The sequence below is a fragment of the Bos indicus genome, chromosome 10 (assembly GCF_029378745.1).
Source record: "Bos indicus isolate NIAB-ARS_2022 breed Sahiwal x Tharparkar chromosome 10, NIAB-ARS_B.indTharparkar_mat_pri_1.0, whole genome shotgun sequence".
NCBI lineage: Eukaryota > Metazoa > Chordata > Mammalia > Artiodactyla > Bovidae > Bos > Bos indicus.
The window spans coordinates 81,553,957-81,787,709 of record NC_091769.1 but is presented as its reverse complement, the minus strand read 5'-3'; the positions used below and the strand labels follow the sequence as shown (position 1 = coordinate 81,787,709).

The 233,753-nt window shown below is 44.5% G+C and overlaps 1 protein-coding gene and 1 long non-coding RNA gene across 11 annotated transcripts; one reads left to right on the top strand and one right to left on the bottom strand.

Moving 5' to 3' along the window:
- Nucleotides 1-45,919: 45,919 nt before the first annotated feature.
- SLC8A3 (solute carrier family 8 member A3) lies at nt 45,920-214,160 on the top strand. Of its 10 annotated transcripts, none has more exons than XM_019969137.2 (8): nt 45,920-46,033; nt 70,306-72,151; nt 193,934-194,040; nt 201,867-201,884; nt 205,884-206,008; nt 206,555-206,654; nt 209,498-209,773; nt 212,068-214,160. In XM_019969137.2, the coding sequence occupies exons 2-8, from the start codon at nt 70,368-70,370 to the stop codon at nt 212,442-212,444; spliced, it is 2,787 nt and encodes a 928-aa protein (XP_019824696.1). In that variant the 5' UTR covers nt 45,920-46,033; nt 70,306-70,367; the 3' UTR covers nt 212,445-214,160. The 10 variants fall into 10 exon arrangements, with proteins under 10 accessions (XP_019824696.1, XP_019824697.1, XP_019824703.1 ...); XM_019969138.2 differs by having other exon boundaries at nt 46,028-46,103; XM_019969144.2 differs by lacking the exons at nt 45,920-46,033; nt 193,934-194,040 and adding exons at nt 46,110-46,942; nt 196,837-196,940 and having other exon boundaries at nt 209,501-209,773.
- Nucleotides 214,161-214,189: 29 nt separating this feature from the next.
- On the bottom strand, nt 214,190-217,752 carry LOC139185357 (uncharacterized). Its single transcript, XR_011568980.1, has 3 exons — nt 217,414-217,752; nt 216,244-216,364; nt 214,190-214,313 (listed from the first exon to the last, which is right to left on the bottom strand). It is a non-coding gene; the product is annotated as an uncharacterized lncRNA (long non-coding RNA).
- Nucleotides 217,753-233,753: the final 16,001 nt, after the last annotated feature.

Below are 233,753 nucleotides of genomic sequence, written 5' to 3'. Positions count from 1 at the left end.
TAGGGCACCCAGAAATAAGTTTTAATAATCCTTCCAGGTAACTTGATTCACACTGAAGTTTGAGAATCACTGCTCTATGCAAATAGTCGCCTTTTTCTCAGCTTAGAATCACCTGGAGAGCTGATAAAAATTCTCACGTCCAGGCTGCACCTAGATCAATTAAGCGGAATCTCTTAAGGGTGGAAACAGGGCAGCAATAAAACAGTTCATCAGGTGATTCCACTGTGCAGTGTCAGGAAAAAAAAAAGCTATGGCATTTAAACCTAGACTCTATTTAAATTATTACATCCAGGCATTGCTCCAGCCCAAAATAAGAATCTCACTCAGGCCTTTTTGGAGCCCAGCCCTCCATTAGCTTATGCCTCAAGTATAGATGTGAAATAAGAAGTGGAGCATTCTTTGGCTGTTGATTTGTTAGGGACTGACCAACTTTCAGCAAAATGTATTAGCATGTTAGTGTGTGGATGTATTGGAACTGAATCATAGAACATTGGAACTAAAAGATTCTAGAATGAATCTGTCTTAAAGATGAGAAAATCAGGGCTCAGAGGTAAACTAACAATCCAGATTAGAGAGTCTTGCAGAAGTGCCCTTTCTGTCTTAAATGTCTTGAATGTATCCACTATATGAACATAGGTAAAACTATCCTTTTTATCTCGCTTCCCTCTTCTTTCTTTGGGCCTTGAATAAAGGTCAGAGAACTGATTGACAGCTGAAGGGTATTATTGCAAGCATCATGCCTGATTGGGAGATTGCACAGAATAATCTGAGAAGGATCTGCCCTCTTAAAAAAGCACAAGGTGAGAGTTGGGAGTTAAAGTTTAATTTGTGGCAAAATGAGGACTATAGTCCAGGAGACAGCATTTAAGATAACTGAGAAACTGCTCCAAAGAGGTAGGGGGGAAGTTCAGACTATGTGATTTTGGTGAAGGGGGAGTACATGCAATCAAACACTTTTTTTTTTTTTTTTTTTTTGGCAAAAGCTTTCTACTAGTCATGAGGAGCAGCTGTTACCATGAAGGATTAAGTGTTTTTCTAGGTATGAGGAGATACAAGAATTGGGCTCATAAAATCAGCTCCTGAAAATATCTATCTGAAGACCTGTTCTGCTGAGTTTTCCCAAAGCACGGTGCCTCATTGCTATCTCCACCTTGAACTCCTTTCAGGGGTGTTGAAAATCAGTAGAGGAGCCTAAAAAGGATGCTGATCTTCTGCAGCAACTCATAATTTAATCCTTATAGAGGCAGATGGCAAGTGCCAATTTGGAGTTGACAGACCTAGTATCGAATCAGATGAGCTCTTCTGCAACTAATTTCAATAGTTCAAAACTAGAGAAGTATGGTTTGTTTTTAACATTGGACATCGTTTTTGTTGTGTAAATAAACAATTTTTTAAAATGAAACAAGGTTCTCAACAATGTGGGAGAGTAGAGTTCATGTAATTTCATGTGAAGCTGATAAAGATTTTATTCCAATCTATTTTAGTCAAAATATATCTTTGGACAGATGGGGGGTTTTTCCTTCATTCAACAAACAAGTGCCTACCATGTGCATCAGGATCAACTGTTCTGAGAGGGACAGTGTTTGAAGAAGGGATTGTGGGATGGGCAGATGATGAAAAGGTGTCCATGACAGTGACTCTCTCCAAAGATCCCATGCCAGGCCCTCCGTGAAGCCTTTTTCTCCACTGATCTATCCCACGTAGGTCTGGCTGTCTTTCACTTAGAACCTGCATAGGAGGACAGAGGATTCAGTCATTACCATAGCTTTTCTGAGATATATGTAAGCAGCTGGAAGGCAGGAAGTCGGCCTTAGGTTTCTGTGTGAGCGGTATGTCAACTTGTTGGGTGACTCGAGGCTCTTTCGGACGTAAGTACAGACACTGATTCTTGGTGACAAGCAAAATTTTAAAAGGTGGGAGTGATTTTCTTGGAGGGTATGGAGTAGCTTATAGAAGGGGTGGAAAAGGTAAACTCCCAGACCTCAAGATAGCACTAGAGATCAAGAAGGAAGGAAGAGACAGACCCCATGGGGCACTGCCACTCAGTGAATCACCTTCAGCCACCTTCCATTCTTTGTTTATTTGGCTGCGCCAGGTCTTAGTCACAGCCTGCAAACTCTCAGTTGTGGCCTTTGGGATCTAGTTCCTGACCAGAGATGGAATCCAGACTCCCTGCATGAGTCATGGCCCCAGAGTCACCAGGGAAGTCCCCCACCCTCTGTTCTTCTAGCCCTCCACCCAAGACTCAAATTCCCAGCTCAACCAACTACTGGCTTTATCACTTGGACAGGTCACTTAACCTCTGTGTTTGGGACTCCTTGTTGACAGAATGGGGCTGACAATTAAGCCCACCTCCTAGAGACACAGGAAAGTGAAAGTGAAGTCGCTCAGTCTGACTGTTAGCGATCCCATGGACTGCAGCCACCAGAGACACAGGAAGGACTAGATAATTCAGTACATGAAGGTTCTTAAGGGGCCTATGTTAGTTGCTTAGTCGTGTCCGACTCTTTGCAACCCCATAGACTGCAGCCCACCAGGCCTCTATGTCCATGGGAGTCTCCAGGCAAGAACACTGGAGTGGGTTGCCATTTCCTTCTCCAACAGGAATGATAGAAAGAAAGTGAAGTCGCTCAGTTGTGTCTGACTCTTTGCTATCCATCCCATGGACTGCAGCCCATCAGGCTCCTCCATCCATGGAATTTTCCAGGCAAGAGTACTGGAGTGGGTTGCCATTTCCTTCTCCACTCAAGGGGCCTGCTGCTGCTGCTGCTAAGTTGCTTCAGTCGTGTCCGACTCTGTGGGACCCCATAGACAGCAGCCCACCAGGCTCCCCCGTCCCTGGGATTCTCCAGGCAAGAACACTGGAGTGGGTTGCCATTTCCTTCTCCAATGCATGAAAGTGAAAAGTAAAAGTGAAGTCGCTCAGTCGTGTCCTACTCTTTGTGACCCCATGGACTGCAGCCTACCAGGCTCCTCCACCCATGGGATTTTCCAGGCAAGAGTACTGGAGTGGGGTGCCATTGCCTTCTCCCTAGCAAATACTGAATAGATGCTAGCTAGTTTAAGGGACCGTTTTTAGTGGTCATTTTGACTTTTCACCTTGTGACCATCGTTTCCTTAAATGATACTATATCACATTAATGAATACTATAAGAGAATATGAAGATTCTCCTTACAAAGAAAGGAAGATTAAAAATAACTTTTAAAACAGCCAGACAATTCAGTGAGTATCATTAAAGCAGAAAAAGTCTCAAGGTGCTGTAATGTTATGTCATGATTCCCAAGACTAAATTGGAAATACAAGTTATAGAAAATGACCTAGGAACCTCTTAAGTCAAGCGGAATCATGCACAGAAATGCACAGCTGTTGAAAATACCATGACATTTTATTATAGTGGTAGATTTGTGCTTGTGTATATCGTTCTCTTTAAATTGCACATAATACTGTAAATCATTTATTACTGAGCCAGTATATAGACCCCCTGGGCTTCCCAGGTGGCTCAGTGGTAAGGAATTTGCCTGCCAATGCAGGAGACACAGGAGACACTAATTTGATCCTTGGGTTGGGAAGATCCCCTGGAGGAGAAAATGGCAACCTCACTCTAGTATTCTTGCCTGAAAAATCCCATGGACAGAGGAGCCTGGCAGGCCACAATCTACTGGGGGCCATAATCCATGAGGTCACAGTCAGACACAACTGAGCATGCGCTATGTGCTAGGTGCTGAAGGTACAAATATAAATTAAATAGGGTCACTCTAAGCTGAAATACAGAGAAGGCGATGGCACCCCACTCCAGTACTCTTGCCTGGAAAATCCCATGGACAGAGGAGCCTGGTAGGCTGCAGTCCACGGGGTCACGAAGAGTCAGACACGACTGAGCGACTTCACTTTTACTTTTCACTTTCATGCATTGGAGAAGGAAATGGCAACCCACTCCAGTGTTCTTGCCTGGAGAATCCCAGGGATGGGGGAGCCTGGTGGGCTGCTGTCTATGGGGTCGTGCAGAGTCGGACACGACTGAAGCGACTTAGCAGCAGCAGCAGCAGCAGCAAGCTGAAATAACTTATCATCTGAAAGGGAGGGAGTATTTGCTGGTGATTTTTTAAAAAATATTTTTACTTATTTATTTGCCTGTGCCAGGTCTTAGTTGGGGCATATGGGATCAAGTTTCCCAATCAGGGATTGAACCTGGGTCCTCTGCATTTGAAGAGAACACTCTTAGCCACTAGACCACCAGGGAAGTCCTGTTGGTGATCTTGATGTCAAAGTATTCTGATTTCACCTAGAAGCAGTACATTCGAGTTGTGAAGCTCTTATGGGTGTGTGCTAAGTCACTTCAGTCATGTCCAACTCTTTGTGACCCTATGGACTATAGCCTGCCAGGCCCCTCTGTCCATGGGATTCTTCAGGCAAGAATGCTGGAATGGGTTGCCATGCTCTCCTCCAGGAGATCATTCTGACTCAGGGATCGAACCTGCATCTCTATGTCTCCTGCATTCTCAGGCAGGTTCTTTACCATTAGTGCCACCTGGGAAACCCCGTAAAGCTCTTTGTTCGTGCATGCTGAGTCTCTTAAGTCATGTCCAATTCTTTGCGACCCTATGGACTGTAGCCCACCAGGTTCCTTTATCCATGGGATTCTCCGGGCAAGAATACTCTCACCTATTATGTAATAGGGTTACAGTTGGTTGCTCTCCTGTGGTAAGCCCGTTTGCTGTTTCTTTTTTATCTGCACATCTTTTTGAGACCAACATTCACATCCCAAAAGGCAATTGTAATCAAAGGAAGACAAAAGGAAGGCAGTATTTTAAGGAATTCTGATCAGAACCAAGTTCTTAACAGCCATATTCTCTTGCCTGATGTAGATACTTGTAGAGAGATTTCAAAGCACTTCATCTGCTTACCTGATACATTTGATGATAGTGTAATAACCTATGGTATAAGCAAGCATTGCTCTATCTAAGGAATCAAATTACTGCGAACATTAGGTCCTGTTTCTAAATGTTTTCCTTTCTTTTGCAGGGTGATAAATGGGAGAGGGAGAGAGCTGACGTGCATTTTTCAAATGCAAGTCAATCATTAGCAGAGTCATTTACAAAAGAACTTTGTATTTCCTGTAATCATTAAATTGATTGACCAGTCAAGAAAATATGATCCTTCTTTCTGTTTTGAGATTTGCAAATGGCATCATCAAATTGAATCCCATTTTTTTTTCTTAATAAATGGAATGTGGTTTTAAAACTTTTACTTAGTTATTTGGCTGCCTTGGGTCTTAGTTGTGTCACTGGGGATCTTCCTTGCAGCATGCCAGGTCTTTCTTGCGGGCTTCCTTCTCTAGTTGTGGTGCTGATGCTCAGTAGTTGCTGTGCGTGGGTTCAGTAGTTGGGCACTCAGGGTTCATTGCGCCGGGCATGTGGGATCCTAGTTCCCCTTTTAATTCTGTATCTGCAGTGCCAATTTGAATATGAGTTTCTTATTACTGTTTTTTATGTTGAACATTGTTTTTATTGTGTAAAGTACAGATATGTTGTACCCCCAAAACATGTTAATATTTTAAATTTTTTAATTTATTTTTTTAATTTTTGAGTGCCCCACGTCTTCATTGCTGTGTACACGTCTTTTCCCTAGTTGCAGTGTGTGTGGGCGACTCTCTAGTTGCAGTGTGAGGGCTCCACGTTGAGGTGGCTGCTCTTGTTATGGTGGCTTCTCTGTGGAGCACGGGCTCTGGGGCATGGGCTCAGTTGTCTTACGGGTATGTGGAATCTTCCTGCACCAGGGATTGAACTCGGGTCCTCTGCATTGGCAGGTAGAGTCTTAACCACTGGACCATCAGGGAAGTCCTGCTGGTCCAGTGGTTATGTGAGATGGTCCAGAAGTCCAGTGGAAGAGAGAAATAGATTTAAGGGCCTAGATCTGATAGATAGAGTGCCTGATGAACTATGGAATGAGATTCGTGACATTGTACAGGAGACAGGGATCAAGACCATCCCCTTTGGAAAAAAAATGCAAAAAAGCAAAATGGCTGTCTGGGGAGGCCTTACAAATAGCTGTGAAAAGAAGAGAAGCAAAAAGCAAAGGAGAAAAGGAAAGATATAAGAATCTGAATGCAGAGTTCCAAAGAATAGCAAGAAGAGATAAGAAAGCGTTCCTCAGCAATCAATGCAAAGAAATAGAGGAAAACAACAAAATGGGAAAGACTAGAGATCTCTTCAAGAAAATTAGAGATACCAAGGGAACATTTCATGCAAAGATGGGCTCGATAAAGGACAGAAATGGTATGGACCTAACAGAAGCAGAAGATATTAAGAAGAGATGGTAAGAATACACAGAAGAACTGTACAGAAAAGATCTTCATGACCCAGATAATCACGATGGTGTGATCACTGACCTAGAGCCAGAAATCCTAGAATGTGAAGTCAAGTGGGCCTTAGAAAGCATCACTACGAACAAAGCTAGGGAGGTGATGGAATTCCAGTTGATCTATTTCAAATCCTGAAAGATGATGCTGTGAAAGTGCTGCACTCAACATGCCAGCAAATTTGGAAAACTCAGCAGTGGCCACAGGACTGGAAAAAGTCAGTTTTCATTCCAATCCCAAAGAAAGGCAATGCCAAAGAATGCTCAAACTACCGCACAATTGCACTCATCTCACATGCTAGTAAAGTAATACTCAAAATTCTCCAAGCCAGGCTTCAGCAATACGTGAACCGTGAACTTCCTGATGTTCAAGCTGGTTTTAGAAAAGGCAGAGGAACGAGAGATCAAATTGCCAACATATGCTGGATCATGGAAAAGGCAAGAGAGTTCCAGAAAAACATCTATTTCTGCTTTATTGACTATGCCAAAGCCTTTGACTGTGTGGATCACAATAAACTGTGGAAAATTCTGAAAGAGATGGGAATACCAGACCAGCTGATCTGCCTCTTGAGAAATTTGTATGCAGGTCAGGAAGCAACAGTTAGAACTGGACATGGAACAACAGACTGGTTCCAAATAGGAAAAGGAGTTCATCAAGGCTGTATATTGTCACCCTGCTTATTTAACTTATATGCAGAGTACATCATGAGAAATGCTGGACTGGAAGAAACACAAGCTGGAATCAAGATTGCCGGGAGAAATATCAATAACCTCAGATATGCAGATGACACCACCCTTAGGGCAGAAAGTGAAGAGGAACTCAAAAGCCTCTTGATGAAAGTAAAAGAGGAGAGTGAAAAAGTTGGCTTAAAGCTCAACATTCAGAAAATGAAAATCATGGCATCCGGTCCCATCACTTCATGGCAAATAGATGGGGAAAGAGTGGAAACAGTGTCAGACTTTATTTTTGGGGGCTCCAAAATCACTGCAGATGGTGACTGCAGCCATGAAATTAAAAGACGCTTACTCCTTGAAAGGAAAGTTATGACCAACCTAGATAGCATATTCAAAAGCAGAGACATTACTTTGCCAACAAAGGTCTGTCTAGTCAAGGCTATGGTTTTTTCTGTGGTCATGTATGGATGTGAGGTTGGACGGCGAAGAAGGCTGAGTGCAGAAGAATTGATGCTTTTGAACTGTGGTGTCGGAGAAGACTCTTGAGAGTCCCTTGGACTGCAAGGAGATCCAACCAGTCCATTCTGAAGGAGATCAGCCCTGGGATTTCTTTGGAAGGAATGATGCTAAAGCTGAAACTCCAGTACTTTGGGCACCTCATGTGAAGAGTTGACTCATTGGAAAAGACTCTGATGCTGGGAGGGATTGGGGGTAGGAGGAGAAGGGGACGACAGAGGATGAGATGGCTGGATGGCATCACTGACTCGATGGACGTGAGTCTGAGTGAACTCCAGGAGTTGGTGATGGACAGGGAGGCCTGGCGTGCTTCGATTCATGGGGTCGCAAAGAGTCGGACATGACTGAGTGACTGAACTGAACTGAACTGAACTGAACAATTATTAAACTCATCAGTTTATTTCAATCAGTCTTATTTCAGCTACTGTGCCAAGTCACTTACATGTGTTTATTTAAGCCTCACAACAACTCTAAACTGCTGCTGTTGTCCCCATTTTATAGATGAGATAAGCAAAGACATTGAAAGCTTAATTTGCTAAATTACACAGCTATTAAGTGCCAGAACTGGGATTTAAACCCAGGCAGTTTAGCTTCAGAACCTACATACATAACCATAATATGCTGTCTCTACTCTCTATGGTTCCAGGCACTACACTGGGCCATCCTTTTCAGTAACTTAAATGCCAGCGAATTCTCATAACTATGCAAGGCAATATCAATAATTTATTTTTATAGATAAGGTAACTGAAGGCCTAAAGAAATTAATAACTTGCTCAAGATACATAGCTACTCAGTGCCAGCCCTGGGAATTTCCTTTAAGCCATTAGGACTCTACTTCTCTTCCATCACTCCAGGAAATTAAAGTTTATTATATTTTAATTGAATTTGGTTCAACCATGCTAGGACACCCTTCCATTATAGGTAATAAAGAATTAACTGCATTACATTAAATGTTCTACTAACTGCATTACATTAAATGTTCTACAACAACATTCATTTCATACAAAGTTTGAAAGTAGTTACCAACATTTGCTTTCTGACTTGTATCCCTTCCATCTCCCCAAACCTCATAAGATACATAGAAGACAGAAAAGGGTTTGTGCCACAGGATGTGAAAGGCATTGTCAGAACTGAATATTGACGTTTTGCCTAAGTTACCTTGCATACTCTGATATGAAAAGTTATCATTGCTGTGCCATATGACTCAAGCAAAGTCCAGACCGGGAGTCAAAGTGCTAGTCTCTTAACAGTAATGTGTACAGAATGGCCATTTTCTCCCTTGATGGGCAAAGAAAGCATGTAAGTTAGCAATTACATAACAAACCACAGCCAACTTAATGTCTGAAATTTTTTTTAATTTAAAAAGATTCTGTGCATTGACTGTTTCTTCTGGTACCACCTAGAGTCACATGGAACTGCATTCATCTGATGACAGAGGTGGCCTCTCTTTCCTTACTGGCACTTAATGCTAACTGTAGACTAGAGTGCCTTGGTTTTTGTTCTCATGGCCTCTCATCTTCCAACAAACCAGACTGGACTTTCACTGTATGCGGAGGGGGTGTTCTCAGGGAATTGTTCTAAGAAGGCAAGTCCCAGTGTAGAAAGCACTAGTCAAGCCTTTGTACTTGTCAAACTTGCTAATGTCTTATTGGCCAGACCAGGCCAGGGCCAAGCTTAGAGTCATTGCAGGACGGGACCTAAACTCCACCTCTTTTTTTAAAAAAAATACGTCACATGTACTTCCCCACCCCCAACCCCATTTTTCAGTTGTTCCATGAGGCATGTCGGATCTTAGTTCCCTAACCAGGAACGGAACTGGAACCCCCTGCAGTGGAAGTGTGATGTCTTAACCACTGGACAACCAGGGAAGTCCCCCTAAACTCCACCTCTTGATGAGAACAGTGCAAAGAATGTGTAGTCATTTTTAATCCACACAGAAAGAAGCCAAGCTTCAAACAGCAAAGACTAGGGGTCAGCAAACGTTTTCTCGAAGGATGAGATGGTAAATCTTTTAGGCTTGCAGGCCTTGGGTCTTTGCAGTCTGGGGTATGAAAGCAACCATAGACAATATATGAGCAAAAGAATGCGACGGTGTCCCAGTAAAACTTTATTTGCAAAGGCACAAGGTCCTATACGGTTGGTTTTTTTATATTTACAAAAACTTATAGTTTGAAGACCACTCTCAAGACCACTGCAGGTTGAATAGACTTTTAAGAGTGAAAATGAGAGAAGAAAGTCCCCAAATGTTGATCCCTTGGAGTTCCAAACTGACACATTTTCTAGTAATGGCTTTTTAAAATATTGTGCATCCTCCAAGAAAGAGAATGGAGAAGGCAATGGCACCCCACTCCAGTACTCTTGCCTGGAAAATCCCATGGACGGAGGAGCCTGGTAGGCTGCAGTCCATGGGGTCGCTAAGAGTCAGACACGACTGATAGACTTCACTTTCTCTTTTCACTTTCATGCATTGGAGAAGGAAATGGCAACCCACTCCAGTGTTCTTGCCTGGAGAATCCCAGGGACAGGGAAGCCTGGTGGGCTGCCGTCTGTGGGGTCACACAGAGTCGGACACGACTGAAGTGACTTAGCATAGCATAGCATAGCATAAGAAAGAGAAGCCAGGAAAAGTCCAATGAAAATTTCCCCTACTGTAATTTTGGAAATGAGCTGAACAGTGACCATTGTCAGACTTAATGAAGCAGCCATCATAGCCAGGTGCTGTGCTTAATTACTCAGTCGTGTCCAACTTTTTACAAGCCCAGGGACTGCAACCCATCAGGCTCCTCTGTCCATGGGGATTTCCCAGGCAAGAATACTGGAGTGGGTTGCCATGCCCTCCTATAGGGAATCTTCCCAAGCCATGGGTCGAACCCAGGTCTCCCGCATTGCCAGGAGAAGAACTCCTGGGTTCTTTACAGTCTGAGCCACCAGGGAAGCCCTGATAGCCAGGACACCATCCAAATCCAAGGATTCACATAAAACCTAGAGCAATATTAAGAACTCACTAGATACTTTATGGAAGTTATTTCATTTCATGCTTAAGAAATCTTGTTAGGTTAAAATTATTACTCCATGTTAAAGATAGAAAGATCGAACTTTGGAGATGTGAAGTTAAATGTCTCTAGTTAATGTTATTAATGTTAAAATTTAAACAGCCAAAATTTGAAACCAGAACCAGAACATTTTCTACCACATACTCCACCACGTTGCCCCTGCTTTTTGAGTTTGAAAGGGAAATAATCTATGTAGGAAGATAAGTTATTGGAAAAATTATGTATAAAAATTATTTGTAATCACTAGTCACACACATATACAAAATAGCATCTCTTCAAGTGCAGAAAAAAAGATGGGGAATAAGAAGAAATGGTAGTTTTCTCCTACCTATTTTAAATATGGGTAGTTTTCTCTGACTTGTGCGTTAATAGAATGCGAGAGGTAAGTAGGGCCAAAGGATCAGGAGACAGCTGACATTGAAAGGTTAGTTTATTACAGTTGCCAAGAAAAGAGGACACTCTATGTCTTGGGGGCCACACAGGGAAGCACTGATGCTGGTTGTAGGGCAGAGGGAGAGGGAGGAACTGTGGGCGAGAGCCTTTATTGTGGTTTCTGCGAGAAGGAACTGACCAGGCCAGGTAGGCAGGCTTAGGATGGATTAGTTTGAATAATGTCAATGGCCTCTGTAGCATAGGGGCTGTCCCTACTAGCTATCTGGTACCTAGCCCCAGGGTGATGAGGGCATGTGGATAAATGGCCCTAAGTGTGAGAGCTCAGTAAAAAAGATCGTTGGAATGTGAGCTCTGGATTGGCTCCTTTGTATTTGAAAACTGTGCTCATGAGAGAGTTGTTTATTATCTCTAAAAATGTACTAACCTCCAGAGGAGTAGTCCCTTCAGGGTCAGCAAGGCCCCAGATGTCAAAGCATCGAAATACAGAAAATAAAAGACAGTGATTATACTACCACTACTACTATAGTGGGTTCTCTAATTTTTGCTTTTACTCCAAGACCCACAGAAATAACTGAGATAGTCAAAGGTAATCAGAACTATCTAGAAAATAGCCAAAAACAAGGAAAGAAACAACGCAAAAAAAGAGGATTCTGGTTCAAGATGACAATATAGGAAAATCTTGATCTCACAGACACACTGAGTCTACAGCTATGTATAGAACAATGTCTTTCAAAAACTTAAAGCCTGGCTGAGTGACGACTACACATCAGGCAAACAAGAAGAACGACATCAAACTGGGTAGGAGTCTGGGATGTAATCTTGCCATAAACCACCCCCAGCACAGTGGCATACAACCCAGAGAAAGTTCAAAACCTGAAGCTCCTCTCTGAGGAGCAAAGGGTTTATTTCCATACCAGTAACTTCAACTTTTAGGACCTGCACCAGAGAGATGATCCCCAACCACTTTGAAAACTAACAGAACCTAAGACTGTAGTAATCTGGGAGACATATCCTAGAAGGTCCGTGCACTGAGAGGAGCACCAGGACCCAGCTCATTGTCAGCTGATCTTGACCAGACTTAAAGAGGCTTGAAGATCAGGAACAGGACAAGGTGCCCACCATCATCACTTTTACTCAACATAGTGTCGGAAGTCCTAGTCAGAGCAATGAGACGAGAAATAGAAACAAAAGGAATCCAAATTGAAAGGAAGACGTAAAGCTGTCATTGTTCACAGGACATGTCACAGGATGACATGACACTATACATAGAAAATCCTGAAAGCTACTAAAACTCATCAATGAATACAGTATATATTATTTATTACAGTAGCTTACAGTTGTTTAAACTATAGTTGTAGTTTATATTATAAAGTTGTATAATACAAAATTAACATACAGAAATTTGTTACATTTCAGTACACTAACAACAAGCTATCAGGAAAAAAAGAATCCCATTTATAATCATATGAAAAGAATGAAATACCTAGGAATAAATCTGAGGGAAAATGACTGTACTCATAAAACTGTAAGAAACTGATGAAAGAAATTGAACACATTACAAACAAATGGAAAGCTATACCTTGCTCATGGATTGGGAAAATTAATACTGTTAAAATGATCTTACTACCCAAGGCATATACAGATTCAATGTATATTTTCATTAGTTATGAAAATACCAATAGAATTTTTCATAGAACTAGAACAAATAGTTCCAAAATTCGCATGGAAAAAACAAAAGACCCTGAATATCCAAAGCAATCGTGAGAGAGAGGAACAGAGCTGGATATATTACATTTCCCGAATTCAAACTATACTACAAAGCAATAGTAATCAAAAGCCACGTTATATGGTAATTACCTATTATGAAGGAGGCAAGAAAATACAACGGGAAACAGCCTTTTTGAGAAATGGTGTTGGGAAACACTGGACAGGTACACAAAATAATAAAACTGGACAACTTTCTCACCCACATGTGTAAATAAATTCATAATGGACAAAAGACTCAAATATAAGTCCTGAAATCATAAAACATCTAGAAGGAAACATACTGCATTCTTTGACTTTGGTCTTAGCAATGTATTTTTGGATATGTCTCCTTGGGCAAAGGAAACAAAAGAAAAAAAATAAACAAATGGAACCTAATCAAACTTAAAAAGTTTTGCACAGTAACAGAAACTATTGACAAAATGAAAAGACAGCCTGATGGATGGGACCAGGTATTTGCAAATGATATAGCCCATGAGGGGTTAATATCCAAAAGATACAAAGAACAGCTCAACATTTTTTTTTAAAAAGCTGATTGAGACATGGGCAGAGGACCTGAAGAGACATTCCAAAGACATACAGATGACCAACGGGCACAGGAAAAGATTCTCAGACTTCCCTGGTGGCACAGTGGATAGGAATCCGTCTGCCAATTCAGGGGACACAGGTTCAATCCCTGGTCTGGGAAGATTCAACATGCCATGGAGCAACCAAGTTCCTGTGCCACAACTACTGAAGCCCGCTCGCCTAGAGCCTGTGCTCTGCAACAAGAGAAGCCACCGCAATGAAAAGCCCACGCACCACAACAGAGAGTAGCCCCTGCGTGCTGCAACTAGAGAAAGCCTGCGTGAAGCAGCAAAGACCCAGCGCAGTCAAAGATAAATACATACATACATACATAAAAACGTAAAAAAAGATTCTCAACATCATTCATCTTTACAGAAATTCAAATCAAAGATACAGTGAGATATGACCTCACACCTTTCAGAATGCTTATCATCAAAAATACAAGAGACAACGTGTCAGTGAAGACGTGGAGAAAAGGGAAACTCATGGACTGTTGGTGGGAGTGTAAACTGGTACAGCCACTATGAAGAACAGTATGGAGGTTTATCAAAAGCTAAAAGTAAGACCTCCATATGTTCCAGCAACTCCACACCTGGGTATGTAGAAGAAGAAAGGCCATCACTGACTTTTCTGTCAAAACTTTGGAGGCTAGAAGGGAGTTGCATCTGGCATCATGTATTTAAAGAGCAGTAACTTCCAATGAGTATAATCCATAAAACTATTGAATCACTATGTTGTATACCTGAAAACAATGTAATATTGTAAATCAAATACACTTCAATGAAAAAATAAGAAATTGTCTTTCCTCATGGTAAATTGATTTCAGGCTGAGCTCAAGCATACTTGTATCTGTTTGAATATTCCTGAGTGCACTAATTTTTAAAAAATCCTTCAGTGTTGCTTACAACACATTCATACAGTAGGACATTCTTCTTTTCTAAATGTTAACATGAGTGGTACTGGTTCTAACTAAAAGATATAATCCACAAAAGAAGAAATCAAGTGAGATAAGTTGCTCATGGTAACTACCTTATTTTGAGTTGAGTTCATCTACAGGCAATCCTATGCAGAAATGATTTTTGAAAACACAAAGAAAATGATGTATAAGACAGTGATGATCATGATAATGATGTACGATTCTGGAAAGAGCTACAAAGAAGCTGAAGTCAGAACTTTTTTTTTTTTTTAATAAATCAACTCTTTTGAGGTATACTCAGTATACAATATAATGCTCAGAGTTAACAGTGAGGTTTGACTTGTAAGTACCATCCTGTCTTAGCGTGTTGAGAATACTACAATAAAGTACCTTAGACTGGGTGGCCAGACATCCTGGAATGTGAAGTCACATGGGCCTTAGAAAGCATCACTATGAACAAAGCTAATGGAGGTGATGGAATTCCAGTTGAGCTATTTCAAATCCTAAAAGACGATGCTGTGAAAGTGCTGCACTCAATATGCCAGCAAATTTGGAAAACTCAGCAGTGGCCACAGGACTAGAAAATGTGAGTTTTCATTCCAATCGCAAAGAAAGGCAATGCCAAAGAATGCTCAAACTACCACACAATTACACTCATCTCACACGCTAGTTAAGTAATGCTAGAAATTCTCCAAGCCAGGCTTCAGCAATATGTGATCTGTGAACTTCCAGATGTTCAAGCTGGATTTAGAAAAGGCAGAGGAACCAGAGATCAAATTGCCAACATCCACTGGATCATGGAAAAAGCAAGAGAGTTCCAGAAAAACATCTATTTCTGCTTTATTGACTATGCCAAAGCCTTTGACTGTGTGGATCACAATAAACTGTGGAAAATTCTGAAAGATATGGGAATACCAGACCACCTGACCTGCCTCTTGAGAAGCCTATATGCAGGTCAGGAAGCAATAGTTAGAACTGGATATGGAAAAACAGACGGGTTCCAAATAGGAAAAAGGAGTATGTCAAGGCTGTATATTGTCACCCTGCTTATTTAACTTATATGCAGAGTACATCATGAGAAACGCTGGGCTGGAGGAAGCACAAACTGGAATCAAGATTGCTGGGAGAAATATCAATAACCTCAGATATGCAGATGACACCACCCTTATGGCAGAAACTGAAGAAGAACTAAAGAGCCTCTTGATGAAAGTGAAAGAGGAGAGTGAAAAAGTTGGGTTAAAACTCAACATTCAGAAAACTAAGATCATGGCATCCAGTCCCATCACTTCATGGCAAGTAGATGGGGAAACAATGGAAACAGTGGCTGACTTTATTTTTTGGGCTCCAAAATCACTGCAGATGGTGATTGCAGCCATGAAATTAACAGACGCTTACTGCTTGGAAGGAAAGCTATGACCAACCTAGACAGCATACTAAAAAGCAAAGACATTACTTTGCCAACAAAGGTCCGTCTAGTCAAGGCTATGGTTTTTCCAGTGGTCATGTATGGATGTGAGAGTTGGACTGTGAAGAAAGCTGAGCACCAAAGAATTGATGCTTTTGAACTGTGGTGTTGGAGAAGACTCTTGAGAGTCCCTTGGACTGCAAGGCAATCCAACCAGTCCATCCTAAAAGAGATCAGTCCTGGGTGTTCATTGGAAGGACTTATGTTGAAGCTGAAACTCCAATCCTTTGGCCACCTGATGCGAAGAGCTGACTCATTTGAAAAGACCCTGATGAAAGACCCTGGGAAAGATTGAAGGCAGGAGGAGAAGGGGACGACAGAGGATGAGATGTTTGGATGTCATCACCGACTCAATGGATATGAGTTTGGGTGAACTCTGGGCGTTGGTGATGGACAGGGAGGCCTGGTGTGCTGCAGTTCATGGGGTGGCAAAGAGTCGGACACGACTGAGTGACTGAACTGAACTGAACTGAGACTGGGTGGTTAATAAACAAGAATATTTCTCACAGTTCTGAAGGCTAGTAAGTCCAAGATCGAGACACCAGCAGAATTAGTGTCTGGTGAGAACTGCCGGGAGCCGGCATATTGCATATTGAGTGCATATTGCATATTGAGTGCAGCACTTTCCACAGCATCATCTTTCAGGATCTGGAATAGCTCAACTGGAATTCTATCACTGCCGGGAGCCAGCGTGAGGAACTCCGCCCATGACAAAGGTCATGAGGAAGGAGGCTCGGCATACACAAAGGCGGGATCGAGCTTCAGGAGTCCCCCTGGAAATTCTCGAGCATCTACCCCCAAAACCAGAGTCTGCCTACTTTCTGCTTTGTGCTTTCACCTATACCTCTGACTTTACGGGGGGCTGTCCCCCACTACCTCTCTCTGAAAAAAGAGTTAGCTTACAGTTCCAGTTAATAATTCCTGGGTGTGACAGTGTTTAACCTACAAACTCCTTTGGAAATCCTCTAGCCTGCCTGAATAGGTTTTTCCGGCCACATGTGATTGTTCAGAGCCTCCCAACTGTGAGAGGCAGGAGATGTTCTAAACTGTCTAAACATAGATTCTTTTGAGTAGTTAAAAGATTGATTAGAAATTGTATTGGTGAAGGGATTTTCACTTGTTGGGCCAATGTTTGCTGCTAAGTTTCCATATCCCTTACCTGCTGTGTCCCTGGCAGTGTATTGATTAATATAATTGGTGTAAGTAGTAGCTTTAATGTTTGTAACCTGGGACCCTTGAGTTAATTCTTTTTCTTGTTATAGCCCACCACACCTTTGCTCTGTAGGAATGCAACTTTATCTAATGCTTTTGGAGGGTGGCTCCTGACCAATCACCTTTAGAGAAAAATAAGTTTTCTGAAGAAAGGGTCTTAAAATGTTAACGGGCCTCCGGGCCAGAAGATGATGCAAATCACCTAAGCTTTTGCATATGATAAGTTTGCAGGAAGAAAGCCTGGCTTGCTGCATGACTCTACCCCTTCCCCCATTATCCTCTATGCATAACTTAAGGTATAAAAACTACTTTGGAAAATAAAGTGCAGGCCTTGTTCACCAAAACTTGGTCTCACCATGTCGTTCTTTCTCTTACCTTCTGGCTGAATTATTCAGCCTCTTTTCTCCACTGAATTTCCTCACTGAACTATCCTTATTTCAGCCGCTTTTCTCCACTAAATTTCCTCACTGAGCTATCCTCATTCTATTACTCTTTATATCCTTAATTAACGTTTAATTAAGCAATTGTTTCCTGATCTTCGCCTACGCCGTCTCTCCTTCGAATACCCTGGATCAGTCGGGGCTGGACCCCGGCAAGAACCATTCCTGGTTCATAGATGCACCTTCTCACTGTAACCACAAAGGGCAGGAAGGTTGAAGGATCTCTCTGAGGCCTCTTTGTAAAAGCACCAATCACCTCCCGAAGGCCCCAGCTGCTAATACCATCACCTGACAGGGGCGGGGGTGGTGGTGGGGCGCAGTGCTTAGGATTTCAACATGTGGATTTTGGAAGGTAACATTCATCTTGAGCACACCCCAATCAAGATACAAGTTTCCCATCACTCCAGAAAGTTCTCTCTATCCCTTCATTCCCTCACGTCAGGAAACACTGATGAAAATTCCATTCCTTTGTATTGTTTGGACTGTTCCAGAACTTCATACAAAGGAAGTCCTATATGAAGTTTCTTTGTTCTGGTTTCTTTCTATCATCATCCTATCTCTGAGATACATCCATCAGTTCAGTTCAGTTGCTCAGTTGTGTCTGACTGTTTGCAACCCCATGAACCGCAGCACGTCAGGCCTCCCTGTCCATCACCAACTCCCGGAGCCCACCCAAACCCATGTCCATCGAGTCCGTAATGTCATCCAACCATCTCATCCTCTGTCGTCCCCTTCTCCTCCTGCCTTCAATCTTTCCCAGGGTCTTTCATCAGGGTCTTTTCAAATGAGTCAGCTCTTCGCATCAGGTGGCCAAAGGATTGGAGTTTCAGCTTCAACATAAGTCCTTCCAATGAACACCCAGGACTGATCTCTTTTAGGATGGACTGGTTGGATTGCCTTGCAGTCCAAGGGACTCTCAAGAGTCTTCTCCAACACCACAGTTCAAAAGCATCAATTCTTTGGTGCTCAGCTTTCTTCACAGTCCAACTCTCACATCCATACATGACCACTGGAAAAACCATAGCCTTGACTAGACGGACCTTTGTTGGCAAAGTAATGTCTTTGCTTTTTAGTATGCTGTCTAGGTTGGTCATAGCTTTCCTTCCAAGCAGTAAGCGTCTGTTAATTTCATGGCTGCAATCACCATCTGCAGTGATTTTGGAGCCCAAAAAATAAAGTCAGCCACTGTTTCCATTGTTTCCCCATCTACTTGCCATGAAGTGATGGGACTGGATGCCATGATCTTAGTTTTCTGAATGCTGAGCATTAAGCCAACTTTTTCACTCTCCTCTTTCACCTTCATCAAGAGGTTCTTTAGTTCTTCTTCAGTTTCTGCCATAAGGGTGGTGTTATCTGCATATCTGAGGTTATTGATATTTCTCCCAGCAATCTTGATTCCAGTTTGTGCTTCCTCCAGCCCAGCGTTTCTCATGATGTACTCTGCATATAAGTTAAATAAGCAGGGTGACAATATACAGCCTTGATGTACTCCTTTTCCTATTTGGAACCAGTCTGTTGTTCCATGTCCAGTTCTAACTGTTTCTTCCTGACCTGCATACAGGTTTCTCCATGATTGTACACATATCAGAAACTTGTTCAGATTTACTGAGGGTTTTCCCACTGAATGAATATGCCAGTCTGTTTGCCATTCTTCTATTCAGTACTGGTTGTTTGTTTCCAGTCTGTGGAATAAATCCATGCATTATGCTGCTATGAATATATATATATATATATATATGAATCATTGTGGGGAACTTCCTATGGTAGAGTCACCGAGACATAGAGCAAATGTAAGTTTAACTTTATAAGAAACTATTATCCACTCTAATGATGCGAAGAAATGCAATTACAGAGGGGTGTGCAACAACAACAAAAAATTGTCTCTATCAGCAAGGTTAGAAACTACTGAACTGTAAGGAAAAAGGAAGAGGTGGCAGTATACTCAGTGGCCCTCCACCTGACATGAAATCAGGTATTCGAGGCAAAATAATACTTAGTGTAGACATGACTGTAGCTGCATTGTGTATTCGTTTCATACTTCTGTTAGCACAAATTTTGCTGGTATCATTTTTCATGTAATAGATGTTTTGTAAGAGAGAAAATAGGAAACAAATTTTAATGAAACAGAAAATCCCTGAACAAAAGAAACACTAATGGAGAAAATCACAGTGGCACTTACTGGAAGAAATGATGAATAATCACTCTGGTAATTACTTAATTCTACTGCTATTTTGGTGAAAGAGGAGAGTAAAAAATCTGGCTTAAAACTCAACATTCAAAAACTAAGATCATGGCATCTGGTCCCATCACTTCATGGCAAATAGAAAGGGATAAGTGGAAACAGTGACAGACTTTATTTTCTTGGGTTCCAAAAACACAGCTGATAGCGACTGCAGCCATGAAATTAAAAGGCTCTTAGTCCTTGAAAGTAACCCTATGACAAACCCAGATAACATATTAAAAAGCAGAGACATTACTTTTCCAACAAAGATTCTGTATAGTCAAAGCTATGGTTTTTCCAGCAGTCATGTACGTATGTGAGAGTTGGACCATAAAGAAGGTTGAAAGCCGAAGAATTGATGCTTTTGAATTATGATGCTGGAGAACACTCTTGAGAGTCCCTTGGACTGCAAGGAGATCAAACCGGTCAATCTTGAAGGAAATCAACCCTGAATATTCATTGGAAAGACTGATGCTGAAGCTGAAGCTCCAATACATACTTGGCCCTCTGATCTAATGAGTTGACTAATTGGAACAAACCCTGATGTTGGGAAAGATTGAAGCAAAAGGAGAAGGGGAAGGCAGAAGATGAAATGGTTAGATAGCATCACCAACTCAATGGACATGAATCTGAACAAATCCAAGAGACAGTAGAGGACATAAGAACCTGGTGTACTGCAGTCCATGGGGTCGCAGAGTCAGACAAGACTTAGGGACTGAACAGCAATGAACAACAACAAAATGTGGGCACTAACATTATAGCATCTCTTATGCCCTACCAGGGATTGATTGATTGACGTTTCAATCAATGAGTGTTCTCTATTTCTTCTCCCAGATGAGTTCTGCATAATTTTTCTTTGCACAGACTTTTCCAGGTATTAGAGTTGTAGTTCATGTCAGTGCACCTAGTTTCAAAGAAACATCTTCCCTTTTGTGCAGTTTCATCTCCAAACAAAATACCATGGACAGAGCATTGCAGAGCTCTTCTCAATCAGACTCGTACCACGTGACAACTCCTAAAGCCACGAAAACGTTTAGCTCATGAAAGTCAAAAACCTCAATAGAGGAAGTCATGCTGTTTTTATCAGGTTAAGAGAAAATGGATGCGGGGCAAATAAAAACAGATGGTTATTACTATTTCTGACTATAGTCTGGGCAAAAGTCTGGCTACAAAAGGATTTGGTCAAAAAAATTTTCTCACCCTAAAAGCCTCCATTCCTTGAGATTTCTATTTTCTGTGGCTTAAATAATGGTTGTTATCTCTAGGAATCCCCTACCCTTGTTGTGGTTTAGACAGTCAGCCTAGACCTTGATAGGCTGGGTAGATTCAGCACAGTTCCCTCTAAACTTAGAATTTTCACTTCTTCCTTAGCCCAATTACATGTCTTGGGATCTTCCACTCTCTAACTCACCACAAGGTACAGGAGGCCTAAGCAGTAATGAGGCTTATGAAGAAGAGAGATCAGGTGAAACAGCTAGTCCCAGCTGATCGATTCAATTTACCAATCCTACCGCATGGGGGCAGTAGGAAACAAGAGAGAAGGAGTTATATATATATGCCGTCTGAATGCAGAGAGACTGCCGATTTATCACTGGCCAAAACATTACACCAGCATTTGACAAAATATTATAAACTCCTCAGGATTGGGATGGATTAGGGAAGTGCAAAAGGGAAGACTGAAATCAGGGGGAAAAGATTTTCTTTCTATTTCAATATATATTTTCCAGTTACTTGTCTAAGCATGAAGGATAATATGGCATTGTTTGGTAATTTGTTTTTTTAAGTTCAGAGCATATTTCCATGTGCTTAAATACTTGATAGCACACAATATATAATTTTAGGGGCTTCTCTGGTAGCTCAGGTGGTAAAGAATCCACCTGCAATGTGGGAGACCTGGGTTCCATCCCTAGGTTGAGAAGATCCCCTGGAAGAGGGCATGGCAAGCCACTCCAGTATTCTTGTCTGGAGAATTCCATGGACAAAGGAGCCTGGTGGGCTGTAGTCCACAGGGTCGCAGAGACCGACACAACTGAGCGACTAAGCACAGCACGTAGTACCTAATTTTAAATCGCTAGATAAATTTTCAGTCAAAGGCAACTCTAATATATCTACTTGAACCACTATTTTGGGGTAGTTGAGGTATTTCCAGAATTTCTATAGTTATAAAATAATTAACTGTAACTAACTTTCATAAGGTTAAATCTTTCCCCCAAATCACAGTAATTTCCTCCAATGGAAGTGCTGGGTTCAAATGAATATAGATTTTTAAGGAATGCGTGCTAAATTGCTTCAGTTGTGTCCAGCTCTTTGTGACCCTATGGACTGTAGCCTGCCAGGCTCCTCTGTCCATGGGATTCAACAGGCAAGAATACTGCAGTGGGTTGCCGTTTCACCCTCCAGGGTTTCTTCCCGACCCAGGGATCAAACCAGCATCTGTTATATCCCCTGCATTGGCAGGCAGGTTCTTTACTGCTAGAGCCACCTGCTGAATTCATCAAGAAGTGCTTACCAATGTATATTCCACAAACAACATATTACATTATGCTTACACTTGGTGGCTTCTCTGTTCATTCACATTTCTTAAATTATAATAATGTTGCATATTTTATTTTATTAGAATTACAATACTATTGTAATAACATTTATATTTTATTCACGCTTTTTAAATTTCTTTTTTTGAATTTTCCATGAATATCCTTGATCCAGAAGCACTTACTTTTTCTGAGTAATTTTGGTTCTGTTTAGATATGTAGCACCCTTGTCTCAGGTCAAGAAAGCATTAGCAAAAGAGGAATTTGTATCACCGTGTTTTTGAAAAGCACCGTCTTTCCTTACAGTGCATTTAAAGTTCTCTTTTCCCCTCTCATCTCAGTAACTGCCAGCCCACCCAGCACTTCCCATCTTGCTTGTCTGCTCCCATCAGGAGTTTGTGTGGACATCCTGAGCAGCCCATTCAGAGTCCTCACAGTCCTCGAAACGGGGAAACTGTACCCAGCACTCTCTACCAAAAGGCCACCACTTGATAAAGCATTCTTTTTAAAAATCTTTCCTGTTCCCCTATTTGTGACGTGGACTTTTCATTCAGTTAGTTTCTTTTGCAACCCATTCTGATGAATTCACCTCAGACTCACTCACTCTCAGTAGATCCGTCATATTAAAATAGCACTTCAGAGTTGGATGAGGCAGTGAGGAGGAAGCCAAGAGAGAGAAGAGTGAGAAGAAAAAGAGAGGGAGCTGAGGCGAGAACTCTGATGCTTCAGAGAAAAATTTAACTGGACTACCCTGAAAATAGACACCTTTTACTTTTGGATCAAACCCAGTATTTAATTGTTGGAGCAGACTATTTTTTAACATTTTTTCCTCTATATGACAAAGTCATTTTTAACCTATGCAGATTTGTCAATGACTTGGTCAAAACTGATCTTTGCATACTCATGTTTAATGGACAGTATAGCCAGATTTATTAATTTTTAATTAATTTTAACTTCAAAAATTCTGTTAATGTATACTAACAATTCTGTTAGTATACTAAAAATGCTGTTAGTATACAATTTCTGTTAGTATACTAAAAATTCTGTTAATGTATACTAAGATAAACTAGTTAAGTTTCTTTTTTTGACAAAAGGTAAGCAGAGATTCATAAGAATCCAATTTCACAATAAAATCCAAAATTGAAAAACACTGCCCATGTGTTTATTTTTCAGAATCATTTCTAGTAACTTGCAAATATTTCTATAATCTTAAATGTTTAATTTTACCTTAAATTTTTAAACAAAAAAGTTACAACATTACATATAATGACAGAATTGAAGTAACTCAAGTTTTATTTCTTTGTTTCTATAACCACTGTATTTATTTTAATTTTTTGTTTAAACACTGGAATACGTGCTATCGTAAGAATTGGAGACACAAACTGTACCCAAAGTTAGCTTGAATAATTACAAATTTTTACAAACTTACTCTCAAAACAGTGATGTAACCAAGTCTGCATGGGCCAGGACTATCTTTATTTTGATAACATTATCGTCTGTGTGGAAAATCTGAAAAAAATTGACCAAAAACCTTCTGAAACTAGTAAGTAATTACAGTAAGGCTACAACATACACTTTAATATACAAAAGTCAATCCTATATCCTAGATACTAGGAAAGAAAAAATGGAATTTGAAATTTGAAGCAATACCATTTACATTAGCGCCCCCCCCCAATGAAAGGCTTAGGTGTAAAACTAAAAAATATGGACATGATGTATATGAAGACTACAAAACTCTAATGAAAGAAATCAAATAAAAACTAAGTGAATGAAGATATATTCCATGTCCATAGTTAGGAAGACTCGATGTTGTCAAGATGTCAGTTCTTCCCAACCTAAGTTGATCTTGTAGAATCTGTGATTCAGTGTGATCTCAGTCACACCCAGCATGTTATTTTGTGGGTATCAACCAACTGATTTTAAAGTTAATATGAGGGGCTTCCCTGGTGGTAAAGAATCTGCCTGCCAGTGCGGGAGACACAGGTTAAATTTCTGGTGCAGGGAGATTTCACAGCTAAACAACTAAACCCATGCGCCACAACTAGAGAGCGGCCCCTACTCAACACGACTAGAGAAAAGCCCGAACAGCAACAAAGACCCAGCACAGCCAAATAAAAATAAATAAGATTATATACAAAATCAAAGTACCACAGATTTACTGGTTTAAAACACAGTTGTTGTTGCTGTTTTAATTTTTTTAAAAAGCTCATATGGGGAAGGAAAAGACTCAAAATTGAAGGAGAAGAACAAAATTAGAGGAGCTGACACTATTCAACTTCAAGAATTACTCTAAAGCTACACTATTCAAAATGGTGTGATATTGTGAAAGAATAGACAATTAGATCAGTGTAATAGAGAATAGAGAGCCTAGAAATAGAAACATGTAAATATAGTAACTGATCTCTAACAAAGGGTAAAAGCTAATCTTTTTAACAATGCTGTTGGAACAACTGAATAGCCACAAGCAAAAACTAAACCCAAACAAACAAACTTAGATGCAGACCTCACACCCATCACAAAAAATTAACTCAAAATAGATCATAGATCTAAATATAAAGCCCCAAATTATAAAGCTCCTAGAAGATAACAGGTGAAAATATATTGGGTTGACCAAAATATTCATTTGGGTTTTTCCATAAGATGTTACAGAAAAATCTGAATGAGCTTTTTGGCCAACCGATAGAAGACCGTGGATATATAATACCAAAGGCAGGATCCATGAAAAAAATAATTGATAAGCTGGACTTATTTAAAATTAAAAACTTCTGATATGTGAAATACACTGTCAAGGGAATGAGAAGACAAGGCATACACAGGGAGAAGGTACATGCAAAGGATGCGTCTGGTAAATGACTGCTTGGGTGTGTGCATGCTAAGTCTCTTCAGTCGTGCCCGACTCTGTGCGACCCTATGGACTGTAGCCCGCCAGGCTCCTCTGTCCATGGGATTCTCAGGCAAGAATACTGGAGTGGGTTGCCATGCCCTCCTCCAGGGGATCTTCCCAACCCAGGGATAGAAGCCATGTCTCTTATGTCTCCTGCATTGTCAGGCAGGCTCTTTACCACCTGGGAAGCCCAAATAATACAGAATGATGTATAATTTTCAGTTATTTCCAATAAACACTTTTCACATTTTTGTGTAATAAAACAATTGTCAATTATAATTATGTATTTTTATATATAATACAATATATTAAATATATTGTATATTTAATATTTAAAAATATAATACATTTATGACATATCTACCACATTATATATTGAATAATTATTTATTACTTATGTTTTAAAAAGTTGGTTGCCCAAGTCAGCCCCCACATAGTCCCACATGGCTCCCCACATAAATCCTATGAGATAATACTATTATCCCCACTGATTTATAGATGAAATAAAAACTTTAGAGACATTAACTTGCTTAAACCACAGGATAATAAATGATGAGGGTTTTTTTTTTTTCTCCTTTCCATCTAAGGTTAATCAGCTGGATTATTTTCTCAGATCAAGGCAACTGAACGTGGACATGTCCTTTTTTTCTTTGACCACGCTCTGTGACATGTGGGATCTTAGTTCCCCTACCAGAGGTCCAACCCAGGCCCTCTGCAGTGGAAGTGCAGAGTCAACCTCTGGACCACCAGGGAAGTCCCAAAATACCCATGCTTTTTATTACAGGGTTCAGAAGTTAGTCATCCACGGTAGTAAGAATGTGTGTTTGTGTGCATATGTGTGTGCGTGTGTGCTCATGCTTTGGTCACAATATATTTTTAAATTAGGAATTTCACATAAAAGTCAGATTTCAGTTTTCTCTTAACAACTCGGATGATCTGGAAACACTGGGCCCATATTCCTCCACAGCAGTTGCTTGCTAATGGACATTTGTCAGGACATTATCTCCAGTTTGCCAAGCTCCGCCTTCTCCCTTTCCTCTACATCATTCCAGCTTCAATCAAGGACATTACACTTACTACAGAGGTAGCAGACAGTAATGGTTTAAGAAGCCAGACTGGGGTTCAAATCCCCACTCTGCTACTTAACCAGCTCTGTAACTTTGGACAAGTTACTTAACCTCTCTGTGTATGGGTTTCTTCAGTTTGTAAAGCTGAACTAATAACAGTGTCTTTCTCATAGGGCTTTTTTCTAAAAACTAATTAAAAAAATTTTTTAAATCTACTTATTTATGGCTGCGCTGGGTCTTAGTTGCTACATGCAGGCTTTCTCTAGCTGTGGCCAGCCTGGAAAGTGTTAGTCGCTCAGTTGCATTCAACTCTTTGTGAGCCCCGTGGACTGGAGACAGCCAGACTCCTCTTTGTCCATGGAATTCTCCAGGCAAGAATACTGGAGTGGGTAGCCATTCCCTTCTCCAGGGGATCTTCCCGACTCGGGATCGAACGTGCGTCTCCTGCATTGCAGGCAGATTCTTTCATTGCACTCAGTCTGAGCCACCAAGGAATCTGTTTATTTATGGCTGTACTGGGTCTTAGTCACGAGGTGCAGGCTTTCTCTAGCTTTGGCCAGCCAGGGGCTACTCTTTATTCCGGTGCACAAGCTTCTCCTTGTGGTGGCTTCTCTTGTTGAGGGAGCGTGGGCTCTAGGAGCACCTGCTGAGGGGTTACAGCCCCCCCGGGCTCTAGAGTGTGGACTCAGTAGCTGTGGTGCAGGGGTTTAGTTGCTCTGCAGCACGTAGGATCTTCCCGGACCAGGGATCGAACCCTTGTCACCTGCATTGGCAGGCAGATTCTTAGCCACTGGACCACCAAGGAAGTCCCCTTCACAGAGCTTTTAGAGGGTTTAAAGTAATAATTCAAGAAAACCTCAGAACATTCTTTAGCATATATAAGTGTTCCCTAAAAGTATCATTACATCCTGTCACAGTGTAAGCACTTCAGTTTGAGTTCCCTGTTGATGAAACTCCACCTCTCCACCCTCAGAGGTATAGCCAGAAAATGAACTCAGGCCACAGTTGTCTGTGGTTATTCTGTGTTAAATAATTCCATACGTGGACTTCAGTCATCCAGCCTGTGTTAAGCTAAACCATGGCCGGAACAATTTCATAGTCTATTCGAAAGGGAATATACCGCTTCACAGCCTTCATGAGGTTTTAAGTTTCCCAGATATCCCATGCATCATTAATCACGAAGGACCAAGCAACACTTATCAAGGCAGCGTGCTCTAAACTCATAGGCAAGCAAGAGCAATTTTTCCACCTTCACTTTGTACCCCACCCCACCTCAGAGACAGCTCTGATTCAGACACACATGAGAAGGCTCATTACTGAACAGAATTCTGGCCACTCGATGTAAATCATCCCAATCAGGTTAAGAGTGACTCCTATCTCCCCAGAGCTGAAATAAACCTTCTATCTTTTTCAGGACTGAGGAAACTGGCAATTCAGAAAAGATCTCAGAAGAATCTTAAGGGTCTGACTTTTAGATATTCATTTCTAGGTATAAATGTAGATTATAAACATACATATAATTAAAGCAAAATAGATTTTACTCTCCATGATGTCTTAAACCTGCTCTTTTCATTTAGTACTACATTAGTAAAATATTTGATGTAAATACATTTACAATATTATTTTTAGTGGCTTTTTGATATTCAGCTATGTGAATATAACAACCCCCTATACTTAGACATCTGGATAGCTTCCTAATGATCCCCAAGTTCACAAAAATGATGTGATAAACAATCCTGTAAATTAAAATTGGAGAGCAACTTTATTTGTTTACCCTGGAATTTTTTCTTAGAGGTAGTTCCCCCAAGTCCTGCCCACAATTGGAAATAATTTTTAAAGTAAAAGTAAACCTTAAAATATCCCAGTTTGAATATTCCATCTGTTTCCTGTTAGACCTTAATTGACACAGAACCTATTACCTATCAATATCTACTGTGTGTTCTATACTTTACATTCTTTAGTTAAATCATCCAACAGCTTTTTGTGATGGGCATTATTATTCTCAGTTAAGAAATGAGGCTCAAATGTGTAAAGTAATATGTCCAAGATCACAGCTAATTAATATCAGGAAATTTAAATTCTCCTTGGTCTGATTTTAAAGTTAAGGAACTTTCCTTAGTACTATGTTCCTGAAGAGATTCCATAATTCAATTTTTAAATAGACCCAACAATATTTTAGGTGCTGTGAGGAAGAGGTCCATTTAGAGTTTTCAGTAATGATTTGCAAAATGAATACCTACTCACTAAAAATTGATGGAAATTAAAATGTTTAGTTATGAGGTAGCTGAAATCAAGAGATATTTCTGATTTCCTTTGGTTCTGAAGACACATAATTAGTATCACCTGCTTGGAGGTGGATGCATGTACCAGCTCAACTTCATTCTCTGCCTTACTGCCCTCCAGAGCGCCTTGAAAGGTCTCTATTCAGACTCCAACTCCCTGTTCTTATAATATGCATGCGAGCATGCTAAGTCACTTCAGTCATGTCTGAATTTTTGCAGTGCTGTGGACTGTAGCCTGCCAGGCTCCTCTGTCCATGGGATTCTCCAGGCAAGAACACTGGAGTGGGTTGCCATGGCCTCCTCCAGGGGATCTTCCTGTCTCTTATGTCTCCTGGATTCCCAAGTGGGTTCTTTACCACTAGTGCCACCTTGGCAGCCCATTCTTACACTATATAGGTTACTTTTCTCTGTTCAGTTCAGTTCAGTCGCTCAGTCATGTCCAACTCTTTGCGACCCCATGAATTGCAGCACACCAGGCCTCCATGTCCATCACCGACTCCCGAAGTTCACTCAGACTCATGTCCATCCAGTCAGTGATGCCATCCAGCTATCTCATCCTCTGTCGTCCCCTTCTCCTCCTGCCCCCAATCCCTCCCAGCATCAGAGTCTTTTCCAATGAGTCAACTCTTTGCATGAGGTGGCCAAAGTACTGGAGTTTCAGCTTCAGCATCAGTCATTCCAATGAACACCCAGGACTGATCTTCTTTAGGATGGACTGGTTGGATCTCCTTGCAGTCCAAGGGACTCTCAAGAGTCTTCTCCAACACCACAGTTCAAAAGCATCAATTCTTCGATGCTCAGCTTTCTTCACAGTCCAACTCTCACATCCATACATGACCACTGGAAAAACCATAGCCTTGACCAGACGGACCTTTGTTGGCAAAGTAATATCTCTGCTTTTGAATATGCTATCTAGGTTGGTCATAACTTGCCTTCCAAGGAGTAAGCATCTTTTAATTTCATGGCTGCAATCACCATCTGCAGTGATTTTGAGCCCCCCAAAATAAAGTCTGACACTGTTTCCACTGTTTCCCATCTACTTCCCATGAAGTGACAGGACCAGATGCCATGATTTTAGTTTTCTGAATGTTGAGCTTTAAGCCAACTTTTTCACTCTCCTCTTTCACTTTCATCAAGAGGCTTTTTAGTTCCTCTCCACTTTCTGCCATAAGGGTGGTGTCATCTGACTATCTGAGGTTATTGATATTTCTCCTGGCAATCTTGATTCCAGCTTGTGTTTCTTCCCGCCCGGCATTTCTCATGATGTACTCTGCATATAAGTTAAATAAGCATGGTGACAATATTCAGCCTTGACATACTCCTTTTCCTATTTGGAACCAGTCTGTTGTTCCATGTCCAGTTCTAACTGTTGCTTCCTGACCTGCCTATAGGTTTCTCAAGAGGCAGGTCAGGTGGTCTGGTTTTCCCATCTCTTTCAGAATTTTCCACAGTTTATTGTGATCCACACAGTCAAAGGCTTTGGCATAGTCAATAAAGCAGAAATAGATGTTTTTCTGGAACTCTCTTGCTTTTTCCATGATCCAGAGGATGTTGGCAATTTGATCTCTGGTTCCTCTGCCTTTTCTAAAACCAGCTTGAACATCAGGAATTTCACGGTTCACATATTCCTGAAGCCTGGCTTGGAGAATTTTGAGCATTACTTTACTAGCGTATGAGATGAATGCAATTGTGCAGTAGTTTGGTATTGTCAAAAATGTATATACTAATGTCAACATGTTTTAGATGTAACAGAGAGTATATTTTAAAGAATATGCCATATAGCTGTACTCAAAGTTTGGAGGAATATAGATTCTGGTTGGTTCTTTTTTGGCCACTTGCTAATCTAAGTCTGTCCATCTTTTGTAAAGATCAGCTTCTACCAGTTAGAAGACAAATGTTCCCTGTTCATCCAACTGGTCAACTCCTGAAATTGGATTTGTTATCTGAGTGCTGAAGAATTGATGCTTTTGAACTGTGGTTTTGGAGAAGACTCTTCAGAGTCCCTTGGACTGCAAGGAGATCCAACCAGTCCATCCTAAAGGAAATCAGTCCTGAATATTCATTGGAAGGACTGATGCTGAAATTCCAATACTTTGGCCACCTGATGCGAAGAACTGACTCATTGGAAAATACCCTGATGCTGGGAAAGATTGAAGGTGGGAGGAGAAGGGGACGATAGAGGATGAGATGGTTGGATGGCATCATCGACTCAATGGACATGAGTTTGAGCAAACTCTGGGAGTTGGTGATGGACAGGGAAGCCTGGCATGCTGTAGTCTGTGGGGTTGCAAAGAGTTGGACACGACTGAGTGACTAAACTGAACTGAACTGAGTTTGTAGTTACTACAACATTGAGGGTACCCTTCAGAAAAGCTTAACCTCTCACTCTTTGACCATTCTTTGCACCAATTAGGATAGGTTCACCTGCAAGAAAAGTGCTTTAAGCCATTGGAAATTTTCTTGTTTCTTAAGGAAAATTCCCAAAGTGGGCAGTTCCAGAGTTGACTGGCAACTCAAACATGTCATCAGGGACCCAGAGACTTTTCATCCTTGAGTTTCAGCATGGGAAGCATGTTGCCTTGCATCCTCACATTTGTCACAAGGTCTCAAGGTGACTACAGAAACTCCAGGCCTTAGGTCTTCACACAACATTCAAAGATGAGAAAAGGGGGCAAAGGAAAAACACCTTTCCTGTTCATCAAGAAGGAAATATCTTCCAGACTTTCTTCTATGCCCAAGATGGGAACTGGATCAAAGAACCATCTCTGACTGCAATGCAGGCTGAAAGGTGAATATCTGGCAAAGAGATTTAAAGTTCTGATTGACTTAGACCGGTCACAATTTCATGCATATTCAGCCTTTCTATTCTACCTCTTTAGCGCATTTTTTGATCTTTCACTCCTTACTGTGGCCAAGGCTGAAGAAAGGGGGGATGAGCTAACAGTGGCTGCTGTCGTGTGGTGTAGCGTGTCATAGGATCCTCTGTGCTCTGATATGAAGAAAGGATAATAAAGGTACCTATCTGTTATGATTAGGACTGGTCAAGAAATGGGTTTGGTCTATGTTTGATTCTTGCTTTACCCTTGGCTACAATCAGAATAAAAGAAGATAACAAACACATCAACATTGTAGAAATGCAAAAGGTGGCTAAAGTCTTCCTTGGGCTGAATTAGGAGTACGGGAGTAACAGACACACCACTATATACAAACTAGGCAAACAACAAGGGCTTGCTGTATAGCACAAGGAACTATATTCAATATATTGTAATAACCTATGATGGAGAGCAATCTGAAAGAGAAACTGAATTACTAAGCTGTATGCCTGAAACCAGCACAATATTATAAATCAACTTCAATTTAAAAAATTATATGTAGGCTGAACTCATTACAAATATCATTTAGAGGCTCAGCAGGGCCAAAAATAAGGAGAGAACTGTTATGTTCAAGTCAGACAGAGAACAGTTAATCTCCGATAGTATCTTTGATTAAGACAGCTCCCCTTATCTCTTAAGACTAAAGAATAAGCCAATTTCTCTGGTTAGAAAGCCCCACTTTTTAGGATAAAGGTCAGGATGTGTATGCTGTGGTGTGTGCATACCTGTGTGAGTGTTCGGTCGCTCAATCGTGTCTCTTTGTGACCTCATGGACTGTAGCCCACCAAGCTCCTCTATCCATGGAATTTTCCAGGCAAGAGTACTAGAGCAGGTTGCCATTTCCTACTCCAAGGGATTTTCCTGACCCAGGGATTGAACTTGGTCACCTGCATTAGCAGGCAGATTGTTTACCACTGAACTACCTGGGAAGTCGCTGTATTCCATGGTTCAGTTCAGTTCAGTCGCTCAGTCGTGTCCGACTCTTTGCAACCCCATGAATCGCAGCATGCCAGGCCTCCCTGTCCATCGCCAACTCCTGGAGTTCACCCAGACTCACATCCATTGAGTCAGTGATACCATCCAGCCATCTCATCCTCTGCCGTCCCCTTCTCCTCCTGCCCCCAATCCCTCCCAGCATCAGAGTCTTTTCCAATGAGTCAACTCTTCACATGAGGTGGCCAAAGTACTGGAGTTTCAGCTTTAGCATCATTCCTTCCAGAGAACACCCAGGACTGATCTCCTTTAAAATGGACTGGTTGGATATCCTTGCAGTCCAAGGGACTCTCAAGAGTCTTCTCCAACACCACAGTTCAAAAGCATCAATTCTTCGGCGCTCAGCCTTCTTCACAGTCCAACTCTCACATCCATACGTGACCACAGGTAGGGGCAGTCAAAAAAATTTAATGCCATTTGTGTGGGTGTGTATGTATCTGTTCCTCAGCAATGCACTATGCATTGAAATGAGTTCTATTGATAGCTACACAATAAAATAATCAGCTAAATAAAAACCAGTCCCCAGATCTCTGAGTCTCGTCTATCCTCTTTGTATAATTCACCTGTATGAACTGGAGAGGGGAGTCAAGGAGCTGCCAAGGTTGTAACACAACAGCGTTTATCTCAGAAAACAACCACATGGGACATAATTCTGACTTTGCCAACCCCAACCTCTCCGTGCACTAGTTTCCTTGGTATCACCAGAGCCTAAAGCCCAGTCTGTGGAATTAAAAAGCAGTATCAGTGGAAAGCTGATTACTAAGTAACGCTGAAGTTAGGATACAAAATTGTAACCACCAAATGCCCAGATATACTCAAACACATATTAAGTGTGTAACTGTATGAAATTACACGTCATAATAGTTACATCCAGGTGGTATTATTTGGATGATTTTTCTTTATACTTTTCTGCATGTCTAATTTCCCCCAAATAAATACGCATTGCTTCATAATTAGGTAAATATTACTGTTTTCTTTTGTCTGTCTTTAAAATCAGCATCACAGTGTAAGAGGCTGTTATGTTACAAAGCTGGTACTGTTCACCACCTCCAGAAGGAGCAAATCTATCCAGAGCTGTTTTCATCAAAAAGTGCATTTCTCACTGGTGAAAGAGATCAATAGATCAAGACCAGAAGTTTTGTGATGATTTCTTGGGGGAAGAGACCGCGCAGAGTGCTTGGGGCCTGTGCTGTCTGGTTTCCTACTGCCTCTGGCTCTCTGCAGAATTTAGCAGATTTATCACTGCACTCCATCAAGACTTTGTTATTTTTAGCTCTGTTGAGTTCTAAACTGTAGCATACAGACCTGCAATAGACAAAGTACCTTGGAGGTGGACAATCAAGCCATGGGAAAAGGAAAGAGCCCTCCACTAGGAAGAGGACGACTTACACCAGGAGGAAGAATGGTAAGATATCTTGCGCAGAAAGAATTTAGGGAAGGGGACATCAAGCTAAAAGCCTCAGGAGTTCCAGGCTGCCTGCTTTCAGCAGCAGCCAGAGCCGAAGGTCTTCCTTCCTTGTTTCCTGCCACTCTCTCCCTCGCCCTGCACCCCTCACTAGGCTCTAGCCACGATGGCTGCTTCCTGCTTCTTGAACACAGCACTGGTCATCTGCCCCCAAATATACACATGCCGCATGCCTTCACTTCACCTAAGCTACTGCTCGAATGTGACCTTCCCTGAGAGACCTTCTCTGAGCATTCAATCTAGATTGCCGCCAAACTATTCTCACCACAACCACTCTCTGAACTTTCACCTGGCGTGAGTTTTCTCCATGCCACTTTCTTTCATCTGGAAATTCATAAAAATGCCCTCTGGTTTATTTGCCGATTATCCCCCTCCTGTACCATGAGAGCAGAAACTTTGTCTTGTTGATGGGTACATCTTCTCCCCCAGAACACTCCCATAGATAGTCGGCTTTCCAGAAATAGTTGTGGCATTCCCCTCGCTTTTGAAGGTGGTTTTGAGGCAGTTTTACTGCCGCTCACTAAACTCTGAGCCCAGGGTGGAAAACGTTTCCCTGTTGTCTCTCTCCCTCACCAACGTGTTCACCACCCGAGAACATGGCCCTCTCCCTCATCTCATTTTTAGTTCTTTTGTGTTCAGTTCATTCCATCAACTTTTCCTTTGGGGACTCCCCCTACAGCCTCAGCCCTTTTCTGAATATCTTTCTTGTGCTCATGTTTTGGTTTTGTTTTTGTTGGTTTTTTTTGCCAGTTTCTTTGAGGTTTCACTGACAAAACTTGTAAATATTCAGGTTGTATTTGATTTTTTTAAAGGTGTTACGTTGTAATGATTTACTTTGTGAGTGTGTGGTGAGGACACTTATGATCTACTCTCGGCAGATTTCAAGTGTACAATACAATATTACTAACTATAGTCCAGATGCTAGGAAGAACTGAAGGCAAAAGGAGAAGGGGGTAGCAGAGGATGAGATGATTGGATGGCATCACTGACTCAATGGACATGAGTTTGAGCAAACTCCAGGAAATAGTGGAGAACAGAGGAGCCTGGAGTGCAGCAGTTCATGGGATCACAGAGTCAGACATGACTTAGTGACAGAACAAAAATAACAAAATCCGTGGTCACTGTCCTACACATTAGGAAAGGAAAGGAAAGTGAAGTCGCTCAGTCGTGTCCGACTCTTTACGACCCCACGGACTGTAGCATACCAGGCTCCTCCATCCATGGGATTTTCCAGGCAAGGGTACTGGAGTGGGTTGCCATTTCCTTCTCCAGGGGATCTTCCCAACCCAGGGATCGAACCTGGGTCTCCCACATTGCAGGCAGACGCTTTACCGTCTGAGCCACCAGGGAAGCCTCATTAGAACCTGTATCTTATAACTAGAAATGTAACTGAGCAAGTGGGTTTGTGACCTGCTGCACAATGGAAAGACCAAATACCAAGTCAATGGTCTTTTACAAAGAGAAACAAGTTTTATTGGACAGAGGAGTCTGGTGGGCTACAGTCCATGGGGTCCCAAATAGTCGGACACGACTGAGCGACTGAGCACACATGCAAACATTTCATAAAAAAGGGAAGGTTATTTCCTCCTTTGGTCCTTTTCAAAAGTCCCTTGTCTGTCGCCAGTGCAGTGAAACAAAGAGCAGAGCAACAGTCATCATTCCTTATCTGGTAGGAAGTCTGGCTTGAAAGAGCAATTTAAGCCTTGTGGCTCAGCTGGTAAAGAATCTGCCTGGAATGTGGGAGACCTGGGTTCCATCCTTGGCTCTGAAAGGCTACCTACTCCAGTATTCTGGCCTGGAGAATTCCATGGACTGTATAGTCCATGGGGTCGCAAAGAGTCGGACACAACTGAGCGACATTCACTTTCACTTTCAATGGCTCATAAGACCAAGTCTGTTTTTCTTTGTTCCATCCAGTTTTTGAAAGAGTGAGTCATACTTGGGTGTGGTAAACCCATGGTCTTATCCCCACTAATTTAAAGAGGAGTGAGTGCTCAACAGCACCTTGTATGCTCCTGTCCACTGAGGGACAAGTTGATGCTCAGGTCCTTGCTCTCTCCAGGTGTAGAGGAAGAACTTCCCCAGCCAGGAAGGGGAGCAGGACTTCCTCATGTGGGGAGACAGACTATTGGAGATAAACTCATGAATGGAAGTTAATATAGTGCTAAAATTTTAACACAGTTGGTGACTGCTAAGTCCTTTAAGACATCTATAGATTCTTCTGCCCAGACAGACACCTGGAATAGCCTACCATAAATATTTCAACAGTGCTTAATTTAAGCTTGCTTTTAGGAGCCACATTAATCTGTAGCAGGGCAACTGGCAAGGCCTTATCTCAAGTTAAATTAGTTTCTTGACATACTTTAACAATGTTCCTTTCTAATGTATGATTGATTTTCTCAGTTTTTCCTGTTGATTGTGGTCTCCGGGTTGGTGGTTGTTTTCAGCTAATGTGCAGTGTTTAGACACTTTTTGGGTTATGCTTGAGACAAAGGCAGGCCTCATTATCACTTTGAAGGGTACTAAACCATCTAATGGCTTCCCAGGTGGCACTAGTGATAAAGAACCCATCTGCCAATGCAGGAGACGTAAGAGACACCGGTTTGATCCCTGGGTCAGGAAGATGCCCTGGAGGAGCACGTGGCAACCTACTCCAGTGTTGCTGCCTGGAAAATCCCGTGGACAGAGGACCCTGGCGGGCTATAGTCCATAGGGTCACAAAGAGTCAGACTCGACCAAAATGACTTAGCACATAACACGTCAGAGACCATCCAAATTGGAGGATAATTTCCTTAAGAAGGGCTATAACAACTTTAGAGGCTTTTTGCTATCTGGGTGGAATATGCTTCCCCCCATCCTGAAAAACTCTACACAAACACCAACAGGTATCTAGAATTTCCTGCAGCTCGAAACATTTGAGTAAAGTCTATTTGCCAGTTCTCAGTGGGGCAGGTCCCTCTGTGTTGAGTCCCCAACTGGGGAACTCTGACAGCAGTCTTTGGGCTATTTTTGCACAAATCAAGCCATTCTGAGTGACTTGCTGTATAGTCGTTTGTAGGTTAGATCCCATTAAATACTTCTGAATCCATTTAAGGTGGCATCTCTCCCATAATTGGTACTATTATGAATGTGCTGCAGGGCTTCCCTGGTGGCTCAGATGGTAAAGAATCTGCCTGCAGTACATGAGACCTGGGTTCTATCCCTGGGTTGGGAAGATCCCCAGGAGAAGGGAATGGCAACCCACTCCAATATTCTTGCCAGGAGAATTCCATGGACAGAGGAACCTGGCAAACTACAATCCATGGGGTTGCAAAGAGTCAGACATGACTGAGCAACTAACATTTTCATTTCTGAGTGTGCTGCAGCATAATGTCCAGAAGTGTCTCAGGGATCAAAACAATTCCTTGTGCACAACATTTCCAGCCAGGCAATCAAGAGAGAAAACCTACTATCTGACCCTCTCTCTGTCCTTTTCTGAATACACTGACTGGTATTTTGACAAGTCAGTCTGTTAGAGAAGCGATCCCATCACAACTTGATAATTGCCTTAGCAAATCACCCATATATTGCAGTACAAGCCCTTCACTCAATATTAAGTTTCCAACCTTATTCCCCAAATAAGGTAGGGGAATTTTTAAATCCTCAAGGCAGGACTGTCCAACATTAGTCTTGGACTACCTGTGTTTCTGAGTCTGCCATTCAGAAGAAAATAGCTGCTGTGATTCTTCCTCAAATAGGAATGCAGGGAGAAAAGACACCATCTTTTAAGTCCCCAAACTGAGTACAAGCCATATTCTCTCAGAATAATTGTGAGCAGAGCAGACGCAGACTGCAACTCTTAAATTATTTCATTAATAGCCCTCAAGTTTGGACTAAGCGATATTCTGCTGAGTTTGACTTTTTGACCAAGAGAATAGGGGTTTTGTATGGGGACCTGCAGAGTTTCATCAGTTCTATTTTCAAAAACTTCTTGATAATTGTCTGGATTTCCTTTTTGTCCTCTTGTTTCAGAGGATATTATTTTAGATTAGGTGTCCCACCATCCCTTTTTAATGAGCTCTGTATTGGCTAAGTGTCCCATCATCCCTTTTTAATGAGATCTATGCATTTTTGTCACCCTGCTTATTTAACTTATATGCAGAGTACATCATGAGAAACACTGGACTGGAAGAAGCACAAGCTGGAATCAAGACTGCCGGGAGAAATATCAATAACTTCAGATATGCAGATGACACCACCCTTATGGCAGAAAGTGAAGAGGAACTCAAAAGCCTCTTGATAAGAGTGAAAGAGGAGAGTGAAAAAGTTGGCTTAAAGCTCAACATTCAGAAAACGAAGATCATGGCATCTGGTCCCATCACTTCATGGCAAATAGATGGGGAAACAGTGGAAACAGTGTCAGACTTTATTTTGGGGGGCTCCAAAATCACTGCAGATGGTGACTGCAGCCATGAAATTAAAAGACGCTTACTCCTTGGAAGAAAAGTTATGACCAACCTAGATAGCATATTGAAAAGCAGGGACATTACTTTGCCAACAAAGGTCTGTCTAGTCAAGGCTATGGTTTTTCCTGTGTTCATGTATGGATGTGAGAGTTGGACTGTGAAGAAGGCTGAGCACCAAAGAATTGATGCTTTTGAACTGTGGTGTCGGAGAAGACTCTTGAGAGTCCCTTGGACTGCAAGGAGATCCAACCAGTCCATTCTGAAGGAGATCAGCCCTGGGATCTCTTTGCAAGGAATGATGCTGAAGCTGAAACTCCAATACTTTGGCCACCTCATGCGAAGAGTTGACTCATTGGAAAAGACTCTGATGCTGGGAGGGATTGGGGGCAGGAGGAAAAGGGGACGACAGAGGATGAGATGGCTGGATGGCATCACCGACTCGATGGACAGAAGTTTGAGTGAACTCCGGGAGTTGGTGATGGACAGGGAGGCCTGGTATGCTGCAATTCATGGGGTGGCAAAGAGTCGGACATGACTGAGCGACTGAACTGAACTGATGCATTTTTGGCCTTCCCTGGGGTGCTATCTGCCCACCCTTTTGGTCTTATATTTCCATATACCTTGGTGGGGAAAGAGCTCTGTCTCCTTTTCTGGGATTTTTATGATTGTCATCTGTAGGCTTAAAGCTTGCTCTGGTGGGACTCTGATGTCAAGCCCTTCTGGCAGAAAAGTTCCTGGAACTTTACAAAGGAGATCTCCACCCAAAAGAGGGATTGGACACTCTGGTATGTATAAGAAACTATGTTTCAAAGTGAGGTCCCCTAGCTGGCCTTCAAGAGATTGGAAAAACAAACAACTTTGTACTTCTCCAGAGACTCCCATGAGACCCAGATGGATTGCCATGTTTTCTGTGACACCTTGATGTTACCTCTGCATCTATCAGAAAGTCAGTCAGCTCATTCCCTACTGTCATGGGGCTCCTGCAGAGAAACTGGAATTGGGCTCCTCAAGTCCCATGGAGGCCCTGGGCCTCTTCATTCATCATCAATGTCGCTCTTTCTACCATATGAGAAGCTCCCATTTTTGTTTTATTGCTTTTCCTTCTTATGTTTTAGCTCAGGGCAATCTTTTCCAATGCCTTTCCTCCTTACAACAAGTGCATTGTTCCTTCCACAATGGCTGTTTACCTCTCTTTAGGTTTTTGTTGAATTTTCTTGTATTTTTTGTTAAACCCAGCCTGTTGGCTATTTGCATTTAGGCCCCCACGGGATAATGACAAAGGGGAAATTGCCCTGCACAGGGAGGGGCTCCTGGTCTGCACTGGGTGCCCTGTCAGGTCTTAATTGGTTCCTCCGCCCCAGGAACTAACACAGGATTTTCCAATTGGTTCCTACACGGAGGGAGAGCTGGTCCCATCGCTTTGTGAGCCCCAGCATGGAAGCAGACATAGATGTTTTTCTGGAACTCCCTTACCTTCTCCATGATCCAAGGAATGTTGGCAATTTGATCTCTGGTTCCTCTGCCTTTTCTAAACCCAGCTTGTACAACTGGACGTTCTCTGATCATGTACTGTTGAAGACCAGCTTGAAGGATTTTGAGTAGAACCTTACTAACATGTGAAATGAGTGCAATTGTATTATAGTTTGAACATTCTTCAGCATTGCCCTTCTTTGGGAATGGAATGAAAACTGACCCTTTCCCGTCCTGTGCCCACTGCTGAGTTTTCCAAATTTACTCACATATTGAGTGCAGCACTTTAACAGCATCATGTTTTAGAATTTTAAATAGCTCAGCTGGAATTCCATCACCTCCACTGGCTTTATTGGTAGTAATACTTCCTAAAGCCCACTTCACTTCACACACCAGATGTCTATAAAATATACTAGATTGTTTTCAGCTATTTCTCCACTGACCTTCAAAATCATCATATCCAGTGTAAAAAAAAAAAAAAATCAAACTAGGATTCTGGTTGAAATTTCATTAAGTATATAAATTCCTTTGGGAAGGGTAGATATTGTTATGACATTATTTCATCCTATTAATATCTTAGGAAGTTGTGACTCCATTTAGATATATTTTTTCCACATTTTAATAATATTTTTATAGTTTTATTTATTTGGGTCTTTTGCCTTTCTTGTAAACTTTATTTCTAGGTATTTATAGTTCGAGGTTTTATTAAAAATGGGATTTCCACCCCCCAGAAATTTAAATTTCTGTTTATTAAAACTGTTAACTTTTGTATTTTAATTTTGTATCCAGCCACATTTTTCGATCATTTTAATAACAAAAACTAACATTTTTGGAGAACTAACAACTAACAGCTAGACATTGTTTCAAGTCTTTTAGTGCATTAACTCATTTAATCCTCATAATATGCCTATAAGGTAGATACTATTATATCAGTTCTATAGATGAGGAAGTGAAGCTGTTAGTCTCAGTCGTGTCCAACTCTTTGTGACCCCATGGACTATAGCCTTCCAGGCTCCTCTGTCCATGGAATTCTCCAAGCAAAAAGACCAGAGTGGGTTGCCATTCCCTTCTCCAGGGGATCTTCCTGACCCAAGGATAGAACCTGGGTCTCCTGCATTGCAGGCAGATTCTTTACCATCTGAGCCACCAAGGAAGCCCATAGATGAGGAAACTGAGTCATAAAGTTGAATTTCTTAATCCTTCCTGGAAAACAATCTTCTAACCTGAAATTGAAGATTTTACTATTTAGTGATATTTTGGTGATTTTTTTATCTTATCGTATTGCCTAAAACTTATAAAACTGTATTGAATAACAGGAGAAATAATACATGTTTTTTTCTTATTTTAATAGAACTATTATAAATAGAGATTATAGGCAAATCCAAATGTACCCTGGTAATCTGATAAAGAACTGCTGCTGCTAAGTTGCTTCAGTCGTGTCCAACTCTGTGTGACCCCATAGACGGCAGCCCACCAGGCTCCCCCATCCCTGGGATTCTCCAGGCAAGAACACTGGAGTGGGGTGCCATTGCCTTCTCCAGATAAAGAACTATATGCTTTCAAATAATGATATTATTATTATTAGGGAGCAAAGAAAAAATAAAGAGATTTATATGTACAAGTATCTTCCATCATCCCAACTGAATGCACAATTACAGAGAATACCAAGGAGAGATAAGAAGGCCTTCTTCAATGAACAATGCAAAGAAATAGAAGAGAACAATAGAATGGGAAAGATGAGACCTCTTCAATAAAATTGGAGATATCAAAGAAATATTTCACGCAAGGATGGGCATAATACAGGACAGAAATGGTAAAGACTTAACAAAGGCAGAAGAAATTAAGAAATGGCAAGAATACACAGAGGAACTGTACAAAAAAGGTCTTGATGACCCGGAAAACCACAATGGTATGGTCACTCACCTAGAGCCAGACATCCTGGAATGTGAAGTCAAGTGGGCCTTAGGATGCTTTACTACCAATAAAGCTAGTGGAGGTGATGGAATTCCAGCTGAGCTATTTGAAATACTAAAAGATGATGGTGTTGCAATGGAATATTAGTCATTAAAAACTGCATTTGAATCAGTTCTAATGAGGTGGATGAAACTGGAGCCTCTTATACAGAGTGAAGTAAGTCAGAAAGAAAAACACCAATACAGTATACTAATGCATATATATGGAATTTAGAAAGATGGTAATAATGACCCTATACGCAAGACAGCAAAAGAGACACAGATGTAAAGAACAGTCTTTTGGACTCTATGGGAGAATGCAAGGGTGGGATGATTTGAGAGAATAGCATTGAAAAGTGTATATTATCGTATGTAAAACAGATCTCCAGTTCAGGTTAGATGCATGAGACAGGGTGCTCAGGGCTGGTGCACTGGGATGACCCTGAGGGATGGGATGGGGAGGGAGGTGGGAGGGGGATTCAGGATGGGGAACACATGTACACCCATGGCTGATTCATGTGAATGTATGGCAAAAACCACTACAATATTGTAAAGTAATTAGCCTCCAATTAAAATAAATTAATTAATTAAAAAAAAGATGATGGTGTTAAAGTGCTGTACTCAATATGTCAGCAAATTTGGAAAACCCAGCAGTGGCCATAGGAGTGGAAACAGTCACTTTTCAACCCAATTCCAAAGAAGGGGAGCGCTAAAGAATGTTCAAACTACCAGACAATCGTGCTCACTTCCCATGCTAGTAAGGTTATGCTCAAAATCCTTCAAGCTAGGCTTTACCAGTACTTGAATTGAAAACTTCCGGATGTTCAACTGGATTTAGAAAAGACCAAGGAACCAGAGATCGAATTGCCAACATTTGTTGGATCATAGAGAAAGGAAGGGAGTTCCAGAAAAACATCTACTCTGCTTCATCGACTACGCAAAACCCTTTGACTGTATGGATCATGACGAATTTTGGAAAATTCTTATAGAGATGGGAATACCAGACCATCTTACCTGCCTACTATGTGGGTCAAGAAGCAACAGTTAGAACCTTACATGGAACAACTGATTGGTTCAAAATTGGGAAAGGAGTATGACAAAGCTGCATATTATCACTCTATTTATTTAACTTATATGCAGAGTATATCATGTGAAATGTTGAGCTGGAGGAGTTACAAGGTGGCATCAAAACAGGTAGGATAAATATCTAAAAGCTCAAGATCTGCAGATGATAACCATCATAATGACGGAAGTGAAGAGGACCTAAAGCGCCTCTTGAAAAGGGAGAAGGAGGAGAGTGAAAAAACTAGCCTGAAACTGAACATTCCAAAAACTAAGATCATGGCATCTAAATCACTTCATGGCAAATAGAAGGGGAAAAAGCAGAAGCAGTGACAGATTTTATTTTTCCTTGGGCTCCCAAATCACTGCGTATAGTGACTGCAGCCATGAAATTAGAAGACACTTGCTCTTTGGAAGGAAAGTTATGACAAACCTAGACAGCATATTAAAAAGCAGAGACATCACTTTGCTTATGAAGGTTGTATAGAAAGCTTTTGTTTTCCCAGTAGTTATGTACAGATGTGAGAGTTGTATCATAAAGAAGGCTGAGGGCCAAAGAATTGATTCTTTCGAACTGTGATCCTGGAGAAGACTCTTGAGAGTCCTTTCGACTGCAAGGAGATCAAATCAGTTAATCCAAAGGGAAATCAACCCTGAATACTCATTGGAAGGACTGATGCTGAAGCTGAAGCTCCAATCCTTTGGCTATCTGGTGGAAAGATCAGACTCGTTGGAAAAGACCCTGATGCTGGGAAAGATGGTAGGCAAAATAAGAGGGTGGCAGAGGATGAGATAGATAGAAAACATCACCAACTCAATGGACATGAATTTGAGCGACTCTGGGAGATAGTGAAGGACAGGGAAGCCTGTTCTTGGGGTTGCAAAAGAGTTGGACACGACTTAGTGACTTAACAACAACAACTAATATTCACTGAAGAAACATCAAAAGATATAGAGGCAAGAAGAAAAAAAATCTAAAACAAGCCAAAAAATGAATCTAGAGTGACAGAAAACAATCAACGGTTGCTTGAGGGAAGTCGAGGGATAACTGCAGAGGGGACCAAGAACTTGTGAGAGATGAAAATGTCCTGTACCTTGATTTGAGTGGTTGTTACATTTGTATGTACTTTTGTCAAAACTCATCAACCTGTACACTTAATACAGGTGACTTTTATTGTACGTAATTATACCTCATAAGGGCTTCCCCGATAGCTCAGCTGGTAAAGAATCTACCTGCAATGCAGGAGACCCTGGTTCGATCCCTGGGTTGGGAAGATCCGCAGGAGAAGGGATAGGCTACTCATTCTAGTATTCTTGGGCTTTCCTGTGGCTCAGCTGGTAAAGAATCTGCCCACAATGTGGGGGATAGGCTACTCACTCTAGTATTCTTGGGCTTTCCTGTGGCTCAGCTGGTAAAGAATCTGCCCACAATGCGGGAGACCTGGGTTCAATCCCTGAGTTGGGAAGATCCCCTGGGAAAGGGAAAGGCTACCCTCTCCAGTTCTCTCTGATGGAAAATTAAGATGCTTCCAGTTTTTTCCTCTTATAAACACTACTGTGAATGTCCTTGTAACTAAACATTTGAGCACAAATCCTCCGTTATTGCCACAGAATGAATTTTTACTAGTAAAATTACTAGTAGAGGCAAAAGTGGCTCACATTTTTTAAGTAATTTGATGTATCTTCCAAAACTGCCTTCCCTAAAATCTACGCTAATTTATGGGCCCACTAGCAGTCTCTTGGTCTTGACTATGGACCAACCTGCATCATGGGTCTCCATGAAAACAGACACAAGGTAAATCCCACCAATTGTCATAACCTGAAATCTCACGTTAGAAGTTATTGAACTTTGGCAGAGTCAGTGACTCAGCCCTGAACTGGATTCAAGGTCCGTGAATGTTGAGGAATGTGAGACCACAGGGCTCAGTTGCTGCTGCTGCTGCGTCACTTCAGTCGTGTCCGACTCTATGCGACCCCATAGACGGCAGCCCACCAGGCTCCCCCGTCCCTGGGATTCTCCAGGCAAGAACACTGGAGTGGGTTGCCATTTCCTTCTTCAATGTATGAAAGTGAAAAGTGAAAGTGAAGTCACTGAGTCGTGTTCGATTCCTAGCGACCCCATGGACTGCAGCCCATCATGCTCCTCCATCCATGGGATTTACCAGGCAAGAGTACTGGAGTGAGGTGCCATCGCCTTCTCTGACAGGGCTCAATTAGGACTGAGGATATCCAGGACTCAGACTCAGGACTGAAACCACTGTGTGATTTGCTGAAATAGCATTGTTCAAGGGACCAGGAAAGAACTCACATACCATCCCAAGCTCAGGGGTTCTCTAACTCCTATGCCTACTTAATCTCTTTGGACCAAACCTTGTTCCAGAGCAGTTCTTAGGGGAGCCAGGAATCTGGGAAGTTGCACATACTGTTGCAGTTATCAGTGAAAATCCAGTTGATTCCACCTTTTTCTAGTCCTTGGTTCTGCTGCATGTGGCCTTGGGATGGTTTTTTAACCTCTCTAAGGCTCAATTTCCTCAAGAGAAAAATGGACTTCATAACTATACCTGTCTCACAGAGTTTTGTGAGGATGACATGAAATTAGGCAATCAAATTCATTAGCAGGGCACTTGGCCCTGAGGAGGTGCTGACACTTGCAGAGTACTATTCTCACTTTTTTGGCCCATCATTTTCGGCTTCAGGCAGCAAAGGCCTGAGAGCAACTTTGTGCCCGTATGTTCTCTCCCAGAATCTGCCCTTGGTGTCTCTACAGAAGCCCCCACCAGTCTCATTTTAGATCTGCCTAATGCCATCCATAGACAGGGATGTGAAACCCCATTCTTAGGAGAGGCTTGCCCACCCCTCAGGCCTCCAGGACCAAGCCTGACAAATATAGCAGAAATTACAGGCATCTGATTTCAGGCTACGTGTGTACACTTCGTGTAAGCCAAGCCCCAAACCCTAGTTCTGTTGCTGCATCAAAGGATCATCTCTCTTCCAGACTCCAGGCCCAGAAGAAGCAGCAATTTGGGATACAGCCCCCTCGTATTTTTAGCCTTGAAAACCCCAAAGCCAACATACCAGCGCTCACCCAAGCGTCTGTCACAAGCTGTTGTTTGATTTGGGTTGAGAAAATGACAGACTGAGTTCTACACCAAGAACAGAAGGGGGAAAAAAAAAAGAGGGGAGAAAGGGAGTTTTCTTTTCCCTCCACTGCTAACCTCCATCCCCCCTCAACTCCTCCCCTAGGCCTGGGTGGACCCTGCCTGGTTAATCGTCCCCTGCTATATTTAAAAACCACAGATGTGTTTGGTGGAGACTTAATTTCGGGATTGCAGGCAGCGTCTCCTGAGGACAAGGGGAAAGCCGGTGCTGCGCGCCCGCCTGCCCTCCCTCCCCGCTGCTGCCCGGAGCTCTGGACTCCGCGGAATCCAGGTCAGGACGCGCCGCCGTCTTGGAACTGCCGCTGGCGAGGAGGCGCCCGGCGCCAGGCTGCAAAGATTGGGTGGGTGGCCTCGGGCTACGGGTTCCGTCTGCATTCGGTCCTGGGGGCTCTCGGGATGCGAGAGGCGGACTCGGCTCCCCGCTGCTGGTCGGAAAGCTCTCTGAAAATCACCTCCATCGGCGCGCGAGGATAAATATGCGCTGCTAGTCATGCCGTGATAGGGTGACGTTGGGTTTTGGAGGCTTGGAGATTGGCTTTTTGATTTGGCTTCCTCCTGCAGCTTAATGGGCAAAGCTCTCGGCTCGCCCAGAAACCAGACCCTCCGCGCGTCCCCTCCGCCCGCGGCGAGGCCGAGACGAGTCCCGCGGTGACGGCGTGCTAGGGGGAGAGCCGGCGCGCTCCCAGCCCCGGGAAAGCCCCGGCGACGCAGACTGCAAGTCCGGGGTCCTCGGAGCCGCCAGGGCACGCCGGGCCGCTCGCCTTCTTGCCCCCTCCCGGCAGGGATCCCCTTGCTGCGGGCGGCCGGGACTCCGGGCCTCTCCAGGGCTTTAGTCCGAGCCCGCGCCCGAGTCGGGGTTTCCCAGGGGTCTACGGAGGCGTGCTCCCTGCTCCTTAAACCGGTGCCGAGGGACCCCTCCCCAGGCCCCCTGCTCCGGCCCTAGCCCTCGCCCTCCGGATGCGCTGCCCCAAGGCTCCCTGAAAGCTGGCAGCCCACGAGCCCGGCGGGCGGGAGGCGGCGGCGAACTGACATGCCCCGGACGCGGCTGCGGCCGGCGGGCAGCCCGCTGGGGCGATGAGCCGCTGCGGCCGGTGAGGAGCCGGGCGGCGGGGGCATCGCGCACCTTTCTCACCCACCCCCCCTCACTTGCCCACTCCGCCCGAGAGATCGAGAGGAAACGGTGAGTGAAGGGCTGAGCCTCCTGCCCTTCCCCCTCAACCGGCGGCAGAGGCCGGGGAGGCAGAGGTCGGGCGGGGGCGGCGGGGGTTGGTGGTGATGGAGGGGGTGGGTTTGGGGATGTCCCCGTGAGGGTTCCGGCTTGTGAATAACGGTGTTAATTAAGTTCTTTCTCGAGATCATTCACATGAACTGCTTTCCTGCAGGTCTAGTGTCAGAAGAGGTGGCGGGGGAGGGTGCAGCGGAAAGTGTACTGGGATGCAGGCGGTGCCGGGAGGTGGGGTGGGGGGCGTACTGGCAGACTGAGTGCCTCCTGGGAGGTGCGGTGGTAGGTGGGTGGGTGGGTGGGGTGGGGGGGCGCGGTGCAGAGATGCCTGGGCTGGTCGCGGGTTTGTCGGGTTACGGACGGGTGCTCATTAGGGAGGCTGAGCGCCGTGTTCCGTGCTGGATGCGTGTATGCATGTGTGTGCCTGGGCTGTGCCAACGAGTGTTGTGCTCCCGGGGTGGCTAGCGCCCGTGGGGTTTGGGGGCTGCGAGGGGAGCGCGTTACCCACTCGGCGCGCGCCCGCCTGTACGCACGCCCGCGCGCACCCCAACCTCGGGACTCCACCGCCGCGGGTCGGGAACTGCAGCCCCGGCGCACCAGCCCGCGGCGGCCAAGGGGGCGGGGAGAAGGAGGGCTTCTCCCGACCGGTGTTCTCCCGTCCGCGGTGGTCTGGGCGGGCCGGGGCCAGGTGGAGAGACGTGAAGTGTGTAACTCTGCCCCCTCCCCAACCCGCCTCCTCGCCGCCCCACCCCCACCCCCGCTCGCCCACACACCCCTCACCGCCACCACCACACACATGCACACATGCACACACGCACACAGCCACAGGCCTTCATTCAGAGGCTGGCCTGCTCCTGCAAGACCCTGCCTGACCTGCTCCGAGGACCTAAGCCACTGGGGAGACGAAGAAAGCGATATGTTTCCGGAGGGGAAAAAAGCGATTTTCCCCCGCCTCTTTATTCACTGTGTTTTATTTTTAACTGTGGAGGGAGAGGGTGGGGGTTAAATAGAACAAACGCCTTTAATGCAGTGCCATAAATTTACCCGCTCCCTGCCCGCCTGCCTGCCGCCTGTCTCTCTCTCCCTCTCTGTCTCTCCTTGTCCGTCTGTCTCTCTCTCTCTCTCTCTCTCTCTCTCTCTGGCGCGCTCTCTCTCTGTCTGTCTTTGGCTCTGTCCCCTGGTGACTAAAAAACAAACCCCGAACGTTTGGTTGTTCGGGCTCCTGGGCAGAAAGATTGAAACTCGGGGTAGTTTGTCAGAAGGGCAGGCCGCAGCTGGGAGCAGGGCTGCGCGCTCTTGAGTGGCCGAGAAACACCCCAGGCGGAGGGAGCTGTGGGTACGTGATAGGAGCACATCCGGCCTGCTGGTGGGGGCCTCGTGGCGACCTGGTGACTCGCAGCCGTGTGTGATTAATCTTCCGCAGCTGTTGTGCCCCGTCCACTTGAGCTGAGCTCTTGTTTACCTCGATTTTCAAATATAGCTGCTGCACCCTGCTTCTCCCTGACGGAGGGAGATCCAAGATCCGCTCAGGCCCTCCCTCCCGCCGGCCCTTCTTCCTGCGGGCCTTGCGGGGTCCGAGTTTGAGAGGAACCCGCGCCTTCCTGCCGTGCGAGGATCAGAGCTGGGGGTAGCTGTGGTCTCCCAACCCCTCACCGCCATCTGCAATTCCCCTTTGCAGTTTGCACATGCAAGTCCACTCCACGGTTACCTGTTCCTTTAAATAAAATATAGATATGGGGTTGAGAAGAAGCAGGTGGGACCTAAATTTGGTTGAAGTGATTCTCAGACTTCATGAAGATGGGAAGGCTGTTTAGGTGGTTTCCTCTACCTGGGAATGCTTTCTTGCTTTTCCAACACTTCGTCCTTGTCTAATGTACTCCTATTTATCTTTCTGTCCTTAGTTCATTGGTGACTTTCTCAAGGAAGCTTTCCCTACCTTCCCTAAGCCAGATTCCTTTATTTTACACTCCTAACTTGAACCTATTATTTTGAAGTAATTTAAAGATTCACGTTCAATGTATTTATGTGATTGAGTAAGGCCAGTCACGCCTCTGGACAGCAAGCTGCATGAAGGGAGGAAAGAGAGCTGGTGTTTATTCATCTTGTATCCCCAGGACCTGGCAGTGTGCCTGGCATAGAGAAACTACTCCATCCGTGCTGAGTGAATGAATGGAACTAGGAGGAATAAGTTACCTCTTCTCTGATCTCTACTTTGGCATCTCTTGCAGAAGGGCTACAGTCCTTCCCAGGTGGCGCCAGTGGTGAAGAACCCATCTGCCAATGCAGGAAAGGAGAGAAGATGCAGGTTTGATCCCTGGGTTGGGAAGATCCAACCCTAGATCCCCTAGAGAAGGGCATGGCAACCCCCTGCAATATTCTTGCCTGGAGAATCCCATGGACAGAGGAGCCTGGCGGGCTACAGTCTATGGGGTCACAAAGAGTCGGACACCGCTGAAGTGACTGAGCATGCACACGCATGGCCCTGCAGAGCCTCCTGGTCAGAGAAGGAAGAATAGGGCCAGCAAACTGACCCTGTAAAAAAACACGCCCTGAAGCCAAGGGAGTGTCCCCCTGATCCAGCCCTGCCCTGTCCCGGTGCAAGGCGGCCCCTTGTACAGTCCCTGGTGGAGTTACTGGTATTGTCCATGGGTAGTCGTTGTGGCAGAGAAGGCAATGGCACCCCACTCCAGTACTCTTGCCTGGAAAATCCCATGGGTGGAGGAGCCTGGTAGGCTGTAGTCCATGGGGTCGCTAGGAGTTGGACACGACTGAGTGACTTCACTTTCACTTTTCACTTTAATGCATTGGAGAAGGAAATGGCAACCCACTCCAGTGTTCTTGCCTGGAGAATCCCAGGGATGGAGGAGCCTGGTGGGCTGCGGTCTCTGGGGTCACACAGAGTCAGACACGACTGAAGCGACTTAGCAGCAGCAGCAGCAGCAGTCATTGTGGGCATTATTCCTCAGTCTACCTGGTCCAGTCACTCACTGCCGACAATCTGGATTTGGAGGAATGTGTCACACAGCTTCTCTTCAAGCTACCAAGATTGGCTCAAAAGAGAAAATCACTCCCTTTGCACTCAAGCCTGGTTGCTTTGCTTGGAAGTTCAAACGTTTGATGAGTTTCAGAAATACATTTGACTCCAAAAAAGAAAGCCTTCATTGATTCAACCAATCAGTTATTTATTCAGTAAATATTCAACAATCCCCTTGGCCAAGTTTGCTGGGTACAGAGGCAAATAAAATAGAATGTTTCCTTTCCACATAAACACACACTCATCCCAGCAGGGATAACCAACTAGTGAACACACAATTACCATTTAAACTGACTCCTGTCTGTGAAGGCTACATCCCAGGTGCAGTGAAAATGTAGGAAGATCACGTCTCTAGGGGGTCTTACGGAGAATTTCTAGGGATAGCTGATCCCAGAAAGACAGGCTAGGAAGGAGCTGGCTTTGGTGAAAGTAGGGAGGGGAATGGTGGGGGAGAAAGGTCTTTGAGTGAAAGGATCAGTATGTGCTGTGCTGTGCTTAGTTCAGTTCAGTTCAGTCGCTCAGTCATGTCCGACTCTTTGCAACCCCATGAATCGTAGCACGCCAGGCCTCCCTGTCCATCACCAACTCCCGGAGTTCACTCAGACTCACGTCCATTGAGTCAGTGATGCCATCCAGCCATCTCATCTTCTGTCGTCCCCTTCTCCTCCTGCCCCCAATCCCTCCCAGCATCAGAGTCTTTTCCAATGAGTCAACTCTTCACATGAGGTGGCCAAAGTACTGGAGTTTCAGCTTTAGCATCATTCCTTCCAAAGAAATCCCAGGGCTGATCTCCTTCAGAATGGACTGGTTGGATCTCCTTGCAGTCCAAGGGACTCTCAAGAGTCTTCTCCAACACCACAGTTCAAAAGCATCAATTCTTTGGTGCTCAGCCTTCTTCACAGTCCAACTCTCACATCCATACATGACCACAGGAAAAACCATAGCCTTGACTAGACAGACCTTTGTTGGCAAAGTAATGTCCCTGCTTTTCAATATGCTATCTAGGTTGGTCATAACTTTCCTTCCAAGGAGTAAGCATCTTTTAATTTCATGGCTGCAGTCACCATCTGCAGTGATTTTGAGCCCCCCAAAATAAAGTCTGACACTGTTTCCACTCTTTCCCCATCTATTTGCCATGAAGTGATGGGACCATATGCCATGATCTTCGTTTTCTGAATGTTGAGCTTTAAGCCAACTTTTTCACTCTCCTCTTTCACTTTCATCAAGAGGCTTTTTAATTCCCCTTCACTTTCTGCCATAAGGGTGGTGTCATCTGCATATCTGAGGTTATTGATATTTCTCCCGGCAATCTTGATTCCAGCTTGTGTTTCTTCCAGTCCAGCGTTTCTCATGATGTACTCTGCATAGAAGTTAAATAAGCATGGTGACAATATACAGCCTTGACGTACTCCTTTTCCTATTTGGAACCAGTCTGTCGTTCCATGTCCAGTTCTAACTGTTGCTTCCTGACCTGCATACAAATTTCTCAAGAGGCAGGTCAGGTGGTCTGGTATTCCCATCTCTTTCAGAATTTTCCACAGTTTATTGTGATCCACACAGTCAAAGGCTTTGGCATAGTCAATAAAGCAGAAATAGATGTTTTTCTGGACTCTCTTGCTTTTTCCATGATCCAGCAATTTGATCATGGAAATTTGGCAATTTGATCTCTGGTTCCTCTGCCTTTTCTAAAACCAGCTTGAACATCTGGAAGTTCATAGTTCACGTAGTGCTGAAGCCTGGCTTGGAGAATTTTGAGCATTACCTTACTAGCATGTGAGATGAGTGCAATTATGTGGTAGTTTGAGCATTCTTTGGCATTGCCTTTCTTTGGGATTGGAATGAAAACTGACCTTTTCCAGTCCTGTGGCCACTGCTGAGTTTTCCAAATTTGCTGGCATGTTGAGTGCAGCACTTTCACAGCATCATCTTTCAGGATTTGAAATAGCTCAACTGGAATTCCATCACCTCCACTAGCTTTGTTTGTAGTGATGCTTTCTAAGGCCCACTTGACTTCACATTCCAGGATGTCTGGCTTTAGGTCAATGATCACACCATTGTGATTATCTGGGTCGTGAAGATCTTTTTTTGTACAGTTCTTCTGTGTATTCTTGCCACCTCTTCTTAATATCTTCTGCCTCTGTTAGGTTCATACCATTTCTGTCCTTTATCGAGCCCATCTTTGCATGAAATGTTCCCTTGGTATCTCTGATTTTCTTGACGAGATCTCTAGTCTTTCCCATTCTGTTGTTTTCCACGATTTCTTTGCATTGATCGCTGAGGAAGGCTTTCTTATCTCTTCTTGCTATTCTTTGGAACTCTGCATTCAGATGCTTATATCTTTCCTTTTTTCCTTTGCTTTTTGCTTCCCTTCTTTTCACAGCTATTTGTAAGGCCTCCCCAGACAGCTATTTTGCTTTTGAATTTCTTTTCCATGGGGATGGTCTTGATCCCTGTCTCCTGTACAATGTCACGAACCTCATTCCATAATTCATCAGGCACTCTATCTATCAGATCTAGGCCCTTAAATCTATTTCTCACTTCCACTGTATAATCATAAGGGATTTGATTTAGGTCATACCTGAATGGTCTAGTGGTTTTCCCTACTTTCTTCAATTTAAGTCTGAATTTGGCAATAAGGAGTTCATGATCTGAGCCACAGTCAGCTCCTGGTCTTGTTTTTGTTGACTGTATAGAGCTTCTCCATCTTTGGCTGCAAAGAATATAATCAATCTGATTTCAGTGTTGACCATCTGGTGATGTCCATGTGTAGAGTCTTCTCTTGTATTGTTGGAAGAGGGTGTTTGTTATGACCAGTGCATTTTCTTGGCAAAACTCTATTAGTCTTTGCCCTGCTTCATTCTGTATTCCAAGGCCAAATTTGCCTGTTCCAGGTGTTTCTTGACTTCCTACTTTTGCATTCCAGTCCCCTAAAATGAAAAGGACATCTTTTTTGGGTGTTAGTTCTAAAAGGTCTTGTAGGTCTTCATAGAACCGTTCAACTTCATCTTCAGCGTTACTGGTTGGGGCATAGACTTGGATTACTGTAATATTGCTGTGCTCAATCATGTCCAACTCTTTGAAACCCCCTGGACTGTAGCCCACCAGGCTCTGTCCATGGGATTTCCCAGGACAGAATACTGGAGTGGGTTGCCATTTCCTACTCCAGGGGATCTTCCCCTCCCAGAGATCGAACCTGCATCAGTCTCCTGCATTGCAGGCAGATTCTTTATTGCTGAGTGGTCAGGGAAGCCCTGAAGGGATCAGTATGCAAAGGCCTAAAGTGGACAAGAGCTCTTTCAAATGACTAAAGACTGAGGGTAAAGTTCAGAGAGATGAGTTTAGAGAAGTTCTAGGGGCCAGATCTTGAAGGACTTGTACTTCATGCTAAGGTTTTCCACTGAGTTTCCAGTGGGGACTTAGGAAGGTTTTCAGTGCTGAAGTGCATGGTCAGATCTGCGTTTTAGATAGTGCATCAAGACCAGAATGTAGCGAGAGGAAGCAGGGGACTATTGCAGAACCCTTGTGCGTTGTCATCCTGCTGGCCTAGGAGGGAGGGCTAGGGGGGTCCTCTTTCTGTTTCAGCATACAAACCAGAGCTGTCCTTCTAGGAAGGAATTTCCCTATTTTCTTTAATGAGATTGGTTTGTGTTCAGTTGTCTCTGTTTTTTTGGATGGGCACTCTAAACCCAACACTGGGTAGACCACTTCAAGAGAAAGGAAAAATGGCTCCAGCATGTCTAAGACACTCTTCCCAGTCAGCTGAGCTGCCCAGCAAGGTGGACCCCTAAAGATCTGAGATCTCTGGGTCCTGGGGAAGGTCTTGAGCAGGAAGGTCAGGGGTAAGAAGGATTGCAATCCATAGAGACTATTGAACAAGACATCTAGATAGGAAGAATCACATGTATATGTACATTTTTATAATATGAAGAGTTGCTGCTGCTGCTAGGTCGATTCAGTCATTTTCTGACTCTGTGCGACCCCATAGACGGCAGCCCACCAGGCTCCCCATCCCTGGGATTCTCCAGGCAAGAACACTGGAGTGGGTTGCCATTTCCTTCTCCAGTGCATGAAAGTGAAAAGTGAAAGTGAAGTCTATCAGTCGTGTCCAACTCCTAGCGACCCCATGGACTGCAGCCCACCAGGCTCCTCTGCCCACAGGATTTTCCAGGCAAGAGTACTGGAGTGGGGTGCCATCGCCTTCTAGAGGCTAATTCCTGAATCAAGTGTATTTAGATGTGGTATACAGGGTCATGTCTACTAAGAAAACAGCTCTTGGAATGGGTCAGGTAGCATTTACTGCCTTGATGTCTGAATGACAAATAGTGCTTTCCTGGTTGTGTACAGGAATGCTGGGTCATGTTGGGACTGGATCCGGAAGTGGGTCTGGAAACTGTATTCCTGCCCAGGCTTCTACATGGCAGTTTCCAAATCACTTGAGAGGAGAAGATGTCCAGGTTACACACCACTTTGTTCATCCTAGAGAATGAACCAAGTAGTGTGAGCTTGCACACTCTTCCTTTGCACCCTGATCTCCCAACTTTGTTCTCCACCCTTACTTGTCACTAGTCTCACAATTTAAAAGTTCTCCCTTCCCTTCCTGCCCAGTGTCCCTCCTGCCCTGCCTTCATCAGCCTGCCCTGAGCTCTTTCCTTTTGAGCACTGAATCCCCTCCATCTAATTGTAAGCATGCTCAACATCCTAGCAAGAATATCCCTTTGTTCACTTCCTCCCGTCATTTTCTCCTCCCATCTTGCTTTCCACACACTCTTGAAATTTTAGAGTAGACATCTGTTTCTATTTCCCCATCACTCATTCATTCACTTAGTCCCTTGCTTTCTCATTTTTTCCTACCTTCTGCCCAACTCTCACTCACCAAGGACTTCTCATTCCCCCAAATATAACTTATTCCTGATTTCCCCCAACCCCCATCAGAAAAAATTGATCATTAGCTCCGTGAAACTTCCCCCTCTTGACTTCTATCGCACAGAACCTCTCCAGGTTCCACTAGCTCTCTAGGTGGGCCCTCTTTCACTTCATCTCCAAGATCCTCTCCTCCCTCCCAGTTTTCTCCCACAGGTTTGCTGTCACACCTCAGGCTGCAAAAGTTACAGCCACTGTGTGTGATAAAGTGCTCCATTAAGATGGAAAAGGCATTAAATTTGTACTGTAAGATATTCTGGGGGCTTCCCTGGTAGCTCAGTCGGTAAAGAATCTGCCTGCAGTGCGGGAGACCCAGGTTCAATCCCTGGATTCGGAAGATCCCCTGGAGAAGGAAATGGCAAACCACTCCAGTATTCTTGCCTGGGAAATCCCATAGACAGAGGTGTCTGGCAGGCTATATAGTCCATGGGATCGCAAGAGTCCAACATGACTTAGCGACTAAACCACCACCAACCACCATAAGATATTCTGAGTGAGAGAATGAAAGAGAATACACTCACACAACTTTTATTACAGTATACTTTATAATTGTTCTATTTTATTATTAGTTATTATTGCTAACCTATTTCAGTTCAGTTCAGTTCAGTTCAGTCGCTCAGTCACATCCAACTCTTTGTGACCCCCTGGACTGCAGCACGCCAGGCCTTGCTGTCCATCACCAACTCCCAGAGTTTACTCAAACTCATGTCCATTGAGTCGGTGATGCCATCCAACCATCTCATCCTCTGTTGTCCCCTTCTCCTTCCTCCTTCAATCTTTCTGGGCCTAATTTGGAAATTTAACTGTAAATGTGTATATACAGGGAAAAACATAGTATACATAGAATTAAGTACTATTTGCAATATCAGACATCCACTTGGGGGCCTTAGAATTTATCCCACACAGATAAAGGAGCACTATTGTGTTCCTTACATCTGTTCAGTCCATGCCTCTCTTCCCTATCCCTACTACCACGACCTCAGTATGGATTTGACAACCTCTAACATAATAATAATGATAATTATAATAGAAATTATTATTATAGCAGCCAACATTTGTATGTTTGCAACAGAGTAAAGCTACTGTATTCAAAGTGCCCAACATTGAGTTTTCCCACTCAGTCCTTACCGTACCTGTAAAAAAAATAACTTTCTAAGCTATATTATTATGATGATACTATAAACAGTAACTTTCTAACATCTTCCCAACTTCATTCTTCCAGTCCTTCAATTCACTTTAGTGGCTATTATAAGATTGCCCTCCTAAAACCCTAGTCTAGGCTTGTCATTTTCCCACACAAAAGCCTTGAGGGCCTCTCACTTTTTGCCTGAGTCCGACTCCTAATATTCAAGGTCCTCCTTGGCCTGCTTCACCACTCCACTTCTAGTCTCACTTCTTACAGTTCCCATGTGGGCACCTAAGTACTCTTGTCCTTTCTTCTTCTGCACTTTTGTTCATGGTTTGCCCTTCACTAAGAATCCTACTGTTCTTCAGTTCAAATGCCTCTTTCTGATGGGAAGACTGTGAAGAAGCAGTCTCTTATTCTGAATTTTGATGACGCAGCATCTGTTTTTCACAAGTCCCTTATATTTATTTAAATGCAGATTTTTTATTATTAAAAAATATATGTATTTTTCATCTTGAGACTTACCTTCTTCCTGGACCAAGTCCTTTCTCTCTCTCCCACTTCTTGTTGTATGGTACCTGAAACACAGTGGCTCGTCAATGAAAAATGAATAACCTACCTCACTCTTGAGGCAGGTGGACTAAAAGCAAGAAAGAGAATCTGTCCTATTTATCATAAAAGGAGCCAGTGAAGGAATAAAAAAATCAACCCAGGAATGGGCAATGTGGTATCACAGAAGATGCATTGAACAAGTGGCAAGAACAGTATATTTTAGTTGTTATTTCTTCTGACAACTACAGGCAAAACCCTTTGCTGCTTTCTGGGCCTCACATTCCTTACCTTTAAAAAATGCTATGTTGGATGTGTTGACTTTTAATCTACTTCCCTGACAATTCTGTGTTCTGTGGGTCTGGTTCCACAGCTTACAGATCACCTCCTACTAAGAATGTTATTCATGCTGATCACATCTTTTGCTTCAGAGCTTTCCAGCTGCAATTTGAAGCCCCCAGTGTGTCTGTTATTACATTGGGTCTCTAGAGGTGAAATGAGCAGCCAACCCAACTATCTGGCTGTCTGGGCTACAAGGCATCCTGAGCTGCTTGAGGGTCTGGTGGCCTGAGCTTGGCCCTCCTGTGTGGAGTCCCTTCCCACTGCAGCCCTCCAGGGCATTCTCAGAATCGGCCCCCAAATGCTCCAGACAGGTCAGTCTCAAGTCCTGTGCTTCTGCTTTTCCTTTTCCATCCAGGAAGGATGTATTTGGATCCATGTAGACTCTGTTGTGGAGAAGACAATGGCAACCCACTCCAGTACTCTTGCCTGGCAAATCCCATGGATGCAGGAGTGGGATTTGGTGGGCTGCAGTCCACGGGGTCGCTAGGAGTCGGACACGACTGAGCGACTTCACTTTCACTTTTCACTTTGATGCATTGGAGAAGGAAATGGCAACCCACTCCAGTGTTCTTGCCTGGAGAATCCCAGGGACAGGGGAGCCTGGTGGGCTGCTGTCGGTGGGGTCGCACAGAGTCGGACACAACTGAAGCGACTTAGCAGCAGCAGCAGCAGACTCGGTTGAGAGTCTACCTGGAATCCCTTTGCCCAGCGGCTTTCCAAAGGTTCTGCTTACTTCCTATCACATCACTATACTCCCCCCTCTAGGATTCAGGAAGAATCACCTTGAGTCCGTGCCTTCCAGACTCTCAGGAGGAACTAATGGGGGAGTCAACTTCGAGGGGAATCATTAATGACCAGCCCGTGTGTGTGCTCTAAAGTAGAGGAAGAATGGGACTTCCCTGATGGTCTAGTGGTTAAGACTCCTCCTTTCCATCGCAGGGGGCAGTGGGTTCGATCCCTGGTCAGGTAGAGAGAGATCACGGCTGCCAAGACAGCAGCTGGATCTGCTGGAAGTCCTAGGAGTCTGCTCCTAGCGCCCTCTTGTGAAAGAAGGGCCCAGAACATCCCTGGAGTTGAGTGTACAAGAGACTCTCCCAGCCATGTATCAGAGAGACAACTCTGAGTGCTTGCCCGGGTCCATTTGCTCTTCCTTTGGGCACTGATATGATTTAATCCCATATTTTAACATTTAAAAATTAAGAGAACTAAATGCTATTAAAAAATAGATCAGTCTCCTGGAGAATGAGCTGAGGAAAAGGTACATAAAAGTACCAGCTTTTATGACCAGCTTTCCCTTCATGGGTAGGCAGTAGGGCAGAGGGATGTCAGCCCTCTCTCTGTGGATAATTCCGAAAGATAGAGCCCAAGTCATTTTCTCTGGGAACACATAAAGGTGGGAACGATACCCCTTCAGGCTGCTCTGGGCTTCTCACACCCCTGGCCCAGCCCTGATTTCCTTTCAGTAATAGGGAATGTTGTCTCTTGGTCTTTGCTGACATGATGCTTTTCCAGGTTGGTGGAGGGAGACCCCCTGAAAGCTGGAGGACCAAGGTTTTGTTCTGACTCCGTTTTCTTGGCTTAGAAACTCTAGGCAGCTAACTGAGCCTCTGTTTCTTCATCATTGTGAACATCCTCGTGAGGACTGAATGGGAGCAAGAAGGCCTTTGTCCACTGTTGGTACAGACCATCACTTGATATTTGTTGAGGGAATAGTGCACTATGAGTGTTGGCTATTATGAGGCCACACACTCTGGAGGAGAAGTAAGGTGCTCATGAGAGGACTAACGTAGGCAGAATGAAATGCGTTTAGAGACAGTCTCCCAACCGCCTTCCAAATACTTTGTGGTCCTGTTGGTGCTTTCAAATGAGCAGAACTGCCAGTTCTCTGAGATCATTGGTTGTAACCATTTACCTCTCTACCCCAAGGCTTCCCAGAAGCTTGATATCTCCTCTCACAGGTGCATCTTTCCAAAAACGCTTAGTCCTGCAGAGTGAGCACTGATCTCTTCCACAAATGCTGACACTCACTCCGCCAGGCTGCAGTGAAGCAGCCTGAGAATATCGTGGTGAGAAAAAAGATCAAGTTGTCTGCTCCCATGAAGTTTATATTGTATGATAAACCAGTAAACAAATAGAAAAGCAATGATTCCAGCCAGTGGGGTGCTCTGAAGAAAAGAAAAGAGTGGGAATTCCCTGATGGTCCAGTGGTTCAGACTCTGCACTTCCACTGCAGGGGGCACAATTCGATCCCTGGTCAGGGAACTGAGATCCTGCAAGCAGGATCAAGTTGTGAGCTTTCAAAGATGCAAACATGCATTCCATCAACATTAGGCATGAGTGAAATTGCAGCTTGCCCTCCATCTCCTATAGCTGAGGATCCTTCAGCTCTACCATCTCCCAGCTCTTCACCCTCCTCCAGTCAGTAATTCTTCTTGTCTGTTCACTTGATGCCAGCCCCTGTATGCCAGCTGTTGTACTGTACCCCTGTACTTTTCAAGGTACTGTACTGTAAGATTTTAAGTGTTGTTGCTTGTTTTTTAATGAATTATTTGTGTGAAAAGTTTTATAAACCTATTGCTGTGTAGTGCTGTATAGCCAGTTGTGTTCGTTGAGTACCTAGGCTAACTTTGTTGGACTTAGGAACAAATTGGACTTACAAATGCACTCTTGGAAAGGAACTCATTTGTATGTAAGGTACTTAACTGTATCTGATTTACATTTTAAAAAGATGGTAGTTGCTGTTTTTCTGGAGCACAGACTGTAACAGATGTGGCAAGATTGGCAGCTTTGCATTAGTCCAGGTAAAAGATATAATATTGAACCTCCAGTAGCTGGAAAAGAGTGTGACATACAGTTGGCACCCAATAAACGAGAACACATCCAAGATTCTGTGGACCAACTGAAAACAGAAGATTCTGATAGTGAAAGAGGGATGAAGAGACACTGGCACCAAACCGCATCAGGCACCATCGTCATCCCAGTAGTCCTGCAGGGTTTTTCCTGTAAGGATCTCCAGGACTGAAGAAATGTGAGCTGGAAAATTCGACAAAATTGGTCAGACTTAGATAGCTGTATAGCTTTAGGGACATCTGTGACTGTGAGACAGATGGAGCCAGGAGAATTTGGGCTCTAGTGAAGAAGGCCCTAGAGCTCCAACAAAGGACCAGAATGCTCCTCAGTCTTGTCAAGGTAGTAACCATTTGTTGGCTCAATAGTCCAAACTGTTCTGAGTCTGGGCTTCCAAGTGGCACAGTGGTAAAGAACCTGCCTGCCGATGTAAGAGACGCAAAAGACACAGGTTTGATCTCTGGGTTGGAAAGATCCCTTGGAGTAGGAAATGACAACCTGCTCTGGTATTTTTGCCTGGAAAATTCCATGGACAGAGTAGCCTGGTGGGCTACAGTCTATTGGGTCACAATGAGTTGGACACAACTGAGCACACACACACACACACACACACACGCACATGTATTGATTCTACTTTCGAAAATGCTCTAAACCCTGCCTCCCCTCAGCAGGCCTGCTCTCATCGCCTGTGTTCAGGTTCTGATCACATCTCACTCAAATACTTTGAGAGTCTCTGAACTGGTCTTCCTGCCCCTAGTCTTGCCCACCTTCATTCACGTATCTAGTTTCTGCATTGTTGTCAGTCGAGGTCTCCATCCAAAGGAAAAACAATGATCTTGTCCCTCCTGTGATTAAAAGACTTTCAGTACTTCCTTTGGAGAAGGAAATGGCAACCCACTCCAGTGTTCTTGCCTGGAGAATCCCAGGGACAGGGGAGCCTGCTGGGCTGCCGTCTATGGGGTCGCACAGAGTCGGACACGACTGAAGTGACTTAGCAGTAGCAGCAGTACGTCCTTATTACCACCAAGGTAACAACCAAATTCCTTGACTGGGCATACAAAGCCTTTCACAAACAATTCCTCACTGATTGCTGCAGCTTCTCTCAGCTCTCTCAAATGCCCTGCCCTTCAGACACCCTGCCCACCTTTCTTTAAACAGACATTGCTTGTTGAGGCTGACCTGCTCTTTAGCATGGCTTTCTCTTACCTATTTGAGGTGCAGTGGCTTTGACCCAGTTAACTCATGTTCATTCTTCAACTCCTAGATCCAAAGTTGCCTGGTCCATGAAGTGACCCTGCTGGTCCCAGGCAGCACTTGACCTTCCTTCCTCTGCACTGTCTTGGCACATGCTTCCAAGTCTAGGACTTTCTTTTTCTTTTTTTGGTAATTTGGTTTTCTGTCACTGTTCTCCAGTGAAGTGTGTGGTCCTCAGGGGGGATTACATATTTGTTCATATAACTCAAATTAGAAAAACCTTGCTCACAGCATCCCTAACAGATGGGATGCTCCATTTGAACACTGCCAAGAGTGGGAGAAATCACTAGCTATTATGCCTTCTATTTTTGTACATTTATTCATGGATCTATTCATTCACTAAGTATATACTGAGCACCCACTCTATGCCAGGCACTGATATAGATGGCAGGGATACAGAAATACCAAACAGATAAAAATTGCTACCCTCTAGGAACTTTTATTCTAAGTTCTTTTGAATGTGCAAAAAAAGAGTTGGGTACCTTCTCATCTGATTCAGTGGAAGTCGACCTGTACCACACGGACTGAGTTTCATACCTGTGCATGCATGTATATGTGAATAAATGAATCACGGAGCAAACAAAGATGGCGTGAAGAAAACATGGAGAAGTCAACATAAGATACCATCCATGAAAAGGAAAATACTTAGAAACATGTCTTGCTGAAAATGGGATGAGCAGCTTCATTTTCCTGTGTGGATAAGGGAACTCTGGGTCTTCTCTGTTTCTTCAGTAAAAGTGTAGATTAAGCTAACAGCAGGTTTAGGGAGAGACAGTGGGGAAATCTACTTATATGGGTAGGGAGTTGATGCTCTTTGTCATTGGCAGGGTATGAAAGGAAGTTAGAGTCCAGGAGGGTGGATGTTTGTCTGGTGTATAGAAAGGCTTTGTGGTACACCCACTTATGAGTCAACTCATGATACACTAAGAGTCCTTCTTTTGGTTCAGAGAAATTCTGTAATGGTTGGAATCCCTGAGATGCAAATGTCTTTCATAGTTAGTCTGTGTTCCTTTTATTCTCTCCCAGGATTCTCAACCTTGGCTGTACCTCTAAATCAACTAAGGAACTTTTAAAAAGTCTAAATATTGAGACTTCGCTCCCAGAGAGTCCAAAACTTAGGTTTGGAGTAAGATCCAGATACCTATATTTTTTAGAGCTCCAAAGTTATTCTAATGCACAGCCCTCTTTAGCGTGTGACCCTGGTTCCATTATTGCCTCCAATGTGGGGGATGACTTACATGCAGATGTAGATCCAACAGCTGGAGAAGCAGAACTTAAATTAGGTGAGCAAGGCCCTTTTTTCCTTTCACTCTGGTCCCCTTGCATGGTTTGTGATTCTCCAGATCTGTGAAGGACTCATAGACAGCAAAGTCCTCTGGCCTCTAGAGAGTGTGGTAAACCTTTGAGTAGAATCAACAAGCCTTGGAATCATAGAATTTTGGAGGCAGGGAGGATATTAGAGATCAGATCCAACCTCTTAGCCCTCTGAACTGAGTGTGATAACTTGCTAGAAAAGAAAAGTCCCTATATTGAGGGGGAATCCCTCAGGGAGTTTCTCTAAGTGTGTAGGAGATGGACATGCAGACAGATCAGCCCAGGTTAATGTGATGATGTGTGACAAGTGCTTTAGTGGTCATCAAAGGGCTAGAGGAACACAGTGGAGAAAATGACTCAGTTGGAAGGTAGAGGAAGAGGGTGTTATCAGGGAAGGCTTCCCAGAGGAGTAGAGATTTCCAGGGCTGGAGGTTCTTGACTTGAGGGCTCCAGATTCCGATCCTGTTTTTCCACCTTCACTTTTAGACTTTGGCATTTGACACACCAAGTTTCATAGCTCAGCTGTGCTACTCAGCTAGTGGACCTGGGTAAATTAGTAATCTTTGGGCCCAAGTCTCCTCATCTCTAAAACAGTTAACGCTACCTAAATCACTGTGGGATCCTTAGGTCTTACACAGAAGCTATAGAAATGCCTGATGCAGTGCCACCCATAGAGTAAAGAATACTTAATGAAGAGATACGATTGTTGTGATCATTTTAAAGTCCTTTATTTATATACAGCATGAGGAGATTGAGGCTTGCTGGTGCTTCCTCTTTGTGTGTGGCAGTGCCTAGGAGAAGGCCAGCTGGGTTTTATGAAGTTATCATATGACTTGGATGCCATTAAGGGTTTGGAGGCTTTGAGGAGGGCAAAATGTGACAATTGCATGGGAACAGAGAAGCAAGAATCGTGGAATATCAACCACACATACTACTGCAAGGTCCTCAATATTATAAAACCGTGATGTATTGCAGCCACTGTCCGTAAGGTTAGAGGCAGCGGTGCAGTGACCAACTTGAGAGCTTAGAGCAGAACAAGAAAAAGAGGAACTTCCCATGACATCGTCATAGTATCATGCCCATAATTCCTTGTTTGTCTCTATCCTTCGTTAGAAGAAAATGTCAAATGGTTGGGGATGTGGTGTAGCACTTTCATGGGTGTATGCTCAGTCACAAGCGCAGTGCTTGGTTCACAATGGGCATTCAAAGAGCAGTTGTTTAAAAAATGAGTTTGATGCAAGGTGCTTTTGGTAGAGCCAGAGTGTAGGCTCTCCTTGCCTTTGGGGGCCCTTCTTTCCTACCGTGCTCCCTTAATCTCTTCTCTTCTGACACCTCCGGGGGAGTGGCTGGCTCTCACACTGCCCTGGGCCGACCTAACTGAAATACGTGCCTTCACTTCTTTTCCTGTTGTGGAGATGGACCTGCCTGCCATCAAAGCATTTTTGACTCAAAGCAACTATGGAGATTATCCAACCCCACATGGATTTTCTGGATGAGGAAGCTGATGCCGTTAAGAGTTCTCTAACTCTTTGAAGTCTCATAGCTTGTTGAGGCAGAGCTAGGAAGAAAGTTCTTGCCTCTTGCTTTCAGATTTGGGGCTCTTCTACTGTTTCAGGCTGCCTTGGAGTACGTACCATCTCCAAGTTCATAGTGAGGGCTCCATATCCAGAAAAACTCACCCTCCCTTCCCCAGGCCCTTTGCTTTTCAAAGGGCTACCCAAACCCAAAGCATCTACCTAGCATGGTGGTTAATGCCAAGTACTGTAGAGTCAGACTGCCAGAATTCAAGAGCTTATTTGTCTACTTACCATGCGACTTCACTTTCACTTTTCACTTTCATGCATTGGAGAAGGAAATGGCAACCCACTCCAGTATTCTTGCCTGGAGAATCCCAGGGACAGAGGAGCCTAGTGGGCTGCCGTCTATGGGGTGGCACAGAGTTGGACACCACTGATGCAACTTAGCAGCAGCAGCAGCAACCATGATTTGGGCAAATTCTTTAACCTTTGTAAATTCAAATTTGCTTATCCCCTGGAGAAGGGAATGGCTATCCATTCCAGTATTCTTGCTTGGAGAATCCAATGGACAGAAAAGCCTGGTAGGCTACAGTCCATGGGGTTGCAAAGAGTCGGACAGGACTGAGCAACTAACACTTTCACTTTCAAAATGGGCGTGACGATAATACTTTTTTTACTTGGAATATTCAAAGCTATCATAATGGACGAAAAGCAGCATCCTTACATTTTCTTCCTTGGATCCAAGTTCCGATTGTGGCAGCCAAACTACCTAAGTAGCCGAGGTTGCGTCTTTCCTACTTGAGTGCCGGAAATTTAGTTCCTGTGTTTCTGGGAGAGCTTTGCCATGGAGAGGACTCTGCAGGCTCTCAGCCCCTGTAGGCAGAGGAAGTCCAGGAGAAGATGCAGTGTTCTTGGACTCGGATGGCACTTCAGATCCAGTGCAGCCTGGCTGCACCTAAAACTTTAATGTAAATTGGCTGTGACGTCTGTGCAGGGGCCCAGATTTAGAAGCAGAGCAGGATGCGTCTACCCAGGCTGGTGACAGACCCGGAGCAGTGTTCCCATTGGAGAAAGTGGAGGGCGTAGCAAGAGGGAGAATTTGCTCAGTCTGGCCTGGTGGCTCTGTTTTATTAATGATCTGGAAGAGCAGAGGAAAGTGACTTTAATTAAATTTGCCAGTGATATTAAAAGATGTCAGGAGCCACTGCTGAGGACACAGACACCTTGCAGATGGCCCTGGGGGGTTTAGGAAAATAATCCAGGGAAAAAATGAGAGGCCGTGGGCTGAGCTGAGGGGTCAGAGGGTCATCACATGCAGAATGTACCCTCGGCCCACCCTCTTTATCTGTATCTGTTCTGTTTCCAATAGATTTCTGACTGATCTTCCTGCTTTGGTTTTGTCCTACTTACAGCCACCCTAAAACCTATCTAGCCAAATTGGTTTTTCTGGAATACCATGTCATTCTCTGTTCAAAATCCTATCATTGGCTTTTCACTGCCCTTAGGATAAAATCCCATCTTCTCAGCCTGGCATATAAGACTTGCCATGAATTGGGTCCTCCCTCTGTGTCCAGCCTCATCTTCTGTCCCTCCTGCCTCACACTCATTTGCCTGTAATCCTATGTATACAGAGGGCTTTCCTGCCCCACGTCTTTGCTTCGGCTGTTCTCTTTGACTCAGATGCCCTTCCCATGTTCTTTCTTTTTTTTTTCTCTGTCTTTCTTCTTCTTTTTTTAACTAAAGTGCACTCATGCTTGAAGCCTCATTTCAGGGATCACCTCCTTCAGAACGCCTCCCTGAATCCCCGAGTTGGCTCGGTGCCCTGCTTGTGTTCGGCAGCACTCAGCCCACACCTTCACTGGTGATAGTAGGAGTGCCTGTGTGTGCATCTCTCCACCCCTGCTCAGTGGTGCCTTGGAGGGAAAACCCCGTATCATAGTTTATTTTGTCCAGCGACCTCTAGGACAGGCCTGGCAAATCACAGGCACTTGTTAATGTTTGTCCAACTGAACTGATAGAAGGAGAATATTTGGGTGGGAGATGGCCTTGGGCGATCAGGACACCCCAGGAAACCTGGGGAGCAGTCAACTCAACCAAATGGTTGGCTCTCCTGTGAGAGTACGTAGGGCAGCCAGATTGCTTCTAAGACCACAGAAGACTGGAAGCTGACTGGGGCTCGTGGGTGTTCTGCAACAAATTGGGACATCCTCGTAAGGTGGAGTGATTGGGACCATCAACTTTATGTCATCTCTATGTGAGCTCTGGTTCTGCTACTTCTTTGCTTTATACTTGGAGTAAATGACTCAAATGACTTAACTAAGACTCAGTTTCCCAAAATGTAAAATAGGGATTAAAATAGTACTGATCTCTAACAACAACTAATAGGGTTGTTATGAAGATGAAATAATACATTCAAACTTTATGCACACAATATCTGCTTTTAAGCGTTATTTACTGTCACTAATATCTTTCTTGTTTCGGGCAGTTCTGGGGATCTCAAGCTGGGTCACCTCCATGAGTATGGCTTAGGACTGATTAAGAGCCTTCTGGAAACATCAAAGATCAGTTGGGTCTCTAAGGGAGTGCAGTGAACCACCCAGGAGGTAGGGATCTGTCTCAATCTGTGTCTGGGGCTGGAGTTATGGCAAAAAATGACCATTGGCTTGTTCATCAGAGACATCCCCTCTCCCTCTAACTTCTCAGGCAGAAACCATCTCCTGGCAGAGCTGGAGAGAACAACTAGGCATCCCCCGGTGGTTTTTCACCTTCAGTTCTAACAACTTAGTGCAGGCAATCCCTAACCACTTTCTTGCCTTGTTTTCTTTTATTGGTTCCTTCAGTTCATCTGTTGTCTCAGGGAACAGTCTTTCTAAACTGACCTCTGATTATGACCATGTGATAGCACAGTCCCCATAAAAACCTGTTGCCACAAGTGTCTGTGGGACAGAATAAAGACCATGATCCTCCTTAATTGTCCCGGTGGGTATGAGCAGTCGGAGTCCTCGTCCCCCGTCGATCAGGAAAACACTACTACCTGAGTGTCCCCTGTCCCCTACTGCAGCAGGCCAGCCTCTTCCCTAACCTGTGGGTAGCCCACCCCTTTGGGCTTGGCCAGTTGTGCAGCTGCCACTGCCTGTCACCATGCTGGCTGTTGATCAAAGAGCTGCTCCAGCTGTGCCCACCTGCTGTCTCCTCCTGTGTGGGGCTCATCAGAATTCACAAAATGTTGGGTTTTCAGAGATCAAGGCAAGAAGCCAAGATCCGTGTCTGTCCACAATTCTCCAGGTAGGTGAGTGCTAACCCTAAGAATAGGGTCTCTGTGTACATCACAGGCTATGGGGGCATTTTCAGTCTTTGAATATGGATGCCAATCACCTTCAGCCTCTCTGCTCCTCTACAGTCGATGTCATAGCCTTTTCTCCCCCAAGTGAGGTCAAAGCCCCAAGCACCTGCTGGGGTGACCCCTGGTACCTGGACTAGTGGGGATTATGGGCCTCAGCAGTTGGCTCCCGTTCTGAGGAATACAAAACCAAGTTAATCCACAGAGCCTTTTGGGAGGAGGGCCTTCAGGATTATCATATGCACCAGGGTGTGTCCCAGGGGGAACTTCTCTTTGAGTATAAGCCTTGGCAATTGAAAGAGGTCCTAAGTAGCCTCTAAAATCTAGTGTGGATTTGTCTACGAGACCTATTTTTTTCTAAATGGCTACGATTCAGATTGTAAAATGACTTTTAAGAAGGCTGATTTCTGAGTGTGTTAGTCTGCTCAGGCTGCCCTAACAAAATACCATAGACTGAGTGGTTTAAACAACGGAAATTTGTCAGGAGGCTGGGATTCCAAAATCAAGATACTGACAATTTGATTTCTGGAAAGAGGTCTCTCCCAGGCTTGCAGATGACTGCTTTCTCCCTATGTCCTCACAAAATGGAGCGCTCTCTCTTTCTTTTTCTCTCTCTTGTCTTCTTAAATGCCAACAAGCCTATTGGATTAGAACCCCACTCTTATGACTTCATTTAGCCTTAATTACCTCCTAACAGTTCTATCTCCAAGTAGAGTCACATCGTGGATTAGGGCTTCAACATAGGAATTGGCAGGGGGATTGTACAATTCCGTCCATAGCAGTGAGGAAGGTTCCCTACTGCCACATTTATTTATTCCAAAACATACATTTACTGAGCACCTACGAACTACCTACTAAAGATACCATGATAAACAGAATAGACATAGTCTTTGCCTTTTTGTCATAGCTTAATGGATGAGTTAGTCATCAATCATATAATCCCACAAATACCTATGTAATTTCAAAATTTTGTAAGTGCCATGAAAAATATTAAAGGAAAGGAGTTGACCATTTTAGGGTGAAGGAAAGTTTTTGTGAGAAAGTGACATTCAAGCTGAGAGCTAAAGCATTGTTACGAGTGGGGGTGCAAAGAAGAAATGATATTTTTGGTCATGGGTCATGTTATGGGCAAAGGTCCTGAGGTGGAAAATAAGATGGTGTACTCCAGGACCTGATGGGAAGGCCATCACTGCAGAAATGCAGTGAGAGGGACAGTGGCAAGAGATGAGGGGGACGAGGAAGAAGGTAGCTCGCGCGAGGCTCAGCAGGTCATGGTGAGGATGCAGGTCTTTATATTGAAAGTGAGGGGGAACAGGATGCTTGGGGCTGGTGCACTGGGATGACCCAGAGGGACGGTATGGGGAGGGAGGCGGGAGGGGGTTTCAGGATTGGGAACACATGTACACCCATGGCTGATTCATGTTGATGTATGGCAAAACCAATACAATATTGTAAAGTAGTTAGCCTCTAATTAAAATAAATAAATTTAAATTTTAAAAAAAGGAAGAAAAAAAAAAGAAAGAAAGTGAGGGGGAAATGCCGAAAGGCTTCAAATAGGGGAGAAGGAGCATAGGCTTTTTTTGTTTTGTTTTGTTTTAAGATGACTATGGCTATAAGAGAAGATGGAATAGAAAAAGGTCAGAGTTGGAGTGAGTTCAGTGAGGAGGTGACTGAGTAAATTCATCAGGTGGAAAGTAATGGGCCGTGATGGTGGTGAGAGAGATGGGGAGGAAAGTTGATGGGACTCTGTGTTGGACTGGAGAGAGAAAGGCTTGCAAACAGGCAGCGGTTTCTAGGCTGAGAAACTGGGTGGATGGAAGTGCTATTTTCTGAGATGGGAAACAGCAGAGAAGGAGGAGGAGCAAGTAGAGAATAGCAGCATTCTTCCATTACTAACAGTACTCCTACATGCTTGTAACAGAGGTGGAAACATGGGCAAGTTGTTTTTCTTTAAGGTATTCAATAGTTATTTGCAGTCTCATTCCATCTGAATGAGACAATGGGTAGAAAGATAATTGTAGTTTCAGCTGAATTTCTTCCATTCTTCTGAACTCATGTTCACCTTTTAGTGTCTTGAGGTCAGCAGAGGAGGCTGAATTTCATCCCGAAATCTTGCCTACAGATTAAAAAAACTTATTTAGAATCACTTGCCTGTTGTTTCTAGTGCTTCCTACCACTTGGCCCTTGCAGTGTTTGGGTTTCAAGTTAGAGTGGCTGACTGATCTTCATCTCCCCGTAACTGGATGCCTAAACTCTTTCATAAGCCTGTCTTGCTGGAGGGCTAAGGACTGCTATGGACTGGGCCTTGGGCACCACTTACAGGGCTTCGGTTTAGCTACATGACAGGTAGTATTCACTATCAATTCTCTTGATTTCTCAAGCAATCTCAGAATTACAACTTGCCTCCCTAAATTTTCATCTGGGGAAGGAGTTTTTCCCAACTGGGCTCAACTGCACACAAAGCAAGGTGTTCCATTTGCAGGAGAGTAGTCCAGGATAACAGTTCAATTCAGCATGTACTCCTGTAAACTTATGTTTTGCAAGATTCTTGAGTATGATGACAGTGTGGTAAGGAAGGCTGAAAACCCTAGAAACAGTAGAAGTGGGGATGAAGATTCCTGTTATACTTGGCCAATTTAACTTAATTCTTGAGAACTCTCACAGATAACAAAAGGGTTGGGAGGCAGGACTAAAGGGGTATCAGTTAAATTTCCATTACCAATATTCCCAGCTATTTTAAGCCATTTTTCTACTGACTCTACCAGATGGTCCTAAGGACAGAGCAGCTATTTGAGCCTCCCAGTGACATCCATTTTTCCAAGTGAGAGACTGCCCCATATGTTAGTACAATATGTCACTCAAGATGAAGCATCAGTTTTTATTGGTGGGAACCTGCCATTTGTTGTCCTATTTAAAAAAAAAAAAACTTTTTATTTTTTATTGGGGGTATAGCTGATTAATAATGTGATAGTTTCAGGTGAACAGCGAAGGGACTCAGCCATACATATAAGGTATCCATTCTCCCCCAAGCTGTCTCCTTTTCTTCATGCCTTTTCCTGCCTCTCTGATCTCTTCTAGGTCTCTGGCCTGTCAGGAGGACCATTGGTGCTGCAGTGGAAGCCGGCGGCTAAGTCTTGTGTATGGCGTGGTTAAGGTTGCAGCCTCTCACCTCTGCCTTCCTCCATTTTGGGCTGATTACCTTTGTGCTCTTCCTGAATGGTCTTCGGGCAGAGGCTGGCGGCTCAGGGGATGTGCCCAGCACAGGGCAGAACAATGAGTCCTGTACAGGGTCATCGGACTGCAAGGAGGGTGTCATCCTGCCAATCTGGTACCCGGAGAACCCTTCCCTTGGAGACAAGATTGCGAGGGTCATTGTCTATTTTGTGGCCCTGATATACATGTTCCTCGGGGTGTCCATCATTGCTGATCGCTTCATGGCATCTATTGAAGTCATCACTTCTCAAGAGAGAGAGGTGACTATCAAAAAGCCCAATGGAGAGACCAGCACAACCACCATTAGGGTCTGGAATGAAACTGTCTCCAACCTGACCCTTATGGCCCTGGGTTCCTCTGCTCCTGAGATCCTCCTGTCTTTAATTGAGGTGTGTGGTCATGGGTTCATTGCTGGTGATCTGGGACCTTCTACCATTGTCGGCAGCGCAGCCTTCAATATGTTCATTATCATTGGTATCTGCGTCTATGTGATCCCCGATGGAGAGACTCGCAAGATCAAGCATCTACGAGTCTTCTTTGTCACTGCTGCTTGGAGCATCTTTGCCTACATCTGGCTCTATATGATCCTGGCTGTCTTCTCTCCTGGTGTGGTCCAGGTTTGGGAAGGCCTCCTCACTCTCTTCTTCTTTCCAGTGTGTGTCCTTCTGGCCTGGGTGGCAGATAAGCGACTGCTCTTCTACAAATACATGCACAAAAAGTACCGCACAGATAAACACCGAGGAATCATCATAGAGACTGAGGGTGACCACCCCAAGGGCATTGAGATGGATGGGAAAATGATGAATTCCCACTTCCTTGATGGGCACCTGGTGCCCCTGGAAGGGAAGGAAGTTGATGAGTCCCGCAGGGAGATGATACGGATTCTCAAGGATCTGAAGCAAAAACACCCAGAGAAGGACTTAGATCAGCTGGTCGAGATGGCTAACTACTATGCTCTCTCCCATCAGCAGAAGAGCCGCGCCTTCTACCGGATCCAGGCCACCCGTATGATGACTGGCGCGGGCAATATCCTGAAGAAGCATGCAGCAGAACAAGCCAAAAAGACCTCTAGCATGAGCGAGGTGCATGCCGATGAGCCGGAGGACTTTGTCTCCAAGGTCTTCTTTGACCCGTGCTCTTACCAGTGCCTGGAGAACTGTGGGGCTGTGCTCCTGACAGTGGTGAGGAAAGGCGGGGACACGTCCAAGACCCTGTATGTGGACTACAAAACAGAGGATGGTTCTGCCAATGCAGGGGCTGACTATGAGTTCACAGAGGGTACTGTGGTTCTAAAGCCTGGAGAGACCCAGAAGGAGTTCTCTGTGGGCATCATCGATGATGACATTTTTGAGGAGGATGAACACTTCTTTGTGAGGCTGAGCAACGTTCGCATGGAGGAGGAGCAGCCTGAGGAGGGGATGTCTCCCAGAGCACTCAATAGTCCTCCCTTGCCTCGGGCTGTCCTGGTGTCCCCTTGTGTGGCCACAGTCACCATCTTGGATGATGACCACGCAGGCATCTTCACTTTTGAATGTGACACTATTCATGTCAGTGAAAGCATCGGTGTCATGGAGGTCAAGGTTCTGCGGACATCAGGTGCCCGGGGCACAGTCATCGTCCCCTTTAGGACAGTAGAAGGGACCGCCAAGGGTGGTGGTGAGGATTTTGAAGACATATATGGGGAGTTGGAGTTCAAGAATGATGAAACCGTGTAAGTAACCCTTCCGTAGTCCATCTGCCTCCATCCCTTGTCACCCCCTTCTCTCTTGCCCCATGCTTTAAAACTTTTCCTTATACTCATGTTAATGTCAAACTTTGGTTCCATCACAGGTATGCAAGATCAGCAGACACTCCTGCCAGGTTCTGCTTCCAAAATCTCCTTCAGTTTTCTCTCTTTAAATTGTTTTCGGGCAAGGAATGCCGTGCAGGATCTAAGCACACAGGACCTAAGAACGTTTTGTCCACTGAAACTCAAAATGATAACTGGTGGGGGTGTGGGATGATGGAAGTTCTGCTGTCAGATTTGGGGAGAGTCTTGTGATGAAGCAAGATCTAGGAGACTGCTTGGGTCTCTCCTTCCTCCTCTTCTCAGGCCAAGGGCTTACATGAGCTTTGAAGGCAGTCCTTTCCATTCTGAATCAGTGATAGTCCAAGCTGGACATCCTCAAGAACGTGAGTGGCATTGGCTTATGTTTTTCCAGTACCATAATGCAGTTGTATTATATAAGCAGATTTCAGGCACCTCTCCTTCATCTGGAAATTGCAAAATTGATTGAAACTTGGCAGTCTCTTTAAGCATCAATAGGCTTATTTTATGGTGTGAGGCTTGCCCAATCTAGGTGAAATGAATCAATATGGCTTGAGTCCTGGAGGTATCTTAGAGAAGCAGAGCTCCCAGGGCAGCGGCCACCAGTCTTTAGTCACAGGTCTAAGCTCTAGAATCTGGCTAAGCAGTGGAGGAGAAGCCTCTTAGGAATTGTGGGAAAAAATACATCTTCTGTGTGGTCATCTCTTTTCACAGTCCAGAGTTCTCCTAAAACACTTCCCAGGTCACTGGCCCATTTAACCCTTCAGACACTGTGGGTCTTACGTTTCTATTGCCTCTGTCACTCTGAGGCCTCTCTGCATTGAAACGTCTTGTACTGGGTGTTCTGTCCTGTTCTCGGATGGATATCTCTAAAGAATAAAGCAGACTGACTCTGCCCAGGAGACCAGACTTTCTAGGGTTGTCAAGAAGGAAGGGGATGAGAAAGGGGAACCTTGTCTCAGAATTGCTGCTCATATCCACAAGCAATTAGCAGTAGCAGGGGAAGATAGGAGGAACCAAAGGGACACATGTAGGAAGTGGGAGATGTCAAACTGCTCCAAGAACCTGCTAAAAACACTTTCAATGGGAAATGAAAGCTCTCATCTGAAAAGTGGGAAGAGCAATACTTTCCTTGCCTCGAGGTGGGCTCTTTTTTGCAGTTCCTCCCAGCTCTAGAATCTTCTGAAAAATAGACATAGGCGCTCAGTGTAGGTCATAACCACACCAGCCAGATGGAACAGGGGGATACTGTCCCCTGAAATGAAATAGCCATTGACAGATTGATTTATTAGAGCCCTGTTTAGTTATTTTGCGGGAAAGGATAATCTCTTTTTAGCATTAATAAAAACCTGTGCCTTTCTAGAGAATACTCTCCCTTTCGGTGTGCTCTGGGGAGGATGCTTATACATACAAATGAAGGCCCTCATGGCGAGGAAAACCCCTATGAAATTTCATGCGTATTTATGGCAATGTCAGTAGATAAATTACTGTCAGGCACTAAATGACATCAGCATTGGCCATAACTGGAGAGACTTGCGGTCCCTCCCATTCAGTACCAATTTGCTGAGGGCACCAAAGAGTAGTATTTTGAGAGATCAGAAGTTGGGATCCCAATTTCTTTACCTCATTAGTAATCAACTGTGCGCCTGGGATCTCCAAATATGACTAAACCCTCCTCAAACCTATGTATGTCTTCAGCTTGATTACTGTCTTGGTGTAAATGAGCCTCATGAATGATCACTTCTGGGTAATATTGGTTATACATATGTATGAACTTCTACACGTTTGAGATGCTGGCCCAGGTATTCTAAGGTTTCCCATCTTCTCCTTTGCATTATTTTTTTAGACTTCAGTAGAATTTAGACTACCCTCTTGGCCTTCTTCACTGCAGAAGAATGAGTCCAAAACCTGCTAATCTATTATCACAAAAGGAGGCCTACTTTTGATACTTTAAATTGTAATTTTACAGCTAGAGACAGTATGATACAGCAAGAAAACCATGGGCTCTAAGTATAGTACTCTGTGGATTAGGATTCTGGCTCTAGTGCTGATTTAACCACATTGGGGAAATTTGATTAATTTATGAGATTTTTTTCCCCATTGATAAAAAGGAGATCATAATGTCACTCTAGCAGGTCTATTGTAATGATTCATGATACTGTATGCAATATTCCCTGTACATGATATGTACTCAGTAAACAAACTCATTAATAGTAATACTGATGAGTTAACACTATTCTTCAGAAGACACCACTGAGGTAATCAGGTTACTTGATTTTCTGTGTCACCCTAATTAATAAGCATGCTAGTTTTTTGGTTACCATGAAGGATACTATTCTAAACTCATAAAATGTTGGAGCAAGAAAGGACCTTAGAATATCATCTAGATATTCTAGAGTAGTGTTTCTCAAATTTTAATGTGCTTGTGAACCAGCCAGGCATCTTGCTAAAATGCAGATCATGACTTCCAATATCTAAAGTAGGGCTTGAGATTCTTCATTTCTAACAAGCTCCAGATGCTTCTGCTTCCCAGAGCTGAAAGGCCCTAAAGCTCTTGACCAAACCATGAAGCCTAGGAAGGAAAGCGGCTTTTCAGATGAGTTGCATGACTGGATCATGAATGCTTGCTTTCCAGTGTCAGTGTTCAACTCCATCTTAGCTCGAGTCTAGCTCTTAGCCGAGACCCTGCTAACTGCAGGAACAGTCTGAACCCTGAAATTGAAACCTTCGAGGGACTCAGACAGAAGCTGTGTGATGCCTGGAACAATTTCCCTCTCTGCGCCTTCTCTCTCCATGTAGCTTTGTTTTCCCACCAAGCCCAGTGGCACCGTCACTTCTGCCCTCACCACAATGCTCTGAATCTTCAGAACGAAGCCAGGCCTATGTCCGTGAATTCATTCATTTGGTTTTATGCTTTGCTTCTTCAAACGTGTCCTCAGCACCATGGTAGGATGGAAGAACAAGCTCTGGTGTCTGACAAACAGGTGTGAATCCATCGCACATCAGCTGTGTAACTTTAACGAGTCATTTCAGCTTCTGAGTCCCAGCGATTTTGTTGCAATGCTAGGAACAATAATACCTATCCTTCGAGATTATGATTAGTACCACATACAGATAGTAAGAAAATGCATGTTAGCGGAGTGCCTAAGTGCATCAAAAGTGCTCAGTCACTCAACGGACATTTATTAAATGTCTGCTACATCCTAGGTACATTACTAGTACTGGAGAGAAATAAGTGACCAAGATAAGGTGGCATTTTAACTCCCAAGGATCTTATTCTCCAGTGGAGAGGATACAAGGTATACAGACAAATCAAAACAGGTGGGAGAAGTATAGTTTGAGATTAGCTCAATAAAAGGGGAATGAAAGCTTCTCCTTCTGTGTGTGATACCACTAAAGTTTTAAAGTCACCTTCATTAAAGATATAGTAGTGAAATAGGTGAAGTGTGGGGGTGGGTACATAATTACTTTAAACCCACGTTACAATAAATTCGTGATATTTGAGAAGGATACTACTGACATCTTTGTGGTCTGGAAGAATCCTGGTAGTTTGTGACTACTACTGTAGCACATCCTGGGGATTATGGCTTCCGAGCCACCTGCACATTAATCTCACTCACTGAACACGTGACTCACTCCTGTACACCAGACTCACAGAGCGCCTCTGCAAAAATAAGATTATTACAGCTCATTGACCTTTGGGGTCTCTGGGAATAGCCAAAGCCTCAGATGTCAAATATGCAAATGGCAAGATCTACTCTAATTAAATAGAGTGGGCCTCCTTTAAAGAAGAATGGAGTGTAAGCTGTACCCCACATTTCCCAAGCAAATACAGAATGTTGAAACTGGAAGGTATCTGTCCTCCCAGTTTTACAAATTATGAAATGTGAGAATCTGAGATGCAAAGCAACTTGTCCAAGATCACACAGATAGATATGATAGAAAGCTGGACTTTAGAAAGGACTTTTTTGGATGCTGCTGATTTAATGTCTCCCCCGCAACCCACTCCAGTGTGCTTGCCTGGAGAATCCCAGGGGCGGGGGAGCCTGGTGGGCTGCCGTCTCTGGGGTTGCAGAGTCAGACACGACTGAAGTGACTTAGCAGCAGCAGCAGCCTCCCCATTTGGACTTTTCCATTTTATTTTTATCCATCAAAATGTTAACTTTGGAAAGAATATGGAAATTCATGGGCGAAAGATGCCCTGGAAGGACACATCCACGAGTGTTTTTGTGAGTAATGTCTTAACTACTACTAATAATATATTATGGACTATTTTTAATCTTTTGATTCACCTTGAAACTGTTAAGGAAGGAAAATATTGAACTCATAGAAAAAATTTTTAGAAGGTTTATCTTAGTGATCTCTTGCTGAAAAAAGTGACAAGTGTAGCTGAGACATCTCTTGGTGATGGTTAACTTCAGGCTAGACCTTGTTCCATGAAATAGTGCAGTATTTTTTTCAGAATTATGCAGGCCATTCTCTTCCAGGGGTGCTTTCTCTGTAAAGTTTTAGCCAAAGGCATCTTCCCATCAAAACCTATACAAATAAGGAATTACCCAGGATCCAATTTTCACATTCTCCAACTTGACTAAACACAGTCGGGTTTTTTGCTTTTTCTTTGGCTCAGCAGAGTAATAGGATAGTTTTTATCTGGTCGCAGAGGAAGATAAGGGCCTTCCTAGGTAGCACTAGTGGTAAAGAACCCTCCTGCCAATGCAGAAGACATAAGAGATGCGGGTTCAATCCCTGGGTTGGGAAGATCCCCTGGAGGAGGATATGGCCACCCACTCCATGGGATTCTTGCCTCGAGAATCCCACGGACAGAGGAGCCTAGCGGGCTACAGTCCACAGAGTCGCAAAGAGTTGGATACGACTGAAGCGACTTAGCATGCACGCATGCATAGAGGAGGATCATTTGTTTCTAGAATGTCCTTTCTGCACTTGAGAAAAATCAGAAGCTGCACGCTTAGCACGGGCAGAAGTGCAGTGGAGGTAGAGATATTTCCCCCTTAGCTGGAATCCTTTTCTTTCTCCTTTCTTCAGCCTGCAGTGCTGATTTCCAGTAATATGCTCTCTTTGTAGTTGTAGGTAAACAGTCCATCCACAGAGCCATGGCTTCATGGAACTCACAGTGGAGCTATGTCCTTGACTCAGAGTGATCCTGAAGACAGGAATCCTTGTTTAAGTGAATTGTTAAATGGGGGAGGGGAGTTTAACAGAATAGTGGAACATTTCAGATAGGGTTGTTCAACTACAATTTCCTCTCTTTGGGACACAAAGGAATGATTAGAGGCTATGTGGACTCTTCAGCAGAACTTTGGATGTTGTGCCCAGAAAGGTCCCAGGTCTTGGTAAATTTTTTTTTCTTTTCTTAATTAGTAAAATTGCCCAAGAATGTCAAGGAGTGACATATTCCAACTTCAGGATCCATAAAGCATGCCAAATATACTTAAACCTTATATATCCATAAGGATGGCCAGCAAGTCCAGAGCCTTCCTGGTTTATTTGTTTTAGGGTCTAAGGGTGCAACATCCTTGGCAATACTGGATCGGGCAGCACTCTCTCTGCTTGACGTGGTCAGGGACTATAGGCAACAGAGCATTCAGTGTGCCTGCCCTGGGTCTTCTCACTTTGGTCTGCCCTCTGGTATGAGAAAATTCGGGGTGTGCAGAGTTGGAGACTCCACCAAGGAGAATGTCAGGTTGGGTTTGAGGAGAAAGGCACAACTGTGGTTGGAGATGGTCACATGACCAGCCAATCAGAAAATGAAACGGTCTCAGCCTCAAAGCAGGCTCCCCTGAGCATTGCTTGCAATGATGCTAGTTGGGGCTTTAGGCAATAATAAAGGAATAACAATAAAGATCCTGCCATGGGCCTTGCTTCATTTGTCTCAACTCTTCTGGCTCTTCAGGTCAAAGTTTTCTCATTCACTCACAAGCGTGATAAAAAGGGATACCTGGGGAAAGTGAGATGGGTGAGTGGGGAGGACTCTTCCTTGTCGTCCAGCTTTCATCAACTTTCCAGCTGTGTTTGGGTCGTGCGTGAGCACTCATTCCTTCCCCATCCTTGGGCTGTGCCCCCATCAACTCCGCTAGGAATAGAGTAGAATTTAGTGCTATGCTCTTCAGTTTATTCAAGGTGTTTATTTTCTTGTCCTTTTGAAAGAGAAACTAACCTGTGCTTCCAGAACCAATCAGAAGTCCTAGTGTAGAGCAGTGTGTAACTAATAGTTGGAGAGAGAGAATTCCTTGACCTACACACAGAGCAAAATCCCTGTATTTAAATTCTGCACCATCCAGAAGCATCTTGTAGGAATCATGTGCTTTGAGGATTTTGCTAAAAGGCCATGAAGGAAAGCACTAGGTAAACATTTGTAGCTGATGTGATAGTTATCATTCATAGGAATTACAGTCCCACCCTACCATCGCCACATACACAAATAGGAAGTTATCTGGCTAAGTAGAGAAGAAGATAAAGTTGAAGTAAAATTTATTCATTATGGAAAAATCTGTTTCTCTAAAATTGAGTCATCACTTGGTGAGTGTATATATTTGAGTTCGGTTTTCAATGTGGCAGCATGCTGACCCTTACTAGTGAAGGGTCGGCATGGCATGGACACAGCCTGGTTAACCTGCTCTTGCCTGAGCCCAGTTCACTTACCATTTGGTGATAAGGATTCATGAAGAACCAGTTAGTTATAATGCAGACAACTCTTTAACATGGATACTTTAGTTGGTACTTTCAAAATGAGTGACATCTTGATAGTAGCTTCCTATTCAGAATATGGCTGTGGAGCAAGTTATGGATTAGAGATGATGAATTCTGCCATTTCTTTGCAGTAGTCCATCTTTTTCCAGAGCCCTTGGTCTTGATTGGTCTGCCTTTTGGTTTCCTCCTTGTGTGTCCTGTGTGATTTCTCCTTGGGACCCTCCTGACCCCCTGACCCTCTCTTTCTGAGCTGCAGTCATGGAAGGTGTACCATACCACCATCCCTAGGGCTAAGCCTGGACCTGACTGCAGACACTTTACATGTTCACTCCATTTCCCTGCTTGCACCTCCCTTTTGGCTTGACTGCTTTCTCTTGCACATGCTCTCTTCTGGACATCCTCGGCTGCACCCTTCTTTCTTTACCGTCTGTGCTCCAGGGGCCACTGATGCTCAGGCCATGTTTGCTGCTCCTGCTCGAGCTCAGTGACTTCCTTCTCACGCCCTTTAGTCCCATCTCCCGTCTTACTCTTATTCTATTCCCTACATCTGCCTCGTTCACACTCTTGGCTTCTGTGTTTGGACCGCCTTCTGTCTACTGTCTAATCTGTGATTTCTTTGAGTGACCAAGAGTGTGCTGTGGGTATCCCTCAAGAAAGCCTGGCATTTGGATAGAAAGAACTAGCCTCATGATAGTACCAAGAAGATTGATATCTCCCAGGAAACAGACCACTCACTCTGGTGCTCTTTTTTTTTTTTGCCTTCACCACATAGTATTTGACTTTTAAGACTAGAAGGTTGAATTGTAAGGATCCAGCATAGGCTGGAACTGGTATCAGAAAGGCATCAGAGCCTTAGGGACCACCTTCTCTGTCTAACACGCTCCCTCTCAGCCACATGGTCTCTGTCTCCTGGCATCTCTGCCCTCTCTGTGGTCTTCTCCCTTATCACTTCAATGAAACCTCACAGCCCAACAGCCCTATTTTCTACCTGAAAAGATCTTTCTATTCTTCTATCTCAGATTCTCAGGGGAGGGACTCTGTTGTTTCCCTCCCCCACCTCCACCCTTCCCCATCCCTCAAGTTAACTCTGTCAAAGGCCACTGGCCAGATAGATATTGGTTACCCTGGGTTAAGACATGTTTCCATGTCCATCCCCAACTTGATGCTTAATCTGCCATAGTTGGATGGTGGGGTGGGAAAATGAAGCTGCCCAGGGGTCTCGATGGTGAGCTAACGAAGCAATTGTGTCTCTAAGTGATGGACAGTGTCACTTAGAAGGAAGTCCTGGGCAAAACAGTCTTCTGTCACCTCAAAACTGACACAGTATGTAAGGCTTGCTGTACCCCTGCTGCTGCTGCTGCTGCTAAGTCACTTCAGTCGTGTCCGACTCTGTGTGACCCCATAGACGACAGCCCACCAGGCTCCTCCGTCCCTGGAATTCTCCAGGCAAGAACACTGGAGTGGGTTGCCATTTCTTTCTCCAATTCATGAAAGTGGAAAGTGAAAGTGAAGTCGCTCAGTCTTGTCTGACTCTTCTTGACCCCATGGACTGCAGCCTACCAGGCTCCTCCATCCACGGGATTTTCCAGGCAAGAGTACTGGGGTGGGGTGCCATTGCCTTTTCCAGCCGTACCCCTGAGAGAGTGCTGATTTTACAGTGATCAGCGCTGGTGCGGTGGGCTGGAGAACAGGAGAAACAGCCACCTCTGGAACCCTCAGCACTACTATAGCCCAGCCGACCACGGACTCGGCAGCCGAAATTAAACGGGCTTCTGCCCAGACCGACAGAAAGCATTCCTAGTGGGTGATGCTCGGTGGCACAAGGCTCCAGGCCACCGGGTCGTTCCTCCCGCTTTGCCCTTTTCTGGTCCGTCATCTCCAGGAGATGAGCGTCAGAAGATACCCTGCCGTCATTTCCAGGTGCACTCGGTTTGGGTCCTGAGTCACTGTCCCAGCCTCTTCCTGGGTTCGGATTTCCAGAGCAGCCTGTATTCCCTACCAGGACAGAAAGCACCCCCGCCACGGATAGAATGACAGCCTCTCCCTTCCCACCCTCCCCTGCTAGACAGCTGGTCTGCTGGACTTAGCACAAGCCAGCGGGCACCCCCACCCCCTTATCTTTGCAGCTGAAACTTGATGCCTCTCCAGGAACTCCCCGGAAGCCACTGTATTCTCATCTCCAGGTGGCACAGAGCGCGACTCTGCCAGGTGCCCATGCCCCGGGGCACATGGCTGGGTGTAACGTAGGACTCTCTTCTGGGTCAGTTCCGGTCAGTCCGTCGTGGCTGTCCAGGGAGCCATCTTGGAAAGGGTTTTTGAGGCTGTGTCTGGACTCAGCTGTGGATGTGAGAAGAAAAGCCAAATATCTGCCAACTCTAGTCCTGGGATGAGAGATGGGAAGAGCTTCATGGGATAAAGTAGGAGTCTCCATTTCACTGAGGTGCGTTAGCATGAACTTGTCACTGTCTCTCCAGTCCTGGGCCAGTCCTAGGGGAAAGCCTCGGTGAATCGCTCTCTTCTTCCTCCTGAATCCACAGGGACTTAAATCCCCACTGGACCCATGATGCAGGTAACCTTATCAGACCAGAATCTTCCAGAGTCCTTGCTAACATAGTGGGCTTTGTAAACCAGACCATGGGTTCCCAGCCAGCTTTCCATAACAGGCCATTTTAATTATCTACCCCTCCTTGTGGGACCCCAGGTTTTAGAAAATTCTTAGCTGACAATTAATTAGGTTTCCTTTTTTTTTTTTTCATAAACCACAGCAAAAGTTAACTAGTGTCACAACAATGAGTTAATACAGTTCAGCCAAAGTAGACAGAAATGTTATTTTAGTTAACCCGTGGACTGTTGGAAGAATATATACTTTCTATTTTGAGGACTGGGGAGAGAGTAGAATGAAGACAGCCACGAACTCACTTTCAAAGGAACAAATCGATATAAAATACTTTGAAAATATTAGGCACTAGCACTAATTGTTTAAAGTTGTTTTGAAGAGGGTGATCCCCTGGGGAGATCGGAATATGCTGGAGAATATATCAGAATATAGGACACAGTGTTGATTTTCTAGGCTTCCGCATTGTTTAGACCTTTGGGAAAGATTACTGTTGTGGCTGTTATGTTTTTACATAATAAGACTTCTAATATTTATATAGAAATAAAAATTGCACTTTTAATATTATCAATGTCTTCGGATGAGTTAACTGAATTTAAGAAATGTTAATTTACCTTAGGACACAAAGTGTTTAAGGGTCAGTGTCCAAACCTAGATCTTCTGCTTATAAATCACATATTCTTTCAACTACGTTACATATTTTAGCACCAGAATAAGGTCAGGAAGTTGAAAGCAGCAGACTTTATTCTCATGTAGAAAGAGTTAAGAGGACATCTCTTCCTTAACAGCAAGAGTTGGCTGTCCTTTAATTCAGGGGCAACTGGGCCCAGGGAATTTGGCAAGGGCCAAATAGACTCCTTAATGCTCAGCTCAGAAATCTGGACTCATCACTCTTGGCTGTTGTCTCAGACCCACCCTTGCCCGGGCGGGTACACAGGGGATCCTTGTCTGGCCACTTCACCATCAGGAATATACACAGCTGACGCTTTGGCTTGCTGCAGGCAAGGCTGGCTCAGGAACATGTGTTCAGATTGAGGGGGCCCCCTTTGAGGTTGTGACCCTGGTGTCTGGGTCTGGGTCACAAAGACGAAGGGTTAGAGCAGGAGGATAGTCAGCCCGCAGCCCTCAGAGAACCTATGAGAGCCCTCCCTCCAGAGAGGAGCTGGGGAGGGGGTGCCAGTCTCTCAGGGTACAGTCAGCAGACATTCATGGAGCTCATACAGTGGGCTGAGCACTGTGAGAAGAGGCACCACCCCTGTCTTCAGGGAGTCCCAGGCAGGCGGGGAAAGGGAGTGCGTGTGAGCATTGCTGTGAAAGAGGGAGCCCTGAGCCTCAGCCACACAGGGACTCCTCCTGCCTTTTGTCACAATTTATCGTCATTATTACTTATTTGGCAATGTCGGGTCTTAGTGGCAGCACCCGGGATCTCTCATTGCGATGCGGGGAGCTCTAGTTGTGGCGCTCCAGCTCAGTAGTTGTGGCATGTGGGCTTGGTAGTTGCTTGGAGCTTGCAGACTCCAGAGCATGTGGGGTTCAGTAGTTGCAGCTCGCAAGCTTTCTAGTTGTGGCACATGGGCTCAGTTGCTCTGAGGTGTGTGGGATCTTAGTTCCCCGAATAGGAATTGAACCCTCGTCCCCTGCCTTGCAAGGTGGATTCTTAACCACTCGACCACCAGGGAAGTCTCCTTTTGTCGTGATTCAGTTTGGAGTCATTAAAGGTGACTTGCACACCTCCTCCTCTAGTCCACTTAGAAGAACTTGTTAGGAAGAAGGGCGGGTTGGCTGCGGCTTGTGGGGCGTGCGTAGATAAAAGTAGAAGTTGACTTCAGGAGTAAATGGTCCCACAGCAGGCTGCGTCCTCAGATCAGAGCAGCACTTGGTTCTCTTTCATCACACATCCTAGGGGCACAAAAGATGCTTGTTAAATGAATGAATGAACGAACAGAGGCCTGGTCCTCTGGCTCTCTACCACCTCCTGGTTGCAACAAGCTGGAGAGATATGGGATTTGAACGCACTTCTCAGGTATGAGCTCCAGGGATGCCTACCATCCCCCACTCTCCGTGCTTCCTCCTCTTCTCTCCCGGGGTCTGCGAGACCACCGAGATTCCCCAGAGCCCTCTCTACTTCAGGCATCCCAGCTCCTCCCAAGCCCAACCCCTCCCAGCACCAGCTCCACAGAAGGTCTGCTCCTGGACTATTCCACTACCTCTGAGCACAGGCTGCCTTTGATGCTCAGGAGACACCCTGTAATTCAATTAGGAGCTCCCTCCAGGGAGCATGTCATTATGTCCTGTCTGGGCCTTGTAATGACAGCCCCCCGCCACTGCGCAGGGAGCTGCCCTGCTCAGCTGTCCAGAAACCTTTCCCTGGAAGGGCACTAATCTACTTAGCCCAGATTGGATGCAGTTCCACACAGCACCTCCCTGAAGGCCTCAGAAATCAGTCCCCACTAGCAGAAAGGACTGCCTTAGGGGAGCCTGAGGGTTAGCTCTGCTCTGCTCTTTGCCGTGAGCCCCCGACCCCCACCCCTGGGATTGTTCTTGGCTGAATGGAGGCTGAGAGAGCTCCATCTCAGCCAGAGCCCCTGGGTGACCCCCAGCCCTCGTGGAGCTTAGAAGGGAGACGAAAGGAGACTGAAGGAATTTGCCTCTTTTCCATGTAAGTTTGGGGAAAGAGGGTGCAGGGTGAATTGAATCCTTGGTGTGGTACCTGGATAGTGTTGCACTTTGAAGGGGAAGCGGTCTGGGCTGTTTTGAGCTATGGGGGAAGTTGCCTTCTTCTCTGCATGACTTAACTTTTGTCCGTTGGACTTGATTTCTGTTTTAGATGCAAGGGTGCGGCCTCAGTCGGGCATGGACGCTGCTCAAGTTGGTCTGTCTCCTCCATCTCCCCACCCATATCAAGGTTTACCTGAGACTTTCCCTTGAGGAACCCAAATCCTCTCCTTGCTGTTATGTGGGATCAGCCAAAAATGCCGCTGGCAAGCTATGCGGGGTTAAATAGAGTCCCCCGCTCCCTGCTCCCAAATCCATGTCTACCCATAACCTCAGAATGTGACCTTATTTGGAAATAGAGTCTTTGCAGATTTCATTAGTTACAGTGAGTTATGCTCAGGTAGGGTGGGCCTTAGAGCCTATGACTAGCATCAACATAATGAGGCCGTGTGACAATGGAGATAAAAGTTGCAGAGTGATGCCATCTGCAGACCCAGGGATGCCAAGGATTGCTGGCAAATACCAGAAGCTAGGAGAGAAGCATGGACTAGATGCCCCTCAGAACCTCTGAGGAAGGAATCAACTCTGCCAACACCTTGATTTCAGGCTTCTGGCTTCCAGACCTGTGAAAGAAAAAATTTCTGTTTCCTTAAGCCACCAAGTTTGTGGTAGTGTGTTACAGAAGCTGCAGGACACTAATACCCAAGCCTTGCATAATGTTTGGTCTGGACTTCAGTGAGTCAGTGAGGAGTGTCACACGGATGGTCAAAGGGCTGCTGGTGAGAAGAGCATTGCCCGTGGGGTTAACCATCCTCAGGACACTGACCCACAGCTTCTGAGGGGGATGGAGACCAGAGCTCATTTAGCAACTTTGTTATGTATGGATTGTAATTGTAAACCTTTCCATTCCTGCTTGCAAGTTAGATGAGAGTTCAAAAAAATAATCTGGCCCCTTTCTCTAAGCCACACTCCCCCCCATCAGACAGATGTTTTAATGGTCTTCCCTTTTATCTGCCAATATTCTTAGTCCTGATCCATTGATGATTATTATATATATATGTATATATATATATACATACATTCACTTTGTCATATTTTTATTGAAGTATACTTGATTTGGGCTTCCCAGTGGGCTTCCAGATTTGGGCTCAGTGGTCAAGAATCCACCTGCCAATGCAGGAAATGTAGGAGATGCAGGTTCAACCTCTGGGTTGAGAAAATCCCCTGGAGGAGGAAATGGCAACCCACTCCAGTATTCCTGCCTGGAGAATCCCGTGAACAGAGGAGCCTGGCGGGCAGCAGTCCATAGTGTCGCAAAGAGTCTGACACTTCTGAGCAACTGAGCATGCGCGCGTACTGATTTACAATGTGTGTTAATTTTTGCTATACAGCTAAGTGATTCAGTTATACATATATACACATTTTAAGAATATATATTCTTTTCCATTACAGTTTATCATAGGCTATTAAATACAGTTCTCTGTGCTATACAGTAGGACCTTGTTGTTTATCCAGTCTATATATAAAAGCTTACATCTGCTAACAGCAAACACCTACTCTATCCCTTTCTCAACCCCCAGCCTTGGCAGCCATCAGTCTTCTGTGTCCATGATTCTGTTTCTGTTTCATAGATAGGTTCATTTGTGTTATATTTTAGATTCCACGTATAAGTGATATCATGCGATCTTTGTCTTTGTCTGACTTCCTTCATTTAGTAGGATAATCTCTAGTCCATCCATGTTGGTACAGTGGCATTATTTCATTCTTTGTTTGGCTGAGTGATATTCCATCGTGCCATGTCTCTCTATCCATTCATCTGTTGGTGAACATTCAGGTTGTTTCCGTGTCTTGGCTATTGTGAATAGTGCTGCTATGAACATTGGAATTGTCTGTTTGTATTGTAGTTTTATTTGGATATATGCCCAGGAGTGGGATTGCTGGATCATACAGCAGTTCTCTTTTTCGTTTTGTCATGAACCTCCACTGATGGTTCTGAACTGCATAGAGGCTCCATGAACTGCCTGCCCACTTCTCCTTTTCCACCCTTGTGACTGGGGAGGCACAACAAGGGCCCATTCTCCAGGCACTCTTTCCCATTGGTGTTCCCTACTGCTTTGGAACCAGTCCTGAGAGCCAGGTGTGTTATCTGCTTGTCCTAAAATGCAGATGTTACCTGCCTCCCTCTGCAAAACAAGGTGGGCCTAGCTGGGGAACAAATGGAAATGCCACAGACAGTCTGAGAGCAGGTGAGCCATGGCTGTCTGTGATGAAAGGAAGGCGGCCCTGATACATGGGAAGGGGGCATTGAATGAGTGCTGGGAACTGGAGGACAGAATTTGGGTTTATCATTTGCACCGTGAATTACCAAGGACAGAAGTGGGAGAGCAGCGATGTGGGTAAAGCCCATACAGTGGAGGGTAACAGAGCAGAGGCTTCCCTCATAGCTCAATTGGTAAAGAATCTGCCTGCAATGCAGGAGGCCCTGGGTAGGGAAGATCCCCTGGAGAAGGGATAGGCTACCAACTCCAGTATTCTTGGGCTTCCCTTGTGGCTTAGCTGGTAAAGAATCTGCCTGCGATGCGGGAGACCTCAGTTTGATCCCTGGGTTGGGAAGAGCCCCTGGAGAAGGGAAAGGCTACCCACTCCAGTATTCTGGCCTGGAGAATTCCATGGGGTCCCAAAGGGTTGGACACAACTGAGCGACTATCATTTTCAACGGAGCAGGGTGATGAAATACAAGGAGAGAGTGTCACACGGACCAAATTGGAACCCCAGCTCAGCTACTTATTGGTGAAGGGATCCAGGGAGAGTTAACTGGCCTTTCACTTCCTCATCTATATACATGGATAACAATAGTGCCTACCTCCTAGGCTTGTTGTCAGGATTGAACACGACTATAAAGCATGTAACATAGTGCCGAGTCTCAATGACTCACCAGATGTATTATGTGCCAGTTTGTCATTAAGGAGTTAAAGAATCTCTGCCGTGACCTGTGGGCCAGCCATCTTCTCAGGCAGTTTTCCGCATCAGTAATTATATGCCCCACCTGAGCCTAAGGGGAGTTTGGGGGAAGAGACCATTGATCTAAAGATAGAAAGCCAAGGAGTCTTTTCTGGAGGAAGGCAGAGGAAAGTTTCGTTATCCAGGCTTTCTTTGACGACATCAGGGAACATGTCAGTGTTCTCTCCAAGGAGAGAGCAGCCCCAGGCCCGGGTACAAGGTGACCTTGGAGTGGATTCTTCTGCATCCTGATGTGGACCTTATTGAATTTGTTTGGGAGATGAAGGGAAAGAAGGAAGATGGAGAGAGAAAGGAAATAAAAGGAGAGGGAGGAAGAAGGGCTGGGAGGAGGATGCATGTTCTTATCTGGAGGATAATTACATAGGAAATTATTATACTTGCTGGTGGGGCTCTGGGGCTGGCACGACTACAGTAATTACATTGCAGGCTCCTGGGGGCTCTTGGGCATGTCTCTGAGCAGCAGGTAGGCAGTGCTGCAATCTCTCTCCTTCGACCTGCTTCCCAGGCCCCACAGATCAGGAAGCTCAAACAGAGCAATTACCAGTTTCAGAACGGAGGCAATTACTACTTATTTTTGTCTTTCTTATTGTAACTGGACCATTATATCCTAAATATGAGTCCTACTGACCAAACACGTATTTATAACCCTCCAGCTAAAATGGTAGATGCCATGTTCTGAGCTGGAACCAAACTCAGGACTGAGCCAAGGACAGAGCCCCTGCCTTGAGGGCAAGGCAGATGACTTCTCCCACTTCTCTTCACTATATGCCTTGCACACAGTGGGTGATAAAAAAAAAAAAGCGTCTTTTGAATGGGTTAGCAAATGAATCTGTGTCACATTTTTATGCTTATGTAATCAGTGTGTTTATCTATGGGGTCATGTGATGAAAACCATAAAGTTGTCCATCCTGGCCTCCTTCAGGTGGAGAGCCCTGCTCTTGATGGCCAAGTGTCTGGAGCAAGATGAGTAACTCTGCCGAAGTGCCGGCCAAGGTGCTGTCCCTTCCCCCATGCTGCCCCATGAGAGGAAGTTCAGTGACTAAAGAATTAAATCTTTTCCAGCCTGATTCTGGTGTTCCTGGTCACGGCCTTCTGTCTTTCTTTTTGTCTTTGTATTTAAAGATGCCTCGTCCTTACATGAGCAAAGCAGTTTTCTGTTGTCTAATAAACAGCCAAATAATGATGTTGCCATTTTTTGGGTACTTGTTGCTGTTCCGTCACTAAGTTCTGTCTGACTCTTTGTGACTCCATGAACTGCAACACGCTAGGCTTCCCTGTCCTTCACTATCTCTCCGAGTTTGCTCAGACTCATGTCCATGATGTCAATAATGCCATCCAACCATCTCATCCTCTGTTGACCCCTTCTACTCATGTCCTCAGTCTTTCCCAGAGTCAGGGTCTTTTCTAGTGAGTCAGCTCTTTGCATCAGGTGGCCAAAGTACTGGAGCTTCAGCTTCAGCAACAGTCCCTCCAGTGAATCCTCAGGGTTCATTTCCTTTCGGATTGACTGGTTTGGTCTCCTTGCTGTCTGAGGTCCTGTGTCAGGTGTGTGACATGTGTTATTTATGACCCTTACACTAATCCCACGATGGTACATAACCCCATCCCTGCCCTGGCCACTCTGCCCTGCGCTTCCCCTTTTGTAGCATAGCATATCACTAGATCAGAGTCAGAGATCTGCAGATTAAGCTTGGGTTTCGTAGGTGTTCATCCTTCCCACAGCTGCACAAAGCCCTTAGCTGAAATCTCCCATAGTTGAGGCATGAGCATGCTCACTGACACTGTCCTTCCTGGCTCTAAACACCAAGTTGTTCTATTCTTGCCTTGACAACGTCCATGTTCGTGTCTCTCTCACTCAAGAAGTGCTCCCCGATGGTATTCCTGGCTTCTTTCCTGCTTCCAGTCTCTGACCTGACATTTTCTAATTACTGGTTGAATCATATGTAGTTGCTGTTCGTGAATATCATAAACAATCATATCAGCTATTTCGTGGGGTTCATCTAACATTGTGAACCCAGAGTTCTCTGCTTGCCCTATGTGAACACTGTTAACCCCACTTCCTTTTACATATTTCCTGAGAAAGAGGAGGTGAAATGCTTGCCCACCCCCACTCCTCCTCCCCCAACACTAAGAGGCCTCTCACTTTTTCACTAGTCACAGTAACTGCCACCACCCAAGGCTGAAGAGACCCGCTTTGTATTAAGACTTGTATTAAGGCTTCTATCCTAGCCATTTTATCTGAATGTCTTTCATATTTCCTTCTACCACTGTCTTCTCCCCATGGCAACCAAACAAGCAAGCAAAATCCAAAGTGTGGTATTACATCATATAAAGGACAAGAACATCAGCTTTGGGAGGAAGGGGACCCTGTGTTTCAACCCTGACTCTGCCACTCCTTAGCTATGTATGTTAGTTTTCTTTTGCTATGTAACTAATTACCAAAGACAATACTGATGTATTGTTGTTCAGTTTCCCTGGATCGAGAGTCTGGGCACAAGTTAGCTGTAGTCAAGTTTAGGGTTAGGTCAGCTGGGGCTGCTGTCTTATCTGAGGCTTAGGGTTCTTTTCCAAGTTCAGAGGGTTGTTAGCAGAATTAATTTCCTTTTAGCTATAGAACTTGTGGCTTTCTTCTTCAAGGCCAGCAGGAGAGAAATTCACCTTTTAAAGGACTCATCTGTCTAGGAGGGACACACCCAGAGTAATTTCCTTTAAGATCAAGACTTAAGAGTCAATCGATTATATCTGCAAAATTCTTTCACTTCTGCATTGTAATGTAATCATGGCATACGACCATTGCCATGTTTACAGGTCCCCACTTACACTTTAGGGATGGTATCATGGAGGGCATGTATGGTGCAGAGGGGAAGGAATCTTAGGGCCATTTTAGAATTCTGCCTACCATGCTGCGTGACCTCAGGTAAATTGCCTACTCTCTTTAAGATTCAGATTTCATATCTAGAAAAGAAAAGAGCAGTAAAAGCAGCCATATAGAGTTATTACAAAGACTAAAGAGATATAATATGTTGAAGGGAGTGGCAGATAGTAGACACAAGTACATAATTTCCTACTTACTCTTCCTTTTGTTCGTATATCCTGCAGTCTCTGTGATTAGAAATACCATGGAAAACCATTCCAAGAAGAATGTTGACACATTCAACGTTGTGTCAAAAAGCATATTTATTCTCATTATTTGCAGCAGTTATGTTCTATAACATTGCTGCAAACACTGAATTAGTGAATACAAGGTGGGGGAATATAGAATTAGGTTCCTGTGAGTCCCTGATCACGGTCTTTTCACCAACTGACCAATGCACTATCTTGTTTTAAGTGTTTCTGTATGCTTATGCAATATATGCTGACGCTTCATTAACATTAAACTCATGGGCTACAGCACCATAACTCATGCCTTATCGAAGCCTATCCAATACAAGTATTTTCTCCATCATGTATATCATGGCCTTCCTACACCTAGAAACCCTGGACAGCACTTCAGCACTAGGCTGGGGGGCCATTTAAAACACAAAATCACCAATAAAACCCCACAAAAATGTGAAAGACAGTGGTGCCAAACAGACTGCCAGAAGGACACTCGTTAACGGCATGAGATGAAATCAGGCAGAGCATCACCTTGTTGGACCTCACCTGGGAACAGGAAGTCAGGGCACTCAAATGTTATATAACATTTTATGTATTTTATATAAATATTAAATAAAAGTTTATATATTTAAAGTAGGTAGGTTATTTTTTAAACTTTTATTAAAGTATAGTTGACTTCAGATCAGCTCAGTCGTGTCCGACTCTTTGCGACCCCATGAATCGCAGCATGCCAGGCCTCCCTGTCCATCACCAACTCCTGGAGTTCACTCAGACTCACGTCCATCAAGTCAGTGATGCCATCCAGCCATCTCATCCTCTGTCGTCCCCTTCTCCTCCTGCCCCCAATCCCTCCCAGCATCAGAGTCTTTTCCAATGAGTCAACTCTTCGCATGAGGTGGCCAAAGTACTGGAGTTTCAGCTTTAGCATCATTCTTTCCAAAGAAATCCCAGGGCTGATCTCCTTCAGAATGGACTGGTTGGATCTCCTTGCAGTCCAAGGGACTCTCAAGAGTCTTCTCCAACACCACAGTTCAAAAGCATCAATTCTTCAGCACCTAGCCCTCTTAACAGTCCAACTCTCACATCCATACATGACCACAGGAAAAACCATAGCCTTGACTAGACAAACCTTTGTTGGCAAAGTAATGTCTCTGCTTTTGAATATGCTATCTAGGTTGGTCATAACTTTCCTTTCAAGGAGTAAGTGTCTTTTAATTTCATGGCTGCAGTCGCCATCTGTAGTGATTTTGGAGCCCCAAAAATGAAGTCTGACACTGTTTCCACTGTTTCCCCATCTATTTCCCATGAAGTGGTGGGACCGGATGCCATGATCTTCGTTTTCTGAATGTTGAGCTTTAAGCCAACTTTTTCTCTCTCCTCTTTCACTTTCATCAAGAGGCTTTTGAGTTCCTCTTCACTTTCTGCCATAAGGGTGGTGTCATCTGCATATCTGAGGTTATTGATATTTCTCCCGGCAATCTTGATTCCAGCTTGTGTTTCTTCCAGTCCAGCGTTTCTCATGATGTACTCTGCATATAAGTTAAATAAACAGGGTGACAATATACAGCCTTGACGAACTCCTTTTTCTATTTGGAACCAGTCTGTTGTTCCATAGTTGACTTACAATGTGTTAATTTCTGCCATACATCAAAGTAATTCACTTATACATATATATATATTCTTTCTCATATTTTTTTCCATTATGATTTCTCACAGGGTATGGAATACAGTTCTCTGTGCTATAAGTAGGACCTCATTGTTTATCTGTTCTACATATAAATAATAATAACTTGGATCTGTTAATCGCAAACTTCCAATCCTTCCCTCCCCCAGCCCCCTCCCCTTGGCAGTCACAAGTCTGTTCTGTGAGTCTGTATTTGTTTCATTCACGTGTTCATTTATGTCATATTTTAGATTCCACGTAGAAGTGATATCACATGGTGTTTGTCTTTCCCTTTCTGACTTTGTTAGTATGATAATCCCCAGGTCCATCCATGTTGCTGCAAATGGCGTTTCATTCTTCTGAATGGCTGAGCAAAATTCCACTGTATATATGTACCACCTCTTCGTTACTCACTCCTCTGTTGATGGACATTTAGGTTGCTTCCGTGTCTTGGCTATTGTAAGAAGTGCTGCTATGAACACAGAGGTGCATGTATCTTTTCAAATTATAGTTTTGTCTGGATGAAGGAAATGGCAGCCCACTCCAGTGTTCTTGCCTGGAGAACCCCAGGGATGGGGGACTGCCTGGTGGGCTGCCGTCTATGGGGTTGCACAGAGTCAGACATGACTGATGCGACTTAGCAGCAGCATGCCCAGAGTGGGATTGCTGGAACTTATGACAACTCTATTTTTAGTTTTTTGAGGAATTTCCATACTTAAAACAGGTAGATTATTTTTCCCCAAAATCTTTTTCTAGTGGTTTTTCACTGATTAGATGGAGGAGCTGGAGTTAGAGTTGGAAGCAAGGGCCCTCTTTCCTTTTCCCTTGCTGGGCATCTTTGGAGAGCTTTCACCCCCTCAATACATTTTTACAACTCTTCTAAAGCACCATCAGAAAAGAGAAACTAAGTAAATGCTGATGTGCATCACTCCATACTAAGAGATGAAATGTTCTAGGGGAATATTCTGAAGATACGACCTCAGGCCCCATGGCCTCATTGTGGACCCAGATTCCTGCCAGAGGTAACTTTGGTTTGAACCTCCCCGGCCATGACACGGTGGACGTGATGGATATCCTGCTGTTCAGATTAGGGAAGACATCCGTAGCAGGTGTTGTATATCAAAGAACGCCGGGAAGGGGTGATGCCCCAGTGGCTAGAGCTGGGTGTGAGTTGGCCACACAAGATGCCTCTTCTTTTCTCTCTTCTGCCTGTGGTGACAGATTGCAACCAGCTCTGGCTGGCGGTGGCTTTGAGACACACTCGAAGTGTTCCAGAAGACACCTTACACCAAGTCTGTAATTCCGATGCTGTCGGACATGCTATCTTCCAGCTCTGCCTGCCTGCCTGCGGTTCATCTGCTTTAAAACTAGCTTTGCTGAGCACCTGTCTTCGTAGCTCCTCATTAGTGACATGGGAACCCTTCCCTTCTACCCTGCTAACTGCAACTCATTAGGATTCAGTAGCAACAGCTGTGGTGCCAAAAATGGGGCTGGGGATTTGGTGTTGGGCAACAGGGCAGTGGGGTGATTTTCTGGGACAGGTGAGCTCATTGTTTCTTTTGTTGCCTTCCTCTCCCTCCCCACCCACCTCCCCTAACACACCCTTTTACTGCACCAAAGGGAAACAGCAAACAATGATTTGGCGATGTGGCTGTCATGGATACCAAGCCTGCCATCTGTGGGGAGCCCTTCTGTATGTATCATCAGTCAGCAAAACAGAGCAGAACCCTGCATCTTGTAGCTGGTGGAGCAGGGCAGCATCTCCACTGAGGGGGCCAGGGCGTCTGTTTGCTTCATTAAGAAATTAAACGGCAGACCTGATTTCATATTTCAAAGTCACACGTTGGGGCAGGTGTGGAATGCAGGCATCCACCGACATAGATGGCCCCGCTGTCTTTTCTCTGCAGTGACTTGTTGAACTTAATAATGGAAATGTATAAAATCCACAGTGATTTGAACTGAAGGTGTAGGGACTTTGTTCCAAATTGATATGTAAGGGATTTGGAAGGGAATGAGGGATTCCTCTCGATACCTCTCATTCAATTTTGGAGCCAAATAACCACGCATTTACAAAAAGCAAAAGAGAAATTGAAATAGGATTAATCTGGGAATTTCTGTGTCTCCTATGAACCAAATCTTATAATAAGAATTATGTTTTTTTTTTCATTCCATGCCCAGTCAGCAAATATGATTAGTGGATATCTACTGACTTCAGGGCACTGTGCTAAGAGGGGTTACTGAATGTCTTCACTTCACAGAGCCCTGCTGAGCTCCTAAGCCGTGTCAGTACCATGCCTGGTGCTGCATGTAAAGTATAGTGACAGGGAGTGTCAGGCCTCAAGAAGCTTACAGTCTGTCCAGAGACATCAAACAAGTGAGCCAACAAAATGATCTACCATCTTAGAGATGAGTCGCTCAATCATGTCTGACTGTTTAGGACCGCATGGACTATAGCCTGCAAGCTGCTCTGTCTGTGGGATTCTCCAGGCAAGAATACTGGAGTGGATTGCCATGCCCTTCTCCAGGGGATCTTCCTGACCCAGGGATCGAACCCAGGTCTCCCACATCACAGGCAGAATCTTTACCATTTGAGCTATCCAGGAAGCCCCACTAGCTTAGAGATAGTCCTCAAATTCTTAAAGCTGGCACTCTTCTAAAGAAGGTAAAACATAGGCCTGTGAGCATTCAAAAAACACCCACTGAAGACGATAACAGAAGAATGCAGTTGACAACTGAATTATACAGACTGTAATGACTATAATATAAAAATGCACTGCAAGAGGTCATTATGAGCTGGGGACAATCCAAGAGACTTCCTTTTGGAGGTAGGTTTTGAGCCAAATCTTGAAGGGTCAATTACTATTGTTTTTTGCTTCCTATTTAAAAAAAAAATGTCTGTGTCAAATGGAGGTGAACGGAAAGAGAGGCTGTGACAAGAGAAAGAAAAAGATTTCTCTAAAGAGTTTTCTGATGTAAGAATCCAGCTCTTTGGGTCTGAGTGTATTCCTTCAACCAGTATTGTTTGAGTCCATCCTTTATGCCAAGTGCTGCATCACCCAAGGGGACAACAGCCCATGAAATTCTAGAACAGCAGTGGGAAAACCAGTAAGTTATTGAAGCTGTCAGAGCTCAGATTAGCTCCAGGATCTCGAATCCAAGCCCTCTTTTGGGCATGAGTTCAGTTCCTCCCTGTGGGGGAGCGGTTCTCAGCCTAACTTCTCTTTAGAATTACTCAGCTTAAAAAATACTGATGCCTACCTCTAGAGATTCTGGTTTCATTGGGCTCTGGTGGGATTTGAGCATCGGTGTATTTTAGAAGCATCCCAGGTGATTGTAATACATAGCTAGGGTTTGAGCCTCTGCTCTAAATGAGCTATCTGCATTCTGGAAGTGCTCCCAGGCCTGTCTCTCCATGAGTCAACAGGTTTTTTGAAGCAGCAAATGGAGAGAATTCCAAGGAGGCACTAGTGGTTAAGAACCCACCTGCCAGGTCAGGGGGCATAAGAAATACAGGTTTAATCCCTGGGTCAAAGATCCCCTGGAAGAGAGCAGGGTAACCCATTCCAGTATTCTTGCCTGGAGAATCCTATGGACAGAGGAGCCTGGTAGCCTTTATGCCAATTCTAGGGGGGAACTACTCCCTTTATACACATTTGTGACTATTTGTATGGAAGTGCAGTCATATTTTGAGGAGTCCTGTGGTGAAATAAAGAATCTTCCAGATAACGTAATGATTAGATTAAGTTCGTTCCAATCCCAAAGAAAGGCAATGCCAAAGAATGCTCAAACTACCGCACAATTGCACTCATCTCACATGCTAGTAAAGTAGTGCTCAAAATTCTCCAAGCCAGGCTTCAGCAATACGTGAACCATGAACTTCCTGATGTTCAAGCTGGTTTTAGAAAAGGCAGAGGAACCAGAGATCAAATTGCCACTGGATCATGGAAAAAGGAAGAGAGTTCCAGAAAAACTTCTATTTCTGCTTTATTGACTATGCCAAAGCCTTTGACTGTGTGGACCACAATAAACTGTGGAAAATTCTGAAAGAGTTGGGAATACCAGACCACCTGACCTGCCTCTTGAGAAAGCTATATACAGGTCAGGAAGCAACAGTTAGAACTGGACATGGAACAAGAGACTGGTTCCAAATAGGAAAAGGAGTACGTCAAGGCTGTATATTGTCACCCTGCTTATTTAACTTATATGCAGAGTACATCATGAGAAACGCTGGACTGGAAGAAGCACAAGCTGGAATCAAGATTGCCGGGAGAAATATCAATAACCTCAGATATGCAGATGACACCACCCTTATGGCAGAAAGTGAAGAGGAACTCAAAAGCCTCTTGATGAAAGTGAAAGAGGAGAGTGAAAAAGTTGGCTTAAAGCTCAACATTCAGAAAACTAAAATCATGGCATCTGGTCCCGTCACTTCATGGGAAATAGATGGGGAAACAGTGGAAACAGTGTCAGACTTCATTTTTTGGGCTCCAAAATCACTGCAGATGGTGATTGCAGCCATGAAATTAAAAGACGCTAACTCCTTGGAAGGAAAGTTATGACCAACCTAGATAGCATATTGAAAAGCAGAGATATTACTTTGCCAACAAAGGTCTGTCTAGTCAAGGCTATGGTTTTTCCTGTGGTCATGTATGGATGTGAGAGTTGGACTGTGAAAAAAGCTGAGCGCCGAAGAATTGATACTTTTTAGCTGTGGTGTTGGAGAAGACTCTTGAGAGTCCTTTGGACTGCAAGGAGATCCAACCAGTCCATTCTGAAGGAGATCAGCCCTGTGATTTCTTTGGAAGGAATGATGCTAAAGCTGAAACTCCAGTACTTTGGCCACCTCATGTGAAGAGGTGACTCACTGGAAAAGACTCTGATGCTGGAAGGGATTGAGGGCAGGAGGAGAAGGGGACGACAGAGGATGAGGTGGCTGGATGGCATTACCGACTCGATGGATGTGAGTTTGAGTCAACTCCGGGAGTTGGTGATGGACAGGGAGGCCTGGTGTGCTGCAATTCATGGAGTCGCAAAGAGTCAGATACGACTGAGCGACTGAACTGAATGATTAGATATGCCGCTGCCCTCTTCTACCCCATCCTGCTGCTGCTGCTGCTAAGTCGCTTCAGTCGTGTCCGACTCTGTGGGACCCCTGAGATGGCAGCCCACCAGGCTCCCCCGTCCCTGGGATTCTCCAGGCAAGAACACTGGAGTGGGTTGCCATTTCCTTCTCCAATGCATTAAAGTGAAAAGTGAAAGTGAAGTCGGTCAGTCGTGTCCAACTCTTATCGACCCCATGGACTGCAACCTACCAGGCTCCTCCGTCCATGGGATTTTCCAGGCAAGAGTACTGGAGTGGGGTGCCATTGCCTTCTCTGCTACCCCATCCTACTTTTACACAAATCTGAACGGTCAGCCACTCTGACTTTCTGAAGGTAACTAGCTCCTTTTCTGGACTCTGCAAGAACAGCGTACAGCAACTCCTAAAGCAAGCCCAGGGCTGAGAGATTAGAAGCCTGTCTGCTCATGGTAATGTGAATCAGTTGAGGTATCACTCTGCGCATCAGATTTGCTTTGAATCAGCCAAACCCTGGTCACTGGTGCTTCTGATTTTTCACTCCTGGCTCATGAGGGACTGCACTGACCATCTATGCTAGGCTGGACTCTGTGGAGCTGGGTTCTGTGGCAGGACTCTTGTTATTGTTGAGGGGGAGGCTACTGGGATAGATCTCCAAACCCCAGGCAAAGCAGCTAGGTGGGCACCCTTTCAGAACAAAGAATGGACCACAAGGGGAAAGAAGTCACACTGTGAGGTAAGCCAGGGAGTAAGAGAGCTGATCTGAGAAAAGTACCAAGTTCTTGTGGGTATAAGAAGAAGATTATCAGGGGCGGGTCTCTACAAGGTCGTATCTTTGAAACTATAGCATCTAACTTCTGGTGGTGTACATTAATTGATTTATGACCAATTGAAATTGTAGAGGTTTCCTCTTGTCTCATTCCAAGTCTCACTCTTCTTTCTGCTAAGTCTGAGGAGCACTTGTTCTGTTAACAAGTACACGTGGTTAGAAGAGGAAGTCGAACTCTTTTGTGCTATGGAGACGGTCCACATGGGTGCATGCCCTGTTGTTTCAGTCGTGTGTGGTTCTTTGCAACCTTATGGACTGTCCCCACCAGGTTCCTCTGTCCGTAGGATTCTCCTGGCAAGAATACTAGAGCAGGTTGCCATTTCCTTCTCCAGGGAATCTTCCTGACTTGGGGATCCAATCCACTTCTCCTGCATTGGTAGATGGATTCTTTACCGCTGAGCCACCAGGAAAGCCCCTTATTAGCTACATACACTTTTGCAAGTCACTTCTCCTGTTAGCTCTACAGTCAAGGGGTTAAGACTGTGCTTTGGAGACACATTTATTTCAAAGACTTGAATATTATCTTAATAAATCTTTGATTATCTAGCCATGTGACCTTGAGCAATCTATGTCTATGGTTCTCTTTTTCTACCTATAAAATGGGCATACTGTTGTCTATCGTACAGCTTTGCAGTAAGGTCTGAGTGGGATAATACACTTTGCACAGTGTCAGTGCATATAGTTGGAGGAGGAAATGGCAACCCACTCCAGTGTTCTTGCCTGGAGAATCCCAGGGACAGGGGAGCCTGGTGGGCTGCCGTCTATGGGGTCGCACAGAGTCAGACACGACTGAAGCGACTCAGCAGCAGCAGCAGCAGCAGCAGCAGTGCATATAGTAAGCTCTTGGTAAGTGTTAGCTAAAGCCAACCAACCAACCCACCAATAGATAAAACCTTTTAGTCAGTGTTGATGGAAGGAGACCATGAGAGAGATTCAAAGCACTCTCTTACCATACCTGACACAGGGCCAGTGCTCAGTAAATTAGTTGTTATTATTATATTGTCATCATCATCATCTTTCTCTTCTGTAGACCTCAGGTTATCCAAGCTCTCTCACAGAGTAGTAGTTTAGCAGCAGCATGGATTTAATGGAGCTCCTAATGGGTGTATGGCTAGATGCCCTAGAGAAGAGGTGTAGACACAAAAGTGTGAAAAGGAGAAAAGTGCGCCTTAAACTAGGCTTTCAGGAAAAGGGCTGAAAACAATGTTCTTAGCAGCAGTATTTACAATTGCCAAGATGTGGAAGAAGCGCACGTGTTCAGCAGCAGATAAGTGGATAAAGAATGTATACATGCATTACACACAATGGGATGCTACCAGCCTTTGCCCTTTGCAGCAACACGGATGGACTTGGAGGGCGTTACGCTAGGTGAAATAAAGTCATGCAGAGGAAGACGAGCACTGTGTTGGTATCATTTATAAGAGAAATCTAAAAAATATAACAACTAGTGAATATACCAAGAAAGAGCAGACTCAGGTCCAGAGAGGAAACAAGTGGTTACCAGTGGGTGGCGAGAGGGGAAATATACAGGTAGAATGGTCAGGAGGTACCAACCTTTAGGTATAAAATAAGCTGTAAGGATATATTGTAAAACACGGGGAATATAACTGATATTTCATAACAACTCTAAATGGAGTATATCCTTTAAAAATTGTGAATCACTGTACTTTACACCTGTAACTTATATAGCATTGTACACAACTACACTTCAACTTAAAAAAAGAGCTGAAGGAGTTAGTAGTTAATGTACATCTGCACTATCTGCCAGGTCCTAGGTAAACGTGTCCTGCTCAAATCCTCACAGCATCTTGATGGTGGTTGCTACACCCATTTTATAGAGGAGGAAGGTAAAGTTCAGGTTCAGTAAGTCATTTCCCCAGAACAAGGTGTGAGGTGGCAGCGCCGTGACACAAATCCCCTGGGACTTTGCCCCTAATCCATGTTCTAGATTCTCCAAGGCTTTTGGAGACAGTGACTAGGGGGAAATAAAACTGTCCCAGGTTATACGTTCTGAGTTCAGTGATGATTATATGATCGATCATACCTTATACAGCTACTGTATGTATGCAGTGGTATCATGTATGTGTAACTAGTTTATTAGTCTGAACTCAGAACGTATAACCTGGCTATTTGAGGAACAAATAGTGAAAGTTGCTCAGTCGTGTCCGACTCTTTGCGACCCCATGGACTATACAGTCCATGGAATTCTCCAGGCCAGAATATTGGAGTGAATAGCCTTTTCCTTCTCCAGGGGATCTTCCCAACCCAGGGGTCGAACCCAGGTCTCCCAAAAGGAGAAGGAGAAGCCAAAAAATCTCCCCAATAGCCAGCAATTCAGGCACCCCCTCCTTTTCTCCTTCTCTGTTTCACAGGCTTAGAAGGGGGTTGCTGGAGTGACCATGGGGCGACGAGGGGAGCAGGGCCAGTTCAGCAGCCTTTTGCAGAGTCCCCAAGGGAGGCGTCTGGCTGCTGTCTTTAAGGCTGGGAAGACTTAAGGCCTCTTTGCCTCAACTCTGCATTCCAACTGCCAGGGTCGGGACAGCAGGAAGAGTTGAGTTCGACATCCTGTTAAATAATTGATGCACAGCAGCACGGCGCCTGGCACCGGGCAGGTGCTTCCTAGGCGGGAGCCAGCGGGAGACCTGCTGTACTCTTTTCCTCTTTGCTTAACCTCCGAGGTAGCTAAGCCCATTTGTTTGTCCACACGCAGCCAGATAAACAGAGCACTGAGACTGGTGCTCTTTGCCCTGTGTCCTCATCCCACCTGGGAGTCTGGAACACACTCATTCCACAAATGTTTGTTGGAGCCTTCTCTATGCAGAGCACTGCGCCAGGCCAGAAAGACCAGCTTTTCTGAACTCCGAATTGAGGCCAGTTGGCAAGTTGGGTAACTTCAGGCATGGGGTGCAAGGGGAGAAGTGGTGGTTGGAAAAGCAGAGCTCCAAGTCCCCTGCCTTCCGGGAGCTTACAGTTGGTGCAGGGACGGGAGAGGTCTGAAAAAGTGAAAGTCGCTCAGTTATGTCCAACTGTTTGTGACCCCATGGACTATACAGTCCATGGAATTCTCCAGGCCAGAATACTGGAGTGGGTAGCCTTTCCCTTCTCCAGGGGATCTTCCCAACCCAGGGACCGAACCCAGGTCTTTCGCTTTGCAGGCAGATTCTTTACCAGCTGAGCCACAAGGGAAGCCTGGGAGAGGTCTGAACCAGGATTCAATCCGCTGGATCTAGGTGGGTGATACAGTGGGCAACGCTGTGAGCTCAAAGCAGGGGGAAACCACTGGTTCAAGAAACATCTGCCACATCTCAGCTGCTGTATATGGCCGATGGGGAGCATTCATTCATTCATCCTTTCTTTCCTTCCGTCAACAAAGATGTCTGAGTCCCTTCTGTATGCCAGACACTAGTCCAGGTACTGAAGATGCAGCGATGAACAAAACAGGTGAGATCCCTGCCCCGTGGAGCTTACAGTGTAGCAAGGAAAGTGTCTTTCTCAGCGGCCTCTCCCTTTGTTTGAGAAACCGCAGCCTGTGCCCCTGCAGTCCTGAGGCTGATTGCTCCAGAGTCGCACAGGCCCTCAGGAAGCTCTGCCTGCCACCCGTCCCCTCGAGGGCAGGGGCTGCAGCTGCCGGCAGTGTGATCAGTGCCAGCCCGTACCCTGCTGCCTCCCTTCTCCTGAAGGCAAGATCGTGGGGAACATGTCGTCATTTCTCCTTCCTGACGAGCGCCTGCAAAGGTGTACAAGGGAGTTGAGAGGCGTGATGGATCGAGGCCCTGTGGAAGTGAATCACTGCCCAGCGTGGAGAGCAAGGAGACGTGCTCAAAGGACAGACCATGCCAAGGCCACCATGCTTCTCCCCCACAGAGGTGAATTGAAGATTTTATTCTCCCCAGGGAGTCAAATTAACAAGGTGCTGAGAGTTTTCCAAATCAGCAAAAAAAAAAAAAAAAGTCACTACAGGCTCTCAAATCAGATAGACTGGTGGGTGGTTTTGTCGACAGGCTCATTGTACTTGGCATCCGATGCTAAAACGGGGGTGAAGGCAAGGAGTTTGTATTGAAAATGCATCCACCTCTGAGCAGGCGGTACAAATCAGCATCACTGTGTTCTCAGAGGCAGGAATCACGGCGTTCCCCGAGACCGACTACCTCAGTGACCACAAAGCTGAATTTTCACAAATTATGAGGTAGGAAATTGTCAGTCATTATACAAATTGATTTACCTCGGGATTCCTTCTAGGTGGCCAGTTCCCTCAGTACTTTAAAATATGACTTAATTTATAAACATTTGATATATAAACAGATTTTTTTTTATATTCTCAGCATGAGCTGGTAGAAAAAGCTTGCATTATAATTCTTAGAGGCCTGGTTTTCCATTTTATTTCTGACTCCAGCAAAAGCATGCTATTACCTCCATTGATCAGCCCATTCATGCTTCATTGTGGGTGTTCCTTCCTTCGATAGAGACATGACAGGATGAGCACTAAATGTAGCATTCATTCATTTATTCATTCACAAAATTCACTGAGTGTCTTACACGTGCTGAGCACTGTGAAAAATGCCAAGGATATATTAGTGAGCAAACTCTTTCAAGACAGTGAGCTTGGCTTAGAGGAGCAGCCCCATCAATGGTCCATATCCTCATGCAGCTTATAGCCCAGTGGCAGAAGAAAGTAAATAAACAGCTAGAAAAATTAAACAAGTTTAGGCTGAGATAGGTGCTGTGAAGGAAAGAAGCAGGCTGCTTCAGACTCACATAGATAGGATGGTTTGGGATAGTCCCTCTGAAGTGGTGACATCCAAAGCACACCCAGAAAAGATAAGGAGATGCCAATTACATGAAGACCTAGAGGAACAATGTTCTATGGAAAAGGACTAGTCCATGCAAAGGCCTTAAAGGCAAGGCAGGCTTATTGTGTTCTAGAATGTGTATTCTAGGATGTGAAGAAAAAACCTTACTAGAATAAGTGTGAGATGGTGTAAAAGGAATTTGATGAATAGACAGAAACTTCATCATACAGGTTCTTAGAAGCTACGTGTATTAGCATCTTGGGGTTGCTGGAACGAAATACCATAAACCACATGGGTTCAAGCAGCAAAAACTTATTGTCTTAGTTGTGGAGGCTAGCAATCTGAAATTAAAAGTGTCAGTAGAGCCAGGATCCCACTGTAGGGGAATCCTCCTTTGCCTCCTTCTAGCTTCTGATGGGTTGCTGGCCATCTTTGGCATGCCTTCACTTGCAGCTGTGTCATTCCAACCCCTCTCCATAATCAGGTGGTGTTCTGCCTGTGTGTCTGTGCCTTCACTATCTTCTTAGGACACCATTCATACTGGATTGGGGGCCCATCCTACTCCACTGTGACCTCATCTTTACCTAACTAATTACATCTGTAGCAACTCTATTTGCAAATAAGGTCACAGACAGTGCTACTAAGGGGTTACGACTCCAACATGTAAATTTTAGTGGCACACTTTTTCAACTTATTACCTCGTGGAAGGAGTTTGAATTTGATTCTGCATACAAGTCCAGAGTGGTCTTAAGCAGATGGATGGCATGCTGTGTTCTAAAGGCTGCTATGTAATAGACCAGTGGTGGTTGTGGAAGGGTGAGGAGGATAGAGGTTGATGACTAGGAATTCACTTGTAAAGTGCTCGTCCAGGTCAGAGGTGATGATGGCATGGACTAAGATGATTTTGGAAGTTGGAGAAGTGAGTGGAGTTTAAATACCAAAGAACAAGATGAATGAGATGTGTATGGGCTGGGTACGGGGTAAAGGAAAGGAAGGACTTGGGCATGGTATCCAGTGTTTTACTATAATTGTGAGAGGATGGTGGTACCATTTATCATTGTTCCCTTTACAGACTTGGAGAGGATCAGATCTGGGGTTGGAAGTGGTTTGGGTCAGGGTCAAGGAATGCAGGAGATGAAAATTAGAAAGCTTTTCTAATCCCTGCCATTTTGCTTTTGTCTGAAATACTATTAAAAAAAAATTCTTTTTTTTTTGGAAAGCTCAATCCCCTGTTAAAGTGAAAACATTGCTGGGGAGGGAACACAGCCAGTCAGAGCACTTTTCCCCAAAGCAGTTGTTTTTTGAGAGATCAGACGGAGCAGCAGACAAGCACCAGAAGAGAACATCAGGAAAGAAGGAGCAGTGAAGCTCTGAGGCACAGGGCCTGGAGTCACAGTTTTTCCTTAGACTGGCTGTAGGTGTGTACTTAATTAAATTCCATTGCAGTGCTGGAGCAGGACCCAAGAGCAAATAGCCAGAAGTGCCAGCAAATTGGGATTAGGATGTAACAAGTTCCTTCCATAGAGACCAGCTGGAAGAAAGTAAGATAGAGGGGAATTTTGGGGGTGGGTTGGGACATGCAATGTTTAAAGCACATAAAACAGAAACAGGGCTTGGAGTAAAAAGTGGGCTAAAGCTAGGCTTTTAGAACTGTTTCCTGAGCTCGACTCACCATCACCATGGCTTTCTCTTGACTCAGTCATTTTTTTTTTCATTATTAGAAATAACTAAGTGTATCCGTTTTTTCTAAACTTGTTTATTTTTAATTGAAGGAAAATTGCTTCACAGTATTGTATTGGCCTCTGCCATACCTCAGCATCTGTCAGCCATAGGTATACATGTGTCCCCTCCCTCTTGAATCTCCCTCCCACCCTTCCTCACCCCTCTAGGCTGTTACAGAGCCCCAGTTTGTATTCCCAGATTCAGTCATTTTTGATACCCCGTCTTCTTCTGCATTCCCAGCGACAGCTCTTCCAATCCCCAGAATTTTGCTTCTACCAGAGCTGGGTTTTCATCATAGCATCCCCCTGAGCTTGTATCTCCATTACCCCTTTTTGTTTGAATTCTCGTCAGATCACCAGAATGTGGGCATTTGGAATGATCACCATGGAGAGGGGCATCCTGGCTTTGGTACTTGGCACAGGGTGACCTCATTGGCCCCCACCACTTGTGTGCTGCTGCCCTGTCCTGAGTTCTCGCCACTGTGCATGGATTTCACCAGAAGACACGCTCACTCTCCAGCCTCAGTGCATCTTGCTCTGAAGAGGATGTTAACACTCAAGAGAATATGAGGACAGTTGCCTATGCTGGAAGGGGTCCCTGGCCCTCTTATATCTTTTTCCAGGTGACAGTGAAGGGAGAGGTGGCCGCAGACCTATTATCTTTGGACAGACCACCTCCTAGCTTGGCATCAGGACCACTTGTCCAGCCTGTTGAACAAAGGTTATTCTGCTTGAGCTGAGAGCACAAGAAAGTTTAAGCATCACTTTCATCCTGTTGTTTCTTTTCTCTTCCTTCAAGGCCTTGATTTTTGGCTTAAACAAATAGCAAAGGCCACTCCGTGGCAGGTACCAGATCAACTTTGCCTTGGTTTTATTGCCATGCTAGTGGGGAAGGAGGCTCCTCTTTGTAAAACTTCAGAAGACATCTGTTTGGTTTGGAAGATGGGAGGTGGGGGCTGTAGCTGGAGGAAGAAAAGATTTTCTTGCTCATGTTTTCTCAGCATTTATTGAGTGTCAACCCTGGCAGTAAATGAGACTCAGAAGATAGCAGTCAGTGATAAGCAGAGAGGCCAAGGGTGTTGCCAGAGGAAGGCAACAGACAGAAGTGAATTGTTGGCTGGCCCCACAAAAGGTATTAGAAGGGCTCATGCTGTCGTGTGGTGAATCCCCAGATGTCCCAGGATGGGACTGTGGTTACCTGAGCTCCTGCCTCCACTGTCTCATCCCACCTCCCCTGGGACTGACTGACAAACAACGCTCATTTGCTCACCGAGGCCAGGTATTCAGCAGCAGAGCCAAGAGCTGAATTTGTCTGGTCAATCTAGATGCTCCTCTCTACACCACATTGCCAGAATCACCGCCTCCAAAGGCTGTCCTGAGATGAAACTGGAGGATGAGACAAAAGGCCTTCTGTTTCATCCACTGTTGCCTCCTGGGCTACTTAGAGCAGCAAGTCAAAGCCACTAGCGCTCCGCTTGCCTGCACACACTGCACACAGACAGGGGCGCCCCTGTGGCTGGAAGTCTGAACGTCTCGACTCTAGTCTCAGCTCAGCCTCAGATTCCTTGTGCTTGGCAACCTGATTTCTTCATCTGGAAAATGAGTTGGCTCTTCCATAACTTAAAAAAAAAAAACTACACTAGAATTTTCACTAATAAATTGAAATAGTTTATAAAGCAAGGGGCCAGACCCCTAAATATAACAGTGAAGGCTGCAGCATTTCCTGAATTTGCTACTTTCTCTGCTGGAGGATTTTCTAGCTTGGTTTTCTCTTTCCCATTCCAATCCAACAAGGAGTGATCACCAAAAGAAGGCAAGCTGAGTCTTCCATTTTATTTCCTTTCAAGCAAACAGATACCATGGAAAAAGCCAAGGGATCCAGGGATCCAGAGCCCTGGCTCTGCCATTAACTATGTGTGTGCCTTGTCTGAACCAGCTGTTCTGACTCCAGCTTCTCCTTTGCCTGATGACCAGGCCATCTGGGCGATCGCTAATCACTCTTCCCCCTACCGGGATGAGAATTTGCTCTCATCCTGAGAAACTTTTCCCTGAGGCCTCCTATCCCTTCTCCTATTTGAAGACAGCATATTTTTTGTTTTGTAAATTAGTTCCTTTGTATCATTTTCTGATTCCACATATAAGCAATATCATCTGATGTTTGGTTTTCTCCGTCTGATTTATTTCACTCAGTATGAAAATCCCCAAGTCCATCCATGTTGTCACAGATGGCACCATTTCATTCTTTTTAATGGCAGAGTAATATTCCACTGTGTTTATGTACCACATTCAGTGGGGATGGGTCGTGAGGAATAGACTGGGAGTCTGGGATTGACATGCATGCATGGCATGTTGTATTTAAGATGGATAACCAACAAGGACTTTCTGTATAGCACAGGGAATACTGTTCAATATTCTGCAATAACACGTATATGAATAATTGCATCATGTTGCTGCGAGCCTGAAACTAGCACAATTGTTAATCGACTATGCTCCAGTGTAAACTGAAGAATTTTAAAAAGACAGCCCCCACCCTCTTCTTCCTGCTCTGTGACCTTGCTTTCTCTGCTGCTAAGTCGCTTCAGTCGTGTCCGACTCTGTGTGACCCCATAGACGGCAGTCCACCAGGCTCCCCCGTCCCTGGGATTCTCCAGGCAAGAGCACTGGAGTGGGCTGCCATTTCTCTACCACCCATCTCTTCCTTCCCTTATTCTCTTATCACTTATTACTTAGTGTTTATCACTTCTGAACTCGCCATGATCTTTGCTTCGACTGTCCCTGAATTTCAATGTGTTTCCACACAAACACAGGGACTTCCTAAACAGTCACAGACTCTGTCACATTCAGTAACTGACAGATTTCCCAGGAACAAGCGCAGTGATCTCAGAAACCCACAATTTCACCCCATTTCAGCAAGAAAACTCAGCAGCCCTTGAATTACACTGTTTGCCGTTAGGAGGGCCAATGTCTGAGTTTGCCTGTCTTTCCCTATCATTTATATTCTACCTGTATTTAAAAAACCTCTCCTGTGGTTGAGCTCCAGCTCCACTGATTGAATAAGGTGGTTTCCTGGGGCAGATGGACCAACCCAAAATACCCTGCAGCTAGACTGCAGCCTGAATCCCTATGCCCCTGTGAACCCTGTGGTCTAGCTTTTATTATATTCCCCTTACTGATGAAGAAACAGCCTTGTTGGATCTACTCCAGGCCACACAGTTGTGTGGAAGCTGAGTGTTCCACTAAGCCCCGGTGGACCCTGAAGCATCGCAGAAGCTCCACCCGCTCCCGCATCATTTCAGCTCCACTCCCACCTTCAGCTCCCATCCAGACATCCCCGTCTCTGCTCTGGCACCTCCTGCCACCCTCGGCCCCCTGCAGTCTGACTTCTCTGAGATCGTCAAGGCTGCTCTGCTCTGTTCGACAGTGCTGATCACTGGCCTTGCGGAAGTCCCTCACTCGTGTGCGCTCCGGGACAGAGCAACCTCCTGGCTCTTCTCTTCCTGTCTCTGTTTTGTTCATTGGTAGCTTTTTCTCCATCATGCATCAAAATTGATGTTCCTTGGGGTCTCATGTTGCCTCCTTTCTGTACAGTCTCCATGATCCGTGTCATCCATCCAGCCTTTGCCCACAACTTCTGTACTGACCTGACTCTCCAGCTCTGGCCATATGTTCCATTGGTGCAAGGCGTCTCCCCCTGAAGGTCTCACAGACATTCCTCACAGCTACGATCCCCGTGAGACTGTCTCTTCCTCACCCGATAGCATCATCCTTCACCTCATCCCTGGAGCTGGAGTAACCTGGGATTCTTGCAAGCCACCCTTGCTTTGCTCTGCGTCCAATTAAACACCACGTCCCTCCTAACAACTTTTTCTCACAGACATCTCAAGATAGGCTCCGCCTCCTTCGCATTCACCTATCATTACCTCTATATCAAGCCTCCATCATCACCATCTTTTTATACTGCAGTAGTATAAATGGTGGAGAAGGAAATGGCAACCCACTCCAGTGTTCTTGCCTGGAGAATCCCAGGGACGGGGGAGCCTGGTGGGCTGCCGTCTGTGGGGTCGCACAGAGTCGGACGCGACTGAAGTGACTTAGCAGCAGCAGCAGCAGTATAAATGGCCTTTGTGTCTTTTTGCCTTGAATACCCTCATCCCATTTCTTGCCCATAAACTCCTACCTATCCTATAAAACCCAGCTGGAAGTTACCTCTTCTGGGAAGTCTTCACACAGACACACACACACACACCTACACACCCTACATGACCCAGGCTCCCTTGGGTGACCTTTCTTGAATGCCAAACCCTAAGCTACTGTGTACAAACCTCCATCTTCCCACTCATACTGCTTCAGAGCTACCTGTTCATGTGTTTGTCGTTTCGGTCAGAATGTGAGGACCATTACTCCTACATCTGTGGTCCCCAATCTGATGCCTGGAACACGGCAGACACTAAATAAATGTTTTAGAGGATAAATTAGCAGGTACACCAAGCGCAGAGCAAATCTTTAGTTTAGATATCTGGACATAGTTTTTTTTTTTTCCCTCTCTTTTATCTAATGTTTAGTCTCTTATTATAATTAACCAAAACACTTGACTGGACCATGCAATCTAGAGCTCAAGAGTGCTTTAAGACACATCAGGGCAGGAGAAACTATGTCACCTGATTTCTGGTCCATGTGAGTAACTGTCTAGGTTTTAGGTTTTCTCCAAATCGTGGATAATCAGATGAGACCTCCTCCTACCCACCCCGGGACACAACTTTTTCAAAGCGAGATTAGCTAATGGGCAGGGAATAATAATGATAGGGAATAACCTTCACATGTAGTGGTTATATGTGCCAGGCACTGTTCCAAGCATGTTGTATAGTTAATATCATTTGTTTAATCCCCACAACATTGAGATGAGTGAGGTACCTTTACTGTCCCGTTTTGCAGATGAGGAAACTGAGGTACAGAGTGATTACATAGCTTCCCAAGGGAACATAAACTGTAAGTAGCACACATAGATATTCACATGTTTAAATAGGATTAAGTGCTGATGAGACCAATTCTGCAGACTGCGTTCTCATGGGCCAATTAGCCTCACTTCATTCATAACCACATTGCATCTTGAGAGGGAAGAAAGGGAAAGAGAAGGTTAGAATTGCTATTTGGGCGCACCTAGTAGGTGTCGAGAATAGCTTTAAGGGTTTTACAAAGATCGTCTGATTTGTCTGTGACCAGATAGATGCTCCTATTTTACAGATGGAGAAACTGAGACTCAGAAAGGCTAAGCAACTTCTGAAATTGCCTAGTAAGTGGCAGAGCCGACCTGGAATGCAGGCCTGTCTGATTGACAGTGCTCCACAGTCAGCCTTCAAGTCAGACAGGGTCAATGCATGGGAGCAGAAAGGTGATTGCTACCCAGTACCAGAAAATACAAGTATGAGATGTTGGTTTTGTGGGTCAGGATAGGCTTGAGTGTCCTGCAGTAACAAAGAATCCCTGAAATCTCACTAGCTTCATATAATAGTTTAGTTCTTGTTCATTAGAATACAGAGCCCAGTGTAGGACACACTGCCTTCCTTCATCTCGTGGCTGCTCCACCAGGAATGGACAGCCTCCAAGATCACCATGGAGGGGTAGAGAAAGAGAAAGAGGGAGGCACAGACTCTCAACTGCCTTGACTTTGACTTGACACATTTCGCTTTCAACTACAGTCCTTTGGCTGAAACTGGTCACATGACCCCATCCAATGATGAGGGAGGCTGGGGAATTTAGCGGAGGGCATGGAGATGAGTGAGCACCAGCCTCCCCATGCTTCTGTGGCATCTACCTCTTATCCCCAAGGGCTCTTAAAGGATGTGGAAGGTGTGAGCCTGGAGGTCTCCTGGCATGTCTCTACATCTTTCCAGCACAGTATTCAGGGCTCCTTCCTCCTCTGTGAAGGTGTATTCTATATAGAAGAGAGACCAGAAAGTTCTCAAGAGAACAAGTTTGTGAAATACAAGTTGATCTTCTTGCACTTTCAGGAGAGAAAATGCAGTGACACTCACCTGTGAAAGGCACTGCTGTGTCTTCATTGCCCAGGAGTCAGGAGAGAGAGTAGGGCTTGGAGAAGGACCAGGGGAAATCCAGGAGGGGAGTGGGAGTGCGGATGGGGATTCCAGCTGCCGTCACTCCACAGCTGAGTCCAGACTCTGCAGCAGAGAGCAATCCTCTTTTTATTAAGGCATAGTGCCTCTTTCAAAATAATTTACAGCACACAACCAAGCCTGCTGTGCGACATCACAATTTGTCATTAAAACTCCATTCCTCTTGCCAGAGTAAATGAGCCATTTACAGCCAGGGAGCCAAGATGGACTGTTGTTATTTTTTCTACTTTTGTTATTAGGAAGGTTCACAGCTCTTCTCAGACAAGCCCTTGGGGATTCCCAGAGGAAGTGGCTTGACATTCAGGTCAATTAGCGAGGCTTGGTGTGGTTTTCTGGATGTAGGTACCAGCCTTGCAGAGACTGCAGTAGACCAGATGTGGGTTCCCCCGGTGTGATTGCTGACCCTGAGAAGTAGTCCTTGTTCTTACGCGTGCTAACAGGTTTCCCTGCTGGCTCAGACAGTAAAGAACCTGACTGCCAGTGCAGGAGACATAAGAGACGTGGGTTTGATCTTTGGGTCAGGAAGATCCTGTGGAGGAGGGCATGGCAACCCACTTAGCACACATGCAGCGCAGGAGCACACGCACACATGCACACACACGAGCTCTCACATGTGTATACACAGGACACAAAGAAACCCAGGGAACTCAGCATCTCTGCCTTCCCAGCTGTTAGCGTGGTCATACCTCCATTAAGGGTGAGAACTTGAAGGAAGGTTATCAAATCTCTAAAACATGTGCCTAGATGGGCTCAGAGAGTGACCTGCAAATGTCTTAGGGTGTGCAATTCTTTCCCATGGTCTTCTGGTCTCAAAATCCCAACCCCGGCTGCTGTTCTTGACAGTAGGTCAAGATCTGACCTAGACGAAGCAGGGGGCAGTCAAGTAAACGAGTTCATCAGCTATTCACTGAGGGAAAGAGAGTGGGAGGATTCTTTGGGTGGCTGGAGGAGATGCTGCTAGTGACTGAGGAGAAAGAGTTGTCCAGGGGGCTGAGGGCAACAACTCTATCTTGTTTATCTTTATACCCGACTCCTCCTCATATGCACACTGTCCTGGCAGGTACAGAGAAAATGCTTAATGAAAACCTCTTGCATCTGTTGAGATGAACATAGGATTTTTATTCTTCAATCTGTTAATATGGTGTATCACTCTGATTGATGTGCAGATACTAAAAAATCCTTGCATCTAGGGGATAAATCCCACTTGATATATGATACTTTTAATGTATTTTTGGACTTGGTTTGCTAGTATTTTGTTGAGGATTTTTACATCTGTGTTCTTCAGTGATTGGCCTGTAATTTTTTGGTGATATCTTTGGTATCAGGGTGACTCTAGCCTCATATTAATAGAATAAGTTCAGAAGTATTCCTTCCTCTCCAGTTTTTCAGAATAGTTTCAGAAGGATAGGCGTTAACTCCTTTCTACATGCTTGGTGGAATTCACCTATGAAGCCATCTATCTGGTCCTGAACTTTTGTTTGTTGGTAGTTTTTAAGTTGCTGATTCAATTCAGTACTTGTAATTGATGTGTTCATGTTTTATATTTCTTCCTGGTTCAGTCTTGGGAGATTTTACCTTTCTAAGACTTTGTCCATTTCTTCTAGGTTGTCCGTGACAAAAAAAAACCTCTTGAATTGAATTATGCATAAAGGATGTGATTCTTCCCTCAAGGGATTTCCTCCTTTCCAGTTTTCCAGAAAGCACATGCCCTTCTACCTCTGCCTTTTGAGGTCTGGTCTACCTTGCAAAGCCACTGGCCCAAATCCTTTTCTTTAAGTAAGACTACTGAGTCAATACCAACCTCTCTCTTTCCATAACAAAATCTGGTTTACTTGAATACTTAACTGTCTCCTCCACTGGCCTCTGGACTTCCTGGGTCAGGGAGCATATCTGATTGATCCTTAAATCTTCCACAATGTCTAGTACAGTAGCTGGAGTAAAATGCTCAATAAATGCATTAAAACATTAATGAAGCTCACAAAATGCTCTAGCTTATGAGTCACAAAACCCAAAGTTCTCTAAACTTTTTCTTCTGCTTAAAATAAGGATAATAATTTTAATACCCACACACAATTGCTGGGAGGATTAAAATGATATATATAAAACTCTTAGCATAGCAATATTAGTTACAAGATAATGGTAGCTTCTAGAGCAACTCTTCTCAGCATTATTTACCTCCCCCCCTTTACATCCAGGAGTCCAGATCACAGTGGCCAAATCCCAGGACCCCATGTTTTCTGTAGGTGCTTTCCTTCGAGTATCAATAAGGTGATTTGGGTTCACACTATGCTCTGTTGAACTCTCATTTCACTACTCACAGGCACCGAATGTGGCCTTTCCAAGCTTGAGCTGAGATGGGCTTGTGAGTAGAGATTTAGATCTACCCTGTATAGGAAGGTGTTTCTTCCCAAGGTCTGTCTGGCCTAATGTAGTTAGAAATGGGTATTTTGGCCCAGAGCCCAAGCCAATAATGGGAACCACTACATACAGGCAGCCACCTCCCATTCTCACTACCATTTCCTACCTATGCCCATAGCTACAACAGAAGCTAATTAACCTTGTGATAACATTGACAGGTGTCAAGGCACCATAGTCTCAGACTCTTTTGGTGTGTCCTACATGAGTTTTTAAACCAGTAAAGAAGCAAAACTGTTATACCCACACCTATCGTGAAAAGCAGGTGGTAAGGGTGGTAAGAGCTAAAATAAAGGTATGAAACACCTTGGCAGAGCAGGAGGAACTGTACAGCCTGAGGCCTGGCCCCTTGATTGGGAGAAAGGAAACACATTAAAAGAGGCCACCATATAGCCATAGCCACCTTCTCTGGGTTGTTCATGGCTGTGCTTTTGTACTGCTTCTTCTAATATATTCTTATCATAGTCTTAATAACCAGCAATGTCACCGCATTAACTTAAAAATGCTAAGAGTCACCACTTACTGGGACAGTGTGTAGAATGGGAGATGACTTCATTAAAGAAGGGAGTCTTAAAGAAGAAATAGGGCTTTGTCAAAGTAAAATGGAAGGAAGGACATCTCTGGTCAGGAGAAGGAATTGCAGGGCCTATTGAGGAAACAGTGAATAGTGCAACGTGGCTAGATCAGGGTGCAGAGTGAAAGAACCTCAGAGTCTGACCGAATTGTGGATAGTCTTGACAACAGCTGGGCTTCCCTTGTGGCTCAGCTGGTAAGGAATCCACCTTCAATGCAGGAGACCTCGGTTCAATCCCTGGGTTGGGAAGATCCCCTGGAGAAGGGAACGGCTACCCACTCCAGTATTCTGGCCTGGAGAATTCCATGGACTGTATACTCCATGGGATTGCAAAGAGTCGGACCCGACTGAGTGACTTTCACTTTCACTTTGGCAACAGCTGGAGGGTTTGGACAATACTCTATAGGCAGCAAAGCAATTGCAGAACTCACTTTGAGTAAGAGGACGACGTAACAAAACAAAAAGATCTTTGTTTTAGAAAGGTTAATCTGGTAGCGATATTGAGGATGAATAAGCTGCAGCTCCAGCACCAACTCGGGGGCCTGGGCACCCCTGACCAGGCCCCAGACCAACTGTTGTTGCCTGAGGGCACCATGAACAACATGAACATGCCTGTGAACTTCTCTGTGCTCAGCTGCCTGCAAGCCACCCAGATCGTGCCCCAACAGGGGCAGTACCTGCAGCCCCCTTCATGGGGTACACATGCAGCCAGACTCGGTGCCCATGGCCCTGGTGCCCCCATTCCTGGATGGGCTGCAGACAGGCAGATCCAGACTCCCTTCCCTCAAACCAGCAGCGAACAGAAGATGTACCCAGTGGTGACCGTGTGACGCAGAGTGTGGCCAGAGTCCTGGACCAGACGGAGGCCAGCGGCAGCCATGGGCTTGGGCAGGATTCTAGCCTGGAAGTCCCTGCCAGGTGGTGAGTTTACGGCACGGTTCTGTTGGATGGCTTCATCTGCCCCCAAACTATATGAAAGCATCTTTCTCCAAGTGGGCGTTTCTAGATATGTTTAGGTCTTCCCTGGTAGTTCAGCTGGTAAAGAATCTGCCTGTGATATAGGAGACTCCAGTTCGATTCCTGGGTTGGGAAGGTCCCCTGGAGAAGGGATAGGCTACCCATTCCAATACTCTTGGGCTTCCCTGGTGCATCAGATGATAAAGAATCCACCTGCAATGTGGAAGACCTGTGTTTGATCCCTGGGTTGGGAAGATCCCCTGGAGGAGGGCATGGCAACCCACTCCAGTATTCTTGCCTAGAGAATCCCCATGGACAGAGGAGCCTGGTGGGCCACAGTTCATGGGGTCACAAAGGGTCGGACTTGACTGGGTGACTAAGCACAGCACAAGGAGCAGATAGGGAGAATCCAGAAAGAGGGTCACAGACTAAGGAAATGTCACGGAAATGCAGGTAGAGGATGAGAGAGGCCTGGGTTGTGTCTATTGAAATAGACAGGAAATGGGTACAAAGGCATTCTATGAGACTCAGTAGATTTGGAGCCTGATTGGCACTGTGTGAAAGGAAAATAAAGAGGACAGGGTCAAAGATGACTCAGTTTAGTTCAGTCGCTCAGTCGTGTCCAACTCTTTGCGACCCCATGGACTGCAGCACACCAGGCCTTCTGTCCATCACCAACTCCCAGAGTTTACTTAAACTCATGTCCATTGAGTTGGTGATGCCATCCAACCATCTCATCCTCTGTCATCCCCTTATTGTCCCACCTTCAATCTTTCCCAGCATCACGGTATTTTCCAATGAGTCAGTTCTTCAAAGCAGGTGGCCAAAGTATTGGAGTTTCAGCTTCAGCATCAGTCCTTCCAATGAATATTCAGGACTGATTTCCTTGAGGACGGACTGGTTGGATCTCCTTGCAGTCCAAGGGACTCTCAAGACTCTCCTCCAGCACCACAGGTTAAAAGCATCAATTCTTCGGCCCTCAGTTTTCTTTATAGTCCAACTCTCACATCCATACATGACCACTGGAAAAACCATAGCTTTGACTAGATGGACCTTTGTTGGCAAAATAATGTTTCTGCTTTATAGTATGCTGTCTAGGTTGGTTATAGCTTTTCTTCCAAGGAGCAAGTGTCTTTTAATTTCATCTGCATATCTGAGGTTATTGATATTTCTCCCGGCAATCTTAATTCCAGCTTGTGCTTCATCCAGCCCAGCGTCCCTCATGATGTACTCTGCATATAAGTTAAATAAGCAGGGTGACAATATACAGCCTTGACATACTCCTCTCCCAATTTGGACCCAGTCTGTTGTTCCATGTCCAGTTCTAACTGTTGCTTCCTGACCTGCATACAGATTTCTCAAGAGGTAGGTCAGGTGGTCTGGTATTCCCATCTCTTTAAGAATTTTTCACAGTTTGTTGTGATCCACACAGTCAAAGGCTTTGGCATAGTCAATAAAGTAGAAGAATCTGTTTTTCTGAAACTCTCTTGCTTTTTTGATGATCCAGTGGATGTTGGCAATTTGATCTCTGGTTCCTCTGCCTTTTCTAAATCCAGCCTGAACCTCTGGAAGTTCACGGTTCATGTACTATTGAAGCCTGGCTTGGAGAATTTTGAGCATTACTTTACTAGCATGTGAGATGAGTGCAACTGTGTGGTAGTTTGTGCATTCTTTGGCATTGGCTTTCTTTGGGATTGGAATGAAAACTGACCTTTTCCAGTCCTGTGGCCACTGCTGAGCTTTCCAAATTTGCTGGTATATTAAGTGCAGCACTTTCACAGCATCATCTTTTAGGATTTGAAATCACTCAACTGGAATTCCATCACCTCCACTAGCTTTGTTTGTAGTGATCCTTCTAAGGCCCACTTGACTTTGCACTTCAGGATGTCTGGCTCTAGGCGAATGATCATACCCTTGTGATTATCTGGGTTGCGAAGATCTTTTTTGTGTAGTTCTTCTGTGTATTCTTGCCACCTCTTCTTAATATCTTCTGCTTCTGTTGGGTCCATACCATTTATGTCCTTTATTGAGCCCATCTTTGTATGAAATGTTCCCTTGGTATCTCTAATTTTCTTGAAGAGATCTCTAGTCTTTCCCATTCTATTGTTTTCTTCTATTTCTTTGCACTGATCACTGAGGAAGGCTTTCTTATCTCTCCTTGCTATTCTTTAGAACTCTGCATTCAAATGGGTATATCTTTCCTTTTCTCCTTTGCTTTTCTCTTCTCTTCTTTTCACAGCTATTTGTAAGGCCTCCTAGCAAGATAGAATGGATAGAGTTGCCTTTAAATATAATGGAGAATCTAAAAGTGGGGAATAATTTTGCGAGGTGTTTGGAGGTCAATGTTGAGTCCCATTTGGGACATGCTGCTTTGGAGACAGTAATGGGACATCCGTGGAAGAATGATTTAGACCAATAGAAACATGGATCTGGCATTCAGGATAGCTTCAGACCATTAAGTCATGATAATGGAGGTGAGATTGAAGACTTGGGGGTAGATGAGGTCACGGAAGAGAAGAGTTTAGAATGAAAAGAGGCCAAAGGCTAACTCTGTGGTGTCCTTTCTTTTCATGTACCCTCTGGACCCTCAGAATATCACAATATTCACATCACCTCGTGGGTGACCCTAGGCAAGTCCCTTCTCTCAAAGGATTGATTTATTCATCTGTAAAATCAGGGTTTGGATGGGATGATTCACATTCTATGAAGTCAAGTTTGGAGAGACTGTAGCAAATCAGTTGCTGTTAGAGGAAAGCCATTATGACACGAAACGGAGCAAAAAAAGTCTAGCCCAGGGAAGACACTTTCTGGTGTGGTCACAGGAAGGCAGGACTCATCTTAACCCATTGTCATCACTCTCAGAAGCCTTCAGCTACCACTGACCACACTTACAAGGAGAGAAACCATTAGAATTGAGAGTTAACCCCTAGAGATGATCAAAGAACTCTGGTCTGCAGTACCTGGTGATAAAGTGCTACGATGCCTGAACGGGTTCAGAAAGGCTGCCTGCTCAGCACGTGGTGCTCAGACATTTACCAAGGGCCCATTCACCACCTTCTCTGGATGGACCTGGTATAAGCTTCATTCAGACTCTTTCCAAGGAACAGAACATTTGGTTGTGTTGTAGGTGTCTGTGATTTACTTTGTTTTCTCTCCCCATCTCCATCCTTTCTGCCTCTTTCTAGTCTAAATCACATGTACATTACTTGGGCATGAATTTAGGAGCCATTTCTAGGGGACTAGAAGGCAGAGATGATGGGATGGGTGGAAGGTGTTTCTCGCTGCTTCCTGCTGTGCTCAACAGTTTAGGAGACATCCTGGGAGCCCTCCCCAGTGACCAGGAATTGGTCATGGCATGAATAAAATTGATAATAGGGTCAGAATGATAGCAACGCTTTAAGGTCGAAAAGACCTAGCTGGAACTGATGAGAAGAATACAGATCCTTCCCTTCCCTGGGTGCTACCTCCACACTCACTGGCAGGGTCCTGTATTAAGTTCTAGAGTGTGTGTGTGTGTGTGTGTGTGTGTGTGTGTGTGTGTGTGTGAGTGAATTTTATTTCCTCAATTATAATCTGAACAAGATTTTGTGTTTCTTTGTATTCTCCATACAGTCCCTTGCATAGTTCTAAACAATAGTAAGGATTCCATTCAAGTCTGATTTTAGGCAGCTCCAAATTTTCTACATAATTGGCTTATAGGCAACAATCTGGTTGCAATAGAAGTTTAGGAGCTTTTTAAAAACATCTTTAAAACATCTTTTTAATTATGTATTTATGTATGATTTTTGGTTGCGCTGGGTCTTCAGGCTCTCTCTAGTTGCAGCAAGCGGAGGCTCCTCTTCGCTGCCATGTGTGGGCTTCCCATTGCCGTGGCTTCTCGTTGCAGTGCACAGGCTCTAGGACCATGGGCCTCAGTAGTTGTGGTGTGGGCTTAGTTGCTCTGTGGTGTGTGGGTTCTCCCAAGGTCAGGGGTTGAACCTGTGTCCCCTGCATTGGCAGGCGGATTCTTATCCCCTGTACCACCAGGGAAGTCCCAGGGAAAGTGCCAGTTGTGCATATCTAAGAATGGGTGGGGTTTAATGACCCCCCAAGCTACCCTTACCATCATCAGTTTTCATTTCTTCTGATTCCCGGCTCATCTGATGAAGGCCTTTAGATCCCCCAATGTAAAAGCCAGACTCTGCTGGTAGAGAAACTCTTCAGGAAATGGCAGAGAAAATTGTTAGAACTTGAATGCACCTCAGATCTATGCAGTAAAACACTTTATTTTTTATCAGGCAAAATGGAGCCCCTGTGAAGTGAGTGATTTGTTCATGATCACACAGCTACTCAGTAAATCCAGGACTTATGAGATCCACTGCCTTTCTCTTAAACCGATGGTTCTTGACCTTAAAGAGCTTTAAAAACCTGCTAGTGCTATATGCTTCCCAGAATAATTAAATCAGAACCCATGGGGATGAGACCCAGACATCAGTATTTTTTTTTAAATTTCCCAAAGTTGAGAGTTACTGTACTGTACTATGGGCCTCTGCTGTATTGTAGCTCAAAATGAGTTTAGAAAAATTTATAGATCAATATAAAAATATTTACTGAGTATGCACGAAGTGCAAGGTACTGTTGAATGACTGTAGGAAAATTAGATTGGGGAAGAAAGGCCAGATCATGGCCTAGATGAGTTTTACACCAATGGAAAAGACAAGTGATAATGAAAGGCCACCTTCTTCCACCCCTTCCCCATCGTTTTGACAATGGCAGATACAGCTAATTGATTTTGTTACCTTTATCTTTGAACCAAATATGGTCTCATGAGCCTTTCAGCCAGGATCTAAGCAGATATCACCTTTTGATCTCTTGACACCTGGGAAGAGACCCATTTACCACTCTTGAACAGGGCATACATATATGGCTAGAGCTGAGTGACCAAGAAGGGGAGTAATAAGAATTAAAGGAAGGATTAAAGGTTCAGGAAACAGAGAAAGGTTTTGCATGTCAGGCAGTGATCTTGAACTTTCTTAGTTGGAAATCAAAAGCTATTGAGGTTTTTGCATGAGAGACTATAAATCAGGTTAACCTGGTTACCTTGAAGGACAAAGAGGTTGGAGTTACTGAGTCGAATTGGAAGGCAATTGCATAGTTGAGTCATCAGGATATATAGGAGGCAACAAGGGCCTGAACATGAGGGGGTCATTGTGAAAACAGAAGAAGGGGTGATGGAAGAGACATTGAAAGAGGAGAGTTGACAGGACTTCATGCTGGATAGAGGGAAGTGGTGGAGAAGAGAGTGAGAGAAGTCAGAGGCCTGCCAAGTCTGGCCTCTGGGTGAGGGAGAAGAGGATGATGCCATTACTGAAAAGAGAGGCTGGAAGAGTCACTAGATTCAGTGGAGGGATAATCAAGTTGGGGTATCCAGAAATGTTCCCCTTGGAGAAGTCGGCTCTGAAGTGGCACCAGCATACTGAGCTCAGAGTCCTAGTTCTATCCTTTATCTACATGAAGAGGACATGAAATAGGCAAGCCTTTTAATGTCTGTCAGTTGTTTCTTCTGGAAAATGGGGCTGATGCTGTTCATCACAGGGTTGTTTCACAGATTAAATAAGACAAGCATGGGAGGGCTTTGTAAACAGTGATAAGCCCTGTGCAATTGATCGATGATGGATTCTTCTGGCTCATCCACCTGGATGTATGCTGGCCCAGGGGGACCAGAGTCTGGGAGGGAAGCCAGGCCTGAAGATGGAGACTTGAAAATACTCTTTGTGGAAAAGGCAATTAAATTAAGCATTGTTTAAGACCCATTAAATAGATATCAAAAAGAGAATAGAAATCACATAGAATGTTGAATACCACTTTGCAAAATATTCTATTTTATTTCTATCATAAAAGAAAAAAATCACTCTACATGGTTTCCTGCCACCAAACACATGATTCACAGTTTATTGTATCTCTTTCTTTCATGTTTTTTTGTGTTTAATATAAACAATTATTCATAAAAGAGAATAAGAAAAGGAGAAAGTGGCTCTGACATTAAAAATGGTTAAAATAATTCTAACCCCAGAGAATAGTCATAATACATTTTTTTTAAGAAGTGGGGATAAAAATCACATACTCCTATAATTGAGAAGTCATTTAATCTAAACTATGTTTTTGGTTAAGTCTTCATCCATTATATACACAATACGATCCAGATCCTTGGCTAAATGCTATTCATGCACTGAGTCATATAATATTCCCAGTAATCCTATAAGGCAGATAGTATTACTATCCATTTTACAGATGAGGAAACTGAGACCAAGGTGTGGTATCCTGACTGAGGTCACAGAGCCAGGCCTGCCTGATGTTGGGATGCATGCTTTTAACCACTGTGCCATCAGAGTCGTCCTCACTGTCCTTGGCCTAGTAAAGCTGAAAGTGTTCCTAAGGGATGAGCGGGGAATGTGGCCCCCGGGGGTGCGTCTGAGTCAGAAGCAGCTGGGAGTAGGCTGAAAATGAGTCTTCTGTGACACAGAGTAAAAGACAAAATGGGGCAGAAGGCGATAATCATTGTCAGGCTTTTTGGGAATATGTGGGGTGGGAGTGGGGCCATAAAGGTTTCCAAAGTCACTTAGAGGCGACCTGTGGCTACTCACGTTCTCCATTCACACACCTGCCCCTGCCAGATCTCTGCTGTGGCTCTCTTCATGGCTATCTCTGGCTTCTTTAGACAATGGGGTGCCCAGTCCTCCTGTCATCACAGGGTAGGGATTCAGCTGTGCCAGTGGAGACAAGTAAACCTCTCCTTTTCATTGAGCCTGAGTCTTTAAACAGAGAACCCTACTCCAGCATCATTTGGAATGAACCTTGGGCCATGGCCTCTTTTCTTGGCAGCTGGGAAGTCCTGAGAAAAAAAGAGTTGGAGGCTGGGGAATCACTCCCAGCCCCCGCAGGAATCAGAAAGGCTGACAGGATCGCTTTTCCACAAACAGCCTTCCTGCCTTATTGGAAAGAAAGCCCTCTCCCCAGCTCTGCTCCAAGGCAGCCTCCTGCAGAGCATCCATAGCAGCGCTGAGCCGTTCCCATGGCAACAGAGGAAGGGGCTTTTTGTTTCCCACAGAAGGTTGAATCCTTTCAAACAGAAGGTTGGCTAGTAGACTGTTCCCCACAATCCACAATCTAGTGTTTTTTGGCTGCATGACTAGTTTTGGAGTTATGGAGTTTTAAACATAATTAAAACAGGTATAATATGTGGAAGCTGAGGCTGAAAGGCTTAAGGAGGCAACTAGTCTAGAAGTTTCTCATAACTGCATGTTGTTGTTCTTTAGTCGCTCAGTCGTTTCCGACTCTTTGTGACCCTGTGGACTGCGGCAAGCCAGGCTTCCCTGTCACTTTTATTTTAGATTTTTTTCCCTCACTATCTTCCCAAGTTTGCTCAAACTCTTGTCCATTGAGTTGGTGATGCCATCCAGCCATCTCATCCTTTGTCGTCCCCTTCTCCTCCTGCCCTCAATCTTTCCCAGCATCAGGGTCTTTTCCAAGGAGTCAGTTCTTTGAAGCAGGTGGCCAAAGTATTGAAGTTTCATCTTCAGCATCAGTCCTTCCAATGAATGTGCAGGACTGATTTCCTTGAGGATGGACTGGTTTGATTTCCTTGCAGTTCAAAGGACTCTCAAGAGTCTTCTCCAGCACCACAGTTTGAAAGCATCAGTTCTTCAGCACTTAACCTTCTTGGTTATCCAACTCTTACATCCATATGTGACTTCTGGAAAAACCGTAGCTTTGACTACATGGACCTTTGTCAGCAAAGCAATGCCTCTGCTTTTTAATATGTTGTCTAGGTTTGTCATAGTTTTTTTTTTTCCCCAAGGAGCAAGCATCTTTTAATTGCATGTTAGAGCTATAGATTTAAACCTGCTTAGAGCAACACTCATCAGAATCTGCAGGGGTGTCATGAAGAGGCTCCAGCTACTTCAAAAGCATCCTCTAAAAAAGTCCAGAAGTTTCAAAGCAAGAAATGTAGGTGGCGATGCAGTGGAAAACACTGACCTGGCCCCTCTTTGGGGCATAGAATGGGATGCTTTTTCAAATTTCCCTTCTCTTCCAAGGCCATGACTCAAGATGACTGGCATAGAGGGCCCGAACCTGACCTCATCTTCAGGTAAGTGACCTTGGATGAGCTATCTGATCTCTCTGGACCTTCGTTTCACTTGTAAAATGAGGGCATATGAAATAACAGGCTCCTTTTGGGTTTAAAATGCAGCGCTTTGAGTTGCTGGGGGGAAAAGACATTTCCGAATTGTTACCATGTTGCATACTCTGAACTGTTCCAGAATGAACACCTTTCTTAGGATATTTGCCTTGTAAAGTAGTCCTTTTCTGCTTTGTCCTATATTATACATCGAGGTATATGAGGCCTATAATTGGCCATGTAGGAAGAGAACACTGTACACAGTCTGCCTCCAACATGCCTGAGTCCAGGACAGGCCAATCCCCTCTAGACTGATCCCCTTGAGGCCAGAGACCATATCTTAAAGATCTTTGCCCCCTCCCAGCACCCAGCACAGTGCTCGATAATTGTCTGTAGCGTGAAAGAACTTGTGAGAAAAAACAAAAACAAATCATTAGAGCTGAGAGCTCTTTCAGTCCTTCATTTTATAGATGAGGAAACTAAGGCTCAGGACATTATGTGACTTGACCAAGGTTACGCAGCAAGTCAAAAGCAGAGGGAAGACCAGGCCTGGGCTGTCTCAGTACTTGCACCACCACCTTTCTGACAGCATTTCTAATTCTTTCACTATTCTTGCAAGGGATTTTATAGGAGTGTCAGGCCAGGGCTGAAATCGTTTAGAATCCTCTTATCATTCATCAGGAAAGCTATGTCAGCCGCCAGGGAGGACAGAACTATCCTGGGCTCTGCCTCTGTGCCCTCTGCTTTTTAATAGCAGGAGAACGTAGGCTTTTGAGTGTGAGAATTAGTTTAAGTAGGGATGCCACGAATACCTAACCTTTCCCACCTTCAAACCCAGAAGCTGTAGCTAAAAGTGATACCAGTTAAACACTCCAATTTTCCCTTTTATTTTCTCAATATATGTCCTACTTGGGTAATAATAGCAAAAGCGTATTATTCCGGGTGATTCATGCAAGCTCTCGTAACAACCCCCAGATGTCATTGGCTTCCACAATGCAAGTTTACTTCTTACTCATGCAAAGCCTAATGTCCTGGGCAGGCAGTTGTTCTCCAAGCCATTACTTGGGGTTGCAGGCTGCTTGCATCTTGCAGCTCCACCATTTGAGGGCTGCAGTATTGCTCTGGCCAACTCCGATCAACAAAGGAGGGCAAGGCTTCCCTGGTGGCTCAGTGGTAAAGAATCTGCCTGCTGATGGAGGAGACAGGGATTTGATCCCTGGTCTGGGAAGGCCCCACGTGCCACAGAGCAGCTACTCCCATGCACCACAACTATTGAGCCTGTGCTCTAGAGCCCAGGATCTGCAACTGCTGAGCCCACATGCCCCAACTACTGAAGCCCATGCGGCCTAGAGCCCTTGCTTCACAATAAGAGAAGCCGCTGCACCAAGCCTGCATACAGCAACTAAGAGTAGCCCTCTGCTTGCTGCAACTAGAGAAAAGCCCATGCAGCAATGAAGAACCAACATCAGTTCAGTTCAGTTCAGTTCAGTCATTCAGTCGTGTCTGACTCTTTGCGACCCCCAATGCATAGCCATAAATAAATCAATAAAATTGTTAAAAGGAAAAAACAGAAGATGGTAAATTTTGTGCCTGTTACTGGACCACCTTGGGCCAGTGGTGGCGCACTTCACTTGCACTTCTCTGGTGTGTGCACTCAGTCATGTGACCCTGCTTAGATGCATAGGGACTGAGAAATGTACCCCTGACTGGTCAGCTGGGTCGCAGTGACAGCTTAACTCTACACCATGGAAGGGGAGCCCAGATCTGTTTTGGTCTCTACCACAAGGAGCTAGCATTTAGGCCAGGGGTCCCAAACCTCCAGGATGTAATGCCTGATGATTCGAGGTGGAGCTGGTGTAATAATAATAGAGATAAAGTGCACGTTAGATGTAATGTGCTTGAATCATCCTGAAACCATCCCCTCCACCCACAATCTGGGGTGGATAAATTGTCTTCCCTGAAACTGGTCCCTGGTGCCAAAAAGGTTGGGGACCACTAATTCAGGCAACACTAATTATTTGCCAGGAGACATCCTAGGTATTATTGCATTTAATCTTCACAGCGTCCCTACAAGGTTATTATCATCTTCAGTGTACAGATGAAAAAACTGCCTGTAGAGATGTCACCCAAGTAATGCAAGGTTACATAAGTAGTTGGTGGCAAATCCAAAAATCAAGCCTTAACTCCAGAACCCAGCTTCGTAGCTGCTTCATTACAGTCTTTTGAGACTCTGCGCTGAGAGACTACATCAGCCACTAAGTAGTCTGTATGGGCTTTAGCAGTTTACTTTTCCCTTCTGCACCTTGGATTCATTCTCTGTAAAGTGATAGTGATACGCTGGATGAGATCTGAGCTAGCCTGCCAGCTGGGATATTATATGATTCTTGGGGTGAACAGATAAGATGTGTATGTCTTAGTCAGCTTGGCTGCTAATAGCAAAATACCATAGACTTAGGGTATAAATAACAGACATTTATTTCTCTCATTTCTGGAGGCTGGAAAGTCCAAGATCAAAATGCTAACTGATGTAGTATCGGGAGAGGGTCTATTTCTCAAGTTGTAGACAGCTACCTTATCATTATACCCTCACTTGGCAGAGAGAGAAGGCTCTAGTGTTTCCTTCTTTCTTTTTTCCTTATCGGAATATAATTGCCTTACAATGTTGTGTGAGTTTTTGTTGTACAACGAAGTGAATCAGCTATATGTATACACACATCCCCTCCTTGGACCTCCCTTCCACCCTCCATCCCACCCATCTAGGTCACCACAGAGCACCAAGCTGCGCTCCCTGTGTTATACAGCGAGTTCCCCCTAGCTATCCGTTTTCCACATGATAGTATGTATATGTCAGTCCCAATCTCCCAGTTTGTCCCACCTCCCCACCCCATCTCCACAGGTCTGTTCTCTGCATCTGTGTCTCTGTCCTCATGAGGGCACCAATCCTATCATGGGGGCTCCACCCTCATCACCTTATATAAACCTGATTACCAACCTCTCACCTCCTAATACCATCACGTTTGGAGTTAGGGCTTCAACTTATGAATTTTGAGAAGGAACATAATTCATTCCATTACAGTAGGATCCCTATAGTTGCTTGACTATAGCAAGGCCTTTCCAAAGCTTTCCTAATTCCCTATGGAAACATGAAGGCTCACAGTGTCCATATAGGGGAAAGCATGTCAAATTAGTCTCCTTTCTCTGATAAAAAATTAATATACTGAGAAAGGAATGCTTTTCCACCCAAAGCTTCAGAGTGATTTAGGGGTATTTTTGGAAAGAGGATCTTTTATCCGGTGCTCTTCTCACTGGAATGTGGAGGGGGACAAATTGGGAGATTAGGACTGACATATATACTCTATCATGTGAAGAATAGACAGCTAGTGGGGACATGCTGCATATAACACAGGGAGCTCAGCTTGGTGCTCTGTGAGGACTAATGTTGTCACTAGAATGAGGAGAAAACACTACTTCTGTACCCAAAATGCTGATTTCCTGGAATTAAAGGATGTCACCTGGACACAAATGATTCCCAACAACAACAGAAAAATACTTGCACGTAAATACAATTGTGAAGCTGTAGGACTTTAATGAGCAGGGTCGTATAAGATCCTTGCATTGACATGCTCTTGAAGTGCTCAGATGGATGAATGATTCAGCATGACTTCTCATTAGAGACTTCTTATGACAGTAAAGTTCCAAACTCATTCCAGGTCCAAATATTTAAGGAAAGGACAATCTTTGAATGGCTGTGTAGAGCAAAGCTGTATTTCACTGTGTTCAGAGGAGACCAATTTTACATTTGTGGGTGTGTTTGTATACACCTTGATGTGTCCTTTCTACCTCCATCTTCCTGATGTTCCCACCCGCAGCATCCTAAGCATCTTGAGATTCCTAAACTTGGAGGTAGGAGAAGCTTCAAAGGCCTCTTAAATTTCTTCTGAAAGCTCTTTTGTGACATGTTGGACAGTTCATTAAGGAACAAAGAGACGACCAAACAGGGTTTATATTTTTATATGGGGATGTATGTGTACAGGAGCATAGGCATCCCTTCTTAGGACTGAATTTTGCTTCTAGGAGACGATGATCCCTCAAGAAACCAGGGAGAAAAAATAAAGATTTGAGCCTGGAAATTTCTGGTGGTCAGAGCTGAGAAGACCAAGTTCTAGGCAGAGTAGATTCTAGAGTAGCTTCAGAAGACCCTAGAGTTTGTTTGGGTAGCTTCTGCTAGAGTAAGTGTTTCCTGTCCATATTTGTTCCAGAATGAGAAAAGAATGTGAGAAGTCAGAGTGTGAGTGGAAAAGGAGTAGGGTGCATGAAGCATTTGAAATCTGCCTGTTGTAGCCTGGCCTCGAGAGCATCAGGCAGCTTGCTTGGGAATGACTAATGCCAATGTCTTCCCATGGCTCCTGGATCTTAAAGGGATTCAGACACGTTGTTGGCTTGGAGAAGTGTCTCTCTAATACCTTGTTTTAAAATATACCCAAGATTTATTTTAATCAGGTGTGGTAAGACACACAGATATGGAAATGACTTTACGGAGGAATAAGTTTTTATACTCACAGATCCGCAGAGACAGGAGGCCTGGCATATCACGCAGGGCTATGTGGAGAAGCACCAGGATTTGTTGCCAGAGGGAAACGTGGGCAAGAGTGTTCATTTATTGTGGTTCCTATAGGAAATAATTGGCAAAGCAGAGTAAGCAGGCTTAGGATTAGCTAGTTTGAATATTTTTGGTGGACTCTAAGGTACAGGGCTTCCCAGGTGGCTCAGTGGAATAGAATCTGTCTGCCAATGCAGGAGTGGCAGGAGACACAGGATTCAATCCCTGGGTTGGGAAGATCTTCTGGAGAAGGAAATGGCAACCCATGCCAGTATTCTTGCCTGGAAACTCCCATGGACAGTGGAGCCTGGCGGGCTACAGCCTATGGTGGTCACAAAGAGCCTGACACAATTTAGTGACTGCCCAGGCATGCATGCCAGGTATAGGGACTATCTAAGTGACCCAGAGTATAAGACCCCGATAATGGAGGTGGTTGAAGGAATGGGCTTTGGGTTGGTTGTCTTATATATGAAAGGCTCACTTGCTGATGAGTCCTCTACTATCTCTAGAAATTGGCTAGCCCAAGGAGGGGCAGGATCAGCAAAGCCCCAGAGGTCGAAGAATCAGGAAATAAAGAAAACTTTAAAAAAATGATCAATGCATATCTATAGGAGGCCTAGTCTTTGTGTAAAGAACAACCTAAGCATTGGTGTAACAGGTTGGTTCCCCCAGAAGTCAGACTCTGAGATGGAGATCTGCAAGAAGGAAGTTGAATGTGGACAGCTCTAAGGTTGTGTACCTGTGGAGGAAGTGAAGGGAGCATTACTGGGCAGAGGAGAAACTGAGCTGTGAGGCTAGTTACACAAAGACCTCGGGGTCTTGGTCCATGTGGAACTCTGGAGTGCAGAGGGCGCTACAGAGATATCCTGAACTGGGGTAAGGGGTCAGACCAGTCACTGGGTGCAGGCCCCCCATCCTGCCCTAAGAGGGCTGTGGTCTTAAATGAATCAGCTCTCCGTACACAGGGTGCTCTAGTGGGGACCTAGCCACCAACACCCCCAGCAGCTAGAGGAAGAACACTTCTGTCCTAAAGGGGAATCTGGGTGGCACACCTGGGCATCCGTTAGAGCTAGGATGAGAATCCATCTCAAAAATATGCCAGGGGCTGCTGGCAGGAATCCCCTGGAAAACAGAGGTCACTATTTTATATAAAATTAATTGTTTATTTTTGGCCACACCTCCACACCATGTGGGGGACCTTAGTTCCCTGACCAGGGGTTGAACCTGCCCCCCTACATTGAAAGGTGGTGTCTTAACACTAGACAGCCAGAGAAGTCCCTCCTTATATTTTATTTTAAATCAAGCTATGTATCTGAAGGTATGTAGTGAGACAACTCAATTTGCTGCTAAGGAGAAGTCACCAAACTAAACTGGCTTATTCATTTTGAAGAAGATGAGAATCATCCTCAGATTTTGCGGGCGATCCTGCTCAGATGAAGTTTATCTATTGATATGCTTGTGGTACAGTGGTACCATTGCTAAAAATCCCATAAGGAGAATCTGCTGCTGCTGCTGCTGCTGCTAAGTCGCTTCAGTCGTGCCCAACTCTGTGCGACCCCATAGATGGCAGCCCACCAGGCTCCCCAGTCCCTGGGATTCTCCAGGCAAGAACACTGGAGTGGGTTGCCATTTCCTTCTCCAATGCATGAAAGTGAAAAGTGAAAGTGAAGTCGCTCAGTCATGTCTGACTCTTAGCGACCTCATGGACTGCAGCCTACGAGGCTCCTCTGTCCATGGGATTTTCCAGGCAGGAGTACTGGAGTGGGATGCCATTGCCTTCTCCAAAGGAGAATCTAACCCAAGGCATTTCCTTCCTCATGGATTGGCTTTTAAAGATGGAAGTTTACCTGGTACCCCTCTGGATCTTACATGGAAGTGGCAGCTTTCTCTCTGAAATGGGAAGGAACCAACCCTGTCAGTAAACATGACTGGAGTGTCCCTTTTGTGAGAGGAAGACTTAGTGGAAATTATTTATTTTGAGAGCCACAGATGAAGACACATCATGGGTTTGTTTTACCTTCCAGGCTCTGTCGACCACAGACTTACCAGTGCACCTGAGAATTGCGGATGGAGCAAGTGCTGTGCCTGTCTACCTTAAAGTCTCAGAGCTCTAAGGCAGCACAGCTCCATCGTAGTCATGGGGGTTTTGCTTGGTATGATAATGCACTCCGTTGAGCGCTTATATAATTGCAGAGTCAGTGGTGATCTCCAGGCCAGTTTCAAGTCAAAGCTATTTTTAATGAAATTGCCCAAGGATGGTAGGGTTGGGGGCAGGGAGAGAAGAGATGTTTACAGAATGGTTTTCTAAGCCAATACCTCTCCCCAGATTTTAGTCTTTGCATTTCTGAACCTGAATTTTCAGGGCGGAGGGGATTGGAGCATGCAGATTAAATCATAGCAGATGTATGTGGGGGGAATCCTTTTCTGCACCTACAGTTTTCTTTTGAACACTGTTGCATGTAGTGGAAAGATGACTGGGATGAGACTCAAGAGACCTGAGTCCCCATCCCCAGCTCAGTTAAAAGCCCTTAATGTGCCCTTGAGCTGGTTACTATCAGTTGCTTCATCTGCAAAATGAGAAGGCTGAACTGAAATGATTCTCACAGCCCTTCCAACTCTAAAATCCTAGATGATCCGCAGACGTCAACAGCGCTAAAGCCCCAGAGCTGTGAGATGTCACATGATCCATGAGGGGTTAGGTTCTTCCTGCTTAAATTTTTTCCTCCAACCTTGACTTCTCACTTACCTTTGTTGATACAACCTTGCCTGTCCTAAGCATTCAAGGACCCAGGGCTTTATTTTATAAGCTTTCTTCAGAAGAAGGTAAAAGGTGTCTCTGAGTTCTGAACACCATCTAAGAAGAGCTAATTTAAGTTATTCCAGTGTTAGGAGTTCATAAAGCTTCGTATCAAATCTTCAGAGAAGAAATTTCCACCAACACCTAGCAATTTCAGGAAAAAAAAAAAAAGCTTCCTCTGCCACAGTCAGGGTTGTGTGTGTGTGTGTTGCTCAGTCGTGTCTGACTTTTTGCGATCCCATGGACTGTAGCTCACCAGTCTCCTCTGTCCATGGAATTCTCCAGGCAAGAATATTGGAGTGGGTTGCCATTCCCTTCTCAAGAGGATCTTCCCAACCCAGGGATTCAATCCAGGTCTCCTGCATTGCAGGTAGATTCTTTACCATCTGAGCCACCAGGGAAGCCCTAGTCAGGTTAGGCTGCTGAATTCTGATTTTCACCTTGAACTTGCTATATCTGAACAAGGTAGACAAATGACCTAATGGAATGCTTTAGCATTGCTTTAGCACAGGAGCAGATTTCTGAACCAATTTTAAGCAATCCCGGCTCTTTCTGTGCATGTTGATTTAGCTGTGGTTATAGTGCTAACAATTTTGTAATTCATCTCATTTTTAATCTCCCTTTCCCTTTAGCAGGATCATTTTCTCTGTCTTAAGGGATTAACACTGAGGTAAGAATGGCTAAATAACTGCCCTTTCTGGAATACAAATGACTTTATAAATAAAGGAATATAAAATAGGAAGAGTTCTTAGTGCTATTGCAGTCAGTAAATGCTGTAGGCCTTCGTCTCCGTGCATCAGCCAGACCAAGCATGGCATTAAAAGTTCAATGCTAGTACTCTTTTTCAAGACCATCCCCATGCTTGAGTCTCTACTGGGCACAAAGACCACTGTACTTGGCTGTTCCCCAAAATTTCGTGTCTGTGTGTCAATGAAACCTTATTTAGAAATAGGGTCTTTACCAATGTAATAAGTTAAGACGAGATCGTACTGGAGTGGGGTGGGCAATACCTCATAAATCCAGTATGAGGTATATCTCTAGTAGAAGAGAAGAAGAGACCCAGATACACAGGCAGTTTATGTGATGAATGAGCCTGAGATTGGAGTGATGCTGCCTCAAGCCAGGGAAGATCAAGGATTGCTGGCAACCACCAGAAACTGGGAAAGGTCAAGGAAGTATCCTTCCCTAGAGCCATCAGAAGCAGGGAGCATCAGAGAGAACATGGCCCTGCCAGTACCTTTATTTCAAACTTGTAGCCTCTAGAATTGTGGGGCAGTACATTTCTGTTGCTTCCAGCCACCCTGTGCGGTACTTTCTTATGCCAACCCTAGGAAACGAATACAGTCAGGCTGGAGAGGCATCTGGGAGCCACAGGAGAACAAATTGTAAGACCCAGAAACCCCCAGCCTTGACTTGTGCACTGCCTGTTGCCTTCATTCCTGCTTCCAGGCTAAGAGATGGCAGGAAATTGTGAAACCCACTGATGGTCTCCATGCAGATTCTGCTCCCTAGTCCTGTCCAGACCACCACGGATCTGTAGCCAGCCTTTCATTCCTTTCTTGTTGGCTGCCTGTCCCATTCCCTCAATGACCAGTCTGAACCTTTCTCATCTTTGCCAAGTCTCCAAACCCACCCACCTGCCTCACCCTCGGATGATTTACTCTCAAACAATGATGAAAACACTCTTTAATTCTTGCCTCACCTTAGAACTCTTTCTGCATCCTATGTCTGAGGGAAGAGTTGCACCCCTTGCTTGCCAAGGAGACTCTCTTCTTTCTCTTCTCTTTTTCTTTAGTTTTCAGACATATTAGCACATTTTATTTGTTCATATGTTTTATTTGTAAACACAATGAACACTCTAAGTTTTCTTAGACTGATTACTTAATGTGTTGAATCATCAGTTCAGTTCAGTCGCTCTGTTCAGTTCAGTCCTGTCTGACTATTTGCGTCCCCATGGACTGCAGCATGCCAGGCCTTCCTGTCCATCACCAACTCCTGGAGCTTGCTCAAACTCATATCCATTGAGTCGATGATGCCATCCAACCGTCTCATCCTCTGTTGTCCCCTTCTCCTGCCTTCAATCTTTCCCAGCATCAGGGTCTTTTCCAATGAGTCAGTTCTTTGCATCAGGTGGTCAAAATATTGAAGTTTCAGCTTCAGCATCAGTCCTTTCAATGAATATTCAGGACTGATTTCCTTGAGGATTGACTGGTTGAATCTCCTTGCAGTCCAAGGGACTCTCAAGAGTCTTCTCCAACACCACAGTTCAAAAACATCAATTCTTTGGCATTCAGCTTTCTTTACAGTCCAAGTCTCACATCCATACATGACTACTGGAAAAACCATAGCTTTGACTAGCTTTTAAACCTTTGACATAGCTTTTAAACTTTTGTTGGCAAAGTAATGTCTCTGCTTTATAATATGCTGTCTAGGTTGGTCATAACTTTTCTTCCAAGGAGTAAGTGTCTTTTAATTTCATGGCTGCAGTCACCATCTGCAGTGATTTTGGAGCCCAAGAAAATACAGTCTGTCACTGTTTCCATTATTTTCCCATCTATTTGCCATTAAGTGATGGGACCGGATGCCATGATCTTCGTTTTCTGAATGTTGAGTTTTAACCCAACTTTTTCACTCTCCTCTTTCACTTTCATCAAGAGCCTCTTTAGTTCTTCTTTGCTTTCTGCCATAAGTGTGGTGTCACCTGCATATCTGAGGTTATTGATATTTCTCCCAGAAATCTTGATTCCAGCTTGTGCTTCTTCCAGCCCAGCATTTCGGATGATGTACTCTGCATATAAGTTAAATAAGCAGGGTGACAATATACAGCCTTGATGTACTCCTTTCCTGATTTGGAGCCAGTCTGTTGTTCCATGTCCAGTTCTAACTGTTGCTTCCTGACCTGCATACAGATTTCTCATAAGGCAGGTCAGGTGGTCTGGTATTCTCATCTCTTTAAGAATTTCCAGTTTGTTGTGATCCACACAGTCAAAGGTTTTGGTGTAGTCAATAAAGGAGAAGTAGATGTTTTTCTGGAACTCTCTTGCTTTTTCAGTGATCCAACGGATGTTGACAATTTTATCTCTGGTTTCTCTGCCTTTTCTAAATCCAGCTTGAACATCTGGAAGTTCACAGTTCACATTACTGTTGAAGCCTGGCTTGGAGAATTTTGAGCATTACTTTGCTAGTGTGTGAGATGAGTGCAACTGTGCAGTGGTTTGAACATTCTTTGATATTGCCTTTCTTTGGAATTGGAATGAAAACTGACCTGTCCAGCCCTGTGGCCACTGCTGAGTTTTCCAAATTTGCTGGCATATTGAATGCAGCACTTTCACAGCATCATCTTTTAGGATTTGAAATAAACTGAAAAATTTTTTTAAATTCAACTGGAATTCCCTCATCTCCACTAGCTTTGTTTGTAGTGATACTTCTAAAGCCTGCTTGACTTTGCATTCCAGGATGTCTGGCTCCAGGTGAGTAATCACAGCATCGTGGTTATCTGGGTCATGAAGATCTTTTTTGTATAATTCTTCTGTGTATTCTTGCCACCTCTTCACATCTACAAAATCAAGTTATTGTTTATGATGCATGCAGGTTTGGGAAGCAGATTCTTTTAAAGTCTGCCCCTGTGTAGACCTAAAGCAAATAAAACACATCAAGTTTAAAGTAGGGTGTATGTATTTAACATTGTATGTAGAAATTTTATGTTCAGTGTAAAAAAATTATATGAACAAATGCTTCAAAATGCATATGACAGTCAAGAATCATAAATTAGCCAGTTTGGTTTTCACATGGTGCTTTTCTATGCCTAGGGTGGAGTGATTTGGGGGAAACCACACCCAAATGATGTGTGGGAAATAGCACGCCTAAGCATTCTATAGGACATAGATGACCTTCTGGGGGTAGGCAATGGACTGTCTGGGGTGTTGGGAGAGGTTACTGTCTCAGGATAATCGGGGTACAACGAGGGTGTAAGTGTACTGGACAGCCAGGGATCCACGGAGATGGTCAATATGCTTTGTACGGTTCCATTCTTTATTTATTTTAGCTTTTATTTTATACTGGAGTGTTGTTGATTAGTGATGTTTGTGTTACTTTCAGGTATATACCAAAGTGATTGAATTATACATATGCAAGTATCTATTCTGTTTCTAATTCTTTTCCCATTTAGGTTATTACAGAATTCCTTGTGCTAGGTCCTTCCTTGTTGGTATCAGTTTTAAATATAGCAGTGTGTACAGTTCCATTCTTTATAGGTTTTATTGGGCTGAGATTGCAGCCCCAGAGCAGCCAAGTCCACAGTAGCTGTGGGAGTCAAGGTTTCAGGTGTCCCCTTGACCCAGCCTTCTCTGGCAACTTCAGCGTCTGTGCTCCATCATCCCAGCCCAGCTGCTGGTCTCAATCTCTCCAACTCTGGTGCTCCTCTCTCTCCCCATTCTCAGCACCTTTCTACAAGCAGGCCTAGGTCTCTGTTAATAAAGCCAAACCAAACCAACAGACAAATACACTCCTCAGACGATTGTTTGGTCTTTCCCTTTCCCTTCAGATTTCTTTATGGAATTTTTTAATAGTCACCCCTTCCACTTCATCAAACGCTTGTAGACAGACTACTGCCCTCATGCTCTAACATGAAACTGCTAAGGGAATTTCCAAATCAATAAAACAAACAGTCTTCTTTTTGTTAACATTAAAGACATCTCAAATATTCATTAAAAATTTTTTTCCAAATCTTCATTTTAAAGCAGCACCATCACACATTGCCTCACACTGAAACAAAATGTTTTCACAGTTTTCCTTTCATGCACACATGTATTTTCATGTCGTTAACATGGTTTGCATGCTGTCTGCAGCATTTCCCACTGGGGCCACTCTCTTCTTGAAACTCTCAACTCACTTGGACCCTGGTTTTCTCCCACCTCTCCAACTGCCCCCTCTCAGTATCATTTTCAGGCTCCTCTGCCCCTACGCGTTTTCTTTCTTAGGTCTACAAGCTATCTGAATCATCTCATTACTCCTGTAATTTCAGTGATCACCTGCATGCCAGTGGTTCACAATTTCCTATCCTCAGCCCAGACCTCCCACTGATCTTTAGATTCTTCTCCAGCTTCCTGTCTTGATGTCTCACAGATATTTCATTTTCAGCCTATCTGAAGCTGAACTCAGTATCTCTTCCCAATTCTCTTTTTTTGGTGCTTTTTCTCTCTGCACTGCACATGGCATCTTCATCCACACCGCCACTCTCCTGAGCAGCTGGGGACTATCTTAGGCACTCTCTCCCCCATCTCCACTGCCACCCCACCCATCCTGTGCCCCTGCTTCTGTCCATGGTACCACTACTTTCTCTGAACTCATTATGCTGTCTATCATCTCCAACTGCTTCTCGAATCTAGTGAGTGGGCTAATCCCCTGGATTGTCCTACAAAATTTGCTGCTTCTTGTTATCTTTCCCTCCATTCCTAATACTTGCAATGAGGCTTTCGCTTCATTTCATCTGGACCACTATGGTGGATTACTGACTAGTCCTTATGACTCAGATTTCTCTCTGGGCTAAAGCCAACTTAAATAGTGAAAGAAAAGAAATGCCCAAAGTGTTGTTTGAGGACTGAGTTGGAGGGAGCATGATCCCACCCTACTAAAAAAGAGTTATTTGATGGCAGAAAACTCAAGCTGGCCTCCAGATACCAGCACCCTGTGGTTTTGCTTGTACCTCTCACTATCTCCAATACGTACTCTCTTGCTCAGGATCCCCTGGTACTTCTAAGCCTCTGTGTCTTGTGTGTGAGTGCTACATACTCCATTGTAATGACTCTGTCCTAGCTCACCCTTGCACCGTCTAGCATTACCCACCAAAATCCAGGACACACTTTTACATTTATCCCAAATCTTCACTGCCATCATCATCTTGTGTTTGAATAGGATTTCAGTTTTCAAAATACCTCTACATGCACTTTCTCAAAATCTCTATAGCTCAGAAGGGTACATATTTTTCTTTTGACCAGTGTGGAAACAAATCAGAAAAGGTAAATTACTACCTCAGTTCATTTGCTTAGTCATGTCCGACTCTTTGCGACCCCATGGACTGCAGCATGCCAAGCTTCCCTGTCCATCACCAACTCCTGGAGCTTGCTCAAACTCATGTCCATCAAGTCCGTGATGCCATCCAACCATCTCATCCTCTGTCATCCCCTTCTCCTCCCACCTTCAATCTTTCCCAGCATCAGGATCTTTTCCAATGTGTCAGTTCTTCGTATCAGGTGGCCAAAGTATTGGAGTTTCAGCTTCAGCATCAGTCCTTCCAATGAATATTCAGGATGATTTCCTTTAGGACTGACTGGTTGGATCTCCTTGCAGTCCAAGGGATTCTCAAGAGTCTTCTTTAACACCACAGTTCAAAAGCATCAATTCTTCTGCGCTCAGCCTTCTTCACAGTCCAACTCTCACATCCATACATGACCACTGGAAAAACCATAGCTTTGACTAGGTGGACCTTTGTGGGCAAAGTAATGTCTCTGCTTTATAATATGCTGTCTAGGTTGGTCATAACTTTCCTTCCAAGGAGTAAGCGTCTTTTAATTTCATGGCTGCAGTCACCATCTGCAGTGATTTTGGAGCCCCCAAAAAATAAAGTCTGACACTGTTTCCACTGTTTCCCCATCTATTTCCCATGAAGTGATGGGACTGGATGCCATGATCTTAGTTTTCTGAGTGTTGAGTTTTAAGCCAACTTTTTCCTCTCCTCTTTCATTTTCATCAAGAGCCTCTTCAGTTCTTCGCCTTCTGCCATAAGGCTGGTGTCATCTGCATACCTGAGATTATTGATATTTCTCCCAGCAATCTTGATTCCAGCTTGTGCTTCCTCCAGCCCAGCATTTCGGATGATGTACACTGCATATAAGTTAAATAATCAGGGTGACAACATACAGCCTTGACATACTCCTTTCCTGATTTGGAACCAGTCTGTTGTTCCATGTCCAGTTCTAACTGTTGCTTCTTGACCTGCATACAGATTTCTTAGGAGGCAGATCAGATGGTCTGGTATTCCCATCTCTTTCAGAATTTTCCACAGTTTTCTGTGATCCACACAGTCAAAGACTTTGGCATAGTCAATAAAGCAGGAAAAGATGTTTTTCTGGAACTCCTGAATTACTACCTAATATATAACTATTTAGGGGGCTCCTCTTTATATTTGTTTTGTCTCCTGTCATGTTCTTCCTATTAGGATTACTGCTCCTATGATCATATCTTTCATGCTGTGTTGTAAATCATTTATGATAGCAAATAGTAGTAAGAGTGGTTTACTTTTGTATTACATGGTTTGCAAAATGCTGTTTTCAAATTAAGCAAATCCTCAAAATATTCATCTGTTAAGAATGATTACCCCCATTGTAACATACATGTTTGTTACTTGAGCTAAATTTCCTTGTTGTAGTTGGAACAGGTCCTCATCCATAGGATGAATGCAGTGTTTGTGGATTGTCATGACAGCTTAAAAATCTAGTGCTTGAAGATCTGGCCACAGAAGAGCAAGAGATTACTTAGTCTATGTGTCCTCACATTGTAAAGTTAAAACCCGTCGGTGGACTTTAGAGTAAGGGCATCATGCTTGATGTAAAAACAACTTTATAGCACTTGGAGCAGCCTAACACTGAAACTGTCACAAGATGTAGTGAGCTCTTTACTTCAGAGTATTACAGAGGTCATTTCTGCAGAAGGAGGGAAGATGGCCAGGTAGGATAGATTCTTTATTTCTTTATTAAGAAATTTAAAACGTTGAAGTATAGTTGATTTGCATTGTTGTGTTAGTTTCTACGGTAGAGCAAAGTGATTCAGTTACATGGGTATGTATATACATACATATGTATACACTTAAATGCTTGTTTATATACATATATATATATATACACTTTTAGATGCTTTTTCAGTTTCTCTCCCATTATAGTTTATTGCAAGATATTAATATAGTTCTCTGTGCTGTATATATACATGTATATATGTATATATACATGTGTATATACTTTTTCAGTTTGTCTCCTATTATAGTTTATTACAAGATACTGAATAGAGTTTCCTGTGCCATACAGTAGGACCTTGTTGTTTGTTTATTTTGTAGATAGGAGTTGGTATCTGCTCATCTCAAACTCCTAATTTATCCCTCCCCCGCCCCCTTCCCTTTTGGTAAATCATGAGTTTGTTTTTTATGTCTGTGAGTCTCTTCTGTTTGGTAAATAAGTTCACTTGTATCATGTTTTAGATTCCACAAACAAGTTATAAGATAGACTATTTATTCTTTTATTTAAAAAATATTTATTAAGAATCATTCATGTGCCAATAGCTGTGCTTGGTGATGAGAGTGTTCAGTTCAGTTCAGTATAGTCACTCAGTCGTGTCCGACTCTTTGCGACCCCATGGACCGCAGCACGCCAGGCCTCCCTGTCCATCACCAGCTCCCAGAGTCCACCCCAACCCATGTCCATTGTGTCGGTGATGCCATCCAACCATCTCATCCTCTGTCGTCCCCTTCTCCTCCGGCCCTCAATCTTTCCCAGCATCAGGGTCTTTTCAAATGAGTTAGCTCTCCGCATCAGGTGGCCAAAGTATTGGAGTTTCAGCTTCAACATTAGTCCCTCCAACAAACACCTAGGACTGATCTCCTTTAGGATGGATTTCCTTGCAGTCCAAGGGACTCTCCAGAGTCTTCTCCAACACCACAGTTCAAAAGCATCAATTCTTTGGTGCTCAGCTTTCTTTATAGTCCAACTCTCACATCCATACATGACCACTGGAAAAACCATAGCCTTGATTAGACGGACCTTTGTTGGCAAAGTAATGTCTCTGCTTTTGAATATGCCATCTAGGTTGGTCATAACTTTCCTTCCAAGGAGTAAGCATCTTTTAATTTCATGGCTGCAATCACCATCTGCAGTGATTTTGGAGAAACCAGAAAAATAAAGTCAGCCACTGTTTCCACTGTTTCCCCATCTATCTGCCATGAAGTAATGAGAGTGTGGTGGTAATTAAAAACAAAACCCTTTTCCCTTGTGAAATTATCAGCCCACTGGGAAAGCCTGGTTTAAGTAATAAATAATTACAATGTGTGAGAGTGTTATAAAGAAAATAAAAAGGTGCTAAGATAAAAATAATGGATACACTTTATTTTGAGAAACACCCTTGAAAGCAGCATTTAAGGTGTAGAAGTTACACTGGCAGATACTGAGGGAAAAGCAGTCCAGGCTGAGGAAGCATCAAATGCAAAGGCCCTGAAGTGGGGAAGAGCCTGGAGAAGAAATGCAGGTCAGGGCAGGCCAGCGTGGCAGGACCACGGTCACAGTACAGAGCTAGACAGCCCCCTCCCCGCCACCCCCCCAGGCCGTAGTAAGGAAGTGGTTTAGATTTTCTTCTCAATACACTAGGAAACTGATAGTTTTGCATTCTAAAACTGTCTAAGAATGGCAGCTTCTTCAATACACTCTCATATACCCAGACTCCAACACCATGAGTGGCAGCTGTTCTAATTCAGGGTGGATCCTCCTGCCACACACCATGTGGACAGGGCTCTGATTCACCAAGGGGACATTCTTCTCTGGGAGCAATTTAGCGATCTGCCTAGGGGAATACCTGAGTCTCAGAGAAGACAAGGTAGCAAGAGAAGACAACGTTGGGACAGAGATTTGTAAGGATGAGAAGAGAAAAGGAAGGGCTGAGCCCTTTTCCCTAATCCATAGCCTTCAGTTGGGCACACAGAGAAGCCTGCCTAAACTGGTTTCAGCAATAACACAGGCTACTCTTCCAGTTCCTCAATGAATTTTTGGAGCTTCTATTATGTCCCAGGCTCTACCAGCTACTGGGGATATGACAATGAACCAGACAGGCAAAGCTCTTGTCATCAGAGAGCCTAAGCAGCAGTGGACACAAGGGGATAGAGAGCAACCCTTTAGGAAGTCATTGTAAGCACATCCAAGAGAAGAAAGTCTAAGGGCAAACACGTCCACTCATGCCAAACATCTCTCAGAGGCAAGAGGTAAAGGAATTTTAAGACCGGACCTCAGTGACAAAAGGAGGTCTTTGGAAAGGAAAACAGGAAGGATGAGGGTAATTACCTGGGTGGCAGAGTTTGTCTGGTATACTGCCTCAGCTCTCTAATCCTTTTCAACCCCAGTCCCAAATTTGGAAAGGTGGCCAGGAACTCCTGCTGGAGTCATTTCTGGGTTAAGTAAATGTACGGAAATGAAGACTCCTGGACTGTTTGCAGATTTCCCCATATTTCATCCCTCTTGTAGAAGGGTTGCTCTGAGGCCTTTTGGACTGCTATGATTACATTAGGACCCCACTGAACAGCATTGGTATGAATTAATCTGCTGTAGTATCTCTACAGATCAAGAGACTGACTTCTGGAAATGTTCCAAAGCACAGGGAAAGCCAAACATGTCCCCACACTGAGACTGAAAATGCCTTGGGTGCCCTTGCTGATAAGATCTGATGTATAGATGCATGTCAACAAGCACTCAGTGGCCACTGGCAACATTTATTACAACTCGAGTGTACATGTGCTATCCTATTCATGGATTCTGATAAAATTTATCAGCCATGGTTGATGTACAAGGAACCTGGCTTCACTGTGACTGAGTAGAGTTATCTTATTTCCTATTTCTAAACCATTTTTACTCTGGGAATTGAGCTGGAAATTGCTCACAAATGCTCTCCTTTCTTAGTTATGAAGGTATAGTTACTTGGTTTTCTACAGGAAGAGATATAAGCCAATCACATTAAATCATATTCTACTGATGTCAGAACTATTGGTCCTAATCTCCCTTTCCAGTCTCAATTTCTATTTATTTGTAACTCTTGCTCCTCCAAACTAAACTACCTGTGGGATCCTGAAATTGTCACCTCTGTTCAGTCTGGCCCTTTTGCCAGGAATGATATAGGAGCGTTCTCTCTCATCCTTTGTGAACCAGCTGAAATCTCAGTCTCTGAAAATTCTTTCTGTCCCCCTGGGGAACTTCTATTCTGCATTCCCACAGGTCAGGTCCTGTGTTGAGCATGGGAGATGCAAAATCAAGCTGTATAAGTGTCTGTACCCTAGTGGAGAGCTAGACACCAGTAAATATACCTGGTGTATTTACTTCCTACAGCAAAGGCATAAAAAGAGACACAAAGTAAAGAATTAAATCAAATCAAATGGAACATGGATCCCGATTCCGAGCTCTTCCATCATTATGAAATTACCGGTCTTCTCTAGTGATATCACAATTGCATCCTGGTACTCTTCTCAGTACATCAGCCTCCTTCCTACACAGGTAATCACTATTCTCATCATGATCAGCAGCAACCTCATAATCATAAAATTATAAAAACAGAGTTAACAGAGTGTGAACTTTCCAAATCAACAATATATGGTATGATTATTCATATGAGAAGGATGATTCTTCATTTTCTAAAGACATCTCTAAATACTAAGATTCCTGCTACAATAAAACTCAAGTTCAATTTACAGATCTTAAATATAGTCCATCTCTAAAGAATATTTATTTCATAAAATAAAATTAAAATGCATGTGAGAGTATTAGCACAAAGGAGTTGCAAAATAAAATTTTAGTCAAATGTAAAATAAGATGCACATGCATTGAGAATAGAAACAGTGATAATCATTATCATATGCATAATCAATATCTCTAATCAATGTGTCTTATTTGTAGTATTTAGAGTTGCACTCATTGTACAGAATACCAGTTGTTCAAATGCCCTGTATTAGAGATTTTCTTCTTGAACTTAAGTAACCTATTAATGATTTTCTTTTTTTTTTAATTTAAATTTATTTATTTTAATTGGAGGTTAATTACTTTACAATATTGTATTGGTTTTGCCATACATCAACATGAATCCACCACAGGTGTACACGTGCCCCCATCCTGAACCCCTCTCCCACCTCCCTCCCCATACCATCCCTCTGGGTCATCCCAGTGCACCAGCCCCAAGCATCCTGTATCCTGCATCGAACCTGGACTGGCGATTCGTTTCTTATATGATATTATACATGTTTCAATGCCATTCTCCCAAATCATCCCACCCTCTCCCTCTCCCACAGAGTCCAAAAGACTATATACCTGTGTCTTTTTTGCTGTCTCTCATACAGGGTTATCATTACCATCTTTCTAAATTCCATATATATGCATTAGTATACTGTATTGGTGTTTTTCTTTCTGGTTTACTTCACTCTGTATAATGATTTTCTTTAAAATTTTATAGCCATAATTTTTTATCTAACAATTTATCTTCCATGGAAACTAAAACTCACTATTCTGTTACATTGCCAATACCATACTAGCTTAATTACTGTGGCATTTTAGTAAGTAGTGTGAATTCCCCAATTTTATTCTTCTTGTTCAAACATTATTCTAGTTCCTTTGCATCTCCATATACATTTTAGAATCAGCTTATTAATTATAGAAGACCAGCTGTGATTATAATTAGAAATGTAGTGCTGAATGCATAGGTCAACTTGGGGAGAATTGAAATCCATATACTATTGAGGCTTCCAACCCATGAACATGCTTTATCTTTCTATTTGTTTAGATCTTTAATTTTTCTCGGGAATGTGTGATAGCTTTCAGTGTAGATGTCTTCTATATATCTCCTTGAATTTATCTCAAAGTATTTTGTTTTGTTTTGTTTTTGGTACTAAGTGAAATTTAAAAGTATTTTTAAAATTTCATGTACCAGTTGCCTGCTGCTAGTGTACAGAAATACAATTGAGTTTTGTATATTAGCTTGTGTCCTATGACATTGCTAAATTACCTGGTTAACGGCTGATTGTTGCTTTATGTTTTTCTTAGGGTTTTTAATATAAACAATTATGTTCTCTATAGTTTTACTCTTTTCTTTATGCTTTTAATTTATTTTTTCTTGTTGGTTGCACTGGTTAGTATAGTGTTGAATAGGAATGGAAAGAATGGACATTCTTGTTCCCAATCTTCTTCAATATTATGTCTATAAATTTTTCATTGATGCCGTTTATTAAATCTAAGAATTTCCTTCTATTTCTGTTCCCTGTTAATTTTTTTTTAGACCATGAGTGGGTTTTAAATTTTGTCAGATTTTTTTCCTGTGTCTCTTTAGATAATCATATGGTTTTGCTTTTAAAGCTGTTCATATGGTTTTTACATTGATCAATTTTCAAATGTAAACCAATCTTATAATACTGACATAAGTTGTACCAGGTCCAGATTCAAACTACTACTAATTTTTGTGTATGTGTCTACTTTCACGATGGAAATTAGTCTGCAGTTTTTTTCTCACAAGGTTTTTGCAAGGGTTTGGGGTATCAAGGTTATTTGAGTTGAGAAAACTCTCTTTCTTCATTTTTCTTAAAGAATTTGTGTGGCATTTGAATTATTTCTTCCTTAGATGGTCAGTAGAATATACCAGTGAAACCATTTGGACTTACAGTTTCCTGTTAGAAAGTTTTGATAAAGAATGCAATTTCTCTAAAATATAGTACTTATATTTTCTGTATTATCTTGTGACAGGTTTGGTGAACTGTATTTTTCAAGGAATTTGTCCGTGTCATCTATATTGTTAAATTTATTAGCATAAAATTGGCCACAATATTCTTTGAATGTCCACAAGATCTGTACTGATGTCCCTTCAATTTTTTCAAGAATGCTTTCTAGAAGCGTATCGATTTTATTAAACTTTTCAAAGAACTACCTTTTGGTTTTATTTATTTTTCCTCTTGTTTGTCTATTTTTCATTATACTGTTTTCCATTCTTTATTTTCTTTCTTCTACTTTGGGTTTTAATTTGTTCACTTTTTCCTAGCTTCTTGAGATGGAAGCTAACATTATTGATTTTGAAACTTTTTCCTTTTCTAATACGTGCATTTAAACATATGTTCCCCTGTAAGCCCTGCTTTAGCCATGTCTTACAATTTTGATATTGTTTTTATTATCATTAAATTCAAAATATTCTAATTTTCCTTAGGATTTCTTATTTGACCCCTGGGCTATTTATAGATATGCTGTAATTTCCAACTGAAAGTGAAAGTGTTAGTTGCTCAATCCTGTCGACTCTTTCCAGCCCTGTGGACTGTAGCTCTTCAGGTTCTTCTGTCCATGGAATTCTCCAGGCAAGAATACTGGAGTGGTAGCCATTCCCTTCTCCAGGGGATCTTCCCGACCCAAAGATAGAACCCATGTCTCCTGCATTGCAGGCAGATTCTTTACCATCTGAGCCACCAGGAAAGTCCAATTTTCAACTGTCTAGAGGCTTTTACTTATGTCTTATTATTGTCGTTTTCTAATTTAATTCTGTGGGGTCAGAGTACATACTCTGTAAAATTTCTGCTTTTTGAAATGTATTGAGAATTTGTTTTTGACTTAGTAGATGGTTTATCTTGGTGAAAATTTTATTTTCATTTGAAAGGAAAGTATACTCTATAGTTATTGGGTGTAGAATGAAGTGATTGATAATGTTGTTTAGATCATCTATATCCTTACTGAATTTTGTTTGTTTCATGAATAACTAAGAAAAGGGAGTTAAAAATCCACAACTGATTGTGGATTTGACAATTTATCCTAGTACTGTCAGTTTTATTTCATGTATTTTTAAATTCTGTTATTAGATGCATATTCATTTATGATAGCTGTAGCTTCCTGATGAATTGGCTCTTTTAAAAAATCATTTATGGGGACTTCCCTGATGGTCCAGTGGTTGCGACTTCACTGTAGACCTGTTTCCATTTGATATTATTTCTTTTGATCTGAAACTTCCATTAACATTTCTAGTGCAGGACTGCTGGAAACATATTCTCTGTTTTCATTTTTCTTGCTACTGCTACTGCTAAGTCGCGTCAGTCATGTCTGACTCTGCATGACCCCATAGACGGCAGCCCACCAGGCTCCCCTGTCCCTGGGATTCTCCAGGCAAGAACACTGGAGTGGGTTGCCATTTCCTTCTCCGATGCATATGAGTGAAAAGCCAAAGTGAAGTCACTCAGTCGTGTCCGACTCCCAGCGACCCCATGGACTGCAGCGCACCACGCTCCCCTGTCCATGGAATTTTCCAGGCAAGAGTACTGGAGTGGGGTGCCATTGCCTTCTCCTCATTTCTCTTGAGATGTATTTATTTTGCCTTCACTTTTGAAATATAGTTTTACTGGGACATAGAAATCTAGTTTGACAGTCGTTTCCCCCTTTTTCTTGGGTTCCATTGTCTTCTGACCTCTGTTGTTTAGGAAAAGAAGTGATCCGTTATTTGCTATTTCCTGGTATATAATGCATATAATATGTTATTTTCCTTTGGCTGCTTTTAAGGTTTTTTCTCTTTATCTATGGTTATCCACACTTTGAATATGATGTGCCTAAATGTTTTCTATATTTATCCCACATGGTGTTTACTGAGGCTGCTAGGCTATGTAAGTTAATTTTTCCCTTGGACTGCAAGCAGATCAAACCAGTCAATCCTAAAGGAAATCAGTCCTGAATATTCATTGGAAAGACTGACACTGAAGCTGAAACTCCAATACTTAGGCCACCTGATGCGAAGAACTGACTCATTGGAAAAGACCCTGATGCTGGGAAAGATTGAAGGTAGGAGGAGAAGGGGATGATAGAGGATGAGATAGTTGGATGGCATCATGGACTCAATGGACATGAGTTTGAGCAAACTCTGGGAGTTGGTGATGGACAGGGAAGTCTGGCGTGCTGCAGTCCATGGGGTCGCAAAGAGTCAGACACGACTGAGTGACTGAACTGAACTGACTGGGACATTTTAAACCATTATTTTATGTTTCTTCTTTTCTGTTCTCTCCCCTGTCTTCCTGGCACTCCGATCACCATAGGTTATACTGCTTGATATTACCCCACAGGTCACCGAGGTTCTTTCTTTTTTTCTCTATATTTCCGTTTTTTCCTCTCTGTTCTTCATATTGAACAATTTATCTTATCTGTCTTAAAGTTCATTTATCTTTTCTTATCCTATTTCCAATCTGATATTAAGGCCACCCAGATCTAAAATTTCTATTAGGTTCTTTTGTATAGTTTCCATTTCTCCGTTAAGGTTTTTTGTTTCCTCATTCAGTAAGATGTATTTTCCTTTAAGTTCTTAAACATATTTGTAATAGCTGTTTTAATTCATTTTGATATTTGGCAAAACTAATACAATTATGTAAAGTTTAAAAATAAAATAAAATTAGAGAAAAAAAAAATAAAGTCTTTGTCAGCTAATTTCAACCTCTGAGTTATGTTAGAGCTATTCTCTATTGAGTGATTTTTTTTCTCTTGTCTGTTGGTTACAATTTCATGTTTCTTCACATGTCTAGTAATCATTTATTGTCTGCTAGGCATTGAGATGAATATTTCAAAAGGTCTCAATAATATCATCTTTCTTTAAAGTGTATTTTATTTTGTTTAGAAAGGAATTACAGTACTATAACTTTTGTTTCTGTCAAGCTTGGTCCTATTCTTTGTGAGGATGGACCTGTTTTTAGTTTTAAACAGTTCTCCTTGCTCTATGGTATGGTCCTTACTTCTACGAAGCTTACCTTCAATGGCTGAGATACTTAGTGAGGTCTCATTACTCTGATTGGGCTGGAACTGCAGTATTTCCCACCATGGCCTGATCTCATTTTCATCATTCAGCTCTCAGGCCTGCATGAGGAGGTCCCTTCTGGGCCTTGTGGAATCTTGCTTGCACTTGTGCAGTCCAACCCTCAACTAAAGACCTACAGGGAACCTACATGCAGACTTCTGGGCTCTCCCCTTCTATAGCTTCCTCTTCTCAGAGATTCTACTATGAAAATTTCAGCCACCCCAGCAATCCAGAACTCTAATCTCGACTTTTATCAACTTAGCCCAACTACTACTCTGTTTCAGCTCCGTCTTTGGCTCCACAAAAAGAAAAAGGAAAGTTACTCCAGGAAGGAAAGCTGGACAATTGTGAAATGTTTATGACTTGATTCATGTGTTTCATTTCTCTTAAAGGTCACAGTTCAGTCCTGTTTGTTATTCAATACCTGAAGACAGTTTCTTCAAATACTTTCCCAATTGTATGATGGTTTTCAGTGGGAGGTCATGTCTAGTACCAGTTACTCTGTCATGACTAGAGATACAAGATCAACATGAATCTTTTTTAGAATACAAATTGGGTCACATCTCTTCCTGCCCAAATCCCTTTAGTAGCTTTCCATTCAGTTCAGTTCAGTCGCTCGGTCGTGTCCAACTCTTTGTGACCCCATGGACTGCAGCACTTCAGGCTTCCCTGTCCATCACCAACTCCCAGAGCTTGCTCAAACTCATGTCCATTGAGTCTGTGATGCCATCCAACCATCTCATCCTCTGTCGTCCCCCTATCCTCCCGCCTTCAATCTTTCCCAGCATAGGGTCTTTCCCAAGTACTCTTACTTTGCATTACTCTTAGGATGTTTGTGATCTATAATATCATCTTCAAAGCTGTATATGACAGGGACTCTGCCTGCTTCTCTAGTTTCTTCTCTGGTTCCTTTTCTCCTTCATACACTACCCTTTTATTGGTCTTCTCACTTTCCATGGAGTTCTCCCACTGGGGGCTTCTCATATCATATTCCTTCTACCTTCAAAATGCTCCACTATCTCCTTGCTGCTATTCATCCTCAGGCTTCAATCAAACTATAATTTCTTGAGGATAGCCATTCCTACCCCCACCGTGAGTTTTAGGTTTCCATCTCCTATTATATGCTTTTGTTTCACTCTATATTTTTCTTTCAAAGCACTTACTAAAACTATAATTATGTGGTTATTTTTTTTTATATCTGTCTGCTCCTCTAGAATGCTCAATCCAGCAGCACAGAGAGCCTGTCCCTTGTATTTATTCTACATCCCCAATGTTTATTAGTACCCAATACTTAGTTGATATGTACTTGTTGAATAAATGAATCTACCTCTGTCTTTTAGATCTTTTATTCACTTTTTCACTGATAGTGATATAACATCTGGAATTTGTATAGTCTTTTATTTTTCAAAGAGGAATCTCCTGCATAACTCCTCTGAGTTTCACAAAACCCTGTAAGGAAGCTTTGTGACTGTTATCAGGTAAAGATTTTTGAGACATAGAAAAGCCTGATGTCAAAGCTCATACTACCAGAGGTGGAAACATGGCTAGAACAGTCTCCAAGCATCTAATCAGGAATTTTTTCATAAGAACCCCTCTGGCCATCTTTCTACCCTTCTAAAGAAAAATGTGTACACAATATAATCCTCTTTTCGAAACAAGTCTTTAGTTTCTCGAGATGGAATCATGTTGACTTTTTAGGTTCTTAAAAAATATCAGTGAGCACAGAGAAGACTCTATGTGGGTTTACATTCATTTTGCTCCCATCAGTTTCCACACTGAGCAGTTTCCCCATTTCCATTCTTGGCTATGTGGGGCTCTTGGCTGTCCAGTCACAGTTTAAAACTGCTTGGGTCTTTTTTTGCAAAAATACATCTCAAACATTCTAACACCCCCTTTTTAAAAAAAAGTGAATAAAGGCTGTTCTGAAAATTGGCCACGAGTCTAGAAAGCCTGTGGTCATCTGTGTGCTGTCATCCCTGGGTGGACGTGCATGTTCTGAGCTCTGTCCCCACCCCCACCCAGCTCCTTTCTGTCACCCGTGTGGATATTCACAGGACGACTGGCTGGGAGCTCCACCTGAATTTCTTTTTTTTTTTTTGGTTTTAATTTTATTTTATTTTTAAACTTTACATAATTGTATTAGTTTTGCCAAACATCAAAATGAATCCACCACAGGTTCCACCTGAATTTCTGACCACACAAAGCCGAATGGCTGATCCAGGTTTAACCTTGACATCATCAGCACGACCTTCTCAGCACCACTTTGGCTCAGCAGCTCAGTTATGCGTTCCAAAAGATGAATAAATGCAGTGTCAGGGTCTCCTTGGGGGCTTTTGAGCTCATTTATCTGTTCAGTCTTTTATAAAAGCCAAGGAGGCGAAAAGGTAGGCCAAAATAGTTTTGTACTGTTAAAGGTGGTCTGATTTCTCAGTACATGTTCTTTGCTGCTTTTCTGCTAAAACACGGTTTGGATGATGTTGGTTTTAGTAGGTCTTGTGCATAATGGGCCTGATAATGCTGTATGGTATAGCACAAGGCTGTATGGTAGTGGTTTGAGTGAGCAGCCAGTCCTGGTTTTAGGTGTTCATCATCAGAGCCTTTGTCCAGCTTCTCGTGGGCCCAGAATCCCTGTCTCCACGGAACACCCTTGAATTCTGGGAATTCTAATTCCTGAAGCAGTTGTGAGGAGGAGTATCTGATGCTTATCCAAACCAAAATATTTGCAATTGGCGTAATTCTGGAGTAAAATCTAGGTCATTTTCCTGTCATATTTCAAATGTACTTTTCCATCCTTCCCAATGGTAGTGCTGACTACCGTTTATAGAGCATTTATGCAATGAACACTGTGCTAAGCTAGTGTCTTCATTCTCTGTGAGATAGATACCAAGTCTAGTTTTACAACTGAGATGCACAAAAATGATATAAATGCCATCAATTCATTCATTGAGTTAGTTTGTGGAAGGCCTGAGGTTTGAACCTCATTATATCTGTCTTGAGTCTATAGTCTTTGCTTTTAACCAGGGGTTGGAAAACTTTCTGCAAAGTGAAGTGAAAGTCGCTCAGTTGTGTCCAACTTTTTGTGACCCCACAGACTATACAGTCCATGGAATTTTCCAGGCCAGGATACTGGAGTGGGTAGCCTTTTCCTTCTCCCAGGGATCTTCCCAACCCAGGGATCAAACCCACATCTCCCGTATTGCAGATGGATTCTTTACCAGCTGAGCCACAAGGGAAGCCCATTTCTGCAAAGGGCAGATGGTAACTATCTCAGTCTTTGCAAGGAATATGGGGTCACTGTCACATCATCTTCTTTCTTTTACCCTTTATAAAAGCGAAAGCCATTTTGAACTCACAAACCACACAAAAAGCGGATGATGAGCCTGATACGGCCTGGCTTCAGTCTGCAGCCGTAGTTTGTTGACCTCTGCTTTTAATCAGTGCACACACTGTTTCTCAGGATGTGAAAACTCAGTGTTTCCAGTGGAAAACAGTGGGAAAAATGGTGAGATCCTGGGAGAGGCAGCTGGATGACAATAGGTGCTGTCTCGGCTCTGGTGAGATGAGCCAGGGGTCATTTAACCACTGGCTGCTGTGTGCCTGGAAGAGTTCAGCTTTCCCTTACCAATTCTTTCAGGAACCTTGTGCCTCCAGAAGCCCAGAGAACCACAGCCCAGAGGGACAGCCCTCCTCTGGGAGAAGGAAACCTGCAAGGCCAAAATTGTCTTCGTGTCTGCCTGATCCTTTTCAACCTTTCTTTCCTGCACCCTCTTGATTATAATCAGAGCACTATCAGGAACCCTAGAGTCAGCAGGTTTTTATTTGTATGTTTTAATTTATTTCCCTTTTCAGTTGCCAAGCGTTTGACTGTTTAAGGGACTCCCATGGTAAATATTTATCTCCCTCCTGGCACAGCAAGTTTCCTTTTGCTGGGCTTACACAGTGGGGTTCTTTGGGTGCTGCCAACCAGGACAGCTGACCATCTCTAGTAGGTGGAGTCTCCAGCTGTAGGCTGAATCCATTCCAGAAGAGGCTGGAGGGCCAAGAAGCTTCCTGTGAGTCCCCACTGCCCCCATCTAACCAACATCTCCATCCCCTCACCACACGCCTCCCTGCCTGCCCCCTTCCCCTGGTGCAGACATATTCTTCTGCCTGGCGAAAGGAACCGTGTTTCCATGGAAGCCTCATTAAATCTGCATCTTGCTTTAGTTTGGGTTTGATCACGGCTGCCAGAGTATTTTTAGCCCATGCAGTTCTGTAATGAGATGGGAATTGGGGAAGGGAGAGGGGACAGGATGGACAGAGAAGATTTTTTTAAAAAAGAGGAAGGAAGGGAAGGAGAACCTCAGGAAGAGGGTCCCACCAGAGGAAGGAAGGGTGGAGCACTCCTTGGGTGGTGAGGACTGCTGCTCCTGGCTCATTCCACCCTCTGGAAGCCTGTGGACACTTGCCATGACAGCTGTCCTGGTCACATGTCAGGGGAGCCTCTGATCTTCCTTTCCATGAGCTCAGTTGGCCCCAGCCAGGGTGTCACTTAAACCAGGGAGTGAGGTGGATGACACCATTGCTCATGGGTTTCCCCTTCCAGGGGGTGGAGGGGGCAGGGAAGGAATAGTAGCCAAGTTGAGGACCTGGGTTCTCAGGGTCTGCAGTTGTAATGGCCACAGGGTGATAGCAGGGAAGAGAGGGTGTCTTAAGACACTGGAGGTTTATACCCAGAGACAGGATTTTGGGGGTCAAAGAGGGCGTGTAATGTGATTGTGCCAGAAGCTGACACCAAGGCCATCCCCTGGCTGCTGAGGCTCTCAGAACTTCTGTGTTGGCCCTTCAGCCAGACTGTGCCCTCACTCTGCCCTTGTGTGTGAGAGGGCTCTTGATAACCTGGTTGGTCATTGGCATTGGCGTTCTTGGAATGTGTGTGTACATGTGTGTGTGCATGCCACACACCTATGTGTGCAGGTCCATAAGTCACATCACATAAAGAAATCAAAACCACAGGCAGGGAGAATAGCTAACATTCACTGAGCCCTCCTTGTAGCCACACAGCATTTTAGGCATTATGTACGCAGTAACTCATTTTCCCTTCCCTTCTATGGATGAGACACTTACCATCTCCATTCTACAGATAGGAAAACTGAGGCATGGAGAAGTTAAGAAACATACTCAGGGTCACAGACCTAATTAGCAGTAGGTCTGCGTGTTGTACCCAAGCAGGCTGACTTGCGAATCTGCACTTTGAAATTGGTAATGTGAGCATGGGCCTGTCATATGTTTGAAACAATTTTCTGTACAGAACCATTTATAGTAACTTTGGATGGATAAGCTGAACACAGTCTCCAGATGTGCTCCTGGGATTTCATTCATCCTTAAAAAGATGGTGTGTTTTTTTTTTTTCCCCAAGGTTTTCTGAGGGCGGTATCCAAATTCATAAAAATCTTCACAATCAAGATTTTCACAAGCTTCATTCTGACTCTCCTGCTTTGTTGATCTTCCCGCATTTCTGACTGGTTTTTACCGCCTCATCTCTCTGAAGCCCCGCTGCTCCCCAGTGCGTCTCCATGTGCAGCAACAAAGACTCAGTGCAGTCAAAAATAAATAAATAATATATTTTAAAAACATCCTATGAGCTGAGTACCAGCGATACCCTTTATTTTACAGATGAATAAACTGAGGCACAGAGAGGTAATTTCCTTCAGGTCCACACAGGAAGTAAGCGGTTGGAACCATGATGCAAAAGAGGGCAGTCTGGCTCCAGACTCTGGGCACTTAATCACCATTCTATGTCACTTCCTACTTGAAAACAGCCAGGGAAAAGGTGGAGATAGATCAGTAGCCATCTCCTTTCACAATAAGGCAGAGGCCAACTGTCTGGAGCTACACTAGCCTGGTTGTTCATTGTGAAGGCCCTGTGTTCAGTGATAGCCTCTAAAGTTCAAGGTCTTGCCTGGATGCTGTAACAACTGGGCACCAGCAGAAAAATCAGTGTCTATGATTCATCAGTTATCTAGTCCATCTAAAGGTGAGGTAGGAAGAACACATATGTATGCTCCATGTCACTCTCCTTTTTTTAAGTTGAAAAACTTAAAAACTGTATATGATATAAGGGTATCTTACAGAATTTGGTTTAGGGCACACAGGCCTTCTGAGGTGCTAAAAACAAGAATGAGGATGTTGCTAGAACCTCTAAAAGTCAAGGCAGAAGTTAGTCACATCCTTTTCATGGATGGAGAACCCAAAGCACAGAATGCACCTGGCTGGGGATCCAGATTTCTGGCTTTTGTGTCTGTACTGGGCTCACCAGACATGGTATCTGATTTTGAGGGGATGTGGGGTTTCTCTACTTTGTCTCTCCCCACAGCACTGGCTCATCAGGTGGTCCTGGGGCCCTCCTAGGATAAATTCAGTGCAAGAGCCTCAGGAAAAAAGTATGCAAAGTGAAATTCTGGATCTGCTCAGGCTCTGGCCTTGTTACTGACCCAGGTTCTTGGCCTCCTCAATCAATAGAAATTGATCAGAGGCTAGACAAGATATTCAGTCAAGGCTTTATTGGGGCCCCTGCTGCCGCAGAGGGGAGTGAGAACAAAGTAACAGGTCCCCTTGTTCATTCCCCACAGGGAGGTGAGCAGGTTCCTCATTTGGGGTGAGGGTAGGGAGGGTCCAGGGATCAGCTGGAGGGGGGCTTAGATGGCTTGTCCATCCCTCTGGTGGTATTGTTTGCAGGAGGCATGCTCAGTGCCCTGCTTTTGTTCCCACCTCTTCAGAAGGGCCAGTTGGGTTTTTGGTCTTCCCGTAACTTGTTGTCATAATTTGCCCCAATTGCAGTTATTTTTAGTCCCCTTCAGTTTATTCGTATTTTGTGGCTCAAGGAGACTTTCTGTCTGGGTGCAAACACTGCAGCAAAGGGCCCCAGGCCCCCAGTCCCACCCTGTCTCAGAATGAGGACTCCTGGGTCCTGAAACCAGCTCTTGGCTCATCAGTTGCTTGGTGCCATCGTGGAGCTAACATCTAGTGCTCCTGGATTTAAATACAAGTCTTCAAAGCTTCTGTTCCTTCTACCATGTTTCAGACCCTCACATATCCATGCCTCAGCCCTATGGGATGGGAGCTTTCAGACCCATATCCCAGATGAGCCAGTTGGGACTAGGAGGGTAAGCAGCTAGTTCAAGGTCACACAGCTGAGCTGGAGGTGAGAACAGCCCTGTCTGATTCCCGAGAGCCACTTGCCACACTCCTCCGCCCTCTGCTTCATTTCCTTGTCTGTCTGATGGGAACGATATGCCCATCTCCCTTGGATATTGTTGGGGGAGAAACAGACAACAGAAGAGAAAGTGCTCTGAAAACGTCAGCAGCCCCTGCAGATGGCAATTGTTTTTGTTGCCGTCACCTACCTACCTACCGCCAGCCCCCCACCCCTCACCCCCCGGAGTTTTGCCTAGCTCTACCCAGCCCTGGGCTCCTCCCCACCGACAGCAGCGGGGAGCCTGTCTTCACCCTGAGCCAGGCTGACAAAGTGAGCCCCACCCACCCCCCACCCCACCTCCCCAGGCCTGGAAGGAGTGTAGCTCCCTTGTTGCAGGAGGGAGGCGGGGGTGAGGTGGGGGGATGGGGGTGGGGGTAGGGGGTGTGGGAGGGCGTGGAGGTGGGAGGAATGGCAAAACATAGAATTTGGGTCTCAGCAGGTTGAAGAGATGAGGGGATAGATTCCCCCAGCCCACCGCCCCAGGTTTATTTTTGAAATATTTGTATTTGTGGATCCACATTTGCTTGCAAATTTCTGCCAGAGATATAGAATATCCCAATAATGAGAACTGTTCAATAATTGAGGAGTGGGAAAGGAAACATCACTTACTGAGCACCTGATGTATACTGGACAACTATGTGACTGTCAGTCATCTTTTAGTATAGGCTCTATTTAAAGGACTTCCCTGGTGGCTCAGACGGTAAAAGCATCTGTCTACAATGCAGGAGACCTGAGTTCAATCCCTGGGTTGGGAAGATCCCCTGGAGAAGGAAATGGCAATCCACTCCAGTACTCTTGCCTGGAAAATCCCATGGACAGAGGAGCCTGGTAGGCTACAGTCCATGGGGTTGCTAAGAGTTGGACACGACTGCGCGACTTCACTTCACTTCATAGGCTCTATTTATGCCTACTTAACAGACAGGAGTATGATCGGCACTGTGTGTGTGCCTGGTCACAGTCGTGTCCACCTCTTTGTGACTCCCCTGGGGCCACCAGGCTTCTCCATCCCTGGGGATTCTCCAGGCAACAATACTGGAGTGGGTTGCCATGCCCTTCTCCAGGGGAATCTTCCCAATTCAGGAATTGAACCCAGGTCTCCCTCATTGTAGGCAGATTCTTTACCATCTGAACCACCAGGGAAACCCAAGAATATTGGAGTGGGTAGCCTAATGACCCGGAGAAGGCAATGGCAACCCACTCCAGTACTCTTGCCTGGAAAATCTCATGGATAGAGGAGCCTGGTAGGCTGCAGTCCATGGGGTCACTAAGAGTCGGACACGACTGAGCAACTTCACTTTCACGCATTGGAGAAGGAAATGGCAACCCACTCCAGTGTTCTTGCCTGGAGAATCCCAGGGACAGAGGACCCTGCCATCTATGGGGTCGCACAGAGTCGGACACGACTGAAGCAACTTAGCAGCAGCAGCAGCCTAATGACCATCACAGTTGTGTTCAATTGACTAGTTCCTCAGTGATGGGAGGAAGGGCTGGGTTTGAACCTAGGTCTCCAAAGTCTCCATCTTTCTACCATTGCCTCCCATTGGAGGGGAGATTGTGGAATAGATGTCAGAGATGTTCCTTTCCAGCCAAGCAGACTGGGAGGCTGGTGGAAACTACTTGTGCAAAGGTCAGCTAGTAAGGAAGAAGTTAGAGCTGGACTGAGTCCCCAGGCAGCTCGCCTTTGCCGACCCACATGGAGTGGCCAGTTGTCATTACCGGGGCTTGGACTAGGCTGGCTGTGTTCTACAGAGGCACACAAGCCAGAACAGTCTGTCAGGGTTCACCAAGGTTCACCCCAGCTCGTTAGCTAAGGCAGTTACTTGGGACTGTGTTCTCAGGGATGGAGCAGGTAGACAGGAGACTCAGGATCCGTTTTCATGGCCAGAGGCTGAGCTGAGAGGCCTTCTGAGCAGTGGCAGGGTGGGAAGTGGCCAGAAGGTTTGCTTGATGATCAAGCCAGGAGGAGAGGAAAGAAAAAAAATCAGGTGTTGAATGTGGGAGGGCTCACCTCAGCTCAGGTGTGTTGGGCCAGCTCTTGAAGCAGTGACCCTGCCTCTGGCCACGTGTTTATCAAAGCAACCCTGTCAGCCCTGCAGTGGACTCTGTGTTTAGAGAAGGACCCAGTGTAGGGTCCTTAAATCCCCAGAAAGGATTTAACAGCAGCGAAGTGCCACTATATGTTTTCTCTTATCATCCTCTCCGTAGTCCTGTGAAGTGAGCAGGACCCAGAGAAGTTAAGTTGCTTTTCCAGAGCCACACAGCGGTAAACAGTGTCCGTCTCAGCTGTCTTCTATCCCACACGCAATGGTCTGTGCACCATGCAAATAAAAGCCAATCGGGCAGCCATATGGGGTATGTACGCCTTTTACAGTCTTCCTCATTTCATCTTTCAGGAAGTGCTCATTATTTTGGTGAGACAAGAAATAATCAGATCAGCCAACACTTGTGTAGGATGGTTAATCAAATACACAGAACAAACTCAGACCCAAATAGATGCTCAGAATGTGCGTGGAGTCACTGCTTCACTATACAACTTTAAGATGTAGCCTCATGTACCTATCATAGTATGACACGTGTTTACATTCTCACCTCAGTCCCTGATTCCTCATTACAAGAAACACAATTTCAGCCTTTGTTTACTGAGCCTCTGGTGAATGCCAAGCCTGGAGTTAGCAGCTGGAGTCAGAAACATGAAGACGGCAGTCAGTGTTACTTGAGAGGACTCTTTGGTTGCAAATAGCAGAAACCCAAGTTGCATACACGTTGAAGAAAGGCTTCATTGGCTCCCATAAGCAAAGCATGAGAAGGGCAGTCCCAGGGATGACCACAACCAGCAATTCAGCTGCCTCCAGGATTCTTCCTGTCCTCTCTTTACCTGCCAGCTTCCTCTGCCCGGAATGGCCTCTCTTCACCAGGCTGGAGACATAGCTGCAAGCAGCCATCAGGCTCACAGCTTAAGCTTAAACATTGGAGGTGACTGTCCCTCTGTGTCAGAGACCACTTAGAGCATTCGCTCGGCCAGCTAGGTAGGATGTGTAAGAAGATGGCAGCTCCCATGTCAACCATGTGGTTGGAATTAGAGGAGCGAACATACCCCAAAGCAGGGGCTTGGAGGTGTGAACCTACCCCAAACAGGAGCTTGTTTGTCACACTGTAAGTGGAGAACAATACCCAGTCCCTGACCTGAAGGGCCTTTCCCTCTAGTGGAGGGTGTAGGTGTGGACAAGTGAATCAGCAGCTATAATACAGTCCCATAAGCTCTAGACACAGGAGGCATGAAAGCCAGAGGAGGGGAATCCATGTGGGTCTGCACTGGGGTGAGGAAGGTCATCAGGAAAGCCTGACAGGGGAGCTGAGGGACACTTGACGACTGGAATCATCTGGGTGTGTGAGGGGGAAAAGGTATGCCAGCCAAACCCAGCCACATTAGCAAATTTCCTGAAGAGTATGAACATTTGGGAAAGATAAGAAACTCAGTATTGTTGGAGGCCCGGGTACAAATGGGAGGGTGATAAGGTCCTGATGTCAAGGATAGAAATATAAAGGTTTCAGAAATACTTGTAGAGTTAGGATCTTAAAAACCCTGAAAGGAATTGTTGAGAAGAGGATCAGAGAACAACTTGAACAAAGTATATAGGCTGAGAAGCAATGCATAGTGAGTTAACGTGGTGGCGAATGTTGGCTTGAAAACTGTATCTGTAACACGATGGTCTTTTCGAGGATTTTCCTTTGGGAAGAGAGGAAAAAATCTCAGATTGTCTAAGTAATTAGTGAATTTCCCTATACATATAAAATCTCAGGAAATGTGGTTATGGGGATGATGGTGAGACATGCGAAATGGTGGTTTGTAATTAGTGGTTAGTAAGTTGGCTTATCCTTCAGGTCATGCTTGTAACGATTTTCAAAAATTAAAGGTCACTTAAGTTTGTTTAAAAAAATTATAAAGGAGGAAGATTATGTTGACTTAAGTTAAAAAGGAACATAGGAGTTGGTGATACAAATGACCTGAAGCACACAGCTACCTCTTAGGATTTAAGGGGCTAGGGTACAGCTCAGAAATCAGATATGTGCAAAGCAATATGGAATGAGACAAGTCAACAACAGACATTTAGAAGATTAGAACTGATACAGGATTTTCAGGCACCAAGAAAATGAAATGAGACCTACTAAAGGAGAGCAGAAGTCAAGGATATGTAAGGTATTAGAGAAAGTGAGAGGGGAGGATCTACTAAAGGAGAGCAGAAGTCAAGGATATGTAAGGTATTAGAGGAAGTGAGAGGGGAGGGTTTTGTAGGAAGGGAGGAAGGAGCAACAAAAAGAGCCTCCCCCTCCCCTCTACGACCTCTTGCTAAAAAGCGGATTTGTTTTAGCTGAAATGTCCGTAAAGCAAACTTTTGTTTTCAAAAAGGAGCTATTTTGTGCTGACTTCCATCATAGAATCAGAGCTCTGCTGCCATACAATAACATCTCATAATAGGATGAGTAGGAATCTCAATATCTTGCAGAAGGAAAGATGGCAGCCCGCTTAGTGCCATGCTGGGCATGATTGCACACAAGCCATGCACCTCCCGCTGGGAGTTATAGCTCCTGTAGGTCACATTTTCTTTACAGCTGTTTTCTCTGCATCCTGAGGTTGCTGAAATCCATCACCCCTCAACAGTTGATCTTTAATCTAGGAGTTATTGACTCGGAGCCTAGGGACATTTAGGGGATCGATGGCTGGTTTTTGTAAAGTCTGTGAACCCTCTGAAACGACATAAAAAATATTTGAGTGTGAGTGTGTATGTTTTTCTGGTAAAAGACATCTGAATTATCAAAATAGTCCGTGATCCCTCAGAAGATTAAGAGTGATTCCCTAGAACAAAGAGAGTTTTTGCTATACTTAGAGACTTCCAGGTTTGACTAGGGCAGTTCACATAACCGGGATGCAGTTTCACACTTCAAAAGCAGGTCTATTTTCAGCTCTACAAATTCATCAAGGACATGTTGTAGCAATTCTATAAGAACCAGAAATTTAGTGTATTGAATGTATTTAGAATAAGGACTACTATATACAAGTTCTTTCAAAAGGCCAAAGATTATGCCCTTGGCAGGGAAGACCATGTCAGATTCATGAAGTGCTCTTGGAATTATATTTCAACCCTGAAAGATAACTGTGGTTTCACTAAGTAAAACCTTTATTTCAGTTAGGAGAATGTTGACTGGTTTTAGCTTCCAGAGGTAAAATATAGCCCTGATGATACACCATTGCATCGTACTTCCATTCACTAACAGGGCTTTTGTAATTGACAGACAGGCATGAGGATGTGCCCATATTATGTGGTATGTTTAAGGACTCACAAATGTTCACTTGAACTGGAGGAGAAGAAAATTCAAAACACAGAATTTCTTACGGAAAATCAACATAGAGAACATAGAGGAGGCAAAAAGAAGAGTGAGTAGGAATAATTCTTGTCAAACTTGACTGTATCAATAACAACCAATCTGTTGATCAAAGAAATTATACTTGGGGGGCGGGGAACAGTAGGATCCAACTGAAAAATAAGCATCATACTGCATAAAAACAGGTGACAGAAATTACAATGGCCGGATGGTGTAATGCGGTAATTAACATCTGGAGTTTGCAAAATATGCTTGAAAAAAAAAACAGTAAGAGTTGTTAGGAAGACAAAATACAAAAACAAAACAGCAGATCTTCAAAATCAGAAGCAATGGAGACAATTGTTCAGAAAAGTAAGAAAAGAAACCTCACTTAGACCTGAATTATCTGGATAATTGATAACACTTCCTTTCATGAAGCAGCTTCTGACCTCTGCTCTTCTCTCTAAATTCTGTATTGAAGATATCTTCCATAGATGGTTTTAAAGAGATCTTTGGTGTGGATAAGTCCCAAACCTGTGTCTCTTGGGCTCTGTCCAGCCGTCATCTCCCAGTCAGCCTGCCCAAATTGAAAGCATCACTTTCCTTCACCAGAGCCAACTGCTTCTGCTCTTCTGGAAGTTTCTCTCTCTGTCCGTCGCTCCATCATCCCTTCCTCCTCCATCAGGTGTGAAATGTTATATTTGTCTTTTATTTTGCCTTACTTTCCATTTCTGCATGCAGAATGTTTTCCTCACACATCCCTTCATCCACTCATTCCCTCATTCATTTGTTCACAAGCATTTTTGAGCTCCTGCTAGGTTCTGGATACTGTGCTTGGTGCCAGAGACGGTCTCGTGAACAAGTGATTTCAGTTGAGCGTGTTGTGTCACCACAAAGGCCAGAAGAGTGCCGTGGGAGGGCAGAAGAGACTCACCCACCAGTTCAGGGAGGTTGGTGAGGACTTCTTGGAGAAGCTGATGTCTGAGGGCTGGAGGATGCGTGGGAACTGGGCAAGAAAGGGGGCAAGGAACAGTGATCCAGAACAGCCTTTTACAGCATGCTAAGAAGTTTAGAGGACAGTGGAAAAGGGAAGGAGGAGCCTGGTGAGACTGGCAGCTTGAACAGATGGGTGTGTTGGAAGAATGAAATAGCGTGGCCATGAAGCAAGTCAGGGAGATGATTTAGGAGACTGCTGTGGGAATCTGGGCCAGAGGTGATGGACGCCAATGAATAAGAGTTTTATAATAGCACTTGCAGCAGCGTGGATGGACAAAGAGATGATCACACTAAGTGAAATAAGTCACACAGAGCAAGACAAACGCATACGATATCACTTGCATATGGAATCTAAAAAATGATACAAATGAACTTATTTACAAAACGGAAACAGACTTCAAAAACAAACTTATGATTATCCAAGGGGAAACCTGACAGGGAGGGATAAATTAGGAGTTTGGTATTAACATACACACATACACTGCTATATATAAAATAGTAAATAAGAACCTACCGTATAGAACAGGGAGCTTAATATTCTGTAATAACCTACATGGGACAAGAACCTGAAAAAGAAAGTATAACTGAATCACTTTGCTGTACATCCAACTTTACTCCAACATAAATTAAAAATTAAGAAACGAGTTTTAGAGGAGGATGGAAAGAAGAAATTGTATTTTGAGCTCTACTTAGGTAGAAACAACAAGATCTGGTGCCTGGCTTTAAGTGGGGTGGGCCAGAGAGGGCCCCAGGATGCAGGAATGAATGGATAGTGTATGATCCACTGACAGGGGCTCCAAAGAAGGAGAATTAGCTTTGATCAAGAAGATAAGTTCAATTAGTAATAACTGTATGTGGTGTGTATATATACACAGCAGACTATTATTCATCCACAAGGAAGAAGGAAATCCTGCCATTTGCAACAACATGGGTGGATCTTGAAGACATCATGCCAAGTGAGTTAGAGAAAGACGAGTACTGTACGGTCTCACTTATATGCGGATCTGAACTCATAGAAACAGACTAGAACGGTGGATGGGGGAAAGGGATGTTGTCTACCAAACTTCTAGATTGTTAGATGAATAAACTCTGGAGAGCTAACGTACAGCATGGTGATTGCAGGTAATAATACTGTGTTGAGTACCTGAAAGTCATTACGAGAGTAGATCTTAAATAAAAATAGTAATTATGTGATGCAGGTTAAAAAAAAAAAAGATAAATTCAGCTTTGGGGTGTGGGAATTTGTTATTTCAGAGGGGGTACCATTATAGGCCGTGGTAAAGCTCGGGGATAGAGATTTGAGAGTGGATGGCCCAAGCAGTGGTGAAGGTGATTGAAGATGAGAAGGTCAGCAGATCAAGTGGCAAGGATTTTGGATTAGTCATCTTGGGGCTGCTTACATCACCCAGGATGCTGGCAGGAAGACTAGGAGCCAGGTATCAGAGTCTGCAGTGCTGAGGCAAGTGACTCAGACGTCAGCAGACGGGGGCAGGAAGCAGCAGGAAAGGGGTTTATAGCCTGCTGGGTAAGGGACCATTACCTGAGGCTGGCATGGAGGACAGAGTTTTCCTTGGCCCATGCAGCAATGAGGGCTTGTGCTTTTCAGCCAAGCCCTGAGAAAGAAACAGCAATATTCTTAGGAAGCAGTAGACACTGGCTTCCCCAGAAAACCTACCTAGATGCATTCTCTTGCCAAAGGACTCTTGTCTAGAAAAGGACTTTGTTATCAGAACACCACCAGCTAGATGTGTATATCATTAGTTAACCTGTCTCTCCAGCCCTTTTGTTCTGGCCACATGGGCTTACCCATGGTCTGCTGAGTACACGTATTTTCCTCTTTCAGTGCTGCATAGTTTGCAGCCTTCTTCTTGCCTCTTCTTCACCTCACCTCCCTAAACCTTGTGGATTCTTTTTTTTTTTTTTAATTTATTTTTAATTGAAGGATAATTGCTTTACAGTGTTGTATTGGTTTCTGCCACGCAACAACGTGCGTCAGCCATAAGTATACACATGTCCCCTTTCTCTTGAACCTCCCTCCCAGCCCCCACCCACTCCACTCCACTCCTCCAGGTTGTCCCAGAGCACTGGGTTGAGCTCCCTGTGTTATACAGCAACTTCCCACTAGCTCTCTATTTTGCATATGGTAATGTGTATGTGTCAACATGGAATCTCGAAAAATGATACTGATGAACCTATTTGCTGGGCAGGAAGAGAGATGCAGACACAGAAAGCAGACTTGTGGTCACAGCGGGGGAAGGGGGAGGAGAGGAGGGGATGAATTGACTGAGTAGCTTTGAAACATACACATTACCATGTGGATTCTTGATGACCAGCTTCATCCCGGCTCTTCCAAGAACCTTTTAATACCTACCAAGGGATCATCCTCTCCACCTCGGCAGTGTAGCACTTGTTCTGCGACTATCAAATGCTACTTATTAGGCACATGTTTGGCAATCTCTTGGTAGACACAGAATCCAGCTTATACTTTGTCAGTCTCTAGCACAATTCCTTGCATACCTAGATGCGTCATGAATATTTAGAAGACTGGTCAGTTAACTTCCTACTTGGAAATTACATGAGTTACAAAGTTCTGGCCCCTGTGTTTCCTATATGAAGTAGGAATGACAGTACATGGAGCTCAAATTCCATGAAGCAAAAGCATATAAGGGATGGCACTGGACTATTTGTTTCCTTTTAGCTCTTAGAGCAACTGTTTTGAATTTGTTTGTTTTGCCTGAGAGCTAGGATTGTGAATGGCAGTTCAAGTGATTTTTCTGTACATCTGGAAAATGAAATTGAGTACTTGATAGAGAGTAACCGCTTAAGACAGGAAAAAGAAGAGATTGTAGTGCTAAAAAAAATGTTTATAGCAGAGCAATAAAAAATGAAAATAAATAAGGTCAGGTAGCAAATGTCTAAGCCTATTGGACACAAGCTTCTGTGGCCATTGATGGACAAAGTGTATATGACTGCTGGGCCATTAATAGATGTACATTAGTGGTCAGTGTTCCAGGAAGTTTAAGGAGATGAATGGAAACTGCACAGCAACCCAAGTGCTTTCTTAGGATGACAGAACTCTGTCAGAATGCCATCAGTCTGTTTGCCTGTCCTAAATTCTTCATATTTAATTGCCTTCTTTTTCTCATATTTTTAAAAGATTTTTTATGGGACCATTTTTTAAGTCTTCATTGCATTTGTTACAATATTGTTTCTGTTTTATGTTTTGATTTTTTGGCCATAAGGCATATGGGACCTTAGCTGCATGACCAGGGATTGAACCCACACCCCCTGCATTGGAAGGTAAAGTCTTAACCAGTGGACCACCAGGGAAGTCGCCTTTTCTCATTTTTATGATGGTTATCCTAATAATACTCTAGCCTGGACTTTGGCCAAGACATCTGGAGATAGGAATGATCCTGAATTATTCTATCCTTTGGGTAATGATTTAAAAAACTTGTTACATGGCTAGAGATCCTTGGAGAATTTCTGTTTTCTTGAAAGACTGTCAAAGATAGTGAGGACTATGCTTTGGATAATGGTCCTTCTGAAAGATGACATCATCACCAGCTCCCCAGACTCTAGTCAGTGAGGACCTTTGGAACTTCAAGAGTTTCATCTACTGATCCCAACAGAATCTTCCCTCCAGCATTCCTAATTTGGCACTGGCTCTGTGTAGTAGGGGGTCTGGTTTATGGAATCTGATTATCTCAGCAAGGGGGTGAAGAGGGGCAATGGAGAGCTCGTGTTTAATGGGGACAGAGTTGCAGTTTAGGATGGTGAAAAATCTGGGAGATAGACGACGGTGAGAACTGCACAACAACATGAATGTACTTAATACCACTGAACTGTACAGGTCCGTCTAGTCAAAGCTGTGTTTTCTCCAGTGGTCACGTATGGATGTGAGAACTGGACTATAGAGAAAGCTGAGCACTGAAGAACAGATGCTTTTGAATGGTGGTGTTGGAGAAGACTCTTGAGAGTCCCTTGGACTGCAAGGAGATCCAACCAGTCCATCCTAGAACTAGAAACACTTCTTCTACTTTCCTGAAACTCCAGAATTTTAGGGCAACACAAATGTTCCGTTCATAACAGGGCATAGCACTAGTACCTGGCTCATTGAGCTGTAATGATGGTTGAATGAGATTGTTGAAAGCACTTAGCACAATGTCTGGCAGATAGGAGCATTGAAGAAATTGATAAATGCAGGCTGTAAAGTAGCCAGCGAGACCTGAAGGAGACAGTGGACAACAGAGGCTGTAATCTCTTCTGACTCACTGAAAAGCAATTTTTTACCATCTCATTTGAAAAGTCCATATAGTCTGATCATTAAGGGTGTGGACCGCAGACTTAGACTACCTCAGTTCAAATTCTGAAGCTGTCGTTTAGGCTATGTGACCTTCAGCAAGTGGCTTAACCTCCCTGTGCCTCAGCTTTATTATCTCTAAAAATAGGCAATAAATAAAACAATGATTTCTACCCAATTGGGTTGTGGAGGTTTAACAAGTTGATATACATAAAGTGCTTGAAATAGTCCCTGGAGCATATTATATGACATGTATAAAATTTACTCCTTGGAAGGAAAGTTATGACCAACCTAGATAGTACATTAAAAAGCAGAGACATTTTGTCAACAAAGGTACGTCTAGTCAAGGCCATGGTTTTTCTAGTGGTCATGTATGGATGTGAGAGTTGGACTGTGAAGAAGGCTGAGCACCGAAGAATTGATGCTTTGGAACTGTGGTGTTGGAGAAGACTCTTGAGAGTCCCCTGGACTGCAAGGAGATCCAACCAGTCCATCCTAAAGGAGATCAGTCCTGGGTGTTCATTGGAAGGACTGATGCTGAAGCTGAAACTCCAATACTTTGGCTACCTGATGCGAAGAGTTGACTCATTGGAAAAGACTCTGATGCTGGGAGGGATTGGGGGCAGGAGGAGAAGGGGATGACAGAGGATGAGATGGCTGGATGGCATCACCGACTCGACGGATGTGAGTTTGGGTGGACTCCGGGAGTTGGTGATGGACAGGGAGGCCTGGCATTCTGCAGTTCATGGGGTCACAAAGAGTCAGACACGACTGAGAGACTGAACTGAACTGAAGTATCAGCTGTTACTATTTTGTGATGTGTGGTAAAGGACATATAAAAACTCCAAAGTTTTTGAGGTGTTTCCCAGTTTCATAAATCACACTGAGTGTGCAATGTAAATATTTCTTTGCCTATCTACCTTCCCCATTGGACTGTGAATTCTTGAAGAGCAGAGAAACAGTTTCATTCATCTCTGTGTAGCATAGCATCTTACAATGATGCCTGATGTTTTCGAGATGCTGACCACAGTACTGGGCATATTATCAGATCTCTGTCAATATGGATCAGAGCAGGCGGGGTGGCGGGTAGGTTAAAGGTGAGAGAAAGGCTTCAAAGGCATCACACGCACTAAATAGTCGGCAACATACACTAAAGACATTGCTATCCAGGAAAAATCAAGTCCGTATTTCTCCTTCAGTATCAACACTGAAAGAACCTGAGAATACGTAGAAGAGAAAATTAAGATTTGCTTGTACATGTTTTATTTAATTTTTTACAATGTTTATTTATCTATTTGGCTGCACATGGGATCTTTCGTTGCAGAGCATGGACTCTTTAGTCATGACACGTGGGCTTAGTTGCTCTTTGGAGCTTGGAATCTTAGATCCTCAACCAGGGATCAAAACCTTGTCCCCCGCACTGCAAGGTGGAATCTTAACCACTGGACCACCAGGGAAGTCCCTGTATGTGCTTTAATATTATCGTTATCATCACTAGATGGTTTTGTGTGTGTGTTTTATGTTTTGTTTTAGTGTGCATGGAAAATGAGGGCCCATCTTCTCCCCTCCCCAACACTAGAGCTCAAGAGAAATCGTCACAGACATGAATCTGTAAGCTGGGAATTTGGCCATGAGGGTTTCTAGGTCACTCTTTCTCAACATTTATAATTTGTGTCATGCCAAGCTCCTTGAAGTAAAGAACATCTTACTCATGTTTGCAACTCCTTCAGCCCCTAAAGCCATATACTTTGACCATAGACATTCAATAGTCATTAGAAATGGCATTGAATTTCTGAAATCCAGGAAGGCACTCACCTTTTCTCATCCCTCCTGGATGACACACTTTGTCTCTCCTTCTCTTGCCTTATAGACAGCATGGGATGGCATCCCGGGCGTCTTCTTCCTCCATCATTGTACCTGACACCTCCACTGCTCTGTGACTCTCTTATCGACTTACAAGGCAGGAATAGAGATGCAAATGTTGAGAATGGAGGTGCAGACATGGGATGAGTCAGGAGACTAGGTTTGAATGTATATACCACATATATATATATATATACACACACACACACACACACACACACACACACACACACACTACTGTGTAAAATAGATGGCTAGGAGGAAAGTGCTATAAGGCAAAGGAAGCTCAGTTCAGTGTCTGTGATGACCACAGGGGTGGGATGGGAGGGTATAGGGGAGGAAGGTCCGAGAGGGAGGCGGTATATGTATACACATAGCTGATTCACTTCACTGTACAGCAGAAACTAACACAACATTGTAAAGCAATTACATTCCAATAAAAGAAATCAAAATTTTTTTAAAAAATCAAGGGAAAAATCCCGCTGCATTACAGTGAACCGAGCAGAAATAAACCAGGAAAGAATCCATTTTTGATGGGTAAAAAAAGAATTTCAAGTGCCTTTAAAATTCTAGAAATCAAGAGATCTAAGGCTCTTCAGACCCCGCAATCCAGTTTTGTGACGTGAGGTGAGTCCCTAATTTCTTTCCCCAACTCTATTTCTCCTCTCTGTCAGTGAATGTTTTCTGAGTTCCCCTAAGGCATTGGCAATTCCAGAAATATTCGTGTTCTCCTCTCTTAATACCACGCTCCTGGACACCACTTTCCCTCTAGAGACTGAACGCTGGAGAGAAATGGAAAAGTACTTTGAAAGCATGTGCGTGTGAGGAAAATGCTAAGTGTTCTCTCTGATCGCTTCAGTGACAAGTTTACCTCTTCAGAAACCGGACTAGACAGAGTGTGAGGGGAAAAAAAGGAAAAGGCAGAAATGTGTTAAGCTTGGCTGAATAATGACCAGCAACTTGAAAAGATAAGAAAACCACCTACCCGCAGGATTTCTATCCTTAAGCCCCAGGAAGATTGACAACGGCATTGAAACTACTCTTAATGGGGGGTATGGCAGAAAAAACCAAAACTGTACAGCCATATTTTTGGTTTTTTAATTTTTTTACTTTTATTTTTAAAAATTAAGTTGTTTATTTTAATTGGAGGCTAATTACTTTATAATATTGTAGTGGTTTTTGCCAAACATTGACATGAATCAGCCATGGGTGTACATGTGTTCCCCACCCTGAGCCCCCCTCTCACCTCCCTCCCCATCCCATCCCTCAGGGTCATCCCAGTGCACCAGCCCTGAGCACCCTGTCTCATGCATCGAACCTGGACTAGCGATCTGCTTCACATATGATAATATACACGTTTCAATGCTACCCTCTCAAATCATCCCACCCTCGCCTTCTCCTGGAGTCCAAAAGACTGTTCTTTACATCTGTGTCTCTTTTGCTGTCTCGCATATAGGGTCATTGTTACCATCTTTCTAAATTCCATATATATGCATTAATATATTGTGTTGGTGTTTTTCTTTCTGGCTTACTTCACTCTGTATAATAGGCTCCAGTTTCATCCACCTAATTAGAACTGATTCAAATGCACTTTTTAATGGCTGAGTAATATTCCATTGTGTATATGTACCACAGCTTTCTTATCCATTTGTCTGCCGATGGACATCTAGGGTGCTTCCATGTCCTGGCTATTATAAACAGTGCTGCAATGAACATTGGGGTACACATGTCTATTTCAATTCTGGCTTCCTCAGTGTGTATGCCCAGCAGTGGGATTGCTGGGTCATATGGCAGTTCTATTTCCAGTTTTTTAAGGAATCTCCACACTGTTCTCCATAGTGTACAGCCACATTTTTGAAACAGGATAGGGAAGTTTGTGACATAGAGAAAATGCCTAACTGTATGGGATCCCACTGCCATCTTGGATGATAACCAAGATGATATGGTCTTATTCAGGATCATTTAGTTAAATCCAATGGTTAATGCCACTGTTGCTTTCAACAATCACAATAACAATGTGTATATTTTGAGGAATTTGTGCCAATCAATTTGCAGGAGAAGATAACACTTAATCTTCATGCTGTCCTTTTACAGACAAGAAAATCACCTTTAAACAGCTGTTTTTCCCACTGTTATCTGGCTGTGAGTGGCAGAGCTGTAACTCAAACTTAGGCCAGTCTAATTGCAAGATCTCTGCTCTTCTTTCCTGTATTGTAATATACCCAGTTCATGTAGATGGACCTTCATCAGAACTGCTGCTGTTACCTTCAGAATGCCTAGGTATGGATTGAGTCAAACCTATAGGCTGAGAAGAAGAATAGGGTATTTTTTATTCTTTCTTTCTTTCTTTTTAATTGAGGAATAATGGCTTTACAATATTGTGTTGGTTTCTGCCATGTAACAACATGAGTCAGCAATAGATACCCTGAACACACACAATCTCATCTGATCTCAGAAGCTTAATGGGGTTGAGCCTGGTTAGTACTTGGATGGGAGAAGAAAAAGAGGGTATTGAAAAGAGTATGACCTTGTTTCTGAAGACGGGAGCCTAACCCATTTACCAGACGTAAGTACCATTTGCCAGCTGTGTGACCTTGGGCTCATTCCAACACAACGAGCCCCAGTTCTCAGTTGCCACACACCTCAAATGTAATGTGAGTATAACTCACATGTGTGAATTATAACTCAGATGTGTGACTATAACTGCATGGACCTCACTGGGCTGCTGTGAGGCTTAAATGAGATAACTCTCTAAATGAAAGTGCCCATTGCAAATACAAAGCTTTGTTGGCAATCCCCAGGTGTTACCAGTGGTAAAGAGCCTGCCTGCCAATGCAGGAGACGTAAGAAATGTGAGTTCAGTCCCTGGGTTGGGAAGATCCCCTGGAGGAGGGCATGGCAACCTACTCCAGAATTTTTGCCTGGAGAATCCCATGGACATAGGAGCCTGGCGGGCAACAATCCATGGGGTTGCAAAGAATCAGACACAACTGATACGACTTAGCATGGCACTAGATGACTAGGAACACTAAACATGGTCAGTTGTCTACCACTGGTTAATTTTGGCTCCTCTTTCTCTTTCTCTCAAAAACTTATAAGACATTTGCCAGCTGCCTTTCCGATAGGATTTTTTTCTCTTTGTGCATGGTAAGTTGCTTCAGTTGTGTTTGACTCTTTGCAATCCCGTGGACTGTAGCCCACCAGGCTCCTCTGTCTATGGGATTTTCTAGGCAAGAATACTGGAGTGGGTTGGCCATGCCCTTCTCCAAGGGATCTTCCCAACCCAGGGATCGAACCTGTATCTCCTGTGTCTCCTGTATTGGCAGGCAGGTTCTTTACCACTAGCGCAAACTGGGAACCCAGGGAGAGAGGAAATAGATCTCTCTTGTTGTTGTTCAGTCCCTCAGTCATGTCGGACTCTTTTGTGACCCCATGGACTGTAGTCTTCCAGGCTCCTGTCCATGGGATTTCCCAGGCAGGAATACTGGAGTGGGTTGCCATTTCCCTCTCCAGGGAATCGAACCTGCATCTCCTTCATTGCAAGTGCAGTCTTTACCACTGAGCCACCAGGGATGCCCAAGATGCCCAATAGCTAAGCCCATAATTCTCTGGAGGAGATGGGACCTCTGCACTGTTAAGGTCAGACAGTGGCGGTGGCCTCATCTGGACCCTGAAAACAAGCTCCTAGGCTAGAACCCAGGACTTACATAATAAATGTGTTACAGTCTTCTGTTGGTGTTTTTTTTTAATAGAGAAGACTTTACGATGTAATCTGCTGTAAGAGCAGAAAAACAGCAAGGGAGAAAAATCGGGAAAAGAACCCTCTTGGAGATGTACCTTCATTTACCTGGTACTGGGTTGGGAAGATCCCCTGGAGAAGGAAATGGCAACCTACGCCAGTACTCTTGCCTGGAGAATCCCATGGAGGGAGGAGCCTGGTGCAGGCTACAGTCCATGGGGTCACAAAGAGTCGGACACGACTGAGCGACTTCACATGACGTTCACATGGATCACCCAAAAGCATGAGCTAAGTAGAATCATCTCCCCCCAAATTAGGGAAAAATTGAAATAATTTGAGATTTTAAAAAAATCTTATCACTTTAAATAAATAAAGAAAAAACCAAGAAGGAAAAGAATACTACAAAAAAAAAAAAATCCTATCATGAGGACCTAATTGGACTTCTTATATTTATTTTGTGGGTTAGAGTGCTCATAGAACCTGGCATTAGACCACTTACAGCCTGGATAACCTTGGACAAAATTACTTAACTCCTAACAGATTCAATTTCCTCACTTGCAGACTGCAAATGCTAATAGTACCTCATAAAGTTCTGCAGACAGCTAATGAATTATTAGTATAAAGCATGATGTTCGGCCCAGAGGAAGCTACTATTTACAGGGGAGGGGCCATCATAAGGTCTTCAGAATGGAAGAGAGCTGAAAATCTCAGTCCACCCCTGACTGTCTCCTCAACAGCATCATCAGAACCTCTGTCCTTTGTCATGTAGTTCTCCCAGCGCTTCAGTAAATGAGCAATCGAGCATTCATCTTTCGGTGGATTTCTTCAGAGTTTGTGCTTGGCCAACAAATGTATTTTCAACCCAACTCTCACATACTCCTTTAGGATTTTTCATCTGATCAACCTCCTTCCTGTGCTTTTGAGAACAGTACCCTTCCTCTCTGCCTCACCCAGAGCTTCTGTTAGCGAGGCCAGCTAGCTCCACTCGCTGCACAACAGGTCAATGAATCCGAGAGATGAGGTGCTGAAGCGCGGGAAACAACTTTATTCGGAAAGCAACTGACCAAGAGGATGGCAGACTAGCACCTCAAAATAACCATCTTATGGGGTCTGGATGCCAGGTTCTTTTATAGATCAGAGATGGGGATAGGTAAGGAAGCAAAGTAAAAAGGCCATTTATCTTGCAAACATCTCCTAGAATGGCAAGCCTCAGGCAGGGGATGTGTTAACTTCTTCCTTCCTGCCACCCACAGGTGGACAGGATTCTGAACAAAGGCAATTTAACAGTCAGGCAGAGGGGCAAGACTCTGAGGCACACCATTCTGTGTGATTATAATAACAAAAACAACAAAAAACACGTCAAAGAAACAGCTCCATCATGGAGTCAGAACTGGCTTCTCTGCTGCACATCCTTGGTGGCCATCTGCAGGTTAGACACAGTGATGACCCCACCAAGGTCAGAGAGTGGCTGTGGCCTCGTCCGGATCCTGATGACAGGTTCCAAGGCTGGAATCCAGGGCTTACCAACTGTTTGGAGTCCAGGTGGCCTGGATTCAAATCCCTGTTTTGCCATTTATCAGCTGCCATTTATCAACCACTGGGCAAGTTGCCAACTTCTCTGTGTCATTTCCTCCTGTAAAGATAATCCTACCTCACCAGGCCATTTTGAGGATCCAGCGAAATAATGTGTGATTACCAGCTTTAGGAATGCTGGACCGTTCTGCAGTGCGGGTTTTGCATCATCTTTGAGCCTGCCATGCCCACATTCAAATCCAGTCAGTATACAGAGTTCTGCATGTGAGTAAAAGCCTCCTCTTCCTTTCTGCCCTTGTGTGACTTTGGTTTTCCTTATGGGCTGAATCCATGATGTGTGAGCCTGGGCTATAGTGAGGCTCCCTTGGATTCTCTTGTTTCTTCCTCCAACCCCCTCAGAGCTGAGGACAAGAATTCCCCAAAGTTCAGCAACAAGAAAGGGGCCCTTCCTCCCTGGGAAGGAGTCTGGTCTGAGCATCTTCCAAGCCCAACATCACTAATGTCATTCCTCCGCCAACCCCATCAGCTGCCTCCTGACTCAACTGATAGAGAAATCATTTGAGGAAGGCTCCAGGAGCTAAGGCTGGGGCTGGGTCAGTGGACACAGCAGTTTTCAACAGTTAGTTTTATCTCCTCTTACAAGCCTTTCCTAGGCAGTGACTCCTCCCATTTCCCTGCAGCACCTCCTGATGGGGTGCACAGGTGGGGGTCCTGGCAGGCATCAGCTCGATGGGAGAATCCCCCCTCCAGCCAGACTCACAGATCTTCCCGACAGCTTCATCTTTCCTTTCAGGCTGTCTTCCCTGCTTCCTCCCCCACCATCACCATAGCAACACAGTGGTGTAAAAAATAAAAGAGCTAAGGCATCTAAATATAGTCTTGAGTCTCAATACTTCCAGCACAGAGCCTAAAACCTAGGGGGTGACAACTAGGAGCAGCCGAAGGATGAGCAGCAGCCAGGAGGCAGGATGAGTCCAGGAAGGGTGGAGGATAGAAGGAAGGGAGGGGAACGGCCATTCCCTGACCCTGCTGCCTGTGTCTTAGCATTTGACCCCCACGCCCCTCCCCCTCCACGTGGATGGTGTCATGTCCATGTTACTGTAGAAGACACAGAAACTCAAAGAGGTCAGGAACTTGCCGAGTTCACATAGCTGTAAGCATTCACGCTCAAATTTTTAACTCCTATCTCTGGGACCCTAGACTTTATGTGTTTTTTCCCGCCATACCATATATTAGATGCAGGCGAAATACTTTTCTGGGGACACTGGGCTGTTTGAGATAATCATATAAATAAGCTGAGTCCAGAACTCAACTAAATCACTGGGTGAGGTTCAGTCTAGTAGGGTGAGGGGTAGGGAGGAGAGGGAAGGATGTGGCTTCTACCTGCAGCCCCTGTGTGTTCCTTGAGAACAGAGGAGGAAGAGGGAAATGATGGTGAGAGTGACCCAGGGCACATGATGGAGTGGAGTGGGAGCGGAAGCTGTTTTGATTCCCTAAAACAGAACTTAAACCTGTACAAAAAGGGCATGATTAGAAGCCCTAAACCAGAGAATGCTCACTGTGACTCGTGCCATCACTCATCCATTCATTCAACGGATATTTTTATAAGCATCTCACTTGTGGTTGACTCTGGAGATACAGAGACAATTAAAACAAATACAGCCCCAGCCCTTGCAGAGCTTAGAGCAGTGGAAAAGACAAATAAGGAAATAATTACACACTTGATTCTTCCCAACTGCGACATGTATAAGTATGTAACAGAAGTACATCACCTCCCTGATGGTATCAGTATAAAGGAGATACAGATGCTGTTGCAAAGGAAAAAAATTCACTTGGTCAGTTTTCAAGGTGATGTCCATTTTCAAGGTGGTGTACTAATAATTTAGCTTCAACCATGAGCTTACGTGATCAGTGCACCCTGTCCTGTCTCATCGTAAAAATCATGAAGTCTATCTGATAGCTGTGTAAATGAAGCTTTCAAATCCCTGCACCTTAGACCCAGATGAAATCCGATGGAAATGCATTATGTGTTCTTACAGCCCTTGGTGTTGCTGGCATAAGTGTGTGTGAATGTAAACAAGGAGAGTGAAGCTATGGTACTGGCTCCTTAGGGCTACCAGGAGCAGAATTGGGAAGTGTCCTGAATTAAGCAGGTGCGGAAGAGGAGGAGAAGGCATTAGAAAGTTGTGAGTTTCTGTGGATCCAAAGCTTTTCCAGACTACCTGCAAGGCAGCAAATACGGGGCCTGCTGTATGAATGAGTTAGAATTAGATAATAAAACGTACGTGGAGCCCTTTAGGTCTTCAGAGTAATGCTGTCTAAATACGTAGTGCTCGCATCAAAGATAATGATACAGTAGTCTATAGCACTCTGCTACCTACCTGCGGGCTCTTTTCCAGGGATGTGGTACCGATGAATGGGCAAAAGCTGGGAAATGTGCTTTGAAATCCTTGATTAAAAGGCCCTCCAGGCAGATGTAGAGTTTCAAAGAGTATTATCTGACTGTCATCGTCACGAGGTTTTCTTTTATCACCCGGAGTGTCACCGCCTTCCGTTTCAGGTGAATGACTCTGCCTGACTGCTGCACGCCCTGAACATCATCAGGAAGTCAGCAGCTCACAGATGTGCAGTATAAACAAGCATGTTGTTAACTGAGGGTTCCACGGGCATGCTGGGCTGACTCTTTTGTCAGCTGCCCGCCCCCCCGCCCTGCTCCTGTGAACTTAGGTTCTCCCAAGCTCATTTTATTTCCACAACTAGGACAGGAAGATTCAAACGTTGTTCTGGAAATGAGCATTGTCTGCAAACCTTCTGGTCATGAAAAGTGGGGAGAGGTGACGATTGGAGAAAGGGCGGGTAGATGTGTTAGGAAGGGAAAATGGTCTCCTTTCCCCACCCGCCTGCCTCACCCTGCCAGGCCAACAAAGCAAGGGAGCAGGCGCAGGAGAAGTCTCAGAAGTGAGGGCAGGCCAGGAAACGATCTCCAGGAATTGGCGCTAATTGCGACTAATCGTAAAATCAGACTGTTGCATCTCTGGGAACAGTAAAAGGTGTGGACGGGTGGGGAGTGGGGTGCAGCTCTGTCAACTGGAACATCCAGGATTGGGCTGGAAGGAAGTGCATTCAAATTCGGCCTCCTCTCCTTGGCCTCCCATGGAGGACTGCTCTTCCAAGGACGAACTGGCACCATTGCCTCTGCACGTTCCCCGGGAAGTCAACCAGGACCCTTGAAGGCCCTTCTCTGACCAGTTAAAATATGGGATTAAACTATGCAAATGAACTGCCTCTGCAGTCACCCTCCGCTCTCGCCCTAGGAGAGAACCAAGAGCAGGGTTGGATAATAGGGAAGGTTCAGTTCAGTTCAGTTCAGTCATTCAGTCGTGTCTGACTCTTTGCCATTGCATGAATCGCAGCACCCCAGGCCTCCCTGTCCATCACCAACTCCCGGAGTTCACCCAAACTCATGTCCATCGAGTAAGTGATGCCATCCAGCCATCTTATCCTCTGTTGTCCCCTTCTCCTCCTGCCCCCAATCCCTCCCAGCATCAGGGTCTTTTCCAATGAGACAACTCTTCACATGAGGTGGCCAAAGTATTGGAGGTTCAGCTTCAGCATCAGTCCTTCCAGAGAACACCCAGGACTGATCTCCTTTAGGATGGACTGGTTGGATCTCCTTGCAGTCCAAGGGACTCTCAAGAGTCTTCTCCAACACCACAGTTCAAAAGCATCAATTCTTTGGCACTCAGCTTTCTTTATGGTCCAACTCTCACATCCATACATGACCACTGGAAAAACCACAGCCTTGACTAGATGGACCTTTGTTGGCAAAGTAATATCTCTGCTTTCAATATGCTATCTAGGTTGGTCATAACTTTCCTGCCAAGGACTAAGCGTCTTTTAATTCCATGGCTGCAGTCACCACCTGCAGTGATTTTGGAGCCCAAAAAAATAAAGTCTGACACTGTTTCCCCATCTATTTCCCATGAAGTGATGGGACCAGATGCCATGATGTTAGTTTTCTGAATGTTGAGCTTCAAGCCAACTTTTTCACTCTCCTCTTTTACTTTCATCAAGAGGCTTTTTAGTTCCTCTTCACTTTCTGCCATAAGGGTGGTGTCATCTGCATATCTGAGGTTATTGATATTTCTTCCAGCAATCTTGATTCCAGCGTGTGCTTCTTCCAGCCCAGCGTTTCTCATGGTGTACTCTGCATATAAGTTAAATAAGCATGCTGACAATATACAGCCTTGACGTACTCCTTTTCCTATTTGGAACCAATCTGTTGTTCCATGTCCAGTTCTAACTGTTGCTTCCTGACCTGCATATAGGGAAGGTTACCTTCTGATAATAGGAAAAGTTACCTTTGCCTGCCCGCCCATCATGGCAGCAAAAGGTGTCCCTCCTCCAGTCAGAAGCAAAGCCCAGGTAAAGGACTTAGATGTAAGGAAACTAGAATGTTGCCTTGAGCTACAGACACTTCGGGGTTTCCCAGGTTGCTCACATGGTAAAGAATCTGCCTGCAATGCAGGAGACCTGAGTTTGATCCCTGATTTGGGAAGATTCCCTGGAGAAGGAAGTGGCAACCCACTCCAGTATTCTTGCCTGGAGCATTCCATGGACAGAGAAGTCTGGCAGGCTACAGTCCATGAGGTTGCAAAGAGTCGGACCCAACTGAGCGACTAACACATACTCATACATACCTTCTGAGAGGCCTGTGGCTAACATTTCAGCAGCAGGTTCAGGGGAAGGATGATCCTCATTTCCCAACAGACTTCCTAAGACAGGTTAGTGTCCATATGCAGTGATAGTAAGTGAGGAGTGATGCTGAGGAGATTCTATCCCCCTCCAGGCATACACACCCTGCTGTAATTCTTCCTCAGGCCAGACTGTGGAGTGCAGAAAATGCTCTGCCTGGTTCCAGACCAGTACTTGTCAAACTCTCAATCATCTCACCCTTTTCTGACCATATCCCAGAAGGAATGATCCCCATTAGTTGCATAACGATAGACCATCATCAAATCAAGTGGAATTTATGACTGCTTATTACATGCCAGTTAATATATTATGAGTTTTACTTGCATTGCCTTATTTAATCCTCTCAAAACCCCTATGAGGTAGGTTTTATTATTGTACCCATCTTCAGATAAGAAAATCAAAGCTCATAGAGATTAAGCCATTTGCCCAAAGTCCTAAAACTCTTTTTCTCCCCCCCCATAGGTTAATTTTGCTTTATTGTAATTTTTGTTTTTATTGAAGTATAGTTTATTTACAGTATTATAATTAGTTTCTGGTGTACAACAAAATGATTCAGATATATATATATATATGGAAAAAACATGAAAAAATATATATTCTTATATATGCGTATATATTCTTTTTCATATTTTTCCCATTATGGTTTATTACAGGATATTGAATATTGTTCCCTTTGCTATACTGTAGTACCTTGTTATTTATCTATTTTATATATAATAGTTTGTATCTGCTAAGCCCAAATTCCTAGTTTATCCCTCCCCTACTCACTTTGTTTTCTCTCTGTGAGTCTGTTTCATAAATAAGTTCATTTGTGTTATATTTTAAATTCCACATATAAGTGATGTCATATGACATTTGTCTTTCTGACTTACTTCACTTAGTTTAATAATCTCTAGGCCCATTCATATTGCTGCAAATGGTATGATTTCACTCTATTCATGGCTGAGTAGTATTCCATTGTATCTATTGTATAGATGTGTATATATATATATATACACACACACACCACATCTTTGTTCATTCATCTGTCTGGACATTTAGGTTGCTACCGTGTCTTGGCTATTGTAAATAGAATTGCTATGCACATTGGGGTGCATGGATCTTTTTGAATTATAGTTTTGTCTGGATATATGCCCAGGGATGAGATTTCTGAATCTTATGGCCACTCTATTTTTAATTTTTTGAGAAACCTCCATGCTGTTTTCTGCAGTGGCTCCACCGATTTACATCCCAACCAGCAGTGTAGGAGGGTTCCCTTTTCTCCAAACCATCTCTAGTATTTGCTATTTGTAGACTTTAAATGACAGCCATTCTGACCTGTGTGAGGTGATACCTCGTTGTAGTTTTGATTTGCATTTCTCCAATAATTAACAACGTTGATCATCTTTTCATGTGCCCACTGGCCATCTGTATGTCTCCTTTGGAGAAATGTCTATTTAGGTCTTAGGCCAATTTTTTGATTGGGTTGTTTGGTTTTTTTTGTTATTGAGTTGTATGAACTGTTGGTAATATTTTGGAAATGAAGCCCTTGTCAGTTACAAATATTTTCTCCAAGTGCATTGGTTGTCTTTTGTTTTTAAGATTTCCTTTGCTTTGCAAAAGATTTTAAGTTTCATTAAGTCTGATTTGTTTATTTTCTTTCCTTTTATTTCTATTGCTTTGGGAGAAAAGTCTTAAAACTCTTTAAGTACTGAGTCCAGGTATCTCTGACCTTGGGCTCAAGCTCTTAACCACTAAATGACAGAACGGAGTGTTGTTTTCATAGCACAAGTCACAGGAAGGAGCATAATGTGCTGTGCTTAGTCGTGTCCGACTCTTTGTGACTCCCTGGACTGTAGCCTGCCAGACTCCTCCGTCCGTGGGGTTCTCCAGGCAAGAATACTAGAGCAGGTAGCCATTCCCTACTCCAGGGGATCTTCCCAACCCAGAGATCAAACTCCTGTCCAGAATAGAAAGTTGTTTTCATGGCATGGGTCACAGGAAGGAAGAGTGTAGCATATTAACCTTCCAGTAAAGGCAGGACTGAATTCATGAAGTTGCAGTGGAGCCAGTTTCTAGCCAAGGGGACTCCTTTCATGTATGTTTTAAAGGCCAAAGGAGTTTAGATTTGTTTGGGAAGGTAAAGGGGAGAGAGTAAAGATCATTTCAAAAGAGAAGCCCCATAACAATGCTCTGAAGGGAGAATATAAGCAGAAATGATGTCGGAGAGGCCCACTCAGGTCTGCCTCGGCGCAGCCTCCAGCACAATCACTTGTTGAGAGTTAGTGCAAGCTCTGCAGTCAGTCCCCAGGTCAAACCCTGACACCACCACTTAGTAGTTTCACTCACTATTCATTGAACGGGTACAGATTGGGGGCCTAAGTGCCAGAGGCTGTTGCTGCTAAGTCACTTCAGTCGTGTCCGACTCTGTGTGACCCCATAGACGGCAGCCCACCAGGCTCCCCTGTCCCTGGGATTCTCCAGGCAAGAACACTGGAGTGGGTTGCCATTTCCTTCTCCAAGAGGCTGTTGGGACACTGGTAAATAAGACAGTCACAGCTTCTGCTTTCATGGAACTTATATTCTGGTGGGGAACAGATTGTCTGAAGACAAAACAAATATGTTCAGTTCAGTTCAGTTGCTCAGTCGTGTCCAACTCTTTGCGACCCCATGAACCACAGTACTCCAGGCCTCCCTGTCCATCACCAACTCCCAGAGTCCACCCAAACCCATGTCCATCGTGATGCCATCCAACCATCTCATCCTCTGTCATCCCCTTCCCCTCCTGCCATCAATCTTTCCCAGCATCATGGTCTTTCCAAATGAGTCAGCTCTTCGCATCAGGTGGCCAAAGTATTGGAGGTTCAGCTTCAACATCAGTCCTTCCAATGAACACCCAGGACTGATCTCCTTTAGGATGGACTGGTTGGATCTCCTTGCAGTCCAAGGGACTCTCAAGAGTCTTCTCCGACACCACAGTTCAAAAGCATCAATTCTTTGGCACTCAGCTTTCTTTATAGTCCAACTCTCACATCCATACATGACCAGTGGAAAAACCATAGCCTTGACTAGACAGACCTTTGTTGGCAAAGTAATATCTCTGCTTTTCAATATGCTATCTAGGTTGGTCATAACTTTCCTGCCAAGGAGTAAGCGTCTTTTAATTTCATGGCTGCAATCACCATCTACAGTGATTTTGGAGGCACAAAAAATAAAGTCAGCCACTGTTTCCCCATCTATTTCCCATGAAGTGATAGGACTGCATGCCATGATCTTAGTTTTCTGAATCTTAGTTTTCTGATCTTAGTTTTCTTAAAGCCAACTTTTTCACTCTCCTCTTTCACTTTCATCAAGAGGCTCTTTAGTTCTTCTTCACTTTCTGCCATAAGGGTGGTGTCATCTGCATATCTGAGGTTATTGATATTTCTCCCAGCAATCTTGATTCCAGCTTGTGCTTCTTCCAGCCCAGCATTTCTCATGATGTACTCTGCATATAAGTTAAATAAGCAGGGTGACAATATACAGCCTTGACGTACTAACAAGATAAAAACAAAACAGGGTGACCTGATGCAGAGTAGTTAGAGCCAATCAGAATGGGTGGACAAAGAAGTAACGGGTGAATTGAAACATTTAAAAAGGCCCTGATGGTAAGAATCAGGAAGGTCCCAGGCTTAGGAAAGAGTTTAGTGAAAAGGCACTGAAGCAGGATTGAGGTGGATGCATTTGAGAAAATGGAAAGAAAACAAGTAGAGCTTGGGTAGAGTGGATGGAGGAGGAGGGGTAGGGCGCGAGTTGGGGGTAAGCCAGGCTGAGCTCTCGGAAAAGGCAATGGCACCCCACTCCAGTACTCTTGCCTGGAAAATCCCATGGACGGAGGAGCCTGGTGGGCTGCAGTCCACAGGGTCGCAAAGAGTCAGACATGACTGAGCGACTTCACTTTCAGTTTTCACTTTCATGCATTGGAGAAGGAAATGGCAACCCACTCCATCGTTCTTGCCTGGAGAATCCCAGGGGCGGGGAGCCTAGTGGGCTGCCATCTATGGGGTCGCACAGAGTCGGACACGACTGAAGTGACTTAGCAGCAGCAGCAGGCTGAGCTCTGCAGACCCGGTTAGGTCCTCAGGGTGGTTCGGGAGCCTGTAGCATCAGTGTCCATGGAAACTTGTCTGAAATGCAAATTCTCAGCCCCTACTCAGACCTCTAGAATTGGAAACAATGGGGATGGGGCCCAGTGTTGAGTGTTTCATCAAGCCCTCTTAATGATTCTGAACATGCTGAAGTTTCAGAACTTCTGGGCTTGATTATGCAGGGTTGGTTTTTTTTTTTTTTTTTTGGTTGTTGTTGTTTTTAAATTTATGTGCTTATTTTAATTGGAGGATAATTACTTTACAATATTGTGATGGTTTTTACCATACATCGGCATGAATCATAGGCAGTTTAATTTTATTCTCAGTGCACTGGGAACCCACTGAGGGTTTAAAGTACGGGAGTGGCATGTTATGATTTTCATGAAGAATTTTTTAAAGCCCCCTTGCTGTTGAGAAGAGAATGGACTCTTAATTCAGCAAAAGGGATGGAAGCAGGGACCCGGTTGACTTAGGTGGCTATCACAAGGGTCCTGGCCAGAAGTGACAGTGGTTTGAGCAGAGTACCAGTGAGGAGAGCTGGGCCATCCCTGATAAGGGCAAGGGCCACAGAGAACTGGCTGCCACCGTCCAGAGGAGAGTTCAAAGGCAGTGCCTTCAGAGAGTACATTCTGGCCTCCCCAGTCTTCTCCCTTTTGTCTAAAATTAGGAAGTTCGAAGTGGAGATCGGACCTGTCTTCAGAGGGTGGGGACTTACCCTGGTGCATGAGGACAGGTGAGGTGGGCAGCAGTGATGAAGGGATAGACTCTGAAAGGCTGAGAAAGTTGGGAGCCTTCCTGAGAGGCCTAAGGGGTTAGTTTTGGAGGGTAAAGTAGGAGCCCTGCGCATTACACACACATACACACACACAGAGACATGCTTGACTGAAACCTGTCATTTCCAAAAGCAAGGGTTGTGCTTTTTGGCTTATATCACCATCCACAAAAATCCTAAGAGGGAGATAAGGGCTCCTGTTCTCTCATTTAAGCTCAGAGAGGACGAGTGCCTGAGGAGAAGGCATTGAATGAGAAGCAACAGCTGAATACAAACTCCTATCTTTTGCTTCCAAGGCTAACATCCTCTCTGTTAACCCAAGTCACCAAATGACCCCTGGAGTGGGTTAGGATGAGGGTGAGGTGAGTCATACACATGCAGGGTGGCTCCTGTCTTTATTTAAAAATTTGGTATTCATTATGAATTTTTTAAGCTTAATCCTTTTTTTTAATGTTACATTAAAATATTACTTATCTTGATCCCTGAGTTGCCTGGTGGACCCTTAGGTTTTGCACCTTTTACTTGCTTGCCTCACCCTGGTCCTGGCCATGGACCTGTTACTCTATTCTGTAACAGCCTCTTCCATTGATAGTGAGCAAACTTCAGACCTTTATCACAGAGCAAATAGGATGTCCATTCTCCTCACCCTGTGAAAATCTCAGCTGCAGATTTTACTCTATTACCCAAGAAACTGGCCTCCTGTCTTCCTGCCAAGATCACCAAGTAGCTAGAGGCTAGGTCTTGACATTGAAGCAGAGGGTACAGCACTTAGCACTCCTATGCTCAGCAGGGGCCAGGATTCAACCCTGCCCTCTCCAACCCTTTGACAGTTTGAGCTCCAGTTTATCTCTAGGTGGTGCACGACAAGAATTTTCTGTTTGCCTGGTAGAAGAAGGGAAGAACCCTGAACTGGAAAACAGGTCATCTAGAAATCTCAAAGGCAGGGACTTCCCTGGGGGTCCAGTAGTTAGGACTCTGCACTCCACTTTAGGGAGCATGGGTTTGATCCCGGATCTGGAAACTAAGATTCTGCATGCTGCAAGGCCAAAATAAAATAAAGTCAGTTAGTCTTTAGAAAAGAAAAGTCTCATAGGCAGAAATTTCTGACAACCCCTTTGGAATACATAACACAATTCACCCAAAATGGACACAACGGTTGACACCTAACCTGGATGCTGTCCTCTCACCCAGGGCCGCTGCATCACAGAACCCCAGGGCCTGCAGTCCCATGACATCTACATGAATGGATGGAATGCTGCAGCTCAGCCTTAGTTTAGTTCTGGATTAAATCAGTCAAGAAAACTCTAGTAGGACCAGCAGCTTACCTTCCATTTTGTTAAGTCCCTAATTGAAGGAGTTTCTCTGCTCAGACCTGCAACAGTAATCTTTCCTGAACTTGCTCTTCACTGGGATCTCTAAAAATTATCCACCAGAAGGATGGGCTTTTTAAGTGCTGCAATGGACAGGGATGTGAGGTGGAAAGTGAAGCTTTGACTGTGTTTAACTCAGGTCCTGAGAAGCGAGCTCCTCTCTCTTCCTAACTATTACAAGGTTTTCCTTGGACCTGAATTTTCACATCTGTACAGTATGAACTTCCCTCCTTTCTGCTTGGATCAGAATCGTCCTGAAAAAATGAGATCCCCAACAGAGAGAGAAAATAAGACAGAAAGACCCGGCGTCTCCAAAGCTATGAATCAGTCACTTGTTCTCTTTGGAGCTGGAGGAAACACACTGTTAAATAAAATGATTTTATAGATTATTCTCACTGCCTTTCCAAGAAAGAGATTTATCAGTTTCAAGGCACAGAAATGGTTTATTCCCAGATCATTGATGGGTTCCTTTTTTTTTTCCTTCTTCTTACCCTCCCCTGTTGACTTAGAAGAGGAAGAGAATTGCAGCTGTGAATTGTCCTCCTCTCCATTCTACTTTCTTAGGGTGAGGCAGGCACACTTGGGACCCAGATATATATATTCCTGTCCGACTCTTTGCGACCCCATGGACTGTGGCCTACCAGGCTCCTCTGTCCATGGGATTTTCCAGGCAAGAGTACTGGAGTGGATTTCCATTTCCTTCTCCAGGGGATCTTCCCAACCCAGGGATCAAACCTGGGTCTCCCGCATTGTAGACAGACGCTTTACCAATAGGGCTGTAAATAACTGAGTCACATATGGAACTGAGACCCACACGTGAGACCTATGGGGACTGGAAATTGAATTTCCCTTTGTGCATAACTAAGTAAGACTCCTGTGGAGACTTCTTTCAAGAAGGCCAGATTCTCCCTCCAATGTACAGTGGGTTGTACCTAACCCTTCCCCACCCTGTCATAGATAGTTTCCCTAGCATGTGTGCACACACACAGTCAAGAGCATGAAGCACTCCCTACCATAGGGCAGCAGAGGGGGAGAAATCTTTATTGTGGCTTGAAGAGCAGTCTTTTCCCAGCAGAGACATTGCAGCTAGACAGTGGAGGGGCTCTTTTCCTCATGTGCTCACATAGGCTCTTATCTTTGCATGGTGGCCAGGAGACGTAGTCAAGCTTAGGAGCCTCCTTGACGTTTGTGGCATGCTCAAAGCAAGACAGATTTGCCGTGCTTGGGGAGTGCAATCTGATGCCTCCACTGAGAAGTTTCTCCTAGAGCTTAATATTACCTGCTTTGCCATGGAAATGCCATAAAAGCATTGGTCAGGGGGAAAACGGTACTTTCTGTACATGTTCACACCACCAGACTGTGAGGGCAGGAACATGCTTTTGATCAGTATGTGGTCATATTGATGGGTGGGTGGATGGATGGATAAGTGTGTGGAGGGATGGATATTCCAGAGAACATCTAATTCCTGGAATGAAGAGTCTAGTCTATATCCTCTATGAAAAGGTAGAGAGAGAAAAATCTATAGTCTTTTCTACCCTGTAGGGCTGCCCTGTGAGGCATGACAGCCTTCCAAAGAAAGGGTGTCTACCAGAAACGCAGACAGACTGCTGACTGAGGAGCAAGAAATGAAAAGGACAGGGGAAGAAACGAGGAAGTTCCATGTTTTGCTCTGTATGCTTTTTTTTTTTTAAACTTTACAAAATTGTATTAGTTTTGCCAAATATCGAAATGAATCCGCCACAGGTATACATGTGTTCCCCATCCTGAACCCTCCTCCCTCCTCCCTCCCCATACCATCCCTCTGGGTCGTCCCAGTGCACCAGCCCCAAGCATCCAGTATCGTGCATTGAACCTGGACTGGCAACTCGTTTCATACATGATATTATACATGTTTCAATGCCATTCTCCCAAATCTTCCCACCCTCTCCCTCTCCAACAGAGTCCATAAGACTGTTCTATACATTAGTGTCTCTTTTGCTGTCTCGTACACAGGGTTATTGTTACCATCTTTCTAAATTCCATATATCTTTGAGAATATTTTACTTGAGTTATAATAAATAGAAAGCACAAAGGGAAAAAAGAAAGGGTGCTTATTTAGAAGACCATATTTTTAAAACATTAAGAGATTTTCTCACTTTGTCCGGACCTATGGGAAACAGAATGAGTGGCCCTATGGGGACTTTTGGCACTATTCTGGCTCTAAACATACCCTAAAGCCTTAAGTTCATACTCATGCAGTAATTTCAGATGTCCTTTACCCTTTAGCCCCAGGTAAGAAGTTCTTCAGGTATGGGGAAAGCAGGGGATTAGGAAAGGGAAGGAATCGGCCGTGAGGTATGGTACCCAGTGATGAGCCCAGACAGTCCCAAATGGACAGGATGCACATGAAGTCTTCAAACGTGGGTATGCGCCCATCGCCTTGCCCAGCAGTCCGATCTTAATTGTCAGTGGAGACAGAACGTTTCTACATTTTGCCTAAGGGAAGCCACCCATACTTATGGGTTTCCTCTGATCAGCCCAACTAGTCCTAAGTATGTAAAAGCTGCACACAGCAGCAGGCTCATCAGAAGGGTACAACATTGATGCCAAAGCAGCAGAAATCCTGTGCGTGCTCCTCCTTACACACCCAAACACCTTTCCCTCCCACTCTGTACCTCCCTGCCTGCTCATCCTCCCACCTATCTGGCCACTCCCCAGGCTGCAGAAAGTTATTCAGTGAAATCCATGTCTCTGCCTTCACCTGTCCCATATTCTTGTTGGTTCAAGCATGTGTGGGGAACCGTCGATCAGGCAAGAGTCTGCCAAGCGAGGCTGCCATGTATAGTTGTACAGGTTGTGCACTGCATAAAGACCCTTGAGTGAAGACTCAAAACCCAACCAGCACTCTCCACACCAAGCTCAGCTGTCTGACATGACCTGCTGCTCTGGAAGCTGGAGGAAGGAACTTTCTTCTTGCCAAGCTGTGTGTCTCCAAGGCTGTATCTTTTCTCAGTTTTGCATAAAGGCGCTGTGGAGCCTAGCAGTGGCTCTACATCAGGACAAAGTAGTTTGATTACGAAATAGACACTGCAAGACAGTTCCAAGAGATCATCTGGCTCAGTTCCTGACTTTATAAAATTTTAAAAAGCCTTTCATATTAGTTCCTGTGAAACAATGTGTCATTAACTTAGAGATGTAACACAATACCTAAATCCCAATTCCATAGCTCAGAAGTCCAGGCATGGCATGGCTAAGTTCTCTGCTCAGGGTCTCCCGAGGCTGAAATCAATGTGTGGGTGGCTGGGCTCTTGTCTGGAAAACTCTGGGGAAGTGTCTGCTTCCAGCCTCATTCTGGAAGCTGGCAGAATCCAATTTCTTGTGGCTTTAGGTCTGGGGGCCCCCTTCCTTGCTGTCTGTCATCCAGAGACTACTCTGCTCCTTGAGGCTGCCTGCTTTACGGGATGCCCTCCATCATTAAACAGCATGCTGTATCCTTCTTATGCTTCAAAGGGATTCATGCATGAAGTCCTCTGGCTTCCTTTTTCTTCAGCCAGAAGTAAAGCTTTCTGCTTTTAAGGACTCTGGTGATTAGGTCAGGCCCACTTGGATAATCCCCCTATTTTAAGGTAACATAACATATCACATAACATCATGAGGAGGTGATATCATATTCACAGGCTCCAGGAATTAAGGTAGGACATTGTTGAGGGGACATTGTATTTTATTTTTTATTGAGGTATAATTGATATACATGTTGTGCTAAGATGGGACTTGTTTGTTTGTTTTAAACCTTTAATAAAAGCAAAAAAAAAAAAAAAAAGAACGCAGAAGAACACAATGCTGAAAACTTAGTATAAATGTGAATCTTACTAGATGTTCAAATCTGGTATAATGCAAATTTTGTTCATGCTATTTTACATTTTTACCAACTTTGGTTTGTATATTTGCCATTAAGTATTGGCAACAAAATTCTTCAGATTCACATATTTTGGCTACATTGTTTCTAACAGATAAAGATTTATTTCCAGTTTAAGAGAAAAATGCTTATGGTTTGTGCATGATCAAGTATATTTGAAAGATTCAATAACTGCTTTCATCTAATAAGTTCTGGTTTTTCATAAAATGCTGGCATCCTCATTGAAAAATCTTTTCACATAGCTGATCATTTTTGTTCTCAGAAAATGTATAAGGGATCATTGCAAAGTTCAGAATGATCCTTTTCTTTTACACAAAATTCCTCTATAACAAATCAGCTACAGTAGACTAAAATTTACTCCGGAATATTTTCCTCAAAACAAAGTCAAACCACAACAAAGACCATCCCTTGAATGGATGGTCATCGGCAGTGGCCATCAGCAGTGGCTCCACGTAAGATGGGGCATTATAGAAATTCAACCTACCACAGTCTTGTCACCCACGCACATCTATTTTAAAAACCAAATCCCTGAGCCTTTTTCCCCCAAAGGCTTATGTGAATAAGCTCTTTAAGATAGCTGCCCATTTTGAGCAAACACTCACAGGTAGTAAAGGTAGTAAAATAACTTGTAAATTGATCAGAACTCCCTTTTCTCATCATAACCTCTCTGGAACGTGCTGGTAGAATCTGAAACTGTCAGTGGTCTGTTGGAACTGGCTTTTACCAGTTCACAAGAGCTGATTGTTATGTGTTTAAGCTTTTTGCAAGCTGGTTGTTCAAACTACTCGTACCCTAAAATTTACTACAGTGGGAGCATTTACACCATGGAAGACATCACCCCAAATCAAGGTTGTTGGTGTTTTTTCCCCCAGTGAACAGGTTTACCAGCACACCACTGAGTGTTGATCTTTCTTTACAGGTCATCTCCTTGACCTCCTGTGGCATGTAGAATCCTTTCCACACACCTTTTCATGCATGGCCATCATCCAACTTTTGCATACCACCAGAAGTGGGGTGATCACTCCCTTTTAAATCAGTTGATCTCATTGATGTAATGGTATATGGTAGAGTTGAAGTCTGCCTTCTGGCCAATGGCCTCGGTCCTTTGGACACACCACTTGTGATGGCCCCAGGACCATTTGGAGTGGGTGCCATCTCCTCCCCAAGCAGACACCTCTCCTCTGGATCCACATATCCAATTCGGATTAGAAGGTCAGCCTTCAGAGCCACACTGTTTGAGTTCAAATCCCAGCTCTGCCACTCATTTAACTGTGACCTTAGGCAAGTCTCTTAACTTGCCTGGGCCTCTAGTTCCTCATCTATAAAATGGCAATAAAACTAGTACATACCTACATGGGTTATGGTAAATACTAACTAAATGAGATGATCTGTGTACCTTGCCTGGCATGTACCTACCTCATAGGTTTGTTGTGAAGATTGAATTATCTAATATAATAATTCTATAATCTAATATATAATTCTAGAATTCTGATCATTCTATCTAATATATAATTCTAATGAAGTGCCCAAAGAGGGCAGTACCTGGCAGAAGTAAGCACTATTAAATATTAGTCAGTTAATTTGAAACATGATGTCTTCATCAACAAGTCACACTGTTCAAGGTGCACTCCAATTTGCCTCTCAAAATGTAGTGTCAAGGGACTTTCCTGACAATCCAGTGGTTAAGAATCTGCACTTCCATTGCAGGGGGCACAGGTTTGATCCCTGGTCAGGAGCTATCCCACATGCCACGTGGTATGGCTGAAAAGCAAATTTAAGAAATTAAAAAAAAAAAATGCAGTGTCAGAATGGACCCAACTCCAGCCTTTGCTGAAATGCTAGACTTCGAGTTCAGCTCCGCCTCCCTGACTGGCACTAGTTTTTGAGCAGCTACGTCCTTTTCCCTGAGTTTTTAGTAGATCAGAGAGACTTCCCCCAAAAGTCTTGGGGGCTGGACAAGCAGCATCCAAATACCTGGGTTACTTGTTAGAAATGCAGAATCTCAGGCCCCACCCCAGACCTGCCTACTCAGAATCTGCATTTTAACAAGATTCCCAGGGAAAACATGCACACCGAAGTTTGAGAAATGCTATTTTTGGGGACCTTATGACACATCGATTTTCAAGAGAAAACCAATGAGAGCATCTTAAGCCTTCTCATGAGATGAGAAGCTTTTCCCCCAGACCTTGGTAGAGGTGGGAAATGTCAGTGTTGGGCTGTCAGGCTGTGTTGGAGGTGGGAGGGGCTTTTCTGCCCTGGTTCAGAGCCAGAAACCTAGCAGAGGGAGAGACAGGGGCTGCTGGCACCGACTTGAGAGATAAAAAGGACTAAAGGAAGAACCCAGCACAGACGAGAGGCTTCTGAAAGCTCCCACAGAAAGGCTAACAGCTCTGTCCTACGGCCCTGGGTCAAGGAAGCTTTGTGAGTGTTAGCTGGCCTGGAGCGGCCAGGATAAATATAGAGATGATGAAAAGGAACCCTTCTTGATGTGGTGAAGAGTCATTTAGTGGGAATCAGGAGGGAAGAGGTCACCAAGTCAGGGATTCTTTAGAGATTATTTCTAGCAAGGGAGGGCCAAAGGGTTAAGAAGCCACCTACTCACATTGCAAAGCAGAGTCAGATCCCTTTATTACCTGCCTATGCTGCCTGAATTTAAATGGGAGAATTCTGTGCTGCTTTGCTGTGGCCATAGCTGGGGAATGGCACCCAGAGTTTACCCACCTGCTTGTACAAAATAAGCTACAGGAGTAATAAGGGACATATGCTAAAACCTCAGCTCTGCTGTTTCCTACCTGGGTGACTCTGGGCAAGTTACTTAACCTCTTTGGGCATCTGTTTTCTCATCTTTAGAGTGGAAGGAATATCACCTATGTTACACGGCTCAAGTAAGGATGAAGTGAGAAAGTTCATACGGCACTGAATGAGATGGAATGTATATGTTATGTTAGATTCCTTCCTTGTGTTAAGTGAGATTCACAAGGTCCTGATTTGGAATTGGATTTCCTCATACAAAAGAATGTTCTGAGAAGGCCAGCTAGGCAGCCCAGAAATATGTTTCCTAATCCTTTCCCAGTTGCTGGTGGGCGAGGTTCTGGGGGCATCTTTTCAAGCAGCATTATCAGTCTTAGCTGGGAATGCTGCCTGCTTTGGCACCTCCCTCTGCAGAAGGCTCGGAGGAAAGGCAGGCACAGACATACTGTCTCTGAAAGCATGACTGGCTTTTAGGAACAGCTGCTCAGGATAATCTGACCCCATGACCATTTAGTATCTGCCACTGAGTGGAAGGGAAGGTCCCCTGGAGAAGGGACTGGCAGCCCACTCCAGTATTCTTGCCTGGATAATTCCATGAACGGAGGGGCCTGGCCGGCTACGGTCTATGGTGTCACAAAGAGCTGGGCGAGAAGTGAGACTGAGCACACGTGCATGAGCTGGGCAGAAGGAGGAATTGGGAATGGGAGAGAGGCAGGGTTCAGAAGCCCAAGCCTAAACCCTGGCGTAGGGTTAGGTCCTGGCTTGTTGTTGGAAAGAACAACATCATATCCCATAGACTGGACAGATAGCGTAGGTGAAATACGCTGAGGGTGTAGTTCAGTGACATGTGGGCTTCTAGCCTCTTTGTTGGAGAAGGCAATGGCACCCCACTCCAGTACTCTCGCCTGGAAAATCCCATAGATGGAGGAGCCTGGTGCGCTGCAGACCATGGGGTCGTGAAGAGTCGGACACAACTGAGTGACTTCACTTTCACTTTTCACTTTCCTGCATTGGAGAAGGAAATGGCAACCCACTCCAGTGTTCTTGCCTGGAGAATCCCAGGGACAGGGGAACCTGGTGGGCTGCTGTCTGTGGGGTTGCACAGAGTCGGACACGACTGAAGCGACTTAGCAGCAGCAGCTGCAGCATCCTCTTTGTCCCACTGAGAATGCTTAGGCATTCCATCAAAGTAGCCGTCAATATATTTTTTGTTCCTAATGAGTTATATTTTCACTGTAAAAAGGCAAAGTAGATTCATTTCATGAAGTCTCAGGTTCATGTTCAATTTCATGAATTTCAGATTAATTTTATGATTCTGTAATGTGTTAGAAGTTTGCCATTAGCCATGTCGGGAAGGCAGGACGAAGGGCCTCCTCTACACCAGACACTAGGACTACAGTGACAAGAAGGACAGGCTCCCTGTCCTCAGGCAGCTTACACTCTAATGTGGACAGATAGACTATAGGCAAGTAGGCTAGTAACCTAACCAGCTAACTTCAGGCTGTGATCAGTGTACTGAAGGGAATGGGCCTAGTAAGTAACTTGATGGAACATGATAGAAAGTGATCCAGGGTGGAGGGGTGGGCATGGTGGGGAGGAAAGAGACCCAAGGAGGTAATATGGCCTCTCGAGGAAGGAATGTTTATGTGGCATCAAAAGGACAAGGATAAGCTCAGAGCTAGGCACTGGGAACAGCAAGGATGATGCCCTAAGTGGGCAATGATTTAAGGAAGAGGAAGACAGTCTGTCTGGGATCCATGAGCAAAGGGAAAACATTATGAATGAAGCTGGATTATATAAGATCCTATAGGCTATAGTAAGAATTTTGTATTTATTCCAATTAAGGAGGCATGGTAAGACCTGGATTTTATTTTTAGTAGATAACCCTGTTGTCATGCAGGGAAGGAATTGAAGGAGGATGGCAAAGTCAGGAGCAGGAAAACCTCTTAGGAAGCTATTGCAAAGTCCAGGGGACAGGTAATGTTTTGATCTAGGTCTTGATAGAAGGAAGATGGTGATAAATTAAATGTTTTAGGGTCAGAAGTGGGCATCGGGCGGGGGCTGTCAATGGGGAGGGATGAGGGGAAGGGAAGGAATCAGGCGATTCTGGATTTAAATAGATGATGGTTCCATTGACTGCAGTGGAGAAGAACAAGTTTAGAAAGAGAACTCAAGACTCGGCTGGTGACCCTTAATAAATGTAAATGTTCGTCTGGCCTGATTTGTGGCTTAAGCAGAACTGAGAACTTTCTCAATTTTCTCCAGGCCATGCCTTAAGCCCAAGCAGATGTGGTGCCTTCCCCACAAGCAATCTCAGGGAGGGAGTCTTACATCCTGCCTCCTCCCCTGTGACACCTTCCAACTAGAGGGTCCTCCTCGCTCAGCCAAATTTCTTTTGCCACTACTTGTTGTCTGGCCTCATTTCTCGGTCTTCAACTAAGTTGTCAATGGCTTCTCTCATTCTGTTTATCCATTCACTGAAAATCAAACAAGCACAAGGCAGGCTGTGTTCCTGACATGTGGTCTGTCCAGCCCACAACTTGTCACTGGCAGGGACACAAAGCCAGATTGGGGGAGAATATGAGAGTCGCTCTCCATGCTACTACCTTGAACATTCCAAGCCCCTCTAAGAACCCATCTGGCAGTTATGATCCTGTTCTGTCCAGTTCCTTCTTGACCTGACTTCTATTTCTAGCCTGTGCTACCTCTTGGGTCACCAGTTCTATTTCTTGACTTCCCTTTTATCCTCTGATTCAATAACTGGAGATGAGATTTCTTTACATATTACTCTCGATGCACCAAACTGGAGTTATATTACTCTTAGTAATGATAGTGGCTATTTATTAAGCACTTACTAGGGAACGCACAACCTGCCAAGTGCTTTGCACGCATTATCTCAGTTAGGAACGCTGTGAAGAGGTATTAGTATTCCACTTTACAAATGAGACTTGGCGAGCTCTAGCAAGTCGCCTGAGGTCACCCAGCTAACTGAGAGGTGGGGCGGGGTTTGACCCCAGGTCACCGTCTCTGATACAAACCCCACTGCCCCGGAGGAGAGAAGGCCAAAGGATTGTGGCCTTTCAGTGACCCCAGTGGGTGATTCCTGCACTCTCTGGTGACCGTCCAGGTTAATCTGTGACTGGGGTGGGTGTGACAAGTGATGAGGGTTTGGAGCCCGTTTTTGAAGCAGTGGGGTGGCAGGGGCTGGGTGCGTTAGTAACTGCTATTACATTCACTTCAGGAGCCATGGACCGACATCTACAAGATCGACAGTGTGGCTGATGGAAGCTCTGTAGACATCCAGAGTTCTAACAGTGACTTGGGAAAGCACAGGAGAGAAGAGAGGTTGTTCCAAGTCACAATGTAGCCATATTCCTACTTTATGCTAAATAACAAAGGGTGAAGCTGAAAGCCTCCGTCTCCTCAAGGGCAGGCCTCGTGGCACCCGAGTGGGAAAGGGCGATGCCCTGGGGCAGCTGAGCCCGGCTCCTATGTGGCCCGTTCTCTCCCACCGCTGAGACTCAGCTCCATGCCCACCCTCATCCCGCAACGTCTCTCCCGCTTAGTATCTGGGGTCTGATCCGGAAACGTCCCCCTCGTCAAGCATAGCCTGGGAGAGGCTCAGGACTGCCTCTGTTTTTGAAGCTCCTGGTAGTAAGTATTTTTTAAAGTAAAGAAATATGCAAAACAGGGTTCCTGAAATTGGTTTTTGTTTTTCGATGTTTAACAGAACAACTCCTTTTAGCACAAAAAACAACTTAATTGTGCTCATCATAAGATCGCTGTAGGATTTATGAATTAATCGTAATTCAGAGAGTCAGAGTTCCTGTGATCCAGTCCGTGTGTTCCTCTGACAACAGAAGCTCATTTGCAGATCTGATCGGTAGTGTTTGACAACTGCTGTGAATTACCAGAAGGTGTGACTTGAGCCAAACCGCCCTCTAGGCTTCCCTGTGATAGTCACAAACACAGAGAAAGGGACCGGTTCCAGGCCAAACTCCCACGGGCCAGCAACATCCCCCACACACTGCCCTTTCTGCCCTTTCTATAAAATAAACCTTTCAAGTCAGTATCAGCTGATTTCAAAAGAAAAAAATTTTTTTTTTTTTAGTTCTCTCTTGCTCTAAAAGCAAGACAGAATAAGGAAGGAAATGCTTTAGAAGAACCTAAATGTCTGAGCCTTTATATGTATATTTCACAGCTCTCACGTTTGCCCTGGGATGATGTTAGTGTTATTCGGCCTGTTTGTGTAGCAGAGAAATTATTCGTCCAACGTCACATAGCGTATACAGGATTAGAACCTAGATCCTTTAACTGCAAAGCCTGAGCATCTTCCAGTCTAATAATGCCATGAAGCCACTCAAAGCCTGGGAGGAGTCTAGTGGGGCTGGAAGGCGGTCTGGGGCGACCACTCTCCTCTGTGCTCCTATGGTGTTGGGGCAGATTTTTGACCTTTCTGGGTCTTTTCCCTGTTTCTTTCTCCTCCTGTTTCTTCTGTGGCTGGCTAGCCCCCCAGTCTACTCCTTGCTTATGATCCTTATTTTTCCATCCACAGCAAAACAGTTCACATCAAGGTAATTGATGGTGAGGCGTATGAGAAAAACAAGAATTACTTCATTGAGATGATGGGCCCCCGCATGGTGGATATGAGTTTTCAGAAAGGTGTAGTACCCTGTCCTGCACACTAACGTTAACACCCTCCTCTCCTCTTCTGTTTCCTCTCCCCTTCTGTTTCCCCCTTTCTCCTACCCATTTGTCGCCTTCTCTTTCCCCTTCTTCTGCCTCTCTGGTTCACTGTCCCTGTTTCCTTTCTTGTCCTCTCTTTTCCTCTCTCCCTCTCCTCTCTCTGCACCCAGCTCTGCCCTAACACCTGCCAGCCTGTCACATGGTATCATAAGAGGGATGCTCAAGAGCCAGTGCTAACTTTTGTGGGATGAGGAAATGGATATTGGGGAAAAAATGAGAGAGAGAGAGCACCAGCCCTGAGAGTATCATATACGAGGCTCTCTGCTTCTCCCGAGTGGTTTAGGATGCAAGGAAGGAAAAGATAGCACAGCTCCAGGCAGAAGGGCAGCCCTGGAACACTGGCTCAGCGCTTAGCCGAGGTCCACGGGGCAGCTCTTCTCAGGGCTAAGCTGATAGTCCCTGGGTACCAACGATCAATATATTTGGATTTGGGTTCTATTTGTGGTTCATCCATTCCTCAAGGCAGGCCTTAGGTGAGAGCCGCTTAACTACCATATCCCTGGGAGCAAGGGTATTTTTCTCTCCCTGACCTTGATTGAGCTGAAAGTACAGGTTTGAGTTCTAGGTCTAGATCAAAGACCTGCCTGTCATATTCTGCTTTCCCTGTGAAGGGCATCTAGGTGTGAAGGCAGTTAGAAGATGGGAGGGAGGATTCTGACCTGAGGGGAGGCTTCCCCAAGAAGTCACAGGACTCCTCAGAGTGGGCAGAGCTTCTGCTTCAACTTAAATGGCCCCATACACCCCAGCCTCCAAGAGACAAGACATAAAATCCTTTTTTCAGATGGATCATACTATGCAGGAGGGCATAGCCATCAATCGTGTCCCTCCAGACCGTGCCCAGGGTCACAGAGCAAGAACCCCCTACTTGTCCCCCAGCAGAGTCCCTGCAGTGGAAAAACAGGCCGGGCTCACATCCTGTAGACAGCCCTAGGGTACCACGTCTAGGATGAGAGAGAGTCCCAGAAAATGCCTCTTGACAATCAGTGATATTTGTCTTTGGTGCACTGAGCAAGGTGTGGAAAGATGTCCAGAAAGTGCTCAAAAGGTCACACATAAGCACACACACACACACCACAAATGCACAGCAAGTCCTGTGCCCAACAAAGCACCTTAGATCAGCCTAACACTATATAGATGATAAAGCCGACCCTGTCTTCAGAATGGAACAGGAGCATCAGAGGTTCTAATGAAACTTTTTACACTATTATTTGTTAGCACATTTTACCCTTTAGAGAACATTTAGGTCCCAGGCAAAACAAACAAAATACAAAATAAAAAGCAGAAAATAACAATTAGGGCTCACTATTAGGACTTCTTGACACCACTGTGGTTCCATGAAGGACCAGGAGAAGCCACACAGAGAGATCCAGGCCCACATGGCAACTTCTCCAATGACAGTGGACCTGAACCAGCCTCAGGCCAGTCTGTGAAAGGATTTTCTTGGAAACTGCTTTCCTGTATGATTTGGTTTTAATAGATATTATGCTTTGGGGCTTCCCTGGTAGCTCAGCTGGTAAAGAATCTGCCTGCAATGTGGGAGACCCCGGTTCAATCTCTGGGTCAGGAAGATTCCCTTAGAGAAGAGATAGGCTACTCAATCCAGTATTCTTTGGCTTCCCTGGTGGCTCAGATGGTAAGGAATCTGCCTGCAATGCAGAAGACCTGGGTTCGATCCCTAGGTTGGGAAGATCCCCTGGAGGAGGGCATGGCAACCCACTCCAGTATTCTTGCCTGGAGAATCCCTATGGACAGAGGAGCCTGGCAGGCTACCACCTATGGGGTTGCAAAGAGTCAGACATGACTGAGTGAGTAAGCACATGCTTTGCTAAGATACCCAAAAATGAGCAGAAACCTCCATCACCATGTCCCCCTGATGCCTAATAATCTGCATTTAAGGAAGCCAGCTTTGAGACACATCACCCCCATGTGATAGAGGTCCAAAGATGATTTAGAATTGATGATTTGTGTCATTTTCATCACACTTTTCAGGAATGCATCAGCTGTAACTCTTAAAGGAGTCCCACATCATACTGTGGTTAATACGTATTTATTTTACTTCCCACCACTAAAGCCCTACAAGGTAAAGAATGAAGATGATAGAATTCTGCCTTCCTTCTTCCTTTCTCTTTGTCTCTGATTTGCCTGCCTCAAAAATACTTTCCTTTTAAGATTTTCTTTATGAGGCTCACATATGAAGTGGGTATAGACACAAGGGAGGGAAATAAGCCCCTAGCTAGAGACTGTTGACATTCTCTGTGGTAGAAGAGCCCTGGGCCACCCCCATAGGCCAGCAGTCCACCTGCTCCCCAAAGAAATGCCAGTTACCATGTGACACCCAATGGAATGTGCTGCCCAACTCACTTTGTACTAACCATCAGCAGGATCGAAAATGATTCCTCCCCACCATCACCCCACTTCTTCCTTCCCATTTCCCTCCCATCCTCGTGGATCCCTTCCTTTGCCCACTTTCCCTTGCCTTCTGACTCCCTTTCCCTCTCACTCATAAGGACAGCTCTGACCAAGGAGATAAGAAAAGCTAAGACCAGTTTTGACATAAGAACGATATAATCCACTGAGTCCTGTCAAAAGCCACCATGGCGGGACTGGGCTGCATGTGCCAAGAGTGATGGGGAATGGTTTTAAAGGCTGTGCTCCGGGTGACCAACCAAGCTTCCGACCCAGTCGACACTTTCTCTCTTGTTGTCCCTACAGGAAAACCGTAAGGGTTAAAATAGTAGATGAGGAGGAATACGAAAGGCAAGAGAATTTCTTCATTGTCCTTGGTGAGCCGAAATGGATGGAACGTGGAATATCAGGTGTGAGATTCTTAAAAAAAAAAAAATGAACAAACAAAATAAAACAAAAAGAAAAAATTTAAACAAGCTGCAAAGCAACAAGAACAAAAAGCAACTATATTTTTTCTCCCCTCCCCCTTTTTTACTTTTTCTTCCCTCCTCCTTTTGACCAATGGACTTTTTTTATTCTTTTCCCTCCTGTATTCTCGCTCTCACCCTGTTTCGGTATCATCTCTGCCTTCTTAGCCTTAGCTTATTTCCAAGTCCTCCTTTTCACCTCCTGGGCACAGTGCAGCCTCGACTCCTCATGACCCTGCTGAGTTACATCTGCCTTGTGTTCCAATTATCTGATTACCAATGTCCCCTGCACTTCCTCTTCCACTGCCCACCCCTGCCCCATTTCCCACCCCACACAAAGTCACCTGTAAATGTGCCAACCAACTCCTTGGTGGATGGGGAGGAGAAGATGAAAGGAATGTATGCGTTGCATGCCTGTGCCCCTTCCCTGCCTTCTTCTCCTTCTACCCTCCTCTCTCTCTAGCCTGGATTGAACTGGGGAGGGGCTGGGGTGGGGGCTGGATCCCATGTTGCAATGATGCTTTGACAGTCTTCTGCTGCATCTCCCAACCTCCGTGGAGTGCTTGGCAGGTTTTTCACTTGCAGAGTGGCCCATGGGCCCCTTTGCCCTTCATGGAGGTAAGTGTTTTATCTGGCTATTTCACAGTTGGGTAGAGCAAAACGTGGAAAGGTATACCAGTTGTCAGAGGTCACACTTCTGGGAGTTCTCTGAGGGAAAGTTGGCTTCCAAGGTAGTCATGCAATCTGGAACCCTGAGCTGTTCATCCTTCCCTTGACATCCCACCCCATCTCGTTCTACCTCTTGTCTAGCCCAAGGCGGGGTACTTTATTCCAACTGCTTTAGGGTAATGCAGTCTGAAAGCAGAAAATTGAGTCTGCAAAAGTGAAGTGATTAACTCCAGGTATGGAAATCACCTCAGCCAGAAGGCCCTGGAAAAAGACTGACATTGGGCCGGCCCAGAGTATGGCCTTTTGGATTTTCCAATAGGAGGGACTCTCAATGGTGTGGTTGGTGTTGATCCTTGAGAAACAGATGTTGGACAGTTCACAGAAGGCAGCCTTGGCTTGGCGTCTGCAAATGAGAGCATTACCCAGGTCTTGAGATAACCCTCATCCCACACCAGAGACGTGGCCTCCTCTCCTCCTTTCCTCAGGACCTGCATCTTGGGATACCTGCCTAAGGGACTGATTATGTTGCAACCAAGGTCAATGTCAGGAAAGATTTCTTCCCTTGAAGAAAACGATTGGAAGCTACACCTTTGAAAGTGTTGGAGGAGTATATGTGGGTAAGAATGCTTTGGGGAAATGCCAAGAGAGGGTCATTTAGACTCCCCTTCAGGACACATGTGCTGCTGGGAGCCTCATGGAGGATAGAACGGTGAGATCTACTTGTTTGTCAAAAAAAGATGATGCTTCTGCCACTACTTCACATGACAAACAACAATGTGAAGACAGATCCGATATTCAGCCACTACCTTCCCAAAGGCTTGTGCCCAGGTCTTCTGAGACATGAATGATTACTCAGTTCCCCTTGTCTTCTGACTCTCTCTGCAAATCTGACTGTTTCTGTGCCCACACTGGTTTGGTCACATCTGGTGTTGGAGAAGCAGAAGCCCTGTCTGCTTTCCATTATTCATTCTCTTCTTGGCCACCTAATATGTTGCCATGAGCCTGATTTCCAAAGAGTGCTGCAAGAAAAGAGTAATTTCCGTTGCTTCCCAGATTGTGTTCCTGCCACCTGGACTAGTCTCAGAAATTGTCTCAAAGTCTGCCCAACCTCATTCCCATCTCCCATCTGCCTTTACTGCACATCTTCATGATTGGTTGGACGCAGCTGACACCTAAGGCCGTTATCAACTAGCCTCATCAATGTCCACAGTCCCTAGCTACTTATGTGCAAATGAAAGCTGGACAAAGGATCACACAGGGAGGTTAGAAAGAAGGCAATCTTCTCCAGACAAGAAGAGTGAGTCGCAAGTCCATCCATGACTTTATTCTACCAGTGAAGAGGCTTTTCTTTTCTGCCTCCCCAATAAAGACCATTCAACAGCAGGACAGAGAGTGACCTAAGATAAATCTTGTGATCTTCAAGAGACTTGACCAAACACAAATGCCTCAGGCTACTCTTCATTTGAGGACCCCTTTTCACTGCAATAGATTCGCTGTCCAAGGAGATGTCAGCAGAGCCCTGATGGAGTCCAATCCTGGGGGAGGCAGTAGAAGAGAAGAGAAGGATTTCATCGAGCTACCAGTGTGATATGCCCCTAGATCTTTTCCCAGTGACCAAGATGGAAGTTGCCAATAGGAAAGGTGTCCATTTTCTGTCAGTTTCTATTATCTATAGGGTTTATTTTCAGTTTCTTCAGATCGTCCCATATTTTGGCATTAGACCACAAGGTGAGAGGTCATAAAACTCAGTTGTCTAGACTCAGAACCAAATGAAACCCCATCCTGATATCCAGAATGTCCTGCTGTTCTCCTAGTGAGAAACAACGCAGTGGACATTGTTTTTCATTATCACTGCTGCATGTGAGAGGCTTAGGCATTCCGAAGAGCATAGCATAGTGGGTGCATGGTCAAAGTGACGATTGCATTACCAAAAAAGTGAAATGCTGTATTTGAAGTAAGAGATTCTATTCTTGGCAAACAAAATAGATTTCAGAGGGGAGATTAAATCCTCTGGACAAACTAAGGGAGGGAATAAGAGGGGATGAACAGGAAACACAGTTGCCCAGGAATAGAGGAAGCATTAGAGTTTGGCAGTAGACAACTGAGAGCAACTCTGAGCAGTATGATCAAGGCTGTCAGGCCTGGGCCTGGACATTGGAAGCCTGTTTGTGCCTTCTTCGGCTCAGAAGTTAAAGTGTCTGCCTCCAATGCAGGAGACCCGGGTTCGATCCCTGGGTTGGGAAGATCCCCTGGAGAAGGAAATGGTAACCCACTCCAGTATTCTTGCCTGGAAAATCCCATGGATGGAGAAGCTTGGTAGGCTACAGTCCATGGGGTCGCAAAGAGTCAGACACGACTGAGCGACTTCACTTCACTCACTTTGGGCTCCCCCTAACAAGTTGCTCAGATACTTCCAAATGCTCAGAGTTGTGCTGTTTTCCTGCTTGTCCCTGGGGTATCTGAGCAATCACCTGACCCTGGGGGATCAACGCAGGGAAAAGTTCAGCTCCAGCTTCTCTCATCAGCCAGAGCAGGAGAAACACCCTGGAGGCATCCTGTCATTCAGTGTGTCTACCTGGATCTCACTGATCCATCCATAACTGTTAAGCGGAAAGTCTAAGGGTCATATAGACACGACCAGGAAACAGTGCAGTGCAGCTGACTGAAAGTCCTCTCATTGTGCTAGAGTCGATCCTGGTGTTGGGAGGGGTGTCTCAGTGAAAACCAGAGCAGCAGGGACTTTTCTGGAAGAGCTGCCCTTTGTCTGGCCTACCTGGGTACACTGATTTGTTTGGGTCTCTACTCTTCTTTTCTTTTTTTTCTACTCTCCACTGGAACTTGGGGGCCAGGAGAGGCTCTTCTGTGAAAATCCATAGAAGGAGTAGAATGAGCATGCTGTCTTGCTATCTGTCTATCTCTAATCTCAGTGTAGTACGAAGATCCTTTGATCCATTGCCCCTTAGAATTCCATGTGGGAGAAACCAGAAAAAGTCAACTGCTATTCTCCCTGATTATGTACCATAAAGATTCTGTATCCATATGTGTTTTCAGTGGCCGTGAATTTGGAATTACAGACCTGAGTTGTGTTCTTAGAGATTTTTAGAAGAAACAATTTACAGACACCTTCCCCTGCCCCCTGCCTCACTCATTCTTCATCAATCCCCATCAGTTGCCAGCTGCACCAGGAGTATGTAGCAGGATATTCTCAGGCTTTTATTTAACAAGAGCCAGGGAGGGAGGTGCTGTACTAAGACACCATCAAAGTGAAAATGGTATGTTACAAGAATTTATTTTATCTCGAAATCTAGGAGAGTTTAGCATAAGTGAAAACTCAGGGGCTAGGAAAGACCTGTGCTGGGTATATCTTTAACTCAGCTTACCAGACCATTTAAGGACCTTGCATTTGTCTTCTCCCATCTGTCAGTAGCTTTCAGTACGACAGTCTGTCTGGTCCAGAATATCTAGACTCTGACTTAGCCTGTCCTTTCTGAAACAAAACACTATTCAGTGATGCAACCCCACAGGATCTGTGAAAAATACAATTGCCGAAATAGGTGGCAAATGGCAAACCTCTACTGAACATCTACTCATTGCAATGACTTTGCAGTTGGCTTCACAGTGACTTTGCACAGTAGGTAGAGTCGATGCAAAATGGGAGGAGGCCATGGCCTCCAACCTCCAGCCTTTCTCTATAAAATGATACACTGTTCAAGGAAAACATTTTGCAGGATTTATCTTTTCATGAGGTTATTCTTTTAGGGATACTCAAAGCTCTGGTAGGGTTGCAACCTATACAGTTTGAAGATAACTGGATTCTCACTCCTTTACAGAATGGATGTGATAACCTGATCCTTTAGAAGATCATGAGTGGCCAACTCGGTCTCTGCTTCACCTACTTAGTTCTCCCCATCCTCATTCCTCTATCCATAGCCCTCAGGGTTGCAGAGAAGTTGTGGGGAAAACTTGCAGCTGCAAGGCCCTGGTACTCAGTGGTCTCTCCAGTAGTTCACACCTCTTGCTGTGGCTGCTGCGCATGCTCCGATTGCTGCCTTTTGCATGTGGCCACAGTGCTCTCACCTACTAAGCTCACTGCTTTCCTTGTGCTACTGCAGCCACAAAACCTGGGGATACTTTTGAGATGGGACCTTAATGCTCTTTCCTTTTCTCTCTTCCCTTTGTCTGGTACCCATTTGCAAACAGCGCTCCTGTTATCGACAGGTAAGAGGTGTCTTCCCCCCATCCCTTTTTCTGCTTCTTGCCAGTGCCATTATTTACTTTAAGACCAATATCCTTTGCTTTATTTACTAGGAGCTGTGGGCTTAAGTTCTCTTAAGGACCAGGAGATTTATTTCCCTACTGCAAGTGATTGTGAGGAGGTAGACAATTCCTTGAGCACTATTTCAGTGGATGTGGGTAAAGGCATAGTTGGTCCTCTCTGAGACCAGGAAGAGAACTGAAACTTACTGAAGAAATGGGGAGAGGTCATACACTTCTCCTGAGTCTTAATTCCTCCATCGTCTCATGTTGTGGGGCAAGAGAGGATGAGAGTCAGAGCTGACTCTCCTAATAGGATCATGATGGAATAAGAAAGAAAATACTTCGATCTGGATGGGGTCCGGGGAGAAATAATCAGGAGCTGCTGTGAGAACATGAAAAGTAGTTTTTAAGGAATCTGGAATCTTATTGATCCTGAAGATCTTCCATCTCATCACAGCAGAAACCTAAATTTCTAGAACTTTGGCTCATTTGTCATTGATCTTTGAAATCACATGTGCCATGAACGACAAGAAGAATTAGAATATTATGGGGTGAGGGGGCAATTATTTGATTGGATATAGAAATTTGGGAGAATTTATATTGGGGATATTCTCACACAGAATCTAGAGCCTGTCATAAAAATGTACCAAATATGCTTGCGTCCGTGTAATCAAATCACAGACAATATCCAACTTTGTGAGCCGTTAGGAAGGCATTGCCAGCATATGGGCAATTCCGTAACTCTTGGGGCAGACAAAGCGAGCTATACAAGGTGTCTCAATATATGTTAAAATAACATTTTACATTTCATCAGTTCTTTGAACATATAAAAGGTCATTTATACATATGTAAGGTCATTTGAGATGCAAAACATCTTTCAGAATTCATTGATAGTCACCATAGGCTGTACACTGAGTTTGAGAAAAGGGCAGGTTACATAGTAAGGACACTGACCTTGGAGTCATAAACCAAAAAAAAAAAAAAAAAAGTAGATAACCCCCTACATTTTCCCTTTCTGGAAAAAACTACTTCAGCTTCCTTAGTTTATTGCTTCCTCTTATATCAATAAGATAATGACTACCTCCAACCCCATATATTCCACTCTTCTCCCAGGTTTTAATGTCAAAGCATTGGGTGTTCCTTCTCCACTTAGCTCATCTTCTCGCCTGAGAAGGCATTCAGGCTTTTTTGTTCCAACTCTTGCCTCTACCCACTACCAGCCACACATACATATGCTCAAAACAGAGACTGTGATTTAATTTAAGCTTCATTATACTTTTAACACACTGGCACAGATACCAGTAGAAGCTAAAATAGGGAGGAAAAGGTGTCATTTCCTAGATCTTTCAATCTGTAAACCTTCAATTTAGGAGCCCTTGGTTAGACTTTAAATTCACTGGAAATCTCAACTCCTTGTTTGGATTTTTCCAGGTGGCCAAGCAAACGTGATTCACAATGCCTCATGATAAATGGAGAGAAAATGTGTTCAATCTGAGCTATACCTTCAAGCTCAGGGACCTGGGAGTTAGGGCACTGACTACACTGCCCCATTTCTTTCTGAGAATGTCTGTAGGACATTCATGGCAATCTGTTCCAGTCTGGCCTGGCAAGCTCTTCTCTCTTCCAATATTTGTTTAATCTTCCATCCTATTAATAGGTTCATTCTCTCTTCTTCCCCTTCCTCCTCCTTTTCCTAGATCTAAGTGTTTGTTTAGTCAGTCTGAATATCAAGGTCACCTGTCATTTATTTTCTACACTCAAAATTGAGAGGTTACATAAACAAGTGATCAGAATAATTATGATCTTTAAGGCTTGAGACTTCTCACCCTCTCAAAAAATTAATTTGAATGTAAAGAAATGATCATTACAGAAGTAAGGCAGGAATTACTACCAACCCAAGATACTAAATCAGAATTTATTTAAAAGCATGTGAATAAATCATTAACAGATATATATATATATATATATATATATATATAGAGAGAGAGAGAGAGAGAGAGAGAGAGAGAGAGAGAGAGCAAGTACCTCTGTGGGGCTGTGGGAGATCCAAAGATAGAGGATTGGTTATTTGTCAAAGTGATTTCTGCAGAGAGCTAGATGGAAAAACTGACTGTCACCATAGGGTTGGACAGGTCAGTAGCTAGATCAATATCCTGCCAGATGGATACAGTGCTAGATTGATAGGTAGACAAGGGGTTAGACAGGTACATTTATAAGTCACTGGAGAGCTCATTATATTGGGATAAAGTTCTTGTGGCACATGTAAAGTATGACATGGGGGAAATGGGGAGGGAGGAGTGGAATAAAACTGTCTCTACTAGGATATGCATTGTAATATGGTCCCAAAGACCACACGTAGAGGAAAAGAATGCCCCCCCCCTTTTTTTGTAAAGAATCTACATATATATGTTTTTACAAAGGCTTTTATTCAGAGTGGCTTGCAGTCTGGCTTCTAGGATCACTGACTGCATAGCCAGAGTTATTTTCAGAATTACCTAATAAGAGGCTCATATGGACTAAATGAAGTCAGGCTGCAAGAGGGTATATGCTTAGAAATGTACAGGAGGACGTTGATCCATGAGAAGTAACTGTTTCCAAAAGTGGTCACCAACACTAGCGGGAGGACAGCACCACGGACAGCTCCCCACATCTGGGGATCGCCTTCTGCCTTTGGAGCCAGAAGCACTGAATACAGCAGCCAGCCCAGGAATCCACTGCACACTCTCTTACCAGTCTTCATTCAAAACAGCTTTAAAAATTCTTATATAAAACAGACCCTCTGCCTGGTTTACGATCTTTCCAGTAAATTATTTTCCTTACAACCTCGAGAGCTCACGTCTCACCCCTCACCATGCTTCACCAATTCCCAAGATAGAAAGAAAAGAAGACCTTCTTGTCCTCTGACCCATTTTGTCCTTGAGATTACTCAAGGACTAGAAAACTCCCCTGGGAGATTCACTGTGTGGAATAAAAGCAATTAAAGAGCCAAATAAAAGAATTAATTGCATGTAAGAATGTGGACTCGGATGGAAAGATGTTTAAACGAGCTCTGAAAGAAACAGACTGCCAAGAGCAATTTTCTAATCAAAGGGGAATAAAAAGATTCAATCTCTGTTTCACTTTAATCCAGAAAACACGTCTTCATGGTGAAGTGGTCTTAAAATGGACTCACCAGCTGAAGTGGAAAAAATTTATAACTGTTCAACCTGAGAAGGGATTGTAAATGAGTCAAGATACTGAGGGGCAACCGGGAATGCCTCAGAAAGAAATAAAGGAAGAACTTTCTTTTTGTGTGTTTTTAAACAAGTATTTGTATTTCAGAAGAAATGTGCCTGGTTCCTTAGAAATTCTAGGGCTCTTTCATTTAGAAATCATGACATTTTGGGGGAAGTCATCCAAGTTTCTCATTGTGAGGCTAATATTCACTAGTACGAAATGTAGATATTCCTGGAAACATCCTTTTTTGTCCCTTACAGAAGTTACAGTCCTAAGAATGTTGGAGACAGATGTTAATGTGAGCCAGTGGACATTCCCTTTGGTTGAAATGTGCTTCTGACCCCCAGGAACCTTGATATGAAGTAGCCATGCCAGTCATGCCCAACAGTTCAAAACTGTTAAAGGTCAAGAGATTTGGCTTTTGTTCCCAGCTTTTCAATATCTCATCAAATGTTTTGGGGCTTCACTTGGTGCTGCTTCTCAGAAGGTCTTTGGGTCAGGTTCCCCTCAACACCCAAGCCAGGTATAAAATGTAAAGAGGAATGTTAACTCAGAACACACAAGGAACCCCTTCATGGTCTGTTTAGCAGCTTATAGAAAGAGACACTAACAAGTACACAAAATCCCCGTCCTCAAGAGCTGTTTCCTGTATGCCCATTGCCAATGCCTAATACTCTGAGCTTTATTTAGACTTCCAGGGAATGGCAAATGTGCTAAAGCTCGTCTGGTTTTGTTTTGTTGCAGAGGTGACAGACAGGAAGCTGACTGTGGAAGAAGAAGAAGCCAAGAGGATAGCAGAAATGGGAAAGCCAATATTGGGTGAACACCCCAAACTAGAGGTCATCATCGAGGAGTCCTATGAGTTCAAGGTCAGGCCATAAGTGAGATGTAACTGAATAACAGAATAATGAGGTGGGAGGTAGAAGACCAGCAGTTTTGTTCTAACGTCACCACTGAATACATAAAGTGGAAACTGCACAAATCACTTACCCACCCCAGTCTCAGTTTTCCCATTTGTAACATGGAACAGTGCTGGTCATTTGTAACTTAGGAACAGTGAGGAGATATTACAAGGCCTATGGAACAAATGAGCTATAATACCCCTAAAAGTATCATCACTATTTAATTATATTTTTAAAACAAATGTACTGAAATTCACTACCCCAGGTCTGGGTTTACTGACAGCATTAGTGTTATTCTCTATTGTATTGCTTTAAATATCCAATGTCAGCAGTCACAACCAAAGAAGAGGACAGTAGAAGGACTATGCCAGAGGATGCCCCCTGAGGCCATTTCATGCATAACTTTCAGAACCCACGTGGAGCCCCCCGGAGCGTAGAGTATCTTTCACCCCCACAAAGTGCCGGTTCTGAGCATTCTGACCTCACAGTTCCAAGTTTTAATCTCCCTGACAGACTACTGTGGACAAGCTGATTAGGAAGACAAACCTGGCCTTGGTTGTGGGGACCCATTCCTGGAGGGACCAGTTCATGGAGGCCATCACTGTCAGTGCAGGTAAGAGAGTCTCGAGATGGACACAGGCTTTGCTGGGAGGAGCTGGAAGCTCCAGAGAAGCAGGAACACAGACATGTCAACAGCTCACCCATCTCAGGAAGGGCCTCAGTGGCCAGCCTTCCCAGCTCTTACCCTGGATGTTTGTCTTTTCACTGGGTCACTTTGGAAGACAAACGTGGGGGTAACTAAAAAAGCATGGCTATCTCTGCTTTCAGACCCTGGTTCTGCTGTGTGAAGAGCTTCCCAGGTGGCGCTAGTGGTAAATAATCTACCTGCCCATGCAGGAGACGCCAGAGACGCGTGTTCAATCCCTGGGTTAGGAAGATCCCCTGGAGAAGGAAATGGCAACCCACTCCAGTATTCCTGCATGAAAAATCTCATGGACAGAGGAGCCTGGTGGGCTACAGTCCATGGGGTTGCAAAGAGCTGGACACGACTGTGCACACGTGCATGCTATGTGAACTCAGACAAGCTATCCTCCCTGTGTCTCAGTTTTGTCACCCAAAAAAGGAACTATTGCTACCTTACTTTCTCAGCGAAGAGAGTAGAAAGCTACAGAGCCTGGTACTAAATAGAAACTTAGGAAATCCTGGCTTTCATCATTCCATCGTCTTGTTAAGGCAGTCCTCCTTTTCTGTAAAATGGGAGACTATTCTGATTTAGATGTGCGGGTCTGAGGTTTGTAAAAACTCTGCATTGACTGACAGACCTCTGCTCTGGATGATTCCAGATTTCTCCTTGGCACTTAGTGACAGGTTTCCTCAGTGGGCACCCATAGCACAGCCAGCATCCCAGGGCCTACATGCAGCTTGGCATGGGAAGGGAGGGGTCTCATCACTCCCAGCAGTAGTGCCTCTCAGCGCCACAGAGGCCTTCTGTGCTGCCCAGCACTCCGGGCCTTGTCTCTTTTCATGAAGCTTTGTTGTCATAGCAACCCACCGGGTCACATCCCTGAGGTCCCAGCACCACAGCCAAAGTACAGACAGGAAGAGAGGGCCACTGCTGCTGTGTTCACTGCCCCACTTTTTCTATCGCCTGCTTCCAGACTCCCCCTCTTATGACCTTACTTTGCCCCTAAAGAGACAATGAGTAGACTATCAGCCACATAATCGAATGCCTTCCTTTTTCAAATGAGGGAACCAGGGTTCAGAAACAAAAAGGGATTGATGCCAGGTTCCAGAGTCTCTTCGTGGCAAAGATGCAACTGGAGCCCAAGTGCCCCGAATCCTGCTTCTACGGGTCATGTTGAAATATGACAGAGCTTGCCCTTGACTGAGCTGCAGCACATCCTCTCCTCCTGGACTGCTGAACGGGCAACTCTGCCCGAGTTTCCTGGCAAGGACAGACCGGGAACAGCCCAGCTCTGTCCCACAGCATATTTGGAGAATGACAAACCCGTACGCAAGGCAAGAAGCAGCAGTTAGAACCGGACATGGAGCCAAGGACTGGTTCAAAATTGGGAAAGGAGTACGTCAAGGCTGTATATTGTCACCCTGCTTATTTAATTTATATGCAGAGTACATCATGCAAAATGCTGGATGAAGCACAAGCTGGAATCAAGATTGCCGGGAGAAATATCAATAACCTCAGATATGCAGATGACACCCCCCCTTATGGCAGAAAGTGAAGAGGAACTAAAGAGCCTCTTGATGAAGGTGAAAGAGGAGTATGAAAAAACTGGCTTAAAACTCAACATTCAGAAAACGAAGATCATGGCATCTGGTCCCATCACTTCATGGCAAATAGATGGGGAAAAAGTGGAAACAGTGACAGATTTTTTTCCCTTGGTCTCCAAAATCATTGCAGATGGCAACTGCAGCCATGAAACTAAAAGACGCTTGCTTCTTGGAAGGAAAGCTATGACCAACCTAGAAAGCATATTAAAAAGCAGAGACACTGCTTTGTCAACAAAGGTCTGTATAGTCCAAGTTTTGGTTTTTCTAAGTAGTCAAATATGGTTGTGAGTGTTGGGCCATAAAGAAGACTGAGCGCTAAAAAGTTGATGCTTTTGAACTGTGGTGTTGGAGAAGACTCTTGAGAGTCCCTTGGACTGCAAGGAGATCCAACCAGTCAGTCTTAAAGGAAATAAACCCTGAATATTCATCGGAAGGACTGATACCAAAGCTGAAACTCCAATACTTGGCCACATGATGCGAAGAGCAGAATCATTGGAAAAGACCTATCAGCTGGAAAAGATTGAAGGCAGAAGAAGTGGGTGACCGAGGATGAGATGGTTGGATGGCATCACCAACTCAATGGACATGAATTTGAGCAAACTCCAGGAGATAGTGAAGGACTGAAGGATAGTGAAGGAGATAGTGAAGGACAGCGGTTGGACTTGAGTTAGTGGCTGAACAACAACTGACTCCCCGGGATGCCCACATGATCTGGAATGACAGGTGTCTCACTGTGGATGGATAATGACCAGAACCACATGGTTATTGCAGCAGTCATGTCAGGAAAATTAGGAGCCCCGCAGGTGTCCAGTGAAGAGTGGGCTCACAGCTTCCACTTTTCTTCACCTAAGCAACCCCATGCCTTCTCCATCTTCCCTCCTCTCCCCGCCACTGCCCTGTCCTTTTCACATTCCCACATTCCATCTCTTTCTCTTCTTTCTTGCTCCTCTGTTCCCTCTCTCCCACTCTCTCACTCTCCCTGCATTCAAATTGACTAGTGGGGCATCCCCATGCATTTTCTCTTTCCCTCCTGTTTCGAGTGCCTGCACCAGCTGCCCAGGACACAGCTGGCATCTCTGTGCGGCCAGTGATGCTCCTGAGGTGGGTTGGACTTGACTTTCTCATGAATGAGGATCTGACCCCGCCGCCCGCTTTTCTTGCCTTCAGCAGGGGACGAGGATGAGGATGAGTCAGGCGAGGAGAGGCTGCCTTCCTGCTTTGACTACGTCATGCACTTCCTCACGGTCTTCTGGAAGGTGCTGTTTGCCTGTGTGCCCCCCACAGAGTACTGCCACGGCTGGGCCTGCTTCGTTGTCTCCATTCTCATCATCGGCATGCTCACCGCTATCATCGGGGACCTGGCCTCCCACTTCGGCTGCACCATTGGTCTCAAGGACTCGGTCACGGCTGTTATTTTTGTGGCATTTGGCACCTCGGTGCCAGGTGAGAGTGAGGGGGTCTTCGATTAGCAAAGGGAATGTTACCTGGATCAAATGAGCCCTCCAATTTCCCTCATTATCTTCCCTACCATCTCAGATCTGAGCTTAACAGAGCCTCTGCCTCTAAGATGCATGAAGGTCAACCCAAGGGACCCCTGCTACCATTAAGAATGATCGTTAACATTCCTTGAGCACTTCTGATGTGTCAGGTGGTATATATGCTAAGCAGCTTTCCTGTTTTAGCCCTGTAACCCTCACCCAAACCTCATTCAATAAGGAGAGTTATTATCCCCACTTGACAGATGAGGAAACTGAGGCCCAGAGAGGTTAAATCACTTGCTGAAGTCAGTGACCCATTTTCTTAACCTCCGCATCAGACGAATAGGCCATTTCCCTCTGGCTGCAGATGAGCCTGCTTGGAAAAGTGCAGAAGAAAGGCCCACAAGCCGCCTCTGCTTAGGACACCTGTAAATACCAAGTGTCTCCCAGCAGGACAGGTGAAGGAAGCTTCACAGGCTCTTGTCCTTCATATGATGAATCATATTTTTTTTATCTCATAAACACCTAGAGATGAACAGGAACAGATATGCCTTTATTCATTCGTTAGACATTCAAATGTTTGCTGAGCCTGATCCAGTTTTGTGCTGGTTGCCGGGACTGTAATGGGAAACAAGACAGACACACTTCGCTCTCTACATGAAGTTTATAATCTAGTGAAGGAGACCACATTCAATGATGATCAAATCATCTCAATAAGTTTGATGATGAAAAAGTACAGGCGCTGAGCAAGCATGGAACAGGGGGACCTCAGCTGGGCTGGGAAGGCAAGCAGGGGTAAGCCGGTAGAGAGGGTTAGCTACATTAGCTCAGGTTCCTTACTTAGTTCAGATGGGGTCTCCAGGGTGTCTGAACCCCAAATTCCTACCAAGGAGGTGGCCTTCCAATTGTGGTAGGAAGACAGAGACAGCCCCTTCCTATGGAAAGGCTGGGCCAAATCTCATCATACAGGACTCTGCTGGCTGGAAACCTTTCTTGTGCCAAGAAAGCATATACTTCTGGAGAGTAACTGAGTCTGCATCACACTCTGGAGAAGCCACTTCCCCAGACCCCAGCACAGACCAGTGGAATTATTTGTACATTAATGATGCAAAAGGTTTGGCTATCATGCGAATGCATGGAGTGGTAAGAAATTAAATGGATAATTGAGAGAAGGCTTTGTGGGAAAGATACCCTATGATTTACCTCTGTTCTCTGGGGCCTCGAGGAACTATCAGAGGGGAAGGGGCAGATATGGGTAAAAGGAACAGATGTGGGAAGAAGTTGCAGAGGATCAGAAGTTAAAAAAAGAAGAAGCAAGGTCACAGGCAAGAAAAGGCAAGAGGTTTTCTCGGGGACAATATTGGCAACAAGGAGGCAGGCTGGGCAAGGGAGAGCTTGGGGCTTGTCCAAGACCTCGAAGTGGGTGCAGAGAACAGCTGGCAGCATTAGGGGCTTTCAGGCGATGCTGTGGTCCACTCAGCTGATTTGTGGCTTTGGCTGAAGCTGTTTGGATGTTGGGTGAAGCTATGGAAAGGGCTCTCAGATGAAGGTTTTCAGGTCAAATCTCTTGCTAACTTACCTTGAGTAGATTCCTTGACCCTTATTTTTCCTAACTTGCCAAATAAAAGGGTGGCTGGCCATCCTTCCAGTGCCTACAATCCATACCAACATCTAAAGTCCAGTAGCCTTCAAGGCCCTGTGCTCTGCGTGCTGATTGCGAATCCTGAGCCCTGTCATTCTTGAGCCCATGGATATCCCCATCATTAGTCCCTGCATCTCTCCATGTGTCCTCTGTCCCCATAAATCCACCCCTTAGCACAATGCTAAGCCCACAGGCTCAATCACAGTCTGTTTTGAAAGTAAATGTCGCACGTGACAGGGGCAATCAGGCACTTATTCTAAGCAGCTTCCCTGGATGTCAGAGTTCCCTGGGAGATATTATGGGAAAGCAAACCCCCCCTTACAGAAGAAGTAGTCAGAAGGGAACAATAAAAGCCACTCAGTAAATATCAGGACCAGAAGGACCCTTGGGAACCTTTCAGGCTCAGGCAGATTAGGAACAGGAAGCCCAGAGAAGTAAGGTGACCAGCCCAAGGCCACACAGCTTATTAACAGTGGAGCAGGGAGTAGCCCCCAGGCCCCTGCCTCCACTCCCAAGGCTCAGCCTGCTGGCCTCGGCTGCCTTTCGGCCTCTCTCCATGGAAGGCCCTCCGCATCTCAGCCTCCCCATCGGCTCTCACTGTCTCTGCCTCTTTCCAGATACGTTTGCCAGCAAAGCGGCTGCCATCCAGGACGTGTACGCAGACGCCTCCATCGGCAACGTCACGGGCAGCAACGCCGTCAACGTCTTCCTGGGCATTGGCCTGGCCTGGTCCGTGGCCGCCATCTACTGGGCCCTGCAGGGACAGGAGTTCCACGTGTCGGCCGGCACACTGGCCTTCTCCGTCACCCTCTTCACCATCTTTGCGTTTGTGTGCATCAGCGTGCTCTTGTACCGCCGGCGGCCCCACCTGGGCGGGGAGCTGGGCGGCCCTCGTGGCTGCAAGCTGGCCACGACTTGGCTCTTTGTGAGCCTGTGGCTTCTCTACATACTCTTTGCCACGCTGGAGGCCTACTGCTACATCAAGGGGTTCTGAGTCACAGAACGAGGCCTCTGGCTGGGCAGGCCTGCAACTTCTCCCCAGAGAAGGGTGCGTCCCCACCTGTGACCTCTGGGGGACGAGCCACACCCCAGAGAGGCAGCCTCAGGACCCGAGCCGCTGGAGCATCACTGGACTGGGCCCCGGGAGTGAGCTGAAAGGGCAGAGTCCATCCGTCCAGTGGAACAGAGGAAACACCCACTTGGCAAAATATTTAATTCAATCCACACCAATGACAGCAACAGATCCACCTCCAGCCCGTCTCCCCGCCGTGTCCCTGACCCATAGCAAAGTCAGACCCTCTCACCACCTTCTCTTCCACATTTCTTCTGACTGTTCCTTTGCTTTCTAACTTTCCTCGGGGGGGACAGGGTTTCTCCTGTCTGTCCAGTTTGACACATCACCATCCTCTCACTCCGCCCGTGAGGCATGGAAATGAGTCCTGTCCCCGTGGCTGGCTCGGGGGTCTCTTTTCATTGTCGTCAGTATCATGGTTGCTTTCGTTTTCCCACCAGGTTTTGCTCATCGTTTGTCCACCTTGTCTTTTCTGAGGTTAGTGATGACGGTGCTGTGAAGGAGCTCAAGGTCTGAGTCGATGGGCAGAGGCCTGAACTTTCAGAAACACCCTTTCCCCCACTCTCCCCTGGGTAACAGCTGTCTCCTGCTCCATCGAGTTCCTGTTCCCTTTCTCCTTTTATCCTCTGCATTCTTGAATGGACTGTGGTGTCCGGGTGGTGGTTAAGTTCGCGCACCCGCGAGGGCAGTAAGAATGGGGACTGTGGCTGGAGCAGGAACAGCTTTATCTCAAGCTTCTGTCAAGATCCAGCTTACAACAAGACGTCCTTGTTCTCTTCCCTGCCCGAGCCTTTCAGATTCTGTCTGTCTCGTTGTATCAGTGTCTGGATGTTTATCCCTCTGCAGGAAGACCCACCGAGCGGTAGATAGGGGACAAAAATAGAAATAGAATATGATGACAGAGGGCAGCTAGGAAAGCAGAAGGGCTATATGCCTTCTAGAACATCTCTGGCTTTGTATCTGAGGCAGGAGAGAAGCGATGTCCACCTAGTGGGATCTGTCGGGAAAAGATTATATTGAAAATGTCTGATTCTGAGAGATGTCAGCTTCACCACTCCCTCACTTCCTAATGCACCAGACTAAGAGCTTTGACTGTATTTCTTGATTTCCTGCAAAAACTTAGAAGTTTATAAGAAAATGAGGGACTTCATGTCTCCTGGACTCGGGTCATGTTTGAAAGCATTTTCACAGGACAGGGATTAGAATTCCTCATCTCTCCCACATTCCTGCTTGGTTTTAAACCTCTTGAAGCTCTTTTTTCCAGCCTGTGGGCTATTTCTTGCCCCAGTAGGAGGAATCTTAGCTGCCATAATTCCATGGAGCCTGGGTTTATAGAGAGATTGCCATGCCCTACAGACCTTTTCCCAACAAATTTTGAAAGGACCTGGCTTTAAAACACACACATCATCACCGAAAGACTGCCCACAGATCTTTAGGCTTTCTGCATTGACATAAATACATTTTTTAAGGGAAAAGAAGAAATGAAAAACACCTGTTTAATTTTAAACACATTTTTTAAGAAAACAAATAACTGAAAAAGAAACTGTGTTCATGTCATAAGCTATGTTGACAGTTGCCAGTGGAAATGTTGGGTTGGTTTAAAAAAAAAAATAAAAGCTATACTTATATCTCTCTGAAGACAGCTTGCTTCTCCCCATGTTGCTTCAGGAAAAGGTCCAGGGGGCCACCTTGGGTTCCTTCTGGGGCTGTAGTGGTTGAGGTGAAAGTGTCGTCTCCTATTTGTATCTCCTGTTTGTATCTGTCATCTCTTCAGATGCCAGTGTGCCAAGCCTAGGATTTTTAAAGCAAAAAAAAAAAAATGCTTCAGGGAAATGCCACCTGTCAAAATCTGGATTTTAAGAGGCTGGCGGACATGAGAGGTAGAGCCGTGATGATTAAAGGGGAAAGAGCTCTTGGTATTAGAAAGGCCTGCTGGGTCAGGGACTCCAGCTAGACAAACAGCATCCTGTGTTTATTACCAATGGGCACATCCATTCATTCATGTACTCATGACTCTTTCAACAAATGATTTTGAATACCATGTGTGCCTTGAGATAGGTTCTGGTGCTGCAGTGAAGAGGAAGATAGAGTTTCTGACCTCAAGAAACTCATGGTCCAGAGTGGGAGGTAGAGCTTCTTTAACCAAGGCTCTTTGGGTTACAAGAAGCAGAAACCCATTAAAGTCATTCAAGAAATGAAGAGGGGCTCTACTTTGAAGCCCTGGTGGGGGCCTCTTGGGAACCCAAGGCAGGAACACGGCTGGCCACAGGGACCTGAAAGCCCTCAGGAACTGAGGGCACGTTCCGTGTCCCCCAAATCACGGCATGTCCCCCATCCTTGCTCCTTCTCCCTCGCAGGCCTATCCACCTCCTCCCTCTCCCGACGTGCTCTTGCTTTGCTCGTCTTGTACATGGTCTGGCATGGCCCTGACGCACTGCCATGACCTCACAACTCTGTTCCCTACAGCAACCTGGAACATCTCTTTGAAAGTCTGAATGCACATTCTCAGTGGAGGAAACGGGGCCAATTTTTCATCAAAAGGGGCCATCCCCCAGAGGCAGAGTCCCGTCGAGATGGCAGGAGTGCCTGTGGCCTGGTTACTTGGTGTCGGGTGTCCACTCCTGGTCTGAACAGCTCAGGGAAGGAGACGAGGGTGGCCACCACCTTGTATGTACTGTCACCCTTTCCAAAAGTTAAGGGACGGGAAGAAGGCTTTGATGCACGTGAGCCATCAAGGTGGGAATAAGAAGTGCAGTTCTGCGCCGTGAGTGGCCAAAAGGTGGCACAGACAGAGCACCACGGGACACGATGGAAAGAAACACTGTTTCAGCCTGCAGGAATTGGAGGAGACTTCCCAGGAAATGGAATAGGTAGGTAACATCTTGGAAGAAAAATAAATAGTGACTTATCTTGGTGAGGGGGTTGGTGATGAAGAACATTCGAGAAGAAACAGCATGCTTGAAGTCATGGGGTGAATCAGGGCCTGGCAGAGTCATGGATTAGCAATAGTTGTTATGGCTAGAGGACAGCATTTAAAAGGACACACAAGAACACACAAAAAGCAGTCCAGGAAAAGGGTTTGGCTGCAAGGCTCGGTCATTTTTTTTGCCAGCCACAAAATTGACAGTGAAAAATGCCTGTTAGCCAATGAAACGGTAGATGCAGAATCATAAAATCCATTTGTCTCCATCTCTCCCCTTTCGTGAGTCATTTCTGGGTTATCCAGATGTTAGACTTTGTCAAGAGAGAAGCTGGGTTGAACCACAGAGGGACTTGGTACTAGTTAAGATGCCACCACTGAGTAGCTCTATGCACTTGGGCCAGTCCACCTTCCTCCATTTCCGGAGCTACAAAAACGTTTCAATATATGCCCTCTGAAGCTCAATACTTTCAGCTTTAACACTGGGATTCTAGAATATACATACATATATATCTATGATGTATCTCTGTGTGTGTGTGTAATTAAACTGTCCACCAACCTCATCTGATGGACCATAGCAGATGTCCTTTTGCAATCCCTTGGCTTCATTGGCCTGTGTGCTAGTGTGGAAAAGACACAGCCAGCCGTTATACACATGGCATCCTCAGCACTTTTTCCTGGCGGAGCTATAGCATTCCCATCCCCTTGATTCATTTATTACTTAGAGCAATCTTAGCTGCTGTAATAAAGAAACCCCAGGATGTCGGGGCTTAACAAAACGTTTTAGCATTTCTCACTCACATAATAATCCAACGAGAATGGTCTCAGTCAGTAGGTGGCTTTCTGCCAGGCAAGGATTCGGGAACTCAGTTTTCTCCCATTTTTCGATGCTGCCAATCTCAGAGGCTTTGGAGTCCTCTTCCTCGGGTCGTAGGTGGGAAAGAAATTAGAGAAGGCACATTTCTCATGCCTTGGCTCTGAAGTGCTACTCATCACTTTTGCTCATATTCCTTTAGTAAAGGTTACTCACTTCAACCCAGTCAAATGCAAAGGAGATAGGAAGTACAATTCTGGCTGGGCTACCACTTCCCAATGACCATTCTATCCTACAAGACATGATTTTTTTATGAATGGTTACCTCTGCCACAACCCCTTGGTGATTAAAGATAGGTATTTTTAGTAGCAATGGCCAAAAGCAATCTGACCTATGTCCATGTTGGAGCTTTGTGGTTTACAAACCTTTCATGTTTTGAGTTGGTTAAGAACCACAGAAGTAGATATCATTTTCATTTTATCAGTGAGGTTCCTAGAGGTTAAACAATTGCCCAGGAGCACACAGATAGTAAGAGGCAGGTCACAAACACAAGTCTTCTAATTCTAAATCAGAATGTCATAGCCTTCCATGATACACACCAGAACAAAGAACGAGCCCCTCAGAAGGCCATTCTTCCAGTGAGGGACCCTGGGAGGCAGCCAGAGTCCAGGAGGAAGAGCTGAGAAGCCAGCCCTCTTGACCTAATTCAGTCCCCTTCTCCTCCTTTTGTCCCCATCCTTAACTGAGCAGGGACCTCCTCTAGGGGCAGCTGAGTGGACCCAGTAAGAGTCAAACTGTTGAAAATTTCCAAAAAGGGAAATTTCACTGTGATAAGGTGATTTGGGTTGATGAGTCTAATTATTCACAATTCATGATGGTATATTCCCTGGTCCCAAGGAGGGGGTGATTCAAAAGACATCTTAGGAAAGGGTTCCCAGAAAACTGCTCTTAGAAGGCATGCCATATGATATTCACAACATGTTCAGAAAAGAACAGGGGAATCAAACTGTCTTTATAAGAAATAGGATTAACCTTTACTCATAAATGTGGAGGGAATTCATCATTCTTTCTTAAGAATCTGGAATGGAGGTGACCCAAGGTAAACTACTTTGATGCCTCAAAATCCTCGGATTCTGATTTCTAATCTAATTTCTAACCTTTCTGCTGTATCTCAGCTTGGTCCCAACTTCTCCATCAGGTGAAACACAGTAGGAGCTGGTGGTCACTCTGTGGCCCCCCACCAATGACCTTTATCACAAGGTCAGATCATGAGTGACATTGCTTCCGCATTGTGAGGTAATTCACTCTTCTGCTCTGATCACGGCCTCTGGCAGACTCCTTGGTCAATCCGCTTCTCTTTCCACGACTGTGCAGGGCAGGAGTTAAACCTGGTGGGCAGCAGAGTGATGCATTTGATCCATGTTTTGTTTTTTTTTTCTTTGATGGTTACCAGGAAATGATGGAGTGGGCTAACAAGATTGATGTTTTTGTTTTTAATTTATTTTTAATTGAAGGATAATTATAATATTGTGTTGGCTTCTGCCATACATCATAATCAATGTATTTTTTAAGCAGAATAGTTTTCAGTGTCTTTAAACAAGCATTTTGTGTAAAAATATGGATTTTAACTTCTCTGGCCACACTGGGTGAGCATCCCTTCATGGCAATACTCCAGCGGAGCTGATCAGTGGCCACCCCATGTTGACAGGGTTTCAGTTCTCAGTTCCCGAGTCCCTATCCAGCCTTCCACTCTCATTCACAGGACCTCCTGGTCCCCGGAGCCACTTGTGCGTGTGACACCCACTGTGGGGTCAAGGTTTGGGTTTTGCCATTTGACCTTCTACATATCGGTGCTGCCCTCCAGTATTCTATGGGGTTTGGATCCCAGTTGTATCATTTTTACCTTTTGTGGGGATTTTTAAACAAGTGACTTTAACCTCCCTGAACTTCATTTTCTCCGACCCAGACATACAGTTGTTGCAAGATTAAATGAACCGTTTTTCAAGGCAATTACCATAGTGCCCTGTACCTAGCGCATACCCTAGAAATATTCCTTTCACCTCACAATAATGCTTTGTGGTAAAATCCTTACAACTGGTGCCACTGGGGTCTGACATGTTCCAGGAGCCTGGCAGTGTTCCAGGGGGTAGATGGATGACCTCGGGCCACCTCATACAACATGCCATCCCTCTTTATGCTGGTCCAGGCAGGTTCCCTGGAGGTGGAGAAAAGCCCTTCATAGTCTTGCTTCTGTAGCAGGAGCAGGTCTCTGGCTTCTTGGCCTGCATGGGGCACAGAGGTTAAGATTTAAAGGGACAGCCAAGGGGCACCAGAATCCCCAGGTCAGGCAAGCCCCTTGGACTTTGGAGAAGTGGGGCAGATATGTTTGGCATCAAAGAAACAGTGACACAGAAAGGGCCAGCAGCCCATATGGAGTCTTCCTTGCTAGTACTAAAGTGGGTCATGGTGTAGAGAAATACCTGCGGACTCACCAAAGGAGGTGAAGCTTCAGGAGAAGCCGTGTAGTCTGGCCAAGGCCATCCGGCAAGTAAACAAGCTGGACTTAACTATGTCGGCCCACCAGATTTCAGAGTCACTGCTTATTATCTTCATTCACACCTGTTAGGTGTGTAAGACATGCTTTGTTTACATTCATAGAGCTGATTAAAAGAAATGAGCGTAAATGGGATGACTTGTTTTGGTTTTTCCTGGACTTTCCCGGTTTTAGCACTGAAGTTCCCATGTTTTAGGAAACACTTCAGTCCTGGGAAATGGGGATGGTGGGTCATCCTAAAATATTCTGTCTTTCAGAGTAAAACTTATGCATTATTGCTACTACTAGTAAGTGGTAGTCTCGGCACATGCATCTTCTACCATTTCATGCTGTCATCTTTCCCCAACCATTCCAAATCCCATTACTCTCAGCCAGTATTTCAGTTGGATGAGGTCCTTTACCTGGTGTGATAACTCAAACCTTCATCCCAGAAAATTTGAAATCTTGGTGTTTTGCTCTAGTTTTTCATTGGTTGGTATTCTCAGGAAAGGGAGTATGAAAAGGCACCCACAATGAATCCCAAGGTTCCAAAATAGTCCTTGTTACTCTCTTTAGGTACCCCTAAATAACTGGGATAATCACCCTACCCAGTTCAGTGATCTTATTTGCCTTCTTGATATAAATAATCTGAAACTGTGTTCCCTGGTAGAGGCATTTCTCCCTTAGGCTTTAGGACCTCCAGACCTACTGAGGCCAAGGTTATAGGGGCAGAAAGTAAAATTCTTCAAGGAGATTATTAGGCATAATGATGAGAGGGAACACCCCACCTCCACTCTTTAGTCCTCAGACCTATGCATCCTATCTGGAAGAAGTCAACACTATACTGGTTCCCAATTTAAAGCATGTGTTTGCTGTTGTTACTTAGTCAATAAGTTGTGTCCGACTCTCTGTGACCCTATGGAGGACTGTAGCCCACCAGGCTCCTCTGTCCATGGGATTTTCCAGGCAAGAATGGAGTGGGTTGCCATTTCCATCTCCAGGGGATCTTCCCAACCCAGGGATCAAACCCATTTCTCCTGCCTCTCCTGTACTGGCTAGCAAATTCTTTACTGTTGAGCCATCAGAGAAGCAATTTAAAGCATACACTGCATTCAGTAGGATAGCATCACAACCTCACAAGGTATTACCTCCCAGTTGGTGCTGTAAGTGAGTCTGCAACAGGTCATTTCACTATTATCCTCAAGTCAACCATATTTGAGTGATAGGAAATGTGCTAAGTTAGTGCCTCTGATTAAAGACTGTGTTATAAAAGATATGTGGCAATGGATAAGGCAGTCTGAGTCCATAAATGATGTTAGCAGACACTATGGGCAAATCCACACCCAAAAATTGTGTTCAGCTCCTTGCCAAGACTAACTGCTACCTCTTCCATGATGAGAATGATTCAGTGTAATCACCCAGATAACTAGCTGATCTTCCTGGAACGTATCAAGGGCATATCATATCAAGGGCTTATCAATTACCTCTGCAATTAGCAGGTTGTCCACTTATCAGTGGCAAGAGCCAAATGAGCCTCAGTGAGGGGATCCAATTACTAAGCTCAAGCATACCTTCCATCCCTGTTGCCAGGGCAATTTCATGGATGAATCCATTGAACAAGCCACAAAAACAGCTGAAGAAAGGGGCCAGCTAAGATCTATAGCATGAGTCATCCTGTCCATCTGATGACTGAGAACTTCTACTACCATGAAGGCACTAATATCTTCACACTTTGGGCAGCATTCCAGAGGTCCACATATACACATCTTCAAACTTCCATGTCACCAATTGCCTTCCTTTCAAAGCTTCAGGGAGCCAGTCACCTTTTTTCACTGTGTATAAATCAGTGTGGGCTTCCCTGGTGGCTCAGATGGTAAAGAATCCATCTGCAATGCAGGAGACCTGAGTTCAGCCCCTGAGTTGGGACGATCCCCTGGAGGAGGGCATGGCAACCCACTCTAGGATTCTTGCCTAGAGAATCCCCATGAGGGGAGCCTGATGGGCTATAGTTCACAGGGTCACAAAGAGCCAGACACGACAGCAACTAAGCACAGCACAGCGCGTGAATCAGTGTAGATTCATAATTCAGGCTAAAATGGGCAATCAGATGATCTGCCTGAAGTTTGGCCCCGAGAGAATTTCCACCACTGTGGTCTCTGAGGGCCATCTCAGTGGGGCTAGAGCAGGGTGCTTTCCACTGTTGGCTGGTTCTGGTACACTGTGGATCCACCCGAGAATTAGGTTCATGCTTTCCCCTTATTTATTAACTGGCCACAGGAAATTATCTGTGAAGCCACAGTATAGCTGAAAAAGAGGCAGCAAAGCTGTAGGTACCGTTGCTATAGGCATCTAAGTGAGTGAAGTTGCTCAGCTGTGTCCGACTCTTTGCGACCCCGTGGACTGTAGCCCGCCAGGCTCCTCTGTCCATGGGAATTCTCCAGGCAAGAATACTTGAGTGGGTTGCCATTTCCTTCTCCTGGGGATCTTCCCAACCCAGGGGTTGAACCTGGGTCTCCTGCATTGCAGGCAGATTCTTTACCCTCTGAGCCACCAGGGAAGCGCATAAGCATCTAAGCCACCTGTTTTTACAGCTTACTGGTGCCTGCTTGACTTGACTGGCTTGGGTTCCATAATTATCTCTTCAATTTTCATAATTAAACAGCTGCTTTGTAAGTCTGATTTTTATAGTTTTTTGGATAAGTGCTCAGTTCTACACAGTTAAAGTCTCATGTTACTTGGTTTCACTCCTTCCCTACCTGTGTCCTTAAGATACATAATATGCATGCTCAGTCATTTCCAGCTCTTTGCAATACTATGGACTGTAGCCTGCCCGACTCCTCTGTCCATGGGATTTTCTAGGCAAGAATACTGGAGTGGGTTGGTGTTGTGTATTTAACTGATGCTGTAACTTGGACTTGGTCCATATTCCTATCCTCCCAGTGCCTACAGATGAGGAAGTATTCCTTTAAAGTTTTCTGGGAGGATTTCCAGTTGCTTATGGGAGAAGGCAATGGCACCCCACTCCAGTACTCTTGCCTGGAGGGTCCTATGGATGGAGGAGCCTGGTGGGCTGCAGTCCATGGGGTCGCTAAGAGTCAGACACAACTGAGCGACTTCACTTTCCCTTTTCACTTTCATGCATTGGAGAAGGAAATGGCAACCCACTCCAGTGTTCTTGCCTGGAGAATCCCAGGGACGGGGGAGCCTGGTGGGCTGCCGTCTATGGGGTCGCACAGAGTCGGACATGACTGAAGCGACTTAGCAGTAGTAGCAGCAGTATGGGAATATTCATAATTTTCATTTGTCTTTTTCCTTATGTATGATCTTTAAGGCCATAAAAAGAACTGGGGGGCCCCACCATTTTTATTACTGTTCTAAGTGCTACAACATGTTGATCTCCAAACACCTTGCTTTACCTTCTGATAAATTGGGTAATTACAATCCTACCATCTACCATGAACTGCCTTGTCCCATTTATCCTTATCCAGGAAGTTATCTTTGGACTCCTCAAATACATGACCAACCCAGGCCCAAAATTCCATTTTATGAGTCTGTTTCCTGGAACCACTTCCAGCATCTGTCCTGTGTCAGTCAGAATCCCAGTAGAAAAAATTGGCATTTTCAAATTGGGATAATCCAAAAGTGTGGACAGTATTGAAAATCCAGGGCTGGCAGCAGTGGGACTGTTGCCACTTCTTGGCTCAAATAGCAGGGGAGAGGTTTTGGAACTGAGAAGGAGAGAATCATGTCCATAAGTGTTGTTTCTGTTGTTGTTCAGTCACTGTGTCCGAATCTTTGTGACCCCATGAACTGCAGCACATCAGGCTTCCCTTCCTTCACTATCTCCCAGAGCTGGCTCGAACTCATGTCCACTGAGGTAGTGATGCCATCCAACCATCTCATCCTCTGTTGCCCCATTCTCCTCCTGCCCTGTCTTTCCCAGCATCAGGGTCTTTTCTAATCAGGAAAAGCTCTTTGCATCAGGTGGCCAAAGTATTAGAGCTTCAACTTCAGCACCAATCCTTCCAATGAATATTCAGGGTTGATTTTCTTTAGGATTGACTGGTTTGATCACCTTGCTGTCCAATGGACTCTCAAGAGTCTTCTCCAGCACTACAGTTCAAAAGCATCAATTCTCGGTGCTCAGCCTTTTTTACAGTCCAGCTCTCATATTTATATGTGACTACTGGAAAGACCACACCTTTGACTATACTGACCTTTGTCGGCAAAGTGATGTCTCTGCTTTTTTAATACACTGTCTAGCTTTGTCTTAGCTATTCTTCCAAGGAACAAACATCTTTTAATTTTGTGGCTGCAGTCACCATCTGCAGTAATTTTGGAGCCCAAGAAAGTGAAATCTGACACTGTTTCAACATTTTCCCCCATCTATTTGCCATGAAGTGATAGGACCGGATGCCATGATTGTTTTTTGAATGTTGAGTTTTAAGCCATCTTTTTCACTCTCTTCTTTCATCTTCATCAAGAGGCTCTTTAGATGCTCTTCACTTTCTGCCATTAAAGTGGTATCATCTGCATATCCGAGGTTGTTGCTCTTTCTCCCAGCAATCTTGATTCTAGCTTGTGCTTTATCCAGCCAGGCATTTCTCATGATGTACTCTGCATATAAGTTAAATAAGCAGGGTGACAATATACGGCCTTGACATACTCCTTTTCCTATTTGGAACCAGTCTGTTGTTCCATGTCCAGTTCTAACTGTTCCTTCTTGACCTGCCTACAGGTTTCTCAGGAGGCAGGTAATGTGGTCTGGTATTCCCATCTCATTAAGAATATTCCACAGTTTGTTGTGATCCACACAAAGGCTTTTGCACAATCAGTGAAGCAGAAATAGATGATTTTGGGAATTCCACTGCTTTTTCTGTGATCCGGCATATGTTGGCAATTTGATTTTCTGGTTCTTCTGCCTTTTCTAAATCCAGCTTGAACATCTGGAAGTTCTCAGTTCATGTACTGCTGAAGCCTAGCTTAAAGGATTTTGAGCATAATCTTGCTGGCATGTGAGATGAGTGCAACTTTATGGTAATTTGAACATTCTTTGGCATTGCCTTTAGAACTGGAATGAAAACTAACCTTATCCAGTCCTGTGGCCACTGCTGAGTTTTCCAAATTTGCTGACATATTGAGTGCAGCACTTTAACAGCATCATCTTTTAGGATTTGAAATAGGTCAGCTGGAATTCCATCACCTCCACTCGCTTTGTTCATTGTAATGCTTCCAAGGCCCACTTGACTTTGCACTCCAGGATGTCTGGCTCTAGGTGAGTGACCACACCATCATGCAGCAATTTCAGTTGAAATCCAACCAGTACAAGCAAACCCAAGAAAAGACCCAGGGTAATAAATACCCTTCCTTCCTCCCTTCCCACCCTCCCACCTCCTGCTGGACTCCTGGTTTATCCAGACAGCACTAGAATTCCACTGATGCAATTCACACAAGCCAGCCCTCCATGGCAGAGCAGGCAGAGTGGAGAAGGGGAAGAATAGATGTAGAGAGTCAGGCAGATTTCTAGCATAGCATACAGAGTTGCTGGAATGATTTCATGAGATAACAGACTTGGCAAAGTGAATGACATATAGTAGGCGCTCACAGGTGAGAATGCCAAGGAGGCCCAGAGAGGGAAAGCTACCTGCTCAAGGACACACAGCTAGTTCATAGGAAAGCTGGCGGGGGGCGGGGCGGGGGGGGGGGGGGGCGTGGCGCAGATTCCCATAGTGAGTGCTGTCTCCACTTCCCCTCCCTGCCCTGGTGTATCACATGGCTTTGCTGCTGACATTGAACTATCCCTTCACCCTTCTCCTCAAGGAATTATCTTCCCATAATACAGCCTCTATCGCACATTTCTGTAATGGGATGTATATCTCACCATGCTATTTACATCTCATTTCACTGCCTCAGTAAGTAAATTTCACAATACCTTTCCCTAGTGGTAGTAGTAGCGCTCAGTCATGTCTGACTCTTTGCGACCCCATGGACTGTAGCCCACCAGGCTCCTCTGTCCATGGAATTCCCCAGGTAAGAATACTGGAGTGGGCTGTCATGCCCTTCTCCAGGGGATCTTTCTGAGCCAGGGATCGAATCCGGCTCTCCTGCATTGCAGGCAGATTCTTTACAGTCTGAGCCACAAGGCAAGCTCATACCTTTCCCTAAACATCTCATATTTTAGATACTGACATGATGTATTACTCAACATCACAGTAGACACACTTCTTCTTCCACCTTTAATGGGCTTTTCTGCTCACATATGTCATATCTCTCTTTAGATGTGCCAAATTAAGCTCCATTAAGAATACTAAATTAAGAGCCAAGAATTTTAATTACATCTCTATCACAAGCTAGGTGTCTGATCTACAGAAGATGACTTAACTTATCGAGGTCTTGGATTTTTTTCATGTATCCAAGTAGGCAATTTTCCGGGCTCCTCCCAGTGCCAAAGTTCACTGATGATGCAAAGGAAGAGGAGGAAGATGATGACTCACAGAGAGGGAGCCCTCACCTAGGTCATCCTAGAGTGACACTACAAGGTCATCCTCATTACCTCACTGAACCACTGTGGCCACCCTGTGAGAAAGACCCATTATCCCCATTTTACAGATGAAGAAACTGAGACTCGGAGCAGACTAGCAATTTGCCCACAGTTACCCAACTACCTCTTAGAAGCACCAGAATGTACTTGGATTCATCTGACACTAGAAACCACATTCTAACCCAATGATTCTCAAAGTATAGTCCCAAGATGAGTAACATCAGCAGCATATGAAATTTATTATAAATGCAAATTCTCAGGCCTCATCCCAGATTCCAGATCCCCGGGCATGTATCCTAGCAAACTGTGTTTAACAAGCCCTCCAAATGAATCCAACACGCAGCTCAAGTGTGAGATCCACTGCTCCAAACCACTATGCTCTATAACGTCTCTCTCTCACCATGTACATCTCATCATATGTTCAAATATGCATATGTCAATACTGCTCTCTAAAGATAAACCACAGTATCTTTCTGTTTGTATATCTGGTTTTCTTCTTAAATGTGCTAATTGCATAATTCTTCCCTTATAAACATCTCAATGTATCTCCTACATCCTTTGAATGTTTTCATATAACTGCCCTCATTTAGGTTTGCAAGGTATTCTAAGCCTAAAGTGGTGACCTCGGTCTAGCTGAAGTAATAGGCATAAGAATTACTGATTGTAATTTGGGTAAGGACATGCGCTTTGGTGGTCAGAGAGGCAGTCTGCTAGGAGCCTGAAGCAGCAGCATTTGATTCTAAAGCAGCATATAATGAACAGAGCAGTTGGGGTTTCTTTCTAAAAGGAAGTAATGCTTGAGTACTTTCAAATATTAGTCAGAAGAATAATGATTGTTATTGTTTTAATCTTAGTTCTTTTTTTAAATTTATTGAAATATAGTTGATTCACAATGTTTTGTGTTGTTTCAGATGTACAGTAAAGAGATTCAGGCTTATATATAAATATATGTATATATATACTTTTTTAAGATTCCCTTCCCCTTATAGGTTATTACAAGATATTGAATGTAGTTCCCTGTACTATAAAGTAGGTCCTTGTTGGTTATCTAGTCCATATATAGTAGTGTGTATATTTTAATTACAAACTCCTAGTTTATCACCTACCCCTTTCCCTTTGGTAACCATAAGTTTGTCTCCTATGTCTATATATCTATTTCTGTTTTGTAAATAAGTTCATTGTATCATTTTTTTAGATTCCACTTATAAGTGATACCATATAATATTCACCTTTTCCTGACTTACTTCAGTTAGTATGATAATCCCGAGGTCCATCCATGTTGCTTCAGATGGCATTACTTTATTCTTTTTTATTACTGAGTAATATTCCATTGTATATGTGTACCACATCTTCCTTATCCATTCATCTGTCAGTGGACACTTGGCTTGTTTCCATGTCTTGGCTATTGTAAATCATGCTCTATGAACATTGGGGTATATGTATATTTTCAAATTATACTTTTGTCCAGGAGTGGGATTCCTGGATCATATGGTAGTTCTATTTTTAAGAAGATTTTAAGATTTTTTAAGGAACTGGTTTTTTAAGGAACCTCCATACTATTCTCCATAGTGGCTGTACCAATTTATATTCCCACTAATGGTGTAGGAGGGTTCCTTTTTCTCCACACCCTCTCCAGCATTCATTATTCATAGACTTTTTGATGATGGCCAGTTGGATCCATGTGAGGTGATACCTCACTGTAGTTTTAAAATATCAGACAAAGAAAATATTTTCACCAGCTCAAAGATTTAGTTGACCACTCCCCAGTGACAAATTAAGAAAAGACTCTAAAACAGGCACTCCAGTTTTCACCATATTCCTCCTGAAAGCTCAGGACTATGGCTGGGGTAAGATCAGGGTGGTTTGGAAATACTCAGGAGGAAGCACCAGGAGTCAGACAGGGTGAGCTAAGTTTTGAAGGACCAGACATAACTAGCTATACAAGGAAGACAAATGAGGATGTACATCCCCAGGCAGTTTGGCAATGCTGTGTGAAGAAGTGATGGAGAACTCAGAGTGGTTTATTTGTAGAGACTCAGTCTTCCCTGTCCATCACCAACTCCCGGAGCTTGCCCAAACTCATGTCCATTAGGTCAGTGATGCCATCCAACCATCTCACCCTCTGTCATCTCCTTCTCCTCCTCCCTTCATTCCTTCCCAGCATCAGGGTCTTTTCCAATGAGTCAGTTTTTCACATCAGGTGGCCAAAGTATTGGAGTTTCAACTTCAGCATCAGTCCCTCCAATGAATATTCAGGACTGATTTCCTTTAGGATTGACTGGTTTGATCTCTTTGAGAATCCAAGGGACTCACCAGAGTCTTCTCCAACACCACAGTTCAAAAGCATCAATTCTTCAGTGCTCAGCTTTCTTTATTGTCCAACTCTCACATCCATACATGACCCCTGGAAAAATCCTGCCTTCAATCTTTCCCAGCCTCAGGGTCTTTTCGAATGAGTCAGTTCTTCACATCAAGTGGCCAAAGTATTGGAGTTTCAGTATCCGTCCTTCCAATGAATATTCAGGACTGATTTCCTTGAGGATGGACTGGATGGATCTCCTTGCAGTCCAAGGGACTCTCAAGCGTCTTCTCCAACACCTGAGAAGGGCTGAGTCTAGGACGGGAATAATCTCCCTAGCAGATTTCCAGAGCAGTCGCCATTCTCCTGAGAGTCTATTCTGAAGTTGCTTAAAATAGCCCACAGGCTGCCCTGCAGCCCTCAGTCACCAGTGTGAAAACCTCAAACTCCAACAGTCCAGCAGAGACACCTCAGCCTATTTCTAGTTTGTTTTTCCAGTTTGAGATGTCTCATTCTTCCCAAACCCTCTTCCTCCACCCTTGCTCCAGGCCTGTTAGTCCTCTCCCTCCCTCCCTCCCCCCATCATAATTTTTTCCTCTTGAACTCAGCTTTTCACCACTCTTCATCAGCCGTGACCCTCCCTCAGGGCTCTCTCAGCCACTCCTGATTTCCTTCTTGCCTTTCTTCTCCCTCTCCCTGCACATGGCTTCACCTCTTGCTCTGCCTGCATCTTATTTCCTCTCTAAACATCTCTGCATTTTTTTTTCCTTCCTTAGCTGACAATCGCAGGCCCGTAATGTGGATTCCCTCCAAGGGTGCTTTCTCACTCCCTTCCCGCTTCCTAAAGGTGCATTTGTTGCATCTCCCCATCCGGTATCTGCCCGCTTTCCTCTGAGAACGCTCAGCACGTCTCCCTCTCTGTGTGCCTCCTTGTCCCCTGAAAGACACAAATCTCCCACAGTGCGAGACCAGCTGCCCTGTGTGCAGTAGAGCAAAGAGCCCAGGCAGAAAGACTCCGTCTTTGAAAGGTGAAGGCAGTTAACTGAAACCAAAGGTAGTTCAACAGCTGAACCAGGATGAAAAGCTGATCTTCCAAGTCCAGGACTCTGGGAAATTAACAACATCAAGTGTGCCAGGTCTACAGGGACTCCAACTTCTCGCCTTAGCTGGGCTCCTGCTGCTGCACAGGGGTCCTCCCCACCATCTCCTGCTGACTCCCCACCACCTTCCTCAAGGAGGGAGCTGCCTTCCCAACCTTCCTGCCTCAAGCAAGTAGACTTCTCTGCTCTTAGAATCTGCTGGCCCCAGGTCTCCTCCAGGCCAAGGATTTTAAAGGCACCTAGGATCAAGGGAGTCAAATTAAACACTCTGGAGTCATCTCTGCCCAGCGTGGTTCTATTGGGTCTCAAGGGTGACCCCTTAGAAAGCAGTGGGCCTGCGTGCTCAGTCACTTCAGTCGCATCTGACTCTTTGCGACCCCATGGACTGTAGCCCACCAGGCTCCTTTGTGCAATTTTTCAGGCAAGAATACTGTAGAGTGTGGCCATTTCCTTCTCCAGGGGATCTTCCCAACCCAGGGATCGAACCCATGTCTCTTAAGTCTCCTGCATTGGAAGATAGATTCCTTACCACTAATGCTAGCTGGGAAGCCCCTCAGAAAGTAGAGTCTATGTCTTTAATAGGAAGGAGAGATGTCTATAGAAGAGAGTTGCTAAACATGGGAGAGTGGGGGAGGATAGGGGACTGGAAAACCTTGGGTTCCATTTGCAGCTACATAGCACATCTCTGAAAGTACTCCCCTTAAAAAGCTCCAATTCCTTCCCCTGGGCCAGCATCACAGGGGGTTAAAGAAATGGGTCACTTATGGGAATTTAGAAGATGGAGCCCATTGGAGGAGAGGAGATGAACTGGTCCCCTATGTCCTGTCTGGTCCTGGGGTCAACACCCTGAGGGCGGAGTTGTCTAGAGCAGCAGGCCCAATTAGGGCTCTGAGATGGTGGGAAGCTGGAGGTCCCTGGGACTGGAATGGAGCAATCAGAGATTCTCTCTGGGCTCCTCTTCCCTTGCATTCATCACCAAACCCACCAACATAGGACTGTGATGGAGCAAAAATTTTCTACTTCTCCAGAATTAATGATTAGGGGCCAAGGTGAAAAAGACAGAGATGTCAAGTATCCCAACAGTTAGGGCCTTGATACCCTCCGCTAAGAGAGCATGACACTTGAAACAGCTTTGGAACTAACCATCCTTCCCCAACTCAATCTATAAAAGAAGGATCGGGGAGACAGTGGAAGGAGATAGATAAGAAACACTGGGTTGCCTCCTCACCTCCTTGAAGCTGAAAAAGCAGGGAGGCTCTGAGAGAATTGTTCATGGGGGGTGCAAGCTGGCTGTTGGTCTGACATCTCTTTTCCCAGTTAGACATCTGTGATGCAGGCAACTTGCTGATCAGCTTCCTCTACCTAGTGAAGCACGGACGGGAAGAAGTTGGAGAGATGTAGAGAAGAGGTGATAAGGATTAACCTGCACTCCCACCAACTGGTACAGCAAGGGTGTGTGAGTTTCCCGTGGGTAAATGGACTCCCCAGAAGAGAGCCAGGTGTGAGCTATAATTCAGGTCTAAAACCCAAGGCAAGGTCCTAGGGGCAAAATGGACATGTCATCATGCATTGGTGTGCGGAAGTGTGGAAAAGGTCAAGCCAGAATTGGACTTCCCACACACAGGCTCTGTGTATGGCGGTGGGGGGGGGGGGGCGGTGGGGGGGCGGCGTGGGCCAGGCACCCAAATCTGGCATGGGCCCCACAATATCCCGTACGGTATTTAAGCATCTACCACCCAGAGGGCAAGCAGTGCCAACCTGAGAAGCTACCACAATGAGCAGAAAGGAAAATGACTCTTGTCTGTTAACAGATCCCCTTGGATTCCCCGGCTGTCCAGTGGTTAGCATTTCATCTTCCAATGCAGGGGGTGCAGGTTGGACCCCTAGTTGGGGAGCTAAGATCCCACATGCCTAGGGGCCAAAAAGCCCCCAAAACATAAAACAGAAGCAATATTGTAACAAATTCAATCAAATCTTTTAAAAAATGATCCACATCAAAAATACCTTTAAAAAAACAAACAAAACAGAGACCCTCATGGTTTTCCTTTCCCTCCTTCCTTCCCCATCATTTCAGGAGAGCTGCTTCAGGATAAAGTAGAGGAAGAATTGTCTCAGAAACTCACTGAAGCCCCCCTGCTCTTCTCCTCCAAGCTGCTAGGTTGCCAGTTCACCATTGGGCACCGAAGTATTCTTGGGCTTCCCTTGGGGCTTGGTTGGAAATGAATCCGCCTGCAATGCAGGAGATCGGTTCGATCCCTGGATTGGGAAGATCCCCTGGAGAAGGGAAAGGCTCCCAACGCGCGGGATTCTCCAGTATTCCAGAATACTCCAGTATTCTGGCCTGGAGAAGTTCATGGACTACAGTTCATGGGGTTGCCAAGAGTCAGACATGACCGAGCGACTTTCATAGACAGACAGACAGACAGGGAAGGAGGAGCTAAACCAAGCTGGAGACTGAAGCTTTGTCATTGGGCAGAACTGAGCTGGTAAATAACTGAAGTAGCCAAGAAGGTATGGGAACTGCCTAAGCTGTCACAAGGAAAAGGAGTACGTCAGGGCTGTATATTGTCACCCTGCTTATTTAACTTATATGCAGAGTACATCATGAGAAACACTGGGTTGGATGAAGAACAAGCTGGAATCAAGATTGCCGGGAGAAATATCAATCACCTCAGATATGCAGATGACACCACCCTTATGGCAGAAAGCAAAGAAGAACTAAAAGAGCCTCTTGATGAAAGTGAAAGAGGAGAGTGAAAAAGTTGGCTTAAAGTTTAACATTCAGAAAACAAAGATCATGGCATTCGGTCCCATCACTTCATGGCAAATAGATGGGGAAACAGTGGAAACAGTGGCTGACTTTATTTTTGGGGGCTCCCAAATCACTGCAGATGGTGACTGTAGCCATGAAATTAAAAGACGCTTACTCCTTGGAAGGAAAGTTATGACCAACCTAGATAGCATATTTAAAAGCAGAGACATTACTTTGTCAACAAAGGTCCGTCTAGTCAAGGATATGGTTTTTCCAGTGGTCATGTATGGATGTGAGAGTTGGACTATAAAGGAAGCTGAGCATCAAAGAATTGATGCTTTTGAACTGTGGTGTTGGAGAAGACTCTTGAGCGTCCCTTGGACTGCAAGGAGATCCAACCAATCCATCCTAAAGCAGATCAGTCCTGATTATTCATTGGAAGGACTGATGCTAAAGCTGAAACTCCAATACTTTGGCCACCTGATGCAAAGAGCTGACTCATTGGAAAAGACCTTGATGCTCGGAAAGATTGAGGGCAGGAGGAAAAGAGGATGACAAAGGATGAGATGGTTGGATGGCATCACTGAATCAATGGACATGAGTTTGGGTAAACTCTGGGAGTTGGTGATAGACAGGGAGGCTTGGCGTGCTACGGTCCATGGGGTTGCAAAGAGTTGGATACTACTCTGAATGCAGAGTTCCAAAGAATAGCAAGAAGAGATAAGAAAGCCTTCTTCAGTGATGAATACAAAGAAATAGAGGAAAACAACAGAATGGGAAAGACCAGAGATCTCTTCAAGAAAATCAGAGATACCAAAGGAACATTTCATGCAAAGATGGGCTCGATAAAGGACAGAAATGGTATGGACCTAACAGAAGCAGAAGATATTAAGAAGAGATGGCAAGAATACACAGAAGAACTGTACAAAAAAGATCTTCATGACCCAGATAATCACGATGGTGTGATCACTGACCTAGAGCCAGACAGACATCCTGGAATGTGAAGTCAAGTGAGCCTTAGAAAGCATCACTACGAACAATGCTAGTGGAGGTGATAGAATTCCAGTTGAGCTATTCCAAATCTTGAAAGATGATGCTGTGAAAGTGTTGCACTCGATATGCCAGCAAATTTGGAAAACTCAGCAGTGGCCACAAGACTGGAAAAGGTCAGTTTTCATCCCAATCCCAAAGAAAGGCAATGGCAAAGAATGCTCAAACTACCACACAATTGCACTCATCTCACATGCTAGTAAAGTAATGCTCAAAATTCTCTAAGCCAGGCTTCAGCAATATGTGAACCGTGAACTTCCTGATGTTCAAGCTGATTTTAGAAAAGGCAGAGGAACCAGAGATCAAATTGCCAACATCCTCTGGATCATGGAAAAAGCAAGAGAGTTCCAGAAAAACATCTATTTCTGCTTTATTGACTATGCCAAAGCCTTTGACTGTGTGGATCACGATAAACTGTGGAAAATTCTGAAAGAGATGGGAATACCAGACCACCTGATCTGCCTCTTGAGAAATTTGTATGCAGGTCAGGAAGCAACAGTTAGAACTGGACATGGAACAACAGACTGGTTCCAAATAGGAAAAGGAGTTCGTCAAGGCTGTATATTGTCACCCTGCTTATTTAACTTATATGCAGAGTACATCATGAGAAACGCCGGGCTGGAAGAAACACAAGCTGGAATCAAGATTGCCGGGAGAAATATCAATCACCTCAGATATGCAGATGACACCACCCTTATGGCAGAAAGTGAAGAGTAACTAAAAAGCCTCTTGATGAAGGTTAAAGTGGAGAGTGAAAAAGTTGGCTTAAAGCTCAACATTCAGAAAATGAAGATCATGGCATCCAGTCCCATCACTTCATGGGAAATAGATGGGGAAACAGTGGCTGACTTTATTTTTGGGGGCTCCCAAATCACTGCAGATGGTGACTGCAGCCATGAAATTAAAAGATGCTTACTCCTTGGAAGGAAAGTTATGACCAACTTAGATAGCATATTCAAAAGCAGAGACATTACTTTGTCAACAAAGTTTCGTCTAGTCAAGGATATGGTTTTTCCTGTGGTCATGTATGGATGTGAGAGTTGGACTGTGAAGAGGATGAGTGCCGAAGAATTGATGCTTTTGAACTGTGGTGTTGGAGAAGACTCTTGAGAGTCCCTTGGACTGCAAGGAGATCCAACCAGTCCCTTCTAAAGGAGATCAGCCCTGGGATTTCTTTGGAAGGAATGATGCTAAAGCCAAAACTCCAGTACTTTGGCCACCT

What these genes read in the sequence shown, in the direction of transcription:
- SLC8A3 (XM_019969137.2), top strand. Translation starts at nt 70,368, where the DNA reads ATGGCGTGGTTAAGGTTGCAGCCTCTCACCTCTGCCTTCCTCCATTTT. An exon ending in TTCAAGAATGATGAAACCGT is followed by an intron (nt 72,152 to 193,933) that starts GTAAGTAACCCT and finishes TTCCATCCACAG; the next exon opens with CAAAACAGTTCACATCAAGG. An exon ending in AGGAGTCCTATGAGTTCAAG is followed by an intron (nt 206,009 to 206,554) that starts GTCAGGCCATAA and finishes TCTCCCTGACAG; the next exon opens with ACTACTGTGGACAAGCTGAT.